General features: G+C 55.7%; 85 protein-coding genes and 1 non-coding gene across 86 annotated transcripts in view; 45 read left to right on the top strand and 41 right to left on the bottom strand.

Annotated features, from left to right (window-relative positions):
* The window catches only part of ACRALDRAFT_1079868 (uncharacterized protein), a 3,418-nt gene extending 1,990 nt beyond the window's left edge, over positions 1 to 1,428 (top strand). The window contains exon 2 of the mRNA XM_071018951.1: positions 1 to 1,428. This exon is cut by the window's left edge and continues 89 nt beyond it. Coding sequence (XP_070876790.1) covers positions 1 to 1,161 — 1,161 coding nt within the window. The 3' untranslated portion in view covers positions 1,162 to 1,428.
* Positions 1,194 to 4,518, top strand: ACRALDRAFT_2016853 (uncharacterized protein; the record flags this gene model as incomplete). The annotated part of the gene is made up of 7 exons (XM_071019861.1): positions 1,194 to 1,236; positions 1,284 to 1,498; positions 1,553 to 1,654; positions 3,054 to 3,134; positions 3,226 to 3,236; positions 3,307 to 3,511; positions 3,643 to 4,518. 7 exons carry the CDS (start codon positions 1,194 to 1,196, stop codon positions 4,516 to 4,518), a joined length of 1,533 nt encoding a protein of 510 aa, XP_070876789.1.
* Positions 4,519 to 5,178: 660 nt separating this feature from the next.
* Positions 5,179 to 6,403, bottom strand: ACRALDRAFT_2040130 (uncharacterized protein; the record flags this gene model as incomplete). Its single annotated transcript, XM_071021027.1, has 8 exons — positions 5,179 to 5,360; positions 5,462 to 5,719; positions 5,820 to 5,848; positions 5,908 to 5,930; positions 5,997 to 6,076; positions 6,136 to 6,162; positions 6,251 to 6,282; positions 6,375 to 6,403. 8 exons carry the CDS (start codon positions 6,401 to 6,403, stop codon positions 5,179 to 5,181), a joined length of 660 nt encoding a protein of 219 aa, XP_070876788.1.
* Positions 6,404 to 8,920: 2,517 nt separating this feature from the next.
* Positions 8,921 to 10,928, top strand: ACRALDRAFT_1061073 (uncharacterized protein). Its single transcript, XM_071016354.1, has 3 exons — positions 8,921 to 9,639; positions 9,704 to 10,278; positions 10,344 to 10,928. The coding sequence occupies exons 1-3, from the start codon at positions 9,419 to 9,421 to the stop codon at positions 10,859 to 10,861; spliced, it is 1,314 nt and encodes a 437-aa protein (XP_070876787.1). The 5' UTR covers positions 8,921 to 9,418; the 3' UTR covers positions 10,862 to 10,928.
* Positions 10,929 to 12,119: 1,191 nt separating this feature from the next.
* On the bottom strand, positions 12,120 to 13,241 carry ACRALDRAFT_2016849 (uncharacterized protein; the record flags this gene model as incomplete). Its single annotated transcript, XM_071019860.1, has 1 exon — positions 12,120 to 13,241. The coding sequence occupies one exon, from the start codon at positions 13,239 to 13,241 to the stop codon at positions 12,120 to 12,122; it is 1,122 nt and encodes a 373-aa protein (XP_070876786.1).
* A 1,735-nt stretch (positions 13,242 to 14,976) lies between these two features.
* Positions 14,977 to 15,459, top strand: ACRALDRAFT_2032610 (uncharacterized protein). Its single transcript, XM_071020709.1, has one exon. It carries the CDS (start codon positions 15,066 to 15,068, stop codon positions 15,246 to 15,248), a length of 183 nt encoding a protein of 60 aa, XP_070876785.1. The 5' UTR covers positions 14,977 to 15,065; the 3' UTR covers positions 15,249 to 15,459.
* Positions 15,460 to 18,957: 3,498 nt separating this feature from the next.
* ACRALDRAFT_2040127 (uncharacterized protein) lies at positions 18,958 to 20,664 on the top strand (the record flags this gene model as incomplete). The annotated part of the gene is made up of 1 exon (XM_071021026.1): positions 18,958 to 20,664. One exon carries the CDS (start codon positions 18,958 to 18,960, stop codon positions 20,662 to 20,664), a length of 1,707 nt encoding a protein of 568 aa, XP_070876784.1.
* A 3,550-nt stretch (positions 20,665 to 24,214) lies between these two features.
* On the bottom strand, positions 24,215 to 29,519 carry ACRALDRAFT_1079863 (uncharacterized protein). The gene is made up of 7 exons (XM_071018950.1): positions 28,365 to 29,519; positions 27,945 to 28,255; positions 26,995 to 27,246; positions 25,988 to 26,725; positions 25,706 to 25,894; positions 25,357 to 25,634; positions 24,215 to 25,290 (listed from the first exon to the last, which is right to left on the bottom strand). Exons 1-7 carry the CDS (start codon positions 29,352 to 29,354, stop codon positions 24,902 to 24,904), a joined length of 3,147 nt encoding a protein of 1,048 aa, XP_070876783.1. The 5' UTR covers positions 29,355 to 29,519; the 3' UTR covers positions 24,215 to 24,901.
* A 412-nt stretch (positions 29,520 to 29,931) lies between these two features.
* On the top strand, positions 29,932 to 30,240 carry ACRALDRAFT_2099617 (uncharacterized protein; the record flags this gene model as incomplete). The annotated part of the gene is made up of 2 exons (XM_071022961.1): positions 29,932 to 30,114; positions 30,196 to 30,240. Coding segments are annotated over 2 exons (228 nt in total), but the record flags the coding sequence as incomplete, so codon positions are not given.
* A 378-nt stretch (positions 30,241 to 30,618) lies between these two features.
* Positions 30,619 to 31,806, bottom strand: ACRALDRAFT_2040125 (uncharacterized protein; the record flags this gene model as incomplete). Its single annotated transcript, XM_071021025.1, has 4 exons — positions 30,619 to 31,169; positions 31,249 to 31,380; positions 31,464 to 31,683; positions 31,774 to 31,806. The coding sequence occupies 4 exons, from the start codon at positions 31,804 to 31,806 to the stop codon at positions 30,619 to 30,621; spliced, it is 936 nt and encodes a 311-aa protein (XP_070876781.1).
* Positions 31,807 to 32,692: 886 nt separating this feature from the next.
* ACRALDRAFT_1068268 (uncharacterized protein) lies at positions 32,693 to 35,119 on the top strand (the record flags this gene model as incomplete). The annotated part of the gene is made up of 3 exons (XM_071017547.1): positions 32,693 to 33,212; positions 33,291 to 33,574; positions 33,641 to 35,119. The coding sequence occupies 3 exons, from the start codon at positions 32,693 to 32,695 to the stop codon at positions 35,117 to 35,119; spliced, it is 2,283 nt and encodes a 760-aa protein (XP_070876780.1).
* A 755-nt stretch (positions 35,120 to 35,874) lies between these two features.
* Positions 35,875 to 37,772, bottom strand: ACRALDRAFT_1054920 (translation elongation factor EF-1 alpha; the record flags this gene model as incomplete). Its single annotated transcript, XM_071015837.1, has 6 exons — positions 35,875 to 35,913; positions 35,973 to 37,048; positions 37,119 to 37,253; positions 37,517 to 37,583; positions 37,645 to 37,694; positions 37,748 to 37,772. The coding sequence occupies 6 exons, from the start codon at positions 37,770 to 37,772 to the stop codon at positions 35,875 to 35,877; spliced, it is 1,392 nt and encodes a 463-aa protein (XP_070876779.1).
* Positions 37,773 to 40,310: 2,538 nt separating this feature from the next.
* ACRALDRAFT_207013 (uncharacterized protein) lies at positions 40,311 to 41,568 on the bottom strand (the record flags this gene model as incomplete). The annotated part of the gene is made up of 9 exons (XM_071022153.1): positions 40,311 to 40,331; positions 40,388 to 40,427; positions 40,462 to 40,555; positions 40,824 to 40,858; positions 40,901 to 41,006; positions 41,039 to 41,177; positions 41,221 to 41,396; positions 41,447 to 41,512; positions 41,541 to 41,568. The coding sequence occupies 9 exons, from the start codon at positions 41,566 to 41,568 to the stop codon at positions 40,311 to 40,313; spliced, it is 705 nt and encodes a 234-aa protein (XP_070876778.1).
* Positions 41,569 to 41,589: 21 nt separating this feature from the next.
* ACRALDRAFT_1047744 (uncharacterized protein) lies at positions 41,590 to 45,151 on the top strand. Its single transcript, XM_071015519.1, has 5 exons — positions 41,590 to 41,721; positions 41,802 to 42,112; positions 42,177 to 43,491; positions 43,577 to 44,395; positions 44,463 to 45,151. Exons 1-5 carry the CDS (start codon positions 41,646 to 41,648, stop codon positions 44,693 to 44,695), a joined length of 2,754 nt encoding a protein of 917 aa, XP_070876777.1. The 5' UTR covers positions 41,590 to 41,645; the 3' UTR covers positions 44,696 to 45,151.
* Positions 45,152 to 45,500: 349 nt separating this feature from the next.
* ACRALDRAFT_1028574 (uncharacterized protein) lies at positions 45,501 to 46,939 on the top strand (the record flags this gene model as incomplete). Its single annotated transcript, XM_071014849.1, has 3 exons — positions 45,501 to 45,808; positions 45,897 to 46,039; positions 46,125 to 46,939. 3 exons carry the CDS (start codon positions 45,501 to 45,503, stop codon positions 46,937 to 46,939), a joined length of 1,266 nt encoding a protein of 421 aa, XP_070876776.1.
* Positions 46,940 to 47,645: 706 nt separating this feature from the next.
* Positions 47,646 to 49,818, bottom strand: ACRALDRAFT_2097219 (uncharacterized protein; the record flags this gene model as incomplete). The annotated part of the gene is made up of 7 exons (XM_071022824.1): positions 47,646 to 47,978; positions 48,069 to 48,406; positions 48,475 to 48,637; positions 48,710 to 48,967; positions 49,044 to 49,409; positions 49,476 to 49,711; positions 49,776 to 49,818. 7 exons carry the CDS (start codon positions 49,816 to 49,818, stop codon positions 47,646 to 47,648), a joined length of 1,737 nt encoding a protein of 578 aa, XP_070876775.1.
* Positions 49,819 to 50,814: 996 nt separating this feature from the next.
* On the top strand, positions 50,815 to 53,854 carry ACRALDRAFT_2016840 (uncharacterized protein; the record flags this gene model as incomplete). Its single annotated transcript, XM_071019859.1, has 10 exons — positions 50,815 to 50,829; positions 50,868 to 50,880; positions 50,908 to 50,980; positions 51,042 to 51,194; positions 51,246 to 51,282; positions 51,420 to 51,766; positions 51,847 to 51,968; positions 52,008 to 52,109; positions 52,176 to 53,638; positions 53,675 to 53,854. The coding sequence occupies 10 exons, from the start codon at positions 50,815 to 50,817 to the stop codon at positions 53,852 to 53,854; spliced, it is 2,505 nt and encodes an 834-aa protein (XP_070876774.1).
* A 637-nt stretch (positions 53,855 to 54,491) lies between these two features.
* On the bottom strand, positions 54,492 to 55,769 carry ACRALDRAFT_1061063 (uncharacterized protein; the record flags this gene model as incomplete). The annotated part of the gene is made up of 2 exons (XM_071016353.1): positions 54,492 to 55,303; positions 55,385 to 55,769. The coding sequence occupies 2 exons, from the start codon at positions 55,767 to 55,769 to the stop codon at positions 54,492 to 54,494; spliced, it is 1,197 nt and encodes a 398-aa protein (XP_070876773.1).
* Positions 55,770 to 56,429: 660 nt separating this feature from the next.
* ACRALDRAFT_1047737 (uncharacterized protein) lies at positions 56,430 to 60,407 on the bottom strand (the record flags this gene model as incomplete). The annotated part of the gene is made up of 3 exons (XM_071015518.1): positions 59,782 to 60,407; positions 58,134 to 59,664; positions 56,430 to 58,088 (listed from the first exon to the last, which is right to left on the bottom strand). Exons 1-3 carry the CDS (start codon positions 59,994 to 59,996, stop codon positions 56,430 to 56,432), a joined length of 3,405 nt encoding a protein of 1,134 aa, XP_070876772.1. The 5' UTR covers positions 59,997 to 60,407.
* Positions 60,408 to 60,895: 488 nt separating this feature from the next.
* Positions 60,896 to 66,254, bottom strand: ACRALDRAFT_1074662 (uncharacterized protein; the record flags this gene model as incomplete). The annotated part of the gene is made up of 4 exons (XM_071018269.1): positions 60,896 to 65,075; positions 65,165 to 65,435; positions 65,505 to 65,889; positions 65,988 to 66,254. The coding sequence occupies 4 exons, from the start codon at positions 66,252 to 66,254 to the stop codon at positions 61,553 to 61,555; spliced, it is 4,446 nt and encodes a 1,481-aa protein (XP_070876771.1). The 3' UTR covers positions 60,896 to 61,552.
* Positions 66,255 to 68,216: 1,962 nt separating this feature from the next.
* Positions 68,217 to 73,718, top strand: ACRALDRAFT_2118737 (uncharacterized protein). Its single transcript, XM_071023801.1, has 3 exons — positions 68,217 to 69,006; positions 69,069 to 72,784; positions 72,847 to 73,718. Exons 1-3 carry the CDS (start codon positions 68,566 to 68,568, stop codon positions 73,064 to 73,066), a joined length of 4,377 nt encoding a protein of 1,458 aa, XP_070876770.1. The 5' UTR covers positions 68,217 to 68,565; the 3' UTR covers positions 73,067 to 73,718.
* Positions 73,719 to 73,794: 76 nt separating this feature from the next.
* Positions 73,795 to 76,433, bottom strand: ACRALDRAFT_2051556 (uncharacterized protein). The gene is made up of 2 exons (XM_071021617.1): positions 76,223 to 76,433; positions 73,795 to 76,148 (listed from the first exon to the last, which is right to left on the bottom strand). The coding sequence occupies exons 1-2, from the start codon at positions 76,280 to 76,282 to the stop codon at positions 74,157 to 74,159; spliced, it is 2,052 nt and encodes a 683-aa protein (XP_070876769.1). The 5' UTR covers positions 76,283 to 76,433; the 3' UTR covers positions 73,795 to 74,156.
* Positions 76,434 to 78,897: 2,464 nt separating this feature from the next.
* ACRALDRAFT_1061059 (uncharacterized protein) lies at positions 78,898 to 81,804 on the bottom strand. The gene is made up of 3 exons (XM_071016352.1): positions 81,679 to 81,804; positions 81,321 to 81,602; positions 78,898 to 81,203 (listed from the first exon to the last, which is right to left on the bottom strand). Exons 1-3 carry the CDS (start codon positions 81,719 to 81,721, stop codon positions 79,582 to 79,584), a joined length of 1,947 nt encoding a protein of 648 aa, XP_070876768.1. The 5' UTR covers positions 81,722 to 81,804; the 3' UTR covers positions 78,898 to 79,581.
* Positions 81,805 to 82,685: 881 nt separating this feature from the next.
* Positions 82,686 to 83,202, top strand: ACRALDRAFT_2025469 (uncharacterized protein; the record flags this gene model as incomplete). Its single annotated transcript, XM_071020314.1, has 3 exons — positions 82,686 to 82,866; positions 82,960 to 83,108; positions 83,182 to 83,202. 3 exons carry the CDS (start codon positions 82,686 to 82,688, stop codon positions 83,200 to 83,202), a joined length of 351 nt encoding a protein of 116 aa, XP_070876767.1.
* On the top strand, positions 83,203 to 85,861 carry ACRALDRAFT_1091919 (uncharacterized protein; the record flags this gene model as incomplete). The annotated part of the gene is made up of 18 exons (XM_071019590.1): positions 83,203 to 83,223; positions 83,295 to 83,306; positions 83,336 to 83,478; positions 83,520 to 83,561; positions 83,618 to 83,895; positions 83,951 to 83,969; positions 84,081 to 84,168; positions 84,207 to 84,258; positions 84,308 to 84,499; positions 84,546 to 84,699; positions 84,761 to 84,826; positions 84,868 to 84,990; positions 85,059 to 85,182; positions 85,268 to 85,362; positions 85,396 to 85,433; positions 85,555 to 85,669; positions 85,762 to 85,784; positions 85,824 to 85,861. Exons 3-18 carry the CDS (start codon positions 83,435 to 83,437, stop codon positions 85,859 to 85,861), a joined length of 1,491 nt encoding a protein of 496 aa, XP_070876766.1. The 5' UTR covers positions 83,203 to 83,223; positions 83,295 to 83,306; positions 83,336 to 83,434.
* A 78-nt stretch (positions 85,862 to 85,939) lies between these two features.
* On the bottom strand, positions 85,940 to 90,781 carry ACRALDRAFT_207001 (uncharacterized protein; the record flags this gene model as incomplete). The annotated part of the gene is made up of 40 exons (XM_071022152.1): positions 85,940 to 85,963; positions 86,026 to 86,057; positions 86,138 to 86,171; positions 86,227 to 86,299; positions 86,390 to 86,465; positions 86,539 to 86,663; positions 86,690 to 86,737; positions 86,772 to 86,891; positions 86,955 to 87,074; positions 87,145 to 87,228; positions 87,260 to 87,321; positions 87,366 to 87,516; positions 87,614 to 87,660; positions 87,766 to 87,829; positions 87,890 to 87,982; positions 88,011 to 88,036; positions 88,146 to 88,252; positions 88,291 to 88,324; positions 88,368 to 88,413; positions 88,441 to 88,549; positions 88,656 to 88,718; positions 88,817 to 88,866; positions 88,892 to 88,998; positions 89,036 to 89,108; positions 89,142 to 89,174; positions 89,204 to 89,221; positions 89,296 to 89,389; positions 89,648 to 89,673; positions 89,699 to 89,761; positions 89,828 to 89,858; positions 89,936 to 90,012; positions 90,082 to 90,098; positions 90,136 to 90,176; positions 90,215 to 90,230; positions 90,272 to 90,359; positions 90,431 to 90,442; positions 90,482 to 90,514; positions 90,541 to 90,603; positions 90,646 to 90,698; positions 90,773 to 90,781. 40 exons carry the CDS (start codon positions 90,779 to 90,781, stop codon positions 85,940 to 85,942), a joined length of 2,442 nt encoding a protein of 813 aa, XP_070876765.1.
* A 5,099-nt stretch (positions 90,782 to 95,880) lies between these two features.
* Positions 95,881 to 100,687, top strand: ACRALDRAFT_2032591 (uncharacterized protein). The gene is made up of 4 exons (XM_071020708.1): positions 95,881 to 96,802; positions 96,909 to 98,096; positions 99,150 to 99,863; positions 99,927 to 100,687. The coding sequence occupies exons 1-4, from the start codon at positions 96,502 to 96,504 to the stop codon at positions 100,064 to 100,066; spliced, it is 2,343 nt and encodes a 780-aa protein (XP_070876764.1). The 5' UTR covers positions 95,881 to 96,501; the 3' UTR covers positions 100,067 to 100,687.
* A 6-nt stretch (positions 100,688 to 100,693) lies between these two features.
* Positions 100,694 to 102,085, bottom strand: ACRALDRAFT_1079849 (uncharacterized protein). Its single transcript, XM_071018949.1, has 2 exons — positions 101,728 to 102,085; positions 100,694 to 101,660 (listed from the first exon to the last, which is right to left on the bottom strand). Exons 1-2 carry the CDS (start codon positions 102,013 to 102,015, stop codon positions 100,740 to 100,742), a joined length of 1,209 nt encoding a protein of 402 aa, XP_070876763.1. The 5' UTR covers positions 102,016 to 102,085; the 3' UTR covers positions 100,694 to 100,739.
* Positions 102,086 to 102,089: 4 nt separating this feature from the next.
* Positions 102,090 to 104,499, top strand: ACRALDRAFT_2016829 (uncharacterized protein; the record flags this gene model as incomplete). The annotated part of the gene is made up of 11 exons (XM_071019858.1): positions 102,090 to 102,213; positions 102,273 to 102,313; positions 102,388 to 102,440; positions 102,527 to 102,556; positions 102,645 to 102,723; positions 102,768 to 102,789; positions 102,827 to 102,931; positions 102,962 to 103,123; positions 103,187 to 103,314; positions 103,353 to 103,532; positions 103,570 to 104,499. 11 exons carry the CDS (start codon positions 102,090 to 102,092, stop codon positions 104,497 to 104,499), a joined length of 1,854 nt encoding a protein of 617 aa, XP_070876762.1.
* Positions 104,500 to 104,565: 66 nt separating this feature from the next.
* ACRALDRAFT_2132401 (uncharacterized protein) lies at positions 104,566 to 105,921 on the bottom strand (the record flags this gene model as incomplete). Its single annotated transcript, XM_071024042.1, has 2 exons — positions 104,566 to 105,365; positions 105,435 to 105,921. 2 exons carry the CDS (start codon positions 105,919 to 105,921, stop codon positions 104,566 to 104,568), a joined length of 1,287 nt encoding a protein of 428 aa, XP_070876761.1.
* Positions 105,922 to 106,473: 552 nt separating this feature from the next.
* On the bottom strand, positions 106,474 to 108,443 carry ACRALDRAFT_1068252 (uncharacterized protein; the record flags this gene model as incomplete). Its single annotated transcript, XM_071017546.1, has 3 exons — positions 106,474 to 106,787; positions 106,859 to 107,816; positions 107,880 to 108,443. The coding sequence occupies 3 exons, from the start codon at positions 108,441 to 108,443 to the stop codon at positions 106,474 to 106,476; spliced, it is 1,836 nt and encodes a 611-aa protein (XP_070876760.1).
* Positions 108,444 to 108,654: 211 nt separating this feature from the next.
* ACRALDRAFT_206994 (uncharacterized protein) lies at positions 108,655 to 109,155 on the top strand (the record flags this gene model as incomplete). The annotated part of the gene is made up of 5 exons (XM_071022151.1): positions 108,655 to 108,741; positions 108,773 to 108,887; positions 108,938 to 108,997; positions 109,029 to 109,083; positions 109,131 to 109,155. 5 exons carry the CDS (start codon positions 108,655 to 108,657, stop codon positions 109,153 to 109,155), a joined length of 342 nt encoding a protein of 113 aa, XP_070876759.1.
* A 134-nt stretch (positions 109,156 to 109,289) lies between these two features.
* Positions 109,290 to 109,793, top strand: ACRALDRAFT_206993 (uncharacterized protein; the record flags this gene model as incomplete). Its single annotated transcript, XM_071022150.1, has 1 exon — positions 109,290 to 109,793. The coding sequence occupies one exon, from the start codon at positions 109,290 to 109,292 to the stop codon at positions 109,791 to 109,793; it is 504 nt and encodes a 167-aa protein (XP_070876758.1).
* Positions 109,794 to 109,831: 38 nt separating this feature from the next.
* Positions 109,832 to 112,297, bottom strand: ACRALDRAFT_2025463 (uncharacterized protein; the record flags this gene model as incomplete). The annotated part of the gene is made up of 1 exon (XM_071020313.1): positions 109,832 to 112,297. One exon carries the CDS (start codon positions 112,295 to 112,297, stop codon positions 109,832 to 109,834), a length of 2,466 nt encoding a protein of 821 aa, XP_070876757.1.
* Positions 112,298 to 115,335: 3,038 nt separating this feature from the next.
* On the bottom strand, positions 115,336 to 115,837 carry ACRALDRAFT_1061051 (uncharacterized protein). Its single transcript, XM_071016351.1, has one exon. It carries the CDS (start codon positions 115,533 to 115,535, stop codon positions 115,371 to 115,373), a length of 165 nt encoding a protein of 54 aa, XP_070876756.1. The 5' UTR covers positions 115,536 to 115,837; the 3' UTR covers positions 115,336 to 115,370.
* Positions 115,838 to 116,251: 414 nt separating this feature from the next.
* ACRALDRAFT_2040107 (uncharacterized protein) lies at positions 116,252 to 117,881 on the bottom strand (the record flags this gene model as incomplete). The annotated part of the gene is made up of 2 exons (XM_071021024.1): positions 116,252 to 117,566; positions 117,640 to 117,881. The coding sequence occupies 2 exons, from the start codon at positions 117,879 to 117,881 to the stop codon at positions 116,252 to 116,254; spliced, it is 1,557 nt and encodes a 518-aa protein (XP_070876755.1).
* A 626-nt stretch (positions 117,882 to 118,507) lies between these two features.
* On the bottom strand, positions 118,508 to 119,286 carry ACRALDRAFT_2118715 (uncharacterized protein; the record flags this gene model as incomplete). Its single annotated transcript, XM_071023799.1, has 2 exons — positions 118,508 to 118,966; positions 119,251 to 119,286. 2 exons carry the CDS (start codon positions 119,284 to 119,286, stop codon positions 118,508 to 118,510), a joined length of 495 nt encoding a protein of 164 aa, XP_070876754.1.
* A 3,010-nt stretch (positions 119,287 to 122,296) lies between these two features.
* Positions 122,297 to 125,668, top strand: ACRALDRAFT_2101226 (uncharacterized protein; the record flags this gene model as incomplete). The annotated part of the gene is made up of 2 exons (XM_071023049.1): positions 122,297 to 122,329; positions 122,402 to 125,668. The coding sequence occupies 2 exons, from the start codon at positions 122,297 to 122,299 to the stop codon at positions 125,666 to 125,668; spliced, it is 3,300 nt and encodes a 1,099-aa protein (XP_070876753.1).
* Positions 125,669 to 125,830: 162 nt separating this feature from the next.
* Positions 125,831 to 126,523, bottom strand: ACRALDRAFT_1068247 (uncharacterized protein; the record flags this gene model as incomplete). Its single annotated transcript, XM_071017545.1, has 2 exons — positions 125,831 to 126,272; positions 126,336 to 126,523. The coding sequence occupies 2 exons, from the start codon at positions 126,521 to 126,523 to the stop codon at positions 125,831 to 125,833; spliced, it is 630 nt and encodes a 209-aa protein (XP_070876752.1).
* A 315-nt stretch (positions 126,524 to 126,838) lies between these two features.
* Positions 126,839 to 129,397, bottom strand: ACRALDRAFT_2040104 (uncharacterized protein; the record flags this gene model as incomplete). The annotated part of the gene is made up of 1 exon (XM_071021023.1): positions 126,839 to 129,397. The coding sequence occupies one exon, from the start codon at positions 129,395 to 129,397 to the stop codon at positions 126,839 to 126,841; it is 2,559 nt and encodes an 852-aa protein (XP_070876751.1).
* A 468-nt stretch (positions 129,398 to 129,865) lies between these two features.
* ACRALDRAFT_1061048 (uncharacterized protein) lies at positions 129,866 to 135,987 on the bottom strand. Its single transcript, XM_071016350.1, has 3 exons — positions 132,051 to 135,987; positions 131,295 to 131,960; positions 129,866 to 131,228 (listed from the first exon to the last, which is right to left on the bottom strand). The coding sequence occupies exons 1-3, from the start codon at positions 135,633 to 135,635 to the stop codon at positions 130,245 to 130,247; spliced, it is 5,235 nt and encodes a 1,744-aa protein (XP_070876750.1). The 5' UTR covers positions 135,636 to 135,987; the 3' UTR covers positions 129,866 to 130,244.
* Positions 135,988 to 139,095: 3,108 nt separating this feature from the next.
* Positions 139,096 to 139,832, top strand: ACRALDRAFT_2025457 (uncharacterized protein; the record flags this gene model as incomplete). The annotated part of the gene is made up of 4 exons (XM_071020312.1): positions 139,096 to 139,282; positions 139,353 to 139,504; positions 139,622 to 139,718; positions 139,810 to 139,832. The coding sequence occupies 4 exons, from the start codon at positions 139,096 to 139,098 to the stop codon at positions 139,830 to 139,832; spliced, it is 459 nt and encodes a 152-aa protein (XP_070876749.1).
* Positions 139,833 to 139,897: 65 nt separating this feature from the next.
* ACRALDRAFT_206986 (uncharacterized protein) lies at positions 139,898 to 141,305 on the top strand (the record flags this gene model as incomplete). Its single annotated transcript, XM_071022148.1, has 10 exons — positions 139,898 to 139,910; positions 139,959 to 140,055; positions 140,086 to 140,187; positions 140,235 to 140,480; positions 140,524 to 140,597; positions 140,710 to 140,732; positions 140,771 to 140,877; positions 140,917 to 141,013; positions 141,046 to 141,215; positions 141,284 to 141,305. The coding sequence occupies 10 exons, from the start codon at positions 139,898 to 139,900 to the stop codon at positions 141,303 to 141,305; spliced, it is 951 nt and encodes a 316-aa protein (XP_070876748.1).
* ACRALDRAFT_1061045 (uncharacterized protein) lies at positions 140,984 to 144,821 on the top strand. Its single transcript, XM_071016349.1, has one exon. The coding sequence runs from the start codon at positions 141,395 to 141,397 to the stop codon at positions 144,062 to 144,064; it is 2,670 nt and encodes an 889-aa protein (XP_070876747.1). The 5' UTR covers positions 140,984 to 141,394; the 3' UTR covers positions 144,065 to 144,821.
* Positions 144,154 to 145,325, bottom strand: ACRALDRAFT_2016818 (uncharacterized protein; the record flags this gene model as incomplete). Its single annotated transcript, XM_071019857.1, has 6 exons — positions 144,154 to 144,188; positions 144,219 to 144,463; positions 144,498 to 144,840; positions 144,879 to 144,946; positions 145,035 to 145,223; positions 145,270 to 145,325. The coding sequence occupies 6 exons, from the start codon at positions 145,323 to 145,325 to the stop codon at positions 144,154 to 144,156; spliced, it is 936 nt and encodes a 311-aa protein (XP_070876746.1).
* On the top strand, positions 145,178 to 147,024 carry ACRALDRAFT_1061044 (uncharacterized protein). Its single transcript, XM_071016348.1, has 6 exons — positions 145,178 to 145,389; positions 145,539 to 145,557; positions 145,634 to 145,645; positions 145,774 to 146,057; positions 146,130 to 146,513; positions 146,577 to 147,024. Exons 1-6 carry the CDS (start codon positions 145,351 to 145,353, stop codon positions 146,811 to 146,813), a joined length of 975 nt encoding a protein of 324 aa, XP_070876745.1. The 5' UTR covers positions 145,178 to 145,350; the 3' UTR covers positions 146,814 to 147,024.
* Positions 147,025 to 148,323: 1,299 nt separating this feature from the next.
* ACRALDRAFT_2032581 (uncharacterized protein) lies at positions 148,324 to 148,813 on the bottom strand. Its single transcript, XM_071020707.1, has one exon. The coding sequence runs from the start codon at positions 148,806 to 148,808 to the stop codon at positions 148,545 to 148,547; it is 264 nt and encodes an 87-aa protein (XP_070876744.1). The 5' UTR covers positions 148,809 to 148,813; the 3' UTR covers positions 148,324 to 148,544.
* A 151-nt stretch (positions 148,814 to 148,964) lies between these two features.
* ACRALDRAFT_1074649 (uncharacterized protein) lies at positions 148,965 to 149,970 on the bottom strand. The gene is made up of 2 exons (XM_071018268.1): positions 149,676 to 149,970; positions 148,965 to 149,624 (listed from the first exon to the last, which is right to left on the bottom strand). The coding sequence occupies exons 1-2, from the start codon at positions 149,880 to 149,882 to the stop codon at positions 149,313 to 149,315; spliced, it is 519 nt and encodes a 172-aa protein (XP_070876743.1). The 5' UTR covers positions 149,883 to 149,970; the 3' UTR covers positions 148,965 to 149,312.
* A 1,706-nt stretch (positions 149,971 to 151,676) lies between these two features.
* Positions 151,677 to 153,195, top strand: ACRALDRAFT_2040097 (uncharacterized protein; the record flags this gene model as incomplete). The annotated part of the gene is made up of 4 exons (XM_071021022.1): positions 151,677 to 151,688; positions 151,819 to 152,380; positions 152,455 to 152,998; positions 153,135 to 153,195. 4 exons carry the CDS (start codon positions 151,677 to 151,679, stop codon positions 153,193 to 153,195), a joined length of 1,179 nt encoding a protein of 392 aa, XP_070876742.1.
* A 1,983-nt stretch (positions 153,196 to 155,178) lies between these two features.
* On the top strand, positions 155,179 to 156,971 carry ACRALDRAFT_206980 (uncharacterized protein; the record flags this gene model as incomplete). Its single annotated transcript, XM_071022147.1, has 2 exons — positions 155,179 to 155,471; positions 155,510 to 156,971. The coding sequence occupies 2 exons, from the start codon at positions 155,179 to 155,181 to the stop codon at positions 156,969 to 156,971; spliced, it is 1,755 nt and encodes a 584-aa protein (XP_070876741.1).
* A 197-nt stretch (positions 156,972 to 157,168) lies between these two features.
* Positions 157,169 to 158,447, bottom strand: ACRALDRAFT_206979 (uncharacterized protein; the record flags this gene model as incomplete). Its single annotated transcript, XM_071022145.1, has 11 exons — positions 157,169 to 157,228; positions 157,259 to 157,315; positions 157,401 to 157,450; positions 157,501 to 157,551; positions 157,625 to 157,883; positions 157,921 to 157,965; positions 158,000 to 158,078; positions 158,117 to 158,240; positions 158,267 to 158,286; positions 158,310 to 158,319; positions 158,399 to 158,447. 11 exons carry the CDS (start codon positions 158,445 to 158,447, stop codon positions 157,169 to 157,171), a joined length of 804 nt encoding a protein of 267 aa, XP_070876740.1.
* A 69-nt stretch (positions 158,448 to 158,516) lies between these two features.
* On the top strand, positions 158,517 to 159,384 carry ACRALDRAFT_206978 (uncharacterized protein; the record flags this gene model as incomplete). The annotated part of the gene is made up of 6 exons (XM_071022144.1): positions 158,517 to 158,529; positions 158,583 to 158,674; positions 158,721 to 158,727; positions 158,827 to 158,990; positions 159,059 to 159,075; positions 159,105 to 159,384. 6 exons carry the CDS (start codon positions 158,517 to 158,519, stop codon positions 159,382 to 159,384), a joined length of 573 nt encoding a protein of 190 aa, XP_070876739.1.
* Positions 159,105 to 161,211, top strand: ACRALDRAFT_2046449 (uncharacterized protein). The gene is made up of 3 exons (XM_071021519.1): positions 159,105 to 159,634; positions 159,790 to 160,423; positions 160,518 to 161,211. Exons 1-3 carry the CDS (start codon positions 159,424 to 159,426, stop codon positions 160,843 to 160,845), a joined length of 1,173 nt encoding a protein of 390 aa, XP_070876738.1. The 5' UTR covers positions 159,105 to 159,423; the 3' UTR covers positions 160,846 to 161,211.
* Positions 161,212 to 162,081: 870 nt separating this feature from the next.
* ACRALDRAFT_1054897 (uncharacterized protein) lies at positions 162,082 to 165,674 on the top strand (the record flags this gene model as incomplete). The annotated part of the gene is made up of 2 exons (XM_071015836.1): positions 162,082 to 162,504; positions 162,711 to 165,674. The coding sequence occupies 2 exons, from the start codon at positions 162,082 to 162,084 to the stop codon at positions 165,672 to 165,674; spliced, it is 3,387 nt and encodes a 1,128-aa protein (XP_070876737.1).
* A 464-nt stretch (positions 165,675 to 166,138) lies between these two features.
* ACRALDRAFT_2025450 (uncharacterized protein) lies at positions 166,139 to 168,087 on the bottom strand (the record flags this gene model as incomplete). Its single annotated transcript, XM_071020311.1, has 4 exons — positions 166,139 to 166,298; positions 166,414 to 166,586; positions 166,745 to 167,706; positions 167,778 to 168,087. 4 exons carry the CDS (start codon positions 168,085 to 168,087, stop codon positions 166,139 to 166,141), a joined length of 1,605 nt encoding a protein of 534 aa, XP_070876736.1.
* Positions 168,088 to 169,805: 1,718 nt separating this feature from the next.
* ACRALDRAFT_2051537 (uncharacterized protein) lies at positions 169,806 to 171,836 on the top strand. Its single transcript, XM_071021616.1, has 5 exons — positions 169,806 to 170,184; positions 170,392 to 170,776; positions 170,828 to 170,923; positions 171,015 to 171,078; positions 171,240 to 171,836. The coding sequence occupies exons 1-5, from the start codon at positions 169,948 to 169,950 to the stop codon at positions 171,292 to 171,294; spliced, it is 837 nt and encodes a 278-aa protein (XP_070876735.1). The 5' UTR covers positions 169,806 to 169,947; the 3' UTR covers positions 171,295 to 171,836.
* Positions 171,315 to 171,836, bottom strand: ACRALDRAFT_1091897 (uncharacterized protein; the record flags this gene model as incomplete). Its single annotated transcript, XM_071019589.1, has 2 exons — positions 171,455 to 171,836; positions 171,315 to 171,384 (listed from the first exon to the last, which is right to left on the bottom strand). Exons 1-2 carry the CDS (start codon positions 171,562 to 171,564, stop codon positions 171,315 to 171,317), a joined length of 180 nt encoding a protein of 59 aa, XP_070876734.1. The 5' UTR covers positions 171,565 to 171,836.
* A 3,506-nt stretch (positions 171,837 to 175,342) lies between these two features.
* ACRALDRAFT_2040086 (uncharacterized protein) lies at positions 175,343 to 176,933 on the top strand (the record flags this gene model as incomplete). Its single annotated transcript, XM_071021020.1, has 3 exons — positions 175,343 to 175,393; positions 175,593 to 176,022; positions 176,098 to 176,933. The coding sequence occupies 3 exons, from the start codon at positions 175,343 to 175,345 to the stop codon at positions 176,931 to 176,933; spliced, it is 1,317 nt and encodes a 438-aa protein (XP_070876733.1).
* Positions 176,934 to 177,545: 612 nt separating this feature from the next.
* ACRALDRAFT_1079832 (uncharacterized protein) lies at positions 177,546 to 179,340 on the top strand. The gene is made up of 2 exons (XM_071018948.1): positions 177,546 to 177,901; positions 178,053 to 179,340. Exons 1-2 carry the CDS (start codon positions 177,650 to 177,652, stop codon positions 179,157 to 179,159), a joined length of 1,359 nt encoding a protein of 452 aa, XP_070876732.1. The 5' UTR covers positions 177,546 to 177,649; the 3' UTR covers positions 179,160 to 179,340.
* A 356-nt stretch (positions 179,341 to 179,696) lies between these two features.
* On the top strand, positions 179,697 to 180,338 carry ACRALDRAFT_1061025 (uncharacterized protein). The gene has a single exon (XM_071016347.1). It carries the CDS (start codon positions 179,826 to 179,828, stop codon positions 180,102 to 180,104), a length of 279 nt encoding a protein of 92 aa, XP_070876731.1. The 5' UTR covers positions 179,697 to 179,825; the 3' UTR covers positions 180,105 to 180,338.
* ACRALDRAFT_2025446 (uncharacterized protein) lies at positions 180,141 to 182,891 on the top strand (the record flags this gene model as incomplete). The annotated part of the gene is made up of 5 exons (XM_071020310.1): positions 180,141 to 180,650; positions 180,714 to 180,789; positions 180,852 to 181,033; positions 181,090 to 181,150; positions 181,216 to 182,891. The coding sequence occupies 5 exons, from the start codon at positions 180,141 to 180,143 to the stop codon at positions 182,889 to 182,891; spliced, it is 2,505 nt and encodes an 834-aa protein (XP_070876730.1).
* A 453-nt stretch (positions 182,892 to 183,344) lies between these two features.
* Positions 183,345 to 185,079, bottom strand: ACRALDRAFT_2040093 (uncharacterized protein; the record flags this gene model as incomplete). Its single annotated transcript, XM_071021021.1, has 2 exons — positions 183,345 to 184,220; positions 184,429 to 185,079. The coding sequence occupies 2 exons, from the start codon at positions 185,077 to 185,079 to the stop codon at positions 183,345 to 183,347; spliced, it is 1,527 nt and encodes a 508-aa protein (XP_070876729.1).
* A 1,410-nt stretch (positions 185,080 to 186,489) lies between these two features.
* Positions 186,490 to 188,562, bottom strand: ACRALDRAFT_1061018 (uncharacterized protein). Its single transcript, XM_071016346.1, has one exon. The coding sequence runs from the start codon at positions 188,514 to 188,516 to the stop codon at positions 186,900 to 186,902; it is 1,617 nt and encodes a 538-aa protein (XP_070876728.1). The 5' UTR covers positions 188,517 to 188,562; the 3' UTR covers positions 186,490 to 186,899.
* Positions 188,563 to 191,363: 2,801 nt separating this feature from the next.
* On the bottom strand, positions 191,364 to 195,108 carry ACRALDRAFT_1074639 (uncharacterized protein). The gene is made up of 6 exons (XM_071018267.1): positions 194,362 to 195,108; positions 193,870 to 194,254; positions 193,386 to 193,788; positions 193,244 to 193,324; positions 193,081 to 193,180; positions 191,364 to 192,981 (listed from the first exon to the last, which is right to left on the bottom strand). Exons 1-6 carry the CDS (start codon positions 194,435 to 194,437, stop codon positions 192,044 to 192,046), a joined length of 1,983 nt encoding a protein of 660 aa, XP_070876727.1. The 5' UTR covers positions 194,438 to 195,108; the 3' UTR covers positions 191,364 to 192,043.
* Positions 195,109 to 196,451: 1,343 nt separating this feature from the next.
* ACRALDRAFT_1068229 (uncharacterized protein) lies at positions 196,452 to 197,508 on the top strand (the record flags this gene model as incomplete). The annotated part of the gene is made up of 6 exons (XM_071017544.1): positions 196,452 to 196,489; positions 196,682 to 196,774; positions 196,852 to 197,079; positions 197,233 to 197,301; positions 197,398 to 197,407; positions 197,503 to 197,508. 6 exons carry the CDS (start codon positions 196,452 to 196,454, stop codon positions 197,506 to 197,508), a joined length of 444 nt encoding a protein of 147 aa, XP_070876726.1.
* A 1,697-nt stretch (positions 197,509 to 199,205) lies between these two features.
* On the top strand, positions 199,206 to 200,868 carry ACRALDRAFT_2040078 (uncharacterized protein; the record flags this gene model as incomplete). Its single annotated transcript, XM_071021019.1, has 5 exons — positions 199,206 to 199,401; positions 199,564 to 199,589; positions 199,685 to 199,721; positions 199,833 to 200,289; positions 200,379 to 200,868. 5 exons carry the CDS (start codon positions 199,206 to 199,208, stop codon positions 200,866 to 200,868), a joined length of 1,206 nt encoding a protein of 401 aa, XP_070876725.1.
* A 1,239-nt stretch (positions 200,869 to 202,107) lies between these two features.
* Positions 202,108 to 202,776, top strand: ACRALDRAFT_2057377 (uncharacterized protein). The gene has a single exon (XM_071021806.1). It carries the CDS (start codon positions 202,214 to 202,216, stop codon positions 202,550 to 202,552), a length of 339 nt encoding a protein of 112 aa, XP_070876724.1. The 5' UTR covers positions 202,108 to 202,213; the 3' UTR covers positions 202,553 to 202,776.
* A 271-nt stretch (positions 202,777 to 203,047) lies between these two features.
* Positions 203,048 to 204,622, top strand: ACRALDRAFT_1068227 (uncharacterized protein; the record flags this gene model as incomplete). Its single annotated transcript, XM_071017543.1, has 1 exon — positions 203,048 to 204,622. The coding sequence occupies one exon, from the start codon at positions 203,048 to 203,050 to the stop codon at positions 204,620 to 204,622; it is 1,575 nt and encodes a 524-aa protein (XP_070876723.1).
* Positions 204,623 to 207,205: 2,583 nt separating this feature from the next.
* On the bottom strand, positions 207,206 to 208,778 carry ACRALDRAFT_1061011 (uncharacterized protein; the record flags this gene model as incomplete). Its single annotated transcript, XM_071016345.1, has 2 exons — positions 208,528 to 208,778; positions 207,206 to 208,422 (listed from the first exon to the last, which is right to left on the bottom strand). Coding segments are annotated over exons 1-2 (1,011 nt in total), but the record flags the coding sequence as incomplete, so codon positions are not given.
* A 1,119-nt stretch (positions 208,779 to 209,897) lies between these two features.
* Positions 209,898 to 212,039, bottom strand: ACRALDRAFT_1061010 (uncharacterized protein). Its single transcript, XM_071016344.1, has one exon. It carries the CDS (start codon positions 211,854 to 211,856, stop codon positions 210,141 to 210,143), a length of 1,716 nt encoding a protein of 571 aa, XP_070876721.1. The 5' UTR covers positions 211,857 to 212,039; the 3' UTR covers positions 209,898 to 210,140.
* Positions 212,040 to 212,269: 230 nt separating this feature from the next.
* On the top strand, positions 212,270 to 214,169 carry ACRALDRAFT_1061009 (uncharacterized protein). The gene is made up of 3 exons (XM_071016343.1): positions 212,270 to 212,590; positions 212,680 to 213,556; positions 213,660 to 214,169. Exons 1-3 carry the CDS (start codon positions 212,405 to 212,407, stop codon positions 214,136 to 214,138), a joined length of 1,542 nt encoding a protein of 513 aa, XP_070876720.1. The 5' UTR covers positions 212,270 to 212,404; the 3' UTR covers positions 214,139 to 214,169.
* Positions 214,170 to 216,207: 2,038 nt separating this feature from the next.
* ACRALDRAFT_2025437 (uncharacterized protein) lies at positions 216,208 to 217,782 on the top strand (the record flags this gene model as incomplete). Its single annotated transcript, XM_071020309.1, has 1 exon — positions 216,208 to 217,782. One exon carries the CDS (start codon positions 216,208 to 216,210, stop codon positions 217,780 to 217,782), a length of 1,575 nt encoding a protein of 524 aa, XP_070876719.1.
* A 572-nt stretch (positions 217,783 to 218,354) lies between these two features.
* On the bottom strand, positions 218,355 to 218,912 carry ACRALDRAFT_1068223 (uncharacterized protein; the record flags this gene model as incomplete). Its single annotated transcript, XM_071017542.1, has 1 exon — positions 218,355 to 218,912. The coding sequence occupies one exon, from the start codon at positions 218,910 to 218,912 to the stop codon at positions 218,355 to 218,357; it is 558 nt and encodes a 185-aa protein (XP_070876718.1).
* Positions 218,913 to 220,235: 1,323 nt separating this feature from the next.
* ACRALDRAFT_206961 (uncharacterized protein) lies at positions 220,236 to 221,968 on the top strand (the record flags this gene model as incomplete). Its single annotated transcript, XM_071022143.1, has 10 exons — positions 220,236 to 220,334; positions 220,382 to 220,591; positions 220,627 to 220,849; positions 220,949 to 221,076; positions 221,112 to 221,447; positions 221,471 to 221,503; positions 221,536 to 221,594; positions 221,635 to 221,670; positions 221,701 to 221,841; positions 221,890 to 221,968. The coding sequence occupies 10 exons, from the start codon at positions 220,236 to 220,238 to the stop codon at positions 221,966 to 221,968; spliced, it is 1,344 nt and encodes a 447-aa protein (XP_070876717.1).
* An 838-nt stretch (positions 221,969 to 222,806) lies between these two features.
* On the bottom strand, positions 222,807 to 224,003 carry ACRALDRAFT_1068222 (uncharacterized protein; the record flags this gene model as incomplete). The annotated part of the gene is made up of 2 exons (XM_071017541.1): positions 222,807 to 223,783; positions 223,862 to 224,003. The coding sequence occupies 2 exons, from the start codon at positions 224,001 to 224,003 to the stop codon at positions 222,807 to 222,809; spliced, it is 1,119 nt and encodes a 372-aa protein (XP_070876716.1).
* A 4,089-nt stretch (positions 224,004 to 228,092) lies between these two features.
* On the top strand, positions 228,093 to 229,036 carry ACRALDRAFT_1074631 (uncharacterized protein). Its single transcript, XM_071018266.1, has 2 exons — positions 228,093 to 228,412; positions 228,495 to 229,036. The coding sequence occupies exons 1-2, from the start codon at positions 228,245 to 228,247 to the stop codon at positions 228,651 to 228,653; spliced, it is 327 nt and encodes a 108-aa protein (XP_070876715.1). The 5' UTR covers positions 228,093 to 228,244; the 3' UTR covers positions 228,654 to 229,036.
* A 3,373-nt stretch (positions 229,037 to 232,409) lies between these two features.
* On the bottom strand, positions 232,410 to 233,765 carry ACRALDRAFT_206958 (uncharacterized protein; the record flags this gene model as incomplete). The annotated part of the gene is made up of 14 exons (XM_071022142.1): positions 232,410 to 232,428; positions 232,494 to 232,532; positions 232,570 to 232,583; positions 232,660 to 232,677; positions 232,704 to 232,799; positions 232,865 to 232,912; positions 232,955 to 232,984; positions 233,074 to 233,089; positions 233,147 to 233,242; positions 233,282 to 233,318; positions 233,348 to 233,480; positions 233,549 to 233,576; positions 233,617 to 233,682; positions 233,743 to 233,765. 14 exons carry the CDS (start codon positions 233,763 to 233,765, stop codon positions 232,410 to 232,412), a joined length of 663 nt encoding a protein of 220 aa, XP_070876714.1.
* A 1,959-nt stretch (positions 233,766 to 235,724) lies between these two features.
* ACRALDRAFT_1047703 (uncharacterized protein) lies at positions 235,725 to 239,109 on the bottom strand. Its single transcript, XM_071015517.1, has 3 exons — positions 238,910 to 239,109; positions 238,352 to 238,813; positions 235,725 to 238,266 (listed from the first exon to the last, which is right to left on the bottom strand). Exons 1-3 carry the CDS (start codon positions 238,950 to 238,952, stop codon positions 236,513 to 236,515), a joined length of 2,259 nt encoding a protein of 752 aa, XP_070876713.1. The 5' UTR covers positions 238,953 to 239,109; the 3' UTR covers positions 235,725 to 236,512.
* Positions 239,110 to 240,137: 1,028 nt separating this feature from the next.
* On the top strand, positions 240,138 to 242,635 carry ACRALDRAFT_1079819 (uncharacterized protein). The gene is made up of 3 exons (XM_071018947.1): positions 240,138 to 240,457; positions 240,519 to 240,567; positions 240,631 to 242,635. Exons 1-3 carry the CDS (start codon positions 240,236 to 240,238, stop codon positions 242,337 to 242,339), a joined length of 1,980 nt encoding a protein of 659 aa, XP_070876712.1. The 5' UTR covers positions 240,138 to 240,235; the 3' UTR covers positions 242,340 to 242,635.
* Positions 242,636 to 242,738: 103 nt separating this feature from the next.
* Positions 242,739 to 244,436, bottom strand: ACRALDRAFT_1079818 (uncharacterized protein; the record flags this gene model as incomplete). Its single annotated transcript, XM_071018946.1, has 2 exons — positions 242,739 to 243,298; positions 243,365 to 244,436. 2 exons carry the CDS (start codon positions 244,434 to 244,436, stop codon positions 242,739 to 242,741), a joined length of 1,632 nt encoding a protein of 543 aa, XP_070876711.1.
* A 431-nt stretch (positions 244,437 to 244,867) lies between these two features.
* On the top strand, positions 244,868 to 245,894 carry ACRALDRAFT_2097434 (uncharacterized protein; the record flags this gene model as incomplete). The annotated part of the gene is made up of 3 exons (XM_071022840.1): positions 244,868 to 245,083; positions 245,169 to 245,378; positions 245,463 to 245,894. The coding sequence occupies 3 exons, from the start codon at positions 244,868 to 244,870 to the stop codon at positions 245,892 to 245,894; spliced, it is 858 nt and encodes a 285-aa protein (XP_070876710.1).
* A 606-nt stretch (positions 245,895 to 246,500) lies between these two features.
* Positions 246,501 to 247,913, top strand: ACRALDRAFT_2099918 (uncharacterized protein; the record flags this gene model as incomplete). The annotated part of the gene is made up of 3 exons (XM_071022980.1): positions 246,501 to 246,661; positions 246,748 to 247,041; positions 247,142 to 247,913. 3 exons carry the CDS (start codon positions 246,501 to 246,503, stop codon positions 247,911 to 247,913), a joined length of 1,227 nt encoding a protein of 408 aa, XP_070876709.1.
* A 224-nt stretch (positions 247,914 to 248,137) lies between these two features.
* Positions 248,138 to 248,209, top strand: ACRALDRAFT_t106. Its single transcript has one exon. It is a non-coding gene; the product is annotated as a tRNA-Arg (tRNA).
* Positions 248,210 to 250,017: 1,808 nt separating this feature from the next.
* On the top strand, positions 250,018 to 251,949 carry ACRALDRAFT_2081403 (uncharacterized protein; the record flags this gene model as incomplete). The annotated part of the gene is made up of 2 exons (XM_071022397.1): positions 250,018 to 251,142; positions 251,197 to 251,949. Coding segments are annotated over 2 exons (1,878 nt in total), but the record flags the coding sequence as incomplete, so codon positions are not given.
* A 210-nt stretch (positions 251,950 to 252,159) lies between these two features.
* ACRALDRAFT_2100637 (uncharacterized protein) lies at positions 252,160 to 252,696 on the bottom strand (the record flags this gene model as incomplete). Its single annotated transcript, XM_071023021.1, has 1 exon — positions 252,160 to 252,696. One exon carries the CDS (start codon positions 252,694 to 252,696, stop codon positions 252,160 to 252,162), a length of 537 nt encoding a protein of 178 aa, XP_070876707.1.
* Positions 252,697 to 254,681: 1,985 nt separating this feature from the next.
* The window catches only part of ACRALDRAFT_1047698 (mitochondrial 37S ribosomal protein uS14m), a 934-nt gene continuing 629 nt past the window's right edge, over positions 254,682 to 254,986 (bottom strand). Inside the window, exon 3 of the mRNA XM_071015516.1 lies at positions 254,682 to 254,986. This exon is cut by the window's right edge and continues 32 nt beyond it. Within this exon, the coding sequence (XP_070876706.1) occupies positions 254,956 to 254,986 (31 nt within the window). The 3' untranslated portion in view covers positions 254,682 to 254,955.

The raw sequence follows: 254,986 nt of genomic DNA, 5'->3' as shown, positions 1-254,986 counted from the left end.
GGCAGCTGGTTCTTCGGGGGTCGTTCGTCCTGGCCGTTGCCGCCGGGCAGTCGAGAGGGAACACCACGGGGACAGCCTCGGACAAGAGGCGACGGCGTGGGAGGGAAGGAAGAGCCACGACGGCGGCGGTGCTGCGGTATGCCGCTGTGGGGCTTCCTTCTCCTCATGCTCTTCGTCGTCGGCATCGTGGTGGCCGCGGTCATTGTACCCGTCTATTTCTTCGTTTTGCTGCCCAGCCAGGAAGAAAACAGGTCGGCGGAGTCGGCCAAGACGGAATGCGAAGCACAACTCACATGCCAGAACGGCGGGACCAACGTGGTCGCGGATGGAGTGTGCTCCTGTATCTGCACGAACGGGTTTACGGGATCGACGTGTGGCGTGGCGGGAACGGGAGGGTGCACAACGACCAACCTGGTACTCATATCCGAGGAGGGCAATATCAACAACGTGACGCTTGGGCAAGCCATCCCGCGTCTTATCCAAGAAGCGCAGACGAACTTTAGCATACCGCTGGTGGGGACGACGATCCTTGCCAAGTTCAGCCAAGAGAACCTGTCGTGCATGGCGCAAAACTCGCTGGTCACGTTCGACGGAAGGTCGACGCGCACTGGCGTAGCCGATACGGAGGTCTTCATCGAGGATGCGGCCCTCGCCAATACGCTTCCGGTCGGGGATATTGCGGGCGCGGAACCTATCCCGGCGCTCACGATCCCGGCACCTGACAGTTTCGGGGAGACGGTGATTCTCAGCGGGACTGTCACGGTTACGACGACAATCACCCCCATTCCGACCCCGCCGCCGCCGTTGCCAAGCACTGGAACCCCAACCCACCCGGAAGAAATTCCGGCAGTGACTTCAACGCCCAGTTCTTCGCCGCCGCCAGCAACATTTATCGTCACGGAGGAAGTGCTCGACTTCTCGCGAGTGGCCATCCTGTTTATTCTCCAGGAACGATCCCTCGATACAGCGACTGAGTCCCAGACGGTACTACAGCGCTTCTTCGCGGCGGCAAGCCGGGGTAGTCGCATCGGGGAGGACGAGGGATTCACGCGGGACATGGCGCAGCGTGTGAGACTAGCCGACGGCGTTTTGGTCGATCTTGTGAATTTCCTGATTGACGTTGGGGGGGATGACGATACGGAGAACACCGACGAGCCATAGCCGCTGGGTTTACGTTGTATGCCAGAGGCCAGATGCGACTCGTATTTCCCATCTACCACGCGGCCGTTGCCCGAGGTCGGAGGGGCTGTACGAGTATATAGCGGGATGGCTCGTGGACCGAGGGGCCGAATTGGCTCCCGGCTCTGGCATGGTATGGTATGCTGTCGATGCGCTGTCTTGCGACGCGATCATTTTTCTTCTCTTTTTCATCCTTGTTTTCTCTTTTGTCTTCTTTGATACCTACCTTGGAAAAGGACTTCTTCAGCGGGCCCGGCGCCTGGTAGTTTTTCGGTCAACAAATTCACTGTACATATATGACAAAAGGGAGGAGGAATTTGTCTGGACGGTCGTAGGCTAGCTGGATGGCCTTGCCGTCTAATTTTCAATAAAGCCCAACGAAAATCGGAGCAAGCAAACAATCGGCAAGACGAGTGTCGAAGTTGTTGAGGTCGCTCGCTGCAAGGGAGTATCGGAAGCGAATAGCCAATGGGCTGTCTGATCTGTACCCCGTAGGTACAGCGCCTGGCAAAAAGTATTTGAACACGGATATGTATAGTGGGGTTATAGTGGGTCCATATTTTGAGCCGTATATGGCCTTAGGCAGCCAAAACACTAAGAAACGCGATACGCGAATAGTCACGAAGTGGTAGCCCTAGCCTTATGGTATTATATAGATAAGGCTTTATCTATTTTTTTAAATATCTTTACTAAAATAGCCTATTTTTTGAATCTGAAAATGGCCCGTGGTCGGGAATTAACTCCTTAAGAGAGGGCTCGTATTTACGAGCTTTATTCGATTATACGTTAGGGTGCAGTTCGTATTAGAAGGGTCTATCCTAAGTGGTTTATCGGCACTATTAACTATACTATACGGATAGAAAGGAAACGTTAGGATAACGCTTCTTTTCGACGCACTGGACGTCCTCGTGCCTTAACCGAAGAAGATCGTGATCGGGTATACGACCTAATTATCCACTAAGATCCCTATATAAAAACGCCCGACCTACTCGCCGCTATTAATAATAAGGTTAAGGCTCGGTTTATACGGATGCTTTATAGAGAACTTAGGCGCCGGAAATAGATCTAACGATCGCGCCCTTTCCTAAAGCCTAAGCACGCCGAATAATGACTCGCGTAGGCCTAGAAATACGCTGACTAGAGCCCTGACCGTTAGAATACGGTGAAATAGAGCGACGAATGCATGGTTAAGCGCGGTCGGGGCGTTTAGCGTATCTGGACCTTTAGATCCCTAAAGGAGTAGCTTACTATACACGATATCTATATATTTACTACTAGAAAAGGCGTTAAATAGATGTTCTGGGGGGGATTCAGCGGGGATAATACCAGGACGTTCCTTATCGCACTCCACGGTGCACCAGAATCACCACGGTAAGGGGTTAACGCCCGGATTATCTACGAGCTTTACGCCTAATAACTACTATTACTCCTAAAGCTAGGCGATATCTTTATACACGATAACGTACCTGTTTATAAGGTAATATCCGTGCGAGAGCTATTATAGGAGCTTAATATTAATATTATGCCCTGGCCGCCTTACTCGCCGGACCTTAATCTAATCGAAAACGTGTAGTCTATTATAAAGCAGGAGATATATAAACGGTATCCTGATCTAGAGACTGCTAGCGATACGCAAGAGATACTTAAGAGGTTACGGGAGGCAGTAAAGGAGGCGTGGGACTCTATTAGCCCAGAGATGTATATAAAGCTATTAGAAACGATACTAAACCGAGTCATAGCCGTGATCGAGGCTTAAGGTTAGTATATAAAATACTAGGTATTTATAAGGCCTGGTTATACCAAGTCCTTAGCATTATATTTTATGGGTCTATAGTACATAGTCGTGTTCAAATACTTTTTGCCCCCCACTGTAGCTGTCGGTACCAGTACTGTGGTACATAAAAGCGACGTACAACGTACTTCGTAAGCACGTCAGGATCCTCAGGGGCCTGACAGTGCGGTTACCATGAGTACTCGGTTACCATTTACCCCTGACAGCAAACGATAAACGGACGAATCGGATCGCTTTGCTTGCGTGGTTCATAGGGTACTTCTTTGTAAGTACATGTACCTAGGTAGTGTACAACGTACAGTTTGTTATCTTATCGGCCAGAGGCAGACGCACAGTGTGAAGTGGCAGGGGGCTGGCAACGTTCCAGAATTCCGAAACGAGAGGGGAGAATCCCCATCTTTCCCCCTCCCCCCTTTGAACGACCCAATGCCGTCGCAGCAACCCAGGGTCGTCGAGACGTCAAGCTGTGTGAGCTGGGAGCTGCAAGTGGAAAAGCATTGCCACTTGCACGACCCGACCATTCGTCTTACTCTTGGATTTGTCTTCCTTCTCCTCCTGATCTATCCAACCCCTCCCCCTCGTTATGATCTAAAGACATTGCGAAGAAGGCTCGCTGGCGACCTTTCTTTTTATTTCTCTTCGACGACTTTCCTTCTTCTTTTCTGTATTAGTGGATGATTGATGACCGACGACAATTCAACCTTTCCCCATTGCTTGTTCATTCCCAGATCGCCTCTGGCGCGCGTGGTTTCCCCGACCTGAACGACGGAGAAGCACCAAACAAAGCCCAGACAGCCATGATCGGTCAAAGACACTACGACCAAAACAGCAGCATCCACGAGAGAACCATGTCCGCAATGGCCCCCTCGCCTCGTCCGCACATGCCATCACCACCCTCTCAAACACCAGTCGTCCCCTCTCTGCTAGTCCATCCCGCCAGCCCCGGCCCCGACCCGCCAGCCTCTCCGCCCTCTCCCACCCCTTCGAACAGCAGCAGCAGCCATGAACTCCTACCCTCATCCTCTGCCTCCGCTGCCACCCGCCTCTGGTCCCCCGACAGCGAAGCAGCCGTCAACCCCAACCTCCCCGCACCACCGCCCTACGCCCTGTGCGACGCGGCGTCAGCGGCAGCATCGTCGAGACCCCCCTCGCGCGCCCGTACCCACAGCAACGAAGACTCCTCGTCGTCGTCCTTTTCGTGCTCTTCCTTTGTCCCCCTCTCGGAACGGCCGAGTACCGCGTCATCTTCGGGCAAAGGGCGGACGGCTACTCACGGGAGCTTCGGCTTCGGCTTCGGCTTCGGCTTCAACTTTGGTTCGGGCTCCAAGGTTCGCCGCCCGGAGTTGACGACGGGATCCCATATGTTCGGGGACCGCAAGCTCTTGGGCGTCGTTGCGTCGGAGGACCTCGCGGCGCGGAGGCGGAGGGCTCGGAAGCTCAAGCTTGGGGTCTTGGCTGGCGGTCTGTGTGTCGTGTTTTTGGTGCTCGCTGGTCTGGCTGTGGGGATTAGCGTCGGCTTTGTGAAAGGGTTCGGAGGCGATGATTAGGGGCCTTTTTTTTTTTTTCTGGGATCGGTTCAACTCACGGGATGGCGTGGCTGATGGGAGAATGGGAATGTATATGTTATAAACGATAAAAAGCATGGGCAACGGGCGTTAGTGGGACATATCAGGGACGGATATCGGGTAGGCAACTGGAACAACAGATTTATAGACGGAAGCATACGACGTATACAATCCCTTCATCATCTCTCAGACAAAACCATGGATGGATACACACGTATCTTCCTCTCCGTATCATCCACGTTTGTAACATGCCGAGACGCAGTGCTAGTAGACAGATATGCAATACAGGTCAAAAAGTCGTCTTGTTGTTCTCCTACTCTTCCCAAAGAAAAATAAAAAAGAAAATCAACGCCCATTCTCCCAAAGTACTCCAGACGTAGAAAACAAACACCCTTGACCAGGCACATGAAGTGTCCTCGTCCTGCTGGACGTCTAGGCGTCATTTGTCAGTTCCGCGAGTTTTCGATTCATGATTTCGTCCCGTGGCATCGAATGTCGTACGCCCGTTGCCGGGGGATCCTGTCCTTGTTTTTTCTCCTTTTTTTCTTCGTAAATTGCATGTTTCTCATGTCGTAAATTGCCGGTCCCTAGCGAGACACAGCCGTCGCTTCGCTGGTCTACCGTCCGGAGCCGTTTTTCGGCTTACAGAATGACGCAACGGTTGCCATCCGGACGGCGTGTCCTCCTCCTCCTACGCATCCCGAGGCCCATGATGCCGTCCTTGTCCAGGTCACGCTCGTCACTCAATCTATCGAGGTCGCCGTATTTTTCATCTCTTAACAGGAGCTGTCTGCTTATGTCCATGAAGACGTTGTGGACGTTTGCTGAGAAGAGAGAGAGACAAAGGGTCAGCGAACGACCAGCCAGAGAATGACCGGATAAAAAGGAAAGGAGGAAAAAAAAAAAGGAGGGGTGATGGGCTTACTCCTTGTCCTGGCGCTCGTCTCGTAATAGGGTGCATCCCATAACTGAGAACAGGCAAAGGCTCTCTGGCGAGGGACGGACCGCTGATCCTCCAGGTCGGATTTGTTCCCGACGATGACGATGGGTACATTCTCATCGTCCTTGATGCGGGTGATCTCCTCGCGCAGCCTCTCAATCTCGTTCATGGAAGACGAGGATGTGATGCTAAAGACGAGGATAAACCCCTGACCGGACTTCATATAGAGATCTCGCATGGCGACTAGACAGAGGTTCAGTTAGCTGTCCCAGTCGGCCCGTTGGCTGATTGCAGCCAGTGATATAATTCATGGCGCGATTAGGGAACACGATGAAGCACATACCAAACTGCTCTGTTCCTGCGGTATCCAGACTGGTGGAAGTACGTGTGAGAGAGAGGCGACAGAATGCTGGGTAACAGGGCGAACCTACATTTCCAAGACAACTTGCCTCCCCTGTTTGACAAGACGAGTTAACGAACAGCCCTGGGAAGCAACGGCGGAACAGACGAGTTCACTTACATCGACCTGAAGCTGGGTCCGATACGTGTCTTCGATTGTCGGATCATAGCTCTCGATCCACTCATTGTGAACGAACTGGGCTAATGTGCGCGATGAGCGATGGGATACAAGACTGCATCGGTGAGGAGAGAAGAGTTACCGGTCAAGCAGCTCTTGCCAACACCTCCTATATGACGAAGAGAGGGATACGGTCAGTTCACATGTAAAAATGGAAATGAAAAAAGGGTCCCTCGGCGAAAAGAGAGGAGGCTTACCAGCACCCAGCACAACAACATGAAGCTCCCGACTGAGTGACGCAGTCAGTATGGGATTTCGTAACTCATTTAACTCATTATATGGGGAAGACAGTGCGGAGGGCAAAGGAGGAATCGGACGTACCAGGGCTGATGATACCTATGTCGAGACATTGGCGAATCGAAAATGTTCTAAATGCGACGAGACACTAAGCGGTGGATGAGTCAGGATAGCTAAGATAGCGCGACGCACTACCCTGGAAATGTTTCGAGGTTGCGTAGTTTTCCAGGGGTTTCTAGAGAACACGACAGGACGGATGATGTCGTTGCAAGTGATAGAACGGTCGCTCAAAATAGTCGCCAGGCAGTTGTAGGGCCCCGTTGCTTAGGGTGGCTGAGGTAGCTGAGGTAGCTGAGGTAGCTGAGGTAGCTGAGGTAGCTGAGGTAGCTGAGATAGCTGAGGTGGGTTACGTTCCCTCGCTGGCCGTCTCTTTCGCACTCTGGGCTTTTACGGAGAAGCGACGACAATGCAGCGCTATGGCCGCTACGAGACCGTAGTTGTGCTCTCAAGCATAAGGGTACTTTGGCGACGCCTTGGTAAAGTGCGGAGGGTTTCTTTTTTTTTTGTTTCTTTTTTCTTTTTTCCTTTTTCTTTTCCTTTTTTTTCGTAAAGGGTTCCGCCGGGAGGGTGGAAGCGGATGAGTGGTAAATATGGATCAAGCCGTCTGACGTCGGGTTGGAGGTTGTGTATTTTAGTGTCAGATGTGAAAAAAAAAAGGGGGGAAGGGGGTCGGTCCCCTAAAAAAGTGGAAGAAGCTGGCGAGCGAGGCGACGGAGGTGGTCCCGAATTGACACTTCACTCGGGTGGGTTAAAAGGACCAGATCCGCCCAGGTCGGCGATCCTACTCTACCGTGTCGTTGTAGGTAGGGGACGGGAAGAGAGCCGTTTCTGTTGAGAGTAATGGTTTGCTCCGTGTCGGGGGGGAGGAATGCGCCTTATGAGATGGGTGAAAATTCAATGGACAGGACAATTGAGAGGGAAAGAGTGTGAGAAGTTTGTGACGAGTTCTAGACTTGTTGGCTGCCGTACATCAGCATCTTCTCACACAGACCAACAGGCTATGTACCTTGACTGACGGGTGGTCAAGCCTGCCCGTGTCTCGCCAGGGAGAAACCATCATGACTAGTACCTTAGGTATTACAATGTACATACAATGTACACCGTGGGAAGTGCTTACCTAGTGCAGGGGGCACGCAGGGGATGGAGACAGGTAGCATTCGGGTTCCTGGCTGTCAACTCTGTTCGGTATGTTTCCCCCTCTCTTTGTTGTTATCGCACTACTTTCCTCTACAACGTATATAACAACGTATTCCCCTTTTCAGTATCTTTACCCCGCTCACAAACAAACGAATGGACGGTTGGTTTGTGGTTGTGGTGCCAGAGGCAGGTTAAATACCTATATACGTACTTGGTACTGCGTGTACGAATACAGCGTACGTGCACAGCAAGCTCCGGGGAGGTCCAAGCCAACGAGCAACCCATCGATTGGATAAGACTCGTCCTCTAAACCCTTCGGGGTCGCTTTCCCTCGCCGAATACAAATGGTAACGAGTTAGTGTCCTGTTGGGCGTTCCTCTTTTGTTCCTACTTGGTGGTTTCCTTCTTCTTCCATCACCGCCACGCTCGGATATATCCCGTACCATCCTACAACGGGCATGGTCGGGCCGGGGACCTTCTTCAGGGGTTTGTTTCCAACGTACAAAACGGATGGCCACGACCGTTGAGGTTTGATTTGCGTACTTCGTAGACTCCAACAAGTGAAGTGGTCACAGTATCCCATATTATTAATTGCCCTTCCATAATGTTTCCATCGAGTTGGCTCGCGTTGGCGCTCGTGTCTTACACGAACCACTCGGACGGACTGAACGAGTGCGATACAGAGGCCAACTTGATTCACAGTTTGCCAATTGAACGGGACAGGGGCAAAACCCGGTACACGTCCATTCAGTAAACAGTCGCCAAGGTAGGCAACTATTCCCGACGGATTCTGGCCATGAAGTTGAAAACCTGTCGACTCTTTTTGCCGAGTCACTGTATTCGTACTTCCGACCAGTACTGCGCAATACCTCGTGCCTACAATAGTGGTGTACATACACGTACGTACATCGGTGACAGTGCTGAGCCCGCCAACGTGTCCCACCAAACCTCGTGTCAAATACAGCAAGTGCAATACGATACGAATACAGTATGAATATCCATTAATTTACACAGAGTACCTACTCGTCATTACAGTAGCAATCCATACACAAGGTACAGTCCCACTGTATGTATCCATTGCGATTGCGCCTTGGTCCATGACAAGACGTCCACAGCGCTGCGGGGTTTCCCATCAATCGCCATCGTCACATTACCCCTGGACATTTCAAACGGCAACTTATCAAGGCAAACACTCTCCGTGTAAGGCTCTTTCCACAGTGAAGTGGTCACCTGTTCCAACAACGCAATCCGCCTAGCGAAGATTCCAGGCCTCAAGAATGGACACGGGCGACTATGCCGGATGACTGGAGAGAGGGAGAAGAAGTGGGGGGGCGGCGGCCCAAGTGCCTCGAACGAGTACATATTCCTTCGCAGGAGCTGAGAGCTCGTGCAGGCATCAAATGCCATGCCCATGCGATACGATATGCGATGTGCCATTCGAACTGTGCAGCATTTCGCCACATCCAACCTCATCGCCCGTTCCCAGCGGTCTCGGGTACCGCGTGCTGTCCATGAGCATAGACCTCAACACTAGACTCGGTCATCCGACCCGACTTCTCCCCACCTCGTCGTCGTTGAATATGCTGCAGAGCAGATCCTTGGAGTTGCATGGCAAAAGTCCATCACCACACCACAGGTGCGCCTACTTATCAGTACATTACTTCGGACTGAAGCCTGGCTTCAGCGGCACTGCTCGACGGAGTAATACGAAGTAGCCTCGCTGCATGAATGTATCAACGTTGAAAACGGCACCCAATTCTCCTATCCCGCCATTCGTACTACCAGTATAGATCACACCTAGACCGAACAGGCCTTGCGCCAACCCAAGATCAGTCTTGCAGTCTCGCTGTTGTTTCGCTCTCTCGTCGCCATTCTACTCTTTCAGCCTATTACACTTGGTAATTCCTGGCAAACGGATTTTGGCTGCGATTATGAGCTTCTCCCCTCCTCCTACCCCTCATTCAAGGGCCCCAAAAGAGGACCAGCGGAGATTCAAAACCATTACCTCGCCCTGCGAATGGATAGAAGATTATCGCCCAGGTGGCTATCATCCAATCCATCTTGGTGACGTCTTCAACAGTGGCCAATACAAGGTCATTCGGAAGCTCGGCGAGGGGTCCTACTCAACGGTCTGGTTGGGCCGTGACCTGTGGTGAGTCTGTCTTCGTCGTCGTCTGCCGCAATGCTATACGTTGTAGGTATTCATTCCATTTTAGCAATGATAGATATGTCGCCCTGAAGTTCCTTGTTTCGGACATCTCGAGACCGACTGAAGTACAAATCTTACGACACATCAAGAACCTCGCACCGGTGGAGTCGCCCAAACATATCACGCAGCTTCTGGACGAATTCCAGCACCACGGCCCCAATGGAATTCACAGTTGCTTAGTATTCGAGCCCATGGGCCCGAGTGTGAACACCATGGTCGAAGAGCTGCCCCAATTCAAACCCCGTAAGCGGGGCATGAACGTCCGCTACCCGCCTCCAATGGCAAAGAGCATCCTCAAGCAGTCTTTACTGGCCCTAGAATTCCTCCACGACAATGGTATCGCCCATGGCGACTTCCAACCAGGGAACATGCTCTTTACTCTCCATGACATAGACTCGATACCCGAGGATACCATCCGGCAGGAGGAAGACGTGCTAGCCAGGTCAATATCCCCCCCGGTACAGAGGCTAGACGGCAAAGAAGACAAGTGGGCCCCTCGATACCTTTGCATGGCGCAGCCGCTAGTGCCCTACACCAACTACGCCGAAGGCTTCAAGATCAAACTATCTGATATGGGTGGCGGTTAGTATCACCCGAATTTATCTGCGCTTTGTCTTCCAAAGTCACAACTATTAACTCAAAAATAGCATATTTTATTACGGATCCGCCGGAAAAGCCTGTCACTCCTCTCGGTCTTCGGGCTCCCGAGTTGATTCTTACTGGAGCTGTTGACAAGACCCTTGATATATGGAGTTTCGGCTGCCTCATCTTTGAGCTTATCACTGGACATCCCCTCTTCTGTGTACCGGGATCTGAGTATGAAGATGATGACCATCTCCTCTCCCTCACCGCCCGGCTGGGTCCCCTCCCCGACGAACTCTTCCACAGTTGGAAGACATCTTCGTTATACTTTACGCCCGAGAGGAAGCTGTTCAATTGTCAGCTTGGGGGGGTGGTGGAAGGAGGCGAGCCGCTTGTGGTAGAGCAGACATCTATGGAGGAGTTGTTCGACCGAGCAGGCCCTGATCTTGAGAGAGAGGAGGCGCACAACATAAAGGCGCTCGTACGAAGTATTTTACAATACGATCCTGCAGAGAGGCCTTCGCCTACGGAAATCCTAGCTAATCCGTGGTTTCGTAAGATTGAGGTGGAGAGCAGCCTTTAGGTGATCGGCTGATAGATGTACGAATATATATAACATAGATAGACCCTTCGGAATATCAATACAGTAACTACGGTCGTAAACCACTCTAACGTCGTTTGATAAGTTGATTTAGTAATTTTATTGCTCGGATTAATTGCGTTGTATTGATGGATAAGCTTATTTGATCGAAGCTAATAGCAGCTAACGCCTCTTCCTCTTCCTCTTCCTCTTCCACGTCCACGTCCACGTGTTTGTCGTGGTATCAGGTGATGTCTATTGTCGCATAAAGATATACATGGAGGACCCTGTTTATGGGTAGGAGAGCCACTAGGGCGGGACCACTCTCTTCAGCCACAAGCACCGTTGAGTTTCGTTGCCCAGAAACGAACGCTGCAATGTTTCGTACGTACGGCTTTTGACGTACCTGGCCGCGGCATGATGGTGCACGACGTGTTTGTTTGTGTCGCGACCGGCCTCCGTCTGTCCCCACGTGTCACCTCATCAAGTCCCGGGAGACTCGTCCGGGTATGCGAGACGCCTCTGTTACCGACATCGATTCCAGGCCAGTTGCGTCTTTCGAACCTTGACTACCCATCCGATGTTGCGAGGCCGAGCCCTCCGCCAGTATTTGCCGCAGAATTGCGTGTCCATACGCCACTACCCGCCCGTATCAATAACAGCCAAGGACGTGGGATGTATCAAACCAACCAGCTCCATCGTGAAATTCCCGGGAAATACGAGCATACGGGGCGTACGGCATATGCATCACTCACTGATAAGGATAACCATGCTGCGTTGGCCTGGTATTCAATGTTACACGTCCCTGACGACTCGAGTGAGGTGTGAGGAGGGCGGTCGTTTTGAACACATTCACCGCCCTTGGCCAGGATACCTTGTTATGGGAAGGGGCTGCTTTCGAGGACACGGTAATGATAGCAAGGCCCGCGTGCGTCGTTCACGTCGGACGATGGAACAGAGCCACGTTCGTCCGTGAAGAGCTCCGCAACTCCAACGCCAATGCATTGTGGGCTCGTTGGCCCGAGGAGGCATGAATCCATTCCCAGAAACAGTCTCTCCAAAAATGAGGGACGAGCAGCCAGTTCAGCAGGTCAATCTATTGCAGATACAAAAAATGAGGCTCACGCTATTAGCCCTCGTGGTGATACAAACAGGAGAGACGGTCAAAACTTGCCAACCCAGGTTCCACTCATCAAGGATAAGTATTACTCAGGGCATGGTAGAGCGGGGATTGGCGACTTACGATGAGAGTCGCCTGCGTTCAATTCCTCCTGAAAAGAATGGCCACCAAGTCCGTGACGAGCCCCACCACACCCTTGGCCTTCTCGACGGCGTTTAGCATACTCACCCATCGCCAAATGAACGTTTCGCTATCCTTGTAGTCCTCAGCGTAGCAATCCCATATACTCGCCGTCACCTTGGTCTCCTGCCCCGGGTCTCCGTCCTTGTTGCTATGTCTGCCCTCGCCGCCACTCTGGCCCTCCTCTGCATCAGCCACACGCGGCCCGACGAGCAGCGCCCGCCCGACGATGGAATCGTCGGCTACTAGCCGCGTAGCTGCGTCGACCACGTCTTTGATAGACGCGCCCCCGGCACCACCGGCGAGGAAAGCGGCCTCGACAGCGGTTGGGAGCATGTTGGACCCGCTGACAAAGTAAGGACACAGCAGCGTGGTACGGACGCCATGCGTCCAGGCGCTCCCGCGCAAGGCGCGGAACAGGCCCGTGATGGCGTGTTTCGAAGCCGTATACTGGACCTGGCCCACGAAGGGCAGGACGCCGGCCACAGAGCCCACGAGGAGGAGGCAGCGGTCGCGCGGCGATGATGGCGGCGACGAGCCACGGGGCCCAGGGCTCATCTTACCAGGACCGTTGCGCGGCAGCCAGAAGAGGGCGAGGTGGGCGGTGTGCATGGCGGCTGTGACGTTGATGTCGATGATGCGGGTGTCGGGGCGGGGTGGGGCATCCGGGTCGGAGGGGTCAGCCAGGGGGTTCTCGAAGCGGTGGTTGGCGGTGGGGAGGTTGATGCCCGCATTGGCGACGACAACGTCGATGCCGCCGTGGGGGGAGGCGCGGGCGGCGGCCTTGAAGAGGGCGACTTGGGCGTCCCAGTCGGTGACGTCGCAGTGGAAGTAGTGGTGGCTGCCCTGGCGGTGCTGGGTGCGGAGGTCGGCCACGAGCTGCTCGCCGGCGGTGTCGTTGATGTCGCCGATGATCAGGTGGGCGCCGTGTGCGGCCCAGTGCCGGGCGAGGGCGGCGCCGAGACCGACGGCACCCCCCGTGATGAGGATGGTCTTGCCAGCTACTCTGGTTATGTCGTAGGGCTGAGAAGTGTCGACGGGAGGAGACAGCTTCGCCGTCTCTGTGAGGTCGTGGTATCCCATGGTGAATGGGTGGGGGGTTTGAGGCGGGCTATGAATGTCTCACCCTCGCGTCCCCCTCGGCGGTTTCTGCTTGCGGCGCGTCGTCTGAATGGGTCTGTGCTCGGTGAAGATGATGCAAGGCGAGATGACGATGTATTCCGTACCCCACTTATACTCCTTCTCCACCTTCCACCAATGGGGGAGCGTATCGAAGTGAGACAACAAAAAAAAAAAAAAGCAGAGACCCACCAATATTTAGATCGATCCTAGGTACAACGTACTTCGTACTGTTCCCTCCTACAACTCCCGTTCCTCATTCGTGGTTCGCACTGTATGCCCTGCAGATAGGATTCGCGTACTTTTATGCTTGCTGTCTGCGTTTCTCCGTGTTGGCCTAGACCCCGGTATGCAGCATGGTGATAGCGGAGTTTCAAACAACGTCGTTTGATTTGCCGACCAGTTCCCAGGAACGAGTTGTTAACGCCAAGTGTCATAGATCTCCACCCCATAATGCTGAGCAAAGCACCTTGGCCCAGTCTCGCTTGCATTTCCACATAAGGCCTAGACGTCTCCAACAGGCCGGGGAACTCCATAGCGTCGTGGGCCAGTCATCCTCCGCCTGGCGGCATGACACCCTGTTGGCTGTTCCAAGACGCTAGGTGGGGTGTGGAGCCCCTGTCAACCTGTTCTGTTCTCCGACCAATGCGAAATCTTGCACGGTCAAAGACTGTCTAGAATACAGTGTGTTGTAATACTTTGTACCTGATCGATCCGTGACAGGTTCTGCATCTCAAGATATGGTTTGTTGGTTTGTCGCACGATGGCCTGATGCTCTGGGTCGACACTAACACCGAACCTTCTACCACGTCGCGAGGGCTTGAAGCGGACTTGGGTGGTTTCCTTCCGAGTATTCCAACAAAATACTACGATAGGAGCATGCGCGAATCTCCTCTGTCTAGGCCCATCCAGTAAATATCAAACTCCGGGTTGTCAAGAGGCTTGACGTGGTTCGCGAACAGCATGGAGTGTTTGGGTCCCGCCCGCGATCCATGGCTCGCAGGGTGGGGTTGATGCGGCTCAAGGGATAGTCTCCATCTCTATTCAATGTTCGTTTCTTGGCCAAAGGGAGATGAACGTTTGCTTTGAGCTCCGGATTGCCTCTGAAGACCTGGGTCCTTTGATGCTGTCAGTGTCTGGTGACTGAGCTTGGGTGGAGCTGGATGGAGCCCGGGATATACTGGAGGAAAAGCCCGCTACCCCGGTTTCCCCATCCTCCTATGATGTTATAGTCAACTTTGGATCGCCACGGACACGCGCTAGATCGAAGCTTCCTGGTCGACGGCGCACGCGGCCATTGTCTGGACTGCCCACTTAGTCTGCTATTGCCAGGGATGAAGGCGGGGAAGTTTGCTACAAGATCGATGGGATCAGTTGGAACCCCAGACCATCCACCGTGACGCGCGTCGGAACGGAGAATCTAGCGAGAGCGAACAAAGACGGTGCTGTTGGGAGAGTCGCCGACGATGGAACAAACTGAGTTGGCCTCGTGGGGGAAATTCGATTACTTGGTACGTAACTTGGGACCGGGAAGAGCAACTAAAGCGTCAACAATATTCGTAAAGCGGATTGCACGTAGTCAAGAAAGCCTTGGTTAGTCAAGTAGCAGACTTGGTAGGAAGTGGGTGGAGACCGTGGAGACCGGATAGTCGCGGTAATGATTACGTCGTGCCTCCACCTTTGATAACCACTCCATATTCAAAGAAGTGCGCGTAGCGAGCAGAGAGAGAGAGAGCGAGAGAGAGCGAGAAATACGCGAGTTGAGATCCCGGCCCGCGGAACAGGGCAATGGCAGAGTGGGAGGAGGGAAAGCGGCTCGTGACAGGGCATGATGCGATCGTCTCGTCGCCTGGCGTGGCTTTCCAGCGAAGATGCATGGGCATAAGACAAGGGTTTGCTGCTGATGTTCGACCATGGGGAGCGAAGCACATAAGCCCGGGAAGCACGAGCGGCAGATGGCTCGCCAGGTGAAAGGGAGATAATTGAGGACAATAGAGGCTTGGACTGCGGAATGGGTGATGCCATGATATGAGTGCCATTCGAAGAATCGCTTGATGGCGCCAATATTTAGAGCAAGAAGAGTTTAAACGCGCAATGTGTCCTTTAAGGTATTGTGGGCTCTCGAATCGTGAAGCCATCCGACCATGATATACGAATACGTTGTACTTGTACAGTCGGTCATGAGGGGCGCAGTGTAAGTAGGTACCGTACCCTCGACACAGGAATTCCTTCGAGATAAGTGGCGTATTTCTTGAAGATCTACTGCGTCGGTACTTCGTCTTGTCACTTGCGGGGCTTCGGCATGCGACCTGCATTTCCGCACCATACAACGTACTGCTATTCTGTACGAATAGGTAAGCCACCCGTTTTCTCGTACTCTGGACTTGCAGCCATACGTCGTACGAAGTAAGGGCTCTTGAAGTTCATACTCCGTATGTACTTCGTACGGAGTTCGTACCTACAACGTACGTATGGAGCCTCATTGTAACAGAAATACTAACGAGTAGGTACATATGTACGGAGCACTTGCCCCTATGGCAAGGGAACCCCGGCAAGATCAAACATCACATCCTTTCCATTATCTGGTCCAAGGGCGCACACGGTGATTGGTCCCAAGTGGCCCAAGGAATCGTCTGAATTGGCTCCTGGCTGCAAGCAATCACCTCGCAGCCTGTTCTCTCAAGACGCAGCTGTTGATGGCTAATGAGCAACACCTGTCAAATACAGCCGTAATCGCAACGTAGAGGTATCGTCAATCTGCCAAAAGGATAGCTTGTGTGTATTCTGCAGAGATTTTCCTGTGCTTTGGACTCGGAACTTAGTCTATCCGGGCCGCTCTGTTCCGTATTTGTGTACGAAGTACGAAGTATGGCCTCCGACAGCATCTCACTGCAGGGGCCCCACTAACACTTTATAAACCGAGTCTTTTCCGGCCGTTCATTTTGGTGCACGTCAGCTGGAAATGGAGAGCGGGATTGCGATTTCAGCGGTGGATCTGGTATGCAGAGACCTGCTTGGCCGTGACGGGAGAAGCCCACTGGGGAAAGGTTCCTGCATTCAGAGTCTGGGTACGTTGTATTATGTACGAATAGGGTTCGCTGCGGCAACGGCAATCTGGCCCTAGCTGAAACGAAAACGATCCCTCATCATCCATTCATCTAGGTATCCAACGGTTGTACTTTGTTGAACCGCATGTGTCTGGCTGAGGTATATACAACGTACCAGCTACTTATGTACTTCGTACGAACCGTAGCAGACATTCGGATATACATCTGCCATGCCAAATCCAGGACAAATCTACGACCCAGAGCCCGAGTCCAGGGCATGGGAGACGGGAAACGGGGACGGAAGACGGACGGAAGACGGACGGACGTCCATGCAACAATTCCCCGCAGTCCGCTTGACCATGCTGCGTCGACAGCGTCTTTTTGAACCGGATTCTCTCAAGTTGATTAACCAGTACCCGTCCCTCTTGCCGCGTTCCCTCACCGGTTTCACCCCAGCATGCTGACCCCTGCCCTATAGGTAGGGAATATGTAGCAGAGAGGCTGGGAATCGTACAAAGGCAGAAAGAAGCCTCGGTAGCCACTTCTGCTCGCACTTTGGAGAACCTCCTAAACACCATATGCACGGTGCGTACAACCCACTGTACACTATGTTTTTTTTTTTTTTCCTCGAGGAAGGAAACGCCAAACCCTCTGCTTCTGAAATAAGAATAAAAAGCAAATCTATCACCAGCGGGAGACCATCACGACTTGCTCTTTCTATTACGTTGTACATCTCATCGTCTTCTAGCTGGTAATATTTCCCTCAAGCCGCTGCAATAGATACTTCAATGTTCGACGCCATGGCCCTTTCCCTTTCTATAGCCACGGCAACCAAGATGGTTTTCACGTTTTCTCCCGTCACCGTCGAGACTTCCCCAGCCAACTACTAGGTACCTGGTATTCCACCACTCCCACTACTTCCAAGCCACTTGGTTCGTCAGCCAGCCTTTATTCATAGATATATAGTTTTCATGTTCGTCTAGGTATTTCACAATATTTGCTTCTTCGGAAGGTCCTCCTTCCACCTTTCTCGCAATAAGATTTCAATCTATCCGCCCTGCCCATTCCACGCCACGAGGGCTGTAAACTTAATTCTATCCGTGGGATTGCGTGGAGGTCAGAAACGGCCATAAAAACGCTGGGTCTCTCCCCAGTCTTCTTCGGGCTGCCTTTCACGCGACAAACACAACCACCCAAGACTCTCGTTCTCATCGCCTAGCTTTATACGCTCATCGCATCTATCATCACTTCTTCGCCTTGACGCACATTGACAAGAGAATGTCAAGATAACAGAAGCCTTTTGATCCTCCGTTCAACTTCTTAGATTGTCTTACTTCTTATCTTTGACAAAATCATCTCATTCTTCGAAAACCTCGCTGCCTCGCATCAATCGCCTACTCGGACGAGTCGGAGACTGCACCGACAGCTGACCCCGAGTCCATACTTTCATAGGTACTCAAGTACATACGTTGTACGTCCATGATCTTCAAATCCACCGCCGTCCCGGATCGTGTCTTCTCTCCCCGTTAAGCGGATTCTGATCGACTACAACGTACGCAGCCAGCCCTGGGCCCCAGGTTTTAATACCGTGTCGTGGCCGTTACCCGCCTCCTATTGGACGTCTTGACATTCAAGCTTCGATCAGCCCCGGCAAGTGGACAAACTAGAACACGCAGCTAATCGATTAACCCGCTTCGTCGAAGACTCAGACTCGACACCTATAAAGTGACTAATTTACAACCAGCCCCGCTAGGTGCCCCTCCCTCCTTCCCCATCCCCCTCCCCACCTCCTAAGCAAAACCCACTAACCCCACTAGACATCAGCAGCCCGCTAGCTCATCGCCCAGCACACCTTGACTTTCTTGGGAGGCATTCTTGGAGATAACCGGAACGAAGCCCGAGCCAGAGCTACAGCAGTCACTACCGGGAGCACACACACCACGGCACTCCCCCCCTCCCCTTCTCTTTCCGCTCGTCCTCCTCTGGATTTTGTTGTTGTTTTCTTCGTAAGTACCTGCTGCCTTTTCCCTCCAACCCTCCCACACCATCCCTTCCCTTCTCCCCCCCTTGTGTCCTCGTTCTCAAGGCAACTCCCTCTTCGCCGGGTACCTCAAAAGCGCAAAGGGTCAATACAAAACCCTTGCAGTGCCACTCTCAATCCCTAAAAACGCCCCATCCTATTTCGCCGCATCACTGCATTCTTCCACCGCCCAACGTCCGTGTCGCATCACCATCTTGTTGATGCTTGATTCTTCCACGCCGCGTATCTATTTCTTTTCCTCATTTGCGACAAGCCCACCATACCCTGCAACTTCTATAATGCCTTTTGGTTCTTTCCGCCGCACAAGGTCGTTTTATTGATATCCTACAGTACCTTCATCAGATTCTCATTCTCATTGCGCATCTTGGCGTTCACACCCAGTTTTATCGCGTCTTCGCGTACTTTTGACTCGGTCAAGATTTCAACAAACAGTTCAAGTCGCATAGCAGCGCGCCCGACAAAACTCGCACAGCCCATCATCGCCACAATCACGACATTTCAGCGCATCTTCTGAGATCTTATTCCACCCATTTTCCGACTCGCCCTTGGGATTCGGGAGCCGCATCTAAAAAATCTTCGCGCGCCTCCTGCCATGACATCGAGTCGCACGAGCCCCCTGCCCCCGACGACGCCGGCGCCGACTTCGACTTCCATTTCCACGACAACCTCTCCAGCGGCTCCAGCAGTCCCCATGGCCGCACCGGGGTACGCGCATCTGCCGCGCCACATGCGATCAAATGCGCCGCAGCATCACTACACATTGTTGAATTCCGCGGTTCAACCCCTGGATCACGACGGGAACCAGGACCCGGCGACAGCGTCTCCCACCACTGTTCTCATTCGCCAGCTTCCCAAAGGGACGACGGTAGAGCAGGTCGGCCTGATGGTTCTCTGGTCCGACGAGATAGTGGACATGGAAATTTTACCCGACTCTCCCGGAGGACAGCACACCTCAGCCAAGATTTTGTTCCGATCGGCGGCCGGTGCTATGGAGGTAAAGAATAAGCTTGATGGAAAGAAGAACATGGTCGTGGACATTGTTGAGTCGGGCGGCGCATCGAGGAACTACGCGAACGAGGCGCAAAGTGGTGGAACGTCAAGCGCAGAATCGTCCTCGGCCGGGTCGTCCGCGCCGACTTCGCGACACGGTTCTCACTTCGGCAACAACAGAGCCTTTTCGGGAATGGGAAACCTGTCGCCACCCATGAGCAACGCCTTTGGCCCCAACAACAACGAACTGCCCAGTCCGGAGAATAGCGCACGGTATCAGAACTTGTTCTCACCGCAGTCCCCCATCGGAAACCACCTCAACACCCTCCCGCGCGTTTCGGGAAAGTCGCTGATCAAACGCGATTCTGTGGATGATGACGAGACGGGCGAGCTCCTGAAGGACCCTGTTGCCTACGCTGAGAATGGCGCGTCCACGACCCAGAGACGAGCCACGGCCCCTCAGTTGCCCATCGCCCAGCTGTCCAACTTGTCACTGGACACTAATTTCGGGCCCGGCCCGTCGTCCATGCCGCCACCGTCCGGCCATCTCCACCACCATCATCACCACCACCACGATATACGTCCCGGTCACCGCTCCGCCATGTCGCCCACCGCCACGAACGGCGGCGGGGCCCTTCACGGAGCGCAGCGCTTCGTCGCCGGCCACCCTCCAGTTGCTGTGCGCCTCCTGTACCCCCCTCCCAACCCGGCAGACCAGAACCCTCCCTGCAACACCCTCTACGTCGGTAACCTGCCCATCGGCACCTCGGAGGAGGAGCTCAAGGCGGCGTTTTCGAGACAGCGAGGCTATAAACGGCTTTGCTTCAGGACGAAGCAGAATGGGCCCATGTGCTTCGTCGAATTCGAGGACGTCGCGTGTGCCAGCAAGGCGCTAAAGACCTTGCATGGTCTCGTCCTCCACAACAGTGGAAGCAAGGGAGGCATCCGTCTCAGTTACTCCAAGAATCCGCTGGGCGTTCGATCGGGCCAGAATACGGGTCAGGGGGCCGGGGGCCACTGCATGGCCGGCATGATGGTTGGATCGTCGGGCGGCTATGCGACCACCACCAGCGGACCCCCTCCTGGCCTTTCTGCCCCTCCCGGACTAGGTGGTCACGGCTGGTACGGCGGCGGCGTGCCACCTAGCGCTCAATCAGGCATCCCTGCTGGCTTCCCAGCCGCAGGTGGCGGACTGCCCATAAGTCCCTGGAATGCGCAAACTGGAGCCGTGCCATTAGACGAGCTTAACCCGGCTATGAACGGCCAGCATGCCGTCGCTTTCATGTCGCCGAACAGGATGGGCCGATAGCTGGTGACCATACCACTTTGCAAGTCATTGGGAGAGCGTTGTCATTCTGTCCTTGGTTCACGTTTTTTTCCCGCCCCTTTCTTTTCTGGGGGAGGCGGCACAGTACGCCTCTATCCCACAAAACTTTTTCGACGCATCAAATTGTTTACACCAACACTTTTTCCTTTCTTTCATCGACAACCAGCTGCCGGCCTTGGCCAAGGTTGGAGTCCCCTTTCATACTACCATGGTTCAACTGCCGGGGTATTTCGACGAATGCGAACCAGGACGACCATGTTTTGATGATATTTGGCCGGCGTTCAGGGGATCGGCGTAATTAGCTGGCCACCCTATTCATTGTACGGTGTCTGGCATGTCTGGCCACCCGCGCCCTTGCGCACTGGTTTATTTCGAGACGGTATCTTTCCTTCTTCGACTTTTTTTTTCTTTTCTTTTTCTTTTTTTCGGCGCATGAGCTACAAGATGCTAGGAACACATGGTATTTCAAGCTAGGAGCATGGGAAAAGGCGACACACACATCGAAAGGAAATGTTAACCGGGACAAGCCTCATAGCCGGGGAGATACGGGATAAGCGTTTGCTTTCCGCATTTTATTTTATTTGGGGTTATTTCCTTCTTCTTTTTGGCGGACGGCGTTCCACCAGTTTTCTTTGATTACCTGGGGAAACGCCCGGGGAAAAGGTTCCACGACGATATCAAACCAGCGAATTATTCGACATGGCACGAAAGCGATTCTGTCCCTCTGAGGTGATGGGATACTCCTGTCGCAATAAGAGAAAACGAAACAAAACGAAGGAAAAAGAGAAAAAAAAGGCAAGACATGGGATACTACGGATCGGATGCTAGGAGGCCGAAAACGGTACACGAAAAGCGTCTCGGATCATTCAAACGTTCTTCGGTCTGGACGAGGTCCAGGAATTCAAACGTCGGCGCATCGGCCTAGGCAACTTTGTCGGATTGTTGTTACGGAGCAAGGGAATGAGGATACTGGGCATTTCCTACAGCCCTCCCCCCTTTTTTTCTTGTTCTCCTTCCATTCTTCTGGGTTCGAGCATAACAGGGCATTTCATTTGGGTTGGACACAGTACATGCATGGGGACGGAGGAGAAATGTTGGCGTGCTTTATTTTCTCATTGTTTTATTTTCGGCGGCATAGATGACGGGAATGGGCCCAATCGTCCAAGACAAAAAAAAGGAAAAAGACAGGGAATGCGGAAAGGAAAGGGGAGGGTATGTTGTAGTAAGGAGGTCATGGTCCTGGTGCGACTGTCTCCTCATTCTCGACCCATTTCGCTTTCTTTTGGCTTGACGGGAGTCTCATTGCTTGTTATCATTTTGTTTCTTGTACTTGTCGGAGAGCGATTCCAGTTTATTATCCCATCCCTTCACGGGGATCATATGGTTCATGGTGCACGGTGCATCGGATGGGCACATGGGGGGCCCAACAGGCAGTCGGGAATAATATTACAGCATGATCAGTGAAGAATTCCTTGTGGGGGCGTTTCTATCCAACGCAAAGTGTGACGACGGCTGCCGACTGGACTGTGTATTTCGTCGCAAGTGAGCAGATCGTGTCGAGGTGGGATTCGTCAAAAGCATGACAGACCAAGATGGGCAGACTCGAGATGGGAGTGGGGCGAGGCAACCCACCGGGCGATTGCTCGGGTCGAGGTATATTGCTCCGTACTTGGCTGCCGTGTGGCTCGTTTTGTTGTCTGTATGTTGGTGGCGGGCATGCGGCAGCAGGTTCTTTTGGTGGCGGTGTTGTTGGTCTGTTGTCCTGTCTGTTGTCCTGTTGCCTTGTTGTCTTTGTTGGCACAGACAAACCGTACATCGCGTCCCTTCAGATCTGAACCGAGATACCCTCCTGTCCCGGCTCCCCGCGCTGCTACGCAAACAACGCGGGGCGGGACGCTGAGAGGGTTGGGCCGGCGAGAAGCTAAAGATGTAGAGATATGTTAAACAGGCTTGGGATTTTGAATTTCTGCTTATACCGCCGAAGCGGAGCCGAGACGTGTCCGTTCCTCGCGTGTTTGGTTTCTGTCATCATATTTTCGTTTGAGATTTGTCTCGGTACTTGAATGCTATTTCATTCCCTCCTGACTTATTTTCTCTTGTTTGTTTACTCATACGTTGTACATGGCACTGCATCCCTTGGACACTAGACCCGGGAACAAACGAGGCGAGTTGTAAGGCTGGCGGCCCGGCCGGCGGGGATTGAGTGACCACTGGCCAACGAACGAAGGAGGGGCGTTTCGAGGGGCCACAGGGAGTACAACGTGGGGTCCTAACTCAGGGTTCCGAGGACGAAGAGGATGCTTACATATGTGTGTGAAGTCCATCAGGAATGGCAATGGGCGGTCTAGAATTCAGCTTCACATGTTACAAACAAAGTACGAAGTACGTGCAGGGTACTTCGTGGGTTGTAGAAGTGGGGGAACAAGGCAACAGAAGGGAAGAGATCCACTTTTTCTAAAGTGACAGACGTACATACGCCGTCGATACGCGAACGCGGCGGGTGATGGACGACGAATAAATTATAGTAACAAGACCCTCTCTCTTGCTCTCCTCTTCTGCCAGGTCCATGACACGCATAAGTGGGCCTTGGAGATGGAGATTCGGAAACCATGAAAAGATAAAAAGAACTCGAATAACAGGTGGTTTAATGGGAAATGGAATTCTGTACGTCGTATGCAGGTAGGTAGCATCAAGATGCAGAGATGTACATTGTATGCAAGCCGAGGAGGCCGGGTCTCACCGGGGTGGAGAACCACCGGTGTGGGACGCCCGATACTTTTCATTGGGACGGTGGGGCCCCCTCGGGTACGGTGTAATACTACAGTATGAATACATAACACACAGTAGAACAATATTACTCCGGTATCCGTCCCAGAGAGTTACTCAGTAATTAATACTCGTCTACACACCACTTCAGAAAAAAAAAAAAAAAAACGGCGAAGGCTTCCCGCCTCAGACCTCCTTCACGTCTCGTCCCGTGTGCCGCCGCCTCCCCTTTCCGCCCCTCCCTGTGTTCGCGTTTCACCTCTTCCGATGATGATCTGTGTTACCACACCTCCAGTCACGAGACCTGGTGGCCTCATCACGTCACTTTTATACGTTTGGACCGGCGAGGTCGGTATCCATGATGGCCGAAATCTTCCCCGAGCCAAGGTTGAAAGAAGTATCCACCAGATACTAAATCCGAGGTCCGTCCCGCTCGGCCTACAGATCTTATCTCCAGCGGGTATATCACATGATGGTATGCAGGGCCCAAACCGGGGACTTGAGACTGCATGCTTAGAACACGAAGTTATGACATGGGGTATCGGTTGGGCCATCGTCTAACGTCCTGTCGGTTTCCGTTTTGCGTCAAAACGGGATTATCCAGGACAACATACGTTGTGTGCGTAGAGTCATAGGCCTGTGCAGGTCTGGTATTTTGTAAAGCTACGGCAAACAAACTGAGCATGTCCTTCAAGTTTGTAGGGATTCCCCTGTCAGGGGCAAGATTCGGGCCATGGCATGTTTACAGCTTCAGTTGCATCATGATCATCCAACCATTGGCGTTGCCGCCGAATATTTCTGAGTTGAGTAAACTATCGGGATTCATCCATCACGTTGATATTTCCTCCAAGACCCCTATTTTCCATAACCGGGAGATGTTGCCTTGCCCATTTACCTACCAAACAAGTCCAAAATAATCCAAAACAATGCTTCAAACAGTCCGTGTTTTTATGCCAAGTGTACAAGGGAGTTGACCCGAAATCAAGATGGCATCATATCCTATCCGGATCTCCTGGTCCCGAGGTCCCAGCGCCCATCTCTTCGCCTTGCGACCATCCGATGGTCGTCCACGTTTCGTAAAGCAGGTCATTCCCGCCGTCGCCGTCCATTCCAGACAAACCACCTTCATCAAGGCCGTCCCAGTGCAAGAGTTCCGACAGCATCGGCGGCGCCTCCAGGTCCTGGTCCCACATGGGGATATACCCGTCCAGGCTTCCGTCGAGCATCGGACACCCCTGGAGCGTCGTCGCTTCGGGGATCGTCATATCCAGGTCCTCGGCTGTCGATGAGGTTTGCAGCTGTGGCTGACTTGGAACATGGAGCGCAGGTTCATGCGGCGGCGCGTTGTCCCCAATCTTGGCCAATCTGCCCTCGTACTTTCGCCGCACCACACCAAAGACGATTCGACTCGCGGCAAGCACGTTCATACCGGTCGTCGCTACACCGGGAGGCATCAAGTCGCCCGTCTCGCGCCCGTCTCGCGCCCGTCCCCCTGGGTAAAGCGCTCCAAGAAGGCGCTGAATCGGAGCTGCTGCCGCGCAAAAGTGTCGTCCCAGCCAGGGCACGCCGGGAGGGGCAGTGACAGACGGAGGCCCAGTATTGTCACTTGGACAAATTTCCCCCAGTCGATCGATGTCAGGGGGATAAAGGCAGGCGAAGGGAGGGCGGTGAATGTGTCAAAGAGGTGGCGGAGGATCGGGAGGACATGGGCGAGGCGATCGGGATCGACGTCAAGTGGTGCGCCATTCGAAGGGGACTGGGCCGCAGGCGGTTTTCCGAGGCGGAGAAGAGGAGTGGCGTAAAGGTACAGTTCGGTGAATGCTGTCGCGATTTGCAGGGCGGCTTTTTCACATTATCAGTAAAGACATCCTCGGGAAACAGAAAGGGAATTGGTCTTTGGGTACATACATCCATTCGGTATGGAAGTCGAGGGAATCCTGCCACGCCATTCGCGGAACTGGGACTCGAGACCTAGCAGCATGAAGCGGGTGTTCTTGTCATCAGCATCGGGACCAGGACGGTCGACCTTGCTTGTCTCCTCGATAATGTGGGAACAGCGAACGAGCCAGCTTAATGTGCGGTCCCCCTCGACATCAGAGCGGCGCTCCAACACGTCGCAGCAGGTAGCAGTCCACTGCGTATACTCAAGGCCGAGGGCAGAGAACCTGGCCCAGGTGGCGATGAAACTGTCGCGCAATGCCGTCGTCAGTACATTGTATTAAGGGACGGAGATGAAAGGACGGCACGAGAAACGCACGAGGAGACAAGATAGTAACAGGATAAATAGGTGCGCATGCCGTCGATCTGCTCAGGGGTAACAGGGGAGTCGGGGGTGAGAAAGAAGGCTGTCGGCGGCTCCACGAGGTTCAGGTCGTGGGCTATCTCAGCGGCCATGCGGACATATTGGAACGCCTGTTTGTTCTTGGGCCGCAAATGGAAGGGATACCTGGAGGGTGGGACAACGGACAAACAATCGTCAGCACATTCTCCCCCAATCTCTGTCGTCGGTAAGATCAGGTGGGTGGGGTCCAGCTCTCACCAGGCGCTATAAATGAGCAGGCCCTGAAGCAGTTCGACTGAGCGCTCACCGCCGGCCACGAACTTGAGGGCGAGAATTTTGCGGAATTCATCGTCGTACAGCGTGTGGCCCTGGAGGGAACCGGCGCCCGAGGCCACCGACAGTATGGCGAGCAGAACGAAGGGACGGGACTTGGCCAGGGATTGCACGGTGGCGTCGGGTGGGAGGACAATGCAGGGGAAGTGGGGGAGCATCTGTCGGAAGCAGTCGAGGAGATGGGAGGCCGAGTCCAGGTTGAACTGTGGCTTGAGGCCGATGGACGAGATGGAGACGGTAGGATGGGCGATGCCGCTGCTTCCGGGGGATGACCCGGTGGTGGCGGCGGAAACATCCCCAGAAAGGGAGGACGAGGATGCGACAGAGGAAGACGAGTGAGAATGAGGGTGATAGGGGGAGTCTTGGTTGAATGTAGGATGGTCACTGGCGAGGGTGGACGGTGTATGGGAGCGGGGAGGAGTCAGGGCGAAGCCTCCCGGGTGATGGAATGAGTGAAAAGCGTTCAACAGGAGGTCGTCAAACATGGGGGTGTGCATGTAAGGGTCGTCGGGGGGCAGAAGACTGTCGATATAAGAGGCGTGGCGATGGGCGAGAGACTCTAGAGCGGCGGGACAAGCGCTGTCCGGAGCGGGCATATCAAAGTTGATACTGAACGTCTTGGAGGGCCCTGGAGGGGGAGGACGCCGAGAGGTTGCATGATTCCTAACATTGTCAATGAGTATTTCTATCACCGCCTCATCGCCCATGGGTCCCAAGTGGATCAGATTGAAAGGGAGAGTAGAGACGGGGGGCCCTTACAACCTAGACTGGCGGGGACGTCGAGTTCGCGGACCAGTGCGGAAAACACATTCGCGCTTAAAGTCAAGACACCTAGAAGGCGAGCCACGTGTATCTTAGCAAAAAGTCCTCCATGCAGACGCGTGACGGGGGGCTCGTGGGGCATCGGCCGAATATTTGGACGGATCACTCACCTTCGACAGACGCCGCTCCTGTCACTGGGCTGACACTTGACCTTGGCGAGTCTACAGGCCTCACAGGCGCTGCTGACCCTTGGTTTAGGGGCGACGGTACCCGAACTGGCGGTGGTGGTGCCATTATGGCTGCCGTTACTAGAGGCGGTCGTCGGGATGCCTGCTCCCAGGCCCGAGTCCATTGTAGAAGAGGAAGAGACGGAGGTGAAGTCGATAACTACACTGCCAGCTGGTTGGTTCTCTGGACGCTGGCTGGGTTCCTTTGGTACCGAGTTACACGACGTTAGGAAGTACTTGACGACGTCTGCAGAAACGGTGCCACACGGCATAGAGACATGAGAAGAGTTGTGACTGGATGAGTCTGAAGCCGGATGAGGCGACTCGGGCATGAGATGGGGAAAACGATGAAGGCTTGGCACTCTAAGCACCGATGCACTTCGGAGCTACAAAGTGGAGACGGTATGTCTGGTGGGGCGGCAAAGAAAGGCCGGTCCGATGCCGGTCTTGGCACAATTGTCGGTTGATCGCTCCTGACTCCAATGTACTGAGTAGGCACAAACTGCAGTGGTGAGGTAGGACCGGTAGGTAGGTGAGAACTGGTGAGTTGTTCTTGCCGTCGTCCACGTCTGCAGGTGCACCCGGCAGAAAAATACCCTACTGTAAGGTACGGCACGGGGAAAGAGCACTCGACACAAGCCAGCCACAGGGGTAGTCGATGCAAAGTCGTATTGAGGCATCTACGTACCTAGGTACCTTAGGTAGCATTACCCCGGGGTATCTGTCTCAGCAAGTACCTACCCATGATGGGTACCCGTAGATACAAGGCATCTCAGCCTTGTCGATGGAAGAAGAACATCAGTTGCGTCGCCTATGCGACAGACAAAATCCGCGCATTCGGGTTCCTGCTCGTGAAGAAGCGCTCCAACGCCGCATCCAGCTTCCACACGTACTTGCTGATATCCTCCACGTGGTACTTGGTCCTGTCCTCGTCCTCAAACACGACGTCTTTGGTGTCCACCTCGACTTCCCTCTTGCCCAGCTTCCTCCGGCCCGGAATGTGCACATCCTCCCGATGCCTCTGGAAATCCCCCCTGGCGCACCGCTCCGAGCAATATGTGGTCGCCCGGTCCAAGTCTTCCGCGCACTCTTGGCATATCACCACCCCGCTGTCCTCGTTGCCCAGCATGTCGACGTCTTCGTCCGACAACTGTACGCACTCTCGGCCCGCAGCACAGCTGTGGTCCATGCGGACATGTTCCTCCTATGGATCGTTAGTTTTGTCTCTGAAGATTTTATACTCGCGGGGTGTGTATAAAGGACCAAGTACGAAGAAAAGATGGAATGGGAAAGGAAAGACAAAAATCACTCACATGTTGCGCCTCGCAATCCCCCATCGCCTCGTACACTTTCCTCCCCTTGCCAACACCAAGACCCGCAAACACCTGACACAGAGCGCACGCCCGCACGTCGCCCAGCGACACCCCCTCCGGCACGCTCTCGTACACCGCGTCCTCCACCTGCGGCGCCTTTTGCTTGCGCTCCCGCTTCTGCGCCTTGAGGCTCTTAGCCTGCAAATGCGCCGCCTGCGCCCGCCGCAGCTCGGCCAGCTTCCGCCGGTGCGTCTCCGCCGCCGATTTCCTCCCCGCCGTCCCGGCCCGCGTGGCCTCCAGCTCCGCCATCACCTTCTCTAGCGCCGCGCCGCGCCGCAATGCCTCGGCCGCCGGCATGCACGACGCTGGTATCCCGTGATCGTCGCCGTTGCCGTCGCCGCTGCCTTTGGTCGGGTCGCCGAGAAAGAGCGCCGCGAGAACCTCGCCCCGCTTCTCCCGGTCCTTCTCCGGGTCCAGTCCCTCGAGCTTCGCAAGCACGTCGTCTGCTGTGGGTGCCGCGTCGTCGGCCCGGGGGAGCGCGCCCCGGACAGCCCGCGTGACGCCGTCCCAGGACTTGTCGCCATCGTCTAGAATGGAGGCAAGCGCCGGCCTGCCTATCGACTTTGCCGCCAGACCTCGCAGCGGAGATGCGTGAAGGGAGAGGCGGTACCACTTCTCCTTCTCCTTGGTGATGTGTGCCTCGATCTCGGCCAGGTCCGCTTCGCGCGCCTGGAGCTTGGTGAAGAGGCGGTCGAGGTCCTCCAGGAAGTCGTCGTTGCCGGCGAACCATTCGTCCTTAGTCGGATCCTTGTATCTGCTCCTTAGTACCTCGACCACGTCGTTGTACGTGCCCTCGTATCGCGCCCGGTCCGCATTCTCATCGGTTTTCGTCTCGTGTGTTTGCGCCCATGCTTTTCGAACCGTCTCGACCGAGTCGCGTGTTTTTTGTCGGCCTGCTCGGTGGCTTTGGAGTTGGATCCAAGGCTCCATCGCCTTGGAAAACGGAGACCGGGGGTTTATGACTGAACGATGTTTCGCGATGGCGTCGGGGGAGGATGCTAGCGTCAGGATTCAATGGCGTGACGACAAACTAGGAGCCCGCGCCGCGGTGTGACTGATGTCTCCAAATATAAATGTCGGGAGAGGTGAAAGTAGGTTCGTTTGCGATTTGATCGTCGTCAAGAATTCCCGAGGATAGTTCAAGTTGAATTGATGCAAGGCGCGACGAACCAGTTTAGCTCGCTGGCCGAAGGACCCACTACTTTTCGCGCTTGTCGGAATGTCTACACCGAGCTCACCGAGCCAACCCGTCATGAGAAATGCCTTATCTTATCGACACATTAGACCAGAATATATCCGAGGATCAGCCGACAAGACCCCAGTTAAGGTACTTCGTACCTACTGCTGGGCCTTGAAGATGCTCATTGTCGGCGTCTCAACCTTCACATCAGGAAACCACAGAACAGCCCTCATCAGCAGAAAACATGGTAAAATCCCACTTCGTCCGTTTGTCAAACTTGGCTAACCATCTTCTCGAGTATAGGCCGACAAACTCCGCACCCAACAGGAACTCGAACGCCTCCAGGCGAAATACGTCGGTACTGGCCACCCTGATACGACAAGCTGGGAGTGGAAGACCAACATCTACCGCGACACCTACGCCTCTCTCGTCGGCCATCCGCATATGCTCTCCTACATTTCCCTCGCCGAGAACGAGCCTACTCATATTGTCCGAACTCGCCTCATACGCGTATGTTTGCTACCCCCGCCATCCGAACACGAACGCAACATGGGCAAATGTATTGAATACTGATCAAATCGACTGGTGTAGAAAATGTTACAACCTGCCGGACCACCTCCTGCGCGCGAAGACTAATGAACATTTATGTTTGTTGATGCAATCTTTTCCGACGAATGCGTGCCCGTCTCCATCTTGACGCGACTTGGCGATACGACTGTAGGATATCCAAACTCGGGAAGTGGCTGGCTGCGCATAACTGGGTATACGGCGTTGGGCGAAATCTGTTTGCGTCAAGGCGTGCAAGTTGATACCCTCATTTTCGGGGTTTGGAATGGTATATCATAACGGCATTTATCAATCGCTCCCTTCCCATGTGCCTCGTGCCCTTCGCCAGGCTCATCGGTGACGAAGCTCATAAAAGAAAGAACATGTAACCTGCCCACTTCTCCGCATCAGATTTATCCGTAGGGTCATTCCGCCGTCAACCCTCGGCCGACACTCGCCAAAACCTCATCACGACGGCTCTTCCCCACCGGCTCCATCCGCTTCCCCGTCCGCCTCCCGGGCGACCGCACGTCCAAAGCTCGCGCTGATCTTCTTCTCGAGCTCTTCGCCGCCCCGCTCGTCCTGCGGCCCCCACACCGCGCGGATCATACCCGTCGCGCCCTCGACGCCGACCTCCTCCTGGCCCCTCGGCCCCACGTACCACGTCGTGTTCTCCCCCGAGTCGTGCGCCTGGCTCGTCTCGTCGCGCTGCACGTGCTTGGTGATGTACCCGTGCGACAGCATCCGCTTGAGGACGTCTTCGGTCGGCTCGGCGCCCACGTTGTCCTCGGCGTTCAGGCGATGCAGGTACCGGCGGAGCTTGGCGTCGCTGAGCTCGCCGCCGTTGAGCATAATGACCGTGATGACCATGGTGTAGAAGGCCACGTAGGCCGCTTCGGCGTCGGCGCTGGGGATTCGCGAGGGGGGGATGATGGCGGCGGATCGGTACGCTGGGGGGAGGGTGGAAACGAGGATGTATACCCCTGTGCTGGTTTTGGGTTGGGATTGTGATCGGACGGCTGTGATGTCAATTATCAGGTCAGTGATTGAAGCGACGGGTAAAACAGGAGACCGCGGTGACTGTAATTTTGACGGCACCTTTGCGCTTTTCCTCGAGCGAATGTTTTTCTCGCACTGGTAGCTCGCGTAGCTCCATGCCAAAGACCTGCCGGAGATAAGTTTGCGCAATTTCTAGGACTCTCCTGAATGCCCTGCCTTGATCTCCAAGAACTATACAGCGGGGATTAAGAGTAACACAAGAAGGGTCAGTGAGACGTCAAAAAGGCCTGGACAGAGACAAGAGAGACACCGACCTCGCTCTTTGATACCGTCTCGTCGAATTGGCGTCCGGGCAAAGTCGCAGGAAAGAGCGTAGCGGACGAGCTTTTTGGCTAGCTGCTCATCCGGCGTGGCCTCCATGTCCATGGTGTCGCCCTCATCTTGTGCAGTGTCGTCTCTATCGCCATCGTGGAAGGATCCGTCGCGATTTCTGCGCTGGCGGGGTCGCTGGTCTTCTCCGTCGGTATCGTCATCCTGAAATACGGCGCTTTGGTGAGATCGAGGTCATAAAAGAGCCCATCGAGGATGGAATCTGGACGCAGCGCATTCTTTTGGGATACATACTTGGACTCGTCTCCTTCTGCTTCCGACGGGCATGGTGGTTTCGTCTTAGCGTCCTCAGTATCCTCAGCAGGCCGTTGGGAGTCAAATAATCGAGGATGGCAAAGTACCCGTAGTCCGTAATATGAGCTTCCTTGCTAAATGGCTGAATATTGAGAGTAGTAGAGAGTAGTATACTGCGTACGTATGGTATGAGATTGATCTCGAGGGCGCGTCGTCGCGTTGGAAGGAGTTGGAAGTGGGGCACTTTATCTTACCTTATCTTATCTTATCTTATCGGATCGCATCCTGGATCGCAAAATTGAAGATGACCTCGACTTGAAGCTCGGTGTCCAAGGCGCCTAGATACTCCTTTCTCACTCTATGCGACTAGTCAACCCATTCATTACGACGGCATGCGGACCAATCGGCCCATGTCCACCTCAGACTCGCTCCAATGATTTCTAGAGCAGCCAATCCTCGGAGCATTTGTACCCAATGTCAGTTGAGGCTTCCCAACCAATTCCGCCGACCATGGACGAGCCGTGTAGCCGAAGCTGCTACCATACTCCCCGTTGCACGTCCTGCCCTCCGACACTACAGCTCTCCACCGGCGTGGGAGCGGCTGCATGACGCTGGCGTCTCTCACGAAGCCGCCAAAGAAACCGCTGGCCAACACAACGACGAAAACGTAGAACCTTTCGATCACCACGAGTCGCAGAAGGAGACCCACGACGGGTCCAATAACAAGGATACTGTGTTAGATCCGGAGAAAGGGTCGCACCCTCGAAGGGGCAGACCACCAGGCAACAGGAAGGATAGGAAAAGGCCCAATGATGTCAAGGACAGAGTCCATCGGGGCCGCGTAGGCTCGCGTCTGGTCACCCTAAGTCCTGAAGAGCTAGGGGTTGAGATGCTGGGAGAAAAAGCACACACCATCGTCATGCGAGATGACCAGAGGCAAAGACGGTCGCGGGTCGTGGAAGAGATACCGGTCGAAGACGCCACGGGGCCCGACTTGGCCGCCGAACTACGGGACTCAATCGAATCCTCCCAAGAGAAGGCTTCCATGGAAGAGGCATGCCAGAACATCGAGGAGCTCCGCCCCGAGAACACCCTACTCCCCAAAAACGAGTTCTGGGCGCTTCTCGAGACACTCGCCGAAGGGTTCACCAAGACTCAGCTCACCTACTACCTCTCGACGAAAACAAAGTCCCGGTCTTCATCAACCAAGACTCCAGGACCGGCACCTGCTTCGAGGAAAACGCGACCCTGGATGGCCCACCCTGTCGTCTTCCGGCCCCTGGAAGAGCTCGAGTTACCATCCAAGCCGGGGAAGGACAGGGTGGCCTTCTCACTCATGTCGCGGGCCTGGGGTCTTGACGTTTGGGAAAGAGTCGAAGGCCTGAACGAGATTGTCGTTTCCTTCACCGACTCGGCCTGGGCCTACCTACAAGCACGGCGTAAGTTACTCTTCATCGGCTGCGTTTTTGTCTCTCTTTGTTTTCAAGGCCTCGCTACTAACCATCGATCGAAAACAGACTCGGATGGCGACCTGGCTGCAGCTATAGGTCAAGGTTTTATCCAGCCGGGCGAGTCGATGACCGCCAATCCTACAACACGGGAGATTCGCATCGTCGCCAGGAAAACCGCCGGCCAGGCCATCCTCGACCACATCCAAGACTTTCTCGAAAGTGCCTCGGAGGAGAACCTCACGCTCTTTCCCCGTCGGACTAAAGTCCCCATCGCGAACATTACCGAGAGCTTCGTCCGAAAGTTGGGCTCTCTTACTCAGACGGCGCTCTCCCTCGACAGTTCCGGCATCGTAAGCTCGCCTCACCCACTCACTCCCCGGCTCCGAGACAAGTGCTGACAGATTGGCTCATCACAGCTTCGAGTCTTATCATGGAATACGACGGGCGACCAGCACGCCGCCAATGTTCAAAACAACTGGGAGAGCAAGGCGCATGTGATCTGGCGCTTACTATACACGGCGTTCCTCAACGTTCCATCCGCCACCGTCGTCGATCCGTCCTTCCTCCCCAAGTCAACCAGGACATTCGCTTCCGAGCGGCGGGCGAACAGTAAGACACGAGACCCCCTTCGCGTCAGACTGGTTCCCGCCATCGGTGACCAGGAGCGCTGGGCCTGGCGCCATAGGCTACAGAGCTGGTCGCGCTGGATCTTGCCTCTGGGTCGCGATACAGTTGATCCGAAGCCGTCATACCGCTATCGGTTCGGCCGTCGACGCCATCTGGCCAAGGGCACCTTCCAGGCTCCCATGTCCGTCATCCGCGCCGCCCCTGCGATGCTGGCCCTTCCCAGCGACAGCGAGGCAGACAAGGCCGATGCACTGTCATCCTGGAGCGCACCCGAAGAGAAGACATCCGTAACCTTCGGACACGTCCTGTTCTCTCGTGGACAGGGTCTCTTTCCTCTTTCCAGAGCACTGGGGCTTTCGCCCTCGCAGGGCGTTCTGACGTCCAGCGAGACAAGCCACCGAGACCTCATCCGCATGTTTTCGCCCGTGGTCCCCCCTCCCGCCGGCTTAGCGTCGCTCGATAGCCTGGCCACCGACGCCCCTGCGGCGACGACGCTTGTTCTTCGTTTCGCCGCCGGAGTGGACCGAGACGAGCCCATCTTGGAGATGGCCCGGGACTCGGTCCGCCTGAATCCCTCTTCAGTGCCCAGCTACCTCCTGGAAGTGCACCTCACTGTACCAGAACAACTGCCTCAGGATGGTCGTCTCACCTGGGATAGCAGTCCTCGGAAACACGTCCACGCCATCCTCAACCGCCAGCAACACGATGTGACCCTCCCCGATCGCCCCGTTGATCTTCGCCTCGACCGCTCTACCATCTCCAGGCTTCCCGATCCAGACAGTATCCCCGCCATTCGCCGCTTCATCGACGCATCGCTGTTCGACCTTGACCAGGGCATGCTGCGCACACCGGCTTCCATGTGCGTCCCTACAGATGCGCTCGCTGGACTGCCCACGATGAGCAGCAGCCTCTCGCCGGCATCAGAGCCAGGCGTATCACCGACCGGTGGAAAGCCGCAGCGAAGCCCGACCGCCCAGCCCCTCGATCCGTCCCCGTCGGCAGACGAGACGTTCGAGTTCATCGGTCTCGAGGTACGCCGCTGCGTCACGCTGGACTACGAGGGACACCAGCTCAGGTACACGAGCGTAGAGGCCGGCCTTCATGGCGGCCGCCGAACGGAACTATCGCTCCACATGCTCCCACCGGCCCAAGGGACGAATTCGAGGACGCTTCACCAGAGACGATACATCGATCTTGCCACACGCCTAGCTGACGACCAACTCGTCCTGTGGCTGGGTGAGAAGTCCAGGCACGCTCACGGTGCGTAGGGAAAACGTCGACTTGAAAGGAGGAGATACGCACGCCGAGAATAAGACAGCCAGGGTTGTTTTGTGGTCGTTACAATACATACAAGACTTACTCAAATTGCTAGCGGCAATGGGGCGCAAGAGACGTGTAACAATACTGTTCTATTATATTACTGTTTGTACATCAGCTATTCGGCGTAATACTCTGTGCATTATTCCTACATACTAGTACCTACTTCGTAACTCTTGGTAATCAGCTCCAAGTTCGTCGGCATTCAAGTGGAATATGATGACATGCCGCTTTCTGTCTTGTCCTTGGTGGAGCCCGGTGGATGTAGGAAAAGTCGACAAGTCGGGCTTGGGCTTGGCTTGGGGCGGCCATTTGTCTGCATGTGACCGTTGACGCTGGGCCACTCTCGCCAGTGGTGTTAGGGTAACGGGATCCATACAATAGGGCTACGACTGGGTCTCCGATGCATCACGTCAGGACATGTAGGCAAGGGACAAGAGGCGTGAACAGAATTGGGGAATCACTTCTAGGGACTCTATTTTGCGTAGTAAAGCACCTGGGTCATGAGGACAAGTTTTTTTGTCAACGCAAATAGCCCGATCCTTTTCATTTCATAACCGTGCCAACCTCCCAAAAAAAACACAAACCGGCCCCTCACGCGGCGCAAAGGAGATTCGTAAGAGTCGTAGAAGCAAGCATGAGTGGCCCGCGGTCTGGATACGTCCTGAAGACCCAAGGGGAAGATGATGAGTGGGTATTAGAGCGTTTATTTCTTAGCACCGGCCTTGGCGGCAGACTTGGTGACCTGGGGTGATGTGTTAGTGACGGAGAAGAACAGGGAGGACACAGATGATTGAGACATACCTTGGCGGTACCACCAACAGCCTTCTCAACGGACTTGATGACACCGACGGCGACGGTCTGACGCATGTCACGGACGGCGAAACGACCCAGGGGAGGGTACTCAGTGAAGGACTCGACGCACATGGGCTTCGAGGGAACCATCTTGACGATGGCGGCGTCACCAGACTTGATGAACTTGGGGTTGTCTTCAACCGACTTGCCGGTACGGCGGTCGATCTTCTCCTTGAGCTCGGCGAACTTGCAAGCAATGTGGGCAGTGTGGCAGTCGAGGACGGGGGCGTAGCCAGCACCGACCTGGCCGGGGTGGTTGAGAACGATGACCTGGGCGGTGAACGAGGCAGCGCCGGAGGGGGGGTCGTTCTTGGAGTCACCAGCAACGTTACCACGACGGATGTCCTTGACGGAAACGTTCTTCACGTTGAAGCCGACGTTGTCGCCAGGAACACCCTGGGCAAGCTGCTCGTGGTGCATCTCGACGGACTTGACTTCAGTGGTGACGTTGGAGGGGGCGAAGGTGACAACCATGCCGGGCTTGAGGATACCAGTCTCGATACGGCCGACGGGGACCGTGCCGATACCGCCAATCTTGTAGACGTCCTGGAGAGGAAGACGGAGGGGCTTCTCGGTGGGACGAGTAGGGGGAGGGACGGAGTCAATGGCCTCAAGGATGGTCTTGCCAGTGAGCTTGGCACCCTTGGGACCCTCACGCTCCCAGCCCTTGTACCAGGGCATGTTGGTGGTGGCGTTGATCATGTTATCGCCGTGGAAGCCGGAGATGGGGACGAAGGCGACGTTCTTGGGGTTGTAGCCGACCTTCTTGATGAAGTTGGAGGTCTCCTTGATGATCTCGTTGTAACGGTCCTCGGACCACTTGGCAGTGTCCATCTTGTTGATGGCAACGATGAGGTTGCGGACACCAAGGGTGAAGGCGAGCAGAGCGTGCTCACGAGTCTGGCCATCCTTGGAGATACCGGCCTCGAACTCACCAGTACCGGCGGCAATGATGAGAATGGCAAGATCGGCCTGGGAGGTACCAGTGATCATGTTCTTGATGAAGTCACGATGACCCGGGGCATCTGCAGGTAAACTGGATTAGCACGGCGAACCTCGTGCCGCAAAGGACGTCAAACACGGAAGACAACTTACCAATGACGGTGACATGGTACTTGGGAGTCTCGAACTTCCAGAGGGCAATATCGATAGTGATACCACGCTCACGCTCGGCCTTGAGCTTGTCAAGGACCCAGGCGTACTTGAAGGAACCCTTTCCGAGTTCGGCGGCTGTTGAAACACCCAGTCAGCATTTTGGTTGCTCCGTTTTGATTTTTTTTCCCAAATTTCATTTTGGAGGGGGGCCACAAAGAACGGTGTTGATTCGGCCCGGTTGGTTGTGGGACCAGAAAAAAATTGCAAAAATTGCAAAGCGAGGAGCGGGGTAACGGAGGAAAACCAGTGCCCCGCGGCCCACAATCCAGTCGTAAAGTGAAAAAAATGGAAAGAATTGAGGGAAAACGGAGAGAATAGTAAAAATGATGGTTACGAACCTTCCTTCTCGAACTTCTCAATGGTACGCTTGTCGATACCACCGCACTGGTAGATCAAGTGACCAGTCTAGAGAAAATGTATGTTAGAATATTGTTGAAATCGCGTTTGGGGCGAACCGGAGACGTACCGTAGTGGACTTGCCACTGTCGACGTGGCCAATGACCACGATGTTGAGGTCTTCGTGAATGTCAGTAGGAAGTTCGCTGGATGGAAGGCAGGATTGTACGCACGGGGCTTCTCGTCCTTGGGAGGCATTGTGATTGATGTGTCGGGGTTTGGTGGGAGAAGGGTTTTGTGCGGATGAGGACGATGGAAGTGACTGCAAAAAGAGCGCGCTGGTTAGCTTCGACGAAATCAATGTAAAGAGTCGATGATCCTGATGGAATATATCCATAAAGAGGTGCGAAGCAAGGAGGAATAGGATCACTTACGAAGTTTGCAGGCAGAAAGCGTGTTTCTGGTATGCGGACGAGGGAAGAAGAAGGGAGAGAAGAGAGTAAGATGGATGGAGGGTGGGAGAGATTTTATTACTCGAGTGGAGGGGGAGGGGGAGGGGCTGATCGGTGGAGGGGCCACGGCGCGTTTAGGTTGCGAGGGCGACTTCCGGGTTGGTAGGAGGGGCAAGCGGGGCTCGCCAGCCCTTAGCCGCCCAACAGTGACTCGATTACTAGGGCCTGACCTACCACTCAGAAGGTACCTCGACTCGCTCTTGCCCACAGGTTCTCTCTAGGCCGTCTTCCACGTCGGTGCAGAATTTTTTTTCATCCTTCCTTCCCTCAGATTTCCCCACCTCCTTGTCTAGTCTCTCGGGCAACCCTGCAGTACCCCGCCTATGATGTCCTCTCACTGTCTCCATGGTGCGGCTTGCCACCATATACACTGTAGATAACCACGGGTTCGGAGGCAAAGTATGTCGATTATTTTCAGTTTGGTTCTTTTCCCGTCTGTTTTTTTCCTTTCTTTTCTTTTGGTTTGGTTCGTGCCTTGTAATGATTACCTACGTTTGTCGAGTCCGTCCGTTGCGAAATTTCCCGGTGCGGAATGTCTCGGTGAACAGCTAAAAATACGTCCACGTAATGAGATATACGGACACTTTGTACCCTATGGCCGCTAATATCTCCCTCCCGGCCTGCCAAATCTGTACGCTGTACTTTAGTTAGACACCCCTTTGTCTCGAGGTCTTGATGCGTCCGCGCCTGCCGCAAATTCTGCCCCACGGATCGTGCGCCTTGTGGTCCAAAGTCTCCCGGCATACGATGAGATTCCTTCGCTGTCGTGGATACTCGCATCCACACTGGCGGTCTCTGTGCTGGCTCTCCGCAAACAGTACGCCACTTGGTGGAGGCTCCTGTAGCTGAAGCATTCTTGGCAAACTCTTACATACGAACATACGTTGTACAGTATGTACAGTAGGCGAACGATGTCAGTCCGTGGCTGTGTCTTGGAGGTTGAGGTACTGCATCGTCCATTGCGGATACTGGAGCATGAAATATATGTAGCGAGTTGGCGAGCAACCATGCATATGTAGCTTACCATCGTACTCTATCCTCCTATATATCCGTCTTGGATACGATAAGACACTGCCCTTCGTCGATCATACCGCCGGCGAACGAGGAATTCCACGAGTAATTACGTTGTACTTTGTAATTCTTTCCACCAACTTCACAGTGCGCAAATATGTACAGTGTGGCTCTTGTCACTGAAACGCAGTTTTGTCTTGAGGTGCCTGAAACGGGTCTGTACGATGGAATTGAGATCTGGTACACGCACTTGCACTTTCCGGAGAATGACTGACAATTGCACGACAAGAACGTCAGCTTCCCGTGGGCATGTTCGTTTTTCATATCTGTGGCGATAAGCCACCGGAGGCTCGGGTACTTCGAGTTACGACTGGATATCAAAGTCAAGGGGGTGAAAAATCGAGTCTCGATTATCTACTTCGTACCTTAATTTTCCAAAACCGTTGTGCAAGCCCAACACCACCTTCACCGTGAATAATGGCCCAATTACGAATAGCCCTACCCCAACAGACGCCGACTGACTCACATGCCGGTGCCGCTAGTTCGTACATACCATGCTGGCAGCAAGTTTATAAGGCAGTTGAAATATCGTTCCTGCCAAATGGACAACCGAGTCTCGACAGTCCAATATCGCCACATTTGGGCCGAAGAGTCTCCACAATGAATAGGTGCACGCCGCAAAGTCTTCAGTGACTTCGCCAGAAAACAAGAGTCGATGAAGAGATTTTATTGATAATGGACACTTGTGAATGGACACTCGCATCTTCTTATCTACCCCTCGCCTTCCGCATAATCATTCATGTTCGTTTGTCCATTTGCTGCGAATTCGGTACTTGGATCTGCTGCCTACATACGTAAACCATTGACAACGTAGACCAGGATCATCATTAGTGTCTAGCTACTAACTAGAAATACCGTGTATTAGCCGGAGGGCAAAGGGTAAACGTGTATATTTCCTGCCTAGGGACACACCAGGAACTTCTGAACAGGAGAAAAAAAAGAGAGAAAAAAAAAAAAGAAAAAAGCTTGATAAATGCAAACCAGGCTGGGCGCTTGATTCACACCACCCAACTGACCATAGGGCCTCCTTATGCAAATGAGGCCCCATGCAAATACCTACCCAGGCAATCGCAGTACGTTTCGTAACTCGTCATAGTATGCATGCCCTGTAACTGTTGTAATGTATTTCGTCCCTCCGCGTCTGTACCGCCCGCATTAGGACTATGTACAAGTCGTACCTATATCTCGAGTCGTTTCTCTTCGATGTTCTCCTTCAGAGCGCAAGAACTTGCGACTACGCGAAAGGGTAGTTGTTGAGATGAGGCTATACTCCGTAGATTACGAGATTACTCTAAGCTCCTCTTCAGTCTTGGATTCCACTTGTAGGCCACTGATGTCTTCAAACACATACAACGTATGCAAACGGTAGGTACGTCTCAGTCTCTTTGCATATCGTACCTATGGCGTTGAGGCCAAGGCTGTTGTGAAACGCCCCATTTCCCCACTTGCCAGAGGCGGCTGCACAACCACGTACGTTGTACGAATATGTACAGTATTAGTACAACGTAGAATTCTGGGAACTACCTAATTTTATACCTAACGCAAAGACAGTGTCCCGAACGTTTCTGAAAAAAAAAAAAAAAAAGGCCGACCTAACCAGACCGGATCGCCGATCCGTGTAAAAAGAAGTGAACAAAACAACAGGCGCCAATATTATTCCATAGCCATTTCAGTCACGTGATCGACATGTTAACTGGATTTATTGGTGCTTATTAATAACTACCACTTGCAACCGTACCTACTTTCGCGACTAGGGTAGGTCTTGCAGCACGTCAACCGACCTCACATGCTCCCTCCCACTACAGATTGGGCACGACGATGAGTTCTCGAACATGCGACCGAGTATCGAACACGCCGATATTGAGCCCATCGCTCGACTCCTCGTTAGATGTATGTATTGAAAAAAGACCTACATCAGATAAGAGGCAAATGGTACGGCACGATGGGCACTGTCGTATTGCAGTCGGAATCGAAGATACTCGCCCAGCTTTGCGAGGTAGACACGGAGCTTCGGGCCATACCTCTTCCACGAGTGCCAGCCATTGGTGCTGTCAGCGGTTATCCTCTGCCATTGTGTTGCCTTGAAACCACACCAGGTCTACACCACGACCCGTAACTTCTACCAGGTTCTTGTAAACGGTATGGGGTTCGGTGCTGAGAGCGAAACTGCCTAGTAACGTGCCTGATATTTCTGATTCATCGGCAGTCAGGTAGCTGGCTCGTCGTGACACTCGGTAACATCGTCGCTGGAGGGATACTGTGCTCGAGACGTCGTCATTTTGGCCCTTGAGATCCCGTACTCAGTACAGACTCCCAGTCGCCGGCAGATATTCGGAAGGTAAGCTGTACCATTACATAATCTCCGCAGTGGACAGGCGGTGAGAGGTATGATTAGATAAGACGTGCCAGAATGACCTGTAGTGGAGTCACGTGATGTATCCACCAATGGATGTCGCAGTAAGTCGTGGCATCTCGGGGGCTCCATCTGTCCTGACCTCCAACGACGACGACACCTTAATCTCGCCCATCAACCCTCCCGTTGCCCACCATGAGCTACGGCAAGAAGGACGAAGATGCTGATCTGGGCTTGATCAAGGTAGACCGGACACAAGTGTTCCAAGAAGGTGAGTTGCTCCCCCATTGTAGCTTGGGCACAAAAACAAAACGCACTGGAGGGAGGCCCGTCTCGCTGAAACGCGCGAAGCTCGTCTTTTCAATAGCTCCCCGATCCAACCGCGAAGATGTCGCATCCTTCTTACCAAGATTGCGCTGCTCCTATATAGGGGTGAAAAGTTTCCGACAAACGAAGCCACGACATTGTTCTTCGGCATCTCGAAGCTCTTCCAGAACAAAGATGCGAGCTTACGGCAGATGGTCCACCTTGTCATCAAGGAGCTGGCCAGCTCGGCCGAGGATATAATCATGGTCACGAGCACGATCATGAAGGATACCGGAGGAAGCACCGACGCTATATACAGACCCAACGCCATCCGAGCGCTTTGCCGCATCATTGACGTATGCCGGATTCGTTTCTTCTTGACCATAGAGATGTTAGGGGCTGACAGCTGGGTTGCTATAGGCTACAACGGTGCAATCGATTGAACGTGTGATCAAGACGGCCATCGTGGACAAGAACCCTTCGGTGTCCTCGGCAGCACTCGTCTCTGCCTACCACCTCCTCCCCATCGCCAGGGATGTCGTACGCCGGTGGCAGAGCGAGACGCAGGAGGCAGCGGCGTCGACCAAATCGTCGGGCGGATTCTCCCTCGGATTCTCCTCGTCGGGTGGCCAGCTCCCCGTGAACAACTCGACCATGCCGCAATACCACGCCATTGGCCTGCTCTACCAGATGCGTAGCCACGACCGGATGGCGCTGGTCAAGATGGTCCAGCAGTTTGGTGCTGCGGGTGCCGTGAAGAACTCGGCGGCCATCATCATGCTCGTCCGTCTTGCCGCCAAGCTGGCCGAGGAAGACGCGTCGCTGCGGAAGCCCATGATGCAGTTGCTGGATGGGTGGCTGCGGCATAAGAGCGAGATGGTCAACTTTGAGGCGGCCAAGGCCATTTGCGACATGAGGGACGTCACGGATGCCGAGGTGGCTCAGGCCGTCCACGTCCTTCAGCTCTTCCTCACGTCGCCGCGTGCGGTCACTAAGTTTGCTGCACTCCGCATCCTCCACAACTTTGCGTCGTTCAAGCCCAATGCCGTCAACGTGTGCAACCCCGATATCGAGCTTCTCATCTCCAACAGCAATCGGTCCATTGCCACCTTTGCCATCACGACTTTGCTCAAGACGGGCAACGAAGCCAGCGTGGACCGGTTGATGAAGCACATTTCCAGCTTCATGTCCGAGATTACCGACGAGTTCAAGATTACGATTGTGGAGGCCATCCGTACGCTCTGTCTCAAGTTCCCCAGCAAGCAGGCGGGCATGCTGGCTTTCCTCAGCAGCATCCTACGCGACGAGGGCGGTTACGAGTTCAAGCGTGCTGTGGTCGAAAGCATGTTCGATTTGATCAAGTTCGTTCCCGATTCGAAAGAAGATGCGCTGGCGCACCTCTGCGAGTTTATTGAGGATTGCGAGTTCACCAAGCTGGCGGTTCGCATCCTGCACCTGCTCGGCGTGGAGGGTCCCAAGACGTCGCAGCCGACCAAGTACATCCGTTACATCTACAACCGTGTCGTGCTGGAGAACGCCATCGTCCGGGCTGCGGCCGTGACTGCGCTTGCCAAGTTTGGAGTTGGTCAGAAGGACCCCGAGGTCAAGCGGAGTGTTGACGTACTCCTCACCCGGTGCTTGGACGATGTCGACGACGAAGTTCGGGACCGCGCGGCTCTCAGCCTCAAGCTTATGCATGAGGATGATGAGATGTCGACTCAGTTTGTCAAGGACGGTATGTAACCCTTGTCGCTGTCTCGGCCACACGTGTTATTTTCTTGTGTGTTGTTTTGTCCCTCTCTTACTAACGCCCTCTCTAGACAGCATGTTCTCCCTTCCGTACTTTGAGCAACAACTCGTCATGTACGTCACGTCGGACGACAAATCCACCTTTGACACTCCGTTCGATATCTCCAAGATCCCCGTGGTTACCCGCGAACAAGCCGATGCCGAGGACAGAAACAAGAAGCTCACGGCAACGACGCCATCGCTCAAGCCGCCCAAGGTCGGCCCAACAAAAACACCGGCGACGGGTGCCGAGGCGGCGGCATCGGCGTCGGCAGCGGCGCAGCGCTATGCCCAGGAGCTGATGGAGATCCCGGAGATGAAGGAGTTTGGCAGCGTGCTCAAGTCGTCGGCTGTTGTTGAGCTCACAGAGGCCGAGACCGAGTACGTGGTCACGGTGGTCAAGCACATCTTCAAGGAGCACATTGTGCTTCAGTACGACATCAAGAACACGCTACCGGCCACCGTCCTGGAAAACGTGTCGGTGGTGGCGACGCCGACGGAGGAGGAGGAGCTCGAGGAGGTATTTATCATCCAAGCCGAGAAGCTCGAGACGGACGAGCCCGGAAAGGTGTACGTGGCGTTCCACAAGGTGGACGGAGAGGGATCGCTGCCCGTCAGCAGTTTCTCCAACGTGCTCAAGTTCACCAGCAAGGAGATCGACCCGACGACCAACGAGCCTGAAGAGACCGGCTATGATGACGAGTACGAGGTGGCCGAATTCGACCTGGCGGGCAGTGACTATGTCATGCCAGCGTTCGCGGGCAACTTCAACCACATTTGGGAGCAGGTTGGCGCGGCAGGCGAGGAAGCGGAGGAGACACTGCAGCTCAGCGGTATGAAGAGCATAGCAGGTGAGTTTTTTTTTTGTCCCCTCCCTCAAGATACGTGGCATGGTCGTACTGACAGTTCTTCTTGCAGACGCAACCGAGCAACTAGCCACGATCCTCTCCCTACAGCCCCTAGAGGGTACCGACGTTCCCGTTAACCAGACCACGCATACCCTCAAGCTATTTGGCAAGACGGTGGGCGGCGGCAGGGTGGTGGCCAATGTGCGGATGGCGTATTCCTCCAAGCTGGGCGTGACGACCAAGATCACAGTACGCAGCGAGGAGGAGGGGGTGGCGGCGCTTGTTGTTGCATCTATTGCTTAAGGGTGCTTCGGTTGGAGTTTGCGGATTTTACAGCCTGCGTACCTTTCCGTAGTAGTTTGTTAAGAGAAGTCATATCAGGACAAATTCAGGATGCCCGTTATGGTGTAGGGGGCAGTGTATATTGTTTTGTCGTAGTTTGCTGTTGTTTCGCCTGCGCTGAGTTTTAGATATGATGGCTTAGATCAACGCGGCTTGTATTGTGGTGCTGAAGAACATGATGCCAGGAATTCCCGTCTGATCGACAGAACCAGTGAAGGGGGATGTATGGGCGGCTGTCTGGGACGAGTCTTTGATGGAGGCAGATGTCTCGATTTCTCAGGGGCAAGGAATAGGGTCAGGGGCGAGAGGTGGTGTAGGTAGTACGTACTCTGATTAGATAAGCGGCTGGGCTTTCAGGGGTACAATGCGAGTCATCAGCTAGCTTCGTGTCACTGGGAAAATGACGTTGTAGCCAAGAAAATCCCGCCGCGTCGCTTCACGCGACACATGTCCTTAGTCCTTATAGTCCTTCGTGTGGGTAAAGAGGAATTTTCCCGGCCACGATAGCCTCAAATAGGTCCACAACCCCGTCACTTTCCCCTCACACACAACACCGCAGTCCTTAGGAACCACTGTACGGCTCTATCATCCGAGCGTCGCTTTCTCACTTCATCGACGGAAATTTCGACACTCCTCCATCTCGCCTTGCGCTGCCGGGAGAAACTCGCGGGCCTATCCACCAAGTCGTACCCACAAGAAAGAAACGAACCGTTGACACAATTCGATCTCTGCCCGACCTTTTTCGCGGAAAGGGACCCCTCCGAATATGGTCTACGTGCGCCAGGAATACCTCCCTAATCTCCGGCAGTACAAATACGCCGGAGTCGACCACTCCCTGATATCAAAATATATCCTCAAACCCTTCTATACCAATGTCGTCATCAAGCTCTTTCCCATGAGCATGGCCCCGAACCTCATTACCTTGACGGGCTTCTTGTTCATTGTGATCAACTTCTTGACGCTGTTGTGGTATAACCCGACCCTCGACCAGGACTGTCCTCCGTGGGTCTACTATTCCTGGGGTGCCGGGCTTTTCTTGTATCAGACTTTCGATGCCGTCGACGGATCTCAAGCGTATGTCGCACGTTGTGTTCCTTGTTTCGTTTCTTTCCATTTGTTGTATCTCTTCGTTTTTGTAGACTACTCAACTGACATTCCCTAGGAGACGGACAAGACAGAGCGGACCCCTCGGCGAACTCTTCGACCACGGGGTCGACGCCCTCAACACCGCTCTCGGAGTCTTGATATTCGCCGGCTCACAAAATATGGGCCAGGGCTGGGCTACTGTCGCGACCCTCTTTGCCTGTATGTTCCCTCCCCAACGAGAAAGATGATCCCGACAAACGCATGGGTAGACTTCAGACTAACCTATGGCCTCTGCGCCGTCCAGCCCTCCTCACCTTCTACGTTCAAACCTGGGACGAATACCACACCAAACAGCTCACGCTCGGTATCGTCAACGGGCCCGTCGAAGGCGTCCTCATCCTCACCGCCGTCTTCCTCATGACCGGCTACAAAGGCGGCGCCTCCTTCTGGCAGCAGCCCATGCTCCCGACCTTGGGCGTGAGCCCCGCCCTCGGCCTTCCGCCTTTCCTCTACGACCTCTCCTTCACGCAGTGGTACATGGTGCAGGGCGCCGTCGTCCTGGTCCTCAACACGGTCGAGTCGGCGCGCAACGTCATCCGCGCCCGCCGCGCCAGGGGCGACCGCTCCCGCGGCGCCCTCGTCGGCCTTGTCCCCTTCTTCGCCACCTGGGCCCTCATCGTCGCCTACCTCTACCTCCAGCCGAACATCCTCCGCGCCCACCTCGTCCCCTTCTCCGTCTTTGCCGGTATTGTCAACGCCTACTCGGTCGGCCAGATCATCACCGCCCACCTCGTCAAGCTCCCCTTCCCCTACTGGAATGTCCTCTCGCTCCCGATCCTCTTTGGCGTCGTCGACTCGCTCGGTCCCGCCCTCGGTGCCGCCGGCTTTCCCCTCTCCTGGCCGTCCGCTCTAGGTGACGGAGTCTACCAGGTCGCTTTCATGTTCATGATGCTCGGTGTCGCTATCGGCACGTACGGCAGCTTCGTTGTCGATGTTATCGTTACCATTTGCGATTACCTCGATATTTGGTGTTTGACCATCAAGCATCCTTACGTGGAGCCCATGACCGACGGAAAGTTGGACGGCACAGCCCATGCGGATGGGAAGAAGGTCCAATGATGTGTGGTTCGGGGTTGGGTTTGCGGCCGCTGCAAGGTACTAATGGGTTCTACTTGCGTATGCCAGAGGATGAACAATCGAAGCAGCCGTCCGTGAAAATAAGGGGAATAATAATGACGCCTTTTGGGGGGATAATGACTGGGATACATGATTTCCTTCTCGTCATTACTGAGGGAGACGGTATGTCTCCACGGGGGATACGGCGTCCAGGTGCATGAACGCGAACATGGATGCGTTTAGTTTTCCTTTCGGTGAACTCACATTACAGCATTTTAATGGTTGTGCAGAAGGCGTATACTTATGGCACGCTGGGTTTCTGCCGCGCATTCTGATACGCTTCTTTTCATTAAGAGTAGCTTAGATAGCCGATCTTGATTAGGTGTCGAATTTTCATGTACATAATATTCCTACCCCTGGGCTTGAGTTCTGGGCATTGGAAAGTGCTTCATGAGTCCTGTCTATGGCCGGCAAAGCTCATATGCATCCAAGATGGGAAAATCTAATAGAGATATAGAAGAGATGAATGACGGAGGGCTCGGGTGTGATGAGAGTAAACCGTTCTAACTGCTACTTTGCCGACAAATCTTCTAAGTGTAAGTAATATCCGCTGAAAAAGGTCCCGCATATGCTTGCAGTCTGACCAACGCATCATTATCCAGGGAGAAAAGAAAACGAATACCCAAGGCAAACAGGGAGAACCGGAACCTCATAGCTTGGCACCCTTCGCCTTGCGCGCCTGCTTCTCCTTGTCTCGCAGAAGGCGCCTGAGAATCTTGCCACTCGGACTCTTGGGGACAGCGTCGATGAACTCGACGCCGCCCCTGATCCACTTGTGGCGCGCCTTGTGGTCCTCGACGTGTTTGCAGATGGCGCGCGCCACGTCTTCGTCCGACTGGCCGGCGGCGTCGGGGCTCTTGACGACGAAGGCCTTGGGCACCTCGCCCGCGCGGTCGTCGGGGACTTGGATGACGGCGCAGTCGAAGACGAAGGGGTGGGTGAGCAGGTGAGCTTCGAGCTCGGCGGGCGCAACTTGGTGGCCCTGTCGGGGTTGTCAGTTCCGCAGGACAAAAGCCATAAAGAAAAAGAAAAAAAAAGAAAAAAGAATGAAAGAATGACAGAAACCACGCACCTTGACTTTAATCAACTCCTTTATCCGGTCTACAATGACAAAGTGCTCGTTGCCCGAGGCGGCCTTGCGCACGAGCACTTCGTCGCCGGTCCGGATCCAACGGCCGTCGTCAAGCCACACAAACGTCTCGGCCGTGGCCTTCACGTTGTCCAGGTAGCCCAGAACTACGCTCGGTCCCTGGACAAGAAGTTCGCCGGTCTTGTTGTATTCGGTAATTTCCTGGCCGGTGGTCGGATCTACAATCTTCGCCCGGACTCCAGGGATCAGGGAGCCAGAGGACCCGACATCAATGTCGAACTCGCTTGTACTGCAGACCAGAGTGCAAGTCTCGGTCATGCCTAGAAGAGGAGGTTAGTCCCGTTTCGTCTCGTCCTCTTTTTCTTCTTTTTCTTTTCACCATGCTTACCATACGCCTGGCCTACTCGCCATTTAGGGTACTGCCTCTTCACTTCATCGACCGTCTCGGCTCCCAGAGGGGCCGCGCCGGTGTAGAGGCAGCGAACGGCACTGAGATCGTACTTGCGGCACAACTCCTCGTTGCGAAGGAGCTGAATGATGATGGGAGGGACCTGGCTACGTTGTCAGGGCAATTCACACGAGAGAAGCCAAAGGAAAAGGGGGCAGGCCGGGTAGTCACATACCACGTATAGCTGCTCGATTTTGTACTTTTGCACGGCTTCCAGAAAGACCTGGAGTTCGTACTTGGGAAGAACGATGACTTCGTCGCCCCGGAAAGTGTTCCCGTAGGCGATGACGACAAGGCCGTATATGTGACTGAAGGGGAGGAAGCCTATTACAGCCTGGGTATCGACACCCAGTTTCTTCCTCGGCACGGAGTCGAAGGTGGCGTACTGGATGATGTTGGCGATGACGTTGCGATGAGAGATCATGACAGCTTTCTGGTGTTTTGAGTGAGCGGGCCAAGTTCAAACGTGCGAGGGAATTGCGCCGGTGGTGAATGGGGATAATACATACCGGCATTCCCGAGGTGCCGCTCGAATAACAGAGAAAGGCTACTTGGCGGGCGCCTTGTCCCTTGACCCATCTCAGGGGCTCCAATGGGGGGAGGGACTTGCCCTGCTCGATCAGATCGTCAATGGTGGCGAAGGGGGTCGTTTTGGCGGCGCCAGGTACGGGCATGATGAAGATGCGGTCATGGGAGATGCCGACTGCCTTGGCGGCCTTGAGAGCCGTGTCGAGGAGGGGAATGCAGGTAAAGAGGGCTCTGGCGCCGGAAGACCTGAGCTGGTGCTCAACCTCGGCGGCAGAGTAAGCGGCGCTGGCCGGGGTGACGATGCCGGAGAGACGGTGGACAGCGTGGGTGAAAGGGAGGTAATCAATCTAGTCGAACAAAATGAGTCTTGGTTGGTATTCTTGGCGAGTATGAGGGAATAAGTGACATCTTACCGTGTTCAGGGAATACAGGGCGACGACCTTGTCCCACTCGGTTCCTTCGTTGGGGGCAAAGTCGAGTCTCTTGGCGAGAGCCCTGGCAAGAAACTCGACGCGCTGCTTCACCTCGGAGGTTGTGTACGTCTTACCGGTGAGGCCGCAGGTGAAGGGATTCCTGGACTTGGCGAGGGGGTGACGGCCATACTTCTCCGTGGTCATGAACTCGTCAAGGGAGACGGTATCGGGAGGGTCTTTTGGGACCATGGTGTTAGCAATTGTGAAGATGGAGAACTGGGGAACATGTAGAGGACGCACCGATTGGTAAGCTCGGGACCCATGATGGTGATGTGAAGACCATGGTGTTGACGCGAGACGGTGAGAGCGGGAGTGCGGTACTTGCTTATTGGTCTACCGGTATGGGACAGCAGTAGGAAACCGGTGCCTTCTGGGAGAAGCTGAGGAACAGTGAATCGAGTTCGTCCTGGGGAGATCCGACGAGATTTGCTCGGTGATGGTGTCGGTAACGGTGGAAATCGATGGAATAGACGGCTGCGTACTTCGTAAGCAGATATATGGTTTCCCCTGTCCCGATTGAACCCCCTGCTCCAGCCCAGGGCGGCGGCAACCTCAGCTTCCCGTCTCTAATACCCGAGAGTCCCCAGAAATCCAGCCGGATACGGGCAGACGATTGGTGGAAATGCCGACTCGGACTGCGCGTAGCGGGTCGGGAACCTCGATTCGACATGACGCAGGGAGGCGGGGGAGCTCGGACCTCCCGCGGAGAGAGTGGAGTTGCGACGTTGACTTTCTGGGGTATATGTACATCCTATTAGTAACTTGGTAGGTAGATCGACATTGTCAGGTTGGTGGTCCGCTCAGCCCTCGAAACATCGTGCACAGGTCCTTGGGTAGACCATACTCTTTTATTCCTATTCAAGGAGCCGTTGAACCCGACTGGACTCTCGGAATCATTATGGCTTAAGGACGTCCGAGGTTGGTCGACTGCCTAATCTCTTGCATAGGCTGACTGACCTATATAGCATTATATTATAAATACAGCCGTTCGAAGTCTCTTAGCTCTACTCAGGGCTCTTATTATACTTTATAAGTTAAATCCGGTACTATGCCGTTATATTATTCAAGTCAACCACGCGTAATTCACCGGGGAAATCTATTTTTAGTTTTTTATTAGAAGCCTTTTTCTAGCGTCTAAGGCTATTAAACCAGTTCTCCCGACTCTTGCTTATAGGACAACCCTTAGACCTCTTATACTTCTCAGGGATTTTTAGCTCTTATAACAGTCGATTAATTTCTTCTTTATATGGCTTTTACCTCTAAGTCCTTGCTAGTACCTATGTTATTACCTTTTGTGGCCTGTTATACGCAGTCACTGTGTCATCTCAATAGTTGCATGTCAGGGGTAAGGTAAGAACGACCCATGACACAGAATGCGCTCCTTCTTTCCTTCTCTTGCCCCTCAGCATCAGTCTCCCCTTCCTTGGAAGTACCGGTCTAAAATGGTCACTGCCTGTGAAGGTACGTATCCACACAGATTATGCCACTGAATTGGCTGATGCTAAGCATTTCCCACCTCCCTATCTCCCCTCTCTCCTCTCCCCTTCTCGATCTTAACGACACTCAATCCTCACAGACAATAGCATCAGTCCAAGGTCATATTAGCCCACCCCATCTCGTGTCTGGTATGTTCACCTTCCCTTCCTTTCATTTTCTGCTGTTCTCGAGTCTCTACTAACACAGAAAATCAACACAGAAGTCCTAAATCAGTCTCTTCCAGCACAACAAACACCATAATCCATTGCCAGTTATACACCAGAGCATATAATATTTCTTTCTTTTCTTCGCCGTCTTTTCTTTGAGTAAGCGTGCGTGCACTTTATACCTATTCTTTTCACCCGGACCAAATATACAGTCATGCCCGTCTTCTCTCTCGGATCTTAGCGTATCAAGGACATCAAGAAGGACATCAGGCCCACCAAGACTTTCCTTTTGCCCTCTCGCCACCAAGTCCACCGTTGGTCAGAACAGATACAGCGCGATTCTATTAGAATGTCGTCAGATAACGAAAGCCACACGACTGTCACCATTGAAGGAAATGCCAAACCACTTCCAGTGCAAGATCCCGTGGTCTGGGCAGAAAAGCGGCAGAGTCTTTGTGATGCCCTGCCCTACTTCAAGATGCATCAGGGCAGCCTTTACTCCAAGAGGCTTGTCCCCAAAGGCTTCCTGATTGACGGAGAATTCACTCATCGTGACATGATGAATGGGGACATTGTCATCACCAGCCTGTAAGTGACTAACCCAATCTGACCCCGTCTGGCCCCCTGGTTTAACTTCAAGACCGTAATAGTGGCGGTGGCCGAGCCAGGACGGCCGATGGGGACATGGAGCGTGTTCGTGAATGCCGTAGCCCTGCCCTGAAATCTATCATGAAAGCCCTGAGAGAAGACATCCCTATGGGTGTTGTTGTTGGCAAGTCCTTTGTCGACTGTGCTGGTTAACTTGGCATCCGACTAACACAACCAACAGGCCACAACTACCCCCTCCTCCCAGTGCAAGCACCACATGCCTATAATGTGCTTGACTGGTTCAATGTCACGGACGTCTGGGTTGAACGAGATGCGCGAAATGGTGTCTTTATCCATAAAGTGCGTCTGGAGAGGACTAATCGCGTATGCACACCTTGGTGGTGGCCAGAATTTGTGCCCAGAGAAAGTCACACAGCGGAACTGCCTCGCCCGCGCGCGTTTCCTGCTGGACATATCCAATGCCAGCATTGCAAGGAGATTTTCAGCCAGCCATTTGAGCAAGGCTGGGCCTGTCTCAACGGGAAATGTGAGCAGCACTTTGTTCTGGACTCTGGGTCCCTTATGTCGGACTTGACCTATTCCGCCGACTGTGCAGCTGTCTGGGCATGGTGTGTAGAATGCAAACACCCAAGCAAGACTATCTTTGAAGGAGGCATCTGGACATGCCTCCGCAAAGATTGCATGGTCGCATTTCAATTCCCACTGGATGTCAACGCCAGTAGTCTGGCCTACTCAGCTGAATTCATCAGCGAGCGTACCGACTTTGCCCCTCCTCCTCAGCCCCTGAGACCAGCCCTTCCGACGCTTGGAGACGACTCTTGTGGCACCGAGATTGAGTTCCGCCGTGGAATCGTCTGTCCCGAATGCTTTGGGTGTTCCCGCCGAAGGAATTGGGACCGTTGGGTTTACGAAACCCCGGGCTGCCCCTTCGTCTTGATAGCGCCTCCGCCCCCCTACCCTCTCTGTCGCATCGAAAAAGAAAATTGGGAAATCAATAGGCGGAAGTCCCTCAAGCAAAGCAGATTGGGCGAGAATATCGCGGTCTCTCGGCTGACCATTGGGGCGTACAGCGTATACCAATATCTCCTGCCGCACGTCAAGGACAGATCAAAGGTCATCGGGTCGGTTCATATCTTCCGGGCGACAGCCAGCACCAATGCTCGCCCTGATGGACCAAACAGCCTGTGGGATGAGATGCAGCTTGCCGCCAATCAAGGGTTCGGTCTGCAGCGGAATCCTGTCAGGCTGGCTGGTCGTAGGTCCTCCCCGAGGATGCATGTTGACATAAAGGTGCGGTCCGCTGACACGGTCTTAGACAAAACGGAAGTGCTGACGCGCCACTTCCAACAAAACTGGGGAGCCCCTTACAAGTTTGTCGTCAATGTCCTGTCAAAGAGCTTCGAAGAGGCGCCAGATGCTATCCTCAAGGCGCTCATGCGACTTCGCTGGGCCGGTCGGGAATCTGTCCGATGCACCACGCAAGCCTTTAGTGCAGTTGAGAATGGTGGCCTCATACCCGCCGAGTCTCTTGCTACCGAGTTTGTCGACTTTAATGAGCTCCTCTCCCTGGGATATATGGAGGGAGATCGCATTAGTGTAAGATGTCATTCTCCAGAGGTTCCAATGCTCGAACGGCCCATGGATTCTAACTCGTGCACCCCGCAGTATCACGATGATGGGGAGGACACTCTGGGCCCGACCGTGGCGACACTTTCCCTCGGGAGCCCCGCTGTGATGGCCTTTCGCATGAAGAAGAAGTACAATAGCGCCCAGAGGGAGATGCTGAGGTTTCCCATATATCATGGCGACATGGTGGTGATGCATGGAACCGACATTCACCAGTTTTACGAGGTGAGTCGGAAAACCCTCGCATGATCCAGCGTTGAGATATGGGCAACTGACCGCGAGTGCCAACAGCACAAGGTAGACCCTGCTGGGATGCGACGATTTGCCATGACCAGTCGCAATATTGTTCTCGACACGCTCGATGAGCAGACGCGGCTCGAAGCCATGAGAAAAGGTCATCTTCCTGAACGTGCCCATGACTGGCAATATGATGGCTTGTGAGGCCATTCTATTTCGATTTGCTTTAGAAAATCTGACGACTCATCTGCTGGCTGGCATATATCTTGGAAGTGGAGTCGACAAACGGATGATATGACCAAAGTTTCGCCTCATGTGCTTTCACATCAGCTCATCTTGGTTCATGTCAGACAACATCCGGAACTCCTTCGACGGGGCGGGATATATCTGACGGCTTTATGTGCACACCGCACGACGGGAAGGAAAATGGTGCGCGGGGGCTGAGACAGTCGGCATTTAGGCATGTTGGGCTCGGGACTGGGGAGTTTCGGGGTGGGAGTTTAGATGGGAGTCTTCTCGCTCGATTCTGCGGCCACATGAGGGCACTGGCTACGCCCTGGTCTGCAGTTTATCAGGCGAAGTCAGTGGGCGTGATGGAGGGAACTAGATCCGGGACGAAAAGCTTGGCTTCACTGCTACTTGCGATGTGTGTCAAATCGTAGGCGCCATATCGACGGGTGAAGGGACGGCTCGAGAGGAAGCTCGTGAGGTGATTATACATTGGGCCCGACCAGGTATGTTTGCCGGATTGAGGCGTCAAGAGATGACAGCAGTATACATATATATACACACATCGGTATCCTACAGTCAGCACTCCCACTGGGACGAGGCAAGACACAGCTTACCGCCTCCCCATGCCGGAGACGAGCAGGACCACACTTCCGAGCTGCCTTTTTAGGTCTTCCTTTTCGACATCATGCGTATCTTCCACCTCCCCCCAGCGGTCGGTCTGCCAAGCCACCTCGAGGCTCGTCGCCCGCGCGGCCTCCTCGACACCAAAGACGCCGTCCTCGGTCGGCTGCTGCTGCTGGCCTTGCGGTCGCAAACCGCCGGCGGGCGCATGCTCGCTCCACTCGACCACCAGCCGCGCGGCCGCCAACAGGCTCTTCCCCGCCAGCACGGCCCTCTCCAGCCCGGCGAGCTCCCATGGGTGGAGGGAGGCGACCCACTCCTGCACGGCGTCGCGCACGCCGTCCTCCTGGCCGCGGGGCATGATGGACCCCTCGTCCAGGACGGGCTCGAAGCGGAGGCCGGGCCAGACGTGGGTGGTCAGGTACGCGACGACCTGGGCGGCGGTGCGCTCCTGCACTTGGCGGAGGGATTCGCCGGCGTCGTTGCGCGGGTCTGTTGCGAGGGCGGGCGGCGCCCAGCAGAGGAGCGAGTCGGTGTCGAGGTAGCGCATGACGGTGGTGACGATGTGGGCGCGGATCGAGCCGTCGGCGGCGGCGTCGTCGTGGGCGATGTCGAGGGCGCGGCATGTCAGCGAGGTCAGCGGGATGAGGTGCTGCCGGGTGGCCTGCTGGGCGGAGGTGAGCTGGTCCCATTCCATGGCCAGGGCGGTGGCGAGGTGCGGCTTGGAGACGGGGAGGCGGACGATTTCCTTGGTGGCCGGGTGGCGGAGGGTTCGGCTGTCGAGGTGGACTTGGAGGGCGCCTGCAGTGGGTTAGTGTATGGATTTATTGCCTTCTTCTCCCGCGAGACGAAGAATGGACGGAAAAAAGGAAAGAAACGCACCATCAACCTCCTGGACAGACACGTCCTTCCAAAACCTCCTCTTCACCCCCCCGCTCTTCGCCGCAGCAGAGCTCCGTATCTCCCTGGCAGCCTTGAGAATCTCGGCCTGCTTCCGCCTCCGCGCGATGCGTGCGGCCACATCGTCGGCGTTCCTGGGACCCGCGTCTTTGGCGAACTCGGCCGCGGGCTGGGGGGGTGCCGGCGGCGGTCCGGTGCCGACTATGGGGGCTACGTCGGCGTGTTTTGTGACCGTGGACGAGACGAGGCGGGTGGTTGCCGGGGTCGCTGGGGATGCTGTGGCTACGCGGCGCGGCACGGCGAAGACTGCTGCTGGCCTTGGCCTGGACAGAGGGAAGGCGAGGGTTATTCGCGTTGACGGCTTCATTTTTGCTGTCCCTTGTTCAATGGCTGATGTATGTATCGGCTTGGGAGGTAGACTGGCGAAGGGGCGTGTTGGAGAGGATGAAAGGTCAATAGAGAGGTGATATATCCGTAATATAGGTAGGTAATGTTAAGGAAATAAATGGTCAAGAAATAAATCGTTAAGAAATAAATCGTCAAATGTCACGTCTGGGAAGTTTCGTTTTGGGACGAGTTCCCTGCCGTGATTGGTGGATGAAGATAAACCAGTGACCCACATAGAGCTACTTTGTACAATGTACTTCGGTCTTTCACCGAGCTCGGTGAGCATCACACCGAACCTTATCACCAGCATCATCTTGGAGGTGAGAAGCACATCCGAAATGCAGAAATGCAAGGAAATGACGCAGACAAATTATCTGCATATGAATGACCTCTATTTTCGCTTGTTTTGAATTATCCATCTTTGCCAATAGTTCCCCAAAGGCCACGAAACACTCCGCTTCGTCCAGTCAAGAGGACCACGACGATAATGATGATAATAGTACAGAGTTCAACTCGGCAGCGCTCTTCCTCCCGCTGATGTTCCTCCTCATATCTTCCCCTTTAAAGCCCCTGGATAATTAACAGGTAAATCCACCCAAATCTTCTTCCCCTATTTCGAGACGACATCCACTGCAGCCCATCAATATGGCGGCCTCGTCATGTTCCCCAGACCCTGATCGCTAGCCCCGCTATCAATCGCCAAGAGGAGATCCCGCAAGTCCACCGTCTCAGCCGCCGCGTCATCCCGCAACGGGGTCCTGAACCGTCCGTCAGCGCTGCGGCTGCTAACGTTCCTCCTCGCCGGCTTGAGCCCGTGGGGTGCCGTGGCCGGACGTCCCGGGCGCAGCGCCTCGCCGCCAACATGGCCCGACAGCGTGCTCACGTCCAGCGGCAACGGCGGCACGGGCGGCACGTCGTCGTCCTCGACGCCGTTCCCGCGCGGGAGAGGCTGCGCCTCGTCGTACGCAGCAGGGTTGGAGCTGAGAGGGCCGCCCTTTCGACCGTGCGACATGGTCCGCCGCAGGTGCAGGTGTTGCTGCTGCGCCTCCTCGTTCTCGGGTCGCGGAGACGCTGCCCCCGGGGTGGCGGCGTTGTGGAAACTGAGCTCCGATGGCGAATAGTCAAAGCTGACCATGCTGTCGCTGCCGCTATCGTCGTCGTGGTGGGTCTCGTGGCCGAATCGCCGCCCGATGCCCCCCGAGGTGGTGCCGGCCGAGGTGCGAGGTATCTGTCCCGACAGGACCATCTTCAGCTGCTCCACGGAAGCCACGGGACCACGGCTCGAAGGCGAGGGGGACGCGGACCTTCCGCTGCGGAGGCTGGCCTGCCGCGTCTTGTGGAACGACGCCAACCCGCCCTGCAGGTTCTGCTGGCTCCCCAGGGGTGAAGACGCCATCGGGTACCCGTTCCCGTTTGCGCTGGCCCCGTTCATACCGACTCGGTTGCGCCCCGTCGCCGTCGTGGCCGCGCGGGAACCCGCAAGTGATCCCGGCTTGCTTGCCGATTGGATGGCGAGAATGGCCGTATCTCTTGTCCACTCGGCCAGCATGAGCTCGCGGACCGTATCCGGCAACTCCCTGCTGTTGTACCGCTCGGCCGGCACGGCGCCGAGTACCGAGCCCAGAATAGGTTGGCTGAAGGACCGTCCGGGGGACGCGGCGGGACTGATGGTAGGGGAAGAGGGGCCGTCGGCGTAGCTCGCGGCGATGCACTCCACCAGCGATATCCTGTCGTCGAACGGCAGCAGGGCTTCGGTCTCGAGTTCTTCCATGGGTAGCTGCGGCTGGGACTGTAGCTGAGGCTGAGGCCGAGATTGGGACCCGGAGTTGCCTGGTAGGTCAATGAGGTCCAGGGCCGGTAGAGGCAGCCGAATACCCTCGACCCAGAACTTCTTGCTCCGCCTCCGGATGATCTCGTTTTGGATGGCGCGTCCGGCCACCGAGGCCTCGATATCGAAAGACTCGATGACGGCCCAGAAGTAGCCGTGGCAGAGCGACCCGATGCGTACCTTTTGCAGCGGCGTCTCCACCTCCTGTATGTCCTCCTGCAGCCGGAAGATCATGGGCAGGCCGTAGCGGACGGCGTTGACGCCGAGCTTGGCCACGAGCTGGGCCAGGAGGACGTGCAGGAGGACCAGGTCGGGCTCGGAATCGACGTACTGAAGCGCGTTGTCGTAGACGCAGAGGTGCAGGAGCTGGAGGAAGTGGGACCGGGACCGCTGCATCGACCTCTCCCGGAACGAGGCGTTGGAGGGGATCCTGCGTCCGGGGCTCGGTGGCTGATACTGTTGGTATTGCTGCTGCTGCTGCTGCTGCTGTTGTCCCTCTCGGAAGAGAGCCTTGACAGGCGACCGCTGCAGCAATGCATGTTCGTCCCTCCTCACTCTCCGGTCGGCCTCGGTGGTTTCCCCATCGAGCCAGGTGAGCAGGGCGTCCACGTACGCCTTGCGCACCTGGCCGTCGGGATCGCGCAGCAGCCAGTGCGTGCCCTCCCAGGCACTGATGCCGACGCGATTGCGGGTCAGGTTGAGGTTTCCGGAGACCCTGGTCCGGGGGTTGGTCACGAGCAGGATGGACTTGATGGCCTTGAGGGCGGTGATCTTGCCGGTGCTGAGGGTCAGGTACGACTCGAGGTTCGCGGCGCCATCGTCGTTCTGGGACGCGTCGGCCTTTTCGCCGCGCGGGGACGAGTTGGCGCTGCCGCTGGCGGCTCGGGAGGGACGGAGGCGGAAGAGGATGGCCGAGATCATGTCGGAGATTTGGTCGGCGTAGTAGACGTGGGTGGCGAGATGGCCGATGCACTGGCCGAGGAGGTCGAGGAGCTCGGTGGGGTCGACGGAGCCGGGGAGATGGAGCACCCTCTTGATGTGCTGGATGAGGCCCAGGAGGACGTCCATGACGCTCAGGCCGATCAGGTTGACGTCGGAGCGGAGGAGCGAGCTGATCATGGCGGCCAGGGCCATGTGCTGCTGCAGGTTGCCCTCGGTCACGGGGGTGCCCAGGAGGTGGTCCATGGCGGTGACGAGGATGACGTAGCGGTCCTGTACCGGGGCCCAGTGGGCGACCATGGCCAGCAGGGTGATGGCCCAGCCGCCGTCCTCGCCCGTGGCGGGATCCCTCTTGACGGCCGCCTCGCCCTGGGTCACGCGTTCCTGGATGAACCGGAGCATGGCCAGGGTGGCGGCGTGGATCTGCGACTGGTTGGGCACGACGAAGATCTGCTTTAGGCAGCGAAGCGCCAGAACGCTCACGCCCTCCTCGTCCAGCTTGTCGACGTCTAGCGCGGTCCCGGCCAGGGCGAGGGGGTCCGGGTCGGCGTCGCCGCCCTGGGCCTCGGCGGTCCGAACGGTTGCCACGCTCGTCTTACGGCGGTGCAGGTTGTTGTTGTCCGGGTCGGCCTTTTCCTCCATTTCGGCACGGGCGAGCAGCTCGTTCAGGAACTCGTCGTCGTCCTCCCGCCAGAGGTTCTCGAGGATGATGGGGACGATGACGCTCAGCTGGCGGCCGGCGACGGAGGCGAGGGGGTCTGCCGAGGACACGCTCCGGATGGCCTCGAGACCGACCATCCTCCACCGCGTCTGGACGGGCTTGCTGACGGTGTCCCTGGAGGGGACGTGTCGGGTGGAGGCGAGGGTGGCGTAGTGACGAACGACCGACTCGTACTGGGTGAGATAGTCCTGGTCGGCGAAGGACGAGGAGACGTCGTGGTTGGCGCAGAAGGCCTCAAAGGTTGGTATGGAGGACTGGGCCATGGTGATGTCCTTGGAGTCCAGGACGAGGTCGAGTATCTTGAGGACATTGGTGGCGAAGAGGGGGAGGTCTTTCGGGGCTTTTTCTATAAGAGCGGCGAGGATCTGGAGGGTAACTTGGACGTTCCTTGGAGAAGTTAGTGTGTCTGTACAGAAAGATGGGAGCTAGAAGTGAAAAAGAGACGGGAAAAAGAAAAGAATCAAGGGGGGAAAACAGAAAAGGAGGGAAACAGATCAAGCGTACCCAATGCGTAATCGCCAAACATCGGAAGCCGTCTTCTTCTCCAGAAAGGCACCAATCTTTTGTATCTTGGAGCGCCGCGAGGTGGCATAGAAGAGCAGGTAGCTGAGCTCGCTCGAGTTGGGCTTCACATCGACGGCGCCCTTGGTGGTGCGCGGGTAGCACTTGAGGACCAGCACCTGATGCTTGGGACGGCATCTCTGCTGTAGGGCCTTCATGGCGGCGGTGCGGCGGCAGGGAGACGGGAGGCTTGCCGGAAGACGCGAGGGGCGGAGGAGACGGCGGGAGTAGGAGATGGGGAGGCTGAACTGAATGTATGTGGCGAGCTCGGAGTCGTAGCGGTAGCGGTAGCGGTGGCAGTGGTAGTGGTCGTGGTATGGTAGTAGTAGTCCTAGCAGTAAGGTAGTGCCAGTCGTCGTCGTCAAGCCGTCGAGGGAGATGAGCCAGTCCGTCCTATCGTCGCATATGATGATGCTGTTCGTTTCTTATTCCGGAGATTTTGAGAACACGGACAGGGACATGGCGAAGAGAAAATCCGAAGCCCTGGAAGAGCAGCTTAAGCCACCTCTATTGCCGGCAAGAAACCAGTAACGCAGAAAAGACAACTGGTCGTACGTCGTCGGTGGTGATAGTAAGGGGAGAAGGAGATGGAGGCAGGGGGGAATGAATTACGGGGTGGTCGAGATGGTGAGACGGACAAGTTTGTCATTGGGAAGGCGGAAGGCACCTGGTAGTTGCTTAGGTAATATGACTCGGCTGAACGCGTACAAGGTACGTACCGTATCCGTACACTGCACGTACCGCGTCGTGTACGGGGAGTCAGTGTACTTTTGTCTCAGTCATTATGAAATTGAGTCAATTCTGTACCCAGTACGCAAAGTCCGTACACAGTCATGATTGTCAGGTACCGTCAGGTACAAATTACTTTTAGAGAAGACGCTGCACATGTATTACATGTACAACGTATTCATACAACGTACTCAGTAGATCACATGGCCAAGTCCCAATCAACGTCCTTCACGTTTCTTCATCATGTGACAACGGTAAGACAGCAGCAAACCCATCACGGAGAAGAAGTAAAACTTGAGGAATGGGATCAAGGCGAAATAGAAAAATAAAGACAAAAAATCACAATCCATTCCCAACTTGCTCTCCTGAGCTTTAGTCTCGTACATTCGTTGACGGTTACTTGAGAACCGACGAGGCAACAAAAAGAAAAAAAAAGACGAAAAAGAAAAGACGGGGGAAATAGTACAGTAAAGCGTCTCTGGCCAACATACACGAACGACACAGAAAGAACAAATCCAAACCGGAAAAGCAAAAATGCCTGGAAGATTACACGCCTCGGCAATTCTCCCTCCCACATACCCGCCTGCTTTACCATGTCGGAAGCAACGCGAAGAACGGCAATAAGGCCTTATGCTATCCATAGCTATAGTCGTCGCAATGCACCCAAGCCAGCAGCAGAAAAAACACACACAAGTCGACAAAAGTCGAGAGAGGGGACGTAGTGTAATAATAAAACGAAGCGATTCTGCCCATTGTTTTCGTGTCGTTGCTGGTACGTTGGAATCGTAGCGAGACCGGTTCGAGGCGAAGATCCCAAAAACTCCGTACTGCCCAAGAGGAAAAAGGGTAGAAAAGGTAGGACCTGTCTGTAGGGTAAGGAGGCTGGCTCCAAGGCCTCCTGTCCAAAAGCAAAATGTGAAAAAAAAAAGGCTTCTTCTCAAGAAGGAAACCGCGAATTCATCCGTCGCAGCATCAGCAGGCCTGACTAGGGCCGCTCGACTCGGCTCGTGGCCTTGCTCTGCGACGAATCGCCGCCATCGCCCGTCTGCTCCTCCACCTCCAGCCTCTTGCGCCAGTCGGCCAGGCTCTCGCTCAGACCGGGCCCGCTCTCGCCGCCCTCCCTCCCCGTCGGCGTGGCCGCCGTGTCAAAGTCAAACGTGTTGCTCAGCCGGTAGTTCTTATTCGTCGCCTCCCAGTGCGTCCGGAGCGTCTCGAGTTCCGTCGCAAGGTTGTCCAGCGCCGCGCTGTTGCGCGCCTCCATGCCGCCGTCCATCCCCCCCGCCATCCCGATCCCGCCGTACGTGCTCTCCGCATCCGAGCTCTCCTGCCGGCTGTGGCCCAGCCCCAGCCCGATGCCATTCGCGCTCCCGCTCCCCGCGCCACCCCCGCCGACCGACGCCGTCAGCTCCGAGCTCACGCTGGGCACTTGCCGGCTGCGCCGACGGTAGTTATCCACCGAGCTCTCCACCTGGTCGAGGAGCATCGACACCTTCTGTTCGGCGTCCTGCGCCCGCTGCTCCAGGAGCGAGTTGGCCTGATGGAGCTGCTCCAGCTCCCCCCGGCTGGACGAGAGAGTCTCCGCCACCTCTTCGCTCGTCTTCAGCGCCGTATCACGTTCCTGCCGGACCTCCTCCAGCTCTTGTTGGACCGCCTGCAGCCGCTCCTCCAGCTGCGCTCCGGATGACCGCATCTCCTCGCGCAGGCTCTCAATGTTCCTCCGCAGCGTCTCGCGTTCCTTCTCCCAATCCGCCGCCTCCGCCGAGTGGGACGCCGCCGACTGTCCGCGCTCCTCCAGCTCGTCCATCTCCGACCGCAGCTTGGCGTTCTCCGACTTGTAGCGAGCCAGCTGCTCCTTGAGCTGCTTCAGCATCTTCTCGGTTCCCTTGACGTAGTGGACCGCCGACTGGTAATCGTTCTCGAGTTGCGTCAGCTTGTCTCGGTATGCCGTTTCGGTCGCCTCCAATTCCGCCGTGATGCGCTGCTCGGCCTCCTCTTGCGCCGCCGCCGCCTTCTCGAGCTGCTCCTCCAAATCGCGGATGCGCGCCTGCTCCGGCGACGCCGTCCGCTGGCTGCTCGCGCTGCGGTTCCGCGCCACGGTCGTGGGGCTGATGCCGCGTTCGGCCAGGATGTCCTTGAGCGTGTTGTGCTGCACCACCACGGCGTTGGTCTCCAGCTGCTGGTTCTGCAGCTTGTTCTTGAGCTCCGCGTTGGCCGCCTGCAGACTCTGCGTGTCCCGGAGGGCCGCCTGGAGCTGGCGTCGGATCGCCACGCCTTCACGGCTGGATTGTTCTTGGTACACTTCCAATCCCGCGATCCGCTCTTCCGCCGTGCGAAGCTTGTCCGCTGCCGCGTCCGCTTCCTTCTGGTATTTCTTCACCAGAGCATTGGCTGCGTCCAGCTGCTTCTGGAGGGCTTCCAAGCGTTCCGACTCGGCCTTGCTGGAGCCGCCGACGCTCCGAGCCGAAATCTTGTCGAAGCCCGCGAGCACGGCATGCCGGTGCGTTCGTGCCTCGTTGGCGTGTTTCTCGGCTAGTTCCTCGGCGTCGCGCAGCCGCCGGGCGGTGGCCACGAGCTCGGCCGTGCTTGTTTCGTGCTCGGCCTTGAGCTTGCTGAGTTTGTCTTCCACCTTCTCTCGCTGCAACCGCTCCTCTTCCAGCTTCTGTTCGAGGAGCACCTTCATCTCGGCCGATGCCGCCACGGCCTCCTTCAGAGAATCGAACGTCTGGTCCCGCTCCTGCGAACTACCCACCGACTCTTCGTACTTGGCCTGCCATTCGTCCTTTTCGACGCGCAAGAGCTCCATGGCACCCGTGGCCTCTGCGTACAGAACAGACTGTTCCCGTGCCTCCCGTTGCACCATGTGCAACTCGGCCTTCAACCGCTCTAGCTCGGGGGACGTGGCCGTCTTGTACGATTCCAGTTCGGCCATGCGCTTCTGCGACGCGTTGGCCGTATCGTCGGCGAGTTGCCGCGCGCGCTTCTCGGCCTCGAGCTCCGTCCTGGACGTGTCGAGTTGCGTTTCCAACGCCTTTTGGTGGTGGAGAGCCGTCGCCAGCTTCTTGCTGATCTCGACCGACCGGTCGTCGACATCTCGGTCGTTACTGGAGTACTCCTGCGGGGTGCTGGAGGCGCTTCGTCCCCCGACCTGGGCTGCCAGTTTCGCCTTGGCGTAGACGGCTTCCTGGATGGCGGCATCCCGTTGCTTTTCGGCTTCGGCAATCTGCTTCGCCGCGAGGATGGCCTGCTTATCCACCGCGCTCTGGACGCTGGCAAGCTCGGTACGCATAGCCAAGAGCGCTTCGATCAGCGGCTTATCTTCATCGTCAAATGTCTCCGTGGCACGACCCTCGAGCGGGCTCAGGCTCGCATTGGGAACGTAGCCGGCCTTCCGCGCGAGTTCGAGCTCCGATGCGTACCACGCGTTGCGGTTCCGTGCGGAATCGAGCTCCTTGAGAAGCGCGACCGTTTGGGAGTTTCGGCCCGAGGACCTTCGAGACAGTGGGTTGCTAGGCTGCCGCGTCACTGTGGAAGGGGACGACGCTCTGAGTTGAACCGATCTCATGCCGGCGTCGGCGGTGCTGTCGACCGATCCAGCTGAGCGACCGGTTTGCCGAGGCTTCGCTTTAGGCGGATCCGCGAGGTTCGCCTCGGGCTTGGGAACGATCTGGTGCTGCGTAGGGGTGCGACGCCCATTGATGACAGGCGGCTCGTCTTCATCGGGTGCCTCCTTAATGGTGGGCGATTGGATCGAATTGACCTGGCTGGACCCCCCGTGGACATCACGCTCCGTTGAGGCTCCACGGATGCGGGGGCCGCTCGATGTCTGGGGTTTGGGCGGCGTCGGACCTTGGGGGGGTGGGCCGGCGGGGGACGATGCGGCGCTCCTGGGGAGCCTGGACTGCGCGGCGGCCGCGGCAACACCATTCATGTCCGAGGCCATGGGGTCACCGCGATAGCCGCTCAACGCGCTGCTCACCCTAGGACCGCCGGCGGGTCTCCTCGAGTCCTGCGACCCTTCTCGTGACGGTGTGTTCCGCGCCGGGTTCTGATCGGTAGCGGTGCTTGGGCGCCTGGGCTGCGGGAGCCTCTGGGAACTCTGCTGGGCCTGTGCGTCGTTGGGGTAGCGAATCTTGGTCGTATCGAGCACGTAGACGATGCCCAGATCTCCGGCGCTGATGGGCGCCGTACTGGGCTCCCCACCTACGACGACGACCTGTTTCCCCACGGTGGTCATGCTGTGGCCCGATCGCGGCGATGGGGACGGGCCCATGTTCTGGAAGGTGTACCACCGCCTGGATGTGATCCGGAAAGCGGCGAGATCGCCCAGATCGGCGCCTTCTTCGGTCCGGCCACCGAAGATGTACATGACGTCGTCGACAAGGGAAGCAGTATGGCCTTCGCGCGGCACGGGAATGTATCCAATGCAGTCCAGTTGGGTCCACTCGTTTGGGATGGGGTCGTAGCACCAGACATCGTTAAACCATTGGAAGCCATTTGTTCCGCCGAATCTGTAGGGCCATTAGTCGGGATCATCAGCCTCTCGGCGAGCGCCCACGGTCCAGTACGGAGGGAGGGAGAAAAAAGGGACAGCACATACAGGTACATCTTGTCGTTGAAGGTGATGATAGAGTGGTTCGTACGCGCGGGAGGGACGCGGCCTGCGGTCTCTGTGTTTTCCAGAAGCATCTCCCAGCGGTTGTTGGGCAACTGAAGCTTATTCAGGTCAAAAGCCGCAAGATCGTTCATAAAGTACCCCTCCACCTGGCCGCCAAAGACGTAAATCTTAGAGCCCAGTATGTTCAAGGTATGGCCGTAGCGGCCCGCCGGCCGTGGGCCGGGAGGTAGCGCTCTCGACCACTGGCGGGTGGCTACAGGGCGTAACTGTTAGCTGGCTTGTCGCAAAGGTTGGACGAGGCGGCAGAGCGGTCACAGCTTACAGGTGTTTAGGAGGTATAGGGTCTCGTCGAGAATATCTGAATCTTCTACCTTGGTATCTCCTCCATAGACAATAAAGGCGTTGCCAACGAGAAGGCCGGCATGGCCTACTCTGGGACCCGGGCCCTCGGCGGTGGTAGGGAGAGGGTAGCATGTCATGTTTTGGCCTGCTTCGATCATCCACAAGTCGCCTTTGACGGTGGCGCTGTTGATCAGGCCGCCCATGACGTAGATATCGCCCTCTTTGGATGAGATGGAGTTGACTGCGGCACCATATCGTGGGAACGGACTCGGGTGTGTCGATGTATAATTGAGGCGGCGTTTAGACCAAGGGTAGAGGGCTGCATTCGGGTTTGAGGACGGTTGTTGTGCGACGCCATTGCGAAACTAGAGAACGACCACGGTTAGGAGAAAAAGTACAATAAGGCCAGCTAGCAACCGTGCAGATGCAGAGCAGAGACGGGGTTCATGTTGCAAAAACTCACAGGTAGGTCACTCGGCGCGGTAGGAGCCTGATCCACACTGGGGCCCCTCTGGCGGCCATAGGGATGGTCAGGGCTGCCGTGGTTGGGGTCATCGCCGAAAGAACTGAGGCTACCAGTAGGGGTGGCTCGGTGTTGTGCGGCTTTCTCTTCCTTGGCTAGCCTGGCGCTGGCGTTGGCGCTTTGGATGGAGCCCTGTGAACCTGAACTGCCATCGCGACTCGCCAGGGCGCGATCCTGATTCTTCTTCGACTTGAACAGGAAAGCCATGATGGCTACTCCTCAAGTGACGGCAATCCCGCGCAAGGGCCAGGGGAAAAGAGCGCTTTTAATGCACGCGACGGTACGAAAACGTTGTGAGGGCGTGAGGCGACAATGCGGGTAGTGTCGAATTGATGGACTTTGACGGATTGCGGATGAAGAAGGTCCACGCTGACGGTAGAGGATAAGAAAGGCGACTGTGGCTGCTCGTTGGCCTCACTACCTAGATCCGATAGGAGAAGATTGGATCGGAAGTCGGAGACGGGAGAGGATGGCGAGCGGCGTTGGTGTCAGAAAGACGCAGGGAGTTGGGGCTCGAGCCTGAAGATGGCTGGGTTGGCATTGGCGTAATCTTGTGTTGATGTCTGTGGTGTTCGACCTCTGTAATTTTTTTTCCTCTTTTTTTTATCCCTTTTTCTCTTTCCTCCTGGTTACGGAGAGGGGGTTGGCAGGAAAAGAATGCCGATCCCAGGAATCCCAGCAAGAAAAAAAAGGGGATTATGGGGGCTGGGGACGCGAAGAATAATTAACCCAGGCTTCCGGGGGTGGGACAGGCCTCGTCGCTCGGCTCTGTGCGACAGGATCCGCAGCTATAAAAGGAGACGGGAGAAAGGAGGCGAAGAAGAGGGTATGGCGAGGTTTGAAGTCCAAGATGAAAGGGAAAAGGAAAAAACGCCCGTGTCGAAATTGCGTCCATTTGGTGAGAGTAGAGTAAAGAGATGACAGCGGACACAGTGGACGGACGGGACGATGGACGATGGACGATGCAAGTCGAGTGCCCCTTCCTGGCTCCATTCAATGTCGGGGCCGCCTTCCTCATGTGTGATTGAACTGCTTCCCAAAATGGTCAGGGGTGAGAGGAGCACCTGCACTAGCCAGACGGTCGGTACGTACACTTGTTGGGCCATGTCCCACAAAAAGGAAGTGTAGACCAATCAGAGAAGAAGGAAAGCAAGTTCAAACCGCGTTCCAGGGGTGCACACACTGTATCACTCCCAGTATCTGCACTTTGTACCGTGCTATTTTATACAGGCTTCCAACGGCTGAAACCCAGGGTCAACGTGCGTGTACTGTACACTGAGAATAGTAAAGTAGCTAGGTACCTAACTAGCATCCGTAATTGGCAAAACAGCCAACAAACAAACCATTGGGACGAAAGATGGGTCTAGAAGTACGTTTACCTTGCGGTCGAGAATGGTTAAGAGGAAAGAAAAGAAAGAAACAAGGCTGTTGGGGGGAAAAGCCCGGAAGATACTGAGTAGGCACCTACTCTTAGTGATAAAATACCACGAGGCAAAGCCTTGGATCTACGAGTACCTTACGTTGTATATTAGTAAGGTGCGTTGTACTTTGTACGAACTCCGTACGTTGTACACGGGACATCCGATAAACTGATGTGAGTTCCCGTCCCGACGTCCGATGGCTCGACTCTGATGGTAGTCGCACCTCCGTACAAGGTATCTATTCGTAAGTACGAATATCTCGGACATTCGTGTAGACTTTGTACTCCTCAGCTTCTATGAACATGCCAAGGAAATGGGAATTGAAACAGAATAGGTTATACCTCAAGTCCCTAATACATGCCGAGGTGGTCTCTTTGCTTCTTGCTATCAAAGACGCAACGCAAGGTATGCTATAATTCCCTGCCGCTTCGTGCCAGCTTTCGTTCGCCACTACACCTTAAGAAAGTCTTACAATAATTACCTACCTACTCAGAGAGACGTCTGGTATTCACAGAAATTTAGCACGTTCATCTAAAACCAACGGAACTGGAGTTGTGTATCGGCCGACAGAGGTCATACTTCGGACTTGGATACAAAGTACTTCAGGTACCCAAGTACCTACCTACCTGATCTACCCGCTGCGCATCTTAGTAAGCACCAGGACCCAGCCTTGCGTACCTTCACTCCGCATCCCAATTGGCGTCTCCCCATCAGAATCACAAACCACACTCACCTTCACTTGCACCTTCACATTCTCCCCACACGGCCACCATCCTTTTGGTCAATCAAATCCCAACTCGGAAGCGGTGTACGAAAGGGGCGGTGACATCATAGTCGATAATGGCGCTTTCCTACATCCATCGACTCTAAAGCTGTGGAAAACGATGCCGCTGATGCCCGTCACGACCAGAAGAACCTAACCTTGGACATCCTTTTACTTCTCCGTTGAAGCTCCCACCACGTACTTTGTTCTGCTTGTAGCAGGTTAGGAGGACCGAAAATATAAGAAAAGGGACAACATCAGTACGATCTCCTCGGCTGCTTTGCCGCAGTGTGGTGCGGCTCCTTCGGCCCATGCGGATCCCAAGTCAACCACCATGTCGCCCTCCAACTTTTCCAACCCGCGCGTGAACGGGAACGGGACCTCGGCCCAACGTCTTGACGGCCCCCAACCTGTCCAGCAACGACCAAAGTCCCCCCTCAACCTGGGCCAGCGGTCCAACACGTTCAACCCGCACCACGCCCGCGGGACGCCTGATCATCGCCCTTCCAGTGCACCGGGCGACGACAAACCGCAGAATGATAATGATAATTCTAATAATGTGCTCGCCTTGAGAACCCACCGCGATTCGAACCCCGAGGCGAACAGGATACTACGACCCCCCAAGCCTCCTTTACTGCGCTCCAAGAGCGAGAACAGAGTGCGCCGCCTCGCCGAGGATAAGGAAGAAGAGAAGGATGAGATCCCGCAGTGGGGTGCTAGACACGGCTTCGAGGAGCACTACGAGTCGCAGCAGTTTATGGACAAGCTGGCTAATGTGAGTTTTGCCTCCATCCTTGCGTGGTTTTCCCTTGTCCGTTAGCTGACAAAATACTCAAGAACTGGTACATGTACTGGACCGACAAGCGGCACGAGTCGACGGGAAAGCCCAAAGCCCCGACCCACGAGCTCCAGGACTGGCGCATGAGAGACCGCCTCAAAACCGTGTCCGCCGCCCTCGCCGTCTGCTTGAACATCTCCGTCGAACCCCCCGACCAGCTCAGGACCAACCCGGGAGCCAAGCTCGAGGCCTGGATCGACCCCTTCCAGGCCCCTCCCCAGAAAGCATTGGAAAACATCGGCAAGGCCCTCCAGTCCCAGTACGAAACCCTCGCCATCCGAACCCGCTATAAGCAATACCTCGACCCGTCCGTCGAGGAAACCAAAAAGTTCTGCATCTCGCTGCGGAGGAACGCCAAGGACGAACGCGTCCTCCTCCACTACAACGGCCACGGTGTGCCCAAGCCCACCTCCAGCGGCGAGATATGGGTCTTCAACAAGAACTACACCCAGTACATACCCGTGTCGCTGTACGACCTGCAGCACTGGCTGCAGGCTCCCACCATGTTCGTCTGGGACTGCTCCGAGGCCGGCAACATCCTGAACAACTACCACCGCTTCGTCGAGAAGCACGAGCAGGAGGAAGAGGAAAACGCCGCCCGGGACCCCAGCTACGAGAAGACCGCCTTCCGGCCCTACATCCACCTCGCCGCCTGCGACGTGAAAGAGAACCTCCCCACGAACCCGCTGCTCCCCGCCGACCTCTTCACCTCCTGCCTCACCACCCCGATCGAAATGGCCCTCTGGTTCTTCGTCCTCCAGAACCCGCTCAAGACCAGCCTCACCCCCGAGAGGGCCAAGAAGCTCCCCGGTCGCCTGCAGGAGAGGAGGACCCCGCTCGGCGAACTCAACTGGATCTTCACCGCCATCACCGACACCATCGCCTGGACCACCCTGCCGCGCCACCTGTTCCGCAAGTTCTTCAGGCAGGACCTCATGGTCGCCGCCCTGTTCCGGAATTTCCTGCTGGCCCAGCGCATCATGTCCGTCTACGGCTGCCACCCCCAGTCGTACCCGGAGCTCCCGGACACCCGGCAGCACCCCTTGTGGGCGAGCTGGGACCTGGCCGTGGACATGGCCCTGGCCCAGCTGCCCATGCTGGAGAGGAAAGAGAGCGACGGCATCGAGTACGAGTACCAAAACTCCACCTTCTTCACCGAGCAGCTCACCGCCTTCGAGGTCTACCTGGCCCGCGGGGACGCCATGGCCCAGAAACCCCCCGAGCAGCTCCCCGTCGTTCTCCAGGTGCTTCTTAGTCAGCAGCATCGTGTCCGGGCGTTGATCCTGCTGGGCAGCTTCTTGGACCTCGGCCCGTGGTCGGTGCAGCTTGCCTTGAGCATAGGCATCTTCCCGTACGTATTGAAGCTCTTGCAATCGGCCGCCGCCGAGCTGAAGCCCGTCATGGTCTTCATCTGGACGCGCATTCTGGCCGTCGACATCTCCTGCCAGCAGGACCTCATCAAGGACAACGGCTACAACTATTTTACCGCCATCCTCAAGCCGGCCGAGTCGCTGCCCGTCGCCAACAGCGACGAGCACAAGGCCATGTGCGCCTTCATCCTGGCCATGCTGTGCAGGGGTTATAAGCCCGGCCAACAGGTGTGCAACCAGACCGAAATCATGACCTACTGCCTCACCCATGTCCAGCACCAGGACAACCCCCTGTTGCGACAATGGGCCTGCCTCTGTCTCAGCCAGCTGTGGCCCGACCTGCCCGAGGCGAAGTGGCGGGGCATCAGGGAGAATGCGCCGAGCAAATTGGCTTACCTGACCAAGGACAAGTGCCCGGAGGTGAGGGCGGCCATGCTGCACGCCATGACCACCTTCATCGGGGGGATCGACCTGACCGACGAGGTGGCGCGCATCGAGGAGTCGATCGCCTGGACCTTGCTCGACATGGCCAACGACGGGAGTCCCATGGTCCGCCGCGAGTTCCTCGTCTTCCTATCCCATTTCGTCCTCCGTTTTGAGAACAAGTTCATCGTGGTGGCTTTCGAGCAGCTGAAGGAAGAAAAGGAATACATCCAGTTCCCCCCGGACGATGACGGCACGGAACACAAGATGGGCCTGCACTATGCGCGCCAGGAGAATCGCAACGCGGACGGGACCATCAAGGACACCGCCCACGGCGTCGCCCACAACACCGTCTTCGCCGCCTGCTGGAAGCATGCCCTGCTGCTCAGCGTGGACCCCCACCCAGAGGTGCAGCGCGACGCCACCACGGTGGTGGACTACGTGCACAACGCCGTGCTCGCGTCGCCTATCGGGGCGAAGGCCCAGGGGCTCATGGACGAGGTTCGCAGGAAGGCGAAGCGGGCGTCGGACCGGAGCCACCACCAACAGTCGGCGACGCAACGGAACCACGCACAGGGCGGTGGTGCCACGCAATCCTCGCCCGCGGTGCCACTTCCGTCGCCGGGCCTTTTCCGCCGAACGGCCAGTTATTTATTCACGGGCATGTTCGGTGGCAGCGAGACGGGGATGAACACGATGGCGACGACGACGACGAACAGCGACGCAAACAAGAGGGCGGCCCAGCCGTGGCAAGCACCGCCGTCGCCCGGCGGCCGTAGCCAGACCAGAGCACGGAGGCTCAGGGGCCCCGAGGCGGCGGCCACATCGTCGCCACCGCAGATGGATCCGGCGGCATGCCACGCGAGGTACCATACGGCCGGCGAACCCGTGTCGGGAGGCTACGAGGACGACAGGCCCAGGGAGGAGGAGGCCAAACGACCCACGCTCCCCGTGCGCAGCAGGTTCTTCGACTGGTCGGTCGAATACTTCCGCGAGCCGCAAATGAAACCCAGCGAGTCGGACGAGCCCGGCAGCACCGAGTACAACGAGCGGCTCTGGAGGCGGTCTCGCAACGAAGCGATCCTCCAGGAGACGCAGCCCCTCAAGCCGTACGCGGGCAGCCACAAGTGGGACAACGCGGTCCGGCTGCTCAACAACGGGGCGCAGCCGTCCAAGCTGACGTTCCACCAGTTCGAAGACCACCTCGCGGTGGCGGACAACGGGAACACGGTCACGGTGTGGGACTGGAAGAAGCAGGCCCGGCTCAGCCGGTTCTCCAACGGCAACCCGGAAGGGTCGGTCATCTGCGACGTCAAGTTCATCAACGAGGACGACCAGGGGTTCCTCATGACGGGGTCGTCGGACGGGGTGGTGCGGGTGTACCGCCGCTACGACGCCGACGACGACATGGAGCTGGCGTCGTCGTGGCGGGCGCTCACGCACATGGTGCCGAGCACGGTCAACGCGGGCATGGTGCTGGACTGGCAGCAGGCGACGGGGCGGGTGCTGGTGGCGGGCGACGTGCGGGTGATCCGGGTGTGGTCGGCGGCGTCGGAGACGTGCATCATGGACATTCCCGCGCGGTCCGGGTCGTGCGTGACGTCGCTGACGTCGGACCAGATGACGGGCAACACGCTGGTGGCCGGGTTCGGCGACGGCGCGGTGCGCGTCTTCGACACGCGGCTCAAGGTGCAGGAGTCGATGGTGAAGAAGTGGAAGGACGAGACGGACAGGCAGTGGATCAAGAGCGTGCACATGCAGCGCGGCGGGCAGCGCGAGCTCCTGAGCGCGAGCTCCAACGGCAAGGTCAAGCTGTGGGACATTCGCATGGACAAGCCGCTGCATACCTTTAGGACCACGAGGGACCCGAGGGATACCTTGCGGACGGCGAGCACCCACGAGCACCTGCCGGTGTTTGCAGTGTTGGTCCCTCTCTCTCCTTTCTTTTTTGTTTCTTTGTTTTTATCCGCTAATCCGTCTTTAGGGGCACCTCGAGCCGCCGTGTAAGGGTGTTCAACTTTGAGGGTCAGAGACTGTCGGAGATGGAGCCGTACTCGAGCTTCCTCCAGCCGAGCCGGGGATCGCCCATCTCGGCCACGGCGTTCCACCCGCACCGGCCCATCTTGGCGTGTGCGTCTCGGGGCGAGTACCACATCAACCTCTTTGCGTGCGAGAATACCGAGGCGGTCCAGCCGCGTGTCTAAGGGACCGGGGGAGAAGGGGCGACGAAGAGGAGGGCCAACGAAGAGGAGGGCCAACGAAGAGGAGGGGTGTCAAAGAGTCGAGTCGAGCTGGGAATAATTCGACATCGTCAACACTTTGGACCTACTCAAGGAGACTTTTAGCCATTGCTTGTGGGATGGTTTCGCATGGTCTTGCGTGTCTGCTTTCGCATGGACTGCATTTGTCAGGTTGGCTGGTAGGCGTTTGAGCTGGTGGACCGTTCGCCATAATTCTTGTTCTTGATTTCTTTTCTTTCTTCGTTCTTGTTCTCATCGCTGGTTGAGGTCCGGAGGTCTGGGGCTGATACACGGCGAGAGGAATGCACTGAATGAGGGTGTCTTTTGGCGCTCTGAGGTAGTTGATGGTCGTAATGAGGTCGGGAGCAGCATCCCGAGTAGTGCTTCTTGGACGGATATCTATGCGCTGAGAATCGTGTCGTGATCCTCTTTCTGTTGCCGTTATCCCTTGTCTGTCTGCCTCTTTCGATTCATAGACAGCACACGCGGTGTTGTGGAATAGGGGCTTCCCTTGACGTCGATTCATCATGACTCTATAATGATAAAGGGACGTATGAGAAGGGATAGCCATGGAAGACAGACTGCAATACAAGCCACTATAGCTGTCTAGATGCCATATCATCAACATCACGAAGTCAGGTAACATCCTTCGCGCTTTAGCCTCACAAATGATATCAGAAGGCAAACCCAAGCAGAGGACATGTTTCTTTATTCCAACTAATTAATTACTATTACACCTCTAACCAACCAGGGTATTGTCCAGTGTATCCTCACATGCCTCTCCTTCTTTACAGCCTTATAAAAAAGAAAAACAAGAATAACCGCCATACAAAATATTGTTCATAAGGATCGTAAGAAGTGTAGGTATGCAGCCTGCCTGCCCGCTGGGTTGACATTTGTATATATATGTATTTCGTTGTACAATAACGGTACCAGTCTCGCCGCATCACACGACGGGACAGGCCAGGGCAAAGGAAGCGCGCGGTGTATTTGCTTTGTGTTTTGACATATCAAGAAACAAGTGGGAAAGGAATGAGCGCAAAGTCAAGTCGCCTTAGAAGACGGCGACGGCGACCATGGCGACGACGACAGCACTAAAGCTGGAGACGACCTTGCCGGCACCAGCCTGGACGGGCAAGTCCAAGTCCGGGTTGGCAGATTCGGAAGGCAAGAGACCGCCGGTGCCGACGGGGCCCGAAGGACCGGGAGCCACCGGGGTAGGGACAACCGGGGTGGGAACAACGGGGACAGCCTCGGCGCCCGAGGTGGTGAAGCCGACCTCGGGAACCTCAATGGTGGACTGGATGACGGTGACGGTGGGGGAGTCCTCGAGGGTGGTGCCGTCGGAGACCTGGGGGATGGTGAGGGTGGTGTCGACGATGATGGTGGTGTAGTGGGCGTCGGTGGGGGCCGGGGCGGGGGCGACGGTGATGACGGTGGTGATGGGGTCGGCGCCGGTGACGATGGCGGGGTTCTCGGGGACGTAGCCGGCGCAGATGCCCTGGAAGAACTTGACGGCCTCGGAGATGATTTCGTCCGTCTGGCCGTGGGCGTAGATGCAGGTGAAGATGTTCTCGACGAAGAGGGTGTCTGGGCAGTAGCAGGCGGCGTCGGTGTTGTCGGAGCAGGAGACGGAGAACAGCCAGGTGTTTAGGCACTTGGGGACGACGTCGGGGCAGGGGAGAGTCTCGATGGGAGACGCAGGCTCGGTGACGGAGGGGGCGGGGACGGAGGGCACAGGGACCTCGGGCTGCTCGGGTTCAGGCTGCTCAGGCTCGGGCTGCTCAGGCTCAGGGACGACGGGCAGGTCGGCAGTAGGCTCAGGCTGCTCGGGCTCGGGCTGCTCAGGCTCAGGCTGCTCGGGCCCAGGCTGCTCAGGCTCAGGGACGACAGGCAGGTCGGCCGTGGGCTCAGGCACACGGGTGATGGTCTCGGTCACGTCGCAGACGGTGGTGGTCAGGGGGACGGTGACGGTGAAGACGGGGGTGCTGCCGCCGGCGCATTCGGGAATCTCAGGGCCGCAGTCGGTGACGGTAGAGACGATGGTGGTGAAGATGGTCGAGATGGTGGAGTAGGTGGTCACCTCGGTGATGGGCTCCTCGGGGATCTCGGGGACGGGAGGCTGGCTCGGCTCAGGAAGGGCGTCCGAGGTGGAGAAGGCAGGAGGCTGGGTCTCTTCGGGGAACTCGGGAGCCTCGGAAGACTGGGGGGACTCTGACTCGACGGGGTTGGACTCGACGGGGGTGGACTCGAAGGGAGGGTTAGACTCGGCGGGAGGGTTGGACTCCACAGGAGGGTTGGTCTCGACGGGGTTGGACTCCACAGGAGGGCTGGACTCGGCAGGAGACTCCGACTCGACCGGGAGACTCTCAGCCGGAGTGCTCTCAGCGGGGGGCACGACAACAGAAGACTCGGGCGTCTCGGGCGTCTCAGGCTCCTCAGGCGTCTCAGGCTCCTCGGGCGTCTCAGATGGGAAAGGAACATCCGAGGTGGAAGGCGGCGCGACAATGGTGCTGAGGGTGGTAGGGGGAAAGACGGGGGGCTTGGGCCCCTTGGGGGGCTTCTTCTTGTCGCAGTCGAAGCCAATCTTCCAAATGTCGACAAAGCACGACTTCTTGGGCTTGCGGGGCTGGTCCGGGTAGACGACGGTGACCCTGGTGGCGCCGCCGCACTGGGTGTTCTTGACGGTGGTGCCCTGGCGCGAGCAGGCGGCGCGGTGGCGGCACTGGCTGCCGTCGGGCATGTCGTAGTGGAACTCGAGGTCGCAGTCGAACTCGGGGGAGACCTGGAACCAGTCGATGGAGAACTTGTTGCTGGAGCCGAAGGAGGGGGAGTCGGCCTTGCGGGGGCCGCAGAGGCCGCCGATGGCCTTGTCGTTGAAGCGCGACGTCTTGGATGACAAGGTCCAGCCCTTGAAATCGAAGCCGCCGTACCTGCCGAGATTACCGGGGACCAGATCGCGCCAGTCGAAGCCGCCCCGCTGGTAGTCGTCGAAGCAGTCGTTGTCGATGTTGTCAGGGCAGGTGAAGGGGTTGGCAAAGCGGAACTGGGGGCGGGTTAGATGGGGTACAATGTCTAGACTTGGCAGTCGTCTGCCTGAAGGATAGAGGCGGGACTTACAGTGGCGCTGACCTCGCCAATGCTGGCCGCGAGGGCCAGGAGAGGCAGAATGGGCTTCATGGTTGTTTAAGAAATCAAATATATATATATGTAGGATGGTTCGAAAAGAAAAGAGAAAGTAATCAAGGTGGCTTTGTTCAAGCCAGTAATAGCTCAAAGGAAGCGAATGACTTTGGGCTCAGAAACGAAAGTGAGAAGAAAGAATGACTTGAGGAAGAAAGATGCAGAACGAAAACGATGGGTGGTCGGGGGAGCAGATATCAGCTATATATCAGGGGGAGAGGAGGGCGGCTATGGCTGTCCCATGGCCATGCGGTTACATTGTCGGCCCGTCCTTGAAGGGGCTTTCCTTTGAACCGTATCTTGAAGAGACCGGCGCTTCAGGAGAGTCCTGGACCCCTGTAGACAGGTCGACGAAGTGTTGTCGTAATGGGTACGGGGTAGGCATCTACCGTCGTTGTAGAGAGTCTCTGCACTAGAAAGGCGGGCCACAGTCGGCGGCCTCGCGTAGCATCCTTGCAGCGAGTGGGACTCGGCATGTTTTTACTCGCATTGGCCTCCCGGGGAGACGCCCACCAGGGGTCTACGCGGTATGGAGCGCCGATACTCTCGACAGACCGGTTCGCCCAAGGGCGATCCTGGGGTGATCCGGACGTGAAAAAGACACAGGTCGAGTCTTTGGCATCGTGGCCAGGGGAAACAGAGAACCAAGGATGAAACAAGCTGGTAAAAACCTGGTAAACAACCGGAAAATGTCTGCGAGGTCAAGTCCAAGCACCGAACCTGTGATGTTGTTGGTGGGAGTTGGTGGAGGTCGGTCGCGACACACGAGAACGGTGACTGGGGCTCCACTTTACCCTTTTAGGTAATACACCTGATTTTGGCACAACGCTTTTCAGGGGTGGCTCCTGGTCAAGGCTTTTAGCGCCTAAGGGGTAAAACGTCCGGCAGCGAGCCGAGTTGGGGTACGTACCAAGGGTACAGCGTGGGTACGTACAGGTACGTGGGATGGGTATCGTAAGTATCGACATGTGTACTCTACTTATTCTTGAAAGGCAGGGAAGCAAAGATACTGATTAACACGAAATACGAAATCACATGGTAGAAAAGAAGAAAAGCTTTCCATTCCTGAGAACAATAATGACATGAGCGTACGTTGTACATTGTACTCGTAGTTGTACTCGTACGAAGTACTAGTAGCCGCCCAAGAACCCGAAAAGGCCGAGACGACAGTCAATCGACGAAACATTCTATTCGCCCCCCCCCTCAGCCACCCCCTCATTGGACCGGCACGCTACTGCAGGTACGATTTGGCTCTGGTCTAATCGCGCTGTCGGGTCTCTGGCTGTGGTCGCTGGGCTGGTCTTGACGAAATACAACGTACCTACAATACAAGAACCACATTCGACGCTGGTCACCGTCTTCCCCACTGGGCGTGACGCCCTGAGCTCACAGCTAACTCTTTCTGCCGACGGAATACCACGCTCCTGTCGACCCGCGCTTTTACGTTGTAAACTATCAATTCTAGATCGACGGTAATATAAACGCATAAAGGCAAAAGAGCCCAGGCTCGCAAGTAGGTCCGTGCTGAATAAGCACAGACCTGAAAGACTTTCACCATCCGGTATCCCTATCAGTTGCGGATTTCGTTTCTTCGTCGGCTGAATAGTAGTGTACATACAACGTATATACTAGTCAAAGACGTGTAAACACGACGGCTTTCCCATTCGACAGAGGGGCGGGAAAAGAACAAACGAAGCGGTTCAATTGTTTCACGTTTCACGTTGGCGTGTAGCCAAAACGACGTTGGCGGTGGGTATACATAGGTACGTACATGGGTACATTCACCGTGTGCATTCTACACTACCGTAACTTTCCAGATCGGGCCAAGCCCCGGGGCAATATTGGCAACCATTGGACAAACAAACCAGTCCCAAGAAAACTCGGCCGACTATTTTAGTCTAGAACCTCTTTGGCTTCCGGGCTTTCGTGCTGTCAGAGCAGTGACTACGAAGTACATACCATCACGCCCACCCACCCACCCGCCTCCTCGGATTCTGCGGCCTGGGCTCATGTACAACGTAAAGTCCATGTCTTCACAGGTGCGATGCCGCTTCTAATAACAAGTTCCGCTCCAACCTGAGACGGCTGCTTACTACTAGCTGGCTGGCTGGCTATTCGCCGTTTGATCCGGATCTTGATCGCTGCGCAAAATGTGCAATGTTTCTTCCATGGAATAACTGTCTTTACCCCCACGTCGGCGTCCCATAAACCCGAGGGAAATAGACTTTACCATACAAAGTACATCATCTGTACTAGGCTCGGATAGACAGAGGAATGCCCCTTTTCTCTCATAGAAATCGAGATCAAATGACGGTATCTTCATGGGAAAGAGAAAAGAAGACGAAGGAGTGGGGGTCACCAAGTTCACCTGAATCTGAAAATACGAGAACAGCCTAGGTGCTTTGTAGTTTATCCGGCCGAGTTATTTACTCTTCCTATGTGATGTCCATACAGACAGAACACTTTGTAGAATAAGCCGGCAGTTTAACGTGTAGTTCGTACCAAGACTACCTCTATTTATAGACCACAGCCGGTATCGGATTAATTACACCAGATTACGGGCGCACTTACACGTGAGTAGGCTTCAACTTCGGATGACCAAGTCAAATAGACGATAAAGTGTTCTGTTGCAACCAACTTGACGAGTCAGGCCTGTTTCATCATCTCCTAGTACGTGTGGAGATGGAGAGAAACGGAAGAGAAACTAGCTGAATAGCGGCCGGCACCTCGGTATCTCGAGCCCCGACTGTGACATGTAGATAGCCCTGGCTGTTCATACCATCCTCCTCTTGTTCCCTGCGAGGTTATTTTCCCAAAGTCCCCAAGCGGAATCACTTGCGAGCATGGGTCCGTTAATACCATCTAAACCAAAGACTCGGGATGGTGCGGGATGCTGCTTGCATTACATCGTAGTCGGAGGGAGGACGACGGCTCAAGAATCGTTCCAGACTCGAACGCTCACCGGAACGGTCGGAATAGATTGAATACATGCGACCGCCGTAGATAGACTCAATCCCGCTGCGTTCTCGATACTGTATTCGAAACCGGCCAGCCAGGCCATGGCAGAATGCGAGCCAGGGTTTCCGTTGGCATACCATCAACCCGTAGCCCTCCCAAAGTCGTCTTGGAGTCGAGCACTCGAGATGCCCAGAGATAGCTTACGAGCCACGCTAAACTCTTCAATTCCTGCCAGCAGGAAGTAATTCTCTCACTACCACTGGCAAGACCTACGCGCAAGCCACGGCGTCCATCGACACGATTCTTATCTAATCCTCAAATCATCTTCAAACCAACAATCAACTCCCCTGCATCCGCCGAAGCCTCTCCTCCGCCGCCCTCGCCCTCCGCTCCCTCTCCAACCGCATGCGCATTTCAGGCGTCAACCCCCTCGCCTCCTCCTCCCTCCTCTCCTGCGCGCTCTTCATCGGGCCCCTATGCTCCAGACCCTTCGCCTTCGCCCCCGTCGTCTTGACCGTCGGCCCCTCACGCTTGAGCCTCTCCTCCTCCGCCCGCCGCCTCTCCGCCTCCCTGGCCTCCCGCTCGCCCCGCTCCCTCGCCTCGCGCCTGTCCGCCTCGGCCTTGCTCAGCGCCGCGGGCACGTGCGCCGCCTCCCAGTCCCACTTGGCCTCGCCCAGCTCGGACCGCGCCACGCGGAACGCGTCGCGCGTGGCCCGGTCGCCGGCGACTTCAAAGGCCGTCTTGCCCTGCTCGTTCGTCCATGTCGGGTCGGCGCCGCCGCGCGTGAGGAGCCCGAGCACGACGGGCGCCGCGTTCTGGTGCGCGGCTAGGTGGAGCGGCGTGGGTGCGTGGTAGTTTTGGTCCAGCGGCGCGAAGCGGAACTCGGGCGAGAGCGAGTTGGTTTGCAGGTAGTTGAGCAGCGCCGGCAGCTTGGCGCGGCGTATCAGGGCTTGGATCTGGGACGTGTGCAGGAGAGCCGTTTCCTCCTCTTCGGAGAGCTTCGGCTTGGCTGGTTTAGGCGTGGAGGGTTTGGCCGAGGAGGCGGATGCCTCGGCGGTCCGTACGCTGGGCTCTGGAACCGGGCTGATTTCCCGGACCTTGAGCCGCGTGAGCTCGATGAAAGACCGCATCAGCTCGTTCTGCGTGGCCCGTCGCGTGCTAAAGGGGAACCCGCGGAGGCGGGAGTCGTTGTGCCGCAGCACCTGGCCGTCGTAAGGTCCGAACAGCGTCCTGCGGTTGGTGGCGCCCGTCGCGCGGACAAAGAGCAGCTCGGCCGTGTCCAGCAACCCCTTCCAGTCCTGCAGCAGCTCCCTGACCTCATCGACCAAGGCCTGCTCGTTGTATCGACGTAGACTCGAACCAGCCGAGTGTGCGTTGCCCTTGGAGTTATCGTTGGCCGACTGCGAGCCACCCTGTTTCCTCCTGGTGGTGTAGCGGTGGAAGGTCTTGTGCGCGAGGACGGTGGCCTCCCGGTTCATGGGACCACCGGCGTTTCTCGTCTGCCGTGGCGCCAGAGCCACCACCATGCCGGCAAAGTGACCCCCTCCGATCATGCAAAGGAAGAAATGCGGCCCTTTGTAGGCAATCTCGGGGAGGCTGCCGTCCTTGGTTGGCTTGGGCACCGCGATGGGCTCGAGTTGCTTCTGCCTGACCACGTCGACCAGATTGCTTTCTTCCCGGAGATTCTCTGCCGTCAGGACCGCCCGGTAGAGACCGAAATAGGTATTGGCCGGCAAAAAGGGGGAGCTAAACCATATCAATGGCGGTTTCCCACGGTTCCGATGGCGTCTGCCGCCACCACCCTCGTCGTCGTCGTCCTCGTTTCCACTCGCATCAATCCTCGTGTCTGCAATGTTTGCCTGTTTCTTGAGCAGTGCCGTTAATATCGACTCCTTTCGTGAGCCATCGTCTCCCGAGTCTGAGTCGGACGAGTCGGAACCCGACAGACTTCCATCGAAAACTGGCACAACCCGTTGTCAGCGCACGTCTGCTCTGCAATGAAGGCTGGGAATGAAGCATCTGGATAAGCGCTTCTTTTTCTTTTTTTCTTTTCCTTTTTCCATTTCCCGGCACATACCTTCAATCAGGTTTTCAAATTCCGCTTCTGTGACGGGCTTGTTCCCTCGGAGCTTTTGCTTTAGGTTGTACTGATGCCAGTCGGATTTTAGATGGCTCCTTTGGTCTTGGACGACGGCGAAGCTCAGCCCACACAAGGAACAAGCTTGCGGCCCGGCGACATTTTCCGAACCATCATCGTTATCTTGCGGGGAGGAGCTCGAGGTATCGGGGATCCGCGGCTGGTCGTCGACGTCGGGTTTGAGAGTGAGGGTGGCGAGGATTTCGGGAGGGAGATCGTATACTTTTTGGAGGCAGGGAGGTCAGCGATGACGATGACACCTAACATCAATAGCGGGGTAGTAAGGTGTGCTGTGTACTGTACAACGGTCGCCGGAGCAAGTCTTCGGTTGCCTTATCCATTGCGCTCATGCTCCGGATACGGTGTAGTTGGTGGAATGGGTTGGGTTGGAGGTCGCTGACGCGGGAGGAAGAGGAAGGCCGTCTTGAGATTTCCAGCTCTATGCTGTGGTCGCACTTTCCTTTCACCAGAGGTACAACGTACTGTACGTATTTGCTTCTGACTTTGTAAGACCCCACCCCCACCTTGGCTTACCTATTCAATACGAAGTACCTGAGTCTCCCCGGATGACTAATACCAATGGCTCCCCACGACTATTTTCGTACGCCGATGACTACCACGACGACTCTCCTTAGAATGCACCTTGCACTGTTGAACAAGTCGTCTCTGAAAGGCCGGTGGAACTTGAAAAAGTCTACGAATATGAGGCCACGATCAGCCCTGGCTAAAGTACGGATACGAAGTACACTACACTGCCGGTTATGTCAGTTCAAAGTACGTACCTCTGCTGACATAATCCGTGGATGAGAACGGCCGATCACGACGTCGGCGATGATATCACCGCTCGCCCCTCTCACTCTTACGCCTCTCCCAAAACGTTACAGGGTAACCGTAACACGCTGCTGGTTCTCCATCTTCCCCTCACCGGGGCCATAGTTCACTGCCCGTCTTCATCTAGCGCCATCGCCCATTGGATAGCTTGGCCTCGTGTCTCAACGGTCGAGTTACGACACTGAAGAATCTCAGCCTGCGCATCATCTTGTACGTAGAATGCCTAGTTCAAACGCAGATCCAGCCCTGGAAGACGTGTGACGAGATACCTTGGCCGCTGGTATATAAAGATGGCCACTCGAATACCAGTACCAGTGTCGTTTTCCATCCTCTCCCACCGCTACCTTTGCCTGTATCCAAGACCAACGTCACTCCGCGACACCCCATTCCAATACGTCAGTCAATAGAGCCTCCCATTATTCACTTAGACCATCCACCATCAGCATCACCGCTCGGGCACCTATCCTTTTAACCATGGACTTCCTCAACAAGATGACGGGCAGCAACTCCGGAGCCCAAAAGCCGCAGATGAACACCCAAGAAAACACCAGCTCGGCCGGCAGCGGCGGCAGCGGCCCGGGTTTCATGGACAAGGTCAACTCCATGGCCGGAGGTGGTGCGCAAGGCGAGAAAAACGAAGACCTTCTCGATAAGGGTACTCAACTTCTCTTCCCCCAAGCTCCGGATAACCGAGCATCCTAGTATCATGTTGCTGACGCCCACGGCCTGTTCTGCTTACACTTTATAGGCGTCGACTTGGTCCAGGAGCATGTCCTAGGTCAGGGCCCGCAGTCCAACGAGAGCGCCGCCGAGCAGGCCAAGGACGAAGTCATCTCCGACACCATCCGCTCCAAATACAAAGGAGTCACAGGTTCCGAGTTTCCAGTTGCCGATAAAGTATGCCTTCCCTTTGTCCGGCGTCCATGTCACGTCCCCGTCTTCTTGACCTATCTACTAACTCGACCAACAGGATAAGAAGTATGGTCTCTAGTATGTCGGCACGCCCGTCTACGTGTGACCAAGTGGCGGCGGAGTGATATCGGCGGAGGATCGGAATTCTATTTTGTGTCAATGCTCTTCGAGACAGCCATTCGCGTGGTGAATAGACCACACCGACTAGGTAGGCAATTACACACTATATCCTGGATACGTACTTTTATGCGCTGGTACCCTATTCAACACCATCAGTACATTCCCTGGATCTGGCTGCCGTCAGTTCCAATATGATCTCCCAGGGGAAACTTCATGGTGGTGAGCGCATCTTGGAGTGCGGCATTTCTCCATCGCCCATCACAAGTCACCTGCCAGTATGCATTTCGTTTTACTTTTCCCGGGAAGACACCATGAGAAGTGACAGGCCCAGGCCGGTAAAGGCCATCCAATGGCCACTTGACTGACAACGAAAGGCGAAACGTCGTCATTTTTGCCTTGGATATGGAAGATCTGACAGATGGCATCCGATGCTCACGGCATAAGGGAAGCGACTATAGCAGAGCATACGCGGTTCAAGGAGAGGTCATTGAGACACCTGAGACCCGGTTCAGCATACCACTCCCCGAAGAGGCGGGATCTTATGGTCTCGGGTTCTCTGGCGACGACCTCAACGACCCAGGCTCGCCATCACTGCAGCCAGCTGCTTCCTCCTGGGTAACAAGTAGTCCGAGAGACGGACGGGAAGAATGCAGTTCGCGGGCCGATATATGCATGATCTATTCACGACCGTCCTCGTGACTTTGGAGTCGATAGCCTCATGAGGGGGTCCACGGAAGATGTCACCGGGGAAGGCTAACTTGACCTCGTATTACTTCTGCACGATGATCCTTTCCTATGCGACCGTCGCAGGTATTGGTGCCTTGGACTTATCTGCAGTATGCACCTGAACTCGCTGCACGGTAATCCCACCGAGCTGAACATCCAGCTGCTTCGAACGTGGCGGGCTGGGGACGCCTTAAGAGCGGTGAAGAGAATGTACATACATATGTGCGTTGTATGGAGATAGACGATGGGCCCTTCCCACACGATGCACCTCCATGTAATTACACGCACTGTCTACCGCCTTTGCCTTTTTGCGTCGTCCTGTCAGGAAGCCTCCTGAGACATTGACATGCATTCCAAATTCCACGGCGGGGATGCTCCCCGGTGCGTCAACTTTGACGACACAGTGGCACGGACAAATATCCTTACGCCCGTCCCGGTGCGGGCTCAAGAAAATGCGATAAAATCATCGTCGCTGGTCGTCCTTGACACGGAGTATATCGAGCTTCAGGATACGCTTGCGGCACAGGGCCGTGACCGAAGAGAAAGTAAAGCATACAGAAAACACTGGAAGCATAGGCCACTGTCCCAACTTGCGTATGAAAAGGCGACTGATATTTATCTCGGCCCTGAAGCTACGGGCGGTGAGCAAACGACATGTCTCGCCTCTGGCCATTTCACGACTTCATTGGCACTCCCCGATGGACGGTATCGCATCTCGTCAGTCCGAAGGGTGTTGCTAAATAATAATGACCATGTATTGGCCGTTTCTCGTTTGCCCGTGTCTCGGTCAGCCGGGACGATAGTCTCCCGAAAAATGATCAGAAAGGAGGAGAGCCGGGGAAGCTCAGTCTGACTGCGTTGCTTCCTTTGGTGATTGTAGTCGCACTTGCAAAGACAGTACAATTAGCTGGCAGGTATGGTATATGGTATGGGCAAGCGTGTTCCAACACCAGCAGCCCCGTGACGGAAGTGCCGACTCAAAGTTGGTCCTCGGCGACACCCGCCGGAGGGGCAGATCTGGGTTGGAAAGGATCCTGAGCGTCGAGAGCTGTGATCGACTCCACCTAAGAGATGGTATACAATGTAAAGGGCATCCCTCCGTCAAATCCCCATCACAAGGGAGTTCCTCCACTTCGACGGCGTCAGGAATCCCCATCTGGGAACGGGCCCCGACTCGGAAGGATCTCCCCTTGCCCTATATCCGACGGGCATAGTGACAGGGATATCTCTGACAGGGGTGACGATCAAACCTCCTGGTGTATCGTATCGTAATTCAACGACGTCCAGGCCCTTCATAGTCAAAGCGTCGAATCATGGGATCCTTGGTACAGAATACATGGTACCGCCGGTCTCGAATTTCGTCGATCCTGCGGGAAAGCGAGATGTACAAGTAGTGACAAGAGAGGACCAGTGTCATGGCTCGAAGCGAAGCATTCAAGGCGGTCGTCAGTATTGAAAATGGCTGTCAGAACGCGGGCATAAAATAAAGTATATACAAAAAGGAAAAGAAAGAAGAAAAGTAAACTAGCGGGGGAAGAAGAAAACACCTACAACGTACATACATACACGGAGGCTGAGTGATAAGTCCCCCAGCAGCTTGGAGGATCTTGGACAGCCAGATCGCGACATGGGGTCGGACAATGTGATGGAGACGAAGCGAAGCATGCAGATCGCGTGCCGCCCCATGTGATCTCCCCAAAGTCGCAAACTTCTACTAGGTAATTGGCCGTACATATTCTTAAGCCCCTGGCAAAGTCGGTAAACTAACCTCATGTCTGTTCGTTTCGCCGAGGCGCGGCTCTCAGATCCGCCCGGGTGGATCGTAGGGATGCGATGACTTCACGTACGAGCTAGCCTCCTCTGCCTTCTTCCCGCCTTCCGTGGCACAATGAGTGGTGCATGATTGATTACTCGCTCCTTGAAGCGAGGCCTTGAAACAGTACCGACTGCCGCGCCAACGGTATGCCGTCTTATGTCAAGTACCTAATATCGGACTGTCCCCCATGCATCATAGCGTGGCTGAAATCCGACATGAGGACTTGGCTTAATTCATGACAAAAATGACGGTAGTTGTATCTTTGTTCGTTGCTGGTCGATAATCATGCCGATGCTGACCCCTTATTCCTTACAACGTACTTTGCGAATCAGATATTATCCGCTCCTCGAACGGGATTCAAGGTCTCCGTTCAGTCCATCGACGTTCTGGGGAGTGATCGTCCATCCACTTCTTTGGCCGGTACTCTCATGTCTCGGTCACCCGTCTGGACGGATCGCCCTTGCCGAAGTTGCGCCCAGCCTCGCCAAATTGAGCTGTCCCCGCGGTGGTGGGCCTTCATCCAGAGCTGTCGTGCCAGCCTTTGAGCACGAACTCGAGGACCACTTCTCTACCAAAGCGGCTTAGTGGTTATACAGTCATGCACAGACGACGGGTGTGGATATAGGCATATCCTGGTCTGAAGTTCGGGAAGTTCCGATGGGCATTGGCCGAGTTATCCACTTTATGGAGTGCAGTTGTACAACGTACGTTGTACATATGTACGTACCTACGTTGTACGTTGTATAGGTATACAGTTGTACACTGTATGTGCATACAAAACGTACTGTATGAACAGGACCGAAACGACGAGAACCACGTTAGAGCGTGCTTTAATACAGATAGGCAATGTTTTCTGCGCCTTCCAAGTATTCCATAAACTCAACAGATGCACGGCATTCATCACGATAGATATTCGAGAGAAGATTGCTCTGGACAATATGAATGCCATGGTCTCTTTCAAATGACAATGGGTACCCTAGCACGACAAGGAAGAGCTGGTGGGCGGGGAAGGTGGGGTGACAATGTGGCGCCCGGAAACGCAGCCAAGCGACCCGTTGGGCGACGGATGCCATAGAACCCTCGAAGAACAGGTTAGGTACGTGGTACTTTGAGCATTGTATACAACGTACTTCGTATGTACGACGTACAACGTACGTTGTACGTTGTACTAAAAGCAGGATATGGTTTGGCCAAGTCCCTTGTCGTCACCGGTTGAGAATTGGGACGAAGCTAGTCGATTCAGGCCAGTAAGGTGTTCCTCTCTCTGGAGAACGGCGCGCGGGACGGCCCTAGAAAAACCCTTGTGATTTAGGAAGAGAGATATCGTTGTACAACGTACACGTACAGTGTACGGTGTACAATCGAACATCGATACGTCGTAAACGCGACGGCAGATGGGAGTGGAGAGACACCAGGGAGCCCATGCCCCAGCCCTTTGCGACTCTTTCGACCAAGGTTAGAGAAAAGGCTGAACCGGACATCTGGGTAGTCGCTTGGGGTTGTCTGGTGGCCAGGCTGGGCCTGGTTGGCAATGCACTAGGAAGGCGGCCTGTTTGCGTGCCGCGTGGATGGTGTGGCACCCATGGTCCACTAACGAGATAAGGAGGGTGGACGTCAGGAGAGCCGCTATTATTAATGATCTGGTAGCCATCAGCAGGAGTACAATGCCTCCTCACAATGCCCAGCACCACGGGGCTAATTCGCCGTTGGCCCGTCCTGTTTTGCGACCCTCTACGTGGTTGTAACCTGAAAGAATATAAGTGTATGTACAGACGTACGTTGTATATCCGTACCTTATACCAGAATCATCCTGCTATATCTGCTTCACTCGCGATATAACTTGATGCAATCGAGGTACAGTACCAGAAGCAAGGTCTAAGGTGATTATTTAGCGCGCATATGTATCTTATTTACCTGGGAATTTAATTATTTCTTTTCACTATCCACAGGGGCATCTAGAAACCTATAAGTTCAACGAACATACACTACAACCGCGTTGTACGTTGTATTGGCAAGTGAAGGAGCATCGCCAGCTACGATGGACCTGGCCTGAGTGACCCGTGACGTAATAAACAGAGTAGGCATGTATGTATGTACAACGTACGTGGTACAATGTATGTACTTCGCAGTTGCCGGGCTCATGACCTTGACACCAATGTCCCTTTCCCCCGGGGAGGGGACCAAGGACTTCTCCGCACTCTCATTTCACAGAACCCTGGCAGAACCGACCGGGAAGGTTCTCCATTACGCGCTTGGACCAATTGTTGATTAGTCGAAGTTTTAGAGGAAAAAAACAAAAATCTCCAGGGGTCACGCGTACATACATAAACCAGAGAGAAATAATCGTAAAAGCAATGCACAGAGGCACAAAGGAGACGCGTAACCCCCTGGCGTACAACGTATAACGTGCCCAAGGTGGGGAAATAGGAAACCAACTGGTACGAAGCTGCGGGCATCCAACTTTGGCCTCATTCAATTCCATATTACCACTTACGTTGTATGTACCTGTATGTACGTTGTACGTCGTACGTTGTACATACTCAATTCCATGTGGGTTAGCCATGCCTAGTACCGAAGCACACGAGCTCCATTCCTAGTAGGTATGCGGTGTAGCCGTGGCTCTTGGGTCTTCTATGTGCTGTGTGTACTACGTACTGTATGTAGAATGTTTGTTGATGTTCCTGTCTTGCGAAGATATTGAGTCGAGGACTAGCCAGGTAGAGATCGTCGTTATGATCGTTTGATACGTTGTATACGTTGTATGCTTGTTTTACGTGCCCTGTTTTATACACCGTCGAGTCGTAGATACCTTATTGAGTACCTCTTCCGAGTTAGCTTTTCCGTTTCCATTATTATAAGGTACGTTGTACCTACAACGGACAGCGTATGTACAGAAAAATGGGCTAAACCGACCAGTGCGACGCTATGGAGACCTGAAAGAACGGCGCGGTTTAAAAATAGAGCAAAGTGGTCCCAATCATTAACATCGGACGATATCAATGCTACTTCGTAATTTACCTAATAAACATACGAGCCGCAAATGGCCAGTGCTCGTACTTAGTACATATTCGTACGTAGGTACTTTGTTGAGGAACGAGTTTGTCACCAGCTGTATGATTGTATACAACGTATGTCGTTGAGCATATACACGATATTTATGAACGACGAGTGCTGCCCGTCATCTTCGACCCATTTCGGGATAACGAGTTTACGCTCACAAGTACGTTGTATTGTATGGAGTATTACATACAGAGAAGGGTACGTTGTAGAGGTGAGCAGAGTTCACTTTTACCACTTTTCCCTCTCCGGCAGAGATAATGCGCCTGCGTGCGTTATAAGGGGACGTGCAATCTCACCTGCAGCATACTAATATTACAACGTAGATACCGCTTTGATTGCCAATTGCATCTAATCGGACCCCTTCTGTCGTCTAGGGCTGTGGATCCTTCTCCATTGGGCCTACGATACGGTACATACGTTGTACATACAACGTACGTTGTGCATACGCACTCGGTAGGTAATATCAATATGCCGCGCAATCGAGACGAGCGTGTACGTTGTAGGTCCCTGGCGGCTGCTTCCCAGCGAAGTACAACGTAGGTGACTGCAGAGAGGGTTATCCCACGTTTCTATCGTGTCGTCGGGGCTTTTAAAGTGGATGAATCTTTAGAGGATGAGTCGCTCTGTAGGAAGCTCGATTCTTGCCTCGTACTCCCGCATTTCAGGACCTTAGATAAGCTCGTGTTTGTATGAGACTAAAATTAACGTTGTATTAAGACGGCTCGAGTCGATATCCTTCTGTCAACCGTCTAAGAATAGACGCGCCTGGGTTATTATTCGATAGGACAGCAATTTCCCTCACTCACAGCAACTTCGTCGTTCAGATTGCTGTCCAGTGTTTGGTTCACGAGACATCGACGGCAAAGCGACAGAAGCGCCACTCTCCGCCAAGTCCGCCGCCTTGCCTCCTGGCTTCCTCACCGTCTAGAGACAGCCCTAGCTCCCAGCCTCCTCGCATGCAGACGCGTCTTTAAACGATGACCTCGTACCTCGACTTCGGTACTGGGTAATTACTTGGGTGTTCGCAGACGCAAGTTATCTACAACGATAAAGAGAACTCGGCAGGTACCCATGCACTTTTAATCTGCACTAGAGGGAGCCAGGACAGCTGCAGGGATTCCCCCGCGCGCAAGTACAGGTACGGTACGGAGTACGTTGTACATTATACTAAGGCACCAACAACACCCAACGTGCATGTACCTGTACCTGTACATACTGTACAACGTACATACGTACCGTACAAATGAACAAACCTGGCATCAGACACTGTACGTTGTACATACGCTGTACAATTCGCACCGACTGAACGGTCGACTTAACCTTGTCACTGGCTGCATCGCATCGCATCGCATATATTCGCCTAGCATACCTCGCAAGTTACAACTCTGAAGCACTTTTGACAGGATAATAGGTAGAGGTTTGACACTCGATGTACGTACTTGGGACTGGGAGGCGATGGTCCGACGAACGGTATACGTATGTACGTCAGAGCCTGGAAGGATAAATTCATTCGCCTTGCCCAGGGCCGTGCCGGAGTACTTAGTACATAGGTCGACATACGTTGTACGTTGTACGTTGTACACACTGCCCAGCCTCTCTGTCAGTGATTGGGCTATCTGTCCTAACCCTCCACGACCCGTACGTGCTGACGCTCTTGGAAGAATCTGTCCTGCTTCTGTATGTACGTGTACATACGTTCCAGAGAATTCGAGGCATTCGCGGACAGACAGGACGCTGTGAACTGACGGTACCTGGGCACTGATTGATCCCCGTCCAAATAAACGCTGACCGGGGGAGCACGTGTCATCGTGCCAGGGGCGCGTCCATCGCAGCTTCCCTGCCGACCTACCTACCTGGGTAGACAGGTAACCATCGTGAACGGACAACCTTATTCGTACAACATACGGGCACTTAAAAGGCCTTACACCCCGCGCATCAGACGAGGCAGATTTTCTTTATTGCCTTCCTACATAGACACATAATGCATGCATATACTGCTGCTAATAAACCTCAACCGCGCCCTACCTTTCTTTCTGCGGCTGCTCATGCGCCTTGCGTCTTGTCCCGGGAATAGTTTTGATAAGGAAAAGACGATCTCTCCCCGAACGTCTTACAGCGCTCTTCGGTTCTCCTACTCACATTGTACATTAGCGTATTCTTTCCCCTCCCCGCTCGACTGACCCTCTTCTTTGTCACTGACAATCAATTGTACAATGTACTACAGTTGGCCCGTTTTCAGTTTGCGTATATGCCACTGTCAGCCGAATTTCCTTGCGTCAGACTCTTATAGGGATCGCCCTTTTCTCTGCGTAACATGCCTTGAAAAAGGAAAGGAAATGCAAAGCAGAAGAAGATGACCCAGACGCCAGATACATACAACGTATTCTCGAGTCTTGGCGGAGAATGCCTCCTGCCGCCTCCAAGACACCCCTCCCAATTCCCAACGTAGCGTGACCGAACGTCAGTTTCCCCGGCCCGGCATTCTGGTCCTATTCATTGAATTGGTACCCAGCGAGATCGCAGCCCCTGCGTGTCTCTCTTATTCACCCGAGGTATCGTTCAACGTATCAGGCCCAATCAGGTTGAGCCGTCTTTTCGTCACTCGGGTCGTTGCGGGCGGCTTGTTTTTCGTTAGGTTGCGTCTTCATTTGACACCCGCAGCGCATGCATCTCTTATGTAATTGAGGCGTGCGTCTCGGACGACGTCCCCAGGGTCGCACCGCCCAGGTCGTACATGCAATTGCCAGATTAACCTTCACAACAGCCGACACCTTTGTCAGTCTGAGAACCCCGGATGGTTCCCCTAGTCCTCACTTTAGTCTGCATGTACATACTGTACCGTACCTGAGTCCGTACAACGTACATTTGAGCAAGGTACAGTACGAATTGGCGAGGGTGTTCCCGCTCGACGGATCGAGGCCCGTGCTACAGCTGGCTTGAGAGAGCGTCTCATCCTTGACGGCCAGCGACCAACAGCGAGTGCCGTACATTGATGTATGTACATATGTACAACGTACAACGTAATTATACCCGACCTGATCTTTACGTGTCGGGTTGGGAAATTTCTTCGTCGCTCACGTCGCCTCTCTCGAATTGCTACCCCCATTCTACCCCTGTTGCCGTCAGTACGTACGTTGTAAGTACTTTTCGGCGTGGATACTGTATCGAGTACGTATCACTGAACTTGGAAGGAACCCCCCACTCGACAATGAACGTTTTACCAGGCCCCTATGAACGGGTGATTGAGCCGATGGCGTGGCGTGCGCTATTATCCTTTGGTAATTCCTTCCCCTTTTTCGAAGTATCTAGTGTACGTTGTAGACGTTGTACCCCCATGGCATCAGCAACTCCATCGATCCTTAATAAATGTGCTGAGGCCCCTGTTTGACTGCTTGGCCCGCAAATCTGGTGAGCCCCTTCTCAAATCTTCCTCTCATCTGACTGCTTTCCCCTGGATTATCCTAGCGCCCTGTAAATACGAATCGGGTACCTTTTTTTTTTCTTTTTTTTTCTTCCTTCCCTTCTTTTTAGGGACCAAGCGTCTTCTGGTACTTTTCTTTTTTCCTTCTAGTTTCCATTCTTCCCAGCCTTGTCATTTTTAGACTATCAAGCCCGTGCAAAGCATCATTCCTGTCTGCTTCGGTCCGAGTGCGCCATTCGCCTCAAGCTCTGCATCACCATAGGATACCCTTGCATGCACCCCTACACCCCAGCTTTTCTGCCGCATCCACCGAGCCTACAAGTACACAGGGCCGGCTTGTCTGGTAACACCCTCCCTGCTTCTTTCTGGTCGTGCAGCGACCTACCTCTTGGTTCCATTGACTGATTTGACAGTAGCACATCCTTCAACTCGTTACGATACGGCTACATAACGCAAAGTACTCCTGGCCTCCTCCCTCGAGTACCTGTCCTGCGTTCTACTCAGCCCAGCCGATTGCAGCTACATACTTCCCTTGCCGAACATACATGCACGGCAAGTGCGACGAAGGCAGTCGAACTTAAAGACGAGAGTCGCACGACGACAACATCGCACCGGGCGCTTGGTTACCAGTAGGCGAAGCCGATCGCAGGCGGCAGTTGCCCTATTTACGCGTGTTGACCATCCTTATACCATTCTAAGACGGAGGACTCGTCTATCCAGCCAGGCAAATGTAAGTGCAAGTTACATTTCTTGGGTCATTATCGCGTCCTGCCTACACCGGTCTTCGGGAGGGTACACCGCATCGACAGAAGACAACCCACACCATTCAAAGTCCTTCACTGGGAAAAGGGGCCGCCTTGGAACTTGACGACTTCGACCAAGTGCGTTGGAAGATTCGTTAAGAGCAACCGCGGCATTATTCGCTACACATACGACATCGTCTCGATTTCACTTCGACTCCAACAAGTCAGGGTCGGCTGGATTATATGACAAGTCAACCGAGGCTAACCAGCTGCTTCTAGTACCAGGTCAAGAGACGCCGACGACCCAACACGACATATGACAGTGGCAGCCATCATGACGCAAAATCGCCCGACATTAGGCCAATTCGTCAAGCAGGAGCCCAGCTCCGCTGACACGGTACGTTTGATTGTTTCGCGTTTCTCCTATATCTCGGTCGAGACTTCAGTGTCTTCCATTGCGTTTGATTTTGTTTCGTTATTGGTCAATTTCCCTTTGCCGACTTGCTCTCCTTGGTTTCATTCGTTATTTTCCCCTTTCTTCTTCCGGAATCTGGTCCGTCGCACTTGAAGCTCGTCCTGCGGGGCGAGACTCAGATGCGTCCACGCACAGCCTTGCATACGTGAGTTTCCAGAAGGCCTTTGGACGGGACGGGCTCGTCGCAAGCTTGTCCTAACACAGGTGTAGGGTTCGTGAGGTTCCCAGGGTAGTCCTGTCTCTCAAAGAAGCGACCGGGGCCGGCATAATTCCTTGTGCCGCCTTGTGCAGTGGGACCCACCCATCACTTGTGGATACTTGAGTTAAGTACCATGTGACACGCCACATGCCTCATCCCCCCACACCACACCTTTCCTTTTTTCTTCCTTGCCCCTGAGCTGTCCGAGCTAGCCCTTGAGCCGACCATTCCTCCCAAGTCTTCAAAGGTTGGGGTTGTTAGGGCCGATCGCATGGGTGCGCATGCCACGGCCGGGATTGACAAGGCGCGCTTGTTTACTTACCTCTACGGCCAGCGGCCTGAAACTCCATGTCGCGGTCGCCATGTGTCAAGCGCGCATGTAATACCGTCGAGACTCGAGACAAACTGGCCAGCGACTTTGAAGAAAGCCTCGAGTGTGGTGCCCTTCAGTTCGAATTCAGGTAGTGGACCTGACCGTGTCGCAGCATGGCATGGTAGAATCTCTCCAAGGCTGCCACATACAAGCACAGCACAGCACAGCACAGCACAGCACAGCATACATGAGCAATGCAGTGCACAAAGCTAGAGAGCTGGTGACAATTGCGAAGGCCGGCACTGAAGCCCAAAAAGGCGACATCCCATCCGTTCCAGCATGCGGCATATCCGGTTCCTCGGTGGTGGAGTTGTTGATGACGGAGTCTCTCCAATCAAACATGACTTTCTACTATGGGAACTGGGAAGAACCCTGTCCAAAAAGCATGGCTTGCACACACAAATTCTCGAAGCATCATTTCGCGGCTGGCTCGGTTTGTCGAGCTCAAGTCTGATTTCCTTCTTTGGGGGTTCTCTTCATTTCTTATTTCTTTTCTTTTCCTTTTCTTTTTTCTTCGGCCTTCTACTCGAGGAATCACCATGAAGCACTTGGTTCAGCATTCCTCAAGCACCCGACTTGGGAGCACTTGGCGCAATGTGCCTAGCCTAGCACCCGGATGATGCAGACAAACACCCAAAGCCGCTCGAAGCCAAAGCCAAATACTTTTCCCAGAAACCGAAAAGCCGGGGCCCACCAAGGACAAGCTTAATCGGGAAAGGTACCAGCCAAACTTTCTTGTCACTTCCGCCTTCCTTCGCTTCGGGTCACTTTTGTGTCTCCGCGGGAGTCCAAGTGGACCTTTTAGGATGTGCTCGGTGCTACATGGTACTACATCTCACAATTGCGCCCAAGTGCCTGGTCTTGTCCTCGCATCGCAGGAAGGTCATGCAGGGGTGGGCACATCTCGAGACGTTAGCCAGGCAGTATCGCATCCTTCAGACCAACAGAGACGGGGACTAGGTCTCGTCTCTCCAATGCGCAATCCTTCCTTCATCCAACGGTTCCCCACCACCACACCGCCTGTGAAATAGGCTTGCCCCAGGTTGGTAAGGTGGGACGCTAAGGGGAATTGGAGGGGCATGGTTGGGGACGGTGGCTTGACTCTTGACCCAAACTACCCAACCACAGGGGACCAGCTGATAGGGTACAAGGTACTTTATGGCTACGACTGAGCGAGCGCCACGCCCGTCTTACCCTGGGGCCTGCTGCCTAGCCTCGGATCATGTTTCCTCATGGGGAAGTTTCTCCTTGCCCGGCTCTGCGAATGGATTCCACCATTGGCTGCTTAATATGGAATGTATGACAAATCCCTGTCCACGACCGTTGTCAAGCCCTGCCCTGACACACCCCACCATTCCCACCCCTCCCCCCCCCCCCTCTCTTTTTATTTTTTTCTCCTCTGTTTTTTCCCCCCATTCCCCATTTGCCGGTCTACCCTTTTCCAACCCAGCATCAGCACGCATGCCTGCTCCCGCCCTTAATACAGGCTTCCCCGGTCACCTCGTCTCCCGTTGCGCCCCTGTCTTTTTAATCCTGTCTTGTCTCTTCTGCGCGACGTTCTCCAGCCCGGTCAACACAAGGGTCGTGTCGTCTCAAACGAAAAAACTCGGCGACCACACACGGAACTCGCTCCACACCAATCGTTTGCGTCGGCATCCTTCGCACCATCTTCCCAATTTCCATCTCACTTGTTTGGCCGGCTCCTCTTTGGGCTTACTCGCCGTCATATCGTTCTACTGGTTATCGGCGCGTTGCATTATATTGTTTTATCCACCACTCGGATTGCCGCCAAGTGTGCGATTGAGGAAACGAATCAAGAAGTGTGAGAAACTGGCCTCAAGCACCCATCCCATCCAACCCACCATTGTCGAGTCCCCGTCGTTTTGGTTCAAATATATGTACCTCCTGATACCCCTGTTCTTCCAGCCTGCACCATCTCATATCCATTTTCTCACTGTCATTATTGTTTCTTCCTCTTACCCAGGCCTTGCCTGTATCATACATTCCCTTTTTGAGCCTGCCGAGCTCAAACCCGCCTTGTCGTCGCAGACATCGAGGAGCAAGAGGCCAGTGGCAGTCCGTCGGAAAGTCTCGAGCCAGACTCAGAAACGCGTTACTTTCCCTGGTTCTGGTGGGACCAACCATTTCTCCGAAGCCTGCCTTGCACTTCACGCGGGAACCCTGTCCAACCAAGCGATAATAGGTACATCTGAACCTAGGACGCCTCACCCGAGCCATCCTCGTCAGCCTACAGGGGGGATACGGACCGGGGAGAATCCCCCATCTGAAGACGTCCCCCCAGTATTTCCCTCCCCCTAGTCCCTGGTAGTGTCAGGGACCAAAAATAAGAAATCCCGACGCACTTGCTATTTGTTTTCTTTCCCCTCACGAGTTCATGCCATCGTTGTTCCTGTCGAACGTCAAGAACTAATGGGGTTGTCCTCTATGCAGCAGCACCCCCACCACCAACAGGGTCCAGCGCCTCATCAACACCTGCAACGCCAATCGCACGCCCAGCATCAACACCCTCGATCGTCAACCACCGGCCACCCACATCATTCACAGCAACCGTCACAGTCGCAAAATACATCCACCTACGCGCAAGGACACGCGATCGCGTCGCCCTACAATCAACCAGCCGCCGCCCAAGCCAACGCCGGCCAAACCTCCCAAGACGCCCTACCATATTATCCTCATCCGAGCCCGTACAGCACGCCAGGCGCGACGAGCGGATATACCTCCGCGGGTGAGTTACCCTCCTCTGACCTGCCCCCGCCAAAGTCGCGTGCTGCTCTGCATTTCCAGACGCGTCTTGGGGTCTGATATTGAGTCGGCTGACCAGGTTTCACCAGATACGTCTGACATGATGGCGGCCGCACAGATGCCACGACCACCATACCCTCCCATGTCCTACCACACTCCCCAATCCAACTCGCCGGCGTCGGTCGCATCGCCCTCACAACATGACCAACATCGGAGCCTCTATGCCCAACCGCCGTCGCAGCACCTCCCGCAGAATATGTACTACCAAACTCACCAGGCGCATTACCAGTCCATGCAAACCCAGCCACAGCAGTCTCCCTATGCACAGCACGCGCACACAGGCCACGCCACCCACGCGACACACGCCACTCACGCCACCCATGCTGCCCACGCGACACACGCCGCTCACGGCGCACATCCTCACCAGTCCATGTCGTCGCAGCAGAACATGATGATGCCGCAAAGCCAGCAACAGCCGCAGATGCACCAGCCTTCGAGCCAGCATCCCCAAACCCAATCTCAGTTGGCCAACAGCCCGCGGCACGTAAAGCAAGAACCTGCATCCCAGGTGCCGCTACAGCTTCAGAAGCCTCAACCCTCGTCCATGAGCCATAGTCCCCACCCTCCCAATGGGTCGGCCATGTCAACACCGACCGGTTCGACTTCCGGGGGCGTCAATCCCAACGCAGCGCCTGGGCCCATCCCTGCCACCACTCCGCTGGTGGTGCGGCAGGACCAAAACGGCGTGCAGTGGATAGCCTTTGAATACTCGCGGGACCGGGTGAAGATGGAATACACGATCCGCTGCGACGTGGAGTCGATCAATACGGACGAGCTGTCGCAGGAGTTCAAGACGGAGAACTGCGTCTATCCGCGGGCCTGCGTGCCCAAGGACCTGTACCGCGGCAACCGGCAGGTATACGAGACGGAGTGCAACACGGTCGGGTGGGCGCTGGCGCAGCTCAACCCCTCGCTGCGGGGCAAACGCGGTCTCATCCAACGCGCCGTCGACAGCTGGAGGAATAGCAACCAGGACCCCCGGCTGCGCAGCCGGAGAGTTCGCCGACAGGCTAAGATGAACACGCGCAAAGCAAGTCAGCAGCAACAGACGCCTCACCCGCCCCAGCACATGGCCGGCCCTACGCCTCCAGGGATGCCACCGACCCCGGGGTCCATGGGACCGGGTCAGGGCCCGCCCGGTTCGGCCAAGATGCCCGGTATGCCCGGCATGGGCCACATGGGCCATGGTGGTGCCCAAGGTGGAGCGGACGAAGTCGGTATGTTCCATCAGATGTGATTTGAAGAAAGCCCTCCCTCCCCACGCGCATCTGCTGCCATTCACCACCCAGTTGTTGGGCGTTGTTGATCACCGCACCGCACTGCTCCACCCACCGATACCCGACAACTCGAAGCCGCGTTGAATCATGTGATACCACTTTTATATACCTCGTCTCTTTTTTCTTTTTTCCTGCGCTTCTTGCACAGATTTTGTCACCTGTGCCGTGCCTGTTCTTGTTTTGCTTTGTTACTGTCGTCGATCTGTGTGCTCTGGTCAGAAGCTGGAGGGAAACCGGGTCCATCATGCTTAGCCGTGTTTACGCCTTTTCTTCTTTTTGTCTCTCCACTGATGTGGTGCAACTGGTTCTGGGCTTTGCGTGGCATTGACTGCTTCTGCTACCACCACTACATCATGAGTTTTTTTTTTCTACCGCTTGCTGCTGCGACTTTTATCGCACAGCAGACAGAGGTCTCAGCGGCTAGTCAGGAGGGATTTCCATTTCTCATCGGCACAAGCTTGTACATTATCATAATCAGTCACTGCAATTGCTGGCTTGCTGCTGGTATTGCTCTTAGACACACACTCTCGCGCGATTTATCGGAAAGCAGACAACATCATCATCCAGGCCAAGGTGGGATGGATGACAGGATGGGGTTGGGTTTTCTGATGAATCTTCTGGCATTAAAAAGTTGCATCGCCTTGTTTTGGCACACATCATATCCTTTGCTTTTGGCACGCGAATCACATCATCACTTTGTTTGTATCCTCTTGGGGAGATTAGGAAGACATGAAGTCCCCTGTCCCAATCCTCCCCTGACTTGGTTCTATTGTTGTTTCCGGGGGACTCCTCACCCCCCTTCTATTTTGCCCTCTTCGCTCCCTAGTCAAATGACCTTGGTACTGTTTGTTTATTTTGGTTGGACGATCTCACATACACTCTGCGGTTTCCCCCATCCTATCCCCTTCTCACACCCCTGCCATGATCGACGTCGTTATTCCCAAAGCAGATTTGACAGGACACCTCGCTAACATGTTATCTCTTTTCTTCCAGCAGCTGGTGGACAGTACATGGATGAGCAACATCACCATCATCAAGCCCCCACCCAAGGTCCCAACACCGGCTCCGACGACACGCGACAGGCACAGGTCTTCAGCAACGGTGGCTACGGCGGGCACTCGGCTTACCCGGCGCCGAATTCGGCCTCGATGTCTCACATGGGTGGCAGCTCTCAGGGGGGTCCCATCACCGCCACGAGGCACCACAGCCGCGACAGGGCGCATCCGAATGGGCCCGACGACCTGTTCCCCAACCTGCCGGAAGCGAAGAAGCGCAAGTTCATCCTCGTCGACGACCATTCGCGCAACTCGCGACTCCGCGTGCGCGTCACCCTCGAGGGCGTTGACACGCAAGAGATTCCCGACTCGTTCCGCAAGAGCGCGGCGGTGTATCAGGACTCGTACTTCCCGCGCGAGATGCAGAGCCCGCCGCCGTCGCCTACAGGTTCGCGGTTCTTCATGGACGACGTGGACGACGGGGACGACGGCATCGAGGACACGAGCGGGCGCGAGCTGATGAGGACCCGGGGGCGGACGACGCAGATGGCCAAGGTGCCCATCGGGGACAACACCGAGGCCGAGGTCCCGATCCCGCGCCTGCGGAAGGGCATGCGCGGCAGGGAGGTCCGGTTGAATGACCTCGGGTACCGCATGGCGTGGCTCCAGAGCCGTGTTTTTGCGCAGCGGAACATCTTTCTCCAGCGAGCTTGTAAGTTGTGTGTGACCGAAACCCAGACTCGCGGTCATTGGCTAATAATGGTCTGGTCTTCAGTGGACTGCTATCGGAACAAGACGCGGTCGGCCATTGAATCTGTCATGCAGGATATCAAGGTCGCGGCGCCTCATTACGAGACTCGCGTCGGCAAGCGGAAATGGAACGACCGAAGGAGGAGGTCCGAGTCTGATGAGTAGAGATGCTAATCGACGCACCGGGAACGCCATGTCGAGCAGTCCAGTCACCTTTGTGGGCACAGTTGCGATCAGTCTTTGTGGGGGTTTGTTTTATTTTATTTTATTTTCGATTCTTTACAGCAAGCAAAATACCCGCTTCGCTATGATACCTTTGTTTTGGAGCACCCAAAAACGCAATGAGTATTTTGGTTCAGTTTTTTTTTTTTTTCGGGTTTCCCTTGGTACTGAGACTCATTGACTTTTATGGTCAGGGATCGTGGGGATGGTGAGGTTGGTAGGTTTTGGGTGCGAATTTCAGAGACGACGGACGATGGTCCTGTATGAAGAAGGAAAAAGAAAAGATTCAGTGGAAAATAAAGAGAGCGGTCCCCTCTGGAGTCGGGGCATGGTGTGGTTCGTTTCTGCCAGTCTTTCCTGTTTATATCAGCTATGTGCACGATGTCTCCCTTGTTGGTCTTGCGGTCTGGCCTGTGGTTTCATATTCTAGCTTTCTCTTGTTGAACGGGTATAAATCTCAAAGAACAAAGCGTCTTGAGAGCATATACCAGGTTGAACTTGGACGGCCACGCAACGGAATGTGGCACTATCTCCTGCAGTGATTTGTGTTGATGAGTGGGCGGGGGGGTGGACAGAAGTGTTACGAGACATACTACTTATCCGTATGGGATATATTCTAGTGCTCCCTCTCACGTCTAGTCTGGGCGTCTTCCCCACTACGGGGAATAGCAGCAGTGTGGGTTACGGCATGGGGGGCCGGCGCCCTGTCCCCCCTCTGAAAGATATATAGAGCCTCATCTTTGCCCGGAAAGCTGGGGAGGGCCACCTGAACGACCTTGGTCCACTCCTTTTGGTGCGCCTCCATGTACTCGTCCATGGTCATGTCCCTGAACCCGGTGTATCCGTTCCTGTTCTGGGTGCCGACAACGGCGAGGGTGTCCCCACGATAAACCGCGAGCAGATCGCGGATGAAGGCACCCTGGCCGTCCGCGCCGACGACAGGGTAGACGAGCAGCAAGACCATGTCCCTCCCGCCGTGGCGGGCAGCGAGCCAGCGGGGGCCATCGGCGACGACGGTGTCAGGGACCCAGGTGACGCGCCAGGCGCTCTGCATGTTGTCGACGGGGTAGACGGGGCCGAGGCCGTAGCGGCGGAGCATGTAGGACCAGTAGCCGTTCCCGGAGCCCATGTCGACCAGGGGCCGGCCGGCGGCGACGAGGCGGAGGAGCTCGAGAGCCTCGTGGGAGGGGGTGGCGCAGCCAAAGTGGTGCATCAGGACGGGGAGGACGTGGTGGCTCGTGGCGGGGCGGCGGTCGGAGGGCTCCGGGCAGGGACCGCACCATTGGAGGGTGCGGCAGGACCAGGCCCAAAAGTCGAAGTACGGGTTCGGTGGGGTCTTTTTGCAGCGGGGGATGGAGAGGTGGGCGGCGCGGGAAGGGTGGAGGAAGCGTTGGGCGGTGAGGTGGGCGGCGGATTGGGCGCGGAGGGAGCCCTTCTTGGCGTTGCTTTGCATGGTCTTCAGGGCCGAGGTGGTCTGGGTGGATGGGTCGAAGAGGGAGATGTAGGCTTCTATGTCGGCTGGAGGTGGCGGGTCCAGCTGCAGGGAGGTCAGTTTGAGGGGTTGGGTTAAGATAGAGGGGAGGTAGGGTTGAATGCGGGTTTACTGGGGTGTCATCTTTTGCCCTGTACCAGGCATGTAGGTCGTTGGCGCCACCGAGGCTGACGACGTGCTGGACCTGGGCTAGGGTGACACTCGTTATGGCATGGTAGGTGTATGTATCCTGCTCTGGGAGGCCAAAAGCGGTGACAATGGCATGGTATAGGTCGTTTTTGCTGAGATGGTCGGCGACTTGTGCCTGGCGAGAGGTGTCCTGAAGATATTCGTCGGGGTTGAAGGCTGTGTTGCCGGCGCACAGGATGGGTTTCGCCCGCTTGGGTGTTTTATGAGACATGGGAATAAAGAGGACAGAGGTCGGAAGACAATAAATAGCAAAGTTTATGAGGTTTAGAGAGAGATGTACGTTGTATGTATTGTAGTGAGGAAGCTGATGATGAGATCTGGGCTGGCATCTTAACGCGAAGTCACTCACTCCCCGGGAATGGCGGTACCCGGGTATCGCGCCCTGTCCCGCCGTTAGCATCCCGCCCACGTGCACGGGCCTCGTGACGTCATTCTATAAGTACTTTGTACACTAGGCCGTTTCCCCAGACGGAGGTCTTCTCACGTACTCTCTGCGCACGCTCAATTGCGTACTCAGTACACGAATACGTGTCTGTAAGTATCTAGGTACAGAAGGAATAGTGGCACCGTCAGGCGTTATCAGTATTGTCCCAGTCGGAATAATCTCAACTGTGTCTCGGCCGCTGTCTTCCATCAGTGACGCTCCACACTCTCGCGTTTACTCGCACACACATCTCCTTCACCCTGCACTATAGTACACGTACAACGTACAACGTACCAAGTACATTATACCTAGAGAGGTCACGTGACCTGTATCATCCCGACCACTCTATTATTAGTATCTTTATCATTACCGCCAAGATAGCTTTCTTAACCAACGCCTTGACACTTGCATGCGAGCGACCTGGGGATCCGCGTTGGTGACCGCATCTCGGGTCGCCCACCACTTCAGCCTTGTTCTCGAAAACCGACCATTATCGTGAGAGATGACGCGCCAGCCCTGCGGCCATGTCACACCCACAGCCCTCAGCAGCCAACCACAACAGTGTCCTCTGGAATAGCCCGACACGAACCAGCCTGAGCGCTGATACAAAGCGCTGATACAAACACCCCATTCCCCCTTCACATTCCGAGGGCTCTCCATCATGAACAACGGTGTTTCAAAAGCTCGCCTCAGGCGCTCTCCTGTGACCCTATCCAAGTGCTTGCAAGAACAGCTGCTCAACGCTATCGCTATAGCATCACCGGTGGAAGCGGGCCTTCCTCAAGACGCGCCAGCGAAGCCGACGAAGAGGCCACTCGACGAGGTCGATCAATCGCCTGCGAAGAAAGCCCGATGGACGACCGCCAAAGTCGACGAAGCTCAACCCGCAGACGAGGTACGATAGTACACACCTTCCATAGGATGAACTGCTAATAGTAAGAACTTGAACAGCCGCCAGTTCTCCAGCATCCGAAGCCGAAGCCGAAGCCTCCATACGCCTCCTTTCTCGAGAATTTCGTCGATCCGTTCCAGCCGGGTCCTCCTGCTGATTCGGAACATAACTCGGTTCTTCTCTGGCTCGAATCGGTTGGATCCGACCGAAATATACGCTGCCGGTCAGATAGCCATCTCCATCTTGTGGACGTCAGCCCCATCCCGAGAGGGCTCGCGAGATCGGCACCGGCGATGGGCTACACACAGGATGCCGATGGCTTTGCGGTACCGCCGACCCCAATTTCAACGGGGTCCCGTTCGCGGGCGGTTACAGACAGCAGCAGGTCGGTTGGCCCATCGGAGATGACCGGGTCTACTCCTGCTTCTTCACGAACAAGTCTTGTTGAGGACCCCATGTATCGGGACATGAACCTGGCGGCGAACAATATATATATACGGCCCCTTCACGAACCATTTCCCCAACATATTGCCGATATCGTTCAGCATGTCCAACAGGACCGTGATTCCCCCGGCCCATCGCTGGAGGACATCAGGCAGGATACGGAACTGAACGAGCTCTGGATGGGCACCGGTGAGCCCGAGGTAGAGGACTACTTCAAGGACAAGATTTTCTCCAAACCGCGACCGACGGATAGCCTGAGACGCAGCGACAGACAAATGATGGCCAAGCATGCTGTCCCCAGCACGGGGTCCAGTCTGAAAATCAGCACACCCGTGCCGGACATGCTCTATGGATACAACCGGCACAAGGCCTTTCCCCAGCAGCAGGCCCAGCTGATCTCCATGGGGACGGAGATGGTGGCCACCAATCAGTACCAAGGCTTGCTCTATCCCTTCTTCGTCGTCGAGTTCAAGGGCGATGGCGGGAGTATGTGGGTGGCCACGAACCAATGTCTAGGCGGGTCAGCGTCCTGCGTCAACATCGCCGAACGTCTTCAGCACCAGTTAAGGAAATGCCAGAGCGACGAGGTCCGACCGATCGACACCGCCTCGTTCAGCATCGCTATGAGCGGTACGGAGGCGCGGCTGTACATCTCATGGAAGCAAAACGAGCTGGACTATTACATGGCCAACGTCGATAGTTTCCTCCTCCAGGATCATGAGCATTACCTCAAGTTCCGCAAGTACGTCCGCAACATCATCGACTGGGGCAAGGGTAGGCGGTTGAAGCAGATCCAGGATTCCCTGGAGACCCTTCTGGAGGAGAGTCGGAAGAGGGCCTCGGCGGGGGCCAAGTCTCGCATGCCACCGTCTGCCGATTCTGGTGGCGGTAGCAGCAGTAGCAGTAAGACGCGCAAGACGTCGTCGACGCGGTAACCGTAGATTCAACGGCACAAGGACGAATCGGCATCGGGACCGTCATAGGGATTTGCAGGTACGTGCCTACAAGCACCTGGACGAGCGGCTGTCGCAGAGCAATTTCCGCCCCCAAGTCGTCTCGGCCTCGGGTATTGCCCATTTCCTCATCCACTGCGTCCCCAGCACTTGGCTTGCACTCAGACGGTCACGAGGTCTAAAGACGAGCATCCCCCTTATCATCTCGAAAAGAGCATCCCTCTCTTCTTCACACATCACCTCCGTCCCCCTCCTCCGCCTTGGTGCCTGGATCGCATCTTCAAATCGTCCATTAAAAGTCCACACCTCCCTCCCCTCCTTGGGCGTCCCGTTTGCGATGAAACGCTTCGACCTCCCTTCCCACGTCTCCCACCATTCATCCGGCATCTGTCCCAGCGCATCAACCTGATCAGCGGTGGCGTCGTCCGGTCCGAATAACCACGTGTCGAGAAACGGCCTCACCCCAAGAATAGCCCAAATCATACACCCAAGGCTCCAGATATCAGATGCATACGACAAGGACACTGTCGGTTCAAATCTCGCCTCGGGTGGTCGAATCTGAAGAGGCGTGTAGGACTCGAATCTCGATTCCTGTGTAGGGCAGAAGGCCGTGCCGAAATCGGCGAGGAGGACCTTCGCTTCAGGGAGTAGAATCTCGTCGCCGGGTTCCCTCAGCCAGATTGGAGAGTAGACGTATAGGGGGACACCTGGTGACGTGAGCGGCTGTTTATCGACCCTTATAACAGGTTCGGGGTCCGGTGAATCAAAAGTATCGTAGAGCTGCTTGGTTGAAAGGCGGTCCAAGTCCAGCCCTGGCAACTGGAGTAGTACGTTTCCCATATGAAGATCTAGCGAGTATCAGAAATGTATTCGCGTTTATGGTGATGTGGGGAAAGGCAGATAAGGGATGTGCTTACCACCGTGTACATACCCCAGCTTATGGATGTATGCTACTGCCATGGCGAGCTGAGCAGAAAGCGACCTGGCGATGTGGAGCGGGAATGGACCCTGTGCCGCATCGGCAAGGCTACATCTTGCCGGCGGAGTGACCAAGCACGGGTGTGTCCCATTTGGCCCGTCCACGTTGAAGCGGTCCAGCACTAGGGGGAGTAGATTGCTACTGAATTCTCTACTTTCGACCATGGAAGCGGAAATCCGGCTCAGGGTTTCAGCTTCTTTGGGGCCATAGTCGGCTGTGCCTACTTTGATGGCGACGTACTTGGCCATCCGCTCGTCTCGAGCGAGCCAGATGGTCGAGTAACTGCCGTAACCAAGCTTGTGCACGATGCGGTACCGCTCTTGAAATCTGTCGCCAATCTGAATAGGATGATAACCCCCCCGCCGATAGTAGTCCAGTCGCTCGACGTCGTCAATGTGTTCGTAAAGAGGCCGGTCGGTTGACATCGTTGATATTTGAGGTCGGAAGTTAAGATTCATCCTTGCCTGGGGAGACAATGATCTCAACGCAAGTAGGCGCCTTGGAATGCGTGTCGCTGCCATGGCAGGCCGGTTACGGCCCCAAGCGCGGAGAAGTATGTTTCCATAGGGAGGCGGCGAGCATTTGTTGACCATGGTATAACGACGGAGAACGGACAAGGCGCGTCACTACCGACGCTCTATTATAAAAGTTCTATTAATAGGACATTGGAAGTGGGGCCCTAACATCACGCTAAGAGACGCCTAATTCGCTCGTACCGGGCGGTCGGGTCGGGTCCCCCCCTAGTTCCCCGGAGGTCCGCGTCTCCTAGGCTGTGCCCCTAGGCCACTCCACTATAAGAATTAGCATTTCCAACGTCGTGCATGCGTTCTCCAACCGTTTAGCTCATCTGCATGTGATGGACACACGTCGTTTCTTGGCGGCCAGAGTGAACTAAGCCCGGTTTGATAAGGCAAAGTTGTGGCCGCATGAATATATACCGACCGAGATGAAGCACGCAATATCTGGACATCGAGAACCTAGGGACGGGGCATATCATCCCGCGATGTGGGTTCCTCCAACGGCGAGCAAGGGGTATGTGGTGCCTTCCGGGGTATCGGGGTATCCTCCGATCGAAGGGCCGCGTCTTCCGAGCGGCCTTGCCCGGTTGTCGCCGACGGATATTCCATGCCTATCCACTCCTCCCTTCTGGGCGTGCTCGGTCGACTAGCAGCCGCGGCCAAGGGCTGTGTTTCTGATCCGCCGTCGTCTTGTTCCCGCGGCTCTGGGCTTCCGACCTCACGCACCTCGAGATCGTCGTGGATTCTATCCTCGGTGCCGTCTTTGGTGCCAACTGCATACCCAGTTAGAAATCACAGACATGGGAGACTCGGAGGCAGAGGTAGGAGAGGGGTTCAGTCTTACCAAAGAGAGAGTAGATGAACTTGAACACCACCGGAAGCCAGATGGTCATGACCATGAGCTGCCCGAAGCCCCACGAATTGGTGCCGAACTGAATGGCTAGCAGAATTAGGCTGTAAAGACCCATGACCATCATGGCAAGGCCAAGTGACTGCGGGATGATCCATAAGATATCCCAGAACGACGAGTTCTTCACATTGGCCAGCCGGTCCTCCCCCCAAATTCCACCCACTCTCTTCTCAAGCCGGCCCATGTGCCCTGCGACCCAGGGTATCCGGCCGTGGGAGTGTAAGAGCCAGTCCCAGACAAGGACGCATGTTATAAAGGGCATACCGAAGCCAGACAGCAGAGTGCCGGGGAAGTACTGCATGGACCGCGCTCCTAGACAATACGACAACGGCCCGGGATTGTTTCCGCAAGCCGGCACGCTCGAGCTCTCCTTGAGGGTTTGCCAGAAATCGCTTGGGTCAGCGTACTCTGAGCCTCTGTTCAGTAGGTACACGGTAATCATGACCCAGTTGATCGTCATGAGAGAGAGCGTGAATCCCCATCGCTTGCCGGCTCTGTGGAGGACGAGCTGCAGCACCAGCACGGGACTCATGCCGAGCCCGGCGAGATTGAGGGAAATGTCACTGTTGACGGCGTACGACCCCACCGACTCCAGGTTGGCCAGGCCGATATAGCCGTCGGTGAATGCGATGATCCAGAGAGCGGTAAACGTCAGGACAAAGAGGGTTTGGGCTTCATGTAGATCGAACACGGCCGAATGGACGGCATGCGTGGTTCGGGATGCAAGTTTGCGTAGAAATGGGGATTCTTTTTTCCTCGGTGGCCACCAGGCACCGGTGCACCAGGTCTTCAGTCGCTTCGATGCCGTGTTACGAGAAGGGTTCGCTGTAAGCTTGAATAGCAAGAACAGGAGGAGTACCAGCCCATGCTGCATGATATACGCGATGAACACCTATAAAAAGCCGTCCATCAGCTGGGGAGTGGTGCACGGAGAAGAAGACGAGGAAAGACGAACGCCTGGGCCTGCAATGTCCGAGTCCATCCCAACCTCGGCGTGCCGGCAGTAGTCGTTCAGGAGGACGTCGCCAAAATCCCACATGTTGGACACGTTTATAGGCTCGCACTTGAAGTGCTCCAAGCTCGGGGCACATTTCCCATACTTGGAATCGGAGCAGGATTGCCAGAAACACGCACGAACGTGGCTGAAGACGTCGAGGCCATCAACGTCCTCCAAGGTGCCAAAGTGGAAAATGTCGTCCATCGCCTTGACGTTGTCGGGGTCAGCCGTGTCGCTCCCGGGAACCACCCCCATGGCAACCGTCGCCAACGTCATGCAGTTCCAAACGTTCTCGGGCGAGCTGAACATGGCGGTCGCGTTGCTGCACGTCCGGGTGCAGTTGGGCGTTTTCCAGTCGTCGGTGGTACAGCCGGACATGATCATGCTCGCTGGCTCCGAGGCTCGTCTAGCGATGGACCATACTCGCGCGAAATACCCTTCATTCCAGGCCCGCCACGCAGTGGGGATATAGTTGTTGGTGTAGTTGTATTCGGATATAGCCTGAAGCTTCCGTTCGACCATGATGAACGCCGGTCGCGAATCACACAGTGTGACTGATATGGTGCCAGGCATACGAGGGGAACGCTTTGATTACAGGAGAAACATACTGCAGGTGATGGACACCGGTGGAAAGGGATATGGATATTTTGCAGTCGAGGCGTAGCGAGGGTCGGACGCCGTATATATGTAGGTAGACCATTGGTGAGGAAGGGAATGCCAGGCTGGCGCTTCAATGACCTATGAGGAGCAGATGGTACCCAACTACCCAACTACCCAACTACCCAACTACCTACCTACCTGCAACCTGATCAAGTTCCCTGTCATGTCCGAGTCTATACACCACGTCTCAGGAATGCGAGAGCAAACCGCCGTATAAAAGCGACGCCGCCACGGCCAGAGCCGCCCCACACCGCCACAACGTTGGCCTGTGGCGTAGCGCAATGCATGTATGGGGCCTGTACCCATGTACAGCCCAATCCCCGACCTCCTATTCGTTTTTATGCTTCCACGCCGAGTGCTGTCCCTCCCGTCGTTCACCGCCTCACCGATATTCTCCGCTATGCAGACTGTGGCTGGTGTCAGAGAGCAACCAATCACGATTCGCAGCGTACTCTAAATATAGGCATCACTTGAAGCGCCACATGCCGAAGACGCGAGACAGGTATTCGTACTTAGGTAGTAAAGGATACGAGGGCCAGGTCGCTGAAGACAGCTTGCGCGCGAGCACAGGTGAATTGGCAACTAATAATAGCATACTCGACCAACACTCTGACATCTCGACCAGAACCCCTTTTCTTCTGGCATGGCTCTATAATCTCTTCTAAGAGAACAACTCGAACAGGCGGCATATAAAAAGCTTATTGTATCATGGCGGCACACGGACGGCATAACATCGTGAGCACGAACATCTATACCATGAACCCCGAAAAGAGACATCTTTTTATTTTCCCGCGCCTTGCTTTTCCCTCCCTCCAAATAACCAGTAAGCAAACCATCATATACAATGTATATATGAAAAGAGAAAATCAGACAGAAAATGTGAAAGCATCCTGGGCCTCCGTATCTATAGTAAACGACCAGTCGCGACACAACGCCTATAAGCGCAGAAAGGGTTGGCCGTTTCTCCATTCCCATTTCAATGGTGTCGTTATTTTATACCTGGGCTCCTCGTTTTCGTCTCGTCGTCTCGTCAATGCCGTCGATGCCGCTCTCGATCCCTGTCACGCTCCTCGTCATAACGTTCGTAGTCGTCGTCCCGCCGATGGTGTCGGTATTGCCTTGGTCGTACGTCCTCGTCATGCCCACGATCCCGCTCCCTACCCCGGTCTCTTTCGCGTTCCTTTTCTCGTCGTTCTTCCGAGCAAGTGTTAGAGCCAGCCCAAGGCGAGTGGAAAACAAGTCGCTCTCGTCTACATACCTCGTAGCTGCGTCGTTGCCGTCGCATACGCTTGAATCTCCTCCTGGCTCAAAACCCTCAGCACAATGACGAAATCGTCGCGAACCTCGAACCGCTCTTTGCCAATGGTCAGAGCCTCCGGATTCACAACGCGCCGGGAAATCTTGGTCCACCGCGCATTGGGCGGGACCTCCCGCAGCTTCTTGTCGTCCTTGTGCGGCGCCACGCCCTCGCGAACCGGGTTCTCCTCCTCGGGGAACTTCCTCGGCTGCTTGAGGATGCCCTTCAGGGGCTTGACGAGCGACTTCTCGCGCGGCGGTGAAACCACGCGAACTTGCTTTTCTTCGGCCTTTCGGGGCACTACCTCGCGGCCACGTGTCTGAGAGTCATCCACCTCGACCGTCATCGAACTTGATTGTTGGGTAAGAGGGGCCGGAACCTGCCTGGGCGACTCCTGTCGTGCCGTCCGGGCCGTATCCTCTTCACGTTCTCCAACTGTGGCCTTGTCCTCCTTCTTGACGTCAGGGGAATCGGATGTCTTCATGTTTGAGAGCTGTTCTCTCAAGTCACGTAGGTCATCGGTGTCTTTGGGGTCAAAAGAAGACGACGCCCGTCGGCGCCTTGATTTGCCCGCCGCCCTGTTGTCTTCGTCTGGTGAGCCATCGCGTGCCGATCCCTTGGCCGCTTCGCCATCGGGTCGGTCGTCCGATTCACGCCGGTGGCGCTCCCGCGCCTCGCCATCGGAGCCCTCCTTCCGGGCACTCTCCTCGCGAGCTCTATGCCGCTCCACTCGCTCGACAGCGGCGCGCGCGGCTGCCGCCTCCTCTTCCATCCGAAGTTGGCGCTCGTGATCCCTTTCCTCTTCCTGGCTGCGCCGGCGATGAGATTCCTTGTCGGACTTATCGGCCGGCGTCTCATCCTTCTTGCCAGCGTGCGCGAAACCAAGCGCGGTTGCGGCGATGCCCAAGCCTGTGCCGACCCTGTCGCGCAGCCTGGTACGCTCGGCTTCGTCCTCGCTTGCCGTGCTGAGCCGTTGCCCGGGGTCTTTCGACTCCTTGGCTGGCCGGGATGACTCGCGGCTCCTTCTCCGGTCGTCATCGCGCGGGACGCGCGTGTCGCGACCGGAACGATGTCTGGTCCCCTCCTCGTCAGATCCACCCCTTCTGTCGTCACCTCGGATGCGGGATCCTCTACGAGACTCGCGGCGTTCCTCGGGCTCACTCCCGACGAGGGCCAGGTCGGTACGTGGGTTATCGGCGGTCCGGATGCCGAACCCACGGGTCGCGATATCGTCGTCCCGGAAGTAGTCGCTATGGCCGGCGGCGGCCTCATAGCGGCGTTCGATGTCTCTGATCTGCCTCTGCTTGCGATCTTCCTCGCGGCTGCGGTAGTAGTCTTCGTGGTGGTTCGACCGCGGCGCTCCTTCTTGGTAGACGGAGACGGGGCGTCGTCGGGAAGGCTTGGGATCAGCCGTGGAAGGGGCAACGGGCTCGGCATATGTCCCGCCAGCGCGCTCTTTTGAGCCGTCGGAAATCTGAAGGTGGGCGGGCGCAGGTGGCACTGGCGGCGGAATAGACGCCTGCAGCGGGTTCGGGTCGTAGGTTGGGGCGACGGCAGCGCCTCGGCTGATCCTGTCGAAGCCCCGAGTCGTAGGCGGGGGCCCGCCCCGATTGTCGTAGCGCGCTGCAGCGCCGGTCGCATTGGAGTAGGAGCGGCCGATGTCAGTGGGCACGTTGACGGTCGGGCGATGGTAGTTGCGATCGACGCTATCCCGCCTGCGCGACCGGGATGGGCGGTCGTGGGACAAGTCGTAGCGGGCGAGATCGCTCGGGGTGGTGTATTCGTAGCCGGCGTCGCCGTAGTCGATGGCGGCTGGGTTGTGACGTGTCTGGCCCGCGTAGAGCACGGCGGGGCGCGACGGACGGTACGGGTCGGGCCTAGATGAGAGCAAGCCGTCGGCAGGTCGCAGGTAGGCATAGTCGTCTGTCGTCCCACCATACGTGGCGCCTCGGTGGTGGCTCCGGGAACGTCTAGATGAAGCGGGTTGTGTATAGAACGAGTCGTTCGGGCGGAATTCGTCGCGTGTTGGACTGGCATGGTGGGAATGCGGAGCAGTGGGCAGCTGTGCCCGGGGCTTGGACGTGGTGACGATGACGGGCCGAGTGGCAGCTGAATCAATGGTCGAAGAGCGATGGGCGCGACCCGATTCGCGATGACCCGAGCCGCGCGCTAGTGGGTCTTTGGAGACGGCATACGTTGTGGTGGTGGTGGTGGTGGTAGGGGCGGCGGCGGCGGCGGGGTTCGGCGGGGGGCTGACGGTAGGGTAAGCTCTGGAGCCCGCAGACTGGTATCGAGATGAAGTAGGCATAACGTGGATGTCTCCGCCATACATGGACGTAAAGCCGACGCTGCTGGGCATAGCTTCCCTCGCGGGGTCCGGCCTCGGGTAGCCGTATCGAGACGAGTATCGGGATTCCATGATGACGTGGGCAAAGCGAGTTGAGATGGCCGCTATCTGCTCGTTGAGGTAGGTCTATTCCCGCGCGAGGAAGGCAAAGTGTGCGTTATGATGGTGGGAGTGATGAAGAGACCGGGGAAAAGAAACGAGACAGATAGCTGTAATTGGATAGGGGCTGTGTCGTCAACGAGACGAGAAATAAAAGAAACAAAAAGGGTAAAAGTGGCCAGGCGAGGCACCGGGCCTCCTTTCTCTGAGTCTCTCTGGAGCGAAGTGCGTAATCAATCTGGTCGGGTCGCGTTGCCAGCGAGAGGGAAATGTGACGTTTTTCGGCGGTTGCGGAGGGGCGGGGCGACCGGGACGGATTGATAATGACGAGCAAGGCGGGGTTCAGTATTCAGGGCACATAAGGCGCACTATTGCCCCTCTTCCTCTATGTCGGGATCTCGACGGTGTTTTCGACAAGCTCTCGAAGCGTGATCTGCTCGCGTGTCTGGTGAAATTAGGAGGAGAATATTAGCAACCCATAGCGAGATGGTGTCTTGAGTGAGGTGGAATGTCAGGCAGAAGAGACAAAGAAAACGGCGGGCCGAAGAGAAGAAGGGGAGGAAAAAAAAAAAAAAAGGAGGGGGAGGGGTTCGTAATTCTGAGGGAACAGGGGAGGGGATGTATTGGTGGGGTTGAAGGCGACTGAAGTTGACGGCGGGAGGGAGACGGAAAGAAGGCGAGAGGGGAACATGGAACCAAAAACTTACCAGATGGCGGAGAAGCTGATGGGAAATAGAAGGCTACGTGTGTTGGTCCGCTTTACGCCTTGTAGTCGGAATTGTATCGGTGTCGCTTGTTGGCTTTCGGTGAGGACGCCAGAAACTATTGTGCGAATATGGATCGCGTAGGAGAGACAATCAAAATATAGTGCGAGGATGAGGTCGAAGTCGAAGAACGAGACGATTAATAATGCATACGGGCTGTGACTGCGCCGTCCGTCGATCTCCGTCTTGGTGTGGTGATGGTGGAATCCTAATGGTAGGAGGTATGGTATGAAGACTGTTTCCAGCTCGTGGAAAAGAGGAATGAGATGGCAAAATATCCTTTGTTTCGATGATATGATGGGATAGATAGAGCTCAAAATATTAGATGTTGGTGATTCGGTGAGAGAGGGGAGCTAGGTGGTTTCATGGAACATGCCGCATGACGGTGCCTTGGGGTGATGCCTGGCGGCGGGGATGGTGATGATGATGGAGGTGGTGAGGTGGGTGCTGAGGTAATGCCTAGGACAATGCCTAGCCCCAAAGGTGGATTGAACTAGGACCTGACAGTGTATCGGATCAAGTCAAGTACCTACGAAGTACGGTACAGTACAACGTATATCCGTTACGGGTTACTGAGTACACTGGTTTTGGGGCCACTAGCAGAAGATCGTCATGTTCATGCTCGTTGGGCGCCCACTCGCTCGATGAACCTGTAGGTCCCGTGGATAGGAAGGGTCGAAGCTACCGGTAGGCACCAACGCAAAAAAGTTGGTTGTGGTTGTAGTTGTGGTGGTTCCGGTCGCCTGGCTCGTGTGTCGTTATGTGATACGGAAAGACGGAAGCGGTCCCTTTTATGTAACAGTGGTAATAGTGCCAATGTGGGTAAAACCAGGCCACGTTCCGAGACTGTAAATTGGTATTGAAAAGATGACCTTGAAAATCGTAGATTTGTGAGAGAGAGGAAGCCAGAGACGGCGAGAGTGAGGATGAGAGTTGAGTTGATGGCGAGGGAAAGAGATGGATGGGCGGGTGCAAAACAAAAGACGATGGTTTCCGTAACTGTTAGGGCTCGGAACCAACGGTCCTTGTTTTGGTGTACATCACTACCACTGTACGAATAGGTATCGTCACACATATGTACATTGCAACGCATGTACACTACAGTAGCGTGCCGTGCCAAGTCAAGGGTTCAGGGCAAGGAGAAGGAATGACCCCGAGCCCCTTCCCACCTTTCCGATTCCAAGCAATGTCTTTGTGAGATGGGAGCGGGGTACAAGGCCGTCTGGGGAAACTTGGGAAGTAGCGACCGGTATAATTACCGTATGAGTCGAATTGCCACAATGACGATGACGTCCCTTTCGTTGCCAAGACCGGTAGCCGGCGTTTTTAGCCAGCTCGCCTGTTCCTTCCTCGCACTGACGGCACCGCCCGCAGACCACGGCCGCCTAAACTTCACCTTTGTCTGACAGATCAGGGCGCTCCGATCAAGGACGAGTCTCCAGGCAGAAACGAAATAGTAAAAAAATCGCCGAACTACTTTGAATCCTCGTCCCCGAACGACTCAGACCCGAGATCTCGGTGAGCGAAAGCGGGCTTTTCCGTACAGAGTCCTGAGCAAACAGCTTGGAAGTGGCAATGGACGTCCTGCCGTCAGCAAAACGGTCGACACACTAATGCACAGGAGGTGGTATTTCGATATCGAGATTCGGACGAGACGAAGGTGAGAGAGAGAAGAAGGTGAGAGAGAGAAGAAGGTGAGAGAGAGAAGAAGGTGAGAGAGAGAAGAGAGAGACAGCGATGGAGTGATGAGAAGCTCAACGGTAGAATGTGTTGAAGAAGCAGCCAAGGGAGGACGACTGTTGACTTGTCGAACGCGCCAGTCACTCACTCACTCCGTCTGCTCTTCGCCTCTGGCCCTCACTTCGAACGACACATCTCGGGCAATCATGGACTAGGCATTTGGCTATCGCGCCCAGGCTGCCGTCCGGAGGCTCCGACTTACTTCGTACGGCCCAGGAACCAACGGACCCCGATCCACAATCCACGACACTCCCATCGTCACTACCAAGACGGCGAACAGCCAGTCAACTCACGTCCACCTGATCCTCGGAAGAATTGAGTCATCTCCATCCGCTGGCTTCGCTTTCAGCTTAAAATCCCCAAGCGATAAGCACATCTTTTCATTGATTTCCCATCGTTTCTCTGAGACATTTTATTTTCGCCATGGATAAAGGCGGGCGGCCGCGAAAGAGGGCCATTGTTTAACCAAATGGGGAGGGGCCTGATTTACTGGCCCCCGTGAATGGTCGGGTCGCAAACCAGCTGCAGCCCAATGTCAATCCCTATCCGCCCGGGACTTGTGTTTCGAGGCAATTCCATTCCCTTCTTCCGACTCTCATCCAGGGCACGAGGGGACACGAAGTTGAGACGAGGACGAGTAGCTTTCTCAAGTCTTCCGCCCTCTGTGGACCCGACAGGGATAGTCGAGTCGAAGGTGCAATGCCCATTATGAACATTCCCGCCCGACTCGCCGACATGTCCAAAAAAGGCCCTTTCCCGAGCCGAGTCTCGTCTGATCACGTCTCCCGCAACCCAAGTGTCACTCGTCTCCCCTGGTACTCGGCGCATGCTGGGCCAGTGCAACCCGGTCGTACGTATGCCAGGGGATAACGTGCGCTGTTCCAACCTCTCGGACCTTGTCCAGGGAGTGTGAGGAACCCTAATCGCTGACTACACAGACAAAGCTTGTAAAAGTGATCAAGTGATGATTTCGGGCACAAGGTCATCTCCCGCCAATATCACATCGCTTCCTGGTGGTGCCCGGTAAAGGCGCGGGACAAGGCGCGGGACACCTCCCCTTTTCTTTTTTCTTTTTTTTTCTCCCTTCTCCTAGAATCCTGATACCCGACCCTTTGGTCTCGTGTTGGATTTCTCCGCTCCTTTCCCTTGGCACTCGCAGGAAATTCCACGGCCTCACTCAGTCTCTATCTCCCGAGTTTTCATTTTTCCCCCTCCGGCCGTCTTGTGCGACTGACGGTGCTCACATCAGGGTTGCACGAGTTCAATATTGAGGAACCCAATGGAAATTGCTATTTCAAAAGAGGTCCAATGATTGACAATCTCGCCAATAGAGCTAGTTGGTTGGCCTTACTATTCCTCCTTCTGGAAAAAGTCCCGTCTACATTCTGCCTTACAGATGGCGAGACTGAAATACTAGAGACCCTCACGCAAGACTACCCATGGGATCCCACGGAGGAAGTACGACAGGCGTCTTCTTCAGCACGTCCCTGACCTCCTTGGCGAGGTACACAGGGTCCACGACAGCCTGGTAGACATACTCATCCATCCACGCATCCGACATGACGAACCAGCCCTTCTGCCCGACCTGGTCGCCCCAGCTGTTCTGCACACGCCACCGCACCGTGCGACCGCTGGCGTCGACATGCACGCCCGTGAGGATCATGGCATGCGTCATCTGCGAGTCCCCCGCGCGCAGCCGATCCGCCTTGTCGAGCCCCCTCAGGCCGACACCAAAGCCGAGCTCGTAGTCGAAGAGGTCGAGGTCCATGACGCCCGACGCCGAGCTGCTGAACTTGCCAATGTCGGACCCGAAGAACACGGGCTGCCCCTCGCGAAGGCTGGCCACGCAGGCGCCCTTGAGGGTGGCCATGTTGACGTTGACGTAGGTGGCGGACCTGCGGCCCACAATGTTGCCGAGGCGCTCGACGGTCAGGAGCGTCAGCGGCGGGTGGCGGGGGTCGTGCACCAGGGAGATGCCCATGGAGACGATGCGGCGGACGCCGTATGTGCCCATGGCGAGGGCGTGGGGCGTAGTGCGCACCTCGCACGCCTTGCCGTTCATGTCTTCGTACATCCAGATGTACGCGGCGCGCGGGTCCGGCGGGGACCCGAGGGTGACGGTCAAGACGCCCAGGATGTCGCGGAGCATGCGGGCCTTGGCGTCGGACACGGCCCGCGAGGTCGCCGCGGCGCTCTTCTTTTCCGTACCCGACTCGTTTTCCTGCCGGACGAGACGGCGGAGGACGACGGCGTGCTCGCGCAGCTTGGACTTGAGGACGCTGTTCAGGATGGCCGAGTTGCTGGCGCTCCACGTGTCCGGGTAGAGGGCCTTGGGCACGACGCCGTACTTTCGGACGAGGTTGGCGACCATGTCCCACTGGCCGCCGTCGGAGACGGGCTGGGCGAGGAGGTGCTGGACGAGGCGGGAGTCGAGGTCGTGCCCGTGGGCGGTGTCGATGATTTGCTCGAGGAACCAGTTGGCCTTTTCGAGCTTGTCCCAGAAGAAGAGGTAGGACTGGGAGAACTCAAAGGAGGCGAGGTTGTAGCGATTCATGAGGGACACGCGGAAGACGTTGGTGGCGGCGAAGAGCCAGCAGCGGCCCGACGACCTTTGGTGGGTGACGGGCCCGCCCTCGACGGGGATGCGGATGTTGAAGATGTGGTGGTCCGCGCGGGTCGTGGCCGCCGAAGTCAGGAGGCTGCGAGGGTTGTTGGCCGTGAGGGCCTTGAGGGCGAGCCTGAGGAACAAGTGAGCGCGCCGTCGTTCAGCTTGGCAAGAGGGAGTGTTGGTGTGGAGTTGACGCCACTTACCTATTCCTGGGGTCTTGGAGGAAATCGTCCTGCCACGACAGGACGAGTTTCCGTGAGAGGCCCTGGGGCTCACGGACAAGGCGAGTCGATTCCTCCTTCTCCTGGATCGACGCGGGACCGGGGCTCGCCTCATCGGCGCTTCGATTACGATCAAGTGCCTTTTCAAGACGCTCACAAAGGGCCTTGTCGCTGAGCTCACCGGGCTCGACCTGTGGCCGCTGCTTGGACTGGTTAACTCCCATGTTGACGAGATTGGGGATATGGATGATGGTTTCAAGTTGGAGTGTGAATACGAGAGGAGGGATGGGTGGGAGCGGGATGAAGGGAGGGGGCAGACGAACAGCATGGAGTTCTTATCATGGCAGAACAGACTATCCTTGAGAATAGCGTTCATGCTGTGGCTTCGATGGCGTCGGAAGGTGAAGGTCGAGGGGACTGAACAAGGCTTGGATATGAGATGTGTTACCAGGTACAAGATACCTAGGAAGTGAAGCCAGCACAAGAAAAGGGGGCAAGTTCTTATGAAGGGTCATCAAGACCCGTATCCCGGACACGGAACTTTAAGGTTTGTACCGGTGTCTGGGGTGTCTCGGGAAGCAAAAACATTGTACACCACATAGGCAGGTAAGCGAAAAGAGGTACACAAGTCAATGAGATGCCTTCAATTACAACGTAGACTAGACTCAAGATTTACAAAGCAGCCTATCCACTGACCAAAGCTCGCCCCACCGCCGGAGCAGCGAGACAAAGCCGGTCTAGTACACAAGGCAATCCATTGAAACAAAGCCATTCACCCTAATACATCTCCCGTATCCAAAACATTGCCGCAGTGACGAATCGAAGCGTGGGTATTGACTGGCGACGCAATTTACAGGCGAGAGCCGTGGATGACCTTCATGTCGACGGCGAGCTCACGGCCACCGTCGTCGAGGACGAGGACACGGACGCTGCCGCGGCCGCTCTCAAAGGCACCACGGAGGCGCTCCCACAGGTTGGACTGCTCAATGACGGGCAGGCCCTGCTTGACGTCGCCGCTCTCGGTCATGGCGACGACACGGCCGTCGGCCATGTCGAGGACGCGGTACTGCTTGAAGACGGGGCCGAGCATGGTCTGGACGACGACGCTGGGCTCCGGGTTGGAGATGAAGGACGACTCCTCGTGCAGCTGCTTGGTGAACAGGTCGACGCCCAGGTAGCGGTACTGGCCGGTGGCGGCCGAGGTGGAGATGCGGATGACCTGGCAGGGGCGGCCCTGGAGCATCAGGAAGTCGCCGAGGCGGATGTGGTGGCAGGGGATGGTGACCGTGTTGGGCATGTAGGCGCCGCCCTGCTTGGGAGGGCACGGGCGCGAGGAGCGGGTGCTGACGGAGGAGCGGACGTCCCGGTCAATGAGGACGGGGTCCTGGCGGTCTTCGGGAACGAGGCGGTCAGCCACGTGCTTCAATCCCCGGCGGAGGGAGCGGTAGTTGCCTTGAGAGTAGGGAGGAAAAGTTTCGCAACTCAGCTTCGAGTGCCCAGAGGAGTAAAGCAAGCAACTCGCAAGCGGGGAGTGGGAGACAAAATATGAAATACATGAAAATTCTATACACAAAAGGAAATCACACAATGAACTGGGTCAAACTCACCATCATCATCGTAGTAACCCATCTTGGCCTTGATACGGTCGCGAAGGCGGCGTCTGGGAGGCTGAACGGTTTCCTCGGTAACCTTGAACGAGGTGGTGGTGGCGGTGGTGTCCTTGCGAGCGGGAGGAGGAACCTGGGTGCGGCCCTCGACGGTGAACTCGGATTGGCGGAACTCGGACTGGGCCTTGGGAGGAGGGCAGGGACGGTCGTAGCTCACTTCCTCGGTGCGGTAGCTGGGCTGGAAGCGTTCGCGGTACTCGCGTTCAATGCAGTCGATGGGAGTGTCGTAGTGGCGGTGGTGACGATCAACCTCGACGAAGTTGTTCTGGGTGAAGCTGGTACGCTGGGGTCTGGTGGGAAGGGAAGGGGGGGGAGAAAGGAGGAAGATGTTAGTCTGAGGAAGAGAAGAGAGAAGAAAAAAAGGAAGTCCAAGGGGAAATTCTTCACGGTCACTCGGTCAACCGGGGGATGGGAAGAAGAAAAGGGCTGTTGTGGTTTGGGGTCTCAGGCACAAAGCGCCGGTAGGTGGGTTGGGTGGGCTGGCCAGTGCAGGACGGACAACAAATCAATCTCGCCAAATTAGGGGTGGCTTGGGGCGGTCTGAGGGCCGAAGCGATGAATATCAGGCCAGGGGTAGGGTAGGGGGTAGAGTGGGGAGTGGGTTAGGGGGTGAAGGGAGGAAATACGAGAAGGGGGATCGGGATGGGGACAGGAGAAATCAGGCCAGAGCTGACCGCCATTCTCTTGTCTTTTCAGACCGGAGAAGATTGGAAGGAGACGGGAATAGAGGAATCGAGTGAATGGAGAGTGAATGACCTAGATGACCATAGAGACAAAAAAGCTGACATACCGGTACTCTTCAGCGTAGGTGGACTGGGTGGTGGGCTGGGGCTGGCAGTCTTGACGGAAGCCCGGACGGCGGTAGTGCTCTTCGTAGCGGACCTCTTCACTCACGTGCTGTTGCTGATGCTCCCTGCGAGGAGGAAGTGGCTGCTGCTGGAACTCCTGCTGGCACTCCTGCTGGAACTGGCCCTGCTGGAACTGCCCCTGGAACTGCTGGTGGTGCTGCTGCTGGTGTTGATACTGCTGCGGTTCCTGGTGCTGCTCAGCGACAACGGTGGCGGCGGCAGCAAAGGAAGAGTGTTGACCTTCCCGTCCGGCGTCTTCTCGCTGGGGAGGGTAATGGACCTCGACCTGCTCCTCAACGGTCTGGGTGACGGTTTGGGTCTGGGCCTGAGCTTGGGTCTGGGTCTCGCTGTCCTTGTAGGTGGACGGAAAGACGCTGAAGGGAACGGGGACGCGAGCCTCAAAGTCCAGGTTGGGCGACTGGTGGCGGGGCGCAAAGAGGAGCTTATTCTTCTTGAGCGTGACCTTCCGTTACCACGAAAGGAAAAGCAAAAGAAGAATGAGAACCTCTCTCGCTTTGTTTTCCTAGAAAAACAAAGTAGAAGGGGGAAAAAGGGAAGAAGCCGGGCTTGAAAGGCACCTCGCGCTTCTTTTGCTTTTTCTGATTCTGGTTTCTCTGTTTAAGGTCAAATAATGAGGCTTGAGAGAAATGGAATAAGAGAAAGACGGCTTGATTGTTGGTATGGAGGAGAAGAAGGAAGGAGATAGGATGATGGAGAGAGAGGGCGATACGTATGGGGTTTTTGTGGCCGGGGGTGTTGTTTGGCTATGTGCACCGTTACGTGGCAGAGGGTTACCGCGGCATTGCCAGTCGATAGACGCGAGGGGGGGTGTAGATAGAAGGAGAGGGTCGCGAGAGGGAAAAAGAAAGCTGAAAAACAAGGGGAGTGAGATTGGGAGGAGATTTGTTATTGTCTTCAGGGGAGATTACGATGGCGAAACCTGGATATTTGTTTACATTCGACAAAACGGGGTTAGCGTGTAAGGTAGGGTAAGATTGGTACCAGTACCTGCGGATCTTACCCCTGAATTGGTACGAGTTTCTACTCTAACAGTAGTGTATGTATGTACGAATACTTCGGTACGATGCTCAGGGCGACGCGTCAAGCTCCGACGTGTCTAATGAATCAATCGTGCTGAACCTCGGCATTTCAGTTGATACTCGTCTTTACGTTGTGCTCTTTCATCTGATAGCACTTCTCGGACGCCCGACATGTTACACCACAGAGACCGAATGGCTGTTGTCAACCAACCTCTGCGTTTGTCTGAATGCCTCTCGAAATGGCTGGGAAATGCACATGATGACGCTCTTCACATTCTCAGTCCCCATATGTATGTACAGAAGGACCACAGTCGACCGCATCTCAATTGGTCTAGGTGCGACGATCCAGCAACCGGCAGAGCCCCAACCACCTCGTGTCGTCGACCGTCCCGCACTCGTGGGCACCCTCGATTGGATGTCGGCTGTCGAGAAGCTATTCAGCTTATGCACGTCGGTGGTCGGTCGAATTGCAAAGGAATTGCTGTGCTGGGCCAAGAAGGGGAACGCCCCACCCTGGTCTCCATCGACTGAGCCGTGTCGTGATTGTCGTGTCTGCGCGTTTCTTGTCCCAATTGGAACACTCGACTGCTGTCCATCCTCACTGTCTGTCCTAGCAAAACGACCACAGAGGTAGTTACGTTGTACAGTATGTAATTACGTCGCATTTATTTCCAGCCCCCTCTTAAAATGTTATCGCTCAGTTTCTTTGCTCCAATGTTTCCATTCTTACGAATATCCATTAATGTAACCCACCGTCGCTACGTTGTATCGGTTCCCAACTCCTCGGCCCAATTGGAATAAAGGCATACCCGGACTTTGCCGTTGCTCTGGCGACAGACGCGCCTTGGCATGCCGTACCTGAGTATTCATCTATGCGTATACAGACCTCCATGCAATTATGCGAAAATGAGTACCAGTCTTACTAAGCAGACAGCACCAAGTAATCGGTCGACAATGACGTAATCAGGACAGCTGGTGAATACGTTTTCTGTGCCCCTCCACTTGCCCCGCCATCCCACCACTGCTTCAATTCGTTTGCCAGAGACCAGGACCAGATCATTCTCCTCGTCTCAACTAATTGATCATGAAACAACGCTTCTCCTCTCTCGATGTCAAGGTTTGTCTCTTCGTATTCCCCCTTTCGAGTCCGACAAGAGAGAGAAGACCCCTTTACTAACCGGAATGTCAGATCATCGCCCACGAGCTCCAAGAGAGCCTCGTCTCGCTCCGACTCGCCAACATCTATGACCTTTCTTCCAAGATTCTCCTCTTGAAATTTGCCAAGCCAAACAACAAGAAGCAACTGGTCATCGACTCGGGCTTCCGCTGCCACCTGACCGAATTCGCCCGCACCACCGCCGCCGCCCCGTCCGCCTTCGTCGCCCGTCTGCGCAAGTTCCTCAAGACGAGGCGCGTGACCTCGGTGCGCCAGATTGGGACCGACCGCATCATCGAGTTCCAGTTCAGCGAGGGCCAGTACCGCCTGTTCCTCGAATTCTTCGCCAGCGGCAACGTCATCCTGACCGACGCCGACCTCAAGATCCTCACCCTGCTCCGGAACGTGCCCGAGGGAGACGGCCAAGAACCGCAGAGGGCCGGCCTGAGCTACTCTCTGGAGAACAGGCAAAACTATGACGGCGTTCCGCCCCTGACCGAGGAGCGTCTCCGAGATGCGCTGCGCCTCACCGTCGACAGGGCCGCCGCCAAGGCCGCCTCCTCCTCTGGTAAGAAGAGCAGAGCGAGGCCCGGCGGCGATCTGAGAAAGGGTCTGGCTACCACCATCACCGAGCTACCTCCCATGCTCGTCGACCACTCGTTCGCCGTCACCGATTTCGACCCTTCCACCTCCCCGGCCGAAATACTAGAAAAGGACGACCTGCTGGCTCACTTGCTCCGGGCACTGACCGAGGCGCGGCGCATCGTCGAGGGGATTACCAGTGCCGAGAAAGCCACCGGGTATATCATTGCCCAGTACAAGGACAAGGACGGAAAAGGGAACGGCGGACCCGGCGAGTCCTCCGATGGCGCTGCCGACACCAAAGAAAATCCCGAACGGGAGGACCTCCTGTACGAAGACTTCCACCCATTTCTGCCCCAAAAGTTCGCCAACAATCCATCTGTAAAGGTGCTCGCCTTTGAGGGGTTCAACAAGACCGTGGACGAGTACTTTTCGTCCCTGGAAGGTCAAAAGCTCGAGTCGAAACTCACCGAACGCGAGGCTACGGCCAAGCGAAAGCTCGAGGCTACGAAGCAGGACCACGAAAAGCGCATCGAGGGTCTGCGGGAAGCACAGACGCTAAACGAACAAAAGGCCGCCGCCATCGAGGCCAATTTCGAACGTGTCCAGGAAGCCATGGACGCCGTCAACGGCCTCCTGCAGCAGGGAATGGACTGGGTCAACATCAACAAGCTCATCGAGCGAGAGCAGAAACGGGATAATCCGGTCGCAGAGATAATCAAACTTCCTCTAAAACTCCAAGAAAATGTCATCACCCTGTTGCTAGGCGGAGAGGAAATGGACGACGACGAGGACATGGACGAATCGTACGAGTCGGGATCTGAATCGGGAAGCGAAAGTGGCGACGACGACGAGGACGGGGGAACCGGTCAAAAAGGCCCCGATAATCGCCTTCAGGTCGACATCAACTTGGCCCTCTCCCCATGGGCCAACGCCAGGGAATACTACGACCAGAGGCGCACGGCTGCCGTCAAACAACAAAAGACACTACAGCAGTCGGAAATGGCGTTGAAAAACGCAGAACGAAAGATTGAAGAGAACCTGAAGAAGGGTCTCAAGAAAGAAAAATCGGTCCTGCATCCCATCCGAAGACAGATGTGGTTCGAAAAGTTCCTCTGGTTCATCTCGTCCGACGGATACCTGGTCCTCGGCGGCAAGGACGCCCACCAAAACGAGATGCTGTACAAGCGGTACCTGCGCAAGGGGGACGTCTACTGCCACGCCGACCTCCACGGCGCGGCGTCGGTCGTCGTGAAGAACAAGGCGAATACCCCCGACGCGCCCATCCCGCCGGCAACCCTGGCGCAGGCCGGAATGCTGGCCGTCTGCAGCTCCAGCGCATGGGATTCCAAGGCCGGCATGGGCGCCTGGTGGGTCAACGCCGATCAGGTGTCCAAGTCTGCGCCGAGCGGGGAGTACCTCCCGGTCGGCAGCTTCATGGTCCGGGGGCAGAAGAACTTTTTGCCGCCGGCCCCGCTGCTTCTCGGCCTGGGCATCTTGTTCCGGATCAGCGAGGAGAGCAAGGCCAGGCACGTCAAGCACAGGCTGCACGATGATGCCGGCACCGCTCCCGCGGCAGAATCGGCCGGCGCCCCGGAGATCAGAGATGACCAGAGCATGGGGAGCATGGACGAGGACTGGAGCGACAGTGAGGAGGACAGGGGCCCACGTGACAATCCTCTGCAACGACGAGACGGACGGGATGGACGGGACGACGCGGCAGAAGTGGCGGGAGAGGGCGAAGGGCCAGGAGACGCAGTTCCGGTTCCCGAGATGGAGCGATTGGAGGTTTCCGACAAGCCGTCTGAGCCCAACCCGGACGTCGAGGGGTCCCCTAACGAGGAAGGCGCCGAGCGAGCGGAAGATGCTGACGATGCTGATGACTCTGATGACGAAGATGCGGCCGAGGATGATGGTGAAACGGAACACACCGCTACCCAGGGGCAAACGGCCACCGGTGAAACGACCCCTGCGGCACGACACTCTCGCGAGACCAACGCGGCTCCGGCGAAGTCAAAGAAATCGGCGAGGCGAGGCCAAAAAGCCAAGGCGAAGAAGATGGCGACGAAATACAAGGACCAAGACGAGGAGGACCGGCTGGCCGCCGAAGCGCTGATTGGCGCAACCAAGGGCAAGCAGCGTGCCGAGGCGGAAGCCAAGGCCAAGGCGCAGAAGGAAGCGGAGCTGGCGGCGCAAAAGGAGAGGCGGCGCGCACAGCACGAGCGTCAAAAGAAGGAGACGGCGGAACACGAGGAGATTCGGCGGCTGATGCACGAAGAAGGGGTGGAGCTGCTCGAGGCCGACGAGGCCGAGAAGACGACGCCGCTGGACGACCTGGTGGGGACGCCGCTGCCGGGGGACGAGATCATCGAGGCGATCCCCGTGTGCGCGCCGTGGAACGCGACGGCGCGCTGCAAGTACAGGGTCAAGCTGCAGCCGGGGGCGACGAAGAAGGGCAAGGCGGTCAAGGAGGTGCTGGAGTGGTGGAAGGCGGCGTCGGCGAAGAAGGGGGTCCTGGACGAGCGGGCGCAGGACACGGAGCGCATGTGGCCGCGCGAGCTGGAGCTCATCAAGGGGTTCAAGGCGGAGGAGGTGATTAATGTGGTGCCGGTGGGTAAGGTGAGGGTCATGATGGCGGGGGGGAGCGGAGGCGGTGGAGGCGGGAAGGGGGCGCAGAAGAAGGGGGGGAATAAGGGGAGGGGGTCGAAGAGGAAGTAGCGGGTGTACTGGCGAAGGGGTGGCATTGGCAGGGGACTGGGATATCTAGCTCAACGTGGGTTTCTATCTCAGGGACAATGGCTTTGCTTGACATATACGACTTGAAAGGCGGATAGCATATTGATGATAGTAGTACGGTCAAAACAGAGGGGCGTCTCCACCTCAACTCCCCTCGGGCCGTCTAAGCATCGCCCTCACGTCCATCAACGCCTTCCCCAGGAGATTCAACCCCCAATCCTCCCTCGACACCAGCTCGGCATCGCGTTCCCGGTACCCGATCCCCCAGACGGGATCGAAAGGCGACGCCTCGACGAGCTCCCTCTCGCCCGTGGCGAGCAGCAACTCCCTCAGGCTCGCCTCGAGGGGCGGCAGGTCCCTGGACGGCTGGGAGCCCATCTGGAAGCCGGCCTCGGAGACGGCGCGGGTGAACTTGAGCAGGTTGCCGCGGCGGACGACGGCCTCGCGGTGGGCGAGCCACGTTGGCTCGGAAAAGTTGGAGACTTTGCGGCCGAGGGCTTTTGCCTTGCGCGGGCTCTTGTTGGTGAGGATCTGGTGGGCTGTGGCCATGTCGTTGAAGAGGAGCGCTTTGTGGTGCATCATGTAGCTGCCTTTGTTATTTTCTTTCTTTTCTTTTCTTCTCTTCCGGAGTAGATGATGTACGACTTACTGCTCTGCTGTAAAGTACACCTTATTCGGATCCTCGTCGTCGCGAAACGGACAGTAGTACCATTGCGACAGCCATCCCGTCGTGGGATCCGTTTCGCGCCAGAAGTAGACGGGGCCGGCGTCATTAGGTGCTGCCGTCGGCGTGCTTGGGTCTCCGGGCGGCTGCTGAGGATCTTTGTTCCGTGGCATTGCGACAAGAAATTCGGACTTTTGTTGTTCGAATAAGGAAAAGAAAGAGTCGGAACTTGGTTGCTGAGGTTTCGAGGACGGCGTTGGAATGTCGTTTGTAGGTCCTTGTGGCCCTTGTATATACCAACAAAAAGACCAACATGGACGTACTTTATGACTTCCTGCCGTTTCTTTACACTCGGCAGTGACTCACTCGGCCTGTACGAATTAGGCAGTTAACACCAACTCAAAAAACGAGTAAATGTAGTACCAAAGTACCGAGTACAACACAGGGACAACTGACCACCGACCTGGTCCTACGAAGCTACATGGACGCTACGGGCCAGGCGCATGGAACGAAGGCGTCCTCCCTCCAGGCGACGGCGGCGGCCGGTGCTGCATCGGCACCTGGCCATACTGCTGCGACGAGGACGACGGGGGATTCTGCGGCCGCATGAGCGGGTTGTACCGCGGGTCGTTGAGGTACGGCGTGACGGTCTGGTCGATGACCTCGGTGGTCTTGTTCAGCCACCGCTTCGCCTTGGCGCTGCCGAAGAGCTTGCTGCCGTCCGTCTTCCCCGGCATCGACGGCGGGGGGTAGTGCGTCGGCCTGGGGGGACCACCGTAGGTGGCCGGGTTGTAGACGGGCTGCTGGGGTTGGATCGGCGAGGGCGGAGGTCGCGGGAAGGGAAGGGATGTCGCGGTGCGCGGCGGGAGGGGTGGGGGGACAGGCGCGCCAGTTCCCGGTCGCTGGGGTAGTTGCGGGGATGGGGGCCCCGGCGGAGGCGATAGTGCGGACGGGGGAGAGAGTGTTTGCTGGAATGATGGTCCTGGTCCTGGTGCAGGGGGGTGGGTGTGTTGTCCTGATGGCTGGAACTGAGGCGCTTGCTGAATGTACGGAGACGTTGACCCAGGGCGGCTGGGGCCTGAAGTGACTGCTTGTTCGTAGGACGGAGGAGGAGAAGTCGGGATGTTCTGGGGTTGTGGTTGGGGTTGTGGTTTTTGGGGGTGCTGCGGCGGCGGCGGCGGAGGAGGCGAAACAGAAGAAGCAGCAGAAGGCAGAGGCGACGATGTTACAGGCGGTATTCCCTCGGGGGATACAGGTGCCTGCAAAGGTCGTGGGCTCACTTGCGCCGAATGGTCTGGCTGTTGCTGGTGTTGCTGGGGCGGCGGCGGAGGTCGAGGAGGAGGAGGAGGCGAAACAGACGAAAGCAGAGGCGAAGATATTACAGGCGGTACCTCAGCTGGGGAAACAGGTCCCTGCAAGGGTCGTGGGCTAACTTGCGCCGAATGATCCGGCTGCGGTTGATGGTGGTGCTGCTGCGGCGATGACGCTTGAGCCGAACCGGGAGAGTGCGTGGGCTCAGGGTGGTAATGGCCGGGAGGCGGGTACGGGGCGGCGTTTGTCGGAACAGCTGGTGAAGGACCCGGTGGAGAGACGGGAGGCGGCGATTGCTGTTGTTGTTGCTGCGATGGCGCCGGAGAGTACGTGGCCCCAGGTTGCTGGTAATGACCGGGAGGGTACTGAGGGTACTGGGAAGGCGACGCGGCGCTCGTAGGGACGGCCGACGAAGGCCCCAATGGAGAAACGCGAGGCGGTGACTGGGGGTGATAGACCGGGGAGGACGAAGATGCAGGTGCATATTGCGGCTGTGGAACAGGCGGGACATATGACGGCTGGGGAATCGATGCCCCCGAGGCCGAGGGTCCCTGAGGCGTAGCAGCAGCACTGGTCGTGGACGGAGGGAGGTAAGGCAAGCTCTCTACGGGTGGTCCTTGGGGTATAGCATGGCTCGGGGTGACGCTCGGGGGTGGTGGCGATGTCGGTGTTTGGTGCTCCGCTTGCGGCAGAGGCGCCGCCGTTGGAACATGAGGCCGGAGAACCAGGGGTATGGAGTCGAGGGGGGTCGGAGCTTGGTCGGGGGCCGTGTCGGATCCCGGCTGCGTTTGCTTTCCTTCCTGTGGCCCGTTGCCAGCCGCCACTTTGACAATCTTCAGTGGCTTCACATGGAGAGCCGGGTCCTCTTCAATTCCGTGTACTTCTTGGCCTTTGTGATCCTCGCGTCCCAGTCCCTGATCTTGTTCTGGTCCCTGATCTTGTCCCAGTCCCAGTTCCTGTCCTTGTTCCCGATCCTGTCTTTGTTCCTGGCCTTGTCCCAGTCCCTGTTCCTGTCCCTGTTCTTGGTCCTGAGACTTCGTGTCCGATATTGGGCGGGAACCCGCATCGTCAGGCAGGAAGAAGCCCCAGGGGTTGGCTTGGATCGGAGGAGTCCGTTGTCGCTGCTGCTGCTGCTTCTGGCTCTCCTGCGAATCCGAACTCGAGCTCAGCTTGGAAGGCTCGGCCGGCTCGGCAGGCATCTCGTAGACGGGACCATGCGGATTCTGCGGCTCTGTAGCTTCAGGCGACGACAATGTCGGCGTGGGGACTACCGGGGAAACAATCGGGGCTTCAAGCTCGGCAACGAATTGCTGTGGAGGAGCTTGGGTGAACTGATGCGGTTGCTGAAGTGGGTGCGGCGAATATGGCGAGTGCGGCGATTGCGGTGAAAGCAGCGGTTGATGGTGAGGGTGAGGTCGCTGGTACTGCTGGTACTGATATTGATATTGCGGTTGCTGGTATCCTTGATGTTGTTGGGGCGGCTGGTACTGCTGCTGCGGCCGCTGCTGCTGATGCGGGGAATACGGCTGGTATTGGGCATTCTGCTGATACTGATATTGTTGGTACGGATGCCGTGGCTGCTGCTGAGGGTGTTGAGGGTGTTGAGGGTGTTGAGGGTGTTGAGGGTGCTGAGGGTGCTGGGGATGCTGGGGAAGAGGCTGGCCTTCCGACCGGTTCTGTCGAAAGGCAGGACCTTGGCCCCCCGGCGAATGCTGCCCATGGCCAGGCGACGCCATGTTGTTGCCGCCCGTATCTCCTCCAGCGCACCCGGTAGAAATAAAGTGACGCTTCTCGCTCAGACGGGGGAGCAGCAACGGTGTCGCGAACTCGGCGCAAAGAAATCCTCAACGCTCACGATAGTCGGGACAATGAACAATAGAGCCTTGAATGATGCAGGAAAAAAGAAACCGGAAAAGAAGGAAAGGAATGGAAAGGCTCGTCTACCTTGATCCCGGCCCCGGCCCCTTACACAAATCTGAACAAGAGGGAGGCAAATGAGCTAGTCCCATCTGATGATACCGACCCCTTAGACGCTACTGCAACCAGAATCCCGACTCGCTTCCGTGATCCATTCCGGCAGCTTGTGGCGCAGCCACCCCCCACTCACTCCAGCACAGCCACCACTGAAAAGATGAGACTACAGGGGTCTCCTGACCTACAACGTACTAACATGCCTTATGTAATCACCATACTGATGCGCATCACATGAGTCCTTGGTGATTGAGTGTTGTCTTGACATTTCGACAACGGACAACGTTAGAGAATAAACGCCAACGTAGTGAAATACAGTTTTCCATGACCTCAATCATGTCTCGGAAAATACCAAATGAAGAAAAAAATCATCCCCATGCCCCCAAGAACCCCAACGCCATGCAAAGACGCAAGGCCATATCTTCATCCGCGTGTCTGAGACCGTCGAGAGAAGTGAAGAAAAGAAAACAACCCCCTGCCTAGAGACATAAACGACGAGCCCATTCCATACCGTGCTCTGTGTCCACAGCATAGTCATGGCCCCCTCTGACCATTTGTATACCCTTCACTCGTAGCAATTCACCTCCGCAAGCATCCACTCTATCGAATGCTTCATTTCTCCATGTGACCGTCATTCAGCCTCAACTCCAACACAATCTGCGTACCCGCAATCTCCGGGTGGCTCATCGAAATCTTCACCGTCCCCTTGGACTCCTCGCCAATCTGGCCCGTGCCCTGGTACTGCCCGCCCACCCAGTTGTTCGCCGCCGACGACGTGCCGCCCGTCGGCCCCCTGACCCCGTAGTCGAGGCACCGGACGTCCCGCCCCGCGATGATCTGCCGCAGCCGCCCGTTCTCCGCGTTGCGCACCTCCACGTAGTCCTCGTTGAAGAGCAGGAGGTACTGCCCGTACATCGTCGCCGCCCGCGCCTTCTTCTGCTTGCCCGAGTACTCCATGATGAGCGTCCGGCTGACGTCGCCGTACTTGTCCACGTACACCGCGCAGTCCTCGTACGCCAGCAGGAACTCCTGGTCGTTCAGCCGGAACATCCCCAGCGGCCGCTGATCCCGGATCCGGTTGGCAATGTTCGCGATCGCCGGTTCCCGGAGGTCGGGGATCGACATCGTCTGCTTCTTGTCGAGCGTCAGCAGCTCGAAGCCCCTGGCCGTCGACACCGCGATGTACGTCTGGAACAGGTTGAGCGAGTAGCACTCCGTCGGCAGGTAAAACTCGTCGTAGTCCCGGAAGTACTCCGTCGCGCCCCCGCCCGACTTGCGGCTCCCAAACAGCCCGCGCTTCTTCTCCGACGATTTCTGGAAAACCGGTTCCAGCACCCGGAACGTGTTGTGCATGCCCTCCCTGCGCTTGTAGAACAGCAACATCCGATCCTTCATCTTCGCCGTCGCGAAAAACGCCACATCCTTTCCGAGCCTCTGCGGCGCCCTCCGAGAGCTGTCGTGGATCGGTGCCGGGAAATTCGACACCGGCGCGAGCACATCGAGCGGGTACCCGATCAGAGACCGGTCCGCGATGATCAGAGCCACCGAAAACTCCTCAATCACCGTGATTTGCGTCACTTTGCTGACGTGTATCGTCTGGGAAGACTGGTCAGCTACCGTTTTCCCGTTCACCCGTCGACGCGTTGCGAATCCAAAACTTACCCTGGACCAGCCGCGAGGATCTGTACTATCAGAGATGTAGACGCCGTATTCCGTCCCAATGGCTATGATCGACTTGCCGTATGCCGAGAAGCCCGTCGCGCAGTTCACTTGCGCCCGGCACACCGGCGCAGGCCCCCGCCCCGGACCATACACCGTTTCCAACTCGCGGATCGCCCGGTCCAGCGGCGTGCCTCGCACAGGCACGCTAAGCTGCTTGGTCAACGCCGTGGCCGAGTCGTAGGCGAAGGCGCTGTCCGCCAGCACGCGAAGACGGAACGGTTCCGCGTTCTGCGAGAAGAGCGCTTTGGCGTGTCTCGTCTTGGCTTCGATAATCTTCTGCACCCAGTCGGCGCGCTTCTCGGCCGAAGAAGCGAAAAGCGTGTACGTCTCGTGGCCTAGGTGTTTGACTCGGAACGGGTACAGGATCTTGTCCTTGTCGTTGGACATGGTCGGCGTTAGCCTAGCCATGCTTACCGATCCCATTGACGAGTTTGTTCCCGCGTGCTCGAGGGAAGGACGCTCATTGCCGTTCGTCGTCATCTTGTTCAGCCTGTTGTCGGTGACTACGGGGCCCGCGTTCCGTGCCAGGGGCGTCGCAATGCCTTTTTGCTTGGAGATGGGGTCGTCATTGATGCTGTCGAGAAATAAGAGAGGCATCGGAATGGGCTAAGCATGTCAGCGATGGTCTCGGTCAAGCAGAAAAAAAAAAAAAAAAAAAAAAAAAAAAAAGGGAAAGGAAAAGGAAAAAAAGCTCACCTCCTTGGACACGTCAAACTTCTTGCCGCCCTTTCCGTCTTTCGCGCTCACCGGCTTGGCGAGGATGAAATAATGGTCAAAGAGGAGCGCATGCGTGTCGACCCAGCGGACGCCCTTCGATCCCATCCTCTGCAGCTCGCCCTGCAGGATGAGCTCGCGCCCCAGGTGGTCCAGGTTCAGCACCGAGTGGAACCCCGGCCGAAGCACGAGCATCGCGTTCAGCTCCATCATCTCCACCTTCTTCTGCATCTCCGCCACCTTCTGGTCGCATTCCAGCGTCACGTTGTGGATCTCCGAGATGGCCCGCGCCAGGTTGGCCTTTTCCTCGCCGTCTTGCACCGTGTTCTTCTCCACCGTCTGCAGCAGGAACGTATACCGCTGCAGCCGCGTGATGGGCGCCTTCAGAAAGTGCGTCCAATCCAGCCTGGTCGACTGCTTGTGGTTGCGCACCCTGTCGAGGAACTCCTGGAAGATGATGTTGCGATCCGCCTCCTTGCGCACCAGGTACGACGCGTGCGGATACTGCGACGCGTAGTCGATGTAAGCGTCCCTGGCCTTCCGGATCCACTCGCGGAACAGGTCGCTGAAGCCGCTGATCCACGGACCCTGTTCCTGTTGCCTGTACTTGAGCTGCGCCAGCAGGTGCTCCTTGTTCGTCGCCTGTACCGCGTCGGCCTTGCCGAAGACGACGGTGAGGAACTTTTCCACCCTGTTGGGCGCGATGATGGGGTTCGGCGCGTTCCGGATCTGGTCCCGGTAAAGAACCCGAAGAACCTCCAGTTGGTTCATGTAGCCCTCTTCGCTCGTCACAATCTCATGCAGCACGTTCTGTCGCTCAATTTCCTTCTTGGGTTTTCCCTCCACGCTCTCCTTGGTCAGCTTGTAGAACGTCGCCCAGTCTTCGGGCTTGTCCTCCTCCTCCAGCATAAACTCGTCCAGGTGGGCCTTCTTGAGCGTCCTCATGCAGTGGTGCGAGTAGCACCGTCCCGGCCCGTCCGGCTGATGCAGCTTGGGCGCGTAGCAGCCTGAGCCCGTCAGCTGCCACAGGACGCCGGAGATCGATCCCGGGCCAAACTTGACCCACTCCTCCTCGGGGAGGAGGATCTGCGCCTCCAACATGAGGTCCACAACTCGCGTGCTCAGGACCTCTGCGTCGGCCACGTTGAGCGTCGGGACTCTGTGCGTGAACAGATTGACGAGCGCTTCTTCGACCGTCTTCTGTTTGAGATCCGGCTCGCCGTCTGCCATTTCCCGCGCCCACGCCGCGATCCCGCTGAGTGCCCACGGCTCGGTACATTTCCTAAAGTCGGCCGACGTGAGCTTGGACGGAACGAATTTCCTCCTCCGCCCGCTGGGTAATGTGATAATGTCATATGCCATGGATGACTGAGCGTCTGTATCGTAGCTGCCGTATGGGGACGCGTGGGATGTCGCCAGGTACTGCTGCTGCTGCTGCTGCTGCCTGTACATCTTCCTCTTCTCCTCGGCGGCGTCGGTCCGCGAGCGCGCTGGCGCTTGGACCTGGGGTGTGTTGCTGTGACTCGACAGAGAGATGGATCGCTCAGGAGGCACGGAGCCAGAGCCGGGAGAGGTGTAATAGCCTTCCGGACCATCAGGAAGGTACATATGTCGCGAATCTACGCTCAGGGACTGGCCGTGCGAATACTGTCGTGACGGCTGGCCCGGGGCCTGGGCAGAGAGCATGGAACTGCTGTCGCTTCTGGGCGCCTCTGGGAAGCGGGGAAGAGGCCGATTCGACATGCCGGGGTGATAGAAAATGTCCGGGTAGTCTTCTTTCTGGGGAGACTCGCTGCCGCTCTGCGGAGACTGGATAGACACTCGCTCCTCCCCCTCGTCAAAACTGAGGCGATGCGCCGTCGGCGGTTGCAAGCCGCCGGTACCGCCGCAGTCTACCTCGGCCTCTCGGAATGGCGGCACAACTTCGTGGCTCTCGTGGGAGGCGGAAGGGTGATGACCGGGTCGCGACGGGAGCGGCCTCGATGCGCTCTCGGTCTGATGCATGGAAGGCGAACCCACATCGTTACCGTAGGCGAGAGTGCCCGATGGCGCCTCGTAGCCTCCGCTGAACATTCCAAGGTCCATGCCACCAAAATCGGTATCGCTGCTTTGTTCTTCGGGGGGGGGAGGCAGGGTACGTGCAGCAGTCGAACCGGCGTACGAGAGGGTGGCCGTGCTGCCGAAACGCCGATCGTCCATCTCTGCCTGTTGCATGGCCAGCACGCCTGCCGTTCCCTCCGGATCATCATCCTCCTCCTCCTCGTCACCCTCATAATAAAAGGTCGACGTCGACGACTGAGTCCTCTGCGGGTTCGTCGATGCGTTGGACGAGTACCGGCTCACGTTGGAGGAATCCAAAGTGGTCATCGTATATCGCCGGAGCTGCTGCTGCTCGTCGTCGGACGCTTGCGCCCCGTTCACTGAGGTTGACCGGTTCCGACCAGTCCGGGCGGCTAGCTCTGCCTCAATGTCCTGAATAATGTCATCCTGGAGTCGCGCATGATCATGTCCGTGGCGCACATAGTCGGCGTGCCAGCCGGGCTCCTCCGGCACGTTGTCCATGGGCCGGCTTGGGAGGGGGGCATTGGTCGGGTGCCGCTGGAGACCCGGGGAATGTACATGGACGGATGAAGCCTGCGAGTTCAGCGAGTTTGATCTCGATGCTCCGTTGTATATGGACGGGGTGGCCTCGGCGGCGTACTGCGGACCGACGGGCATCTGCGTTTGCATCGGATAGGGTGCGGTGGAGGTCGCCGTAGTATAGGGGGCGGGGGCGGGAACCGGGCTATTGGCACCGCCATTGGGGTGGGTGGCGTAGGTGTTGCCGTAGGATTGCTGATAAGACGGATCGTAGGACGAAGGTCGCGAGGTCGTCGAGCCGTGGCCGCGGCTCGGAAGCGCCGGATCATGAGGAAGCACTTGGGCGGATTGAGGGAAGGCAGAGGCATATGGTGAACTAGGGGATGGACCCGCAAAGCCCGGGGAGAGTTGCGGAACGGACGGGGAGCCATAGCCGTGGCCGTAGCTGTGGCCATGGAGAGTCGATTGACGCTGCGGTTGCGAGGCAGCGGCATAGGCGGCCGGGTTGTACTGGGCCGGCGTGTAGGTAGTCGGCGAAGTCGGCGCATGAGAGGCAGACGAGCTGGTGGAACTGTACCGCTGCGGCGGGGGAGGATGGTACGGCAGGGACGTCGAATGCGGCCGCGCAAAGTGTTGGGGGTTGTAGGTGGGATGGGTCGGGGTGGGAGGCGGCTGGCCTTGGCCCTGATACTGGTGTTGATGGCCAGAAAGGGCGTTGTCGGTCGAGCCGGGGTAGGTCGGGCGGTGAACTGACGATGAGGAGGTCGGACTGGTCAGAAAGAGCTCGTCTTCCGTCCCGGCTGATGTGTTGGTATTGGGGTAGGGGTGGGAATGCGCCGCAGCCTGGTTGAGGAAAGAAGCATCGTCGCCAGTGTTAAAGCTGGGCCGTCTAGCCGGGTAGGACGATTCATCTTGCGACTGCGGGATGGGGTATTGCACGGGAGGCACATGGCCGTACCGGCGCTGATCATCACTGCGGAATGACATGAGTCGGACGTCGGTCGCACGGGCGAGGAGGTCGGTCGGGAAAGAGACTCGATTTTCCACTGGCAGCAGTTGGTAGCGGGATTCCTGCCGAATGGTTTGTTGCAGTGGTCGTCGCCGTCGTCGCCGTCGTCGCAGTAATCAGTATCTCGGTTTCTTTTGACGTCTCGGAATGGAGGTTATTCTGAAAGTGCAGTATCGTGGACGGCGGCTGTGCTGTGTGGGAGTTGGCAAAGCCTCTGACCAAAAGATGGGGAAGGGCAAATGACGTTAGGTCGCATCGACTCGAAATTTAGTCAATATATCCAGCACAGGGTCGGTGTTGTGTTGACGACCAAAAAGAGAAAAGAAAAAAAGAAGCAAAAAAAAGGGAAGGACAAAAGAAGTATTCGTAAACAGGTGAGGGAAAATGCAAAGGAACGTGTTTGCGACAAGGACTCTGGGCGAGGATCGAAGCGAGCCAAGTCTTGGATCGGCGCTGTCGTTGGCCTCCTCAAGGAACCTTATGGTTTTTTAGGACTTGGTAAGCTAGGGTAGCTGAAAAGGCTAGCGTAGGTGGTAAGCAGTCGTTTTCGTACATGTAGGATAAGGATTAATCGGTTGTCGCCAGAAGAGGCCGTTTCACGGCGCTTCGGTCACACAGGTCAGGCGACCGAGAAGAAGCCCCGAGAAGGAAAAAGGAAGAAGGGAGAAAAAAAAATCCACGGCTTCCTCGTGTCACAGCGGTAGATTCGTCCCAGGAAATGTGCGAAGCGAGGGAAAAAAGAGAACCCTAAAAGAAAGCGACGCAACGCAACGCAATGCAAAGGGAAACCAAACGACGGAATGGGAGGGGGCGCGTGAACAAGCAGACACAGAGCAGAGCCACTGGAACAGCTGCCCAGCTGTCAATACTCCCCTAGTCGGAAAAGCGTTGGTGAGTGATGTGGGCTCAGGGTGCTGCGGGCGGATGGCGGGCGGTTTTAGCTGGGGACGGCCAAGCCACAAGCCACTGAGAACGGGGAAACGCCTGTCGCTGTCACTCGTCGCGCGCTGTTCGGACCAGGAACAGGGGCGGGGTGGGCGCGAATGGTGGCGTACGTTGTACAATGTATTTTTGGCGTGCTCGGTTCTCCAAATCCGCGTTTTTGTGTCGGGTGAGTGTGAGACGGACAGGAAAGAAGAGAACGAGCAATACAAAGTATCGTATCAGATGGACCTGATCCTCAGAGAGACGTGAGACGGATAGGCCGAACAGCCAAGTCGTTGCTGATGATGAAGTGTACAGAGTGCCGTTATTGCATGTCGCACGAAAAAGTAGGTACACAAACATGCATTGGGGATCCACGGTGGCGCGGGCTTGCTGCTGCGACCAATTCCAACGGCCGTCGGTGAACTATGGCTTGGGTGACGATGGATGGAGAGGACTCCGGCCAGTTTCGTCTATCGCTGTCTGCTTGTCGCTGGTCTGTTAGGTAGAGGCGTCGTAGGTATTTCTCCCTCGGCCTGAGGTCGTAGTTTGTCAATGCCTTTGGGAGAATAGTAAAGGGCAGAGGAAACGTTCACAGAGAGGTGCAAGGACGTTGAGGAAATTTGGTCTTGATTGTACGGATCTTGGAGTGGACTGGGCTGTCCGAGGACGGGATGGTCGTTCAGCCTTGGAGGCAGGCACTCCCGTGGTGTCCTTCCCTCCATGACCTTCCCTCCAATGCTCTTTCCCGCATCATCAGCACACCATCACCAAGTACTTCGTACCGTGTGATAACGTATTATCGTATTATTTGTACTGTCCCTGGTAAATACAGCCAATCATATGCTCTTCCCAGACAAATCCCGAAAACCTATCAGGTACGAAGTACATACGTAGATTCGACTGTGTGAGAGAGCACAACACGTTCTAATACCTGCTGTCATAAGGGGAAAAGCACTGAACCACGGCCATGGCGACTCATTAGTTCAAAGCGCCGAGCTCATAATCTTCGTATTACACCAGTTACGACGTTCATCGGGAATTGCCAAGCTTGGAGTCTCAAGGCGCGATCGCCGGTCTTGGAGTCACTCGCCCACGTACTAGCAGACTATAGGGCTGGGAGACGGTATAGGCAAGCTGAGGTGCGTTGTCGTGACAGGAACACCGACATCTTAACTGCTTATCGATGACTGACATGCCCGGGCTTTGGCTTTGCCCCGAATTGTATAGATTCGAGGCATCAACTCAGCTCCACCGATCCAATGTGTCTAGGGAATAAACTCGAAGTTCCGAGACACTGTCGATATATCCATGCAGCGCGGGTAACTGAACGAAGATAAAGGAAATAGGGGGGTTGAATGTCAAAATTGCATCATTTCTACCAAGACTCGGCATGCCGTTGGACCCCCGTGAGCAACGGAACGTGTGGTATGCGCGGCCCACGGGATTAATAAGCAAGTGGCCCGTCATGTCATCATGACGGTTCGTAATTATTAACCCCTGCACAACCCGCAACATCACTGTTCAGCAGCCGGAGCGGGGCAAAGAAGCTGTAGCCCCTCCTTGGGGTTCCCCTCAGCGTCCTCCTTCGCCCCCCATCCATCGACAGAACCCCTCTCCATTACCTTGACTGTGACGCGGCTCGGATCTCCGATTGCGGTTGGACCTGGCACTGGCATAGGCACTGGCAAAGGTCCCGAAACCATGGCCAGGGACAGATTAGCAGGGCCGTAGTGCAAAAAGGAGGGACGGGAGCTCGTGGAAGAAGGTGGGGGAAACAAATGGACGGCCCCAAATTCGGAAGCCCGATGAAAAAGTCGTGCCCGGTTGCTGCGATCCTCAGTGTTTGGGTGGTGCAATCTCCATAATAACTCGCCTTTTTACCCCGTCTCCTTTCTGGGGCCCCCTCTATTGCTGTTTTCTCTCTCGTCTTCTTCTCCTCTCTTCTTAATTTACCATCGAACAAGTTAGCAACATCGATCAAGAATTACCTGTCAACTCAAACGCATAACACCCAGATCACACCAAACAAATCAGACACAATGGTCAAAGCAGGTAAGCAGGGTCTCCCCCCCTCCCTTTTCCCCACCATTTATAGCCACGCCGTTGCAGCCTAAGCGCCTCGTCTCGTCCCTATTCTGATGGAGGGGTGACGATTTGAGCTGGATTGAGCGAGTTCTCGTCCGGTTGGAGTGGATAAAGCGAGCCTCAGACCCTGCTGGTCATTTCCTCACCACCATCTCGTCCTGCCGTTTCCTCATTGGCATCATTCCTGTTGGTCAATCCGTGTTCGGACGAGTACCTGGACGGGACGACCGCCTGGTCGGAGCGGCTAGTAACACCCTGATGGCATGGCAAGCTGGGTAAAGGCTGTGGGCAGAAGTCCATCCCCTGAGCCTATGCTGGCCTCACCGTTTGTGCTGCTGTCACACTTTACCACTGATGACAAGGCTGTGGCGGGGTTCACATGGATCAGTGTCGACACCAGATGAACTTTTTAGATGCTGATGCACGATGACAGTTGCCGTCGTCCGTGGTGACTCCAAGATCACCGGTACCGTCACCTTCGAGCAGGAGTCCGAGTCGGCCCCTACCAAGATCACCTGGGACATCAGCGGCCAGGACCCCAACGCCAAGCGTGGCATGCACATCCACACCTTTGGCGACAACACCAACGGCTGCACATCGGCCGGCCCTCACTGTAAGTCAGAGCTTCCCAGCACACGTACCCTACTTGAGCACCTGCTGACGCCCTCGTCTTCTTTTGACAGTCAACCCCCACGGCAAGCAGCACGGTGCCCCTACCGACGAGAACCGCCACGTCGGTGACCTCGGCAACATCGAGACGGATGCCCAGGGCAACTCCAAGGGCGAGGTCACGGACAAGCTCATCAAGCTGATCGGTCCCGAGAGCGTCATCGGCGTAAGCAACCCCCGAACCCCATACCAGTCGTTCATACGTACCTGCTCCCGATGTGGAGGACGGAACGGGATGCAACGAGAAAACATGAACTTGCAGTAACTGACAATTTGACAATAGCGCACCGTCGTCGTCCACGCCGGCACTGACGACCTTGGCAAGGGTGGCAACGAGGAGTCTCTCAAGACTGGCAATGCTGGTCCCCGCCCTGCTTGCGGTATGTCCTGGGACCCCTTACCATTGGCTTGATGGAGCCTTTTTCTTTTCATTCCTTCTTCTCAGTTTACTGACGAACCTTTCTGCTGCAGGAGTCATCGGCATCTCCAGCTAAATTGGCCTAAAAACGAATAATCCTCCGCAGAAGGACAACTAGAAATAATTTGGAAAACTGGCAAGATGAGGCGCAGATGTCTGGGTTATTTCTTTTGAGCCCCTCGCTTTACCTGATCTCCTCCAGCAAATAATAATGAAAAGTTGTTTGATCTGGCCCAGGAATTCGATTCTAGCATGTCGGCTCCGTGTACGGTGTGCGTCAAGATGACAGACTGTGAGGGGTAGTTGACGTGACGACTCCCCCTTGCGAGCTCCAGCGGGTTCGAGTCATGTCCCGTGCTCGGTAAATTCAACGGCGTCCATCCGATGATCGGACTTTTGTTGTTCCCACCCGAAGCCGGCATTGGTACGCTGTGACGACACTTATATTCTCCAGGTATCAATACACATGTACAACAAGTCGTGATATCTGCCGTCAGAGTTACAGATTCTCATTGGCATCGTTCCCCTGTCTTGTACCTTTCTCCCAATTATCTTCTTGTCTTGCTTTTTGCCGTTCGATCCCCTTCGCCTTTTTCCGTACCCCAATCGTGTCCCCATCCTGTTCTCCTTTCCGTTCTCAATCAACGCCCTCATATCAAGGTTGCGAGGGAGCTGGGGCTCGAGCACAGTTGTGGAACAACCGACTCCTTGGAGATTCGAGCACGTGATGCTATACCAAGGGTGCTCATTTCACATGCTTGTTGAAGAGGAATTATGGCGGCCCGCAGAGGCTGTCACCTCGTCAATTCCATGTTTGGAGATGCAGCGGCATACCTAACTCGTCCAATATTATGAACTTGAAATATATGGGGGATCCCTAAGCCAGTCGCTAATAAATCTGGCTCGCTCTAATGGTTTGACTGGGCCTTTTCCTTTCCGTGGTGTCTCTCAAGGGGTACGTCAGATCAGTACGGCAGTGTGTAAGGTAAGGTAGGTATAATACGTTGTACCCAGGTAATGACATTCAGGTACATCCACAAAGTGGCCCCTGCTTCAGTTGCTGTTCCCCACGTCTTGTCCCGCATCCCACAGGAATTGAGGCAAGCTGTCAATAAGGTAACGTAACGTAACTTCTCGACCTGCGGCTCAACACTTCCAAGCCATTACTCGTGTGCCCTTTCTCCTGTCGCCCTTCTCCTCACCTACATCTCCCTTTTTTCTTCACCACATACCCCATCTACATCGTTACGGATCAAGGTGAGTCTCGTTCTGTTCTACTTGTCCTTCAGTTCACCCTTGGTGCTGCAGTTCCCAATTGCTGTTGTTTTGGTCTCCGCCTGTCCGTGGCCAGCTCCATAGCAACGAGACGGAAAGGGACCTGTGCAGCAGTTATCCTACAGTGCCACGTCTTCCTACGTCCCCATCCATCGTACTCTTATGGCATTGCCGTCATCAATGTGTCCTGATTTCCCCATTGCTTCTATTGTCTTGAGTCGGGCTCTGCTCTGATCTCCCAACTCCAGTCAGGCATTGTCTTGACCGCCCTTGAATGCAACACTTTTTCCTTGACCATTTCTAACCATTACTCTTTATAGGCCTTCGAAGAAGTCCTTTGTCCCCCGTTTCTTTACCCTCACAATGTCCAAGACATTTTTTGCCAAGGTCAAGAGCGTGCTTTCCGGCGATACTTTGGTCTTGACCAACCCCAACAACCCCAAAGCAGAACGCATCCTCTCCCTCGCTTTCGTCGACGCCCCCCGCCTCAAGAAAGAAGGTGACGAGCCCTTCGCGTTTCAGTCCCGGGAGTACCTGCGCGAATCGACCATTGGCAAGCAGGTCCAATGTACCGTCCTCTACACCGTTCCCTCGGGTCGTGATTTCGGCGCCGTCCTTCTCTCAAGAGACGGGCCGTCACTGCCGGAGGAGGCCGTCAAGGCAGGTTGGCTCAAAGTCCGAGAAGACGCCGGCCGCAAAGAAGAGTCGGACGAGATCCTACAGCGCCTAGATAACCTGCGCAGCCTCGAGAGCCAGGCCAAGGCGGAGGGCAAGGGTCTCTGGTCGGGCTCCGGCGGCTTCATCCAGGTCCAGAACGACCTCGGCGGCCCTGACTTTTTGAATGAGTGGAAGGGAAAGACGGTCGACGGCATCGTCGAGCGCGTCCTGAGCGGCGACCGGCTCCTGGTCCGCCTCCTGCTTTCCGACGAGAAGCACGCACAAGTCATGACGCTGCTGGCGGGCATTCGGACCCCGTCCACGGAGAGGACGATCCAGTCTACCGGCCAGGTCCAGCCGGCCGAAGAATACGGCAATGAGGCGAGATGGTTCGTCGAGGAGCGGATGCTTCAGCGCCGGGTCAAGGTGGACATCGTCGGGGCCAGCTCGCAGGGCCAGCTGGTGGCGAGCGTCATCCACCCCAACGGGAACAGGAACATTGCCGAGTTCTTGCTGCAGGAAGGCCTGGCCAGGTGCAACGACTTCCACTCGACCATGCTCGGCCAGAAGATGGCGGCGCTACGTGCGGCGGAAAAGTCGGCCCAGAACAAGAAACTCCGCCTGCACCAACACCACGTGTCCAAGGGCGAGGCTTCGCAGTCGGACATGGTCGTTGCCAAGGTCATCAACGCCGACACCATCATCGTCCGTAACAAGGCCGGCACGGTCGAGAAGCGGATCAACTTCAGCAGCGTCCGAGGCCCCCGCGCCGGTGAGCCGTCCGAGGCACCGTACAGGGAGGAGGCGAAGGAGTTTTTGCGGAAGAAGACCATCGCCAAGCAGGTCAAGGTCAGCGTAGACGGCCACAAGCCCGCGGCCGACGGGTTCGAGGCGCGTGACGTGGCGACGGTGACGGAAAAGGGCAAGAACGTGGGTCTCCTCCTCGTCGAGGAAGGGTACGCGACGGTCATTCGGCACCGCAAGGACGACACGGACAGGGCGCCCAACTATGACGAGCTCCTCGCGGCCCAGGAGAAGGCCAGGGAAGAGAAGAAGGGCATCTGGTCGGGCAAGGCGCCCAAGATCAAGCAGTACGTCGACGTGTCCGAGTCGTTGCAAAAGGCCAAGATGCAGCTCGCCGGTCTCCAGCGGCAGAAGAAGGTCCCCGGCATCGTCGACTTTGCCAAGTCGGGCTCTCGCTTCACCATCCTCGTGCCCCGCGAGGGCATCAAGCTGACGCTGGTCCTGGCCGGCATCCGCGCGCCGCGGGCGCCGCGGAACACGGGCGAGGGCGGCGAGCCGTTTGGGCAGGAGGCGCTGGACCTCGCCAACCGGCGGTGCACCCAGCGCGACTGCGAGATAGACGTCCACGACCTGGACAAGGTGGGCGGGTTCATCGGCGACCTGTACATCAACCGCGAGAGCTTCGCCAAGATGCTCGTGGAGGAGGGCCTGGCGTCGGTGCACGCGTACTCGGCCGAGAGGTCGGGCAACGCCGGCGAGCTCCTGCCGGCGGAGCGGCGGGCCAAGGAGGCGAGGAAGGGTATCTGGAAGGACTGGGACCCTTCACAGGACGAGGAGGCCGGGGAGGAAGGCGGGGCGGGTCCGGCCGAGGCAGACGAGTCGCCGGCGGCGTACGAGAACAAGCCCAAGGACTACCGCGACGTGGTCATCACGGACATGGACGGCAACGGCAAGCTCAAGCTGCAGGAAATCGGGCACGGCACGGCGGCGCTGACGACGCTGATGAACGAGTTCAAAAAGTTCCACCTGGACACCAAGAACGCCAAGCCGCTGGCCGGCCCGCCCAAGACGGGCGACCTGGTGGCGGCCAAGTACTCGGCGGACGGGCAGTGGTACCGGGGCCGGATCCGATCCAACGACCGGACGGCCAAGGTGGCCGAGGTGGTGTTTATCGACTACGGCAACGCGGAGAAGATCCCGTGGGCCGGGCTGCGGCCGCTGGACCAGGCGCAGTTCAGCACGCAGAAGCTCAAGGCGCAGGCGATGGACGCGTCGCTGTCGTTTGTGCAGCTGCCGACGGCGCCCGAGTACTTCCAGGAGGCGCAGGAGTTCATCGCGTCGCTGACGGGCGACCGGGAGCTGGTGGCGAGCTTCGACTACGTGGACGCCAAGGAGAACGTGAGCTACGTCACGCTATACGACTATAGCTCGCATGGCGGCAAGCCGGGGCCCAACGACTCGATCAACAAGGAGGTGGTCGCGACGGGACACGGCATGGTGCCGAGGAAGCTCAAGGCGTGGGAGCGCACGGGGCAGTATGCGGCCTACCTGAAGCATCTTCGGGAGGTGGAGTCGCAGGCCAAGGAGGACAGGCTGGGCATGTGGGAGTATGGTGATATCACCGAGGACTAAAAGAAGCAATGACAGCATAGCCTAAGATGGACGGTAGCATGGGGTCACGACAAAGACTTTGTACAAGGCGAATTGCAGCGTGGGCAGTGTCACCCGTTTTGGAGTCTGGTTGTCCTGGAGTACACTACGGCCGGCTTGGATATTAGGGGTTAACGAGGGGGGTAGCAAGGAAGGGATGAGAAGGGAACGGGGTTTTGAGAACAGCGCAGCACGAAGAATACATATATATATAATTCAAGATGGCCGGACTTGATCAAGATGTAAAATACGGGCAAGAAGCGGGATTGATGACCACGATGAGATGACAAGGGAGACTTCGAGGCATTTTCCTCCTGTGTACAACTGCCCGAGGTTGTTGAGGCGGCTAGAGGTGAAGTCGAGGGAATGCCAAGACGGGTGCTCGTATGGATCCAGGCAGATCATATTTAACCACTGGAGCGGCTCGTTTCCTGGCCGATAGCGGATCAAACTGAGGTCGACGGTCTGGATAAATGGAAATGAGCGGGGCGACTTTCTTTCCCTTCTCCCTTTTTCCCTTTCTTTGAAGATCGCGATGCTGTGCTGTTGTCGGGTGGTCGTGGGTGAGGGAATGGTGGAAATGACCCGACTTGAGACCCTGAGTGGGTGATACTTTGGTGCCCTCTGTAGTACTCTTATCGTGTTGCTCTCGCCAACAGAACATGGCGTTGATGGTAGATTCTCATCGCTGGTAAGTATTGAAGTGGTGAGACCATGAAGCAGCGCATGCGCCCGTCCCGATATGGGATTGGAGGTCTCTGTATTCCTAAAGTGAAGTACTCTGCCTACGTTGTACCTATGTAGAGTTGAAGGTGGAACTGGAAAGAAGGGGATGGAGGGGTATTATTTGCCCCTCCTCCGTAGCTGTGAGGGGACCCCCGCCGAAAAAGAGTACTTCGTAGGGTAAAAAAGCAACGCGAAGAAAGAACGTCCCGCAGTACACTATTCGTACCCATGGCTTCTGGGGCTCTGGCTCACCGGATAATTACGTACTTCGTAGTACCTAACCATGGAGTTACGAGGTGGAACATTGTTGTACAGAGTACCGAGTACATTGAAAGGTAATCCTGAGATCATGGCGGGGGTTCGTTGTGACAAATATTCCACCTCCTCGTCAGTCTGGCCAGCAAAACCTTGCTTCCTACAATAACACCACCAACCCTCATCAACACCATCCAAACCATCACCATCTAGATTGAACCTCAGCCTGGTGCTGTCTTATACCCGTCTCTATAATTTTCATTTCTGCACAACGCCCCAACCCCAAGATGTCTACTTCTCTGGATCAATTGAAGGCCACTGGCACCGTGAGTTACCCCGCCATCCTGCCATCATCGGAGGATCATGTCCCCCGTTCCCTCCCACTGCGCTTTCTTGACAGCGACCGTCGTTATTCGGGCGCTACCAATTTGATCATTGATGCTAATGCTCGTTGTTTCTTTTCCCCGTGGATTAGGTTGTCGTTTGCGACTCGGGTAAGCTTTTCATCCTCGAGCTGTCGAGCTCCAGTCTCCTTCCGAGTTCAATGCTAACGTTGTCTCTTTTCTCCAGGTGACTTTGCCAGTAAGTCTCTCACAGCGACTTGCCGCATCTGGTTCCGCGCCCTCGTCCTCCTTGACGGGTGAAACTCTGCCGAGCCATCGCCCATCACCGGAGAAGAACTTGTGCTAACCAAAATCCTACCCCCTCAGCCATTGGAAAGTACAAGCCTCAGGATGCCACCACCAATCCTTCCCTTATCCTTGCCGCCTCCAAGAAAGCCGAGTATGCCCGTCTCATCGACGATGCCGTCAAGGTCGCCAAGACCAAGGCCGGCGACATCGACCAGCAGGTTGATGAGGCTCTCGACCGTCTCCTTGTCGAGTTTGGCAAGGAGATCTTGAAGATCATCCCCGGAAAGGTCTCGACCGAGGTCGATGCCCGCTTCTCCTTCGACACCAAGGCCTCTGTCGACAAGGCCCTGCGTATCATCCAGGTTCGTCTCCCTTTTCCCCTAGTCTACCCGAGGTGTGAACACGTTGATGCTAAATAATCTTCTACCGTATAGCTCTACGAGGAGCAGGGCATCTCCAAGGACCGTGTCCTCATCAAGATCGCCTCCACCTGGGAGGGCATCAAGGCCGCCGAGATTCTCCAGCGCGACCACGGCATCAACACCAACCTGACCCTCATGTTCTCCCTCGTCCAGGCCATCGCCGCCGCCGAGGCCGGTGCCTTCCTCATCTCTCCTTTCGTCGGCCGTATCCTCGACTGGTACAAGGCCGCCAACAAGAGGGAGTACTCCAAGGAGGAGGACCCCGGCGTCAAGTCCGTCCAGAGCATCTTCAACTACTACAAGAAGCATGGCTACAAGACCATCGTCATGGGTGCCTCCTTCCGTAACACTGGCGAGATTACTGAGCTTGCCGGCTGCGACTATCTCACCATCTCTGTACGTCTTCTTCCACCCCCCCCGTCCTTTTTACCCGCCTTGGTGCTGACCCGCCTGTGACAGCCTAACCTGCTCGAGGAGCTCCACAACTCGTCCGAGGCCGTCCCCAAGAAGCTTGACGCCAGCGGCGCCGCCTCGCTCGACATTGAGAAGAAGACGTACATCAACGACGAAGCCCTCTTCCGCTTCGACTTTAACGAGGAGCAGATGGCCGTCGAGAAGCTGCGCGAGGGTATCAGCAAGTTCGCCGCCGATGCCGTCACTCTCAAGGACATCCTCAAGCAGAAGATCTCCGCGTAAAGGGTGAGTGTGGTAGCTGGGGAGGAAGTTAAAAATGGTATAAAAATGATATCGTGATGATAATGAAGGAGCCCCTGTCAATTACATCCTGTTAGGGAGGCTAGATGACTATAGAATGGCGAATCTTGAAGTCGACGTTAGTCTTCCAAGAGTTGACGATCACACGACTGGTCCCCAAATGTTTACGTGAATGATGCTCCCGAAATCTACGTGAAACCATGCTCCCGAGGTTGCCCCTACAGGGTCATGTCGTTTTTATATGCCCGGGTGGATATGGGGCTCCATGCCGACTGGAAGGGGAAGGAAGAGAAGGGGGCGGAATTTCGGCCGCATGAAGCAAATTCCGGCGCCGTGTCCGAGGCGGATGGAGAGCCGGTCGTCGGAACCGGTGGCTCGGCAGTTCAAGCCCCTCAGTAATCAGTGGCAGTATCAGAGGTGCGGCGAGTAGACGGTTGGACCTCCGATGGATGTGCGTGCGCTGCATGCTATCTTGAAATATCTCAACTACTCGTGTTTGATTAATGTCTATCGCCGCGGACTACTTGTAATACAGCAGTATGCGTGCCTCAGAAGCACCTTGGTAGCCTCTATATCAAATCTCTTCACCTTGTATCTGTGTCATAATAGTACCGCATGTAAATGGATTGACAGTCCGCTCCTAAGGCTGTTACGGAAGAGTATCTGAATGCCGGGATCGGGATGCAATCAAATTCGCGGCTCGGGTACTATCCTTGTCCAAAGCTTACCACGGCCGGCATTCCCGTGCACTCTGAGAATTGAAAATGGTCTACACGACATCATCACCAGGCAACGAGAGCGGTCTTGGGCATCCGAGGCGAGACAATCTGACGACCGGTGTGTGTGCCTCCCTGGGCCCGTTTCTTGGTTTTCGAGTCGTACCACTGTGGCTAAATGGGGGTCGAAAAAGCAAAAGCGAAGACGCATAACGTCAGCCAGCTCGTTGTAGAGAATGGGCATCATCTCTTTTGGTGCCTGTCCCGACGATGGGTCTGGACATGTTGCAAGGGAACAGGCTAGACTGCCGAGCCTTCACAGACCTTCTGGCCAAGTCTTGCAAGAGATATGATCGACACTGTTCTAAGAAGAGAGGGCGGAAAAAGTGTGAATGTGGCCTTATGTTGTGAGGTGATACTTGGGTTGAAAAATCCTGCCTGGAGGTCGCCACTGGGAGCACTCGCACGTTTTAGAGGTCACTGGATCAGCCGACAAAAGGCGTTACGAATACACCGGCGGGCAAGGGGAAGCCCGGCGGCAATGGCGGCATGCCATTTGAGAAGGGCAGGCGCCCAGAGGTAACTCAATCCGGGCATGTGATTCGTCAAGGTTGGGAATAAGCCACTGGCCTAGGCGAGATCGGCGATTACCTAAGGTATCGTTACCAATATGTATGCACACACACACGAAATTCTGAGCACGTCCCTCAAAAGGAACCCGTCTATCCCCTTTTCTAAACCTTGGGCGGCTAAAACCAACAATCATCTCGTTTCTCCCATTTTTTTTTCTGAAACGGGCGTTTTGCCACGGTCGAGCCAAGGGAAGCCATACCGAGGAAACCGATGCCGACCTTGGCTTCTTGCACTCTTTTTGGCGTCCGGTGTTTTTGGGTGACTCTCGTGGAGAAGGAGGACGAGGGGAACAAGGTCATGAGACCTGCTCGGACGGTGAAAGGCCGCCACAGCTGATATTTGTACGCCGACCGGAACGGGCCCCTCACGACGTTGGATCACGGCTTCTGCTTACCTTGCCGTACATAATCTTACTACGCAGCGAGAGGTGGAGACGGTGTGCATGTGTAGAACCCAGCATTATGGGTGGGTGGTCTGCCCCATGCCGGAGGTCTGTCAAAGGGGCAGGAGCGTTAGTTCCGGAATTAGAATCTTGGATGCACGTACTGAGTACAGCTGCAGCTTTAGTCACGACCCCAGTGGACCTTTGCAAGAACGGAAGTATGGACAGCAGTGTAGATGTGCACATCCTCGTATGAAGCAAGTGGGGAGAGGCGCCTTTATCCATGTCTCCCGTGACTGACAATTGCTGGGTCTGTTGTTCAGGTCTCGTTTCGTCCTGTACGTTGTGCTGTATCTGTTTTTATTTCGCTGGGAATTATCTGGCATTACGGAGGTGTGGAGTTGGACCGCTAACTCGCGGTTGAAGGTGAGGTATTATAGATCCATACGTTGTATGTACATACATACAAGTAGAGATGGCGGTGAAGGCTCTAGCTGGTCCCGATTGTCCCCGTGCCGGGGCACCATAGCCGTAAGATACTATAGAGGGATTTAATTGAAGTGTTGAAATCCCGGACGCCAAAAGAGATTGATGCTCGAGATGAACAGAGCATCACGGGGTAAAGCATCCAAGTGTCGTTTCAGGGCCGGGTGATGTGAAATGTATCCCACCGCGTGTACCGACGCATTTGTAGCAGTAGCCGCCTTGGTCATGCACTGTGTACTGTATCAAAATCGATGACTCGCGACCTTACCTTTCACTCGTACCTATTTCGCCGTCCCCTACGTCGCCAGGACCAAGCCGCATAAATAGCTCAAATTCCATTCTCTCGGCTGCTTTTGGCCCCTGGATAACCTCGCCCATAACGTCTGAGCCTGGGGGAAAGTCATGCTCAAATACCGGTGCACCGGCCACTCTTATATTTCCTAGCACTGCTTGGCGAAAATGCCAGCGAAGAAGCTCATCGGAGGGTGCCTGCGGATCGTCAAGAAGGCGACGGTCAAGGAAGGTGCCAGCAATTCCGAGAGTATCGTGTCGGAAGCATATAATCTTATGGTTGGCCTGAAGACGTTAATAAGATGAAGAATACACATTTCGGCCGTGAACACTTACATCTGGGTTAATGGAAAAGAAGTAGTCGTTAAACCTGTTATGAAGGTGGGATAGGAGTAGCAGCCCATTCTGGACAGAGTGAATAGAGCACTCCGGTCCCGTCCTAGGCGGGAGAGTCACCCATCGATCGAAATCGCGTTGCATCCAGTGGTGTTGATAGGCCAATGGGAATATATGGGCTGCCTCGAATCCCGACCACATATTCATATCTGCGTCAGGGTTTTCTAATTTCGTGACGACGCACCGTTTATCTCTTTGACGAACCGAGTCTCGAAAAGCCTGCGTTCGGGTACCCGTCGAGACGGAAGCCGTTCGAATAAGGAATTGTTCATCATTGAGTTGGATTCCTGAATCAGAGACGATTAAGTAGTGGCCGCGCTGCAGAGGCTGAGAATCGTTTGGAAGTACGTGGCCATTTTCTGTCTGGATGAATATTGGACTTGACACGATTAATGTGATGGTCACCATTTGATAGAAATCGTTATTTGTTACTCCAGGAGTTAAGACCAAGCCGCCTAGGATAGTAGAGGGATCTCGAAGGTCAGAAAAGAAGACATCGCGGCCAAGAGCCCGCCTTCCTTCTGCAGATGGCATGTGTTGACGGTGACTGAACCTAGCTTATAGGCGAGCGGTGCGTTTAGTGCAGATGGAAATACGATGGATTGGTGCACGAAATGGTGAATGAGGAACCAGTTTGCAGGACAGGGAGTTCGAACTCGGCTTGCGAATATGAAAAGGTTTGCTTGTAAGGGTGTTGAAGCTAAATAATTACCTACCTTAAGGTAATTACGTCCCAGAACCATGACTGCTCCATATCTGTGCAGTGACCAATCTCGCCGTTGTATTCATGCTCCGTACAGGTACAGTGACTCGACACAAAAATCGTAATTTACTCACTTAACGCGTCACAACGCGTCCTACAACCAGACCCTAAACTTTTGAAATCCATAATATTCAACTAGGTATGTTTCTTAAAGCACCGCAGGAGGAGCAGCCACTTTTTGTCTCTCTTCTAATAAATAGGAGTCCTTTTAGACGCTCCTAAGCAGAGCCTGGGAACGACGACATGGTGATGGCGGCTACCATCCAAGACAGCGGCGATTAGGTACCTACAACTGACAATATAGATGTACATGGATATTGCCCGATTTCCAGGACCCTTTCAGTCCAAGATGTACCAATGCAGCAAGCGGTGTGGTTGGTACGCGGCTACCATCAGAGAAGGTACGATCCACATTGGGCCGCTGCCCGCCAGGCCGCCAAGCCGCCAAGTGGCCAAGCCTGAGTTCTGGATCCGAGCCGAAAGCGCTTTACCGTAGGTACCCCCCTTCCTACGCCCCTTCTCTCCCTTCTTCCGCCCTTTCTCCGACCCACCATCTGGACCTAGACTTTTGGGGTTTCTTTCCCTTTTCCCCCGATCGTTTCTCTCTCCCTTCCTCCCTCCCTCTCTCCCTCCCACACCTAAAATCCGACCACCGACGGGATAACCCCACGATCACACAGCTTCCATCAACCTGGCCATAAGGTACGTCTTGAATCTTCCCCAGCTCCCTAAATTTTCCCACGCTTGCCCTTCCTTTATCGTCCACAATCCCAATCCTTTCCTTCAAAAGACCCGATTACGATTCTCTTCCATTCGGGAGAATCTTTCTCCTTCCTCTACCCTTGCTCACTACACGTACACCATCGTATCTAACCGTGGAGGCCTAGCACAGCCTACCGGGATCGCCCATCCTCCCCCGTCGTTGAGAGGCTTCTTTCCTTGTGCCTCGATCTCCGATCTCTCCACCACCAGGGTAAGATCCTTCTATATTTTCTCTTCATAAATACTCTTGTCTTCCATCTTCCCCTTCTCGAACCCACAGCCTCGGCCTAAATAGCTTCATCTGCTAAGGGGAAAAAAAGAAGAAACTGACATTTTCTACCGGTATCAGATTACAACATCGACGACACACCTAGCTCTCCTTCCTAGGGACGGAGGACTACCACAAAACGACCAAGATGACCACCATGGTATGATGACCCTTGGCATTTACTTCCTTCACTGGGATCCTCCCATGATGGCCCGTCAGCACAGTCAACGTGACGTTCACTGGTCACGGTTGGGTTGACTTCAATCGTGCTGACAATGAATGTGATGCAGGATCTTCGCGTCGGCAACAAGTACCGCATCGGTCGGAAGATCGGTTCGGGCTCGTTTGGCGACATCTACCTCGGCACGAATATCATCTCGGGCGAGGAAATTGCCATCAAGCTCGAGAGCGTCAAGGCCAAACACCCCCAGCTCGAATATGAGGCCAGGGTGTACAAATCGCTCGCCGGTGGTGTTGGCATTCCCTTCGTCCGCTGGTTCGGCACCGAGTGCGATTACAACGCCATGGTCCTCGACCTCCTCGGTCCCAGCTTGGAGGATCTTTTCAATTTCTGCAACCGCAAGTTCTCTCTGAAGACGGTTCTCCTCCTCGCCGACCAGCTCATCTCCCGCATCGAGTACATCCACGCCAAGTCGTTCATTCATCGCGATATCAAGCCCGACAACTTCCTCATGGGAATTGGCAAGCGAGGCAACCAGGTCAACGTTATCGATTTTGGCCTGGCCAAGAAGTACCGCGACCCCAAGACTCATTTCCATATCCCGTACAGAGAGAACAAGAACCTCACCGGTACCGCCCGTTATGCCTCGATCAACACGCATCTTGGTGTTGGTAAGTAGTAGTTCACTTTTTTCCTCGCACCCCCCACATCCTAGTTGTTTTTGCTTCCCTAACACCTCACCAAGAACAATCCCGACGTGATGATATGGAGTCCCTTGGATACGTCATGCTCTACTTCTGCCGTGGTTCCCTCCCCTGGCAGGGCCTCAAGGCCGCCACCAAGAAGCAGAAGTATGATCGCATCATGGAGAAGAAGATGACCACGCCCACCGAAGTACTCTGCCGCGGCTTCCCCAACGAGTTTGCCATCTACCTCAACTACACTCGCTCTCTTCGGTTCGACGACAAGCCCGACTACAGCTACCTACGCAAGATCTTCCGCGATTTGTTCGTCCGCGAGGGATTCCAATACGATTACGTCTTCGACTGGACCGTCTACAAGTACCAGAAGAACGCTCAGGCCATTGCCCAGGCCGCAGGCAACCAGGAGGATGAAGATAAGGCTCGCGCTACACGGGCCAATGCTGGTACTACTGGTCAGCCCAACCCTCTTGCTGGCGGAGTGAAGCCTAACGCCGTTTCCAGCTCGCGCCGCAAAGTGATCGAACACAATTCTGGTTATCGTGTTGACCCCGATACCCATCGTGCCGTCGGTGGAAGCGACAGGATGTGAGTATCAGTACTGCTCTGCTTTCCCTTTCCTTGCCCTAGTTTCCCCGACCTCTAGCCACAATGACTTTCTATGCTGCCCTGCATCTGGTGCAGCGGATCGGATCTCGTATCTGACATGTGATGGTTTGAATAGGCTACGATCCGCCTCGAAAGCCGCCGCCGGTATCGGATACGGGTCTCACCGAGCAAGATGAACATCGACACCGAATTATTGGAGTACAGCTAGACTGTTGATCCCTCTTTCGCCCGAACGGCGAGAGGCGCGGACGTTGTGGCTTTGTCCAAGAGCTATATCTACAGGGCCCTTGACTCCTGCCTCGCGAACCGGTCGCGTCTCATTTCTTACGCATTCTCAGCTTGGTTCTTCGGCATAGTGATTTGACGATATGGCTCGGAACACTTGATATTGGATGGTTATTGGTCGATTACGGTTCTTTCTACCGTGATCGACATGACCTTTTCATTGTTAAGAGATGAATCCGAACGGCATGTCCGGTGTCCTGATCCGTTGGGACATCGCGACGTGTTTGTCCACAACTGCTACACCACGCAGCGGATGACCGCATGGGGAAACAGCCGTATAAGCCTGGTCATGCCGACACCTGAAAGCCCGCCTATTTGGGCCTGGGCTCGCCAACCCGCGTGGCAGTTGCGGTTCTTCCACCGACAAGCTTTCTTACATTGTTTTCTTTTTCTCTCCCTTAGTAGTTTTGTCGCCGCTGCTTTTCTAACTTGGTTTTTCCTATCTTGGTCTTGAGGCTGCACCTTCCTTCACTTGTGGGAAAGCGTATCAAGGGATGATGGGCGAGACGTCAGAGGTTCTACGGTATGGATCGGAAAGTACACGGCTGATGCGTCATGTCATGGTGGATGGACGTGGGGTGGAAGGGCCGGACCTGGGCCGGGGCAACAGCGAGTCTCTACACCACTAAACATCTCTCGCCCTGCATCGCACCTGGCCTTCACTGGGCGACGGTCATTGGCATGCTGCACGCCGTTGCGGGGAGCTCATCAATATTCCCATCCTCAGATCATCCCCTCACTCCAGTCAGCCCTTCAAGAATTCGGTGCCGCCGCACGCCGGCCTGGTGGTCCTCTTGATACTCGGAATCCAGGGCTGGCTAGCCACTCGATTCAGTTCGTGCTGGTTCTGTGCGCCGAACCTGGGCTGCCGTGACCAAACAGCTACAATCGTTCAACAGCGTGGAAACAAGATCAGATAGCCTCTTCACATACGTACATTAACACAAGAAATCCTGCCATGATTCTCATTGAGCGCCATCCGCATCGCAAACAGTTCCGCTTGCCCTACCTTTGTCATTAATAGCCTGTTGAAAGACCTACCCTACCAACGGAAACACCTGCCTATTTCCACTTGGCCTGTCGAGATAACCGAGACAAGGGTCCGGTAAGCGCGGACCTGATGGGTCGGGTTCGGGATGGCAACGATGGGTCAGAAGGGCTGTACGACGGTCATCTGCAAGGCAAGTGAACCCATGCGTGCCTTGCTGAAGTACATGGGAACTTCCAGCCTACGAAGTAGACGGGTCTCGACTTCTTGGCTGTCTGGGAAAGGTGGGGTCCAAATTGGGGATCAAGCGGTACATTGTAGGTAGGTACATGGAAATTCTATGCGTATGTAGGTACTTGGTGGTTCAACGCCTACCTTTTACCTGGTAGCGATGTATCTAAAGATTTCACACAAACTCACTCGGTTGGTTATTTGTATTTAATGAGGCGGTAACGAAAAACGCTTGACGACGGTTAGATGGGTTGGAAGTAGGGAGTATCGATCAGGTGGATTCCAAGGGTAGGTACTCACCTGAGACGGAGCTTGGTCGAGTCGTGACTTCCTAGGTACTGCATTGGAGACAGGTACGCCTGCGATGGCTTCTTCCTTCCCAGTTTTTGGCTGCTTAGCTTAGGCAGCTACTTCCTCCCTTCGGCTTCGAAACTTCATTGCATTTGTCTCTTATAAAAAGGGAAACAAGAATGGATCAATGGATGCCAATACGAGTACATATACCGGGCTTGCGGACGGACTGTCAAGCTTCTTCAACCCCTCCCCCTCTTCCCTACATCATCGGATAAACATCGGTCAAGACCTCAAACTAGACGGGCCGTCCTCACCAACACTCATCTAACGGCGGATTCGGGATTCGACTCGACTTTTGACGATGGTAACCTCAAAACTCGACGACGACGCGGAGGGTTCCGGCTCGTCCAACGTGATCATGGCGCCCTCAATCTCCACGTTGGATCTCTTCATCCTCACATTCAACTGCGCCAAGAACTTCATCAATGTCGCCGTCTTCGCCTCGCATCTGCAGGCCGCGTTTCAGCAGCATGCGACGACATTGCCCGAAGTGGTCGTGTTGTACGTTCTCCGCCTTTTCTCATCCTGCCTATTCACTTCCCTGCCCGTCCATTTCCCCCTTCCCGGCCTGGCTTCGTCCCCACATCGAAGGCTGTGCCCCCGTGACCCCTCATCACCTCGTGACACTCGAGACCCATACTGACTCTACACGCCAATGCGAGCAGCTCTCTACAGGAGGTGGCGCCCATGTCCTATTCCTTCATCGGCGGCTACTTCCTGAACCCTTACCTTGCCCGTTACGAAGAGGCTATCAACCTTGCTGCCGTCAAGTTCGAGTCCGATTCTCATACTGGCGACGAAGATGAGGACGCCGTCACCGTCGAACCGACCGTGGCGTCCGTGCCAGAACGACCGTATACGCTTATCCGTGCCCACAACATCGGCTTGACAGCCATCATGCTCTTTGTACGCGACCCTGCGGCAATACAGTCCATCGAAGAGGCCGAGGTTGGCTTCGGTACTGCGGAGATGGGAAACAAAGGTGCTGTAGGATTGCGTGTGCTATACCAAAACCAGGATCAGGAGGCAGGCGGGGCCCAGGGGCAGAGCACCGAGCTTACTTTTGTGGCGACACATCTGGCGGCCATGGAGTGGAACTTGCCCCGTAGAAACGCCAACTGGGCGGCCATCATGCGGGGCCTGACCTTCGGCAACCCGGAAGAGGTGCTAAAGCTGAAACGAAAAGCGTTTACGGACATGGCGACGGCCACGGGGGAAGCCGGTGCTCCGTCGTCCAGGCGTGACGAGGAAGATGACGGCTCCGGCCGCGACGCGGAGAATACAGATGAAGAGCAGCAGCGCCTGTTGCAGGGCGAGGACGACGCCCTCGGCATGGCTTTGCAAGCACAGCTCCACGACATTTCCGTGTTCAAGCCGACCTCACACCTCTTCGTGGCCGGTGACCTCAACTACCGCATCTCAAGCGAGTCCCCGCCTCCGATGGCCGACTTTCCCAGCCTGGACCCTGACAGCGAGCACTACTACCCGCGCTTCCTTGCGCTGGACCAGCTGACGCGCGAGCGGAAGAAGGGGCGCACGCTGCATGGGATGAGCGAGGCCGAGATCCGGTTCCCGCCGACATATAAATACGACATACTCCCTTTGAGCGACGCCGTGGGGGAAGGAGACGCAGAGAAGCACGTGGTTCCGTGGAAATTCGCGTCGCACCGGTGGCCCTCGTGGACGGACCGGATCCTGTTCCTGGACGTGCCGCGCAGCGCGAAGCGGCGGGGATTACCGGACGACCTGACGCGGATGAAGGTGAGGGCGTACGATGCGATGCCGTTGGTACAGACCTCGGATCACCGGGCCGTTTTCCTGCGCGTGGACGTTCCCCTGCTCTCGGCGGAAGATATGACGGGGCTTTCGGACGCGGCGGACGAGAGCGGCGATGCGAAGGGCGTCCTTGACCCCCGAGTTTGTCTGCCTGTGGCGATCGATACGGATGCGTGGGAGAAGAGGGCGGTAGCGCGACGGCGAGAGTTGTATGCGGGCTGGAGCATGCTCTTGTGGAGCACCAAGGAAGGAGCCCTGGTGATAGCGACAGCAGTTGCCCTTGGTATTGGCACTTGGTGGTTGATGAGACGCCGTTGATTGTTTTGTCCCCTGTTCCTTCTTGTTTCTGTTTGTTTTTATTGTTCCTGTTCCTGTTTCTGTTCTCTTTATATTTTTTTATTCTTTTTACCATTGTTTCTCTATTTTTACTATTTTTACCCTTCGCTTCGGACTGCGCATGGAGTTTCGTTTCTTTCCGCGCGTATAGCGCCGTTATGGTTTAAGAAGACATGAGCTCAAGGCTTGATACCCTGGCATGTTTTGATGACATGAAGAGGCGAGAGCAGCGGCAACTTCTTTGCACAATCACGACATTGGGAGTTCACGGGGGCTTGGGGCGAGTACTTCTTTGTGCGGCGAGGAACCATTAGATGCTGATATCCCTAGAGTAGGTGAAGAGGTGGGGAGAAGAAACCAAGGTACCCATTTATATAGCATCCAGAGTCGGAGATTCCGGGACTACTTCACAAGGTGGTCAGGCGTCCCGACCATAGACTTGATAATCCCAATATCCTTTCCTGTCACACACTTTTCCAGAGGACCGGGCATGTGTGGGTGTCGAGTTAACTGGCTGACCTGAGATTGGCAGAGGGTGTCGACATGTTTGTGCTACCCCAAACTACATTTAATTAAAGTGGAAAAGGGGTAGCGGTCGGTTGGGACCGAGCACTGGGGACGTATAACGCTGTCACGACACAAGACGAGGTTGGGGCTGAATGGAACGGAAAACCGAGTCGTCCGTTCCGGACTGAGACTCGGAATTAGATGACCGAGGGTGGGGCTTGACTGGGGTTTGGGTACACTCTCCCGCAGGGGCGGCCACTCTTCACCGAAGGGCGATCGTTTCGAGGTGCCGATTGTTTCGGTCTGACAGCAAAGGGAAACAAGGTGACGGGACAAGACCTGACGATCACAGGATGGCGTCACAGTTGCTGTCGAGTTCAATCCAAGCTGACACGGACGTTCTGTACCTAAGTGCTTCGTACACATCCGCGGAGATTCTGGCATCTTCGTGGGGGGATTGTGTGGGGGACTTTCCGGTGACCACGGTGTACAACGTAGTGTACATGCGATATGCTGGGGATAATATAGGTTGCGTCATAGGGTTCACCGATAAGGGTATCCCTGCCCCGCTTGTTCGACCACCTGCCATGATGCGATTCGTGCAACTCCCATATCCCCACCAAATGCGATCCCTCCCGCCAAGCAGCGCGAAGGGGTTCAAGATTCTGGGCAAAGCAAAGAACCCTTGAAAGTCCACGCTGATTTGCACGCATACGATGAGGGAGTAGAGGAAAGAAGTACATGCTCAGTACAAAAGGTGTACAACGTACGTTGTCCTAGCTCGGGGAATCTGGCATGACCAACGATCAAGACAGGACGCCAACTGTCATGCATCATCATCTGCCATTGTCATCTCTTATCCGGTTTAATCAATGCTTTGCCCTGCTTCCGTCGGCGGGCACTGGTCTTGCTCGTGTTGAAGACCAGTTGGTCACTTATTTCACCCACCATTACTTTGCACTTCCTTTTCGTTATTTTACACTAGGTTCTTATAAACGACGCCCGAGACGCCAGCAACGAATGGTCGTTGTCGGTATGTACGTGTACCAAGTATGCCCATGCCCACCCCCACTCCCATGTTGTTAGACCTGCCAATTACGTATGTGCCTTGCCCGATATCTGACCACCGCTTAACACTCGACGATACGTACTTCGTCTGGTACCTACGAAGTATGAAAGTTGGCATACAACGTACGTTGTACATACACATACATACATACAAAGTTGGCTTGTTGAGGTTAGTCGAAGTGGAACGTTAAATTGCCAGGGTACTTGCCTTCAACTTAGTGCTGAATAGGCAGGCCCGCCCCTTTTTGTGGTCAATTATAAGCCAACCCCCTTCCTCCCTTTGCCTCTTCCTCCGGCCCGACTCTTCTGAGCCCTGCCCTTTATTATTTTCCTTATTTTTCCATCTTCTTTTTTCTCCTTCCCTTCGACAACAACAAGACACTCACCATCACCATCGAATCCACCACCAACTGGTACGCGCGACCCGTCCACCACCCTATTCTAACGCGAAATCGCCACGCTTCAACAGTCGGATTGAGCGATGATTTCAACAGAAGCCACAGAAGATTCGGTCAGCATAGCGATGGGTATATGTTAAAGTTGCCAGCCTGTCATTCGTGACTGTCGCGAAATTCAGTCGACCACCCCCGTTTGCCCCTTCGGCTTTCTACATTCCTCTTTTCACCGTTGCTTCCCACCAGCTCAAGCTTACTCCGCTGTCGTGAGACGAGTATCGTTCTTCGTTTGGTTTCCCGCCGCGCGGTTCCCGTCGACGGTATTACATTCGCCGCCCGCCCTTTCCACTGCGACGCGATCTTTCTACGTCCTGCCAAAAACACGGCCCATCCCACTTTTTCCCTCTCTCTCCTACCTATCTTAGACTACGCAAGGAGCGATTCCGGACATCTGAACCGACATCATGGCGACTGCCATCTCCCACGTCAAAATGCCCTCTCTCAACGGCAACCACGACAAGCCGGCCCAAGCGTCGGCACCACAGCCTGGCCTGTTTTCGCGCATGAAGAATAGGATACATAACGGCAGGGGTCACCACAACGCTGGTCACGGGCCCATAGCCAGCAGGAAGCTTACGCCCCACGATTTTCGCATCGTGAGGACTTTGGGAACAGGTTCGCGATGCCCGGCCTTGCTCTGCTTGTCTCTAAAGCGCAGGGCCTCGTGGGCATTCCCCCGGCCCCTTTCCTCTTCTACATTTTGCTTTCTTACTTATCCTTTTTGCATCTTGCCGCTAACTCGCGTGCCCATGCGCCGCCTTGAACGTTAGGGACCTTTGCTCGCGTCTGCCTGGTGAAACCCGTCAACCCGTGCGAGGAGGAGAAGAAAGAAGTGTTCGCGCTCAAGATTTTGCGCAAGACGGACGTCATCAAACTTAAGCAGATCGACCACGTCCGCCACGAGCGCAGGATCCTCGCCGACGTCTCGGGGCACCCCTTCATCACGAACCTCCTGGGGTCCTTCTCGGACCGCGACACGCTCTACATGCTCCTGGACTACGTGCCCGGCGGCGAGCTCTTCACCTACCTGCGCAAGATGCGGCGCTTCGGCGAGAGCACGTCCAAGTTTTACGCGGCCGAGATTGTCCTCGTCCTCGAGTACCTCCACGAGCAGCAGGGCCGCGTCGCGTACCGCGACCTCAAGCCCGAGAACCTCCTGCTCGACAGGAACGGCCACATCAAGCTGGTCGATTTCGGGTTCGCCAAGCGCCTCACCAACAGCGAGGGGAACCCCATCGAGACGTACACCCTCTGCGGCACGCCCGAGTACCTGGCGCCCGAGGTGATCCAGAACAAGGGCCACACCACGGCCGTCGACTGGTGGGCTCTGGGCATTCTTCTCTACGAGTTTCTCACGGGACATCCGCCGTTTTGGCACCAGAACCCCATGGAGATCTACAAGCAGTACGTCCGCATACTCGGTCTTTGCTTCTCCATCTTTTTTTTTTCTCCCATCTTTCTTCTTTGCGCGTCATCCTTGGCTTACGCTGGCATACAGAATCGTGGAGAAACCCGTCACGTTCCCGGCGGAACCTCACATTTCTGACAACGCAAAGGACCTGATCCGGTCGTTTTGCACGGTGGATCGGTCCAAGCGGCTGGGCAACATCAGCGGAGGCGCCAAGAGGGTCAAGGAGCACCCCTTCTTCAGGGGCATCCGATGGGACGACCTCCTGGGCCAGCGGGTCCGCGGACCCATCGTGCCCCCGGTCCGCTCGGCCAGCGACACGACGTGCTTCGAATACTACCCGGAAGAAGACGGGAAGCGGGAGCTGTACACGGACGAGCTGGCTCAAAAGTACGATTCGTACTTTGCCGACTTTTGAGGCTTTCCAAAAGGTTTGCAACTCGGCGGTAGAGGCGTTTTTCGGATGGTTGGTATGCCTCCTTGGCCAATTTCTTTTCTCGTCATTCTTCTTTACTCTTTTACAGTGTGACCGAGACGACTCATTGGATGCATCAGGGAGCGGGTCAGCGAAGAGGATCATCAAGTCCCAAGGTTAGAGGGTGAGGAGGCATGATGGGGAGGGAAATCCGTAGTCCGTTGGTAACTCCAGGTAAGCGATTGAGCCTTGCGACGTGGGGAACCGGCAAACTCTGCGTTGGCCTAGAGGAATATACAAGTAGCAGTAGCAGTACCTTGTGGTGAATGTGAGGACTATATTATTTGAATTATTTGAAAGAGTACCTACAAGTCAAGTACATGAGTATTCACAGACGAAGCTGGTCCGAGCAGACGAGATATTGTATGGAATGCCCCCGCTTAGTCAACTCCGGAAGCGTCTGGTAGAAAGTCATATAATGCTGCTCTTGTACCGGCCTTGCAGAATGGTATGGATGGGTACCTCTGGAATGCCCCAGCTTGACCTCCGTACGAAGGTAGTGGAGCTGTAGCGAAGGTGCTGTTCCCGGTACAAGTACAGTGACGAGACAAAACTGTCGAACAAAAGTACTTACTACTCCACGCCAATAGGCAGGCGTAATGGGTACATTTGCTCGACAGTTTTGGCGACTTGCTGTACGTTGTACGTTGTATCCACAGGTACAACGTACCCAAGGTACAGCCAAACTACGCTTCTTCCGGCTTATGCAAGGCTGAAAGTTGTCACGGTACATACGCTGTACATTCCACTTTCGGACTGTACTCGTACGTACCTCCTTCGGAGACCTCTCGTCCTACCTGCTTCGTACCTTCCTACCTGCTTCACCATCTCTTCCCTTCACTCCTTCGAGTCTGATTTCCCTCTAGACACCCAAACGGCCCTCACGATACTCTCCAGCAATCTCCATGTCCCGCTCCCTTTCTTTTGGACTTTGAAGGAGGCCAAGCTTGTCCATTCTTCTACTTTTCTGTTTCTCTCGTCGAGCATACAAACAAACAGACAGCTTATCCGTTTTCACTTCCACGCCGTGGCCGAGCCGTCCGTCCTGTGTATCCGACGTTCCACCAGCTTGACTCGTCATCCTCACCGTCCCTTGGTCCATTCGCTCTCTCTCGCCCTCTCTATTCCCTCTTTTCCTCGACCGACCCGATGACCAGCTGATCGATCCACCGGCCCATCATGTTGAACCTGTCCAGCCTGGTACAAAAGGCCCAGCAGCTCATCGACCCGACCCAGGGCCTCAACCTCTCCAACTCGGACAAGAACCCGTCCAAGGCGTTCCTGTTCCAGAGCCAATTCCGCCTTCCCAGCACCCAGAACCCGCTCTACGAGATCAACGCCGAGCTCACCATCCCTCCGCCGAACGCCACCCATGGCGGCCGCGACTCGGGGCGAGGTTACCACTACGCCGGCAAGCTGCACCTCTCCGAAGCCTACCTCTGCTTCTCCACCACGCCGAGCAGCTTCGCCCGGTCGGCCAGCACAGCCACCAGCTCTGTCTTCACGGGACAGACGCATGGGGCCGGGCCCAGCGGGAATGGTTTTACTTTCCCCCTCTGTTCGATCCGCAAGGTCGAGCGGTTGAACAGCCAGTCTTTTCAGGTTGGAAGCCTTTTTACCCTCCTCCCATCTTGTCACCGCAGTGCGCAGCAGCAGCAGCAACAGCAGAAGCAGAAGCAGAAGCAGAAGCATGCGCTTTGCCAGTGCTACGATGCAGCTAGCCTCCTGCGCGCGACCTGCGGGATCTTTCTTTTTAGCTCAAAAGATATATGGCTAACGCGTTATTTCTCCCCGCGCCCGTTTGCCAGTTTGCCCTCGCTATTACCACATGGAACAGCTTCCTTTCCGTCACCGGCAAAGATAATCCCCCGACCGACAAGAAGAACCTCAGGGAACAACGAATCACTCTACATCTGGCCGATACCCGCCACGCCTGCGAGCGTTTCTGCGACGGACTGAAGAAAGGGCTGCGGGCTGCCGTCGGAAATGTAGGCAGGCTGAGAAAAGTGGTGGCCGAGTGCTACTCGGAGCACCTCCTCCGCCCCGAGGAAAAGAAGGACGCCGCTCCCCCGGACGCCGGGCTCGGCATGATGTTCCGCTATCCCGGCGACCCCAAGAAGCTGCGCGATCGCGCCAAGATGCGCCTCTGGGCCGAGTACCTGCGCGACAACGGCCGCAACGTCACCATCATCCGCCAGCCCACCTTCCACAAGCTCATCCGCGTCGGCCTGCCCAACCGTCTCCGGGGCGAGGTCTGGGAGATGACCTCGGGCTCCATCCACCTGCGGCTCGAGAACCCCACCCTCTACGCCGACACCCTGGCCAAGTTTGCCGGAAAGGAGTCGCTCGCTATCGACGAGATTGAAAAGGACCTGAACCGCAGCCTGCCCGAGTACCCGGGCTTCCAGGACGAGGAAGGCATCGGCCGCCTGCGCCGCGTCCTGACCGCCTACAGCTGGATCAACCCGGACGTGGGCTACTGCCAGGCCATGAACATCGTCGTCGCCGCCCTCCTCATCTACATGTCCGAGGCCCAGGCCTTCTTCCTCCTGTCGTCCCTCTGCGACCGGCTCGTCCCCGGCTACTACTCGACCACCATGTACGGCACCCTGCTGGACCAGAAGGTGTTTGAGTGCCTGGTCGAGCGGACCATGCCCATCCTGTGGGAGCATCTCGTCAAGAGCGACGTCCAGCTCTCCGTCGTGTCGCTTCCCTGGTTCCTTTCCCTGTACATCAACTCGATGCCTCTCGTCTTCGCCTTCCGCGTGCTGGACGTCTTCTTCGTCGAGGGCCCCAAGGTTCTCTTCCAGATCGGGCTGGCCATCATGAGGATCAACGGCGAGGAGCTCCTGGACGCCGCGGACGACGGCACCTTCATCTCGGTTCTCAAGTCGTACTTTGCCCGTCTGGACGAGTCGGCGCACCCCAAGTCGGAGAACCCGAAGCTGCGGGCCGTGACCAAGTTCCAGGAGCTCATGGTCGTGGCCTTTAAGGAGTTTTCGCAAATCACCCACAGCACCATCACCGACCTGCGGCTCCGAAACAAGGACGCGGTCCTCAGCAATATTGAGAACTTCACCAAGAGGACGGCGATCCGGAACCTCGGACCCGACAGCAAGCTCCTCAGCGCCGACGAGGTGGGTGCGCTGTACGACCGCTTCTATACGCTCCTCTACGAGCGGCAGCAGAGGGACCTGATCATCCAGGAGGAGATGCGGCGCCGGGCGAGGAACAGCAGGACGCGAGCCCAGGATCTGTTCCGCGGCGAGGGCGAGCAGGACCACGTTGTGGATAAGGGCCGGATCGCCCTGGGGCCCAGCACCAGCATGATGGACTACGACGCCTTTAGGGAGTTCCTGGCCAGCATGTCCAAGTGGGCGGTCGCCGACAACCCCGTGCCGGGAGCCGGCCGGCGCGAGGCGTCGTCGTCGGAAAGGGACAGGCAGGGGTACAACACGACCGGTAGGCGGTCAGATGCGTTACTGAACCCCTGGGGCTCGGGGCCGGAGCCGGCCGATCACGAGTTTATGCGGCGGCTGTTCAAGAAGTGGGACGTCGACGGCACGGGGGAACTCACGCTGGCCAACGTCGTGTCGGGCTTGGCCAGGATCAAGGGTCGACGGGATATCATGGGGGCCATCAGCTACTTTTTCGAGCTGTACGACGATGACGGCGATGGGAAAGTCGACCGCGAGGGCATCCTGCGCATATCCGAGGCGCTTCTCTTCCTCTCTCGGCGGGGCTTGGAAGGGACGCTGAGCGCGAGTGCTTCGGCCCCTTCCATGGCGAATGGCGCGAACGGTCCGGGGAAGCCCGGCACTTCGGAGACCGACTTGGCCGGCGTGTCGGCCAATGAGCGGTTCTTGGGTAGTGTTAGCGCGTTCATCAGGAGGTGTTTCGAGTATGCCGACCCAGACCGACCGCAAACGCAGGAGGGTCAGGCAGAGGAGGTGGTGGAAGAGGAGGAGAAACCACAGGCAGATAATAGCGAGGCGTTTGCCATCGGAGACGACGACGAGGACGACGACGATCTATTGGGACTAGACTCGCCGCCCGGCAGTCCCAAGCCGGCGGCGAAACAGCCGTCGACGGACAAGTCGGCACGCAAAGTGTCCAGGGCGCAATCCGAAGCGGCCAACGCGGCGCTTGACCCCGCCAATCCCCTCCACATCACGCTCCCCACCTTCCGGATGGTGGTGTTAGCCGACGAACTCCTGGAGCAGTTCTTCGAATCGTCATTCCCCGCATCCTTCCGCATCATCGAAGGCTTGGCGTCGTCGGCGGCGCCGGCGTCCTCGTCTCTGACGACCTTTGCGAGCATCAACTTTGGGCAGCGTGCGGCGATGCCGGCGATCACGCCGACGGCGCAGGGGGCGACGCGCGGGCTCCGCGGGGTGCTGGATAACATTGTGACGGACGGGATGCGGGTGGCGGCCGAGGTGCGCAAGAGGATGGACGAGGCGCAGAAGGAGCTCGAGAAGAACGCGGCGCCGGGGCAGAGGGACGAGGAGGACGAGGACGACGCGGATATCGGGGTGGAGATTGGCGTCCGCGGGGGCGGGGCGGGGGCGGGCTCGGATCCCGAGCGGAGGAGCGTGCGGAGCGAGGATATGGATTTGCTCTCGGGGGCGGATGCCGAGGCGGGTGCGACGGGGGACGGGAGCGGTGGCGGGAGCGGGAGTGGGAAGGGGAGGGAGGGGACGTTGGTTGATATCGGGCAGGCCATGGGCGGAGCGGGCTCTGGGAAGGGTGTGGTTGAGTTTGAGGGGTGATGGATGCTGGATGTCCGTTGCGGGGGGGTTCGATAAGGGGTCATATCCTGTTGCATGCCTATATGGCTGAATGTTTGCTTTACACGAAATATTTCTGGAATGGTGTTGATGTGGGATCTGGCCGGGTTTCTTTTTCCCATGGCGCAACGTAGTAGCATCGAATATCAATGTCACATGGCTTTGCCTCTACTGTGTAAAGAAGCATTCACTCTCGTGTATACATACTTGGCTCTCGTACTGGGATGAAATACAATCGAATACAATAAGAATACTCTGTACAGCCTTGCATGATAATGATAATCCATCAACTCCCATGGCCGCCCAACCCGCCCGTTTTGTTTCCATAGGATGGCTCGCTATGCTTACACGACGTGTTTACCGCAATGACAAAGACCCAAAACCACAAAGAGGTACACAGAAACTCCCAGCTCCGTTTAGTCTTCCTTTAGTCTTCTCGGCCTCGACTACTCTCGCACGACGGGGATGAGCCTGGTCATCAAAGGCCCCTTCTCCCAGGTCAAAAAGTTGCGCTGCACGATCCAGTCGTTGCTCTCTGGGCACAGTTCCAGGTCGTAATGCCAGAGCGTCTTGGCCAGGAGGAGGCGCAGTTCGAGCCAGGCGAGACTTGATGTGTTAGTGATTTCTTTCAAAAGGGGGAAAAGGGGGAAAGGAAAGGGGGAAAAGAAAGGGGGAGTCAAATATATATCCAAATATTGATTAATAATCACAAAGTACTTACTTCTTGCCGACACAGTTCCTCGGTCCGTACAGAAAAGGCTCGTGTACTTCCTTCTTGTCACCGGCGAACTCGGGATCGTCGGGGTACAACCATCGTTCGGGGATAAATTCGAGCGGACGAGACCAGTTGGCGGAATGGCGGTAGGCGACGTTGTAGTCTAACGTCACCGAGGTCTAGGAGGGTCAGTAATGGGAGAAGAGAGGGGTCGTTTGTATCGGTACAAAAGAGTACAAAAGAACGGACCACGGTACAAGATGATGGACGAGGAAAGGCCGGGAAAATAATATTAATACAAAGGAAAAAGACAAGAAAAAAAAAAAAAAGGACTCACCCCCCCAGGGACGTACTCCCCGCAAATCTCGGCGCCACCAGGTGGTACAATGCGCGCCATGCCCGAACCGCCGGGAACGTAGAGCCGCAGCCCCTCCTGCAGGACGGCATTGAGGTACTCGAGGCCGGCCAGGGCCGACAAGGTCATGTCTTCGGAGCGGGAAAAGGCGGTGCGGATCTCGGCGACGAGGCGCTGGTAGACGAGCGGCGTGCGCATGAGGTAGTAGCACACGCCGGAGACGACGGTGGCGGTGGTCTCTGTGCCGGCGATCATGAGCATGGCTGCGTTGGCGTGCATCTCGGGCCGGCTGAGGCCCTTGTCGTCTGCGGCGTGGCGGAGGACGAAGGACCAAATGTCTTTTTTTCTCTGCTTCCCGTCGTTGTCGTCCTGATCGTGCCCGAGTTTTTCCCTTTCCGCCTGGGCGACGGCGACGCGGCGGTCGACGAGGTCGGCGGCGAAGCGCATGTGCTCCCTGGCCTTCTTGTGCAGGGGCGCGGCGGTGACGGCGTTGAGGAGGGGCCCGAGGACGGGAATGTCGGAGAGGACGGCGCGCCAGACGATGAACTTGAGGCCGAAGAAGATGAGGCGCACCCAGGGGATGTAGTCGCCCGTCTCGAGGAGGCGGAGGGGCTCGCCAAAGGTGAGGTCGGCCATGATGTCAAAGGTGCAAAAGTTGAACAGGTCGACGAGGTTGATGGCGCCGCTGCCGCCGCGGGGGTCGCGGACGCTCAGGTCGGCCATTTTGCGCACCATCTGGTCGGCGTAGCGGACGAAGAGGGGCTCCTGGGCCTGCAGGGCGGTGTTGGTGAAGGCCTGGTTGAAGAGGCGGCGCATGCGGGCGTAGGCTTCGGGCGGCGCGGACGAGAGGCTGTCGTTGGAGAGGGAGTCGCCGCCGAAGAAGCGCGTGTCTTTGGGGAACTCGTTTTTGAGGGGGCGGCCGAAGATGTCTTTCCATGCGGGTGCTAAACTTGGGTGAATACAGGAACTAATGTGCGAGAGCGAGCGAGGGTGTGTGTGTGTGTGTGTGCGTTACCTTGCATATAAGAGAGCTCGTTGGGAGAAACCCGGATGGTGCCCGTATATCTCTCATGAAACTCGATGGCCTTCCGGGGATATGTGCCCATGAGGAGGTGGAGGGACTTGGGCAAGCCGCTGGCGCGCCATAGTAGGGGACCGGGGTACTTGCGCAGAGGGTGGAAGAATAGGTTGTAGATGGCCTGGGCAAGGGACTGATGGTGAGAAGAAGTTAGTCGCGGGACGAAAGAGGGGGAGATGGATTGACTTGCGCATAGGACGAGGGAGCCGAATAGGAGTAGGACGGAGCTGGTGGCGATGATGGCCATTGCTGTTTAGCTGGTGGGTGTAGGCTTATAGCGATACATAAGGTCGACCACGACCACGGCCGCGACGACGACTCGGAGGAACCGGCGCGCGAATCACCAAACGAAGGACAAGAGGAGCGGTAGTGAATGAGTGGTAGCTCTTTTCGAGATTCGATCAAAAGTTGGATGTCTGTCAAGAAATCAAGAATGAACGAGAATGAACAAGGTTCCCGCCGCCGCCATGACAAAAGCGCCCTCCCTCCCACAGACGCGTTCTACCCACTACCTTATTAGTGTTTCTGTCAAGACGAGTAAGACTGCTCGGTCGGCTGATGGGGCCCGACGGATGGCATGGAGCTAGAAGGTTTCCGGATTAGAACAAAGAACAGACGATACGAAAGAAGCGAAACGTGGTGGCCTGGTAATTAGCATGTAGACTAATTGGGACGGGGAACCATGAGAACGGAACCTCCCGGGCCAGCTGATGGTGTGAGGTGGCGGATTCGACGTTGGTTTCTTCCGGATGTAGGTTTCGTTTGTTTTTGTCCATTTGTATTGGGGTTTTTCTTTCTTTTTCTTTTTTTTCTTTTTTCTTTTTTTTCTTTTTTCTTTTTTTCGTCATTCGCCTTTTTATTTCTTTTCTCCCTGCGTCTGTGTTGTTTCCCTCTTCCACCTTCGTCACCGTTTGTCTTTGTCAACCAAGTGGTTGGATGGTGTTGGAAATCCTGCTGTCTGGAAGGTCGAAAGAAACCTCTTGGCCCTGGAACAAGCCAGGGACGAGCCAGCGCCCCGCATCGGTGGGTGGCGTCGAATAAAAGGCACGATATGGTCGATGATAAGGCATGGAGAGGGGCACCTTATTCGATCGGTAGCGACAGGGATGGACCAACGCAGGGCCACAGGGCTCGAGAAGAGGCTGTAAGTTGAGCCACGTCCAACAAGTGTCTGTCATCTTTGTCGTTCCCAGTTTGCACGTGTTTTTGGTTTAGCGGGACAACCCTAGACTGTCGATCACATTGGGAAGTGTTCGATGGTGGAGTTGGATCTGAAGGAAAGAAAGACAATCTCCACATGGACCCGACACTGCGTTGGGCAAACATGATATTGAGTAAGGCCGGCCAACGGAGTTTCCCAGACAAAGAGACCATGGCGTCGTGTCCGATCCCCGGGTCCAAAGGTCCGTGTACTGTGGCTGAACCCGTGTGGCTGAAAAGGACGCGCACGCCTCGGAGTACGGTACCGATCCATGCATGGCCTACCACTACAGTATCCAGACCATATCCACACCCATTACACACTGTGCTTCTACGGTTATGCACCGACGCCTTCCGTGGTTGCTCTGCGGGGTTGACACGTAAAAGAAGACACGGCCATGTACTAGTACTTCGTACACATCAAGCCGATAACAACTTATTCGTATAATCCGAAGAGGAAACCGGACTAATAAACAAGGTACAGCAAGTGGACATAAATATCGAGCAAATATACCCGCCTATGCCTGCCTATTGGCGTGGACTTGTAAGTACATTTGCTGGACAGTTTTGTCTCGCCGCTGTACCAACTCGTTACAAATACAACGCATCCATCAGGGTGCTCACCGAATGCATCAAACACTCTATTCGTATAGCAGTTCCGTTCGTACCTGGAGAGTCGTGATCACTCGTGACATCATCGTAGGTCGTATGAGACCATGAGGTAGAAGACGGCATGGCCGTAATGTGCCTGCACTCATGGCAATCCCCTCGGAAACCACAAACCAGTATCACAACCATTTGACCAACTACCTCCCCTCTATCTCAACCTCACCTAGCATAGCGGATAGTGCTCATAGTCAGACTCGTAACCGTCACACAGTTGTTACGACTCCGCGCCTCGTCAAACATGTCCGGCGTCCTCATCGTCGGCGCGACAAGAGGCCTCGGTGCCTCCCTCGTCAAGCAATACGCCGCCAATCCGGACCATCGACACGTCTACGGCACCACCAGGGCGTCCTCCGCCCCCGGATCAGACCAATTCCCTAAAGACGTCCAATGGCTCACCGGCGTCGACCTCATGAACCCAACCGTTGGCCAGCACTTGGTCGCCCAGCTCGATCCCTCCCAGCCCTTGTCTGCAGTGGTAAGTGGGATGAAACTTCAACCTCTCCACCGCCCAGCAGCACTACCACCTATCGCTGCGGCCAATATACCACCTACTTTACGCCCGGGCACCAACAGACCAATGAGCATGTCGTGAGCATGCCGTGTCACCCTTCCATTTGCCGTACGATGGCCCGATGAGCTGATATTCATCCTCTCCTTTCTTTTTTGTTCTTCGCCCGCCTAGATCATCTCGGCAGGACACTTCACCACCGAGGACCTTTCGCCCGAAAAGGGCCCCAACTGGGCCGAGGAACAGCGCATGTACACCACCAGCTCCATCGCCCCCGTCTTCATCGTCCACGCCCTCGTCAACGCCGGCCTGCTGCGCGACGGCGCCAAGGTCGTCCTCGTCTCGTCCGAGGCCGGCAGCATCTCCCTTCGCCACGAGATGGAGGGCGGCGGCAACTACGCCCACCACGCCAGCAAGGCCGCCCTCAACATGGTCGGCCGCCTGCTGAGCCTCGACCTCCGAGACCGCGGGGTCGTCGTCAGTATTGTGCATCCCGGGTTCATGCGCACCGAAATGACGGCCGGTGTGGGGTTTGACAAGTACTGGGATGTCGGCGGTGGTAGGTTGCCTAAGAAAAGAGAAAAGAAATCCCAGGGCTAAGTCACCACAGCGGTCACTCCCGGAGAAGCGGCCAAGAGCCTGATGGAATGGACCGAGAATCTCGACATGTCCAAGACCGGCAAGTACTGGGCACCTCGGGGCCCAGGTCCGTTGACTCGTTCTTATTTCTTATCCCCGTGCCTCTCCCCTATTCACGACCCCAGAGTCAGCGTACTGACGTGGACGTCTCGTTGCAGGTGACATTGGAACGGCCAATGTCGTACTTGGCAGTGACCTCCCAACCCCGCTCCCCTTGCCCTGGTGAGTGGCTATTTGGCGGTGCTGAGCCTGGACAGCTGGAAGTTTGGGAGCGCGAACGCGTTGAACATTGTTGGAGCCACGTCTCGTCGGAATAATCAGCTGCCGCTGTCTTGAGGATGTCTATATTCCATCTCTGCTTGCCTCCGCCTCTCTTCGAACAGTATTGCCACGGAGCAGCTGATGGCTAGTCGCTACAAATCCCCATCTGTGAACTGACGGTGAGGATCGTGACAGGATCAAAGCCTTTGGGTGGAACTATGATTGATATGTGTTGACTGGGCGATGCGACGATACTTGCGCATGAAACTCGTCATACAGTCGTGTCGAATTCGATAATAAAGGACAAATACCTTCCGTGTCTTCTCCCTAGCTTTACGATCGCGTTCGTATGTTCCTATGGCTATGTATGATGAGGTCAATAGAGCCAGGACGGGATAAGATGGAGCAAAAGAGATGAATATATTCAATGACGAGTTTCTCGGCCATTGAACAGGCGGACGCCAGAAAATATTTGGGGAATGCTGGTCTTTCTGCGCGACTCAAGCCGAAACAAGAAACGGGACGAGATGCAGATCGGCCGCTATGATGCCAGGAGCTTGTACATATCCCACAAGGCCGACGACACTGACGTGCAGGGGAAGAGCAAGCCAAGCCAAGCACGGGGAATCGTGACACCCGAGGCACGAGGCCGAAGGTCGGAACTCAGGGCAGTATTGGATACGTATGTATGTACGTTGCAATGGCAAACTTGCTCATTTGCCGCCTCGGCCGCCGGTTTATCCTCCCGGCAAGACCCTTTTTCTGGTTCCCCTTCCCTGGCAGAGAAAAGGTGCATTAGCCCGGCTTGGCTGGTCGTGTAGGCATACAACGTACATACAACGTATAAAAACCCTTGATATTCGAGGGAAAGGAGGAGGAATGGTCATGTGGGTTAAAGAACGGGACGGTCCTTGGGCAGGGCAAGCTCGAAGTATTCCTTCTTTCTTCTTTTTTTTTTCTTTTTTTCCTTTTTTTTTTCTTTTTTTTTCTTTTTTTTTCTTTTTTTTTTTCTTTTTTTTTCTTTTTTTTTTCTTCGCCGCTTTCCATCTACCTCCAGTATCCAGGCATTGCACACGAGGGTCATGAAGAGTGGACTTGGTACAGAGTACCAGGGACTGGATGAGGAGCGCGCCAACTCGCGAATAGCAGCGCACTGCCGATGCCGAGTCCGCGCCACCCTGTCTAAAGTGAAGCCTTGGGCGACGTTGTGGATCGGCGCGTTCCCCTTACAGGGTGTGGTTCCTGATGAGCAGCAATGTTGCCGCAAATGGCAGTCTTCAGGTCGCCTGACGTCCCATTTGAGCTGGATGGAGGGAGGGAAATCAAGGGGGGAATAATAACCCTTCCATATTCTTACATCACGAGTTGGTAGTGGCTTGTCTGAAGATGACCGCAGCTACGAGAGACGTCGATTGAGTTTGGAGAATGGGATCGTATTAAAGACTGACCAGCTTTTGAGGGGATGATAACAATAAAAATGAAGGAGAATGAAATGCCGGTGGTTGAATCGATGTCTTCAGTTACGGTCGATTTGCTAAAACGCTCGCGATTATCCCGCGGTCGTTGTGCGGCGGCATAGAGGGGAAAAAAGGGGAGTGGAATGAAGGCTGGACATGTCCCAAGCCGGCAAGAAAAGCTGCTGGCAGGGGAAAAGCCTGGGGCATACAACGTACATGTGTACCTAAGTACCTACCTACCTAACCCCACAGTCACAGGGGCCCTGGACCCTCCAAGGGTCTTGCTAGAGGTAGAGGACAGATTACATACAGTGGCTGCACGTTTATAACGAAGTACCTACCTTGTTTCCTTACTCCGTGCCGCTGTGGTTGGAGAGGTACCTGGTAACTGTGTTAAAACTGCACTGATCACCGTCTGTTTCTACACTATGCTTTCAACTGAACCCAGTTGCGACGACTTTCTCTCCCTTGGTACACTGGGTACTTTGTAAAAATTGGTTTGGCCTGGCGTCTTACCCAAGTCTGCCGTACCTAGCCAAAGTCCCCGGGAACATTGGCGGTGTGTCCAGTGGGAACTATGTACTCCGTACACTACGAAGCATGGACCACGAGGAGACCCTACCTCCACACCTTTTCCCCTCACTATCCGTAAACGGAGTCTCTCAGCGTAATGCTTTATGCGGATGCAAATGCCGGGCTAATTCAATTCGGTGGGCTAGTGGTTTTTAGAGCCCGACTCATTTCTTCAACCGGGTCTTCCTTCCCACATTGTCCTGTCTGTGGTCCGTTCCCCCCTTTCTCTCCTGGCGGCCACCTCGAACCTCAAAGAGTCAACCCCTCGGTCCCAACACACGCCTCCCAACCTGCCATCACTGCCATCGATCAACACGACGACTCTTTCGCTTCCCAAACACCCTTATTCTTACGAGGTACAACAACATCTCGTCCTGTCCTCAGTTGCACAGGCACCACCCACCCGGGTAGCCTTTCCACGTCCTTGGATCCGTTGCAAGCTATCCGATGCTTCGCCGCGCGTTTTCCTCATTCCCTACATAGGACGACGGCAAGCAGATTACAGAGAACGACTTTCCCGACAGGGTTTCCAAGGTTTCCCTTCACCTCGACTCTATTCCGACACCCTGTGCTTTGTCTTTGTCGATCATACACTAGCCTGCGCGGACAACAGCACCTGCTGACGAGAGCATTTGCTTCTCTCCTTGCATCTAATTACTTTACTTTTGGGTTTGCTCAGGTGAATCCCTCGGTCGATTCCTTCGACTCGTCCATCGCCATTCTCCTGTCGCCTCCGACCGACTCGGCGAATGGGTCATTCGGCCACACTCTTCTTCTCATCGCTAAATACCTACACATAAACGATATTCGCATGGTCGCTCAGACACAACTCTCAACTGAATAGCCCAGCCATCCACCGGCTATTCGATAGTTGCTTCGATAGTTCCCTTTTAGAGACGCCCTTCCATCCGTCTCTATCCTCTGAACTGCACTCTCCCGTCACGCTGCTCCTCCACGGCTGTCGAGGAGAGAAGACTGAGCAAAGACAAAGGTAGCAATACCTAGTAGTAGGCAGCCGGGCTTGCGTGCAACGCGACATACGCCAGCACACCAACACACGCCTGGAACATCCTCCCAGCATCCATCGAAAGTACCGACGGCAGCGTTTGCTCCAGTGCGACCCATTTTGCCTTGGGTCTCTCGCCTGTTGTCGGCCAATATCCGCCAACTCGCCTCGCCGGTATTGACATCAGGCCTTTACCGTGGTTTGCCGTTATCAGCGTGCTTCGAAGCATTCGGCACCTCCTTGACGCGAGACAGGCCTCCAAAGCCATACATCCGCCTTGGATAACCTAAAAAGCGTGCCACTTGAACTTAACAACCGTTGAATTCGCCGCAGCATCACAGCCACTTGACAATAAACTTTCCGGCTACAGAATCGTCACGCCTCACGACTTCGTCCCATCTCCATCGCATCCTCGCGACCATTCTGCCATTGTCGCCGGTAAAAAGTTTCATTGGCTGCCCAGCATGTCGTCCATTCAGCCAGGTGAGTTGTTCATTGAACTCTTTCTGGCTTGGTCCTTTTTCCTTTCCCTCTTCCTACCTGTACCACCTACCTGGCTTTCTTGTGGCTTTTCTTTTGGTTGGTTTCTGCCAAAAAACATCACACAAAAATCTTCCATCTTCCCTATTTAAATCCAAGTCCCTCGCTTTTCATTCCTCCCTTGTTCCCTGCTGGATGAAACCAAAAGTTTCCCGTCTTCAGCACACACACCCTTGTTTCCCGCCCCCTTTGGCACCCCTCTCTCCCCCCACCATCTCCCCCCTATCACGATCCACCAAAGCAATTCCAAACAACCACTGCAATAGCTTTCCAACTTGTTTTACCCCCTTCCCTTGCGGTCCACTCTACGTCAAACTTGTCAAGTTAGTGAACCTGTTTCACCTCACCTTCCCTCTGTATATCGTCATTTGCATGCGCTCAACCGTGGAAGACCTGGCGCTAACCAATGTCCCTGCAATATACAGGCCCCGACACCGGGCGATCTGCCGGGTTGACTCTCAATCTTCCATCCACTAACCCGTTTCGCAACCGCGCTGCTTCGCCCGCCAGCCCCTTTAATACGGCCACTTCGCCCACGGCTGTTTCGCCATTTGACGACCCCCCTCCCCGCCCAGTGTCTCGGAATCCGTTCCTCGAACCCAACTTTTCGTCCAGCCAGCCGGATTTGATTGATATCAGCAACAACACCATGGCGGCCAAGTTTGATTCAAAGACCTCCCCGACTGCCGAAGAGTTGTTTGTATGTCGCTCTATTGTTCTCTAGTCCTTTTTGTCCTTTTTGTCCTTTTTGTCCTCACGGCCCCAGCCTGTATCTTTGTGTGCATCGCATCGCGCGCACTCTACCTGTCAAGCACTCCAACTCTGCCAAGCACGCCGCATTGCACATGGGCGCTTGAACCGGGGCCTGTGTATCACCATCTAACAATAGTACTCTCCAGGATACCTTGACTCTTGATGACCCCAGGCCGACCCGGAATAACGCCGCACCTCTTCCTCCGTCGAACCGCCCACCCCCCCTTCCGAATCGCGAAAACAAGCCGTCAGCTCGTCGCGGCCCGCATCCCGCTCATAGCCCCCCGCGCTCCCGAGAAGAGGCTCTGAGGAGGAAGATGGAAGGCAAAGGACCCCATGATCGGATCTCGAACTCGCGCTCACCGCAACGGAGGCCCGAGAGACGCCCGATGCGCCGCAACTCGGAGTCGTCCGTGCTGGACATGGAAAAGCCACTTACCGAAGAAGAGAAGAAGGCACGCGATGCCCGCCGACGAGAGCGAGAGCGTCGTTACCGCGAGAACAAGGAGAAGAAGCCGAACCGCCGACTGGATATCATCGACCAGCTTGATCACACCAGTCTATTCGGAGCTGGATGTTCGTATTGCCCCTGGAAACCAGATTCGGCTTTTCTTCCGCCTGACACGTCACTGACCACACTACCGTGAACAGTCCATCACGACGGCCCTTTCGACGCTGTCAACCCGCACCGAAATCGCAAGGGCAGTCGCCGTGCGCCCATGCAAGCTTTCCCGAAGGATTCCCTCAACATGTCGCTCGGGGGATCAGGTCCCCTTAACAAGACGGCCGACCATTCCACTTTCATGGGAACCGCCAACGAGGAAGCCTTCAAGGAGTACGCGGGTGGCGCGAGCCGGAACGGTGGCACCTACTTCAGCAAAGAAGCACCCGTCTTCGACCCGCGCGCCCGCCCCGCTATGCACGGAGAGGAATCGCTGGGTCTGGGCACATCGACATTCTTGGAAGGGACGCCGGCCCCCCGTGCGGCCATTCAGAAGCAGGTCGCCGAGCAGGCCGAGCAGGTGGCCACGGAAGGGCTGCAGCGCAAGAAGTCGCTGGCCCACCGCATCCGGAACATCAACAGGCCACCGCGTGACGCCGGCCCCTCGGGCCGCATGACGAACCCCGAGGGTGTCTACGCGCGCACGTCACCCGACTTTGCGCCCTCGTCGACGAGCACCCCGCAGTACTCGACCGAACGCAACCCTTTCTTCAACGAGTATGGCGGCAAGGAGTCCGAGGGCCACGCGCTTCACCGTGCCAACACAGGGACCATGTCGCCCAGCAGCCCGCCGCCGCCTGTCCCGCGACGCGGTTCCGGCCAGGGCGGTCCGCTCGAGCGAAGGGCGACGGGTGACGCCACATCGCCCACCGAGGACGGTTCGGGGCGGCAGTCGGGCGGGTTCATGTCGCGCGTCCGGAGCATGAAGGGAGGACGAAAGAACCGCCAGCCCTCAGATAGCCTGCCACCCGGCACCGCTGTTTAGAGGACGACAAACACGGACGGACGTGAAGGGGCAAGGGACCAATCAAATGGGGCGCGGTGGAGAGGAATACACGGCAAGATGCAGCAAACATGGGACACGGGCGGGAAGCTACGCCGGGGTCTGTTTCGTTAGGCTTTATGGTGAAGGACGTGTGAAAGAAGGGGAAGGACAATGATGTGGCCGCGGTGTGTCCAGCTCTAGTTGCTTTCGAAAAGTGTGGGCTCAGTTTCTGGTGGTTCTGGTGTGATACCTTTCCGGGGGGGCACTTTGAGTTCCTGTAAATAATCCTATTATCCAGGACGACCACGCCTCTCCCTAGGTGTTTTCTCTTGTTTCTTCCTTTTTACTGCAGTAGAGAGGTACGAAAATAATTAATTCCTATGGATTATTTGCTAGACTGCGAACGTCAAGATTCGGTACTTTTCGAAGGTACAGTTACGTGTCTTCATATAGCTCTCTGGAGTGACGTCATGCTCTTCGTTTTAGTACGAGGGTACCCATGTTAGTTGAATAATCACGTGATGTCGTGGCAGTACGGGCAAACCGAAGCCATCTCGGGTCTTTCGACGCGAGTCGTCGCGTCCTGCTGAATCATACATACCTGTTGGCAATGTCAGACGTGCGGCCTCCAGGCTAGAGTGGTACCTGGTAGGCTATGCCTACATCCAGAATATGTCTACAGGTAGAGAGAAAAGCACACGACACACACGCGCAAAATGACGGACGGTGATATACCGCCTGGCCACACTCCCCCGACCCCCTCGCCCGGCTCGAGCGCGGAATGGCCGATCGAACCTGTCTCGGCGGCTGTCCTGCACTCGCGAGAAACGAAGCGCCGAGACGAATTGCTACGGCGCGGACCCGTGCGGACGGGGTGCGGCGAGGTCGATGAGTATGTTCTCCTCGGAGGGTTTGAGCGCGGGAGCGTCGTGGGGATTAGTGCGGAAGATGAAGCCTTTGGGATGAGGGTGAGTTTGGGACTTTTGTTTTCGTTTTCTTTTGCTTGCATTACTCTTGCGTCCACCTGGGTCCTATTCATTCTGCACTGCTTTGTTTGTTCCTCCTTTTCAGTCCGAGTTCTTCCACCATTCCCTGACTGTGCAAACATGCAAACAACAGCTTGCATTCCAGGCTCTAGCGAAAGAGCTCGTGAATGGCTCGTCGACTGCCATGGTCGTCACAAACCAGCCGCCTGCGACTCTACTCCCCATGCTCCGAGATGCTGTCAAGGCGGAGCTTGTCGGGCAGACGACTGACGAGGAAGCGGCCCGAGGGAAGCTGAGGGGTTGCCTGGAGCGGGTGTCTGTGTCTCGAGTATTTGATTTGGAGGGACTGTGGGAGGTATTGGCCGATTTGGACATGCCTTGCGAGGACCAGCCTGCCTCCCAACGCCCGGAGGATGGGACGACTCTCGCGGAAGGAGCGCCGGCGGTGTCTCGGGAGACAGAGCCGCGGGGGGAAGAGAACACAGACCGCCCGGGATCCAAACTCGCTAAGGTGGTAGTAGCGGACAGCGATGACGAGGACGAGGAGCTTCCTCTCCCGTCCCCTCCACCCGCTCCGCCCGCCCCGCCCGCCAATGCAAGGCCCCTTCCTACCCCCGACCGCATGCCGCCAGAGTCCCACCATGGCCCGGACATCATCGTCATCACGCATTTCGCGACACTGCTCACAGCCCTCTTCACCCGGCGGGAGAAGAAGGCGACCCACACGTCCCTCCAGCTCCTGGCCTCGCACCTCCGTTACCTGACGCGCGGTGGTGCGCCGTCGAATCCACTCGTCCTCATCATTAACACGACGACATCTCCGACTGTCCGAAACTTTGAGGCGGAAACGCCACTTCGCAACTGGGTACCGCCATCGTCGTCGTCATCGTCGTCGAACCGCCCCCTCGACCCTACGCTGCAGTCCGTCTTCTGTCCTGCCACGTCCAAGCGCAGGAACAAGCCGAGTTTCGGGCTGGTGTTTACGCAGCTGCTTGATTTGCATTTGCTGTGTACGCGCATACCGCGCGAGCGAGAGGATGCGGAGAGGTTGTATGCGCCGCTGGGGGAGGGACGCGGGCAGGAGGAGGTGGGGTTTGTGTGGGTGGTGGAGGTGCTGCTTGACGAGATGGGGGTTTGGGAGGAGGGAGGGGCCCGGAGGCCGAGGCGGTCGAGGGAACAGAGATGGGGAGCTGTGGATGTTGTTGGTGGGCGGGTTGTGGACGCGTTTACCGCCCCTTGAGGTGGTTCGTATGTCATATGTCCGCGTCTCGTCAGGTAAGCTCTTATCTAGCTTGGACGGGTGAGAATGGATCTGGTCGTTGTTCAAGGCGTCAGGGGCCGAGATATTAGGCTATTATCGTGATGTTAAGAATCGTCTCTGATGACATTATGATCCGTTTCATAGGGCTGAATGCTACGGGCCTAGGTGTCATGTCGGTATAAGCAGTTCGGTATCTAGGGACGAAGGTTTAGTTGGTGGCACAGTTCTCTGCGGTCTTTTAAATCAGACTTCTACGTTTTGCAAAACATTGAATCCACGGCCTCAAATCACCTTGTTTCAGCGGACAGTTTTACAAGCTGTCTTCTGAATCTCGGGGTCCCTTACCAAGGAGGTTATAGCGTCGAGATGGCTTATCTTATCTGATCATCGAAGGTCGGTTACCTTATCTACGGTGTGCCCGATATGATAACGGACTATTATTGTTCCTTCTGCTTGCACCGGCCATAGATGGCAAATACCCTGGGCGGCTTCTGATCTCTCCCTTCAACTCCAACACAAACCTCGTGCGTTTAGACATGCCGAAACTTCCGACATCAGCGTGCCAACTTTTCCCGACGCAATAACAACGAAATAACAAGGGCCCCCCTATACTCTATGTCTGGCCCGGCGTGGTGAACATAAGAGATGCGCGATCACTCAAGACAGCGGGAGGGCAGTCCGCCCTACCCCAGACAGTACCGCGACAGCGACGGCGACAACGACAGAGACAACGCGCGCAGATCACCGCCGCGTGGCAGGGGCGATGAACATGATATAGACTACCGGAGACAGCAACAGAGCCATCATTACGGCCATCCTACTCATCATGACCAGTACCAGAGCTATCGCGACGACTACCGAACTCGCCAGGGTAAAGACCTGATCCGAACAATGCCCTGCGGGAGGAGGCACACGGGAACTTAGACCTATCATAGATGGATTCAGGCTGGTTTGAGCGTAATGGCTAACATCCCCACGGGCCGACGGGACTATTCTAGGTCTCCCGCCAGGAACGAGCTGTCTTACGACGACCACCCAGACGGAGACCGGCAGCGGGAAAGGGACGCCACGCGCTACGGACGCGGGCGCAGGGATTTCCACGATGCCCATCCCAGGGGTCGATATGACGGGGACCGGGCCGGCCATCGTGAAGGCGACCGCGATGACCAGGCCGACCAGAACTATTACCGTGGCCACGATTCCCGCCGCGACTACCGCCACAGGGACGATCGCTCGGCCGACTACCGTGACCGAGGAGACCGGGACAGGACGGAGAGGTCGTATTCTCGGCCCCGGCATGCTGATATGGGTCGCGACGACGATGATCCCCATGACCGTCGTTCAGCCGCGCGATACAGCCCGGACGGCCGAGATGGCCATACCCGGTCGTCATCCCCCAGTCGGAACCCTGGCGCCTCTACCGACACCATCATACTGGAAGGACTTCCTAGGCATGTGTCTACGGACGACGTGAGTTGCTTCTTACTGAAAAAGAACCTATTGGGTTGGTGACTCACAGTTTGTTGCTGGCAGGTTCGCGAGTCTCTGACGCGGCATTATGGCACGTCGCGCTGCCCGTCGTTTGACGTGCGCGTCCCGCCTGGGCGAGGTTGGTTTCCCTCTGCAAAGCCTATGATGCCCATGAGGATGATTACTGAACCATCTCTCTAGGCCGCCGCGCATTTGTGCAGTACGATCAGTTGAGCGACGCCGTCGACTTCATCCAAGATAACTACCCAAGGTTACTACTCGACTTTGCCGGCTTGGTCGACGGCGACGCCAGCGGCAAAACGCCCGTGTACATCCACTATGCTCGTAACCGCGAGGATGTGGGCAGCTGGACATGTCCAGTGGTGAGTTTATTGTCACGCACCGACCCTTGATACGCTGGCCTGACACACCCGTCAAGTGCGATTATTCCAACTATGCGACACGGACCCGTTGCAAAAGCTGCGGCGGCCCTCAGTCAGGTATGCATTGACCCTCATCTCTGTTTTCTCCTCCCTCTAGGAATGACAATCTCTAATAGAACCAGATACTTCCATGTTCCGGCCGACTCTGACGGGCGAAAGCGATGCCTCCGACACCCCGTCTCAGATTCTCGTCTTCTACCCGCTGGCAGCCTCGGTCACGGAGGAGGTCCTTGCCGCCGGTGCCGCCAAGCTTCAACTGGAGGAAAAGTCGACGGCCGCGAAGAAATCAGCAGACGGAGCGCCCAAGCTCAAGTCCACAGCGCCGACGGGCGACCCCACCGGATACGGTGCCCGGCCCGGCTCGCTCCACCGCGTCTTCCTCATGAGAGACCGGGATACCAACGAGTCGTTCAACTTTGGCTTCGCCGAGTTCTGGACCGTGGACGATGCTCTCGCAGCCATGACCAAGTTCAAAAGGTACCGAGAGTTCACCATTGCCTCGGGGCCCGTAAACGTTTCGACCATCCACCTCGGTGTTTTCATTCCCGAACAGAGAGAGGTCACCCCGGCCATCGAGAAGTTATCCTTTGCGCCGCTGTTCAACCCGACCATCAGGGTCAAGTACTGGGATCCGCACGCCTTTCCGAGCCAAAGCATGGTGGAGGAGAACCCGCCAGACAGGCCACAGTCGGACGAGTCGGAAAAGTCGGGCAAGGGAGGCGGAGACCAAGCCGCCGAGTTGAAGAAAGCCAAGAAGCGCAAGGCGGAGGGCAGCGGGCTGCCCGCGTCGGGGAAGCGCCCGGCACCGATGATCGGCCAGATGGCCATCTGGCAGAAGAAGCATGATGAGCTTCATGTGGGCACGAAGTCATCCGAGTCGGTGGCCGGGGAAAACGACAGGGCGCTCGCTCAGTCGGGTGACCGTGCCCCTTTGAAGATTTCGCTCTCGGGGTCCAACGGACTCCAGCAAGGGTCCATCAAGACGTCGACCACCACGACTACCAATAGTAGACCTGCGCCGCCAGCTGCTGCTGCTGCGGCGCAAAACACTCCAACACCACCGCCAAGCAATTCGCCCTCGTCGCTTTCGGGTGCGGCAGCTCAAGCGACGGCACAGGCCCCGAACGCCGGTGAGACGACCGTCGTATCATACGTCGACCGCGAGAAGGTATGCTGTCTCATCTGCATGATGAAGTACAAGAGCCTCGACGACCTCAACACGCACGAGAGGTCTCGGAACCACAAGATGGCCATGGAAGATGAGGAGAAGGTAAAGGCGGCCCTGCCCCGACTGGCGGCACGCGACAAGAGGATGCAAAAAAAAGCTGCGGCCGCTGCAACCACCGGGACGCAGGAGAACGCGACGTCCACGTCCCAATATCGCGATCGCGCCAAGGAACGCCGCGAGGTGTTCAACCAGCCGGCCAAGCCGACCGTGCCGCCGTCGACGGGGAAGCAGAACGCGTCTTTGTCTTCCTCTGCACGGGAACCACGCGAGACCCCGGCGGCAGCGACGAAGCCAACGTCAACACCAGCGGCAGCAGCACAGCCGTCCAAGGGCTCGGCGATGCTGGCCAAGATGGGCTGGACGTCCGGCAAGGGCCTGGGCGCCAACGGCGAGGGCCGCACCGAAGTCATCGCCACCCACGCGTACCAGGAAGGCGTCGGGCTGGGCGCCGAGGGAGGAAAGCTGGGAGATGCGGCCGAGTTGGCGCGGCGGAACACGACGAATAGCTACGCCGAGTATCTGACTGTTGCCCAGCAGAAGGCGAGGGAGCGGTACAACAAGCTGAGCTGAGGATGGTCCAAGAGGCGTGGTTCGGAGTCGAGGAGGCATGGAACGGGCGTTTACGGAGTATTGGAATGGCGGGCCTACGTAGAGTGGTATTCTATTCCGTGTTACAATAGGAGTTGACGGAGTCGTTATCATGTTGGCTCGCTGCGACCGTTGCTACAGGATTGTGGGTTGTGTTGACGATTATTTCTACATTTCCTTTCCAGTCGATGTCTTCTGGTAGTTCTCATATTCCATATGCGTCTCAATCAAGGCAGAGGCAAGAAGATACACTCTACGCCCTCACATGCGACGGGTCTCGTCATATTTCAAGGGAAGAACAATGTCTATACGAGTACTTAGCCAATGCTCATACGAATTGCTTATACGAATGCTAATAGAATACTCACACGAATACATGCACGCCAGCCTATGCCAGTCCATTTGTCGTCCAAGTCATTATCAGGTCAAGCTCCCCTACAAAGCAGCCGTGAGAACAACGACGGAAGAAGCAAAGAGCAGCGCGGCTCCCACGACGCCCATTCCCGCCATCCCGCCCCCTCCTATCCTGCCAGCAGCATTATCGTCGTCGTCTCCATCCTCCTGGCTGGCAACATTGTCCGAGGCCTCACTGGGATCCACACCCGCCGCGGTAGGGAGGTCCTTTTGGCCCGAGGCCAGCTCGACGATATCCCCGCTCGACTGGCCAGAGACGCCATCGCCAATGACGGCCTGGGCGATGCCGACCTGCATGTTGGGCTCGTCGTAGACCACGTAGGCGGAACGCAGGAAGGTGTCGCCGAGGATGACAAAGTTGGAGCCGCCGGCTTCCTCCCTGACGCCAAAGAAGGCAGTGTCCTGGATGCCGAAGACGCAGACGTCGTCGAAGGGGACGTTGATGTTGCCCAGCGCGGCAGGACTGACGATATCGAGGACCATCTCGCGCATGGGCACACGAATGGTGGCGGCCGGGCCGTCGCCGTCGCCAAAGGAAAAGTCGAGGGCCATGCCGTCGCCTTGTCGTCCGGCCAGGCCGCAGTCGACGAGGGCGACGCCGTAATTGTCGTCGATGCCGAACGCAGAGAAGATGGGCTGGGCGACGCGTCCAGGTAGGAGGGTCAGGGTGGAGCCTGTGTCGAGGACGGCGTTGCCGCTGAAGGAGGACGAGGTAACGGGTTCGGGCTCGGTGTCGGTGCTATTTCGGACGCTGACGGATGTGAGGGATATGGTGTAGTGGGAGCGTGTCCGTCCGTCGAAGGTTGGGATGATGGGGAAGGTGGCAAGCTTGCCGTAGTACTTGGTCTTGTCGATACCGCCGAAGAGGATCTGGCCCTCGTCGGCACTCAGGTCGTTCTATGTATCCCGTTAGTATGATATTTCCGGGTTTTGTGGTCCTCGCATGGTGTTTTCTTTTCTCTTTTTCTTGTCCAGAATTATGCAGATGCAGTTCGGTCTCCAGATCGAAAACTTCATCCGGCGAATGCTTGAAAAAAAAAAAAAAAAAAAAAAAAAAAAGAAAAGGAAACAAAGGGTAAAAAAAGGGTAGAAAAAGGAGCCCTACCAGCCAAACACTGTAAGCTGCACGACCAATATACCCCTGTTTGACCATATTCTCCAGCACCGTAGCATAGGGCCGACTCGCGGCGACATAGTCCGACAAGCCCAAGCCCAAGATGCCCGAGGCACGGGTCAGGTCAGTGCCGAGCCCCAACTGCTGGTTCTCGATGGTCTGGCCGCCGACGGAGATGCGGTCTGTGAAGTAGTCGCCGCGGACCTGGTTCCCGTCGAGGTACTCGATGCTAAAGCCGCCGCGCACGGCCGTCTTGTACGAGTCGCTGGCGCCGGCGTCGAAGGTGTCGGTGCAGTAGCCGTGCTGGCGCTGGAGGGCGTCGCTGGCGCAGTAGTCGGCGCCGGCGTCGACGACCCACGTGTCGGAGCTGCCCGTGTCGAGGTGCATGAGGACCTGCTGGGGCGGCGTGCCGACGGCCACCTCGACGTAGTAGCCGCCTCCCGTGATGTTGTTCATGGCCGCCAGGTCGAGGGTGTTGTCGCGCTTGGACTTGGTGAACTGGATCACGTTGGGTGGTAGCTGGAGCTTGTGGAAGGTCTGTGAGACCACTCTTGGGGACGGTTCGGAGGTAGAGGTGGAGGCGGCCATGGCGGTGGTGGCCACGAGGCCCGCGATGATGATGGAGACAACTGATTGCCTCATGGTGTTTTTCACTCGTTTTTCTCTTTTTCTTTTCTTGGTGCTTCTGGTTCCTTGGTATCCTGTCCCCTCCTGCCTGGTCTCGGCTTCAGTCCGAGTTTTCGACTCGGTCCGGCCGTTGGCAGGATTTCCTTTCTAGTTTCCTGGCTGCGCCGGTACCTGACGACTCAACGATAGGTCGGTATAGGTATATGTGATAAGAGATATTCTATCAAATGGGCCAAGTCCACGTTTTCCAGAACTGAAGCCAGTTCACGTAGCAATCAGTGGTAAAAAGAGTGTAAATGCACTTGCCTCATCAACGGAACATGCTGGACCTCCTAAACGAAGGGCTGCGATGGTTTATATTTTATCCTGAATGGAGATGAAAGGGGGATGAAGGTGAGAGAGTGGAAAGGCGAGAAGACGAGAGGCATGACGCGAGGTGGTGAGGCGGAGTGGTGAGGCGGAGTGGTGAGGCGGAGTGGTGAGGCGAAGTGGCTTGGCCTGCATTGATCGAGCCTGCCGTTTTGACTGGGCTTATTATAGAACCTTTACCGAAGACGCGTCAGCCCCTGGCCTTCTTTTTCTCATGTACTTTGTAAGCATCCGCCTTATTGTATATTCCTCTTTGTCAACGCCACGAACACGAGGTACCGTAGGTGTATGTACATACAATGAATGTTACGTACTGGCATTACCTAGGTATCTTTCCCCTGACCGGTTCAGTCACAGCCAACAGTTACTTCGTAGTCCGAGATACTTGGTACGAAGTACATCATTCGCCTGTTAGTCCCATATTCGGACTGGGACGATCCCCTGGCGCGCCTTGGCTACCCCTCTCGGTCTTTATCAGACATATTCGTAAGCTCGCCCCTATTTTTACTCCGTGCTCCGCGCTCCGAACCGCCGGCCGAGTTCTTTCCCTCAGGGGTTGAACTCGGTCAACTTTTGTCAATGATTATTAGAACCATCCACCGGGTCACATAATTCAATGCAATTCTGCCGTTTTGTCCAGTATATAAGAATCACCTCGCCAAAACTCAACCTCCGACGCTCAGTAAGTAAGAATACACGCGTTCCCCTTCTTTTCTCGATATTCCACATGGATCAGATCAGCAAGTCGCCTCGAGAAGGTATATGCAACGCTTCTCTTCCACGCTCCCATGTCCAACCAAGTCCGATGCCCGCCCTCCAACTCGTTGCTTCCAACCGTCTCTCGATTGCCAGCTTATGCAATGGCCGAGTTCCTGAAACCGATAAATGAAGGCTCGAAGGGGTATGGTAATGCGAAGAGTAATGGTCGATTATCGTCCGCCGGATGGCGCTGGACTTGGGTGAATGAGCTGTTCCGCTTCAAATTCCACGGCATGCCGCCTCCCAGGAGAGAAATGGAGAAGAGGAAAGAAGAAAGAAGAAAAAAAAAAAAAAAAAGCCTTATCCACACAAAACACGCCTATGCCAGGGGATGTTCCACTGCAAGAGAAAATGAAAATGCAAAAACAAACTTCCAAAGATGATGCAGCAGCTGTGCGAGAGAAAGCCCGCCTATTCCCTTGCTCCTTCCTGTCTATGCACAATCCCGGTGGCAATGCAGACAAATTGTTCCCACCTGTCTTTTTTAGACTTGCCAATTCCTTCGCGGCGCTGTTTCCAGCCAACCATGACTACGCCCCAGTTGATCACAAACTTTACTGATTCACAAGGGAGGTTCCGTAATTATTCCCTCGCCTTTTGTATGACTTGATAAGAAGAGACTTGTCCCTGGTCAAGTCGTACCATCAAGCCAAACGTGCAGTAATGTCGCTGGCAGTCCATGGTTTGGCACCTTCAGGGGTGCACGCTCAGACGCGGCTCTGGCTAGCGCTCGTGCGACTCCGCTCATCATCTTCCTCAATAACATCGCTAAGCCTAGTAGGGTGATGGTGTCGGGGCAGCGTCTCCCATCCGGGAGCAGCGTAGCCTTGACCCGAGTAGTCTTGGACCGGGGCCGGCGGGTAATACTGGCCGTGTTGCTGCTGTTGGAGGTGCTGGGGTTGTTGCGGCTGCGACTGCGACTGCGGCTGTGGCTGCTTCTGTTGTTGGCTGTGGCTAGGCGACATGGGTTCCTCCTGAGGGTAGCCGGTGCCGGCAGGGTGGCCCGCAGGAGTGGAGTAGCTATCTGGGCCCTCGTGTTCGGAGACGGGGGACGGAGGAGCATCGTACGGGACCTTATCCCCCCCTTGGTCACCCGCAAGGTTGCCCTGCGCGTCTACCTGGTACTCGTCTGCGCCGTAGCCACCCTCGGAGCCGCCGGCATATTCGGGACCCGTGCCTCGGTGCTGCTGCTGCTGCGGCTGCTGTTGGTGATGATGCGCGTAATAACCGCCTTCATCCGACTCGGCCCCGTAGCCGCTCTGGTGGTGGCCTCCGCCCTGCTGAGAGCTACCGTGGCGTGTGGGCAAGCCATGCGTCATGGGGACCACCTGGACGCCTCCGACAATAGTAGGTAGTCCGTTTTGCAGGGAAACCGTGCGCTCGCGTTCCTCCTGCTCGCGACGGCCGAGCTCGTCCCACGCGCGACGGGCCTCTTCCTTGGAGATTTGCAGCTCCTTTCGCAGCTCCTCGAACCTCGTCTGATTCATCGAGTTTGCTTGCTCCTTGGCCACAGCCTCTCGGATCGCCTCCGCCCGCGCACGTCTCTCTTCGTTGAGCGCATTCTCCAACATGGCATTCACTTCTTGCGCCCTTTCGAGCTCGGCTCTGGTTTCGAAGAACCATCGCTGAAACTTCCGTTCCGAGCTGGCGCGGAGGCGCTGGAGCTCGACCACGGCATGGAACAGGTTAGCGCCGGCGGCGGACAAGTCGGTGACTTGACGAGACAAGGCCTGGTTGATGGGGTCTCGTTCGATGTCTTGGTTGTTCTGCTCGAGGCGTCGGATCCAAAAGTTGGTCAAACCCTCCCAATGCGCCGACAGAGTCTCCCATCGCTCAAATGCGTGAGGAAACGAGTTTCTAGGTTTCGATGTCTGGCCGGCCTGGGCACCAGTCGTCGTCTGCTGTTGCGAGGTGCCAGGGCCTGGTGCGGCGCCGGGAAGAGTTTGGGCTTGCTGGGCCCGCGACGCAGATGCGCGGGTGGGAGTGGATCCCTGCTGCTGAGGTTGGGCTGCGGATGTCTCCCGGCGCCTAGAAGAGTCGGGACGCGTGGCGGGCGGGACGTCTGTGCGCAGGCCAACAGGGCGGCGTTGGGGGGTGGTAGGGTCGGGTTGGTGAACGTGCTCGGCGGGGTTGGCACCGGCCAGTCCTCCCGCAGCAGCGCCAGCGCCACCGGTAGCACCGGCAGCCGCCGCTCGCCGCTGAGAATTCCGTCTCTGAGTTTCCTCCAGAAGCCGGGCTTCCTCCTCCGCACGTTGTCTTTCTAGCTGCATCTGCTCCTGTTCGGCTCGCTGGCGAGCAGCCTCTCGCGCCGCTCGCTCCTGCATGATCATTCGAGGGCCTCGAATACCAGACGGAGAGCCAGTCGGTGCGGGGGCGCCGGTCGTGCGCGGGCGAGCAGATGAGGATGCATTGCCGTGGGACGAGGAAGGGCCCCCAGGGCCGGCCATGAGGTCAGCCATGGAAGCGCTTTCCTCGATGAGGTCGGGGGTGAATGGATGAGGGTGACGCAGTGCCTCTTCGAGAGCGAACAGAATAGCACTGTGGGTGTGCTTGGAGATTCGGAGGGCCGGGTGAATATCCGCGCCAGCTCGTCGCCGGGTGGAAGGAGAGGCACGGGGCGGGCGAGACGAGGCTCTACCCGAGGACGCCTGTTCGTCGGGGTCTTCGGTCAGATGTTGGGAAAGAACCCTTGTAGGCCGTACGTTTGGTTTTCGAGACCGAGGCGGTCGTACCGTGTCGGCAGGTGGGGAAGGTTGGCTGCGGATGGGTTTGGGCGCATCTGCCGTGGCAGGCTGGATGGCGGGGCTGAAACCAACAGATGCGGCCTCGACGTGGATGCGGCGCGAAGGAGAGGAGGGGGCCGGAGTGGGAGTGGCCTCGAACCGGGGAGTGCGGCGAAGAGTATGAAGTTGAGAAGAGCTAGGGGAAGGCGTTCTATCGGCAGGATCTGACGGGATCGATGATGCGGTCTCCGGCTGCTGCTGGCGCTGTTGCGGAGGAATCGTGGACTCGTGAATTTCGTGACGGTCGTTAAAAGGAAGGGAGCGGCCTTGGTCGGACACCTTGGCGACCTCTCCGAGGGCAACTGATGGAGGTACTGGGCTGGACAAGGCGAAGGATGTCTGTCACCACCTGTGGTGGTGATGGAATAGGGAGATGGCCAGTGAGTACTAAACGCACGAGTCACCAGTCAGTTTCCGTGAAATCTCCGAAGATAGCGGCATTGCTAACGAGCTCAATGGCTTGCGGTGACGGCGTCTTTGCCAACTGAGGTGACGGTGGGCGGAGCCTGGTTGGGCTCCAAGCTAGCCAGGTTGGACGGCGGTCAAAACGCAGCACCAGTCAAGCAGACAGAACAAGCTCGGCGCGGTGCATATTCTCCCAAGCAAGTAAAGGGTGGGTAGGGAAAAGCCAAACTGGGCCGTCAAAATGGGAATGAAATACTCACCTACCAAATGCCAGATGCCCAATGACGGACGATACTAAAGCTTGCAAGTCAAAATAAAATCAAAACGCAGAAAAGAAATTTGAAAAAATAAAACGGCCAAAGTTTAGTCAGGTTGGGACCCGAGACAACGGGAATCGGGCTGAAGATTGCCCTGGTTGTGGTGACACCAGTGTAAATGGAGAGGTTGGAAAACGGGGACCCAGATGTCGCGGTGGGTTGGGTGTGGGCGTGCGGGAAAGAAGAGAAAAAAATGAGGTGGCTAGACGAATGAGGACGTGACTTGGGAAGCGCTGACACGACACGCCCCATGCGCCTGAAGAAAAGGGAAAAGAAAAAAAAAATGCAAACAAAAAAAGAGTCGTTCAGACGTGTCAGGTAAAAAACAGATGAACGAGATTATGGCTTCGTCGTGTTCTTTTTGATTATCGGCAAGGAACGATAGGTGAAGATGCCCGATATTCTTGTGTGCAAATGATGTCGTGATGCCAGGCAAGCTAGTGTGGTTAGGACACTCGATGTGATCTCATCTGCCCCGTTCTGCCTGCGCATGCGATTTTCCTCGTAACAGGATAATTCACAATCGCCAGAAAAGAGATCAAGGACTTTTTGGTAATCGGGATAAGAGTAGGATTTGACTTGAGTGGTGTTTTGGTGATGTCAAGTTGGTGGGTTAGGTTGCTTGGGCTTGACGATGGGGAATGAATGATGTTTAGAGAAGGTGCTTTGTGTAGTTGGTTGTACCTGCCCTAATCACGTATCTCTTTAGGTACAACAGTTAAGCAGAGAAGAGAAGGTTCGCCAGATTGGTGCGTCATGGCAAGTGCAGGTGCCGATAACCCAGTGTGCCTTCCTCGTAGGAATCTGCTCCCGCGGCGAACGTCCGGTGGAAGGAACGATTTTCGGCTTGCGTCGTTCTTTCCTCCTTCCCCTCTCGCCCTTCCCCTGGTGACTGTGAAAAGGCCCCCTTCTCTTCTCCTCTCTTGTAACCAAGTCGTATAGGTACGAATAGACGAGCGAACGAACAGAGAACGAAATGTTAGATTGGCAAGTTGCGGGAACCTGGGAGAGAGTATGATTAATTTCTACTGTCTCGGATCTCACGATCCCCTAACCTGGCAGCTTGTCCACATATGTATGATATAATCCTCATCACCCATCGTTTGGTTTCCAAGGAAAGACTTGGTCCGCAACACGAGAAGGCAAACCAAGTGGATCGATGGACGAATGATGCAAATATCCCTTATTGCACCTCCATATACCTCGGCCATCGAGTTTCCCACTGGAACTGTCGTCGTCTCATTCGCTTTCTGCTTCCATGACCGTTAGCTGCATGAGAATAAAGTAAAAAAAAGGGGCTGGGGAGAGCCGATCCCATCTTCGTTCAACGGGCCTGTACCCTGTCTTTTCCTGCGTGGTGAGTTGTCAACCTTCGCGGGGTGACGGCGACTGCGCTATATCCAATCACCAAGTAGCCCGTCCCCTCCTCTTCGACTCCGAGGGAGTGGTTGACTGGGATGGTTTGGATGTATGCCTTGCATTGGGTATGAATTGAAGAGTCCATTCAGATGAAGAAAGGCACACTGTTAGTACAATACAAAAGTACGGTTATATTGCAGTAGTCTTCAACGTACGTTGTGTGATGCAACCTCCTGACTACCCGTTGCAGCACGTTCTGCTTCCTTGAGATGCAGCCGAGTCTCTCACACCTATGCAGGGGCCTGGCCACCTGATTAGACTAACGATACTGGCCGATAGATTACGGACATCCCAAGGACAGTTGGTTTTGGACGGATACAAGTACTGCCACTAACAAAGTTCGACTCGGTTCCCTTTATCTAGCCCAGCAACCCCTTGACCGTCAAGGAGAGTATTCAGACCCGACCCTCGTTGCCAACCACTTCCATTGACCAATCGCTCATTATGCGGCCATCTCGGCGACCATCTTACATTTCTGAGGTTCAGCAGGTCGCAATCGCTCCATGCCGCCTTGTAAATTGGCTAAATGAGTAGTGACGTGCGAAATGCTCCGTCTCGGTACAACGTAGTTCACAACCAAGGAAATGGGATAAGAGGTGTTGATAAGGATGTTATAGCTGTTATATTAAGTTTCTCCTTATCTTGGGTATGGGTACGGATGGAGGTACAGTGACTAAGCACAAATGCGGGTGGGTGACTAAGAAATTACTCGTCATTAATACTTGCCCACTATAGGCACCTCCAAGTAATGTCATTGGTGATTAGTCAGTACGCCTGTGGGCTGGCCGTTGATGCTGTTGTTAGCCTGCCATGCAATTTCAAGCTTTACAATGCTAGTTGTATTCGTACAGTTCATGGAAATGAAGACCTAAGGAATGTTTTACGCCTCAAGAGCTTTGCCACCCAATCAGTTACATTTGGTACTTTTCACTTCGCCCTTGGTACGCACTTACGACACAACCGCCCATTCTGGGTAGGGATGTTGGGATCCTGGCCGGTGATGAACCACTCCTCGCTTCCGACGCCCGTGTGCGTGTAAAAGGTGCCCGTCGGGTCGTACGACCTCTTGATGGCGGCGAGCTGGGCGTACTTGTCGCCGTAGAAGGACTGCTGGAAGTTGGGCTCGGCCGGGTCGCCCTCGCTCATGTAAGCGCCGGCACCGGGCGAGACCTGGCGCCACCGCTCGGTGATGACGTTGGTGAGCTCCCACGCCGCCGCGGACTGATCCTCGGGCGACGTGCCCTCGTCCCACGCCGCCGCCGTGATGGCGTGCAGCGCCGCGTTCCGCCACGCAGGGTTGACGCTGTTGTCCGGGTGCACGCCGTTGGGGGGCTTGCCGGCGACGGCGAAGCCGAGGAGGTGGCGCCCCTTCTCCACGATGGACCACTTGAGCGCGTCCTCCCAGGTCTCGTTGAACTTGGCCTCGTCCTGGAAGTTCTCGCGCGGGAAGAGCCGGCTGGCCGTCAGCGTGTTGGGGTTGCCGGCCGTCTCGGAGCCGAGGTTGGACTCCCAGAAGCTCAGGAAGCTTTCGTGCTCGTGTACGGTGGGCACCACGTGCACGCCGAGGGCGGCCCAGTCGTCAAACAGGTGCTGGGTGTCGGCGATGAGCTCGTCGCGGTCCATGTTGGGCGCGAACCATGGGGCCATCATGAACATGTAGCTGCCGCCAAAGTTGAAGAGGAAGAAGTACTGGTAGTAGCCCTTGTCGGTGAAGTCGGGAAGCTGCTTGAAGTAGAGACGCATGGCGGCCCAGAAGGCCTCGTCGCCACCGGCACCGCCCGAGGTGACGACGAAGCTCATCGAAGACAACTTTTCGGGTTTCGGGTGCGCCTTGACCACGACAGACGTGACCACGCCCCAGGTTCCTGTGTCATTGTGTTAGATATCCCGGTGATTGAACGAATTGAATGTCGTCAAAGAAAAGAAAGGAAAGCGGGAGAAAGGGAAGGGAAGAAAAAACTTACCACCACCGCCACCGCAGAGGGCCCAGAAGAGGTCAGAGTGGCTCTCCCTGCTGGCTGTAACGAATCGACCATCCGGAGTCACAATCTCCATCGAGAGGACCTAGGTTTCTCCTGGTCAGTGGGGGAGGGCGGCATAGCGTGAGAGACTGCTTTCGCGACATACCTGGTCGGCACCCATGCCCCACACGCTAGAGAAAGGAGAATGACCACCGCCCATGGTCCAACCGCCCATGGCACCGACAGTCTACAATCAATGTCCGTTAGTTTGTCCATGTTGTCCCTCGCTGGAGAGGAGAACAACGAACCAGTCCTTCACCGCCCATGACGATGACATTGTTTTGATCAGCGGCCTCGTACACCTCACGAGACTGGACGCCGGAGCCCATCTTGAAAGCAGCGCCCTGGTAATCGGGGGTCGTGTAGTTGGGATAGAACTGGATGTTCTTCAAGCGGTGGGTCCAGACGGACAGGGCACCGGCGCCGGCCGACTTGCCGCCGAAGTCGTGGCCGGTGTTCTTGACGACGAGACGAAGGTTCATGTTGCGGGCAAAGTTGACGGCGAGCTGGATCTGCATGGCGTTGGTGGCCTCGACGGCATAGACGGGGAGCCCTCCGAGGGTGCAGTTGCCGGATGTGTTGGGGCTGGTCGTGGGCGGGCAGGTATTGCCTGCAAGCAGAGGCGACATGATCGAGGTGGGGTGGTCGAAGCTATTTCAGACAAGTCAGAGAATGTCTTTCTTTGCCTGTTGCGGTTCCTTTTTTTTTTTTTTGACACAAAGAGATACATACTGCAACTTGGACGTCGTCCACTCGCCCGCGACCCTTTGACATTCGCCGTGGTTAACGGGACCAAATACGCCCGCGTAGCAGGGGGCGGCCAAGGGGGCGGGTTTGCGCAGGGCACCACCGACGAGAACGTTGAACAGGTTCCAGACGAAATCCGAGGGCCAATCCGGGTCGCCCGGGAAGGTCTTGCATCTTAGATTGGACTGGGGGTTCGCGTCGCGCTTCGCAAGGCTGCCGTCGGCAAAGTCGAAGAGCTCGAGGTTATCGAAAGAGCCAATCAGGGACGCAAGTGATTCGTCCGTGAGCTGAATCGCCTCGGTGTCGAAGAGTTCGGCTGGCGCATCGGTCGCGTTGAGCGGGAGGATATCGGCGGCAGGACCGGTGGCGGCTATAGTGTCGTAAAGAAGAAGAACGGATGAGTTAGTGACCCTCGGCCGGTCGCACAACGATGCATGCACACGTGGGCGGGCGCGCCCGGAGGAGGTGCAGGCTTACCAGCAATTGGGCAGAGAATTAAGCCCAAAAGGGGCGCGAGCACGGAGGCGCGCATCCAGGTGGAAGGCGGCGCCATTTTGACTCTGCTAAAGAGAAGAAGGGGAAAAAAAAAGGGAAAAGAAAAGAAAGAAAAAAGAACGATTGTGTATGCGAAGATTATCCCCCAAAAAATGAATGTATGGTGGTTAGGAGAAGGGGGTCAAATCATCCTCTGTCAGTAAAGAGTAAGGAAGTCCGCGATATGTTCCGTTGATCACCGGGCATCCAGTTAATTTAAATAGGTACGTGTATTGCGAAGGAGATGACAAGCGAGATATTCGTGGAGACCCTTGTGCACGCCCGTTGACCGGTGCGCAGTGGGAAACCCACGCGGAAGAGGAGTTGGTGGGGGTGGACGACGACGAATTGCAGAGCAACGACGGCTGCTCCCGGACGTCTGGGTTGAAGAATGACAAGACTTGGGCATATGACACGTTATTGGGGCAGGGATACCCGATCACTAGTAATTCGTTTTGGGAAAGCTATTGAAGATGGCGGTATTGCCCAGCATACTAACACGACAAAAGAGTGGACAAGAGGCACTTTCAAGGCAGATACACAGCGTGGCGTCTTTGGCTCGGTCGATAGCTTCCACTGGCAGTGCCATCAGAGCTGTTTGCGGGCTCACTCATGGGCCAGCGAGGACATTGATAGAGACGATCATGTCAATATCAAACGGCGTTGGTCGGGAAACTTGGTTCGAAGAGCAACTTGATGCAAGTCGACGAGAACAGGGTTCCAGTTGCATACAAGAGCGTGACATGCTGCAGGAAGAGATGCGTTCATAAAAGAAAAAGGGTACCCAAGAAAATAAAAGGGGGAAACCGATAGCAGAGGAAAGATATGGCGGGTCCGAGGAGTCAGCCAAGGCCAATATTCCCAAGCGAGTTACCAACTGCGCGGAGGGGGCACTCCTTAAAACGTCTCATATCATAGGTAAAAGGTCGCGTTTTTGTCTGGGCATGGACAAAAGTACGCGAGATAGGGAGATAAGCTGGTGGGGATTGTCCCGTATTTAAATACTGCCTGTCTGCACTCCGCAGACGGCGCACGAGTCCAGAGCAGCTGGAGAAGCACTGCACCTGTGGTGTGAGGCCAGGCCATGAGACCGGAGGAGAGAAAAGCAAAAACCACGTTTTTTTGTTGACCACCTGCATAACAATCGCAAACTACTGTACCAGCTGTGTGCGCGGCGTGCAAGTTGACGAGGAGGAAAATGGAGTTTGAGGAAAAGCGGGACGGGCCCCTTGAAGAATCCGCTCTGGGTTGGGTCGGCCGAGAAGGGGGGAGGGGGGGAAGGGAAGGGGGAGAGGGCGAGAATCTCTGCGAGCTGCAGAGGAGACGCCTCACCGGCGCCAAGATGCCGCCAGAGGTAGGGTGGTGGTGGCTGTCGGGGAAAACGGCAAGGATCGAGTCTTTTCTCGTCGTAGTGTGATGGCGTGTTGGCGCTACCCTGTCTGCTATGGGTTCGAATAGGAATAGTAAAGGCGCTGGGGACAGGGTATGACCTGGGGAGGATGCAGTTCTGTGGTCCTGGTAATTAAACTGAAGAGACGTTGGGAGTTCGTTTCGCGTGGTGGGTCACGTGAGTCTATGTACAGTAGTTTACGGCGCCTTGAAGGATGTTGTACAAGGCAGGTTGTAGATATCCGTAGAAGGCGAGTCTCGGGAAACGTCCCCGTATTGGGATACAGTACGTTGTACTTCGTACGTTGTACGTTGTACACGCTGTACGTTGTAGTCCGCGGATGCCGAGCCTAGGTCGGGCCCGAAGTCCGACTACCGCTACATCGAAACACCACGGATAACCAAGCATTTACATATGTACACCGTTGATCATGCCTAGCAGGTCTGCATTATGCCGGTGGCTTCGGGATGTTTTCTTTTATTAATACGAATAAGGCAAAGAGTGAATTCATAGGGTGCGGCGTAAAAGACGGGTGGTCTAAAAACGCTACCCGAAGGGGATTCACCGGTACTCGTAAAACGTACGAAGTAAAGCGTAAAGGGTAAAACGTAAAACGTAAAACGTAAAACGTACATAATAGAACATGGCCCCTCAGCTCCTCTTGCCTCTGTGGCTTGCAAAGTTCACCACGCTAACTGGTCCCGACGTAGCGAAGCTTCATGGCTCAGCACTAGCCTCATCTGGTTATCGGGGCCAAACGGTCGTCGCGACTACATAAGTACTATAAGCACTGCGTTCACAAGTGCCTACCTAGGCCAGACAGTCGTTGAACTTGTTGAATTGCAAACGCACAACGTACTGTACAACCTACAGAATGCATTGGCCGCATTCAACCCTGCTCGACATGCAGCGTGGCAACGTGGTGCATCCACCTCCGAAGACGGAGCCACCAGTACATACACTTAGGTACCTCCTATCATGATGCGAGCCAGAACCAAGGTCAGGGATACATAACCCTGGCGAACTACCTTATGCGTGGCTAGTTTTGATGTCCAGGGAGAGTGGCAGGACGGCACCGAATTCCGACCCAGTCTTCTCGCCCTCCACTGGGTTGGGTTGATCCGCTCACCTGCACAAAAACAAGAAGACGTGAGTTCAAGAGAACAAGAGTCGAATGACAGCCTGCCTCGACGCACCCCGACCGGAAGCTACCGAGCTCCTGTTGAAAACAAACAAATTTGTCGACGAGAACGGTATTGCGAGAATACGAAGTACGTTGTACAACGTACCAACGGGCTCGTACGTTGTACGTTATAAGCATCCCCACCTGTGGATCTGTTCGCGTAATCACCTGCAGCGCAGGATCGATCCACACCTGTGGGAGGGAAAACCAGTGGCTTCCGTTGGTTGTACACTGGCTATAGAGTACCGGTATCCGGAATGCCGCAAACGCCCCTGCTTGTGTCTTCAAAGTACCTTCCCAGCTGGTTTTGGTGAGCAAGTACTCAATAACTACATACCTACAATGCCCCCGATATGTTATAGAATATAATCTACTAAGTATGCATCGTATATGTTGTATATTCAAGTATAATAGAAGTAAGTGCCTAGGCATAACCTTTTAGATACGTATATATAAATAAATGGAAGGCTGGAATATAATTTATAGTAAATACGAATTGTGTTTATAATAGCTGTGAATCTAGAAGTTTAACATTAAAGATGCAATATCTACAACGTACTTGTCTACGTTGTACAACGTACATAATCTACCCCTTGATGTATCGTTGTATACCGGGATCTCGGGCATATGGTGTAACTCGATCGGACTCGGAAACTTTCCTAAAAAGGATAGACGGTTGCGGGATGGGCTACGGGATACCGGTACTCGACTTACCGTCGCACAGCGGAGTGTACATTGGGTACCGTACCTGCTTACCTCACGTCACCCGAGGCATATCACGGCTGGTGGCGAGCGTGAAAGACTTTTCTTCGTGGCTTGCAAGCGTTATTACTTGGACGCATGCGTATGGAGTATGGAGTAATTACTTCTCAATTACTTCGTACCTGCAGTTTGGTCCCAGCAGGAGACGTGCATGCAGCGAAGGATCCCACCGGTTGTCTGGTGGTGGGGACCCCTGCGACGGTCGTGACACTAAGGTATCGACGGTGCCCTTTTCGCCCTTTCTCTTTTCTCCTTGCTTCTTCCACCAATGGCCTCCCACTTCCCGTTTACATACAACGTACGTTGTACACAACACCCACACACACTCTCTCTCTCTCCCTCTCTCTCTCTCTCTCTCATCTGCCAAGCCAAGTGTTCGCAACAACGGCCCCATTTAGACTAACATCAGGGAGAGCATAATTTTGGTCGTTGCTGAATAGTTAACCAGTGCCGTTGCCGTTGCCGTTGCCGTTGCCGTTGCCCTTGCCCGCAAGAATTTTGAAAGATACTTCGCGAGTGTAGATGTCTGCATATCTACTTTGTCGCATCTGGTGCGGTAATTTGAGGACGGCTTCCAATATTCGCCCGCTTGTGGCCGTCTTTTCTCGGTAACCTGAATGTAATTACAACGTACATACAACGTACGGAGGGCTCTTACATACAAGACTTCTAGCGAGCCTCCTCGCCTCTCGCCTCTCTCTTGGACACTAAACGCGACTCGGGCTGCGGCCCCGGTCGGTCCGCCCAAACGGCACGGCTCATTATCGGCCCCATAACCGTACAACGTAGTCGAATTCGAATCCAGTCCAGTCCACAAAGAGCAAGGGTTTCATACGCCAGCCCAAACTCAGCTTGTGTGCCGTCCGCCCCTCCCATGCACCATGGTCTTATCTCAGGGGAAACTGGGAAACTGCCGGGGCTCCCGCATTACCCTCACATAACGTTGTGCTTTGCTGCAGAATAGGTGCGTTTCTTGCCCTCCCCCCCCTGCCTTGCACACATCCCATGCCCCGGGGAGTCGGGGACATGGTTTCATCGGGCCCCCCCCTCCTCCCCAGAGACCCAGAGACGTCGAGGGTTCGGGGCTACCAAAGAAAAGAAAAGAGAAAAGCATGGGGCATCGGATGAACCTGGTTCTTTCCTTTGTCTTTTCTAATTCATATCAACCAGGGCCCTGGCGACGATTCTGTCATCAGTCACAACTCACAAACTGTCATCTCTTCGATTCCATCGATCTAGTTATAAAGCGGCATTGATCATCGTCTTACCTCCCTTCTCGACTCGATTGCATCGTACGCTCCACGGCCTTAGCGTCAGGCTCCCCACCCACTGGAGACCCAAACCACTCGTACGGGAGAGCAGCACGCGCACAAGCCTTTTTAAACACTTGTACGACGTGTACGACACAACGTACGCAACCATCGTCGCCTGTCGAACATAGAGACGCGGACCATGGACGGACCACCACCGCTCCCTCCTCCTATGGAGGACCTTCCAGAGTCCTGGGGCGCCGGCGTCCCAGGGCCGTACAACGACACAGGACTTCGAGTGCTGGGCCATGCCATCATCTTCTTTTTCCCGTCGCTGGCTTTCATCACGGTGGCGGCACGGGTGTACGGGCGAGTTGCGATGCGACAGTTTGGATGGGGTGAGTTCATCGGCTACCTGTCATTGAGGAGGGAAAAAGAAGAAAGAAAAGAGAAGAGAAAAAAACGAAAAACGAAAGACGAAAAGACGAAAAGACGAAAGAAAGAACAGGGGAAACGTCGACGGAACTTGCAGAGGAAAAAATACTGACTTGAGAAAATAGATGACGGCCTCATCGTACTGGCCATGGTACGTTTTCGACCTACGAAGAAAATCCCACCCCAGCTACGGGAACCATAGGAACCGTTAAACCGAGTACTAACGTCAAACGTTTCGCATGACAGAGCCTCTCGATAGCGTTCACCGTGAGCTTCTATCACTGTAAGTACCATCCCCATGGTCCCGCGACCAATGCAACGAAACCCTTTTTTTTTTCTTTTCTTTTTGGGTGATGGTGAACCAGAATCCTGAACAAAATTTCTTTTTGCGCAGATGCTCTGGCCAGTTATATGGGCATCCACATGGTGGATATTCCGCCGCACGACCCGTTCATCGCCCGGCGATGGAACTACGTCAACATGGCGCTGTACAACCCGATCCTGGCACTTGTCAAGTCGTCGGTGCTCGTCTTCCTGCTGCGGCTGGGCGGTACCAAGAGGGCGGTGTGGTGGTGTATCCACGTGCTCAACGTGGCCAACATTTGCCTCATGATCGGAACCTTCTTCGGCGTGCTGCTCCAGTGTCTCCCGATCCACTCCAACTGGGACCCGACCGTCCCCGAGGAAGAGAAGACGTGCGTCGACGGCAAGGCCCTGACGGTCGGGACGGCCATCATCACCATCATCACGGACGTGCTTGTGCTGGCGCTTCCCTTCTGGATCTTCCTGGAATTGAAGATGCCTAGGCGGGTCAAGATTGCCCTGCTGGGCGTGTTCATGTTGGGTATCCTGTGAGTTTTCCCTCCCACACATTTTTATTTTCGACGGCAGCCGGTAAAGACTGGGAGGAAGACGGTCAGGGCTGACAAGTTTCGTTCAGCGTCACGGTTGTAGGCTGCATCCGACTATGGTCCATCCTCGACATCTTCCGGCAATTCGAGACGGGTGACCTCGACCCAGACATGACGTACAGCCTGGGCCCGACGACGTCCATCATCGAGGGCAACGTCGCGATTGTGACGGCGTCGGTGCCGGCGCTGTGGCCCCTGTTCCGCCAGTGGTTCCCCCGGGTGTTTACCAAGCTGGGCGGCACGTACGCCACGGGCCCGTCGGGCGACATCTCGTACAAGAACGGGTCGAGGCAGCTTGTCACGATTGGCGGGTCGGGCGGCAAGACTCTCGACGATAACAGCTTCGTGATGAAGCCCATGCGCGGCGTTGGCCGGACGGATATCCGGTCGTACACGCCGTCCGGGAGCGAGGAGGAGATTATGCGGTCTGACGCCGGGATCATGAGGACGACGAACGTGGAGATTGGTTACGAGCGGGGCGACATGATGGAGGACAGGGAGCGAGGGATTGCGCGGTAATGGACCAAAAACGTCGACATGTAATGGGGGATCAAGGAGGTTTTCCTCCAGCTGAAATATTGAGGGGGGAGAACTGAAGGGGAATCCACGAGAAAATACAGATGTACTCGGAGTACCAGGGGGAAAAAAGGGGGGAGCGAAAGGACGAAAGGACGAAAGGACGAAAGGACGAAAGGACGAAAGGACGAAAGGACGAAAGGACGAAAGGCTTTTTCATCCTTTCAATGTAACAATTACCTTTGGAATGACAGTCTTGAGATAACAATAGGGTCAATATAGGGTCAAAGTCAAGGGGAGAAAGACAAAGTGAAAGGCGAAAAGGGATGTGGAAAAGCATTGTGGCTTGTGTGTGTGGCTCGTAGATGGACCCCACTTTGCCAGTGTGGCTTGGTAGGGATCGAGGGAAAAGCAACGACTCCGACTCCGACTCCTGCTTCTTTTCTCATGCACCAACGCTCTCCCTCACTTCCCAACACGCAGTCCATCACAGCCCGCCCGCGATCTAGATCTGTACACTGCCGTCATTGTTACGCCATGATCTACCACCTGCATGCCCGTCCATGCTTGTCTGCAACGTTGCGGTGGTGTAGTGGTGTAGTTGAAGCTGGACAAAGCCTCCCCTTTTTACTCACCCTCCCTTTGAGTTCTTAGGGCTGCGGCTTCGTTGTCGAGGCAATGCTCCAACAGCCCGGCAACGAGGGGTTGTCTCGGTGTGGACTCGGCGGCACGGCGGCGAGACCTCCTCCACCAACGGAAGTCACTTCAGTTCTCACTACTATCGCCATTTACTATCACGCCTCCGTATCTCTTTCTCCGCCATCGACTCGGTTTCTAGTTTTCGTTTTCCCGTGAGATGATTAGGACTGGCCTAGAGAACCTGCATCAGAAAGACACCCTTGTTATACGTTTTGCGCTGCTCTTCCGAGTGGAGCATACGGCACGATGCTGTCAAGCTGGTGCATCGGCTTCGAACCCGGGTCATCGAGAAGCCGTCATGCTCCATTCCTTCACTGACTCAATTGGCCGAATCGTCCATAGTAACGGACCATCAAGAGAAGGCTTAGGAATGGCTCGCCGTCAGAGTACTGGAGAGGCATCGGTCATGTCAGCTCAAGTGAGACATGATGGGCCCGAAGCGCATTCTTGCTTTTCTTCCTTTTCCTCTCTCCCTTTTTTTCCTCCTTCCCCTTCTCCATACTACTCCAAGGATAATGTTTTTCATGTGGACTCGACTCGACTCGGAGTCTGTCGTGTTCTGATGTTGCCCTGATTCGTGCGGGTTGCTGTGCCATCTGCAGCGATACGACACACTGACAGCTTCGGTCTCACCCTCCCCAATCGTGCCATGTCGTTGGGCTATCGGCCATACTACTCCTGGCATACAGCTTGTTTTCTTCTCCCTGCTTCGTCTCTGATGGTCAGTCGTGTGATACGCGGCCCTCCCCAAAAGGGCCAAGACGCGGTGTTTTCGGCTCTCGGATCTGACAGGTCGGCTTCTTGGGACTCCAAGCATGGGGCTACAACGGCCGTCGTTTGCCCTTGCCTCCTGTCATCGGACGGCCATAGAGCTAGAGATGCAAGCTATGCAGCATGCAGTACCTCACATCCGGCCCGCGAGACAGCTTGCTTCAAACCGTTTCTCCCATCCCGTCCCATAACCAGGTCATGTCATACTCGGACCTAATACGCCATCACAGCCAACTCCACGGAAACAAGATTCGCCCACGGCCAGAGGAATGTCTTGTGGTCCGGGCTAGATCGCAGCATCTCGATCTTGTGTCTCCTTCCACCCCACCGCGCCACAGCACCCAGTGGTGGCAGATCATACAGTGGGCTTTCTGAGACACGATGCTGCATACATACCTGTCGTGTTGTTCCCTGTTGTTGTTCGTCCTGCTCTAGGGGAACAAAAACTATTTGGTACGTGTCTCTGGGGCCTTCAATGTTTGTTTGGGGCGAAGGGACAGGGAGAAAGAATATCGATACTGGTTCAGGTCTGGTCGTCCACAGACCTTGGTTGCTGTCTGCATATATCCCCCATCCCATCCCTGGGAAACCCCTTTTTTGTTTTTATTATTCTACTTTGCTGCTCTTTACCTTGATATCCCCCAACGATATCACTCTGCATAGACCTCTGACTTCTGAGCACATTTCAGAAGTCATTGGCGTCGTTCTCGTCATGGCTGCCCCGTCTCCATCTATCGACCTGTACTACCGGTCGAATCTCGATCGCAGCCGCAACATGGATGTGTCCTCCCCGAAACGTGCCAGCATGGATCGGCAAACTGGACTCGCCCAGCTCAAGCTCGTCTCCAAGTATTACGGCTACCCAGCCTGCTCGAACCCGCGGCCCGAACCAGGTTTCCCACAGGATGCATGTAAAAGACCGAGCCGCAGCTACGCGGATCAATATCAACCGGAGCTCGTGAATCGAACCCAGGATAGGGGCTCTATCGACTCGGCGGGGTCGCCGCCCAGTCTCATCGACGATCGTACCGATTCGGAACTCTCCCACGACGACGACTATCAGTACCATGCCTCGACGTCACAGATCTGGGACAGTTTTTGGGTGGCCGCGGGCGAGTCCACTTCGTACTCACGCCAACAGGAGAAGCAGCAGCAGCAGAACCGCCAGCAACACAAGCTGCCCCGTACACAAGAACATGATGAGTCGGATAGGGGCTACCCTGTCCTGATCCCCTCGCCAGACATCAAGCGGACCAAAAAGTCGAGCGCCATCCACTACGACGACAGCCCATTCCCGCCAAAACCGGCGGGTTACGCCTTGACCGGCCGGCCCCCCGTCCCCCCCAAGCCCCCAGCCAAGGATGCCGAAGGGTGGCCGCTGCGGAATAACGATATCCACGAGAATCGCAAGACGATCCGCGCTGTCAAGTCGTCCTACAACCTCTTCCCCAAACAGACCATACGCCCATGCCCACCCACGGAGCTCCTATCGCCGCCGCCCAGGACCAGCTCTCTTCCCCGCGTCGTGACTCCTACGCTGTCGGGGCCGTCCTGGACCCTCTCCCCCGGCCGCAAGGCCTCCCACTCCGAGTCCACCCACCGCCGGCACCACCACTCGGCAACCGTGCCCCAGATACCCACCTCTTACTTTGGACCGTCAACGCCAGCACCTCCCCGTCCCCATACCAGCCACGGGACCAGTGGCCCCCGATTCCCAGACAACACCGCTACATCGCCGCATTCCTCCTCGCCGCACCTCTCAGACCCAACCGACGTGACAACCAGCATCCCCCTCTTCCCTTCCACCAACCTCGTAGATCTGGTCAACCCACGCTCCGCCCCCTCCCCGCCGCGCCCATCCTCCCCCGGGCCCTCGATCCCGGTGCTGGCCCCGCAGAAATCCTTCTTCGACTTTGACTCCGACTCGGAGAGCGAAGCCCAGGGCCGCTTCTCGCGCCTTGTGAGGGGCAAACGGCACAAACACTCCCAGAGCGCCACCGCCGCCCAGCAACAACAGCAACAACCACCCAGCCCCACCAAGATGTCGCGCAAGAGTGTCGACCGGGCGCGATCCCGACCTCATGCCACCACCACCACTACTTCCGCTACCACTTCTGCTACTACTACGGCTGCTACTACCATCGCGAGACGGTCCCATGAGGAACACGAGGGACTGAAGCGAGCTCGTTCATTGGAAGAACCCCAGGGCAAGACACGCCGCGGGAAGGAGGGGCGGAGGAGCGATGTCTTTGGACGAATGTTCGGGCGTTCGGGACGGGGGGGTTGAATTACCCCTTGGTAAAGTCGTTCGCGTCGCTGCTCCCTCGGGGGTCCACCTCTCAGCCTACATTGGCCTCACATTCACTTGTAATTTTCCTTCTGTTTTCCTTTTTGTTTCCCTTATGGTCTGTTTGTTTGTCTGTCTGCCTGTCTGTCTGTCTTATGTGCCCGATGCTGCAAGAGTCCACGCTTCCCACGATTCTTTCCTTCCTTTTGTCTTTTTCTGTCACTTTCTTTTTACGCATCATGTACGTATATGTAGGGGCCGCGGCATCAAACGGAAGATGGCTTTTGGGGGAAACAAACAAACGGTCAAGGCGCCCGGGGATGAACTAATGTATGCGGTCGGTCGGTCGGTTGGGAGGGCTCGGGGAAACAAAAAGTCAAGGCCAGGATATGATGCCAGTCTCTCTTTTCCTCCTCTACGCACACATTCTCTCTTTTCCTTTTTCTTTTCCTTTTCTTTTTCTTTTTCTTTTTTCCTTCTTTTTTCTACAATGTATTAGTTCTCTTCTCGACGTTCCAGTCGTCGATGAATTACAATGATAATGTCTTCCGATATTCCGTGGAACCGTCTAATACTTCACGCACACCGCCTCGCCCTCTATGCTGGTTCTATTGTTCTCCTGTACAAGTTTACCATTTGCATGGTAAATACCAAACTCAGGGACGTAGTCAAAAATGAGATCTTGTGTCCTCGTTGCAGCGTGTCGTGGAGAGAATGGCACAAAACCGCGTTGCTCACATGGAGTATGGAATCCCAGACTACGTATGCAATACTGCCCACTTCTGCATCCAAAGCAAAGAATATAATTGCGTTCGACCCGAGTCGTTTCTCTATTTCGCGTTCTCTTCATGCCATTCATATAAGAGTGCGTATCCCATCGTCTCGTTGAACGCCGTAAGCTCGTAAATCATACCACGCCATATAAATCATCCATCAGGTAAACTCCTGCCTCCAGCCACCAACGCAATGCTATGCAAGCAAGTCGGGGGCTAGAGCAAAAAACAAACAAACATAAAGTGTACACACCCCAAAATCTAAATGCCAAGATAAAAACACAAACACCGGAGTCCGGGAAGAATATACAAACACGTAAGGCATCGGATCAGATCAGGCACGGGACGGCGTGCGCTCGGTGTATTGTTTCAGCCTTCGTACACCGAGGCCCTCTTTCTCACGTCCCGGCAGGCCGCCGAAGAACCAGCGGCTCTCCTCGCAGCCCGTGCGGACACCGAGTTTCGCGAGCATGGTGGGCCGGTCGCTGACGTGCGAAAACTGAAAACCCTTCTCCTCGCGGATGTCTTCAGTCCGGAGGAATGAGATAATGTCGGCGATACAGGTAACCGAGTGAGGAAGACGATACGAGTTTCGCGCCGGGACGACGGAGATGAGGGCGAAGAGGTAGAGGATGAGGAGGGCGAGAAGGGCGAAGAAGACGCCGGCTTGGGGCCGCATGCGGGTCTGGTTGGTGCCAGGGATGTTGCGAGCCATGAAGAGACCACCGGCCAGGACGGGGATGAAGATGGCCACGAGAGCCATGGTGGAGACGGCGGCACCGCGCCAGTGCTTGTTGCGGAGGGCGCGGTAGGGAGACTGGAATGGGGAGCACGCGGCGTAGTCGAGGAGGAGGGAGCGGGAGACCGGAGCACCCTCGGGACTGCGCAGCTCGGCCCACGGCTGGAGGATGCGCAAGACCTGGTCGAGCGACTGGAAAGCGAGGTACAGGAGCATGCCGACCAGGCTCGGCACAAAGCTGTAGACAAAGTTGGCGGCAGAGAACCCTCCTGCACTGGGGTAAACGGGGAGACGACCGAAATCAAAGCCCTGCATCCAGGCTGCGCCGCCAACGAAGGACACGACGATGAGAGCCACCAGGAGGAGGGTGGCGCCGAGGGAGAAGCAGACCACCTGGGTGCCACGCAAGCACCAGGGCAGGTATGGGTACCGAGCTCGACCGTTGTCGGAGGAAACGAACAGCTTGAGAGAACTAAGAGAGACGCTATGGCTCCCATCTATGGGGTTCAACTCTTCAAAGTCGCGAGACGGCGAGTTGAGGGAGCTGGTAGCGAGGCCGATACCGCACCACGGCTCGATAGCGGGATCTCCTTTCATCCAGTAGCCCAGCCGGTCGAATCGGCGGCGATGAAGCTGTGCCCGTCTCTCGGCCTTGTCCTTGATGAACTCCGTCCCGTCGTAGTCGCCCAGGGCGTTGGATTGGTAGAGCAGGAAGGCAATGTCCGCGATCGACCGCGGATCCCAGAGGACGCCAGTGATCCTCCCATGCCAGTACATGGCCAATGCGACGACCGCACCCAGCAGGAGACAGTATAGCGCCACGAGGGTCCAAGTAACAGGCTGCACAGACACCCACGTCCACTCGCCGCGGATGCGAGTGACGGTAAAGGCGCTGCTGGCCAGCGGGATGGTAAAGGCGCTGAGCCATATCAAAGCCAGAGAGACCTTTGTTACCGCAGGGCCCGCTAGGTGGGGGATCAAATACGACCTCGGGTATAGTTCTTGGAAGAGTCCGTCCCGACGTTTCTCCATCTCGTCGTGGGCCATGGTCGCAAACGGGAGCATTCGAATGGCCGCTTTCATGACGCACTGGGCATGGACAAAGGCGACGGCAGCCAGTAGTTGTGGGAGGATGCGGAACAGGAAGTACTGGCCCCCCTGGATCTCGTTATCGGACAGTTGCAGCTGTAGGAGACCCGGACGGCGCATGGAGAAGATGGCGGAAAGCGTGAAGAGAAGGATGATGACGAGACAGAGTGTGATGAGGGCCAACAAAGATGGAAGTCGTAGTGTCCATGGGAGGGCGGTAAGGCGCGGGTATGCCTCTCTGGTGGGGTCGAGCAAGTCCAGCTTTGGCCTGCCTTCCCTGGGCACTGGGCGTGTTTCGCTGATGGGGACCCATTTGTTGACGTCGAGGGCATCCAGCTTTCTGGTCGGGTTGTATTGGAGAAGCTCGGGAGAAGCCGAGGGAGGGCGAGCGTGGTCGGTGTCGAGCGGTGTGGGATCGGGATCGAATTCGGGATCCGGCACGCTAGCGTCTTTCTCCTCGGCGTTGGGCGGTGATGGTAATCCCTGAGGCACTGAGTAACCGGACATAACGACGGGGATTGGGGCTACGGTAGTATGGAGACCAGAGCCAGCCCCGGCCGTGGCGTGCATGGCCAAAGAGTCCACGTCGTTCGGGAAGCCATTCGAGATGTTGGCCATGTGCCTCGTATAGTTGACGTCTGGTCTCAGAGGGAGACTCGATGTGGGCGAGGACGTTGACCATCTGTCCGCCGTCAGGGCGTTGAGGGCATAATTGATGAAAGGACCGTCGTCGACACCCGGAGTGATGGAACCAGTGGCATCCATGGTCATCTCATCACGAAACCCCCTAGCTTCGGCCCGGGCAGTGACTTCGTCCATGGCGCGTCTGGCGTGTTCGAGATGTGCAGAAGGAGGAACAGGAGCAAGAGGTAAAGCCGGCGGCTGCTGTAAGGCACCAGGACGGTTGTCTATGAGTGGGAGAGAGAAATGGCCAAAAAGGCGGCTCGGGCCGTATTGGTCGGTAGAGTTGGAGGGGGTCGAGTCTTTGCCGTCGGAGCCCCAGGGAGGCGTGGGAGCGTGAGGGATGTTGTAGGGAGCAATGGTGGGTTGAGGGGCAACAGAGAGTGTGAAGCCAGAGCCGTCTGTCAGATCGTCACTGCCTGTTCGATGCGGATAACCGGCACGTTCGTTGCGTGCTGGAGCGGCAGCCTGAAGTGGATCGGGAGTCCCCGGGGACCAGAACTGAGGAGGGTGAGGGCCTATAGGAGCGGTTTGTCTGTTTAGTTGGGCCATCCAAACAACGGTAGATTAGGTGGTTGGGCCTAAATTATAAGCATTGGATGTGGAAGACAGGGGAAACGTACGCTGCCTGTCAACAAAGTCGAAGTTCAAATCCTGATAGTTCATGCTTCGACAGGAGGGTTTACCAGTCCACTAGGACGGTTAGGCTGAAAATTGACCGTTAACCGTTGATCGATGACTGGTAAGTGAATGACAGAGATGCATGGTGTGCTGCAGAACGGCGGAGCTTGTGAGAAAGGTTGGGAGGCGGCGTCATTTTGGTTGACGCCGTTGGGCGTTGGAAAGTGGCTGGTCATGTCACGGAACAAGCAAGCTCAGATGACAGGGCTTGGAAACAATAAGGAAAGAACGGGAGGCTGGGTCGGCAGAGGTGACTGCGACGGAGCTGTGATGGAAGCGGGAGAAGAGTAGGGTCTGTTTTCTGGTTCCCAGCCACCGATTCCCGGCGTTGAGCTGGAGTGGTGGGGTACTGTGGGGCACGGGAACTAGGTGTAGTGGCCGAGACGGAAGGGGAAAGAACGTTGTAGTAGTGTACGTACCGATAGAGTAGCAGTGTTAGCAGCTGTTGTTGGCAAGCGATATTGTATCACGAAATGGATTTCAAGATGGATGATGTTGTTGGATTATGTATTTGAAAAGTCAAGGAAGAGAAAAAGAAGAAGAGGAGAAACGTTGGCCTTTTGCCTCTTCACCGCCTTATTCCAAGTGCAGCTGCACCTGCCCTGCTCCTGCTCCTGCATCGGTGATCCATCGCACTGCATCTCTTCGCATCTCGGTCGCCCTTGCCAAAGCTCTGCGGTACTTTCGTATCTTTCTAGGATAGGTAGGTACCTAAGGCACGTAGCCCTACTTTGTTCTTTCCAAGGGCATCAGCTACAGAAATACGTACCAATACTGCCCTCGTAGGACCTCGCGTCTACGATTGTCACGTTTCCTTTACACTACACGTGTACTTCCATTTTCCATTTTCCAGTTTTTATTTTTATTTATTATTCAAAAATAAAAAAAAACATGAAAAAAGGCGGCTGGTGTCCTGGCTGCGCACACCGACAAGCGAACCTTCGTCCCCACGTCAGAGGTCCACTGTGCTGGGTCGGCCCCACGGAACAACACCCGAGGACCAGCGACTCGGGCCAGGCACTGCACCGTGAACATCAAAAGGCCCATGTCCGGGCTCCCAGGATCGTCCCTGAGTTTCAGGGTTGATTACTTATTCCTGTCCACAAGAGGACTAGAAAGGAAAATTCTTCCCTCTGTTCACTTGAGACCACGTTCGCTTTGTCAAGCCATTGGCCAGCTCCAGCCAGCCCCGGGCTTCAGCGAGGTGAAGACTCTCGCCTCAAACCAAACACAGGGCAGCTCCTCTGCCGAACTCGAGAAAATCTTTCTGGCAGGGATAGGCTGCCGGTGATCCGACTTGCCGGGTCTTTGGCCATAGGTGCGCAGCAAGTTCCGAGCCGAAAGCAATGTTGGGCTGGTCCATATGGGGCCTGCCTCTAGTTAATATTACCATTCAACACGGCTACTGTTACAAACTTTTCATAGCTACTACACTATGTACATACCTGCGTGCCACTGTCCAGTAGAAGATGAGATGCCACTGCACAGACAGCGCAAGGTCGCCGACCGAAAAAAAGGAATGGTGCGTGCGTTCACAAAGAGTCCCCCCAAACTACTACGCCCTGAGCAGACTCTGCGCAAAGCTCTGCGACGGCGCCGCATCGATCAGCAGCTCGCTCGTCCTCCGCGCCCGCTCCTGGACCACCTTCTCCTCCGCCGCCCACCGCGCCTCGACTTCCTGCGGCTTAGGCTGGCTCCAGAACGCCCCGAAAGTCGACCCACCGCCGCCACCGCCCTCCTCGACCTTCCTGCGCTGCTCGGCCTCCTGCTTGGCCAGCCGCTTCACCATCGTAGACCAGTTCTCCAACCCCGTCGTCAGACACTCCTTGCACTTCTCCCTGGCGTCTGCCGCCCCCGCCTTCCCCAGGTTCCGGAGCTGCTCCTCCGCCAGGTCTACCCCGTCGCGCGTCCACGCCACGCCCTCCTCGCGCATCTGTGCCTTGTCCTGGCTCGAGTAGAGGATCTCGCCGATGTACAGGTGTAGCGCCGCCTCCTCGCAGAGATTCTTTGGACTCCGCCAGGGGGGTTGCGTGCCATCGGGAGGTGGCGGCGGGTACTGTGGTGGTTTGGCCAGCTCCCACAGCTTCAGCCACCAGCTCGATCGTGCTGTTGCTGTCGTCTCGCCCGCTGAACCGTCCGGCGCCGTCGAAGGGAGCGAACGGCGCGCGCGGAGAAGCGAGATGAACATGGGTAAAGCCGCCGAGAGGTCGCCCGCCCGGGCTTTCTGGGTCGCTATCGCCGTGAGTGCAGAGAGGAGGTTGTCAGACGGCGGCGTGGCCTGATCGTTTATGGTCAACGTGCGCCGGTCCACCGGCGGTGGGGAGGAAGGATCCGCAGACTCCGTCGCGATCGAGATGGCCCAGTCGTACACCCGCTCCGCGGCGTCGGGCAGCTTTTTGTAGTCCAGGAAGTAAGCGTACGCAAGTGCGGCGTCCAGCCTCTGCTTGGCGTTGAATCCGTTTGTCGTGAGAATCCGCAGGTAGGTGTTCTCCGCCGACTCGTAGGCCGGTTCGCAGTTCTCCTCCTTGGGCGCGGATGGTGCCCCGGGCGGCATGGGCTCCGGGCGAGGGTTGGATGGTCCCACCACCATCTGCGGCGGGCAGACGATATTCCGCGTCCTATCCTTGACCCAGCCGTCCACCCGCTCCAGGCTACTGGCCAGCAGCATCATGGTCTCGTAGTAGCCCCTCCGCCAGTTCTCGCTCTTGTCGGAGACATCCTTCCCCACGCTCCCAAGGCCGTCGATGGAAAGGGGTTCGTCGTTGATGAGCTCTCGGACGCCGGCACCGTCCTTGTTGGGATCCTCGAGTCTCTTCAGGGCCTCCTTGCAGGAGACGATAATCTCATCCCAGTTCTTGCCCTTGGGTCCTTCGTGCTTGTCGGCGTTTTTCGCCCCTCGGACTCGCATGCGCGTGATGAACGACCATTCGTGGGGCGTCGGGAACTCTTTCTCGAGTCTTTCTTGGTTCAGCACCAAGATGATACCGGCCACGCAGACCAAGGAGCCCCATAGGGCAATGTTGTACCTCACAAAGAGGCTCCCTTCGTGTCGTAGCCACCGTCTTGTTTTGGTCGTAAAGTATCGTTCCCTCCGCCGCGTCGTCACTGGTATCGAGAGGAACGGGAGCTGGGGACGACTTCTGGATGCGAGCGACGTGTTGCTCGTAAAGGGTCGGTGCGGGGAAGAGGGTGGCCTGAATAGCCTCTGGAAAAGAAGTCGCCGGAGGGCGAGTCGCTGCTGCAGTTGCCGCATGTTCTCGGGTAATGCCATTGTGATTCTATTTCGAAGCTGTGCTGCGGGTTCTGCTTGGACGCTCCGGTCACGACATTGTGTTCCGTGACGAGTTTGTTCCCGGTCTCGTCACTCAGCCCGAGGTAAAGTTTCGATGTGTTTGAGATGATTGAGAAGAGACGTCGAGATGCCAACAATGAAGCTTGTTCAGGGACTGACTGTGTACGACGTACGAATAGACGGGCAGAGAAAGTGATGACCTTCACACTTTCGGCTTGCAGCGACCGCTTTCGGATAAACGTATTCCCCCGACCGTGGAATTGATCGTTGTGATTGGCTCAGCTAGGTATCCCTCCCCTGTCGCTCCAACCCGCGCAAATCGAAGAACTTGACTCGGGCATTTTATTTTGCGAACGAAATGTCTGTTGAATGAATAACTAGAGAGTACTCATAATTATTTTGCCTTTTGTTCATTCAATTTCATGCGGCCGAAACCTCCCTTCATTTGATTTGGTAGAGCCGCTCCCTGTTGTTTGGGGGTATTCTTCTCTATATCCTGAGCAGAGTATGGCTTGCGCTTGTTGAACATGTCTTCTTTTCTCTCCAAGGCGGCATCGGATCCACGGGTACAGTTGGCCACTACGGCCATCATCTCCGGTGCGACGGTTGCATGCCTCATATTTGGTTATCAGTCTTTAGCTAGGGAAGAAAGGCTCGATGAGTTGAAGCGCTCGATCCCCCCTCCGTCGGACGCCACGTCCACACTTGACAAGGTAAACACCGCGGATACATCCCCGATCACGTTCAAAAATTCCCATTCATCTGCCTCAAACGCAGCTCATCCCTGACATCTCGTTGGCAGATTACAGAAACTAGCGGCACAGTTTCACCCGCCGATAAGGAAGATGCTCGGAACGAAGCACTCGCTCGGCGGGCGCAGGCCGGCGACTTCGACGACGAGCTGATCCTGGAGCAGCTAGCGCGGAACCGCGTCTTCCTCACAGACGAAGGGCTGGCCAAGCTGCGCAAGTCGTTCATCATCGTGGTGGGCTGCGGCGGGGTCGGCTCGCACTGCGCCGCCGCCTTTGCGCGGTCCGGGGTGTCCAGGATGCGGCTCATCGACTTTGACCAGGTGACGCTCAGCTCGCTCAACCGCCACGCCGTCGCCACGCTGGCGGACGTGGGCATGTCCAAAGTCCAGTGCCTGTACCGGCGGCTCATCGCCGTCACGCCGTGGGTCAAGTTCGACCTGCGCCTCCAAAAGTTCGAGGCCGACGTCGCCGACGACGCGCTCTCGCCGTGGGGGGAGGACGGCCAGGCGCCCGACTTTGTCGTCGACGCCATCGACAACATCGACACCAAGGTCGAGCTGCTCAAGTACTGCCATGACCACAAGATCCCCGTCATCTCGAGCATGGGCGCCGGCGCAAAGGGCGACCCGACGCGCGTCATGATTGGCGATATTGCGACCAGCACGGATGACGGCCTGTCCCGGGCGACGCGGAGGAGGTTGAAGCTGCAGGGCGTCACGAGTGGGATACCTGTCGTCTACTCCAACGAAAAGACGGGCGAGGGGAAGGCCGAGCTGCTGCCTCTTGACGAGGAGGAATTCCAGAAGGGCAAGGTCGGGGATCTGGGAGTGCTCCCCAACTTTCGCGTACGGATTCTGCCGGTCCTTGGGACCATGCCGGCGGTCTTTGGATATACCGTCGCCAACTACGTCATCTTGAGCATTACGGGTACGTCTATTCCTATTTTCTTTTCTTTTTTTTTTCCTTATGGTTGGCCAGAGGGCCAAGTGTGGGTGTGGGTAGCCTTGTCGCTGATGCAGTGTACCATTAGGTTATCCGGTCGACTACACGGTGAACAAGAACCGTGACAAGATGTACGACGGCATCTTGGGACTCGTACAAGCCAGCGAAGAGAGGCTCGTGCGGCACTCGGAGGGCACCAGCAACGACCCCGATATCGCCCGGGGCCTGCGACTGCCGTTAACACCAGGCGACGTGGCGTTCCTTGTCGAGGAACTATACAAGGGCCGCAGTGCCATCACGGGCGTTCCGACGAGACTATCCCTCGTCCGGTGGCGGAAGCCGCAAGGCACGACGCTCATTAGGATAGGAGAAGGGACCGAGGAGCAGAAGAGCTCGAACGTCAGGTTGGGTGACCTGGTGTGTATGACCAAGGACGAGGCAGCGAGGCATGAGAAGAAGATTTTGATGGGTGATGGACGTGTCGAGGATCTGTATGATGAGCAGACGATTTCCAAAATTGAGGAGAGGCTTAAAGTGGCGCGGGAATCCGAGGAATACAGATTATAAGTGTTTTGAATAGAGCGTCTCTTGATAAACCTATCTCGGTACTTTGCGAAGTGTCTCCTTTGTGAGAGGTGCGAAACCAGCTTCATCACGGTAGCTTAGTCAGCGAGATTGGGGTGGGTCTAATACGCGACTGAGAACGCGTCGAATACGAAAACTCGAGTCTCAACTTCTCCTCTTTCCATCTTTCCTTCAGCAACACAAACAGTCAACTATCATCTATTTCAATCTTGCGTCGTGTTCAATATGCTTCGAAACTCCATTTGAAGGAGTGGACATTCATTCACTGGTGATTCACCGTCGCCCCATTCAATCTACGTTCATTCTGCCGTCATTCCGAATGCTTCCTCAAGACAAGCGTCACACGACAACAAACAACCCAACCAAGCAGAGCAAGTGCGACGACGTTTGGCAGAGATTAATGTCATCATCTTGACAAATCCGAACGTGAAAGTGAACCGAAGAACTGGAGATTCTGCCAGTGGATTGGCGTTCTGGTCCTATTCGGAGTGGCGTTGAACGATGCAAAAGATCAGTGGCATCCAATTCGCTTCTATTTTCGACGAACTCTGTCGATACCTCGGCCTGGTACCGTCAGTCGACCTTCAATTCAGTACCAAATTAGACAACATGATCGGCGATGGGCAGCTGAGTTTGATATTTCCCTGTTACTCGATCCCTGCTCTTGTACTGCCTTGTTGACGTGCAGACAGCAGTATCAATCTTGTTCTCTTTCCACTCCCTTGGCTTCAGTTTGATCCTTTCCTTACCCTTCTTTTTCTTTCCCTTTCGTTTCCATATTTCCAGTCCCTTCCAGCGCCTGCAGTGACGACATTCTTCACAAGAGTTTGCAGGGATCGCACCACTGTGGTTCCTCCGGGAACCCTCTGGATGACGAAAAGACCATGCACAAGAACGGAAATCTGAGCAGGCGCTCCAACCGATCAATCGCTCTGCCGCCCGGCTGACTACCAATTGCCCGCCGAGACACACAATGCCGCCATGACGACAAACGCGTGACTATAAGCGCCTTGGATACACACGCACAGTTGTGTATCATTCCTCGAGATGCACCACACTCCCCACCATGGGGACGGGCGGCTCTAGGGGGTGCCGTCCACACCCTTGGTGTGGAGCAGGCAGGGACTCTTGGAATCGCTGGTGATAGTCGACCAACAATAGTTTTCAATCGGAGCAGGCAGGTGTCTCGGTGGCCTTTGCGACGTTCGCCGAGTGGCAGAGCATAGCATTGTCGGGGGCGAAAAAACGAGGCACACTCAACCATCTCAATCATAGCCCGGTGATGACCAATGGATGACCAAAAAGCCAAATTTGCAGACAGCACAGAAGTATGCGGCGGGCTTCGTCCGTCGTTCTGGCCGTTGTCAGTGAGAACCAGAGAGCTAATCTGAGGGCATTCCTATGAGTTAGTGGTTGTTCTTTTTGTTCTTTTTTTGCTTTTTTTTTCTCCTGTTCTTGCCTCCCCTCTGCCCCCTTGTGAAGTTATTCGCTATTATTACTACTATTTTATTATTATTATTGTTTCTATCACCTTGTTCCATTCTTCCATTCCCTCCGATCTACTCGACACCTCTTTCGTTGACACCTCTAGCCTATCATGTCGCCCTAGGCTAATCGCCGAATCGCAATCGGAGATAAACCTGCAGGTCTAATTCGCTATCTTTGAGATTAGCGACTCGATACCCGGCATGCGCTTAAACGATCAAGCTGACGTCCTTGATGGCGACATTTGAATAAAACTTCTGATACTGAGGCATTATTTTAGTTGCCTTTTTTTTCCTTCCTTTTTCTCTTTGCTTTTTCTGCCCGTCTCTTATTATTAGTCGTAATTACGTGACATTTTGACTCGCCATTCGCCACGGGACTCTCATGTAAAACACCTCTCAACTTGTCTTCATATTTATTCGCTCCTTGTCTCAGGCGTTCTTCAGTTGGGCATGCGTGTTCTTCAGAGTCCGACCATGGCTTGAGCAGACGCCGTCATTTTCCCACCCATCTCATATATATTACCTGAGATTTCTGTCCGAAACCCCCCGATTGCGACATCAGACATGACGAACATGGATCCCAGAATCACCGCAGAACTGGAGAAGATGGATGATGGCGTCGCGTTTCGCGCGCGCCAGAATCACCTCCATCACACGTGGGCGAGGACTTTTACGTCCCTCCCGGAACTCTACATCCAGCCCGAGTCGCTGGAAGAGATCGAAAAGCTCGTCAACCTGGCCCGCGCATGCCGGCGCCGCGTCGTCGTCACGGGCGCCGGCCACTCCCCTTCCCACATGACGTGCACGTCCAACTGGCTCGTCAACCTCGACAACTTCAACCGCATCCTCTCCGCCGACGTCGACACGGGCCTCGTCGTCATGCAGAGCGGCATCCGCCTCTACACCCTCAGCGAGCGCCTGGCCGAGCTCGGCCTCGCCATGCCCAACCTCGGCAGCATCAACGACCAGTCCATCTCGGGCGCCATCACCACCGGCACCCACGGCAGCTCGCTGCGCCACGGGCTCATGTCCGCCGACGTCGTGGCCCTCAAGCTCACCCTCGCCGACGGCACCACCGTGTCGTGCTCCCGCCACGAGAACCCCCCGCTCTTCCGCGCCGCCCTCCTCTCCCTCGGCGCCCTCGGCATCATCTCCGAGGTCACCTTCCGCGCCATCCCCGCCTTCACCCTCCGCTGGCGCCAGGTCGTCGACGCCGACCGCGTCATGCTGGACGCCTGGTCGCGCGACCTCTGGACCCGCGCCGAGTTTGTCCGCGTCTGGTGGTTCCCCTACACCCGCCGCGCCGTGGTCTGGGAGGCCGACCAGACCGACGAGCCCGAGGTGGCCCCGCCGCGCCGCAACTACGACGGCCCGCTGGGCTACTACCTCTACCACAACCTCCTCTACGCCGCCCAGTGGGTGCCGCGCCTCCTCCCCTGGATCGAGTGGTTCGTCTTCGGCCTCCAGTACGGCTTCGCCAACGGGTCGACCATTGCCGCCGTCCAGCCCTCGCGCCAGGCCCTGCTGATGAACTGCCTCTACTCGCAGTTTGTCAACGAGTGGGCCATCCCGCTCGAGAAGGGCCCGGAAGCCATCCGCCGTCTCTCCTCCTGGATGAACCAGCTCACGCCGGACGACCCGGACTACGTTCCTCATGGCATCCCCTTCTCGGCCGAGGGACTCTACGTCCACGCGCCCGTCGAGGTCCGCGTCTCCGATACCTCTCTGTTCCGCGACGATGCCGACACGTCCCGCCCGTACCTCGATCCCACCTGTGCCGACGGCCCGACGCTATACCTCAACGCCACGCTGTACCGGCCTTACTACCGCGACCCGCCCTGCCGCGAGCGCTACTACGAGGCGTTTGAGTGGCTCATGCGCGACCTTGGGGGACGCCCTCACTGGGCCAAGAACTTCAACGCCGGCGTCGCGGATCTGGAGGCTATGTATGGCGAGGATCTGGCGGCCTGGAGGAAGATCCGTGACGACGTGGACCCGGAGGGCATGTTCGTCGGGTCGTGGCACCGGGAGAAGGTCTTGGGAGACGGGCCCAAGCTTGCACTGGAAGAAGTCGAGGATAGGAGGACCAAGGTGCGAGGGTGGGGCTTGAGGGTGTTTGGGAGGAAGGATAGCACCTAGCCGTGCGATGTGTCGTCCCTGGCTGGGCCGGGCCCAACTGCCTAGGAACTTGCCACGGTGCTTCATGATCTGATCTCGATGATATCACGTACGAATATAAGCGCGCTGTTGTCTGGATAGACATTGTCTTCATATGATTTGATTTTGCACCGGGAATCTGCCGCGAGGCAGTTGTGGTATGTATATATATTTATACCTATATATCGTGAACCTGGTAACTAGGTAAGATAGCAAGAAACGAACGCTGAACGCAGAGGGGTATTGTTCCATGGCCCATAAAAGACAGAAGAGCACCTAGGCGCTGAGCAAGACGAGGCCAGGCAGAAGCGAGAAGAACAGAGAAAGAGAAAAACAAAAAAAGAAAACACCAGGATATCAAACAAGTCGAGCCGTGAGGCCATTCCATCTTCTCCGTACCGGCCAGCCGCGAGGCCTGTCCATCTTAGAAATAACCATTACCCCATTAACTGCAACCCAAGCATATGACCCGCGGTCCTGTGTACCCGCACGGGATGTTTGTTTTTTATTTATTTTTCGGTTTTTTGAGAGAATAAGAGAGAAAAAGGAACCCATCAACGGCGGTGCCGGCGGGAACTGTCGTGACCGTGTCGATGGCCGTGCCGTTGGGACGAGTGGTGGGCGTCGCCATGTCTCGAAGAAGAGGCGCCGCCGCTGCGTTCGAGCTCCCTCTCCATCTCCTCGACCCTGGAACGGTAGCCCTTGACGATGTCTTTGATGTGGCGGATGCGGTCGAAATCGAGTTCCAGCTCGTCCAGCTGCGCCATGATGTCGTGATAGCGCTGAATCTCGGCGTCGGCGCCTTGGATCAGGTTGCCAGCCCGGTCGAACTGCGCCATGGTGAAGGTCTGGCTCTGCTCGCTCAGATTCAGAATTTGCTGCTCAATCTGGGACATGACGCGATCAAAGTAGCGCCCCAGGGCCGTGAGGGAAGAAGTATCCAAGAGCAATAACCCCTGGCTGGACGCGCGACTGGCGGCTCGTGAGGAGCTGGAGCCGCCGCCGTCTCCCCCTTGACCCACGGCCGCCTGTCCCTGTCGCAAAAGCTGTACCTCTTCATTGCTCAGGCCTAACTGCGTGTCGGGCACTGCATTGGCATGCGAAGTCGACATTCTTTCGTTTGGTGGGACGTCCGATGCAAGGTAGCCGCTTTGCCCGGGGACGAAGCCGCAACAATTGAGTTATCAAGAAGAGGACGGACGGAGTCGATAGTCGCCGCCGACTGCTTTTGTTTCGTACGATAGCGCTGATGGACGGAGGCCCGAAGCAAAGGGGTCCAACGCCGGGGTCTGGTCGAGGGCGTTGTCGGAACGGGGGAGGACGGGGCGCCGGAGAGCAACAATGGGATTGCAGCAGTATAGATTGCTGTCGCACGGAGCGCAAGGTAGCGGCAGCGGCCTTGATGGTTGCAGGCATGAATTCGAACAAGTAGGCGACGAGAAATGCAAAGGCCTTGATCGGGGCGAGCGGATCGTACGCGGCGTCATGGTAGTATGAGTCGGGCTCGGGGCATGGCAATTGCGGCGGCAAAACAGACGGCCGGTTATTGAAAGGCGTCGGCGGCTCGAGTGATGGGAGGGTTTCGCGTCAATGGCGAGCGGTTGGTGCGTTCTTGGGTCGTTGTTGGAAATTCAGGACGAAATGGGAGGCGGTAGGCGGGGAAGGAGATGGTTGTACGATGGATGATGGATGGGGAAGGATGGCGGAGATTGGTGAACCTGGTGATACGCCGCCCAGACAGCCACAACAGACCAGACGTGCGTTTCTTCAAAGACACCGGCGCATCCCGCAGCGAAACACCCGAGGGGAATAGCTTCACAGGCTAGCACCGCCACGGCAACCCACGACCAGATGTCGTCGTCTGGGTAGGGGAGACTTGAGACGTAGGAAGAAGGCAAATATGGTCAGGTTAGAACAGCGACGAGGGGACGAGGGGAAAGTAGCATTGATTGTAGCACAGTGTCAATCGGAACGGAAGACGTCGAGGATAACCAACAACGGCAATATGAGTCCGTGATGACGAGATGGTTGTACAACCGAACCTTTACCCGGGATCCGAGACGCACTCGGGGTATTTAACCTCGTGGAATTCGGTATACATTCTAGTGTAGACTGGGAGATGGTGTAGTGTAGTGGACGAGAGAGTGGAGGTGGCCATTCGAACAAGGACGGGAGATCTACGTCTTTGTACGGAGCAAGGGACTCGGTACTCTCGAGTACGTCATGTACCAGCCCTATGATTGGGGAAGGGTATCCAAGGTACAACGTACTTGGGGCGGGGAAAGGCAGTGAACTGTGGAAGGTGAAGATGCCGAGTGCGGGTGGCTCCTTCTTTCAAACAGTGGTCGGTCTATCGCACTTGCCATTCCCGCCTCAAAGCACCTGAGTCACTCGCTCGGCTTGCATGGTAAAGTGAAAAATAGAAGCTGGTCCAAATGACCCAATGTACCTACCTTGCGTCGTTGTCGCCTCACCGACCGGATCCTCGACGTCGCCTTATCACCTCCCTCGGCCAGCAGGAGCCACAAAACCCGGTCGCAGACAACGGCTCCGGATCCTACGTCCTACGACATGCCGGTAGCCGCCCGTCCCGACCCCGAGTCATTCAGTCACTGCTGTACGTTGTATCGTATCGCCAGAGATTCCCCTTCCCACCGTTTGCGTCCCACCCATGCTTTGTTCTCTACCCGCCGCCAATTGGGCCATGTCCAATCAATATCACAGAGACCACAGCCCGTGTCGACACTGGCGCCTAGCGAGAGATGCCTTTTCGCACCCGATGTGCGACGGGGTGCGCTATATACATAGGTGCAAACACCTGGAAAGGCCAATCTATGCCACGAGTGGGCGATAGACGCAAACTTTGGGACGCTATCGAACCCGGCAGTGTGCGAATCTGGCGATCCGAGTATAACGGCACCCGTCCTCCTCGCACCGCCTCAGGTACTTATGTACAACTGTAACGCATCGTTTCACACTAATACCCAGATGCACGTACTGTACATCTACGAAGTACGGCAACTTCCGTTACACACGTCGTTGTACCCAGGTTGCCTAGAGTGGCTGGGAGTGAGACCGGTGATCTACCAAGTCCTTCGTATCCCTCTAACGAAGAATTCGAGAAACTACACGTAAACAACAATTTTAGCGGCCATCTTCCCGCTCCTAGTCAATATCCGCCCAACATCGGTCTTCGTCGTCACTGACTTTATGACCACTTCACTTCAAACTGAAGGGAGAATTTACAGGTACCGGTACTTCCAGATCCTTGGCCAAGTGTTGCCCGATTCAGACTAGCATCCCATTTGAAGAACCCGTTAGCCGCAGCCGCCGGCTCTGGTCCATCCCATCGTCCATCCCTTCTTTCCGGTGTAGCTTCGCTTAGGAGTGCGCAGCGGGAAGCCTGCATGTCTCGGATTTTGTGCCTCCGCAGCGTTGCGACTGCAGGAGCGAAACCGACTATGCGAGGATGGCAAATGAAGGGATATTCGGGGTCCCGTCACCCCCTGAATTCGAATGACAAACCAAACTATACTCTTCCTCACGACGACTACATACAAAGACCATGGTCGAGACTGACCGCATCCTCGGCGTTTAAGAATGGCGGGGCACCGGCAATGGAGTCCGAGGGCGATGATCATTACATGGTACGGCACATCGCACAGAGCAGGGGGGCAAGAAATTCATACGCCGTCGGACGTACGTGTGTCCCAGCCAGCGAAAAACACTGGAAAGCTGCAGGCATCGGGGAAACAAACGAACCTCCATCCATACTACCTCGTATGCGCCGGCGGGTGCTTTTCTCCGAGACCGGATTTTCTGCTGTTTTCAAAGATCGGCAAGGTCCAAGTACGCCAAGTTCGCCCGGCCGTGTGTAGAAAGCTTCCAAGACACCGCAAGCACTCTACTAGTCAGGCGTGGCTTTGGGCCCGTCAGCCAGGCAAACTTGACTAAAGTGACGCAAGCGCAGTTTCAACCCACGAGACCACGAGGTGGAGAAGAGTATGTACGCACGCTCATTTCCGTCATCTTCGCGTCCTCGTCCCGAAGAATGGCAAGCCGTGCTTGGGCATGATCATTGTCTCAAAGCAATATCCTGCAGGCCGTCTCTCAGGCGCCACGTTTCGCACCGACTCTCTATTCGTCCTTATTTAACACCAACAAGTAGACCAGCGTGGCTAATTCCGTCTCCACGCGTGCTAAGCGATCATGTCGATCGAAGCCAAGAAGGATAATCGACGCCCTTTTCTGTTTATAGCCTTGTTTGCTGTGTTGTCTTGGACTAATTAATCAACAAGTGAGACTAGACGAGACGAATAGTATTGTGTAATCCGCACGCAAGCAGCAAGCAAGGCCAACCCAGTCTCGAGTATAGAAATCATCTTGGTCGAAGAGGCCAGGCGTCGATCATTGCTTGCATAATTCATGAATAATTATCTCCATCCGCGGCGACGATGAGACGGGCGAGAACAAGCCAAGGGGTTGTAACGAGGTTAAGGCACAAGTCTTCAAGACAAAACAATGTCTCATTCAATTCGCCATCTTGACCCGTAGTCCGTTCAAAACATGTTGGGTATGATCCAGTGTGGTCTGCGTCTCTATATCCCAGTGTATCCATATGTACAAGTGCCGCCTGCATCTCCTTCCGCTGAAAGGAAGGGATCTGCTACAAGAAAACCAAAAGACGCCCGCACAAATGCCCAAAACGCCGGTGGCGACACGGGGATCATTGGGACCCATTCGCCGTGTTTGGACGCCCAGTTTCGCGTCTTTCCCTGCGCCCTGAGGTAGAAAAACAAGAAATCAATAAAAACAACCGTGATTGTATCCAGGCCCAGGCCGTGACAGTAGTGAGCCGATAACAGAAAAAGGAGACACAACAGGAACGCCGTCCTTTTCCCCCATTATTTTTGACATCCTACTCCCACAATGGATGGGAGGTAATCGCACATGTCGTGGCTAAAGATGCCACCCCTTTTTGGTCTCATAGACAAGACAATTCGTTATTATGAACCGCGCGACGCAACGATCGGGGCACCGGCACTCCCGCTATCGAAGCTATGGCATCCGCGCTCATGGCGCTTCATGTTGCTGCGGACGCTAAAGGCCTTGCCGCAGCCGGCGTGCGGGCACTTGAAGGGCTTCTCGCCGGTGTGGCTGTGGCTGTGGATGCGGAGGGAGCTGGGGCGCGAGAAGGCCTTGTTGCAGGTCGGGCAGACGTAGCGGTCCTGGCTGTGCGGGAAGCTGGCGGCCGCGGCGGGGGAGATGTAGTGGTGGTGCTGCCACGGGTTGGGGCCGGAGGGGGCGGCGGCGGCGGCGGTGGGATGAGGTGGTTGAGGAGCAACGGGGAGCATGGGCCCCCGCGGGGGGAATGATTGCGGGAGTGGTCTTTGGTAGTAGAGGCCGGACATTTGTGGTTGTTGGGCGGCTGGGTGAGATGAAGGTGGAGGAGGGGGAGGAGTGGTGTGGATGGGAGAAGAGTAGGAAGGTGGTCCGGCGGCGGAGATGGGGGTTTGATGCTGCGAAGGGGGATGGTAGGGGTTGGTTTGGGGGATGGAGAGGCGCGGTGGTGCGGTGGGATGCTGCACCGGGCTCGAGTAGTTTTGGGAGCGGTGGAGGATCTGGTGATGGTGATGATGGTGATGATGTTGTTGTTGTTGTTGTTGGCCGGCGTCTGCTTCCAACGAAGGAGTCGTCTCGTGGTAGTAGTTGGGGTGACGTTGCTGCCGAGAGGGCGGCGGTGGCGGCGGCTGATGGTGGTGGTGGTGCTGCTGCTGCTGCGGGCGGGCGGCCAAATGGGGTGCAGGCGGAACATGGCTAATAGAGCGGGTTGAAGGCGAGTTGTGATGGTCAAAGGAGGTGTCCATGCTCATGGGCGGGGTTGGCGGGAAGCGGGACTGCTGGTGGACAGATCCATGATGAGACGATGAGCCTGGCCTTGTGTCCGCCTTCTTGTCTTGGTGGTAGTGCTGTGGTGAAGACGCTATACGATTACATTGTCAGTCAAAAAATGGTCTTGGAAGGACTGGGATGTGAGATGGGCGAATTTTCTGGGTCGTACCTCGTGTTTGGTAGTGATGATGCGGTTGTGTCGGGGATTGGAGGTGAGAGTAGTTCTCGCTGGTAGGTGACCTCTGGTCTGCGATCCCGAGAAGGTTCGAGATGGAAGGGAGAGAACACCTTGTTGATGATGAGTCGGACATGGGGGGCGATGGTGGTGGTTGAGGGTATTGAGTTGTCGGTGCAGGCGATTGATGCGGATGTTGATGATGTGGTGGTAGTGACGAGTAGTAGGTGTGTGATGATATTGAGTTCGCCATGACTTTTTTGGTTCCTCTGCTCCCTCGACTCAAACAACCAGTGGTATGGATGGCGAGGATGGTTCGTTCACTCGTTCGCCTCTTGATGTGCGGGTCAACGTAAGATAAGTGAGCAGTGACGAATGACTGAGCGGCGTGGCGATGTGATTCGAGAGCCTTTACGATGTCGACGTCTTGACGTGGGAAGAGGCCGATAATAAATGGATATTAGTTGTATTGGTTTAACCAGGACCCAGGGCAGTTGGTTATTATTGGGTGAGACGTAAGGTGAGATGAGTTGAGGATGGAGTGGTGTGTAATCGGTGAACTTGTTTCTCGGAAGCGAGTTTTGCCAAACAGGAAGAATTCGGGCGAGAAGGGGGGGAATAGGTAGTTTTAATAAGAGGGGGGGAAAGGGACCGGAAAGAGGTCGTGTCGAGGATCATCTGTTTCTTCGTCAGACGGCTCTCACGGGCAAAGTGGCAAGGTAGGTTAATCAGGGAACACCACGGTAGTGGTATGTATGGATACAACGTAGCGGGGATTAAGGAGACAAAGCAGGAGGCAAGGGGGCCTTCATCTGAGATCTTCCCGGGCCGGACCATGTTTCTGAAGTGGGAAAAGGATGATCAGAGTGGCCGACGATCCTCCTCGCCCGGGGATTCCCACTCACTCCTCGACGGGGGTTGAGTGGCATTGTCACAAAAATGTGCGAGAGTGGGCCGTGGGGCTCTTTTGGTGAGGGATGAGCATGGCATGGGCATGGACAGGGACATGGGTAGACGGACGGATGGACGGATATCCACGCACTAGAAGCATAGGGTGGAACAAGGGGCAAGCGACTCATGGCAAGGGCGTGGGCGCATGAATGACATGGAGCATCGAGAATGGTTGATAGAGGAATGGAGAACCGGTCAACCATCCTATCCCATCCCATCCCATGCATGCCCATGCCCCATGTCTTCTCTGATCCTTGTGCCAACGACCCCGACGGCACGTCCCTTGGCTATAGCGCCCCCCCTGTGATGAACAATTGCGTCGTTTGACGTCTCTCTTCTGACTCGCGGGCTGTCTGGGGTGTGTCAGGCTGGGGGGTGTGGGCCGAGGGTGTCGCGTTACGTCGTCAGGAGTTCGTTGATGCTTCAAGGGGAGGTGATGTCCCGTATATCGTTGTAGTGTATGTATAGTGTAGAATGCCGGCACTGGGACATTGTTCTCTTTCCATCAAGTTGGCGATGAACTGAAGTGCCCAGGAGACGGCTTGAGCATACAACGTACTTACGTTGTACGTAGACATGCATCGACTCCTTACCACGTAGGCTCTACCACGTACGTTGTACAATCAAACCAGCAGCCGTTCACGGCCAAGAGTCCCGACTGCCCGCGATCCCAAGGCCCATCCAGAGTTGTGGGAGGCTACCAAGCATAGCATAGCATAGCATAGCTGCAGCCATGGGAACAAGCTAGCCCCGAGTCGAACCAAGCCCGCCTCTTAATGCACTGATGCATGAGCACCCTCGGACCACCATTGCCATATTAGGGGCTGTTCCCGCCCACAATCCAGGGTTCACCCCCCTCCCTGGGTCGTCTGTCCCCGTCTTGTTCTTTTTCACTTTATTATCCCGTCGGTGCCGTCTCGAAGGAAGAAGGAAAAAAGATACTGATATTCAGCACTCAAGAGTAACTCGCGCGTCCTATAGGCATGGAAGGGGGACGTCCATTTGGTCAGATACCGCTTAATTGTAGTAACAGAACGAAGAGACATGGCTACTTTGTATGCGTCCAACCTGCCTGCGACAGAAAGCGTCAACTCGAATGCCTTGAAATGCAAGTCCATTGTCGTACAATATCATCCCAACTATTCGGACGACACCTCCTTCGTGTACAACGCACGTTATAATCAAAAGCGCTTGGTCGTTTGATTGTCATGTGCACGTATCCGTGCCTCATGGTCGTGATATCGAGGTGGGACCATCGGCACAGAACCAATAGTGCGGTACGTCTATCAGGGCCCGGCATTTCCTCGAGCTTTGATTCGGTCTCCACTAGTTTAGATGTAGTGTAGACGCCGTGGTGTGGTAGACGATCACCACTTGGAATCACCGCTTGGACGGTAATTGCTGGGTCAGGAGATTCGTCCTATCTCCCATGTAACCTCGACCGGCGCCGTTGCCTCGTTACAACGTACGTTCCGACTCACCAAGGTAATAAATCTATCATGGCCGGAAACGCCATCCACGGCATTCGTCCTAAATCTCGCGATTGCCGAAACTTTTTGTGCTTGGCGGGGAATAACTGTGTTCCGGATCGCATGGTCCCCGGAAAATGTCCTTCACTAAGAGTCGCATGTTTAATACATGCATAAGAAGCCCGGTGTTTGTAGGGGGTGTTCCCTTTATTTTAGTGTGTCTGTCCATGTCGTGTTCAGATTGGCCGGGCCGGAGAATCTTTGTAACCGACGATCACGCCTTGTAGTGCAAAAAAAAAAAAAAAAAAAAAAAAAAAAAAAAAAAAAACCTGCCGTGCCCACCTCCCAGCGACTAGAATCTCGCTGGTCACCATGTGGCTTGTGCTAACAAGGCCTCGGCCGGTTACCCCCAGTTCCCTTCCCACCTTCCCTCCACCCCCTTTGCTTTTTCCGCCTCGGGACAAAAATGACAGAACATCATGGGGAAATGATCGACGGAAAATGGGGGGAATCCCTCGTGATAGGGTGCAAAAAGGCCAGCAACGCGGCCTGGGCCCCAGGTCACTTTGTTTCAACGTCGGTTTTTGGGTCCTAGTCGTCGACAAGAAGGCGCGCGAACACCATCTCTCCTTGCTCGATATTCAGGTTCCCATGATTTTTTCGATTTTTTTCGTAGCATTTTACGGACAAATACCCATACCCATACGACGTACCCATACTTTTACCTACCCGCACTTACCTGTAGGTCGGCCATTTCACCGCTTACCAAGAAACGAATAAACAGAAAGCGAGACATCACACCATGGGTAACCATGTCATGCTGCCCCATGTGCTTGGCATTCCGACGGATCTTTCCGTCGACTTGGTCACATAGCGTCAGACATTGGCCGGAATGGGGGCAGATCGCCGCCAGGGTGTCGGCTCCGTCGACTTCGCTTAGGCAGATCAAGGGGGCGACCCACTGCGCCACCGTCACCTCTGACGCTAATTCCGAGCCGAACGTTTTAGTTTGAGTCTCGAAAATGACCATCTTAAGGCGGTCAGCGGTGTTGGGTGTCATTGAAATGCTCATTAGGAATCAGCTCCGCGTCTCGTCCTATCGACACCGGTAGGTAGCAAACACGAGCTCTGCAAACACTACCAAAAAGTTCATTCATCTTCCTGAGCTAGTGACAGCTGTAATTACCCGTATCGTACTTTATGCTGGGGCGATGGGGAAAGCTTGGGATCCGACGGTTCGGTTAAGCGTCAAGTTCCTGTTAAATGTGTACAACGTACTCCTGAAAACGACTGGTCTTTAGGCCTGCAACCGGTGTACTTCGTACGCCCAGTCTTTTTACCGTCTGATCAACGCTAATTATAACGCTGGTATCGCCATGTTGATCACAGGAACGAGTCCGTGGTAATCTTACGATCGGATTACCGCATTCGGAACTGCCAGGAATCCAACTCGAACCATAGACTGCACGAAACAATGAGAGAAAACGCCAACCACCATCCTCGTCCACGATCGACCTTTTTGCATTGGCGCATGGGTGCTGATTGGTTTCGACGACGTAGTAATAAAGGGCGGCCGTACCTCGGGCCATCAGGCCTGTCACTCTAATTATGTTACCTTTCACCCCCCTTAATTCACCGTCTGATATAACCAGGTGCACAGCACTGCGCTGGATGCAGCCATTGCACCGTACATTTTGTGATCCTCCAGCCTGATTTCTGATCACCATACGAAGTACAGTACGTTGCGTTGTAGTGCGTTGTACATACAACGATAGAGCCGGTTAGACATTGGCTCGCATCTCCATCTTATGCGCCCTGGATCGCCTTATTAAGACTGTTAAGAAGTCCATGTCCGCTATCATTCGATCCGATTCACGCCAACGGTGCGCCAAGTTGGGGCAACCGTTGGTATCGAAACCATCCATCCCCAACCCGTACCATCCCAAGCCACCTCCACATGCATTTTGCTCCTTTGTTGTTGCCTCGATACGCCCAATACGCCCTGGCGATGGTTGATGTGCGCCACTCGCTTCCGTCTTATTGGAAACACGACACGACGCTGACCGTCAATCATGCGACCTCATGCAACCTCTTGGCGCTGGATAATGCACACATAAGCAAAAACGTCGCCGCCTCTTCCCCTCCCATTCGCCCCCCGATATTGTTTCGTCGGTTTGACGTCGATGTCTAATAATCTCGTGCTGCAGTGCCAGTCGCAAATCACTCAGGGTGACCAACAAAGAACCCACCCACCCGAGCGTCTGCTCTTCCTACTGGTCCTGCCTCGTCGATCCGCGATTGACAGTAAACGCTCTTTGCGTCATCCTGCCAGCCCTCCAACCGCGACCATGTCAGGGAGACTTTGAAACGGCTTTGTTTGTCGGTTGTTGACGTTGCATGACGAGAGAGTCCGTCCGTTCACTTGACACTGCTTTCGCCTCATTCCATGTACGAATAAGCCGAGTCTCATCGAAAGCCACTCCCGAATGACTTGCAATGTCCTTACGAGAGCGGCATCTATGGCAGTTGTACGTACTGTACTCGGAACAAAGGGCGTATTCATATAAGAATATCTTTCCTACCCTTTGCGTTAATATGCGAATACATACATACCGAGTCGCTGGCATCGTGATTGTTGGATCACTTGAATACGTTGTACTGAGTACCAAGTTTCTCGAACACTGGTGCACGGGCCACCAACAGGTACTTGTTGTGCCGCTCTGCGCAACGTAATCAAAAGTCGACGCCCTGGGCACTCAGAGGTACCGGAACTCTACCCTAAGAGCCGTGACGACATGTCGCTTTCCTGGGCCGACACCCCATCCCAATTAACCGCCGCTGCTTATTGGATGGCACTTGAGGGATCGACCACCGGGGTAGACTGCCAAATACGGATAAGACGTGTTGGTGATCTGTCGATCATGGCAGGGGGGAGACGGGATAAAGGTGGTGTGGGCCAGACCCTGTCGAAGAGGAAAAAAAGAAGATTCATCTCATCATTCTACTGGTACCGAGGAGGCCGTTCCTTTTTGCCCAGGAGATACGAGAAGATGGGCTGACAAAACTCGTCGATAGCGCAGTAATTCTGTCCGCACATCCACGTGTAGGTATTCCTAGAACCCCCCGGCATTACATAGGTACCTTACTAAAACGAGCGGGCGCAATACGAAGTACTTTGTTTAGCTAACAAGTCAGCAAACCAGTCTCCATCATGATCGGCACACGCCAACGCGTGGTCCTGCAGGTTAATATAAAAGAATTCCTTGGCTGCAATCGTAGAAGGTCCATGGAAAGTCCCGGCGGGGTGGTGGCTTGCTTGGGCTAGTCATCCTAGCGTACAACGTACCAACCCACCAACGGGACGGACACCATTTCCCACACCCGCTACTCTAACACCACCCCCTTTTTGTTCTTTTCCTTCTCTTCCTCAAAACACAAATACCGAGTACATACGTTGTACTGTACAACGTACGGATACCTATCGTACACCACTGTAAACAGACATGACTCTCTTCTGGACCGAACAACTTGCTCCAAATAGACTAAGCTACCCGGATGAAGATCGATTTCAATAGCGTCAGCTGCCATGTTACATGGCGGACTGGCATTGTCCTGATCATCGGACACAAACAACTGCATTCATCAGCAAGTATATGTATATTGTAAAAAAAGATGAGAACAGATCGACATGACCCGAAACTCGCTTAGACCAGGTACCTGTACATACAAATGTTCACATGGGATTTGGAGACAGACACGCCCCCACCTTTTTTTGTTCTTTTTTTTTTTTTTCCGGCCACGCGAAAACCACGGACGTCATCTCATTGTCCAGCAACGAGTCGTCCCGAAGATTCCGTCGGCTTGTTCCTCGTCCCTTTATTCTTTCTTCTCCCGTCGCGCCCCAGAGGCATCACGGCACACCCACACACGCCCCATATGTTCGTCCGGTGGTTCATCACTCCTTAGCGCCGCCTCGGTTACAGAGATGCAAAATGACGGGCGACAGAAATGGGACCCGATGTTTGTCGCCCGTGTAGTACGAAGCATTATCGTACAAGGAGCTATTGACTGCCAACATTATGCATTCAATAGTACAAAGGTGCCGACGGTCTTCAAAGGACAAAGGACACAGGGCAAAGGACAGAGACTACCTCCAAATACGCGCCTTGCCTTGTTTGGCGTCCCTTTTCGTGGTAAACTGCGTTGTACAATGTACATACAGTACCTACTTGGGATGAATACCGACCTGGGACGGTGGATAAGCCCGGGTAATACCGGTAACCGGTAAGCTTATTACATAGGTAGCAGCCCACCTAGCCAAGCCTTCCCGCCAATTCGGTAGCGATTCTAGTTGCGGCAACACACACCGTACGGATTTAACGACTCCTGTCCGAGCAGCGGCCGCATCAGTCAGATGCATATTCCTTTGCGGCACATAAATCACTGAATGGGAATAGATTCTCCGAGCGGTTAAATGGTGGGGCGCGGCATGAGACTTTTTTTTTTTTTTTTTTTTTTTTTTTTTTTTTTTTTTTTGGCTTCCAAGTTCTTCCCATTTCAGTCACTCCTCCCTGAGCAATACAATACGTTCCTTGTACGCATGCATACCCGCAATGAAGTTCTTTTGACCAGATCCCTCGTCCTGCCTTTGCGCGCCTTTATAATTAGATGTCGATCACAAACTTGATCACTTGAATGTCTCGGCTGTCTCCGTGCAGCCAATCTCGACACACAGAGCAAATTGGAGTGCCACCAGACCTCCAACAACGTATCAGGAAGATCCATGTCTGCTAGGTTTACTCCGAGACATTCGAGGAACCTCATATCAACGGACAAGACTCGCTGCTCGACATCACTCCGAGATTTCAATATCCACGGCGTTTTATGGCTCCTGGTCTGGAGAGATTAGAACGGGATTTGCAGCTGCTCATCGTCATGCGCTTGAATGAATCCTATCCTGTCTGGTGGTCTGACTTCTGACTTTGGAACCTGGCGGGTCCCCAATATTCAATATTCCGGAATCTGACACGACGAGCCATCTGTGGGAGTGAGAAGCCAAGTGGTTTCCATGGGAATGATTTCATGGAGAATGACTTTCATAAAGAAAAAAAAATCGGTTCCCGCCATCCTCGGGCAATATGCACATAAGACGTTCATAAACAGGCAAACCTCCGATCAGCAATTTCGCCATATCATGCCAGGTGAGCATTTCCTCGTTGGCTTCTCCAGGGAAGGAATAGACTATGATATAGCCACGTCAGGACAAGGTCCTCACCTACCAACTCGGATGGCCCAATCGTACCACATGCACGTCGAGATAATAAGGGCTCAGTTCCATAATCGTCCCATGTGGCCGGGCGCCCAGACTTGGTGTATTAGTGAGAAGCCAGTTCATGACCTCGGCGGTGCGACGCTCACCAAGCACTTGCCATGTCATGTCGACGACAATTCTCATGCATCCCCAACCTCTTCGCCGAGCCCATTGAAACCCCTCTCTTTCTTTATTTCCTCTCCTCCCTACATACACTACATGTACCCCTTGCACTTCGCTCGGATCGTCGCGCCGAAGTCTGCCCCCGTGCCGTTTCAATCCCCTGCCCCAGTAGCGCCCTTACGTTGTATGTACCAGCAAACAGCAAACGGGAACGTGGATTTATTATAAGCTCCCGGAAAGTCCCAACTGTCCGACCCAGAAAAGTGTCCATCAGACTTTAAACTGACAGATGACAGACATGTGACAAGGAACGTTCAGAATGTTCATATTGACAGGGCTCTTCTCTCACCGCTTATCGATTGTGGGGAATGCGAACGGAGATATCCAGCATTCCTCTGCGTTGAACGTTGTACGATGGATGTTAGGTATGCTAGGATTGACTTGCAACCTATTTCACCACTTCTCGTCGGCAACGCCGTGTGAAGCTATTCACTTCCATACGGTCATCTATCTCGGCTAATGAACCGTGACATTCACCGTCGAACAATTCACCGATACGGGCCTTTCGCCGGTGTTCCTTCGCTCCATATAGATTAGCAGGAAGACAATGCTACGTAGTGCCTAGCCGATGGCAAGCGGCGTACGAAGTATGCTATGCGTATATTATATTCCAGCCCGAGACGGAAGGTCACGTAGCCGCAAGGCTCCTTCAACTCGCAACGAGATGGCCAACGCAGAGCCATCAAATTTATAAGCGACTACTAAGCATCACGGAAGACCCAAGCGAATGCAGCCCCGTTTACAATGGCCCCTGTCTCCACCACCCGTGCCAATATCCTGCCTCCCACCCTTCGCTGAGAGGCTCCAGAAGAGTGGCGGACAGGGGACCCCCTGGCGCTTAGTTGATCTATTCCCCACCCTACCCTTCCCCCGTGCACTTCTACCGGCGGGTGCTCCTGTGCTGTCAAGTCAGATCACGGACCAAGTGCGCGATCGTCTTTGTGTTGATTAACATGCAGAGGAGAGGGTGGTAGTGTGGTATCGAAGTGTCAAGATGGTTGGTATCCGAGAGCAGGATCTACATTGTACACAACGGCGGTACAACGATACCGGACGTCTGATGCCAATCGTTGTACATGCAACGTACGAAATATAGAGTGGTGGTTCATACGTTGTACATATACTGGGTACCTACAACGTACAGAGTCTGTAAACGGAGTTGTTTCGGAGTACAAATCCCCTGATGAGGATGAGCTTACTCAGCTGTCATTAATTACTTGGCAGGTATCTTCGTACCACCGACGGCTCGACCCGGCGACTTATCGGATTGCGCGAGCCGGTTTATCGGACACGGCGGCCGGGTGCGCTCTTTGATTGTTGCAACGTAACTAGCCGTTAATCTAGCAACCCCACGTACAACGACACCGAAAATGGAGACTGGGTTGCTTAAGAGGAAGAAATATGCATTCACAGCGGGAAGATCTGTCCTGCACTGCCTTGGGTAGAAGATCCCACGCCTGCCTACATGCACAACGATACAACTTTGTACAGTACACGTACATTGACGTTGTATGTATGCAGTTCTGCCCCGTCTGGGCTTGAGCTTTGTGCATACAACGTACCGACAGCGCGAGGCGAGCCGGCAAGGTGAAGCCAAGACACAGGGCAGCCGGGGGCCTCGCTCGGACTTCTCTGCCGTCGGCATGTCCCGATGATCAAAACCCATGCTCATTGCCCTGTTCTCCCGCCTGCTCTCCCACTTGCCGGTATATGGTATTCATCCTATTCCTATTCCTGTTTATATCAAGGATAATGGTCTTTGGGCACGAGATACCCTGTCAATACGGCATGTTCTCTGTTGGAAGATCAACTGCCATCTCACTAATATCGAGTACCGGTAACCCGCATCCCCCTTGTTCGGTATCCCGCCGAAGTGATCCACAATTACAGTGGGTCTCTTCCTATTTAGGACAGATCACCAAGTCCGATCGTGGCTTAGGAAATTACAGTCTACGCGCCACTTCCATCCAAAGTCTCGGTACATATAGACACAAAGATACTAAAGCCGCGAATTTACTAAGACGTAGACTTCTAGAAAGACTGGAATTCCCTTATATTATAACACGTTTCCTAAAGCCAATTCCTTAACTAGAACCAATATCCGTAATTTTAGGGTCCTAAAGAAATAAGTAGTCCGGCGTGTATAGTACGTTGTATTTGTATACTTAGTGTAGAGGTACCTTATAAGTATCTCACCACTATATTTAGCTGGGAAGGTACCTTAAAGTTACTTATGATCCTGTATATAATGTACCGAGACTACTATGATTCCGTAAGCTGTGCACCGCCTGAGCGATCCACTATAATTGTGGATCACTTCGGCGGGATACCGAACAAGGGGGATGCGGGTTACCGGTACTCACTAATATCGGTGGATGGACGCAAGGCCGTCAAGGTCCCATCAACGGGAGCGTCGTACCACCTACAGGAGCGAACTCGGACAAACACGGGGAATAATAGGGCATAACCGGCACGGACATTGAGACGTGTCGCCAGGAGACAGCGGTGCCTGGAAAGCATCCCATGCAGTCGCGAGGGAAAGGAACGGGCCCATGATATCGACAGAGATCGGCGCGCGGGTGCTCTGTGCTGCGTCAAATGCCGAGCTGCTCCAGGGCCCCTGCAACACCGTCGCCATCGACACCCTTCTGCGAAACAGACACGCAAGAAACCCTGCACCGAACAGATTAAAGAGAGAGAGAGAGACAAACGTGTGGCCGACACAATTGAGAGACATTGTCAATAAAGCGAGGGAGGGCATCGAGTCGGGTGGTGAGACTCGAGTGTCGGGCTGATAAACACCGAGCATACTTATCATATCACATCACTTCCTCGCGAAACAAAGGGTTGCTTCGGGACAGGGTTGAATGACTGGTGGCTGCAGCTGGTTTGTCTTGCCTCATCCCGCCGAAGCCTCGCGTAAACTGCCGGCTCGGGGACCGTCAAGCCCCCTCTGTCGACGTGTGACGTGGCTTGAGACTGACCCCTGGCCCGGTCAGTCCTGCTCGTGGCACGCCCGGCCGCAACCCGCTCCTCGGTGTACGTTGTACGTTGTATTGAGAACCGCTGCTTCTTCCTCCCCGAGATGATTGATTGCAGATTCGCGTACAAAAGTGCCACTAGAAACGAAACAGCTGGTCGTTTGTCTCAGTGTTGTGTCGCGGGTGTCGCCTCTTTTCTCTGTCTCTCTTGCTTGCTAACTCGGGGTTGCTGCACAATCCATTTCCTGCTTGAGGCTGCCAGTCTCCAGCCACGAAAAGAGATGTGCCATGTCGAGAATGAGAGCGAGACATTATCAGTGCGTTGGCATGCAGTAGCCGCTGGGGCAGAGCGCCATGCGGCTCCCTACCCGATATGAGAAGGGGTGGTTAAGGAGGACATGGCCGAACCAAAAGCCCCCAAACCCCCCGGCTTTCACCAAACACCCCACACGGGATCTGACAGAATTATTTTGGCGGGAAAAGCAAAGAGAGGATGCGAAAGGTGAGTGTCTCCGACGGGAAGCCCGTAAATCTCAATGTAGAATAAGGGAATAACCACATGTCACAGGTCAAAGACATAAAGCAGGTCTCCCCCACTATAACCTCGGGGGCCAGCAAACAGGGGCGGAGGATGCGGGATCCCGAGAGGCTAATGCAATGAATGGAATGGGAATGGGTACTCTGACGGCGCAGTGTTGAGACAATCAGGCAGCTATAGGTGAATCTTTAGGCAGCTCGCGAGACAGCGCATCGGGAGATTGTTCTAGCGCCGCAGAAGAACTTGTAAACTGAGTTGATGCATTCCGCGTCCCATGGCAACCTTCAGCTCTGAGGTCTGATCCAGTTGTGCCGCATCACGACCCCAGAGGTTGGTCAACTCGTGCCGACCTTCCCCGGTGCGAAGATGTAGATAGTCAACTGAGACGGCGGAAATACGTGTGCACAAAGAAAGACAATAAAAGATCAAAACTCATAGATGAACGTGGTAAAAAGAGAGAGCCATGTCTCACCACCGCGCGATGCGCATGCTCCAGGAGCGGCGAAGCTCCAAGATGTAAGACACTGGTCGTCGATCCTCACCGAGGAAGGGAACAACACGCGAGAGAGTGATTGACCCTGCATGACATTTGCGACGTGATCATCTCGCTTCGTTTCCTGGAATCTATATGCCTCTCTGCATACAACGTAGACACACGGCGCCATGCCTAGTCCAATGGCAAGCACCTCAGTGAGACCCAACACACCCTCTCCAACACCTGCTGCTCCATGCCAACTCGAACCAGCAGGACGGGAAGATGACAACACAAAGACAAAAAGAAGATAGTAAAAACGAGCGAGAAACAAAAAAAAGTCCGGCCTGCAGGTCTAACACCAACGCCGTGCGCCTGGTCATGCACCGTCCTTCTGTGGCTCCTCCTCCCCCCCTCGATTCCTCCATTCCACGCCAGGGCATGCGTCGTATTATATCGACAGCTCTGGACCAGATATCCTGTGGTCGGGCACAAAAAGAAACGCCCGGTATAAAACATTTCATCACACATGGCCCGCCACAACTCCTCCTTCGCATGTGCCCTCCCATCGGGTGTCTTCTCCTCACACCCACTCCTCTTTCCAAGAGACAAAGGAAAAATCGAGACACGGGCCGTGGAGACCCCGACGTAGTCGTGGTTAGAATTGTATGTAGAACTGTTCCTTGGTGGGAAAACCTTCTGCTGTTCCTCCATTTCGGTGGTCGAGAAGGGGGAAAAAATTACGCCCGAATCAGGGGCTGCCTCTTCCGCACAAGGAACGGACTCGGCATCTCGTCCTTCTCCGGGTCCCACACCGCAGCTGGCGCATCAGCGCTGGACCGACGACCGGCACTCCGGTCCTTGAAGTTGCGCTTCGGGCTCGTGTTTTCACCCTCCGGGAGCGCCGAGAGCGGCCGCCCGCCCGCGCGGGCCTGCTGAAGCTCAACCAAGGTCCTGCCCCTGATGTTGTTCTTCGCAGCCACCTTGCCGAGAGACTCCTGGTCTTGCTTGGGGTTGGATGCTTTCCGAGACGAGTTGTTTCCGGCTCCGTCGGTTCCGTTGTGGGCCGCCGCAGCCGCCGCCCCGTGCAGGTTCGTGGCCGAAGGGATCTTACTAACCCGGCGGATGGGCGAGGGGCACCGCTCCGGCTGCTGCTGCTGCCCGAAGCCCCCGCCGCCACGCCCCCCGTCAGCCCCTGTTGTCGGTGCAGAGGGGAGAGACTTGTTGGAGTTGAGAGCCGTGCCCGAAAGCTTCGACCTGAGGCGCGGCGCAGGCGCCGTCTTCTGCGACAGGAGCATGGGCCGGTTCCTGGCGTTGAAGGGGTTCTGTCTCGACTTGATATTCCGAGTCGGGGACGGGATGAGGTCGTCGTCATCCGAGTCGATGCAGATGGGCTCGCGCGGCACCCTCCAAAGGGCGTCGGCACCGCCGGTGGCGGCCGCGTTGGCGGTGAAGATGTTACCCGGGTGTGCAGCCGGAGGCTTGGTGGCCTCGTTGCGCCGGGGCGATAGCGAGAGGTTCGCGATGGTAACGGGAGAAGGGGAGGCCATTTCGACGTCCATGGGCGTCCCGGCGGGGTTTCCAGCGAACATGGTTTGGGCACGACCGAAAGGCGTGCGGGAAACCCTCTTGATATTCGGAACCATGGACGTCGCCTCGGGGCTGTGGTCGGAGAGCTCCGTGAGGTCGGTAGCAGAAGACATGTCGCCCTCTCCGCTGGTGTGACCGACCGAAGAGTAGGGATAGTCTGACCTGCCTGTCGACGAAGACAAGTCTGTATCTTGCGCCGGCCCTGGCTGAAGGGTGGTGGTTGGGACGGCGGCGGCAGCAGCAGCAGCGGCCTCTTTCTGCAACTCCTCTTTCACTCGCGCTTGCACTTCGTCCTCGTACCGCTTTCGCAGGCGTTCCACCTCCATCTGGACGTGGCGGTCAATCTCCAGGCGGGCCTTGACCTCCCATTCCCTCCTCAGCGCGTTATCCATCTCCTGCCTCGTGTAGTTCTTCTCGGCCTCGAAGCTCTCCATTTTGCGCTGTATTTCGTGCTCTCTGAGCTTGAGGGATCCCTCCTTGGCCTTCAGAACCTTGTTGAGCTCGACCACCTCCCTTTCCTTCCGCATCAGCCGGACGACGGGCAAGTTGAGGAGCTGGGCCGTGTCGGGTCGGCGGTCCGGGTTGACGCGAAGGCAGTCCTTGATGGTGCCCATGAGTTCTGGGGAGTAGATGTCCGGGAGAGGGGCCACCTTGCCCTCCTTGATCTTTTGGACAAGCTGGAAGTGCGACTTGGCATTGAACGGCGGTTCTCGTGCGCAAAGTTCGTAAATAATGCAGCCCAGCGACCAAATGTCCGACTTGAGAGTGTATTTTTCGGCCGCGCAAATCTCGGGCGACATGTAAAAGGGCGTGCCGACGTAGGTGGATGCGAAATCGTGGGATTGAATCATCTTGGACAGACCAAAGTCGCCGAGTTTGACCGAGTTGTTCTCGTCGAGGAAGACTAGAAATCAGAAGGAGGAAAAAAATTAGCCCTGCCAGTATCATCGGGTCACCGCATGGGACAGCTCGAGTCAAAGGGGACGTACCATTCTCGGGCTTCAGGTCCCGGTGAAGGATGGTCATGGTGCCAGCAGGCACCTTGGGTCGAAATGCGGTTGTGAAGAGGCCGAGGACATTGCTGCCAACCTCGGGGGGGTCTACGCCGTAGTGGCATCGGTAGAGGGCGGTGACAAGCTGGGAGAAGACGCTCCAGACAAAGGACTCCTGAGCTCGCTCCCCCTTGGCCGCGAGGTTCTTGATGACCCTGCCTAGATCGCCATTGCCACAATATTCCATGTAGAGATGAAGGTCTTGAGTCGACTTGAGATGTTCTCGGTGGTAGTACCCTACAATGTTGGGGTGTCGAAGGTGGGAGAGGATCTGGAACTCGGCATGGAGCTGCTCACGCTCCTTGGCAGACATTTTCAGGTAGCTGATCTCCTTCCGACACATGACGAGGCCATCGTTCTTGCGTCGGACCTTTCTGATGACACCGAAGGAGCCATGGCCTGCAATGGTGTTTGATTGTTAGCAAGGACAAAGGCGGTGGAGGTGGAGGTGCAACATGATGGAATTCTGCAGATTCACACTGACGGTGAACATACCAATCTTCTCGAGCACCTCGTACTTGTCGCTCTCGGTCGTCATGGTGAGACGATGGGGTTGACAGAGAATGGGCAGAGAACCCAAATGGCCACTTCCATAGACGGTATACAAGAAGCCTGTTTGGTTAGTAGTACTGACTTACCTTTTGGTTATGTTGAGTTGCATCGGCTGAGGTGTGAAGTGAATGGAGAAGTCTAACGGTGCAACTTTGTGCCCGCGCAATGATTCGCTCTGGGGCACCGATAGAAGGTCCGTTGGTACCAATGTAAACACTTGGCGCGGTGCCACGGCAACGTTGAAAGCAGTGGGTCCTTATCTTATCGCGGCTTAGGTAAGGTACAAAGTACGTACTTTGACGACCAGGCTCCTCAATGTCTACAACTTGTGCCTCGAGACGCTTCAAATACCAGACACTTTACTGAGATGGGATGCCCGATGCCCGGATACAGTCACTTCGTACGCGTTGGTTCGAGTCTGTCGAGATTTTGCCGAGCCACTGTACCACCTGTTCCTGGATCCCCGCCTCTTCACGGCTACCCAAGTACTCGATCGTGGCAAACTATTCTGGGCTCGCGGCATGGCTCTATACGAATATATGGCGACTGCACCGTCCATCACGTAGAATGCTGTCTAAATGTGTGAGTATGAGTGGTGTCTTCAGAAAGCAAAGGTGCATCTGCTCCCCGCTCGAGTACTTGGCGCCCGCCGTATTCCAGAACTGAACCTTTCCAAGCCCATCCCTTACTCAATAGACTCTGGTAACAGAACATGAAAATAACGTGGCTCATGCCGTAGGCGAGTTCGCGCCATATGCGATGCTAGACGAGCAACTAGTTGACAGGCTTTGGATTGAGTATCGTCTGTCATCGTAGTGAGTTGGAAAATCTTCCGTATTCATCTGATGACAGTACCAACTCACATCTTTCCAACCGCATTGGTCCAGATAAGTTCTCTCCGCTCGGGTTACGAAAACAACGTGGCTCTCACGGTAGCTTGAGGAATATGGTGAATGAGGCGTTGATCCCTCGTATTATAATGGGTCGCGGGGTTCGACGATGACCTCGGACTATTGTAATACCGAAGCATTCGATTCGATGATGGGCCTCCCGGACGAAGTATTCCCGGGGGATGTACATGTACTTTGTACATTTTGTGGTGCCGCCTCCGGTTTGTGCACAAGTGGCGATCGAGTAATACTCACTGACACCTCCCCAACCATCACCAAATGTCTACAGACCTCTTCTTCCACTTTGCTTCTCTTCCAAGTATATATTAAGAACATTTTCTTCCCCTTCTGTATATCCTATATACTACTCTTTCACGCCATGGTCCTCCACAAAGGCCAGCTGGGAGAGCAATTCCATGCCGAACACCAGCTCATCAAAAGCGGCGTCCTGCGGGATGAGAACCCCCTGGATCAGTCAGACGCCTTCAACGATTTCATACTTGCTTGCCGAAGAGGTGATCTCGGGAAATGTCAAGAGATGATTTCTGCCGGCGTGAACATAAACGGCAAAGACGAGTTCGATTATACCCCCCTCATCGTGGTAAGCACCAGCTGCGCCTTCGGGAGAGTTGTCGTACTGGCTGACTCGCCCTGACATACAGGCTAGTCTATGTGGACACTATGAGCTGGCTCAATTATTACTCGAATCCGGTTCGTTTATAGATTGCAGTATCCCTGGGCGATTCTATCATTACTGACCACGGCAATCCCTAGGTGCCCTGGCTGAACGGAATACCTTCCAGGGAGAGCGCTGCATATATAATGCCCTCAATGACAGGATCAGGACCCTGCTCCTCTCATATGACTTTTCAAAGTCCACGGACCCCTTGCAGCCCTGGTCGTCACACATCACATCGTTACTCACTAGGCAGGCGCCAAAGACGGCAGATATCACTCTGATCGCCGCATCCGACTCGTTTGACCTACACAAGTTCATCCTAGCCGCGAGATCACCCTACTTTAGGAGAAAGTTGCTGGACGCGTCCGATACCACGTCGTGGAAACTCCCACCCACTATTCCCTCGGCCGCCTTCCGCCTCGTCATTCAGTATCTGTACCTGAGCGACCTCCCCCAAGATTTGTCGGATTCTCGTAGCACCGCGACCGAGGAGGATATCCTCACCAGCGCCGACAAAATCAGCAAGCAGCTTGAGCTCGATAAGCTCTGGGAGGCGCTTCTCACCACCGACCGGCGCCTCGCTCGGCAGCGGTATCAGGACGAGGTGAATCGGGCCCAGCAGCAGGTCGATGCCTTTTTCCGGGAGCACGTCCTGGGCCACAAGATGACCGTCGACTCCGACAAGGTAGGAGAGATCAAGTGGCGCCACGACAATGCCATCTTCGCCGACTGTCTTCTGGCCGCGGAGGAACCAGGCGATGATGATGATGATTCTCAGGATGTGGACGGGGAAAGTGCTGCGCCAACGTCTCGCCGCAACGGCATCCCCATTGGTCCCACCCAGGACCATGCCGACCCCAAGAAGACCAGGCGATCCGTGGTCTACCCTGTGCATAAGGCCATGCTCTTGCGGAGCCCCTATTTCGAAACCATGTTCTCCTCGTCCTTCAAGGAGGCCCAAGTAGGCGATCACCTCCACGTCATCACGGTCGACTGCCCCCCCAGCGTACTCGAAATCGTCCTGTCCTACCTCTACACCGAAAAATGCGACTGCCCGCTCGAGCTGGCCCTGGACCTCCTCTATGCAGCCGACATGCTGTTCCTCGACAAGGTCAAGACCAAGGCCGCGCAGGTCATCAGCACCCTCGGCAGCGGCAACACCAACCTCCTCGTCGATCGGACCCACGGCGCCGCGGCGGCGGGAGGCGCGGGGGAGAAGGACAAGGCCGTCGTCGAGATGGAACCCATCAACATCTACGACGTCATCAATGCCGCCTGGGAGCTCAACGTGCAGCGCCTGGAGGAGTTCGCCGCACGCTACCTCGCCTACCGGCTGGAGGACTACATCGACGAGCCCGAGTTTGCCGAGCTGATCAGGCAGAGCGCCGGGCGGATCAAGGCGCGTGAGGAGACGGATACGATTGAGTTGCTCGATGATATCCGGTATTACCTGTCCGACCGGTTCCGTCTGCGCTTCGAGCAAACTGGACTGGAAGAGTTCATGGACGACCAAGGTGACGTGGACGGCGGAGCTGCAGCTGCCCTTGCAGCGGCGCGAGATGAGGGGGCAGAGGAAAACGGGGTGGAGTTGTCAGAGCAGCCTGGTGTCGTGAAGCCGGAGCCTGGGCCTGAGCCTGAGGCCAAGGTTGAAACTGGGGCTGAGGCCGAGGAGCCTGGCCAAGGCGGCCTCAAGACACTCGATGGCGAAGTCGCAGAGGATGAGTTTGCCTCAGACGCCATCAACTACCAGGTGTTACTGGGCAAGATCGACACCATGCTGGAGCAATTGAACCTAGATGCTTAGAAGTGGGAACACGGCGTTTCGTGGTATACTATACAGATGATTACGACTGACGAAGAGAGGAATGACACGGTATAAAGCATATTGGAGGGCGGTATTATGGTTGTTGCTGGGTCGCCCACCTGCTTTTTGGGCTGGGCCGTTGAATAATTTCGTCACTCGGACAATAAATATCATGACACGACAGTTGATCTGCCAGCCTCCTGGCGATCATTGCATGTGCCATTTAGACCATGAAGCAGTCATGTTTCTTCTATGTCTGTCGAGGACCTCTCCTTGGTCATGAGGCAAGAAGAGGCAAAGAGAAAAAGAAAAAAAGACGAAGGAAAGGAAAAGAAAAAAGCAAAGGCTTCATCCGCTTGCTTTGGTAGATGGCAAACCCAGTACCATGCACCCTACACATTACCGCGATTCGATCATACTTCCCTCCTGGCCATGGTAGAAGACTCGATTCCCCTCCCGGGCATTCCGCAGCTTCCTCTCAAAAGCCGCCTCCCGGATCTCCCTCTCCCGGTTCAGCTGCTTTTTCGCCTCGGCCGCCAGGAGCTTCATCTGGTACCGCACATCTCTAGTGTGGATGGAGAACCAGCCCTGGTGCGGCTTGCACCTCTTCTTGTCGCAAATGTTCTTGCCGTCGCCCGCGAGGACGATGCCGTGCGCGAGCGTCCCGGCCCGGAACACCTCGGCGCCCTCCTCCTGGCCGAGCCAGTGCGCGAACGGCGCCTGGACGCCGACCGTGTCGAGGCGCGAGTCGTAGCCGCAGGCCGAGTCGTCAAACTTCTTGGCCTGGATGAGCTCCTTGCGGTGTTCCGAGGCCATGTCGAGGAGCTGGAGCATCTTTTGGCAGAGTACAATCTCCTCGCCCATCTTGTACCGCTCTGCCGCCGAGGTTTGGATCAGATACTCTTCCTCGGCGGTCAGAAGACCGGGCGGGAGAATGGCGTTGGCCTCGGTGGACTCGTCTGGGGAGGGGGATGTCAACGTTTAAGTGGTTTCGCCGAAGCACCGAACATAGATGAAAAGCTTACCTTGATCTTGGGGCGGATTGAACGGCCGGCTAGTAACCTTCCAGGTATCCCCCTTCTCGTCTACTTGGATGAGATCGCTACTGAGCAGGGCGATGAACTCCTCCTGTGTAAGCGCGTCCCGCAAGAAGGCCCTCTCGGAACTCTTCCTCGGCAAGGCGGAGATCATCCTCTCCCACCAGAGCTGGCAGTGGTCGTCGGAGCAAAAGACGCTCCTGCTGTCGGCAGCTCCGTAGAGGCGGGCGGGTTTGAGGCAGTTGCGGTATGAGCACGTCTTCTTGAAGAGGGTCTGGGTGTTGCGGCTCGGATCCGTACAGTTGGGACAGACGAAACGCTCAATGAGATTCTCGCCGACGTCTTTTGCAATGTTGACGCACTCCCCATGGAACCAGTCTTCGCATACGTCACATCCTATCATGAAGCGGTGATCGTCTGGTCCTCGACAGATGCAGTAAGGCCCGTTATCCGACCCCTCTTCATCCTCGGAGCCGCTCACTACCTGCGCTTCGTTTGCAGCTCCCTTGGGCGTGGAAGAAGTAGCCGCCGCCCCCTGCTTTTTCTGCGACTTGGCTATCCTCCCTCCCTTTGGACCACCTCTAGCGCGCTTGGGAGTCTTCTTGACGGTTGCTTGTCCTTTCTTCTTCCCCACTGGAGCCATCGTCGATGTCTGGGTTGATTCCGGGACATTGATGTGTGCAGGAGCTGGTGGAGGAGCGGGTGCTGGAGCTGATGAGGGAGCGGGGGCAGGAGCGGGGGCAGGAGCTGGTGCGGGAGCTGGCGCGGGAGCGGGAGCAAACGATGGTGCAGGCGCTGGTGTTGTGCTTGAAGATTGCTGTACTGTTTGTGTTGATGGCGGCGGAGGAAGAGGAGGAGAAAGCGGCGGAAAGAAATCGGGGGCTGGTTGAAAGCGAGCCACAGTGTGGCCGTATTGCACGGATGGTATTGTCTCCTGCGGCGCGTCGTCTCGAAAAGGCACATCGGTCATTTCTTGATCTGCATCTTGCCTGGCATCATGGCCGGTTGCCGGCCCAGCACCGGGACCTCCTTCAGTCTGGTCGAAACCAGAGGAAGACATGTCAGCAAATTCTTCAATCCCACTTATGAATCCTGAAATACGACGAGATATTCTAAAATGTCGGCAGATGTTTTATTGAGGGTGATGAAAAGCGGAGAGAAAATTGTGGTATGTAAGTTATGGGGATGAGATTAAGATGAAAAGAGACGGCTATGGGTTGCGCTTGACGTTCATTCTCGGTGAACAAGCGCAGGAAGATCGTCACCGAGAAAGTGACAAAATCGACACCTCTGGCTGAATAATGAAACCGGAACATAGTGCTTCCGAGCGCCGATAAATTTTCCGGCCCGCCTACATGTACTTTGTATGTAAGCCAAGCGCAAAAGTAGCAGCATCTTACGATGTCATCGTGGTTATAGTCCATTTCCTGCCTTTTACTGGGCAATTAGTGTCGTACATTTTCCCACCTAGCTCGGAACAGCGTTGCCATGATGTCGCCAGCATTAGCGCCCACGAGGACGCTCCTCAGAAGCTTGTTCGGGAGCTCGACCCAGCAATGCCGAAGATGTCTTTCGCAGACGACAGCCCTTAAATCGGCCCGGCCGACGATTGCAAGCAATCCGATCCCGCTCAGACAGAGTCAGTTCCAGAAGAGGACGAAAGTGCACAAGACGGTCGAGCAGGTGAAGAGCCGGTACAAGTCAGGGGTAGGTGGTCTCCCTGGGCATCGCCGCCCGCAGCAGAGTTGGTGCCCCCGCCTCGAGACAATTGAGCTGACAAGATACCGCGCAGCCGTTCTCCTGGAAAGCCGGGCTCTTGTTCGTGGCCACGGCCGGTGGTCTGGTGTGGTACTTTGAGTTCGAGAAGCAGCGCATGCAGCGGAAGCGAATCGCCGAGGCGACCAAGGGCATCGGCAAGCCCAAGGTCGGCGGGCCGTTTGAGCTCATCGACCAAAACGGCAAAAAGTTTACGAGCGAGGATATGAAGGGTCGCTACGCTTTGGTACGTATAGAGGGAGAGTGATGGTTCGAACAGGCGAGGAGTATGGGCATCCGAAGCTGACGTTTTGTGTGTGTTTCCTGACAGGTCTACTTTGGCTTTTCGCACTGCCCCGACATTTGCCCCGACGAGCTCGACAAGATGGCGATTATGTTCGATAAGGTCGAGGAAGAGATGCCGGGATTGCTGCTACCAATCTTTGTGACTTGCGATCCTGCCCGCGACAACCCCGCGGTCATGAAGGAGTACCTGGCCGAGTTCCACCCCGGATTCATCGGATTGACGGGCTCGTACGACGACATCAAGGCCATGTGCAAGAATTACAGGGTGTATTTCAGCACGCCGCAGAACGTGAAGCCCGGGCAGGACTATCTGGTGGACCACAGCATCTACTTCTACCTGATGGACCCGGAGGGCGACTTTGTCGAGGCGCTAGGGAGACAGCATTCTCCGCAGGCGGGGGCGAAGCTGATCCTGGACCACATGAAGGATTGGAGCGGTAAATGGGCAAAGAATTAGAGGTGGATGGGTGTACAATGTGTAAAATGTGTACGGATACAATGAAGCGATGGCTGGAGACTTGAGGTTTGTGTACAATGGATGTTCCAGTATTAGGCCAGGGGGCAAGGCTGGCTAGGTATAAGTTTAGGTAGGGTTAGCTACCGTGTAATACCACCACTCCGCTGCATAGGTGCAACTCAAAGGTCAGCATCGGGAGGAGATTGGTAAATATGTGTGCGAATGCTATGTTCCGTGCTTTCCACCTCGGTAACTGTACCTTTGGCTTCCTTCACCGAAGTGGGGCCTCTCACCGAGTGGACCTCGTCATTCGAGTGCCTTCTCGTATCTGCCTGCCGGTCTCACGTGGTAACAGATCTCTCCCTCCCTCACTACTCATCACAAACAATCGATCGATTGCTACTACCTATGCTCATTGTAACGCATGGTATACCATATACGAAGTAATTGGGATCCCAGTCACACGAAAGGCCTAGGAAAAGCGATCATTTTGCTACCCTTGGGAAGATGAGGTCATCACTCCGGGCTCTGGCCTCTGTGCCTCGGAGTACGGCACCAACCGCCAGGCCTGGCGCGATGTGGCTTTCAGGTCTTTCTGGAAGCGTAATGGGCGGTACGCAGCACCTTGGGCCCAGTGCCCACTGGCGTCGGAAACCTCGAGGCCGGGTCGCGTTTTCACGAGGGCTGAGCACCAAGCTGAGATCGAATGAACCGTCCGAGCCGGTATTCCATGCGGGCGAAGCTCCGTCCTTTGCTTTTTCCTTTGAGTATGTCCTTTGCATATGTTCCTTTTCGGACAGATGACCCCGAGATATTGGAAGGTTACCGGCACGTGGCGCTGACTCTGGCACAGCATTGACGGCGTACTACTGCACGGGGCCAAGCCCATCCCGGGCGCACGGGAATCTCTCAAGTACTTACAGGACAACAACATCCCGTTCATTCTGTTGACCAACGGCGGAGGCAAGCCCGAGAGGGATAGGGTGAGCGACCTGAGCTCCAGGCTGGGGGTCGAGCTCACCGTCGATAATTTTGTCCAATCGCACACGCCGTTCCAAGAGCTAGTCGGCGGTCCCAAAGGGCTAGGCGACAAGACCGTGTTTGTGAGTGGCGCGGACGTGCAAAAATGTCGCGACATTGCTCACAGGTGAGATGGATCCGGATCTTTGCGCTAGATGAGCTCTTTAAATTTCGACCACAGCACATTCGACGTTTCAAGCTGACATTGTCACGAATGAAAAAACCAGCTACGGATTCAAGTGCGTTGTGACGGCCGCCGATATCCTACGCGACTATCCCGAGATTTGGCCGTTTGAGCCGCTCCTGGAGTCCGTCTACGGAGCGGGGGCCCGTCCGCTTCCCCGCCCGCTCCACACGGGAGACCACATGCACGACGACACGGCGCTCAAGATCGATGCCATGCTCGTGTTCAGCGACCCGCGCGACTGGGCGCTCGACATACAGATCATGGTGGACCTGCTCCTGTCGCGGCAGGGCGTGCTGGGGACGTACTCGGCCAAGAACGGGGACCGGAGCCTGCCCAACGACGGGTGGCAGCAGGACGGGCAGCCGCTGGTGGTGTTCTCCAACGCGGACCTGTTCTGGTCGACGACGTACCATCACCCGCGGTTCGGGCAGGGGGCGTTCCAGGCGGCGCTGGACGGGGTGTGGAGGAAGGTGACGGGCGGGAGGGAGCTCGTGCGCACGTCGTTTGGGAAGCCGTCTGCCGAGACGTATCGGTTCGCGGAGAGGATGCTGAATGAGCACCGGACCAAGATCCTGGGCAGGGGCAGGGAGATGGCGCCGCTGAGGCGGGTGTACATGGTCGGGGATAATCCCGAGAGCGACATTCGCGGGGCGAACGAGTTTGCGAGTCCCCAGGGGACCGAGTGGACTTCGGTGCTGGTCAGGACGGGGGTTTGGCGACCGGAGAGGGGGGAGCCTGTGCATAAGCCCAAGATGTTGGTGGACGATGTCAAGGCGGCGGTTCAGTGGGCGTTGAAGAGGGAGGGTCATTAGCCAGCGGTACTTGACGGTAGCCTGTTGTGTTATAGTTATTACAATTACAACGGAGTAATTAATGATCACAGTTTGCGAATTGATATGTCTAGACAAGTTTTGTCTGCACTTGAATCCGTCCTATGGAGAAACGGAGTTGGACTGGTTCATTCTGTACATGCTGGACCGCCATACGAAGTAGATACATCGCTCATGCCATACACTACGTTTATTGCTGTACAGCCGGCCGCGTGGCCCAATGGTAGGGCGTCAGATTTCGGCTCTGAAGATTGTGGGTTCGAGTCCTACCGCGGTCGTGAGTTTTATTTTTGTCTTTTTGCTTCAGGTAGGTAGGTATATACGAAGTATTAGTAGAGATCCCCCCGACGTAAAGGAATACTACATACAATTTACTGCACCGTCGTATCGATGTCTCTGCAATTGCTGCAGTCCCAACGTGGCGAGACTCAGACCCATGTCTCATTTGCGTCACATGCGCCCGACGACTAAAATCCTGACGCCTTCCAGGGTCTGGCTCTATTCGGTTGGGATGACGTCAGGGGAGAGACTCTATACGACATCTGGCACGTTTTCTCCAATGGACAGGTGCGTCTCCATGAGACATAAGCCACCCGGTAGTGTGGCGCTGCAATCTAAAAGACCCTAGGTGCCACACTGGGTAGGATGCATAGAGAGTCTTGGGACTGACCCATCCTTCTGCAGCAAGTCGAGTGTATGCATGGAGTTGAGGGTTCTACTAGTGTTAGTTTTATTTTTTATTTTATTTTATAATCTATCAGACATCGTGACCCTGACGTCGTCCCACTAAAAGCCTGTTCTCTTTTTTTTTTCTTTTTTCCCTCCCGCGACTCATCTCTAGCGGTGTTCATATTTCTCACATCGACTTAATAAGTACAAGATACCTACCTACCTCAGCCCCCCTTTTCTTATCGTTAGCCTCGGTCTGAGTCGGGAGTTTCCCCCTGAAAGCTCCGATAAAGGGTCCCCCCTTCCCTTTTCGCCTTGACCTCCCAAGGACAAAAATCTAGGCCCTATCCGCCTCGTCCCACAAACGGGGGAAGAGCCGCTGCCTTAACTTCTTCAGGTCCAAGGTCACGCGGTATCGGGAAATCAGTGAATCACACAAAGACTCACGAGACCTGCTCCTACCGCCTTTTTACTCCTTTGCCACTTACCCATATTCGTACATACGAACACTTCATCCCCCGTCACCGCCGTCATCCGCACAACCCACCCACCAAACAAACCCACAGACAAACAAACACAAAGACCAAACCACATCCTAGGACTAGACCGAGAGTTGCCGTTATCCCATGAGCCTGCCCTGCCTGCCCGGGATACGGATACCACACACGTCGCGCCGCTAGCGAAGCCTAGACCGACTTCAACTCTTCGCCCTTCCCCTCATCCAAAGCCTCCTTTTCCCCCCGTCGTCACCATGGCCGACCCGTCTCGAACGTCTCAGCTCAACGGCCTAGGCAGCCAACCTTTACGGTCTGCCTTAAAGTCCGACGACGACCCTGAACGGCCTCCGCTTTCTGGTTGTGCTTCCTCCTCTAGCAAAGGTCAGTACGAAGTCATCAGTCGGCAATTGCTTTACCCCCAGCCACGCAGTGGCTTCTTTCACAGGCAAGTGTCTGTAATAGGTCTCATGGCAAGTGGCGTGAGATTTCAGTATAGACTCGGTTTGCAATCTAGGAGTTGAGAGTTCACTCAGTGTAGACCTGTCTTGGTCAGTGAGCCTTCCACCAAAGCCAACTCATTGCACCTCCCTCCTCACCCTGCCTGGTGTTCCCCTTACTGTACAAAGTACACATACGAATTCGAAGCAGGTATCACTGACACCTCTCAAGTCGTTCAAATTGCATCGCCAGAACCCCTTCCTAGTCCATTGCCGGAGTCCCAGCTCAGGCGACAATATTCAGCCAACGTGGCTAATAAGAGACTTGCTGGTCGATCCACCATGCTGCTTCCCACCACGTCTTCCACCTGGCCTTTCCTGAACGGACAGGCCGACCAGGCTCTCACGCAAGAAACCCCCGACGAGCCCGTAGAACAGCCTCCGGATCGTAGGCAGCTGTACTTGAGCCAGCTCCTCCTCACCCAGGTGCACGAGTGGCTCGAGCACGAGAAGCGGAAGAAGGAAGCTCGCGAGAAGCGCCACCGCCACCGACACCGACATTCCCAGCATACGGAAGCTGAAGGTGCCGAAGTGTCACTGTCACACTCGCCTCGCTCCCGATCCGACTCGGTCGATTCCCAGAGCAGCGACGTGAATCTGGATCATCTTCAGCGTATCCTGGAAGAGAGCACCATCGCCATGGGTCTCGACGCCATCCTCAAGTCCCGTGCCAGGCCGCTCCGTCGCTCTTCCAACAGCCGCCAGAAGAAGCTCGGCTCCGGCAACATCGCCCGAAATGCCGGTTCCGATACAGACTACGTCGATGGCGAGGTTGTGGTGCCGACCTGCGATGCATTCCTTGACAACACCAAGACTTTGAGCTACAACGCCGGCAGAAGCTCGGAAAAAGAGGCCTGGGACACTTTCAAGAATGAGATTATCCGTCTGGCTCGCACGCTGAAGATCAAAGGGTGGCGGAGGATCCCGCTCGACTGGGGTGATAGGATTTCAGTTCAGAGACTTAGTGGCGCCCTGACCAATGCCGTCTACGTGGTCACCCCGCCTCCCCCGCAAGATCTGGAGCCGGCCCCCGGGAGAAGGCTGCCGGGCAAGATCCTCCTGCGTATCTACGGCCCGCAGGTGGAACATCTCATCGACCGGGAGAACGAGTTAAAGGTCCTCCAGCGGCTCGCACGTAAGAAGATCGGCCCCAAGATCCTCGGGACCTTCGCCAACGGCCGGTTCGAGCACTACTTCAACTCGACGACACTGACGCCCGCCGACCTCCGGGAGCCCGAGACGTACAGGCAGATTGCGAAGCGCATGCGGGAACTCCACGACGGCGTCTCGATCCAGGACGGCGAGAGGGCTGCGGGGCCGGCCGTTTGGTGCAACTGGGACCGATGGCTGGCAATTGTGGAGAAGAAGATCGCACGCCTCGACGAAGAGGTGAAATCAGGCCCTAGCGTCGCCCGGGACCGGGGCTTCGTCTGCGGTACCGAGTGGACCAAGTTCAAGGCGGCGGTGGACAAGTACCGCCAGTTTCTGATTGGGAGGTACAAGGACGCCGAAGATGTCAACTCGCGACTTCTTTTCGCGCACAACGATGTAAGTAACCTCTGCTTTCCCTTTTTCCAGAACATGGGGCTCATCAAGAACCAGACGCAATACGGCAACATTCTCCGGATCCGACCGGACGACGAGAAATCGCCGCTGCTTCAGCCGGCCAACGAGCATAAGCAGCTCGTTGTCATCGACTTTGAATACGCGGCGGCGAATCTGCCGGGCCTCGAGTTTGCCAACCACTTTACGGAGTGGTGCTACAACTACCACGGGACCCCGCCGCACGCGTGCAGACCGGAACAGTACCCGATGGTCGAAGACCAACGGCGCTTCATCAGGGCCTATGTCGAACACCGCCCGGAGTTCCAACACTCCGGTTCCACACCCCGGCTGACGCCGCTGGACACTCCCACCGGCGGCAACACCCCCGGCCTACACGCGACGGCGGGCTCGACCAGTTCCATCGTCGACTTTATGCTGGACGCACGCGTGCCGGCGGGCCAGTGGAGGGAACAGGAACGACAGCGCGAGGAGGCCACGGAAAAGGTGGTAACGGAGCTGATGGAGGAGACGAGGCTCTGGCGGCCGGCGAACAGCGCGCAATGGGTCGCCTGGGGTATCGTGCAGGCCAATATTCCGCTTGTCGACGAGGTCGGAGGTGAGAAGACCGACGCGGACGCGGCGGTTGCCTCGGAGGGACAAGGGGAAGGGCAGGAGGGCGAGGAGGATTTTGATTATCTGCGATATGCGCAGGACCGGGCCTTGTTCTTCTGGGGAGACTGCATCCAGCTGGGTCTGGTCAAGGCCGAGGAGCTTCCTGAAGATATCCGGGACAGGGTGAAGTACGTGGATCGGTAGTTGACACAGGTCATGGAATAATGAGCATGGAGAATCAGTTACTATTATTTTCGTCATTCACTACGTGTGCCGTCGAAGGTCCCTCACCTATTCCCGTCGTCTATGCCAGAATCCACGTGCTTTTCCCACCATGCTCATCAAAACGGTCATCTCTCATAACATCATCAAACCCTCAGTGTCTTTTGTGGCCCATCCCACTGTTAACTACTGCGCACCCTCGACGGGACCACCGCCGCCGTCACCACCTCCATCAATACGCACGCCAACCGCCCCATCGCGATTCGCCCTCCAAACACCATCCCCGTCCTCAAACTCCTCGTACTTCCACACCTCGACATTGGCCTTGACATCCTCCAGCACCTCCTCGCCGGCGCGCCAGGCCGGGCCGCGATGAGCAGCAGCGACGGCGATGAGCACGCTCTCCTCGCCGACGGGGACGTCGCCGAGGCGGTGGGCGACGGCGACGCCTTGCAAATCGTGAGTCTCGCGGGCGCGCTCGGCGATGGAGAGCATGGTGCGCAGGGCGAGGGGCACGTACGACTCGTAGCGCAGGGTGCGGACGCGGCGGCCGGCGAAGTGGGCGCGCGTGGTGCCGGCGAAGAGGACCAGGGCGCCGGCTTCGGGGCTGCGGACGGCGTCGAGGGCCCAGGTTGGCGAGAGGGGGGCGTGGGTTAGGAGGATGGTTGTTTGCGGGTTGGTGATGGTCCAGGGGCCGGTTTCCCCTGGTCCTTGGCCTTTCATTTCGGGTGTGATTTCGGGGGGATTGGGGTGTGTTGATGGTGTCGATGGGGTGGCCATGGTGAGATGATAGGAGAGTTGTATAGCGCAAGTAAGATTTGGTTTTGTTTTCAGGATGAAGTCTTTGCGAAAGTCAGACACGAGTGACGATGAGAAGATCTTTGAGGTGAGGTTGAGTAATGACTGCGTGGTGATGAGGTGAGTTTAGAGGACAGCAGTTGAGGTGTCCAAGTTTAGGTGCACCGGGTGGCAACAGGTGGTGACAGATGTAGATAGCAAGTATCACATGTGAGGTGGAAGATGAATATAGGAACGGAATCACTTCAATTATGTCGTAATTCCTCATGTTCGCCGACAATCTGGCACCCATCTGAACTCACGGCACACGTAGAGCCTTGTCTTGATTTCTCCGTCTTGATTCCCCCGAAGAAAACTCCCGCGCTATGGACCACCCTCCTATCCCTGACGTGCCACCTCCTCGAGCCAGCGCAGAATAAAAGGCCGCGCCTTGATCATGATGCACTCGGTGTATATGGGCTCGCCGGAGCTAAACGTGTCGGGGCTGCTTCCAGGGAGAGGCGTTCCTAAAGGCTTCTCCGAGATAAGGTAACGCCGGGCACGCTAAGCATCACAGTTAGTTACTACATGGCTTCGGTGGCGCGTAGATAGGACAGGGGGTGTGATATATCTGTGATATATACGAGCATACCTTATCCATAAAGCGCTTAAACTCCTCACAACAGAGTGGCATGTCAGACGAAACCCCCTCCAGAAGAGAGAGCGTATTGATACGTTGGCCCCATTGTGCCCAGACGTCCTCCCGATCGAGAAGCTTCACCATCATGTCAGGGGCCTCCCCAATACCGATCATGTCAATACGAGCCTCGGACGAAGCGAGGGCAGGCAACACCCGGCGCAGGATGTACTCGATATGGTCCTCCGGCGTCTCACTGCCGGGGATGCGGTTGTCGACCGTGACGCGACGGCCGGCGTGGACCATGCTGGCGAGAGGCATGTCGGCGACGGCGGCGAGGGTCAGGGCCCTGCGGCGCTCGGGCCACCAGAAGACGCTGCCGACGTTGGCCAGGAGGACGCCCGGGGCCCGCGGGTCGTCGGCGGACGACTGCTGGGCGTGGAGGTCGCGGACGACGGAGACCATGGTGCCCTTGTCTATGCCGCCGCGTCCATTGGCGACGCGGAGGGCGAGGTTGCCGAGATTCTGGTGGGGCTCGCCGAAGATGACGACGACGCGGGTTTTCTTTTTGAGGTTCCGGCTCGCGAAGATGGGGACGTGGGGTTGTGACTCGTCCGTGGTACCCAGTGGCAGGAGGAGTTTCTCCAGGCCTTCCTTTTCGAGACGTTCGAACACGATGTTCTGGATGGCTTCTAGTGGGTGTTGGTAATGTTAGTCACCCCGTCAAGTGCGGCGTGGTATGTTCGAGGAGGTTGCCGAGAACCTGGCATCTATACGCACCGTTGAAATGGAAGCGCTGGCGTCCGTTGATCCGCTCGTTCTTGTCTATATGGTAATGAAAGTACCTGTCCGGGTCGGCGATAGACCGAATCTCGTCCTCCTCATTGACAAAGTACCTGCCGGCAGTGTCAGTCAGGATGTCGAGATCTGGAAGGGGCATGATTCGACGTACCCGAGATCCTTGAGGTTTGATGGGTAGACGGGGTCCTTGGGGAGACCCGACCAGAGACGACGGTACATTGTGTAGCTGGACGATGGTAGGACAGACTGGCTGGAGAATGTCGTCCTTCGGGTGATGGGAAGAGGGAAAAGGAAGAAGTAAAAGGAAGGGGGAAGAAAACACGGAAGCCTCCCAGGCTGATGGATTGTTCTGAAGCTCCTGTCCTGGTTGAAGTAGAGGGTAGGGTATCTTGGTAGACCGAGGAGGTGCCTAGGTCAGGAAAGGGAAGTTGCCTACAATGATCATTCCAAGTAGCGCAACTTTCCCGGTTTGATGTTTGCTGTCCGCCTCTGGCAGCCATGTGACCAACAATATTCCGTTTCCCTTTGCTATCAAGAACGCAGTCCAGGGACCCTCACAGCCATGTCTAGCACACGAGCAGCAGCATCCCGAAGAAACAAATGTGCTTCATTAGCAAGCGAACACCATGCGTGGTGCCCATGGGCCATGGGCAAAAGACGCCGTCGTTGAAGAATTCAGTATAGTTGTACAAGCGTAGTGTTTACAGAGAGAATCGCCCTCGCCATCGTTCTCGCTTTTCGAACCGCCAACCTCCAACCTCCGCCGTCTACCAGCTTGCCTTCTTCACGCCCGGAAGG

Source organism: Sodiomyces alcalophilus (genome assembly GCF_042370955.1).
Source record: "Sodiomyces alcalophilus JCM 7366 unplaced genomic scaffold ACRALscaffold_2, whole genome shotgun sequence".
Lineage (NCBI taxonomy): Eukaryota > Fungi > Ascomycota > Sordariomycetes > Glomerellales > Plectosphaerellaceae > Sodiomyces > Sodiomyces alcalophilus.
Note: the sequence above shows the minus strand (reverse complement) of the source record. Positions and strands in the feature narration are given on the sequence as shown.

What these genes read in the sequence shown, in the direction of transcription:
- ACRALDRAFT_1079819 (XM_071018947.1), top strand. Translation starts at nt 240,236, where the DNA reads ATGGTCCTCCACAAAGGCCAGCTGGGAGAGCAATTCCATGCCGAACAC. An exon ending in ATTATACCCCCCTCATCGTG is followed by an intron (nt 240,458 to 240,518) that starts GTAAGCACCAGC and finishes CCTGACATACAG; the next exon opens with GCTAGTCTATGTGGACACTA. An exon ending in TCAATTATTACTCGAATCCG is followed by an intron (nt 240,568 to 240,630) that starts GTTCGTTTATAG and finishes GGCAATCCCTAG; the next exon opens with GTGCCCTGGCTGAACGGAAT.
- ACRALDRAFT_1079832 (XM_071018948.1), top strand. Translation starts at nt 177,650, where the DNA reads ATGACGGACGGTGATATACCGCCTGGCCACACTCCCCCGACCCCCTCG. An exon ending in ATGAAGCCTTTGGGATGAGG is followed by an intron (nt 177,902 to 178,052) that starts GTGAGTTTGGGA and finishes TGCAAACAACAG; the next exon opens with CTTGCATTCCAGGCTCTAGC.
- ACRALDRAFT_1061025 (XM_071016347.1), top strand. Translation starts at nt 179,826, where the DNA reads ATGCGCGATCACTCAAGACAGCGGGAGGGCAGTCCGCCCTACCCCAGA.
- ACRALDRAFT_2046449 (XM_071021519.1), top strand. Translation starts at nt 159,424, where the DNA reads ATGGCGACTGCCATCTCCCACGTCAAAATGCCCTCTCTCAACGGCAAC. An exon ending in CGTGAGGACTTTGGGAACAG is followed by an intron (nt 159,635 to 159,789) that starts GTTCGCGATGCC and finishes CTTGAACGTTAG; the next exon opens with GGACCTTTGCTCGCGTCTGC. An exon ending in CCCATGGAGATCTACAAGCA is followed by an intron (nt 160,424 to 160,517) that starts GTACGTCCGCAT and finishes GCTGGCATACAG; the next exon opens with AATCGTGGAGAAACCCGTCA.
- ACRALDRAFT_2057377 (XM_071021806.1), top strand. Translation starts at nt 202,214, where the DNA reads ATGTCGTTGGGCTATCGGCCATACTACTCCTGGCATACAGCTTGTTTT.
- ACRALDRAFT_2118737 (XM_071023801.1), top strand. Translation starts at nt 68,566, where the DNA reads ATGTCGCCCTCCAACTTTTCCAACCCGCGCGTGAACGGGAACGGGACC. An exon ending in TTATGGACAAGCTGGCTAAT is followed by an intron (nt 69,007 to 69,068) that starts GTGAGTTTTGCC and finishes AAAATACTCAAG; the next exon opens with AACTGGTACATGTACTGGAC. An exon ending in CACCTGCCGGTGTTTGCAGT is followed by an intron (nt 72,785 to 72,846) that starts GTTGGTCCCTCT and finishes ATCCGTCTTTAG; the next exon opens with GGGCACCTCGAGCCGCCGTG.
- ACRALDRAFT_2051537 (XM_071021616.1), top strand. Translation starts at nt 169,948, where the DNA reads ATGTCCGGCGTCCTCATCGTCGGCGCGACAAGAGGCCTCGGTGCCTCC. An exon ending in CCCAGCCCTTGTCTGCAGTG is followed by an intron (nt 170,185 to 170,391) that starts GTAAGTGGGATG and finishes TCGCCCGCCTAG; the next exon opens with ATCATCTCGGCAGGACACTT. An exon ending in CTGGGCACCTCGGGGCCCAG is followed by an intron (nt 170,924 to 171,014) that starts GTCCGTTGACTC and finishes GTCTCGTTGCAG; the next exon opens with GTGACATTGGAACGGCCAAT.
- ACRALDRAFT_1079849 (XM_071018949.1), bottom strand. Translation starts at nt 102,015, where the DNA reads ATGTCTCATAAAACACCCAAGCGGGCGAAACCCATCCTGTGCGCCGGC. An exon ending in GGGCAAAAGATGACACCCCA is followed by an intron (nt 101,661 to 101,727) that starts GTAAACCCGCAT and finishes ACCTCCCTGCAG; the next exon opens with CTGGACCCGCCACCTCCAGC.
- ACRALDRAFT_1079863 (XM_071018950.1), bottom strand. Translation starts at nt 29,354, where the DNA reads ATGGAGCCTTGGATCCAACTCCAAAGCCACCGAGCAGGCCGACAAAAA. An exon ending in GGGATTGCGAGGCGCAACAT is followed by an intron (nt 28,256 to 28,364) that starts GTGAGTGATTTT and finishes AACGATCCATAG; the next exon opens with GAGGAACATGTCCGCATGGA. An exon ending in CTGCTCATTTATAGCGCCTG is followed by an intron (nt 25,895 to 25,987) that starts GTGAGAGCTGGA and finishes CCCACCCTCCAG; the next exon opens with GTATCCCTTCCATTTGCGGC.
- ACRALDRAFT_1061051 (XM_071016351.1), bottom strand. Translation starts at nt 115,535, where the DNA reads ATGGGCATTGCACCTTCGACTCGACTATCCCTGTCGGGTCCACAGAGG.
- ACRALDRAFT_2032610 (XM_071020709.1), top strand. Translation starts at nt 15,066, where the DNA reads ATGGCAGAGTGGGAGGAGGGAAAGCGGCTCGTGACAGGGCATGATGCG.
- ACRALDRAFT_1061073 (XM_071016354.1), top strand. Translation starts at nt 9,419, where the DNA reads ATGAGCTTCTCCCCTCCTCCTACCCCTCATTCAAGGGCCCCAAAAGAG. An exon ending in TGGTTGGGCCGTGACCTGTG is followed by an intron (nt 9,640 to 9,703) that starts GTGAGTCTGTCT and finishes ATTCCATTTTAG; the next exon opens with CAATGATAGATATGTCGCCC. An exon ending in ACTATCTGATATGGGTGGCG is followed by an intron (nt 10,279 to 10,343) that starts GTTAGTATCACC and finishes ACTCAAAAATAG; the next exon opens with CATATTTTATTACGGATCCG.
- ACRALDRAFT_1061059 (XM_071016352.1), bottom strand. Translation starts at nt 81,721, where the DNA reads ATGGATAAGGCAACCGAAGACTTGCTCCGGCGACCGTTGTACA. An exon ending in GCTCCGGCGACCGTTGTACA is followed by an intron (nt 81,603 to 81,678) that starts GTACACAGCACA and finishes GCCTCCAAAAAG; the next exon opens with TATACGATCTCCCTCCCGAA. An exon ending in ATTTGAAAACCTGATTGAAG is followed by an intron (nt 81,204 to 81,320) that starts GTATGTGCCGGG and finishes GGGTTGTGCCAG; the next exon opens with TTTTCGATGGAAGTCTGTCG.
- ACRALDRAFT_1074649 (XM_071018268.1), bottom strand. Translation starts at nt 149,882, where the DNA reads ATGAATATGTGGTCGGGATTCGAGGCAGCCCATATATTCCCATTGGCC. An exon ending in TCTTTTCCATTAACCCAGAT is followed by an intron (nt 149,625 to 149,675) that starts GTAAGTGTTCAC and finishes TAACGTCTTCAG; the next exon opens with GCCAACCATAAGATTATATG.
- ACRALDRAFT_1061045 (XM_071016349.1), top strand. Translation starts at nt 141,395, where the DNA reads ATGTCCAAGACATTTTTTGCCAAGGTCAAGAGCGTGCTTTCCGGCGAT.
- ACRALDRAFT_1061009 (XM_071016343.1), top strand. Translation starts at nt 212,405, where the DNA reads ATGTCTTCTTTTCTCTCCAAGGCGGCATCGGATCCACGGGTACAGTTG. An exon ending in CCACGTCCACACTTGACAAG is followed by an intron (nt 212,591 to 212,679) that starts GTAAACACCGCG and finishes TCTCGTTGGCAG; the next exon opens with ATTACAGAAACTAGCGGCAC. An exon ending in CGTCATCTTGAGCATTACGG is followed by an intron (nt 213,557 to 213,659) that starts GTACGTCTATTC and finishes GTGTACCATTAG; the next exon opens with GTTATCCGGTCGACTACACG.
- ACRALDRAFT_1061044 (XM_071016348.1), top strand. Translation starts at nt 145,351, where the DNA reads ATGTCTACTTCTCTGGATCAATTGAAGGCCACTGGCACC. An exon ending in AGGCCCTGCGTATCATCCAG is followed by an intron (nt 146,058 to 146,129) that starts GTTCGTCTCCCT and finishes TCTACCGTATAG; the next exon opens with CTCTACGAGGAGCAGGGCAT. An exon ending in GCGACTATCTCACCATCTCT is followed by an intron (nt 146,514 to 146,576) that starts GTACGTCTTCTT and finishes CGCCTGTGACAG; the next exon opens with CCTAACCTGCTCGAGGAGCT.
- ACRALDRAFT_1047703 (XM_071015517.1), bottom strand. Translation starts at nt 238,952, where the DNA reads ATGACGACCGAGAGCGACAAGTACGAGGTGCTCGAGAAGATTG. An exon ending in CGAGGTGCTCGAGAAGATTG is followed by an intron (nt 238,814 to 238,909) that starts GTATGTTCACCG and finishes ACACCATTGCAG; the next exon opens with GCCATGGCTCCTTCGGTGTC. An exon ending in GGACCTGAAGCCCGAGAATG is followed by an intron (nt 238,267 to 238,351) that starts GTACGTCCCCTT and finishes TCTGATTTCTAG; the next exon opens with TCTTCCTCGACGAGAACAAC.
- ACRALDRAFT_2032581 (XM_071020707.1), bottom strand. Translation starts at nt 148,808, where the DNA reads ATGTGCACATCTACACTGCTGTCCATACTTCCGTTCTTGCAAAGGTCC.
- ACRALDRAFT_1074639 (XM_071018267.1), bottom strand. Translation starts at nt 194,437, where the DNA reads ATGGCGCCGCCTTCCACCTGGATGCGCGCCTCCGTGCTCGCGCCCCTT. An exon ending in TCATGGGCGGTGAAGGACTG is followed by an intron (nt 193,325 to 193,385) that starts GTTCGTTGTTCT and finishes CATTGATTGTAG; the next exon opens with ACTGTCGGTGCCATGGGCGG. An exon ending in GGGGCATGGGTGCCGACCAG is followed by an intron (nt 193,181 to 193,243) that starts GTATGTCGCGAA and finishes GGAGAAACCTAG; the next exon opens with GTCCTCTCGATGGAGATTGT.
- ACRALDRAFT_1061010 (XM_071016344.1), bottom strand. Translation starts at nt 211,856, where the DNA reads ATGGCATTACCCGAGAACATGCGGCAACTGCAGCAGCGACTCGCCCTC.
- ACRALDRAFT_2051556 (XM_071021617.1), bottom strand. Translation starts at nt 76,282, where the DNA reads ATGAAGCCCATTCTGCCTCTCCTGGCCCTCGCGGCCAGCATTGGCGAG. An exon ending in TTGGCGAGGTCAGCGCCACT is followed by an intron (nt 76,149 to 76,222) that starts GTAAGTCCCGCC and finishes ACCCGCCCCCAG; the next exon opens with TTCCGCTTTGCCAACCCCTT.
- ACRALDRAFT_1074631 (XM_071018266.1), top strand. Translation starts at nt 228,245, where the DNA reads ATGCATTTTGCTCCTTTGTTGTTGCCTCGATACGCCCAATACGCCCTG. An exon ending in ATGCACACATAAGCAAAAAC is followed by an intron (nt 228,413 to 228,494) that starts GTCGCCGCCTCT and finishes CTCGTGCTGCAG; the next exon opens with TGCCAGTCGCAAATCACTCA.
- ACRALDRAFT_1061048 (XM_071016350.1), bottom strand. Translation starts at nt 135,635, where the DNA reads ATGTCATTCCGCAGTGATGATCAGCGCCGGTACGGCCATGTGCCTCCC. An exon ending in AGTTTGACGTGTCCAAGGAG is followed by an intron (nt 131,961 to 132,050) that starts GTGAGCTTTTTT and finishes TGACATGCTTAG; the next exon opens with CCCATTCCGATGCCTCTCTT. An exon ending in ATCCTCGCGGCTGGTCCAGG is followed by an intron (nt 131,229 to 131,294) that starts GTAAGTTTTGGA and finishes CAGTCTTCCCAG; the next exon opens with ACGATACACGTCAGCAAAGT.
- ACRALDRAFT_1047744 (XM_071015519.1), top strand. Translation starts at nt 41,646, where the DNA reads ATGAGCTACGGCAAGAAGGACGAAGATGCTGATCTGGGCTTGATCAAG. An exon ending in GACACAAGTGTTCCAAGAAG is followed by an intron (nt 41,722 to 41,801) that starts GTGAGTTGCTCC and finishes AAACGCGCGAAG; the next exon opens with CTCGTCTTTTCAATAGCTCC. An exon ending in CGGTATGAAGAGCATAGCAG is followed by an intron (nt 44,396 to 44,462) that starts GTGAGTTTTTTT and finishes TTCTTCTTGCAG; the next exon opens with ACGCAACCGAGCAACTAGCC.
- ACRALDRAFT_1061018 (XM_071016346.1), bottom strand. Translation starts at nt 188,516, where the DNA reads ATGCAGGAGCGAGCGGCGCGAGAGGCTGCTCGCCAGCGAGCCGAACAG.
- ACRALDRAFT_2032591 (XM_071020708.1), top strand. Translation starts at nt 96,502, where the DNA reads ATGCAGCAGCACCCCCACCACCAACAGGGTCCAGCGCCTCATCAACAC. An exon ending in GAGCGGATATACCTCCGCGG is followed by an intron (nt 96,803 to 96,908) that starts GTGAGTTACCCT and finishes AGGTTTCACCAG; the next exon opens with ATACGTCTGACATGATGGCG. An exon ending in CATCTTTCTCCAGCGAGCTT is followed by an intron (nt 99,864 to 99,926) that starts GTAAGTTGTGTG and finishes TCTGGTCTTCAG; the next exon opens with TGGACTGCTATCGGAACAAG.